Source organism: Leucopleurus acutus, assembly GCF_964270905.1.
Source record: "Leucopleurus acutus genome assembly, chromosome: 2".
Lineage (NCBI taxonomy): Eukaryota > Metazoa > Chordata > Mammalia > Artiodactyla > Delphinidae > Leucopleurus > Leucopleurus acutus.
Window position 1 is genome coordinate 43,827,669 of NC_139143.1, and position 261,749 is coordinate 44,089,417.

General features: G+C 37.8%; 2 protein-coding genes and 1 pseudogene across 3 annotated transcripts; 2 read left to right on the top strand and 1 right to left on the bottom strand.

Moving 5' to 3' along the window:
• Positions 1-27,631: 27,631 nt before the first annotated feature.
• On the bottom strand, positions 27,632-28,333 carry LOC309973859 (uncharacterized protein C9orf40-like; annotated as a pseudogene). Its single transcript has 2 exons — positions 28,325-28,333; positions 27,632-28,238 (listed from the first exon to the last, which is right to left on the bottom strand). The product of its transcript is annotated as an uncharacterized protein C9orf40-like (transcript).
• Positions 28,334-29,132: 799 nt separating this feature from the next.
• CR1 (complement C3b/C4b receptor 1 (Knops blood group)) lies at positions 29,133-145,574 on the top strand (the record flags this gene model as incomplete). The annotated part of the gene is made up of 29 exons (XM_082858325.1): positions 29,133-29,191; positions 40,487-40,572; positions 57,925-58,323; positions 61,002-61,178; positions 61,268-61,370; positions 62,572-62,657; positions 64,463-64,681; positions 66,700-66,879; positions 67,398-67,497; positions 70,647-70,732; positions 72,806-73,204; positions 75,855-76,031; positions 76,120-76,222; positions 77,423-77,508; positions 79,314-79,532; positions 81,551-81,730; positions 82,324-82,423; positions 85,573-85,658; positions 87,732-88,130; positions 89,626-89,802; positions 89,892-89,994; positions 91,436-91,521; positions 95,291-95,520; positions 97,283-97,463; positions 98,057-98,156; positions 106,711-106,796; positions 122,132-122,317; positions 124,163-124,186; positions 145,318-145,574. 29 exons carry the CDS (start codon positions 29,133-29,135, stop codon positions 145,572-145,574), a joined length of 4,674 nt encoding a protein of 1,557 aa, XP_082714451.1.
• A 210-nt stretch (positions 145,575-145,784) lies between these two features.
• Positions 145,785-200,403, top strand: LOC309957238 (membrane cofactor protein-like; the record flags this gene model as incomplete). Its single annotated transcript, XM_082832379.1, has 11 exons — positions 145,785-145,917; positions 153,897-154,082; positions 154,416-154,515; positions 162,175-162,260; positions 163,116-163,313; positions 169,023-169,205; positions 171,367-171,414; positions 175,357-175,410; positions 175,919-175,954; positions 176,464-176,622; positions 200,311-200,403. 10 exons carry the CDS (start codon positions 145,785-145,787, stop codon positions 176,616-176,618), a joined length of 1,179 nt encoding a protein of 392 aa, XP_082688505.1. The 3' UTR covers positions 176,619-176,622; positions 200,311-200,403.
• Positions 200,404-261,749: the final 61,346 nt, after the last annotated feature.

Consider the following 261,749-nt stretch of genomic DNA (forward strand, 5'->3'; position numbering starts at 1 on the left):
AGCCAAAACAGGGGTGAAGAAGCAGCTCTGATACAGGACAGAACCCCAGAGTGTGGTGCTCTAGAGTCATGCAAAGAGAGAACTTTAATGAGGAGGGAGTGATAGACCCTGTCAAATGCTGCTGAGAGATCGGGAAAGATTAGTCATGAAAACTGACCATTGTGTTTAGCAGCACAAGATTTGCAGGTGAACTTGACAAGTGCAGTTTTGGTGTAGAGGAAAGAGGCAAATTAGAGCTGATTGAAGTGACCTTAAGAGAGAATGAAAGGAGAGAAATCGGAGATATTAACTCTTTCAAGGAGTTTTTCTATAAAGAGGAGCAGGTAAGTAGAGTAATGGCAAGAATAAGAAGTAAAGGGAAGTATTTTTAAGAGTGGAGGAATAGCTGTTATTCCTGTAAGCTGAAGAGAATATTTAGCAGGAAGGGGGAAAATGATGGCAGGAAATAAAAGGAAGACTTGCTGGAGCAACATCTGGGTAAGCTAGAAGGAGTGGGATCTAGGACTTAAGCAGAGGAGTAGACCTTAGATAGGAGCATGGCCTTAGTAACAGGAGGGAAGGTAGGATATATGGGTGCAGATGAAGGTAGGTGGGGAGATGTGATGATGAAAGCACATGTGGAAGTTCTCTTCTGTTGCTTCTGTTTTCTCGGTGAATAAAAAGAAAAATGATCAGCTGAGAGGGAGATTAGGAAAGGAGATGTTAGAGATTTAAGGAGAAATGAGAAGGTATTAAACAGTCACCATGAGAGTTGAAGCCTGAATGATAGGGAGTATAGAAAGGTTGACAGGCAACATGAAGAATCCCCCTGAGGTTCCCAGGAGAAAAAGGGTGTGAACATTTGACAGTTTGCTAAGCCCAGGCCGTACGCTGAGGCTCTTTCATGTCTTATCTCATTTAGCCCTCACTATAGCTTTAAAAGGTGTGTATTATTCCAAGATAATATCTAGGTGAGCATATAATATCCCAGCTGAGAAAACCAAGGCGAAAAGGCTCTCTTGGCCAAAGACTTGGGGGTCAGTAATTAGCAAAGGTAGAATTCAAGCTCCAATCTGACTTCAAGGTGCTTTCTCCTACATAATCTATAAGATATAAAATAAAGATACCACCTCTGCCCTCTTGGAACTTATTTTAGTAACAAAAATAAGACATATACATATCATAGTGTAAGATTAAGTGCTAAAAACAAGATACAGAAAAACTGCTGTGGCAGTTGAGGAAGAAAAGCTTCCTTGTTGCTAGTGAGTCATAGCCAAAGAGAAGAAGAGAACAGGAGAGACTACCAGAGTGATCTCTAAATCCAAAGCCGTGGGAACCCAAAGTAAAGTTATTACCTAAATGCTTGTTGAATGAATATTTGAATGAGTGAGAATGAAACCATTGCTTCAATTTCTCCCTCATTTATTTTTATTCATATTTATCAGTATAAAATTTAATTATTATTTGCTTTACTTCATGTTATATGAAGAAGGACCACTTAATTGAATGATACCTTCTCATAGGCTTGATGCTCCATTATTTATAGCACTTTTAATTGGTATATATAGAGAGAATGTTAAAGCTCATATTTAAACTTTGAGTTATACCACTGCCTTTCATGCTGTCTCCTAAATAGAAATTCATCTATTTCAGTATGCCTTGTTGCTTGGAACCCAACTGAACATTGGTTGGAGAGAAACCTAATATCAGCAAGTCTGTTGGCATAGTCTCAACATCAGTGAGATTATTTCATAAGTTTTAGCTCCTATATGCACTTAGCCTCAAGCAGAACAAAGAAAATTTGCTTGATGATAAAGATGGAAGCCCAGTTTTACTGCTACGTGCTCTTCAAGGACTTTTTGAAGCCTCACCTGTGACATACTTGGAGCCAGGCTATGGATATAAACAGTTAAATAGCTCTGAAAATTGTCAGCTTTTTCAGGAAGGCACTAAAAAGAGCTGTCCTTGTGTCTAGACTCTTCTTTTTATAATCAGTGTACTCACTGTTACCATATACTTTTGGTTGTAGTGTGGTTTAAATTATTTAAGCAAAGTATGAAGCATATCCTGTGGTTATGATGGGCATACATTTTGGGGGAAGTCTGATTTTATTTTAATAGGAGTATCTTTCTCTGATATAGTTAAATGTTTCACTTTTATTTCCTCTTGGTTTGAGTTTTTCTCATCGTATATACTTTACCTTTGCATAATCAATCAGTAATTCCAATTTGCACAATTTTTGTAAATTATGGGAGTCAAGTTTTAATTCTGAAGTTTAATTCTGAAGTAACTGTAGTTGCTTGTAAAATGTCATTTGATAATGTGTACATTCATCATTCAAATAAATGTTGTCTTTAAAGAAAAACACTTGCCTTATGTGATTTTTTTTTTCTGGAGTCAATGAACTCTTGAATAACGACATAGTCTTAGGGGTTTTAGAGTTCCTGATTTAACGTTGATGCATTCTGGATCCCACCACTTCGTCATGTTAGCCAAACTCTCAAACCCCAAACTCAGTTCCCTCATCCTCAAGGCTTAGCAAGCCAATACTTTCCCCCAGGGCACTCATTCTCTCCTTCCACACTCTAAATCCAGCTGTCAGTTTGCTCTGTTCCACCATTTCAATTATTGAGAAAATAAGATCTTGCTCATTGGCTACCACAGATTTACTCTCCCCATTTTCTCTCAGACTGTGTATGCTGTTTGACATCTTTTTTTTTTAAAGAAATTGTGGTTAAAAAAACATGTAACATAAAATTTACGATCTTAACCATTTTTAGTGTACAGTTCAGAAGTATAGAAGCGTTAAGTATATTCACATTGCTATGCAACAGATCTCCAGAACTTTTTCATCTTACAAAACTAAAGCTCTATATCCATTAAACAGTAACTCCACATTCTCTTCATCCTTCAGCCCCTGCCAACCACCATTCTACTTTTCCATTTCTATGAATTTGACTACTTTAGATACCTCATATAAATGCAACCATACAGTATTTGTCTTTTTGTGACAGGTTTATTTCACTTAATATAGTGTCCTCAAGGTCCATCTATGTTGTAGCATGTGTCAGAATTTTTTTTCAGACTGAACAATATTTCACTGTATGTATAGACAATATTTTTTATTCCATTCATCCATCAGTGGACATTTAGGTTGTAATGCTGCTATGAACATGGGTGTGTAGATATCTCTTCAAGACATTGCTTTCAGTTCTTTTGGATATATACCCAGAAGTAGTATGCTGTTTGGTATCTTATTCATTCACAGTCAGTACCATTTTCCTTTCTACAACTCGTCTGTTCTTGCACCTCAAGCCATCTGCTCTATTATACCTTCATCTCTACTCTATTCTCCTTCTTTATCATAGCAGAGGATGAAAACATCACAGGATAACTCTATTTCCTCTCCCTATACCTTCAAGCTTATTTATACCCACTCATCCTTATTCTCATTTCCACCTACCACTTTTTACAGACTATACAGTTCTCTTCTCATCCCTTTCTGTTTCTTCCAGGATATTGCTCCCTCAGTAATACCATCTCTCATCACTGGCTTATTCTTTCCACCTACAAATATGTTCAAGCCAGTACCCATTCAGCTGCAAGTGACAGAAATCCATCTCACACTGGCTTAAACCAAAAAGGAATTTTATTATGCCACATGAGAGAAAAGGTCAAGCATGCAGCTGGCTTCAGTTAAAATGGGAATTAACTATTCAAATCATATCCTCAGGACTCTGTTCCATTCCCTGGTTCTGTTTTTTTCTTGCTGGACTCATTCTCTGATAGACACTCCCTAAAAACGGGCAAAATGTTTGTTCACGATGCCAAGTGCACATCTCGTCAGCTTAGCATTCCAGCACAATGAACTTCTTTTGTCCAATAACTCCTGCAAAAGTGCCTTCATTACCTCTGATTTGTCCAACTAGGGTCACATGTCCCCCTTTCAACCATTTACTAGGATGAGAGCAGTGAAATAAGCAGATGACAAGGCCTAGGCTGCTTGTCCAGGCTTAGAGCTAGGGATAGGATTGATCTACCTCAGTTTTTCTCAAGTGGGGCACTCACACCTCCTCCCTGCAGAGGACATTTGGCAATGTCTATAGACGTTTGTGATTGTTACAGCTGGAGGAGGGGAGTGCTACTGGCATCTAGTGGGTAGAAGTCAGAGATGCTGCTAAACATCTTATAGTGCACAGGACAGCCCCCCAAACAGAGAATTGTCTGCTCAACGTGTCAATAGTGTTGTATTTGAGAAACCTTGGTCCACCCGAACCACATGGAACTGTGGAAAAGAGGAAAAATCAGGGGCCCAATTCCAGAAGAAGGGGCCCAGTTAAAGCAACAAATTTCCACCCTCAAGCCTGAAAACAAATCCTCCCCAAACCATCCATGCTTTCTCTCTTAAACTATCTCCCTTCTCTTTACCACCAAATTTTCTGAAAAAGGGGTTACCTTAGCTGATTTACTCATTTCATTTATTCACTTAACAAACAATTGTAGAAATCATTCTTGTGTGCTAAGCAGTGTTTTAGGTTGTGGGATATAGCAGTGATAAATGGACATGTTCTCTCATGTAGCTTTTATTCTAGTGAAGAGAGGCAGACAACAAGCAGATTGTCAGATGGAAATAAAATGAAAACATAAGTAAAATTTTAAAAATTATATGAAGCAGAGAAAGAGGAAAGGAAGTTCCGAATGGACGTGCAATTGTAAATAGTGGCCAGAGAAGGCTTCACTGAGAACATCACATTTGAGCAAAAAAACTCAAGGAGATGATGGAGGTAGCCATGCAGATAGATATCTGGTCAGAAAGTGTTCCAAGCAAAAGAAACATTAGATGAAAAAAAACCAAAACAAAACACAATAGAACAAACAAAAACAAACAAACCAAAAAAAATCAAAGAGGGACTATGTCTGCTGCATTTGGAGAAATTTTTTTGCATGCTTATGGTAAAATCCAGTAGAAAGGGGGAAAATAATGATTCTGGAGAAAGAGGGGAATTCCTGGAGTGATGTCTTTGAGCAAGTAAGAACAAATTGAATCTAGTGCACCAGTGGAGAAGTTAGCCTTCGATAAGGGTGTGAACAGTATAACCATACTAAGAGGAGATAAGGAAACTATATAAACCAGATAGAGGTATTGGTGTTAAGTAATGAGAGAAGTTTGTGGAAGTTTTCTTTGATTTTTTTTCTGGAAAAAAAAAGAAATGAAGCTATAAACAGAGACTAAGAATGATGGAGGAGAAGTCAGAGTTCAATGTCAAAATAAAAAATTTGAAATAGTCTCTTGGAAGAATGAGAGAGTAAATGGACTAGGTAACTATAGTAAGAACACCAGGCAGCATTACAAAGGTCCATTTGAAATGAGTTGTCATTAAACAGACTAGTTCCCATGGATATGTGTTTTTCTCCAACCATGTTCAATTTCATGGGTACAGGGGCAAAATTATGGAGAAATGAATCTAACCAAGATTGTTCATTTAATAAATATGATAAAGTGGGAGAAGGGCAAAGAAGCCGAGGTTGTATGCAAGATAGTGATTATAATGATCGACCATGGAATTTAACCTGGTAAGGATGAAAGTGAGGACACTAAGGGGGTTTGAGATTGAAAGATGGCGGTAAGATCAATGGACTGTAGGTACTGAGAGATACAAAGATTGTTGGGATCAGGGTACTAGAGGTGAAATAGAAGGATAGGACTGGTGGTTGGACAGTGGGATGGCCAAAATTATGAAGGGATTATAGTAATTGAGGATGACAGGGTCTAAAGTATGGCCATGGGCATAAGTGGCAGAGTAGAAGGAAGAACAAGATCATTGGCAGAGAAGAGGTCAAGGTGCCGAAAGGCCAGGTATTTGGAAAATACCATCACTGTGAATATCAAATCACTGAGGACTATGACAGGAGTAACAGTAGAGGAGTTTGCCATGAGCTAGGAGCTAAAACCTTCAAGATATGAGGGAAGAAAGCAGATGCTAGAAGATTAGTGTAAAAAGAAGTGGTAATGAGTGGCATATTCTGATAGCATGTGAGGTAAGCCTGGGGAATTGAATCTTCTATTCCCTTTGCCATGGTCTACCATGATCTAGCTTCTTTTTCCGTTGCTCTGTAGAGAATATCTTGAAAGGATAATATCAAATCCTTGATAGAGTGGTATTAAAGCATTAAAAAGGAGGTGTGGTAAATGATGTGATCAAAGTAGACGTTTCTTGCAGTAGAGTCTTGGGAGAGAGTCTAATGGAAAGGAATGGAAAATTAAGAACATATCTGGCCTTTGGGACACTGCCCTTTCTCAACTAGTGAGGGTAGGAAGTGAGACTTGAATAAAAGGGACAAATGAAATAACACAGTATTCTGGATTGTTTTTGTGAGCTAAGGCTGTATATGCTGAGTGATATAGGTTTGCTGGACTGTGTGTACATGGGTCTCCAACGGTGAAAGTACACTGAGTAGAGAATAGTTTTCAACCTTGAGTGTCTTTATTCCACCATGAATCATATCTATGCATGGAGGAGAAAAGAGCTAGCATATTTACTGAAATATCTGCTACAATATCTTTTCAACCTTCATCCCCCTCTCCTCTCTACAGCATTTGATATTTGGAATTACTCCACTCGCCATACGACTTGTTTCGACTCTTGCTTCAGAAATGAGTGGCTCTTGTTTCTACTAACTTTTAAATCTGGAGTTCTTGTCTTAGGAACCACAGACCTCCAAAAATTCGTGGCTAGAACTGTATTTCAGTTTAACCAGTGTTCTTTGTAATCCCATGTACTTTATTTTTTGCATTTAAAAAATAATTCTGAGAAGGGGTCCTGCTTGATCAAACAGGCAAAGTGGTCCATGATACACAAAAATGTTAAAAACCTCTGGTTGATAAGTCATACAGAAAAAGACAAACGCTGTATGTTATCATTTGTATGTGGAATCTAAAAAATAAAACAGAAGGATGAATATAGGGCTTCCCTGGTGGCGCAGTGGTTAAGAACCCACCTGCCAATGCAGGGGACACGTGTTTGAGCCCTGGTCTCAGAAGATCCCACATGCCTCAGAGCAACTAAGCCCATGTGCCACAATTACTGAGCCTGCACTCTAGAGCCCTTGAGCCACAACTACTGAGCCCGCATGCCACAACTACTGAAGCCTGCGTGCCTAGAGCCCATGCTCTGCAACAAGAGAAGCCACCGCAATGAGAAACCCACGTACCGCAACGGAGAGTAGCCCCCACTTGCTGCAACTAGAGGAAGCCCACGTGCAGCAATGAAGACCCAACACAGCCAAAAATAAAAACAAATAAATTAATTAATTTTAAAAAATGAATGAATATAACAGAACAGAAACAGACTCACAGATATAAGGAACAAACTAGTGGTTACCAGTAGGGAGAGGGAGGGGGAGAGGGACAAGATAAGGGTAGGGAACTAAGAGGTACAAACTACTATGTATTAATAAATAAGGTACATCATACCTTATATATATATATATATATATATATATATATATATATATATCTCATACAGCACAGGGAATATAGCCAATAATAACTTTAAATGGAATATAATCAATAAAAAATTTGAATCACTATGTTGTACACCTGAAACTAATATTGTACATCAACTATACTTCAACAAAAATTTTTTAAAACCTCTAGATGAATCCTGATCTTTCTATTGTTTATTGTACATGTTCTCCCTTAACAGACCCAACAATTCCTGAGATTTTTAACCCTCTTCCATCTATTTCCTTTTCAGAAGTCCTCATTATGGGCCTTACTAGAAGTCCAGCTTCATAATCAACAAACTACCTATATTCCCAAACTTTTCCTAGAACATTCCCACACCTCCTGGCTGTCATGAAACTCCATTTGCCCAATGACCATAACTTTCTCAGTTAAAAATCCAAAAAGCTTTTGACATTCTCCCTTGATCAGGTTACCCTCCCTCCTCCATATTAATTTCCTGTTACTGCTATAACAAATTACCTTGAATCTTAAAACAACACAGATTTTTGTTTTAACAATTCTGGAGGTCAGAAGTCTAAAATGAGTATTACAGGGCTGGACCAAGGTGTTGGTGGGACTGACTCTTTCTGAAAACTCCAGAAAAGAATCTGTTCCTTGCCTCTTCCAGCTTCTAGAGGTAGCTGGCATTCCTTGGCTTGTGGCAGCATCACTCCAATCTCTGCTTCAGACATTGCCTTTTCCCACTTTGTTCTGCTGCGTTCCTCTTATAAGAACCCCTTTGATTATGTTGCCCACCCAGATAATACAGGATAATCTCCCCATCTCAAACTCCTTAATTTAATCACACTTGCAAAATCCCTCTTGCCACATAAGGTGACATATCACACGTTGTGGGGAATAGGACAGGGACATCTTGGGGACCATTATTCTGCCTACCACACACTCCCATTTCTCTCATCTTTTCATTCTTACCTTTCCCTCCCCCATACTTCTTATTTCAATAAATAGCACTACCATTCATTTTGAATCCTCGGGCTAACTATTGATTTCCTTCTTTTTCTCACCACTAACTTTAAGAAAGAAATTAACCAAAATCCAATGCTTGAGTAAATTTTGTTCATCTGCAATATCTTTCTTAATTGTCTACTTTATCCCCAGTCACAGTCACCACCAAACCCCACCCAGATGATGGCAAAAGCCTCCTTGCTGGTCTCCGCTATTGCCTTATTCCTAACCAGTCTCTATACTATAGACAACATCATATTTTTAAAAATGCAAATTTGATTAAGTCACTCTCGTTTAAAAAATCTTTCAGTGGCTTGGTGTATCTCAATTCAACATAAAGAAATTGGTTCTTCATATTCCCTGTACACTGAGCATGCTGCCTGCAACTGTTGCTTCAACAGAGAAAGCAGGCATTTCTTTAGGTGACCTACCCACGTGGATTCTTGAGAAGGGGAAAAGTCGTGCAGGGGTGTATAAAAGCGAAGTTGTGAGAATCCACCGCCTTTGTCTGGAACTGCCCATCCTCACATGCGGAATACATCAAGGAGCTGAAAACGCTGCCAGATTTTCCTCCTGTACCTGGATCTCTAAGGTGGTCTTTGGGAGTGATACTTGTTAGAAACAATGCAAACTGCGAGTAAACAAGACCTTGCTCACCAAGGGGAAGTTGTGGTCAAAAGCTTTTTGTCCCGGAACCTCCGCCACGCTTCTCAGACTCTGGGAGCGGAACCGTGTGTGTGGTACTTCTCTCGGCTGCACTTTCCCCTGACTTCGATTTTCTCCGAGATCCCATCTGGTTACTAGAGGCCCTTGGGGACGATGGGAGCCACTTCTCCAAGGAGCCGGGAGCCTCTCCTGCCGCCAGCGTTCCCTACCTTCTGCCCCGGAGGAGCCCTCCTGGCGATTCTGGTGCTGCTCGAGCTGCCGGCGGCCTGGGGTGAGATGCGGGCGGGCGTGGGAGCGGGCGCGGCGGGCAGTACCTCGCTGGCCCTCGCGTCCGAAGTGTCTCTTTCCATGCGCTAGGCGCGCGAGAAGGCAAGTCGGCTCCGGGATTCCCCTCTGTGTCCCGGGACCCTGCTGGCACTGGTCGAATTCCTCTCGTCGGGGGGCTTATGTTGTGCTCAGCGCAGACGATGAACAGGTGCTGCACGGAATTGTTTGCCTTTGTGTTAATACAGAGACTGGCTTATAGCAGTGCGGCGCTGATCACAAGGAAAGAAAGGGGGGTTGGAAATTCGACAAACTTGGGTTCTAATCCTAGAAACATATTAATTGTGAGGAAAGTTGCTACATGTGTTTCGTCATCTGTCAATGCGAATACTGATCTGTGTACCTCATGGAGTTGGTACCTAAATGGCATAAAGCGTGTCAAAGGTCTAACTCAGGGCCTGCCACTTGATTTCTATCGTCATTACTTCAGCTCTTTGTTCATGAGAGTGTTTGGACAAGCAGTCCAGGGGGTGCAATTATCACCTGAAAAGTGCCCTGCATCCGGCTATATTCACCCCACCCACACCCCAAACAACCACTGCCATCATTACAGATCCCAGGTGCTTGGGGTTAGAAGAGCTAGCTAAGCTGCAGAACCCTCAGTGTAACGGTTACCAGTAGAAGGAGAGTGTAGAGATGTTTACATATTGTCCTATTTTAGTCAATTGTTTAGAACAAAACTATCATGAAAATTTTGATGTGGCATCCTCCCTTCCTTCCGTTAGCTTCAAACAGGTAAACAGAGATTAGAACCCTTCTCTTCTTATTTTTGGCTTTCCTAGAAGTCTTCTTAGTTGCTTAGACTCTTGTCAACATCTTGGTTGAAGAGACAGTCTTTTTTTGCCCAGCCTCTTCTTGACAACTCAGTTTGCTCTTCGCAGTCACTAGACGTTTTGCATTCATTATTTATTTATTATTTATTTATTTATTTATTTATTTATTTATTTTGCGGTACGCGGGCCTCTCACCGCTGTGGCCTCTCCCGCTGCGGAGCACAGGCTCCAGGTTCCGGACGCGCAGGCTCAGCGGCCATGGCTCACGGGCCCAGCCGCTCTGCGGCACGTGGGATCCTCCCGGACTGGGGCACGAACCCCTGTCCCCTGCATCGGCAGGCGGACTCTCAAACACTGCGCCACCACGGAAGCCCCATTCACTACTTGATTGTGCCTTCTCTTCTAAGAGGAAAAGGGAAACCAAGTTTCCAAAGAAATTGCTATTAATATCTTATCTCCTTAGACGTCATAAAAGAACCTGTTCACTGAAGAAATGGGATAAAACCTAAAGCTTTATTTTCAGAAGAGAAGCATGCCAAGTAAGTTAAGCAATCTGTGCTTATAATTTTTGTGGACTTTGTGGCTATCTGGCTCCCTTCTTACTGGAATGTTGTTGTAGCCTGTCCATGTTTATTAAATTACTATTACAGTACAATCACAGACACTATTTTTTTCAATGTCAATTTATCTCTTTATTTTTAATGTAACATTTGTTCAATTTATAGAACTAATTTTTTTTAACATCTTTATTGGAGTATAATTGCTTTACAATGTTGTGTTAGTTTCTGCTGCATAACAAAGTGAATCAGCTATATGTATACATATAACCTCATATCCCCTTCCTCTTGTGTCTCCCCCCGACCCTCCCTATCCCACCCCTCTAGGTGGTCACAAAGCACCAAGCTGATCTCCCTGTGCTATGCAGCTTCTTCTGACTAGCTATCTATTTTACATTTGGTAGTGTATATATGTCAGTGCTACTCTCTCACTTCGTCCCAGCTTACCCTTCTCCCTCCCCGCCAGACACTATTAATTACAAAACAAAATTTCCTAAGGTCATCATAATAACTTCAAAATGTGAAACAGCCTAAACTAAACTATCTAGTAATTTACTTGCCAAAGTAATTTAGCTAAAGAAAATGCTGATGGAATACTGACAGTGTGCACAGCACTTTGGAGTTTGAAAGAAATGTAACAGAGAGCTATGCCTCCAAGGTGTATGCATACAGGGTGGTAGGGTGGTGGGGTTTTATGAAATCTCCTTAATTAGGAGGCCAGGGCTCTGGTTTGCCCAGCCTCTGCTACTTACTAGCTGGGAGCCTTGAACCCAGCAAGTCAATTAACATTCCTGATCTTGAGAGTCCACACATATAAAATAAACATAATTGGCATTCTGCTATCTGAGAGGGTTATTGTAAAAATCAGATGAGGTAGTGTGTGCGACAGGGTTTTATAACCTGAAAATCCCCACGGGGATCTACAAAACCATTACTAAGAAGTCACACAAGAGCGTGAAGGCCATGGGGTGATTGAAAAGGGAGATCCAGTGATCTTAACCTGAGTGGAAGGAGCATGGCTTTAACAGCACTAGAGGAGTGAATCCAAAAAAAAAGATTGTAAAGCATGTTTCACAGGAATATTTATTTTACATAAAAATTAGCACACTAGTTAAGCATTGCTAGGACCACTTTGCACATGGAGCAGACTCTGACGCCCTCACTTGGTAAATATACATGTGTAAATATATTTAACATTTAAATATACATAATATAACATGTTACATATAAATTAACAATATAATTATGTTATATTCTGTAATATAACATACTGTTTTATATACATAAATTGTTATATTCATATTATAAAACATATGCTATATTTATGCTGTTATATAATATAGCATGTATGATTACATTGTATATTGCAAACATATAATTACATATAATAGCTTTATTAAGTTATATAATATATATTATAATGTAATATCTAATATTAACTTCTTATAGTTTGTATATATTATATATAATATATAATATTAATCTATATAATACATAATGTGTATATTAAATATCATATATTATTTAATACCAAAGTATATATTATATTATGCCATATAGAAAATCTAATGTATATTATACATTATAACAAAGTATGTAGTACATATTATATATTATATAATACACCAAATATATAACATTTAATATATATCATAAAATATATAAATATATTTAAACATTTAAATATAAAATATTTAAAAAAAATTTAAAGTGCATGCTCTTTTTTCTTTAACTTAAACAGTTACTTAAGCAAAACATTTTCAGGTCCCTTCAAGAAAGGAGAGTATGCAGTATGGGGAGCAGAGCATACTCCAGGTTGCCAGCTCATGTTTGAACAGACATGGAAGAAATAAAGGGTAGTTTGTACTTATAGTATAGAATAAATCAACCTGCCTTGAGTAGAAGTTTTGAGTCAGGTGTATTTCAAAGTGGACTGTGTCATCCAAGACAAAAATCACAATGAGATGACACTATACACCCACCAGAATGGCTAAAATTTTAAAAACTCACCATGCCAAGTATTGGCTATAAGGTGAAGTAACTAGAATTATCATACATTGCTCATTGGTAAAATGATACAACCACTTTGGAAACAGAGTTTTGGCAGTTTCTTTAAAAGTTAAACACACATGTATCTAAGCATTTCACTCCTAGGTATTTACTCAAGAGAAATGAAAGCATATGTCCTCATAAAGACTTGTTCATGAATTTTTATAGCGGTTTTATTTGTAACAGCCAACAACTGGAAACAATTCAAAAGTCCTTCAACAACTGAAAGGGTAAACTAAATTAAGGTGTATTTTTGCAACTGAATGTTATTCAGCAAACAAAACAAAACAAAACCACGCAAATTTTTATATGCAACACCTGGATTATTCTCAAAATAATTATGCTATGTGAAAGCTAGACAAAAATAAAAAGTACAAACTGAGTGATTCAGTTTATAGAAAATTCTAGAAGTCAGATCAATCTGTGTAAGAGGAAGCAGGTTGGAGGTTGCCTAAAGAAGGAGATAGAGAGATGGATGGATTACAAAGAAACATTAGGAAACTGTAGGGAGTGTGATGGAAATGTTTGTTGTCTTGATTATGGTGATCATTTCATGGTACATACATATGTCAAGAGTCATCAAATTGTACACTAACTGTATTTAATATATCTTAATAAAGCTATACAAAAAGCTTTTTGGAAATTCTTGTATATCTTGAGTTTACAGAGTTCATATTAATATAGTTATCATAGGAACCATCCATAATTTGAGGGATTGGCAATGAAGGAGGAAAAAGAAACTAGATCAAGCTTTCTCAGATGAAGTTTCATATATTCTTTTTTATCTGGGATATTATCCAAATTTGAATTTTTAATTATTCCATATGCTATACCCAGAACTCAGGTAAGAATTTTAGGTAATTAAAGGAAAGTAATGCCATTCCAAGAACTATCCATTCCATTTGCTTTTTTGTTTTAGATCTCTGTCTTCTCCTTGTGAGCTTTGCTGTGACATTCAGCCTCTCCTAGTAAAACTTTTGGCACCAGAAGGTCCATTTGGAATCTTTTCCCTTGTCCAGCATCAATGGATGAGATGAATATCAAAATTACACTCATCCCACATATCAACTAAAGAAAAGGTGAAGGCATAACATTTGGAATCACAGGAGTTGTTTTTTACTTAGTAGTTTTTCCTGTTTGTCACGGTGGTTCTCAAAGTGCTGTTATCTATCAAAATCACCTGTGAAGCTTTTTAAAAAGATAGTTTCGTGGGCTGTAACCCACAACCACTGAATTAAAGCTTTTAGGGATATAGCCCGGACTCTTCATTTTTTCATTTTGTAGGTAATTCATCATTCATCTATTCATTGCAACAAATATGCACAGACTGCTTATAATTGAGTGCTAGGCACCTGGACTAGGTATTAGTTTAGAGGAGCAAAAATCATGGGGCTTCTTGCCTTCATATTATGCATATTATAATAAGTGATATAAAAGGAAAAGTAAACTGCCCAATTAGAAATTATTATGGGGGTGGGCCGAGGGAAGTAGTCCAGATTCAAAATCCCTGGGAGGGTCAGGGAAGGCTTCAGAAAGGAAGCAGCATTTTAGCAGAGACCTGGAAGAAGAGTGAAAGTCAGAATGAAGATAAAAGTAATCACATGGAGGGAATATCACAGAAAGGGGAAAGAACATATATCTTAAAGAAGGGGGAGAATGGGTTGTGGCAGGGAAGGACTACAGCTCAGTTAGAGGAGACAGTGGTACAAGATGAGGAAAGAAACATAGGCAAGGGCACTCGTGCTTAACAATTGCTGGTTTAATAAAGAGAATGTGTAGTGATAGATATAAGACTGTCTAATATTAGGAAAAATAATTAAGAAATATGAGCTTTCTTGGATCACCATCCTTTGCTTAAGTAGGGTACACAGATTAAGTCCCCTAATTCTGATTAAAGCCATTAAACAGGAAAAAGCAACTTAGCAACTCTGCAGGCCTAATGGCTAGTTGGATCCAGTTTCTTCAGGAATTCTCATGTCTGTCAGTGGTCCCGTGGGAACCATGATAGAACTCATGGGTTGCAGAGATTAAATCCCAGCCTGAATCTGGGACACACTCATTCAGGAGAACTTCTGAGATCACTGGTCACTGAGGTCCTTCAGGGCTTTTCCAACTAGACAAGTTTATTCTAAACTAGCTCTGAACACCTAGGTAGAAAATAAGCTCTTGGAAGCAAAGCGAGCCCACTTTTGCAGAATATTCGAATCTACCTGTTAGCATCTACCTTTCTCTATGGATGATAACTACTATAACGACAATTTATTAAGTGCTTTCTATGTATAAGATGCTACTAAATACTTTGCATCTTTGACCCTCTCAGCGAAAGTACTAGGTAAATATTATTATCACTTTTATGAAGGTGAAACTGAGGCTCAGAGAAATTTAAGCTGCTCATCTAAGACACCACAGCTAGTAAGTAGAAGACATTGGATTCAAAGCCAGTTCTCTACAAATTCAAACTTTTTAACACCGTGTGCCATTACAAATTCAAACTTTTTAACACCGTGTGCCATTACCTGATTGTTGCTATAACAAATTGCCACAAACTCAGTAGCTTAAAACAACAGAAATGTATTCTCTTAAAGTTCTGGAGGTCAAAATCTACAGTGGGTCCATAGAGTTGTGTTCTTTCTGGATGCTCAAGTGGAGTATAGGTTTCCTTGCTCTTTCTACCTTCCAGAGGCAGTGTACAGCCTTTGGCTCATGGCCCCATTTCTCTACTTTCAAAGTCAGCAGCGCCCCATTTTCAAATCTTCTTCGGTCTCCTTTGATCCTTTGCTTCTTTCCTATAAGGACCTTTGTGATTAAATTTAGGGTCCATCCAAATAATCCAGGATGATCTTCCCATTTCAAGGTTTTTAACTGAATCACATCTGCAAAGCGCTGTTGCCGTCCTATGTAACATTCACAGTTTCCAAGGATTAGGGCATGGATGTTTTGGGAGCTCATTATCTAGCCTACCGCATATTTCCACACAGATTTTCAAAATTTTAGCTGAGCCTGCTGAGGGAATCCATTGCCATTAGGGTCCAGGTTAGCAGCAAATGGTTACAGCCCAGCAAACAGCCTGCAGTGTGTACATTGATTATGACTAGTGTTAGTTTAAAATGTATGTAGAATTTAAGTACATGATAATGATAGAACAAAAGACAGGAGGGAAGTAAATGGAGTTAGCATTTTCTATGGTTCTTACATTGTTGGGGAAGTTATAATTGTTAATTACCTGTTACTATGTTAAGGATGCACATTATCTTTTTTTTAACATCTTTATTGGAGTATAATTGCTTTACAATGGTGTGTTAGTTTCTGCTTTATAACAAAGTGAATCAGTTATACTTATACATATGTTCCCATATCTTTTCCCTCTTGTGTCTCCCTCCCTCCCATCCTCCCTATCCCACCCCTCTAGGTGGTCACAAAGCACCAAGCTGATCTCCCCGTGCTATGCGGCTGCTTCCCACTAGCTATCTATTTTACGTTTCGTAGTGTATATATGTCCATGCCACTCTCTCACATTGTCACAGCTTACCCTTCCCCCTCCCCGTATCCTCAAGTCCATTCTCTAGTAGGTCTGTGTCTTTATTCCCGTCTTACCCCTAGGTTCTTCATGACCTTTTTTTTTTTCTTAGATTCCATATATATGTGTTAGCATATGGTATTTGTTTTTCTCTTTCTGACTTACTTCACTCTGTATGACAGACTCTAGGTCTATCCACTTCATTACAAATAACTCAATTTCGTTTCTTTTTATGGCTGAGTAATATTCCATTGTATATATGTGCCACATCTTCTTTATCCATTCATCCGATGATGGACACTTAGGTTGCTTCCATCTCCTGGCTATTGTAAATAGAGTTGCAATGAACATTTTGGTGCATGACTCTTTTTGAATTATGGTTTTCTCAGGGTATATGCCCAGTAGTGGGATTGCTGGGTCACATGGTAGTTCTATTTGTGGTTTTTTAAGGAACCTCCATACTGTTCTCCATAGTGGCTGTATCAATTTACATTCCCACCAGCAGTGCAAGAGTATTCCCTTTTCTCCACACCCTCTCCAGCATTTATTGTTTCTAGATTTGTATTCTGTTGTTTTTGGATGGAATGTCCTGTAAATATCAAGTCCATCTTGTTTAATGTATCATTTAAAGCTTGTGTTTCCTTATTTATTTTCATTTTGGATGATCTGTCCATTGGTGAAAGTGGGGCGTTAAAGTCCCCTACTATTATTGTGTTACTGTCGATTTCCCCTTTTATGGCTGTTAGTATTTGCCTTATGTATTGAAGTGCTCCTATGTTGGAGGGATGCACATTATCTTTAAAGGAACAGTAAAAGTAGATTATTATTATGTTCATAATAATCTAATAAAAAGAAATAAGTAAAATAATAAGTACAATTGATTATCAGTAAGAAGGCAAAATAGAAGAGAGTAAAGCACATAGAAAACATAGGATAAATAAAAAACAAATAGTAAGATGATTGATTGAGTCCCAAAGACATCAATAATTATATTAAATATAAACAGACAATTCCACTTTAAATACAAAGACTGTCATACTACTACATTTCCCAAACTGTGGGCTGAGGTGCCCTGGTGGCCTTCATAAATTCACAGGAGACCTAAGGAATATTTTAAATTTTCAGTGGAAACAAAGCAATATTTGATATCTCTCACGTATTTTGCAAACTGCTAGCTCAGAGTAGCTCCCAGTTACATTAGGTTGCAGAAAGTTCTGTTTGGTGACATCAAATCTTTGCAAAACTGGGTTTTCAGCAGTGACTGTGATAAAGAAAAAGTACCAAATGAAAATTAATGGTATAGGAAATTAGGTGGCAGTTTATAATCTGATTCCAAGGTTTGAGAAGTTGAGCAGTGTCTAACATTCTATTACTAAGAATTATGGTGGGCACAAGACTTATTAAGTGGTTTGGGTCCAGTTATGTAACAAATAAAACTGTTAAGTATTTCTTTTTTGGCTAGGAATGACGTGAACAAATTACTAAGACCCCAAGAGTGCTGTGAACTAAGTTTGGGAACATCTATCATAATTAATTAAAAATAAAAACTACAGGGAATTCTCTGCTGGTCCAGTGGTTAGCACTCTGTGCTTTCACTGCCAGGGCCCAGTTTCAATCCCTGGTAAGGGAACTAAGATCCTGCAAGCTGTGCTGTGCAGTCTAAATAAATAAATATATAAATAAAAGAATAAATAAAAGTAAAAACTACGTGTTCCATACAAAACAAATAATATATATGTTCAGAGACAGAATGAATGAATATAAAAAGATGGAAAACACATTATGCAAAAATGAACCAAAAGAAAGCTGATTTGACAAATGTGGCATTATGACAATCTTTGTCTTTAAATTATCATTGTGTGTTTATATTTAAAATAGTTATAGATATATTGAGGATTAAATCTACAAACTTTTTATTTGTTTCTTAATTGCATTATAGCTAAAGTAGACAAAATAGAATTTGAGTCAAGATATATTACTAAAGAGAGATATGTTCTAATAATAAAAGAGTCTATCTACTAGAAAATATAATTTTAAAATATATAAAGGTACATTACTGTACCTAAATAAAAATGTCAAAAATATGTATATATTAATATATAAAAGTAAAAAAATGGACAGAGTTAGAAAAAGAAATAAGACACATGTACAATAGATGGAACATTATCTGGTAGAATAAGCAGACCTCCAACAAATCAGTAACTGTGTAGAAGACTTAAACAAATATTAACAGATTATCCCTCACTGATATACCCAGGGCACTGCACCCTCTACCACAGACACATATTTTTTACATACACCTACAGTTATCTTAGTTGATCATACGCTGAGCCATAAAACAAACTCAATCAATCTCAAAACTTGTTAATAAATATACAGCTAAAAACATTCTTCAAATGGTTGTAAATTCTGCAAAACATTTCTAAGTAAACCATGGGTCATTGAAGAAATTACAATGGTCATTATCAAATATTTTAAACTGAAAAAAAAGAAAATATGACACATTAAAACTTGTGCAATACAGCTAAATCGATGCTTAGAATAAAAATAATAGTCTGAAGCCCCTTTTTAGACTATGAAAAGCTGAAAATAAAAAATTCTAAGTAATTATCTCAAGAAATTCATTTTTTAAAAAAGAACACCAAATAAACTCAAGAAAATTTTAGTAAAAATAAAATGAAGATAAACATAAATCAACAAAGCCAAAAGTTGGTTCTTTGAAGACTGAAAATATTGACCAGTTAATTGATTGGTTTCAGTCTATCCTCCATTATTTGAATTAATTAGTAGGAAGTGTGGGGAGGAACAAGAGATTAAAAAAAAAAGAGAGATTTTAAAAACTGAAGTAAAATGGTATTTTTCCAGCATATATTTCTTCTTGATTACATATTGATTGACTCTAAATGGTATTTTTATTACTTGAACTTAAACCTATGAGGTCTTAAGGGGTAGTAGCTGAGTCTAATATTTAAAATATGCACTTAAAAATATGCTTTCATAGTTGTTGAGCTTTGTCTACAAAACATGTGCTGAAATTTCTTTGTGCTGACTTGGCAACAGACTTCCAACATAGGTTACTGCTACGTCTATGAAACATACTGGAGAAAAAAAGAGAAAGTAGCATAGAAATTTCTACAATAACTATTTTTTTAACTCAAACACATACTGTTTACTTTATTTCTTTAACAATAAAACAGTAATAATGACACAATAATTTAGTTGTAACAAAGCACTCAACAGAGCAAAATAAAAACAAAGCTAATTAAGGAGGCAGAGCTTCAGCTCAAGTTACTCACCTCCTTTAAACAGGAAAAACTATCATTAGTCTAGTGGTTCTCAAAAGGTCTGCTCATTTGAGGAATGAGAGGAAGGAGAATTGGTTCTAAAAAGAAATAGCGGGCTTCCCTGGTGGCGCAATGGTTGAGAGTCCACCTGCGGATGCAGGGGACACGGGTTCGTGCCCCGGTCCGGGAAGATCCCACATGCCGCGGAGTGGCTGGGCCCGTGAGCCATGGCCGCTGAGCCTGCGCGTCCGGAGCCTGTGCTCTGCAACGGGAGAGGCCACAACAGTGAGAGGCCCGTGTACTGGAAAAAAAAAAAAAAGAAATAGCTACATCCAAAGCCCACCTCAGAACAATTACATGTGAATCTCTCAGGAGTGGGGCCCATTCAAAACTTTTTGAAGTGTTGTCAGTGTTTATAACTACAAGTCTAATGTAATAAGCGTGAAACACCATATCCTCAAAACAATCCAAAACCAAGGAATTTAAAAAAAAAGAAAAGAAAAAGAAATATGATAAATTTCTTTCCTCTTATCCTGGGAAAAGGGGGAAGGAAGCACTTACTCATTTCTCCTTGTTTTTTATCCATTTTTGATTGCCCAAAGTCAAGTTTAACAAATGTTAAATATTGGAACTTATGCAAATATCCTACCCAATTAAAATTTTCACTACTTTACATTTAGAAAGCTCTTTTAAAACAATACAAGGGGGAAGGAGCTTCAAGATGGCAGAAGAGTAAGACGTGGAGAGAGCTTCCCCCCCACAAATACATCAGAAGTACATCTACATGTGGAACAACTCCTACAGAACACCTACTGAACGCTGGCAGAAGACCTCAGACCTCCCAAAAGGGTCTCAGTGCTCTGACCGGGTGTCAGGGCAGTACCTCTGAAGTGGGAGAGCCAAGTTCAGGACATTGGTCCACCAGAGACCTCCCAGCTCCACATAATATCAAACGGTGAAAAACTCCCAGAGATCTCCATATCAACACCAACTCCACTAAACGACCAGCAATCTACAGTGCTGGACACCCGATGCCAAACAACTAGCAAGACAGGAACACAACCCCACCCATTAGCAGAAAGGCTGCTTAAAATCATACTAAGTTCAAAGAAACCCCAAAACACACAGCAGATGTGGACCTGCCCACCAGAAAGACAAGATCCACCCTCATCCACCAGAACACAGGCACTAGGCCCCTCCACCAGGAAGCCTACACAACCCACTGAACCAACCTTAGCCACTGGGGACAGACACCAAAAACAACGGGAATTACGAACCTGCAGCCTGCAAAAAGGAGACCCCAAACACAGTAAGTTAAGCAAAATAAGAAGACAGAGAAACACACAGCAGATAAAGGAGCAAGGTAAAAACCCACCAGACAAATGAAGAGGAAATAGGCAGTCTACCTGAAAAAGAATTCAGAATAATGATAGTAAAGATGATCCAAAATCTTGGAAATAGAATGGAGAAAATAAAAGAAACATTTAACAAGGACACAGAAGAACTAAGGAGCAAACAAACAATAATGAACAACACAATAAATGAAATTAAAAATTCTCTAGAAGGAATCAGTAGCAGAATAACTGAGGCAGAAGAATTGATAGGTGACCTGGAAGATAAAAGAGTGGAAATAACTACTGCAGAGCAGAATAAAGAAAAAAGAATGAAAAGAATCAAGGACAGTCTCAGAGACCTCTGGGACAATATTAAACACACGAACATTCGAATTATAGGGGTCCCAGAAGAAGAAGAGAAAAAGAAAGGGACTGAGAAAATATGTGAAGAGATTAGAATTGAAAACTTCCCTAATATGGGAAAGGTAATAGTCAATCAAGTCTAGGAAGCACAGAGAGTCCCATACAGGATAAATCCAAGGAGAAACATGCCAAGACATGTATTAATCAAACTATCAAATATTAAATACAAAGAAAAAATATTAAAAGCAGCAAGGGAAAAACAACAAATAACATACAAGGGAATCCCCATAAAGTTAACAGCTGATCTTTCAGCAGAAACTCTGAAAGCCAGAAGGGAGTGTCAGGACATATTTAAAGTGATGAAAGGGAAAAACGGACAACCAACATTACTCTACCCAGCAAGGATCTCATTCAAATTAAATGAGAAAGGATCTCATTCAAATTAAATGAGACGAGAAATTAAAATATTCACAGAGAAACAAAAGCTAAGACAATTTAGCACCACCAAACCATCTTTACAACAAATGCTAAAGGAACTTCTCTAGGCAGGAAACACAAGAGAAGGAAAAGACCTACAATAACAAACCAAAAACAATTAAGAAAATAGTAATAGGAACATACATATCAATAATTACCTTAAAGGTAAATGGATTAAATGCTCCAACCAAAAGACATAGACTGGCTGAATGGATACAAAAACAAGACCCATATATATGCTGTCTACAAGAGACCCGCTTCAGATCTAGGGACACATACAGACTGAAAGTGAGGGGATGGAAAAAGATATTCCATGCAAACAGAAATCAAAAGAAAGCTGGAGTAGTAATTCTCATATCAGACAAAATAGACTTGATCAAAGGATCAATCCAAGAAGATGATATAACAATTGTAAATATTTATGCACCCAACATAGGAGCACCTCAATACATAAGGCAAATACTAATAGCCATAAAAGGGGAAATCGATGGTAAAAAAATCATAGTAGGGGACGTTAACACCTCACTTTCACCAATGGGCAGATCATCAAAAACGAAAATAAATAAGGAAACACAAGCTTTAAATGATACATTAAACAAGATGGACTTAATTGGTATTTATAGGATATTCCATCCAAAAACAACAGAATACACTGTCTTCTCAAGTGTTCATGGAACATTCTCCAGGATAGATCATATCATGGGTGGCAAATCAAACCTTCGTAAATTTAAGAAAATTGAAATCATATCAAGTATATTTCCCGACCACAACACTATGAGACTAGATATCAATTACAGGAAAAAATCTGTAAAAGACGCTAAGACATGGAGGCTAAACAATACACTACTTAATAACCAAGAGATCACTGAAGAAATCAAAGAGGAAATCAAAAAATACCTAGAAGCAAATGAAAATGAAAACGCAAAGATGCAAAACCTATGGGATTCAGCAAAAACAGTTCTAAGAGGGAAGTTTATAGCAATACAATCTTACCTTAAGAAACAAGAAACTTATCAAATAAACAACCTAACCTTACACCTAAAGCAATTAGAGAAAGAAGAACAAGAAAACCACAAAGTTAGCAGAAGGAAAGAAATCATAAAGATCAGATCAGAAATACATGAAAAAGAAATGAAGGAAACAATAGCAAAGCTCAATAAAACTAAAAGCTGGGGGCTTCCCTGGTGGCGCAGTGGTTGAGAGTCCGCCTGCCGATGCAGGGGACACGGGTTCGTGCCCCGGTCCGGGAAGATCCCACATGCCGCGGAGCGGCTAGGTCCGTGAGCCTTGGCCGCTGAGCCTGCGCATCCGGAGCCTGTGCTCCGCAATGGGAGAGGCCACAACAGTGAGAGGCCCGCGTACCGCAAAACAAAACAAAACTAAACTAAAAGCTGGTTCTTTGAGAAGATAAACAAAATTGATAAACCATTAGCCAGACTCATCAAGAACAAAAGGGAGAAGACTCAAATCAATAGAATTAGAAATGAAAAAGGAGAAGTAACAACTGACAGAGCAGAAATACAAAGGATCATTAGAGACTACTACAAGCAACTATATGCCAATAAAATGGATAACCTGGAAGAAATGGACAAATTCTTAGAAATGCACAACTTTCAGGAAGAAATAGAAAATATAAAGACCAATTATAAGCACTGAAATTGAAACTGTGATTAAAAATCTTCCAACAAACAAAAGCCCAGGACCAGATGCCTTCACAGGCGAATTCTATCAAACATTTAGAGAAGAGCTAACACCTATCGTTCTCAAACTCTTCCAAAATATAGCAGAGGGAGGAACAATCCCAAACTCATTCTACGAGGCCACCATCACCCTGATACCAAAACCAGACAAAGATGTCACAAAGAAAGAAAACTACAGGCCAATATCACTGATAAACATAGATTCAAAAATCCTCAACAAAATACTAGAAAACAGAATCCAACAGCACATTAAAAGGATCATACACCATGATCAACTGGGGCTTATCCCAGGAATGCAAGGATATTTCAATACACGCAATCAATCAATGTGATACACCATATTAACAAATTGAAAAATAAAAACCATATGGTCATCTCAATAGATGGAGAAAAAGCTTTTGACAAAATTCAACACCCATTTATGATAAAAACCCTTCAGAAAGGAGGCACAGAGGGAACTTACCTCAACATAATAAAGGCCATATATGACAAAACCCCAGCCAATATTGTTCTCAATGGTGAAAAACTGTAACCATTTCCACGAAGATCAGGAAAAAGACAACGTTGTCCACTCTCAGCACTATTATTCAACATAGTTTTGGAAGTTTTAGCCACAGCAATCAGAGAAGAAAAAGAAATAACAGGAATCCAAATCGGAAAAGAAGTAAAGCTGTCACTGTTTGCAGATGACATGATACTATACATAGAGAATCCTAAAGATGCTACCAGAAAACTACTAGAGCTAATCAATGAATTTGGTAAAGTAGCAGGATACAAAATTAATGCACAGAAATCTCTGGCATTCCTATACACTAATGATGAAAAATCTGAAAGAGAAATTAGGAAACACTCCCATTTACCATTGCAACAAAAAGAATAAAATATTTAGGAATAAACCTACCTAAGGAAACAAAAGACCTGCATGCAGAAAACTATAAGACACTGATGAAAGTAATTAAAGCTGATACAAACAGATGGAGAGATATACCATGTTCCTGGACTGGAAGAATCAACATTGTGAAAATGACTCTACTATCCAAAGCAATCTACATATTCAATGCAATCCCTATCAAACTACCACAGGCATTTTTCACAAAACTAGAACAAGAAATTTCACAATTTGTATGGAAACACAAAAGACCCCGAATAGCCAAAGCAATCTTGAGAAAGAAAAATGGAGCTGGAGGAATCAGACTCCCTGACTTCAGACTATACTATAAAGCTACAGTAATCCAGAGAGTATGGACTGCCACAAAAACTGAAGTATAGATCAATGGACCAGGATAGAAAGCCCAGAGATAAGGCCACACACATATGGTCACCTTATCTTTGATAAAGGAGGCAAGAATATACAATGGAGAAAAGACAGCCTTTTCAATAAGTGGTGCTGGGAAAACTGGACAGCTACATGTAAAAGAATGAAATTAGAACACTTCCTAACACCATACACAAAAATAAACTCAAAATGGATTAAATACCTAAATGTAAGGCCAGACACTATAAAACTCTTAGAGGAAAACATAGGCAGAACACTCTATGACAAATCACAGCAAGATCCTTTCTGATCCACCTCCTAGAGAAATGGAAATAAAAAGAAAAATAAACAAATGGGACCCAATGAAACCTAAAAGCTTTTGCACAGCAAAGGAAACCATGAACAAGATGAAAAGACAACCCTCAGAATGGGAGAAAATATTTGCAAATGAAGCAACTGACAAAGGGTTAATCTCCAAAATTTACAAGCAGCTCATGCAACTCAATATCAAAAAAAAACAAACAACCCAATCCAAAAGTGAGCAGAAGACCTAAATAGACATTTCTCCAAAGAAGATATACAGACTGCGAACAAAGACATGAAAGAATGCTCAACGTCATTAATCATTAGAGAAATGCAAATCAAAACTACAATGAGATATCATCTCACCCCAGTCAGAATTGCCATCATCAAGAAATCTACAAACAATAAATGCTGGAGAGGGTGTGGAGAAAAGTGAACCGTCCTGCACTGTTGGTGGGAATGTAAATTGATACAGCCACTATGGAGAACATTATGGAGGTTCCTTAAAAAACTACAAATAGAACTACCATATGACCCAGCAATCCCACTACTGGGCATATACCCTGAGAAAACCATAATTCAAAAAGAGTCATCTACCACAATGCTTATTGAAGCTCTATTTACCATAGGCAGAACATGGAAGCAACCTAAGTGCCCATGTACAGATGAATGGATAAAGAAGATGTGGCACATATATACAATGGAATATTACTCAGCCATAAAAAGGAACGAAATTGAGTTATTTGTAGTGAGGTGGATGGACCTAGAGTCTATCATACAGAGTGAAGTAAGTCAGAAAGAGAAAAACAAATACCGTATGCTAACACATATATATGGAATCTAAAAAAACAAAACAAAACAAAACAAAATGGTCATGAAGAACCTAGGGGCAAGATGGAAATAAAGATGCAGACCTACTAGAGAATGGACTTGAGGACTCGGGGAGGGGGAAGGGTAAGCTGGGACAATGTGAGAGAGTGGCATGGACATATATACACTACCAAACGTAAAATAGATAGCTAGTAGGAAGCAGCCGCATAGCACAGGGAGATTAGCTCGGTGCTTTGTGACCACCTAGAGGGGTGGGATAGGGAGGGTAGGAGTCAGGCAGACATAAGAGGGAAGAGATACTGGGAAATATGTATATGTATAGCTGATTTACTTTCTTATAAAGCAGAAACTAACACACCATCATAAAGCAATTATACTCCAATAAAGATATTAAAAAATTTAAAAAATTAACTTAAATTAAAAAAATAAAATAAAATGGATCATGGATGAGGACCTACTGTATAGCACAGGGAACTCTACTTATTACTCTGTAATGACCTATATGGGCAAAGAATCTAGAAAAGAGTGGATATATGTATATGTATAACTGATTCACTTTGCTGTACAGCAGAAACTAACACAACATTGTAAATCAACTATACCAATAACAATTTTAAAAATAAATAAGTAAATAAACTAAGGGGAGAAAAAAAAACAATACTGGGGGGAGTTCCCTGGTGCCGCAGTGGTTAAGAATCCCTCTGCCAATTCAGGGGACACGGGCTCGACCCCTGGTCTGGGAAGATCCCACATGTCGCAGAGCAACTGAGCCCGTGAGCCACAATTACTGAGCCTGCGCTTTAGAGCCCGTGAGCCACAACTACTGAGCCCATGTGTCACAACTACTGAAGCCCTTGCGCCTAGAGCCTGTGCTCCGCAACAAGAAATGCCACCACAGTGAGAAGCCTGTGCACCGCAAAGAAGAGTAGCCCCCGCTCACCGCAACTAGAGAAAGCCTGCGTGCAGCCAAAATAAATAAATAAAACAAAACAAAAACAATACCAGGTTTCAGAAAGAATCCCCCACATTTTAAGTTTGCATAGATGTTTAAGTCAGCTATTTGTTCAACAAAGAAGAGTCGATGAAATATATTAGAAAGCATTTTATTAATAAGTTATTATAAAACAATATTCATTTCATGTAGCACAAATTAACTTTTTGGTGCAAGAAGAGGAATATCTGAATGTTTCCCATCTATTTCTAAAACTGTCAGAATTCCTTTGTATAAGATTGATATCTTCAAATCTAGAACCTAAACATAAATTTTTCTTAAGAATGCATACATAAAATACTTCTCCTGTAAATGCACTATATCTTTGACAAATCCCTATTGGGAGGTACAGTAGTGACTGCAGGCATTTATCTTTAAAACAACTTTTCCTGGGCTTCCCTGGTGGCGCAGTGGTTGGGGGTCCGCCTGCCGATGCAGGGGACACGGGTTCGTGCCCCGGTCTGGGAAGATCCCATATGCCGTGGAGTGGCTGGGCCTGTGGGGCATGGCCGCTGGGCCTGCGCGTCCGGAGCCTGTGCTCCGCAGGGGGAGAGGCCACAGCGATGAGAGGCCCACGTACCGCAAAAAAACCCTCAAAAAACAAAAACAAAAAAACCCCAACTTTTCCTCATTTTTCAGGTTTGAGAATGATATCACATCAAGTATGGAAAATAAGTTTTTTCTTTAAGAAGACATAAATTCACTTAGAGATGTCTCCTCAAATTCAGAAAAACCCATTTCTTCAGCTCCTTCTGTCAGGACTCCATATTAATCTCAGCCACTTCATTCTTGCCCGGAAGTGTTTTTGTCGGGTTGTCTTCACTTACACCTTCAATGTCTGCCAGATCAATAGGTGGTAAAGGATTCCTCCAGCACTGGAAGTTGTTGTACTGACAAAATTCTTCCTTGAGCTGTCGCGGCGCGGCCCACCAGTCTCCCCGCAGGGAGTCTGCGCGCCCCGCCCCGTCGTCGCCACCGCCCCTCCCCTGGCCCGCGGGGCCTCACGGGCGGCTGCAGCAGGGGCGGCTCGCCGGTCTCCAGTCCGCGGCCCTTACGCTCCGCGCCGTCCGGGGCGCCAGTGTCCCCGCCATCACGGCAATTGCTGGGCGAAACCGAAGGCTCAGTCATAGCCCCTGCGTCGATTTTACGCTTTCGGGGCAGCTCCGGGACGCCGAGGGGCTGCCCGGAATGCGAGACCCCCGACGGCGGGATCCAAAGCCCTGGCCGCGCCGGCTCCTCAGGAAAGTCGCGGAGCAGGAGCCGCTTCCAGGGCACGTGGAACGTCAGGGGCTCGGCAGCACGCCGCTTGCCCGTGGGCCCCGAAGGCTCGGGCGGAGCCCACCAGGAGCGGGACTCCCGTAGCTGTGGGAGCAGAGGGCCTCTCCACTAACTTTGACGTCCCTGTGGTCTTGCTCTCCAGGTCAGTGCCAATCCCCGGTGCACCTTACATTCGCCATGCCTACAGAACAGATTGACAAAGATGAGTTTCCTGTTGGGACATCTTTGAAGTATAAATGCCGCCTTGGTTACTACAGAAGAGTGTTCTCTATCACCTGCCTGCAAAACTCTGTCTGGTCAAGCCCTGCAAACAACTGTAGGCGTAAGTAACTCTAGACTGAGGACTACTCTGTGTCAATAATGCTTAAGATCTGATCAGTCGTTCAAAGTTTGAAACAAAGACACGTGTCTTGGTAACTTTGCCTAAAGTATAAAAAGATGTGAGAGTTATTCTTGTAGGTCATATCTTCCTACTGCTTTGAGTTCCTAGCACCTTCATTACAAGTTCATTTCATGAGAAATGACCATCATGAGGCATGACTGAGGGAAAATCTCCCTTCACTAGGGGTGTCCCATTTTTTACAACTGAAACTAAGTAATGAATGACTCAGGAAAGGAAAGAAAAGTGTAGGTGGGGAGAGAATCCCAAACTTCAAGACTTTTGATGTACACTGGTTGAATTACAGAGTAAGCATTTTAGTAATAAGCAGAGTTTACATCTTTCTAAGAGGCAAAAAATATGGGGATGAGATCTGGAAGGGAGGTCTTTTTGAAAGTGGTGCTTAGTAGGTGGCTGATCCTGAGGCAGTCTTGTGAGTTTCCTCAAGGTGGTAAATCTGTGGAACTACAAGAGCTATGGTCAGTTTGGGACCTTATGTATTAACAGACGTTCCGAGTATTCTAGACCCAGTCCCCACATTCTGCTTCTTTCCCGTAGGTAAATCATGTGGATCTCTTCCAGACCTCATAAATGGCAAAATGGACATCAACAAAGACACCCAGTTTGGATCAACTGTTAATTATTTTTGTAATGAAGGGTGAGTTGGCAGTAGCCTTGTTTGGGATGACAGTTCTAGAATTGTAACACTAGTCTCTTAACAGTAGTCTCAGAAAGGAAAGTCAAACTACCTGTCCATTTAAAACAGAGCAGTAAGATTTCTAAGTAGAAGTTGTGCCTTGAATCCAGGCATTTAACTACCCTTGCAATGACTAAACAAATATTTGAAAAAATAGGAAAAAACCTGTAACCATGCTTAGAAATTGGAGGGGTGAGGGTAATGTTTGCACACCAAATTAATGTACCTAAAGCCAAGTGAAGCATTTACTAGATGAGAAGGACCAGCATTCTAAAGAAGTAAGTGGAACAAACACACATATATTCTTAACTCAAAGCAATAAGAGCTAGAAATGTTGGACTCAGGAAAAAGTAGGAAAGAGTTGTTTATTTGGGATGATGGAGTAGATGTGGTGGATGGGCAAATCTTAATTGTTATAGCACCTCCCCAGAAGTGTTCACAATACAGGAATCTTGCTGTGGATATACCCTTGGCTTATCTGTAGGGGAGACAACAAATTTAGGGAAAAAATAGGGGCACCTTATATCTTAACTTTTGCTCTGTTTTTATTACTTATTATTACTTAAAATACATGCAAAATAACAAGTGAAACATAAAAATAGTAATAACAATAAAATGAATTTCCATGCCTACCCCACCCACCTTAAAAACCATCACTAGTACCTTTGACACTATGTACTTTTCCCAATTTCCATTCCTTCACCTCCAAAACTTCTTCAGAAGTAACCACCATCCTGAATTTTGTTCATCCCTTGCATTTCTTTTCCATTTTTTCCCATACATTGTCCTAATCATTATATTTTTAGTTATACATATTTTGAACTTTATATAAATGACATGATTTTATATGAACATCTTTGCAAATTGATTTTGATTTAATAGTTTTTTTCTGATATTCACTCATGTTGTTGTGGTTAATTCATTTTCATTTAGGATAGTGTTCTCTTGTCTGGATACAGAAGAATTTATTTCTTTTTTTTGTTGTTGTTAGATATTTAGATTATTTCTAGTTTGTTTAGCTTTGTTTTGTTTTGGCTATTATAAGCATCCCTGATATAAAGATACTCATACATGTCACCTAGTACACATGGGCAAAAGTTTCTCTAGGACAGTGGTTTTCAAACTAATTTTACCATGATCAACAACTAAGAAATATATTTCTGCAGCACATACACACACACATAAACAGATACACATGTATACCACATCACATACACATTTATATAAATTAAAATTGTCACACAAATATTTAACATTATACTGGAAGTTCTAGCCAGGAAATTAGTCAAGAAAAAGAAATAAAAGGCATCCAGATTGGAAAGGAGAATTAAAACAATCTCTGTTTGGAATTAAAACAGTCTCTATTTGGAGTCCAGATTAAGACGGTGGAGTAGAAAAATCCTCGCCTTCTCCCACAGACATACGAAAACTACAACTACATATAGAATAACTATCTCTGAAAGTGACCTGAAGACTAGCAGAACAGATTTTCTACAACTAAGGATATAAAGAAAAGGCCACATTGAGATGAAGAGGAGGGGAAGAGATGTGGTCTAGTCAGAACACACCCCACCCCCAATGCAGTGACCCACAAGCCAGAAGAAAATCACAACCATGAGCATCCCCCCTGAGGAGTGAGGGGTCCAAGACCCACACTGGGCTCCCCAGCCTGGGGCATCTGCACCAGGAAGACAAACCACCATAGTGTCTGGCTTTGAAAACCAGCAGGCTTATGTTTCAGGGGAGCCAGAGGGCAGCGGGAGACTGCTCTTGAAGGGCTTGCTTGCTTTGGGTCCCAGCACAGACAGAGCAGCAACTTAAAAAATGCCTTGACTTTATGAGAAGGAGATTTATTGATTAATTCTGGGGCAGGTACCAGGGGATGGAAGTGCTGGTAGGTGCCATTTTTTTCTCTCCTTACACCTAGCTGGCCCAGTGCTGGTAGGTGCCTTTCTGTTACTCTCCATCAACATAGGCAACGCTGTGTGCCCCACCCCAACGTTCCCCTAAGTACCTGCCCAGCCCAACCCACCTGCCTTAACCAGTCCCTCTAAAGAAGCTCCTACCCCATCCTACCTGGTACATGGTTCTGCCCAGGACCAGTGCTCCTCCAAAGTGGCTCACATTCTGGGGACCTAGCCCTTCCCACTAGCGAGCCCACAGAAGTTGCAACCAGCCCTCACAGACAGCTGGGCTGGGGATCAGCCCTGCCTACCAGTGTGTCTGTAGAAGTCATGGCCTAAACACAACAGGAAGATGCAGGCAGCCCATGCAGGGGATAGCCTTGAGCACCTGGCTCGGGTGACCAGGGGGGATTATGCCACTGGGCTCTACATAACACTGTCTACATAAGGCCACTCTTTTAAGGTTGGGAGATGTAGCTGATGTACCTAATGGATAAAAACAAACACCTAGAGTTAGGCAAAATAGGAGACAAAGGAATACCTTCCAAGTGAAAGAACAAGATAAAACCCCAGAAAAAGAAATATACAAGATGGAGATAAGCAATTTACAAGATAAAGAGTTCAAAGTAATAGTCATAAAGATGCTCATCAAACTCAGGAGAAGAATGGATGAACAACGTGAGAACTTCAACAAAGAGATAGAAAATACAAACAAGAGCCAATCAGAACTGAAGAATACAATAACTGAAATGAAAAATGAAAAATTAGAGGGAATCAATTACAGAATAGAGGATGCAGAAGAACAGATCAGTGGTCTGGAAGACAGAGTAGTGGAAATCACCCAATTGGAACAGCGAAAAGAAAAAAAGGAATTAAAAAATGAAGATAGCCTTAGGAACCTCTGAGACTACATCAAGCATACTAACATTTTCATTAGAGGGGGCCCAGAAGGAGAAAAGAGAAAGAAAGGGACAGAAAGCCTATTTGAAAAGATAATGGCTGGAAACTTCCCTAACCTGGCAAAGGAAACATACGTTAAAATCCAGGAAGCACAGAGAGTCCCAAACAAGATGAAGCCAAAGAGACCCACACGAAGATACACTGCAATTAAAACGTCAAAAGTTAAAGAAAGAATCTTAAAAGGAACAAGAAATAAACAAGTTATGTACAAGGAAACCCCCATAAGACTATCAACTGATTTTTAGGCAGAAACTTTACAGGCCAGAAGGGACTGGCACAATATTTTCAAAGTGCTGAAAGGAAAAGACTTATAAGAATATTTACCCAACAAATTTATCATTCAGAATTGAAGGAGAGATGGAGCCTCCCAGACAAGCAAAAGCTAAAAGTTCATCACCACTAAACTAAACTTGTAAAAGCTTTACAAGAAATGTTAAAGGAACTTCTTTGAATGGAAAAGAAAAGGCCATAACTAGAAACAAACAAAAAAAAATTATGAAGGGAAAAATATCTCACTAGTAAAGGCAAACACAGAGTTAAGGTAGTGGATCTACCACTTATAAAGCTAGTATGAAGTTTAAAAGACAAAGTTAGTAAAATCCATCTAAATCTAAAATAAATAGTTAAGCAATACGCGGAATGAAAGGATGTAAAATATGATGTCAAAAACATAAAATGGGGGAAGGAGTAAAAATGCAGTGCTTTTAGAATGTGCTCCAACTTAAGCAACCATCAAATTAAAATAGGCTGCTATATACATAGGTTGCTATATGTAAATCTCATGGTAACTACAAACCAAAAACCTATAACACAAAATATTAAGAGAAAAGAATACAGACATAAAGCTAGAGAGAATCATCCAATCACACGGGAAGAGAACAAGAGAAGAAGAAAGGAACAGAGAAGAACTACAAAAACAACCATAAAACAATTAACAGTATGGCAAAAAGTACTTACCTATCAGTAATTACTTTAAATGTAAATGAATGAAATACTCTAATCAAAAGATACAATGTTCTTGGATTGGAAGAATCAATATTGTGAAAATGACTATACTACCCAAAGCAATCTACAGATTCAATGCAATCCCTATCAAATTACCAATGGCATTTTTCACAGAAGTAGAACAAAAAAATTAACAATTTGTATGGAAACACAATAGACCCCAAATAGCCAAAGCAATCTTGAGAAAGAAAAACAGAGCTGGAGGAATCAGGCTTCCTGATTTCAGACTATACTACAAAGCTATAGTAATCAAGACAGTATGGTACTGGCACCAAAACAGAAATATAGATCAATGGTACAGGATAGAAAGCCCAGAGATAAACTCACACAGCTATGTTCACCTAATCTATGACAAAGGAGGCAAGAGTATACGATGGAGAAAAGACAGTCTCTTCAATAAGTGGTACTGGGAAAAGAATGAAATTAGAACACTCCATAACAACATATGCAAAAATAAACTCAAAATGGATTAAAGACCAAATGTAAGGCCAGAAACTATAAAACTCTTAGAGGAAAACAGACAGAACACTCTTTGACATAAATCACAGCAGGATCTTTTTTGACCCACCTCCTAGAGAAATGAAAATAAATACAAAAATAAACAAATGGGACCTAATGAAACTTCAAAGCTTTTGCACAGCAAAGGAAACCATAAACAAGATGAAAAGACAACCCTCAGAATAGGAGAAAATATTTGCAAATGAAGCAACTGACAAAGGATTAATCTCCAAAACGTACAAGCAGCTCATGCAGCTCAATATCAAAAAAACAAACAACCCAATCCAAAAATAGGCAGGAGACCTAAACAGACATTTCTCCAAAGAAGACACACAGATGGCCAAGAGGCACATGAAAAGCTGCTCAACATCACTAATTATTAGAGAAATGCAAATCAAAACTACAATGAGGTATCACCTCACACCAGTGAGAATGGCCATCATCAAAAAATCTACAAACAATAAATGCTGGAGAAGGTGTGGAGAAAAGGGAACCCTCTTCTACTGTTGGTGGAATGTAAATTGATACAGCCACTATGGAGAACAGTATGGTTACTTAAAAAAACTAAAAATAGAACTACCATATGATTCAGCAATACCACTAAGGGGCATATACCCTGAGAAAACTATAATTCAAAAAGACACATGCACCCCAATATTCATTGCAACACTATCTACAATACCAGGACATGGAAGCAATATAAATGTCCATCAACAGATGAATGGATAAAGATGTGGCACATATATACAATGGAATATTACTCAGCCATAAAAAGGAATGAAATTGGGTCATTTGTAGAGATGTGCATAGACCTAGAGTCTCTCATACAGAGTGAAGTAAATCAGAAAGAGAAAAACAAATATTGTATATTAAGGCATATATGTGGAATCTAGAAAAATGGTACAGGTACATATTTGCAGAGCAGGAATAGAGACGTAGACATAGAGAACGGATGTGTTGACATGTGGGGGGAAAGGGAGTTGGGATGAATTGGGAGATTGGGACTGACATATATACACTACCATGTGTAAAATAGCTAGCTAGTGGGAAACTGCAGTATAGCAAAGGGAGCTCAGCTCGGTGCTCTGTGGTGACCTAGATGGGTGGGATGGAGCGGGGTGGGAGGGAGGTCAGAGACGGAGGGGATATGTATATACATATAGCTAATTCACTTTGTTGTGCAGCAGAAACCAATGCAACATTGTAAAGCAACTATACCCCAATTAAAAAAAAAAGATACAGGGTGGCTGAATGGATTAAGAAAACAAGACCCATATATATGCTGTCTACAAGAGACTCACTTCAAATCTAAAGGCACACACAGACTGAAAGTGAAAGGATAGAAAAAGATATCCCACACAAATGTAAACAAAAAGAAAGCTGGAACAGCAAGACTTACATTAGACAAAATACACTTTAAAACAAAGACTGTAACAGAAGACACAGAAGGACATTACATAATGATAAAGGGATAAACCCAAGAAGAGGACATAACATAAATATATCTATGACAATAGTCAAGATATGGAAGCAACCTAAGTGTCATTGATAGGTAAATGGATAAAGAAGATGGAGTATATATACAAAATAATATCACTCAGCCATAAAAAAGAATGAAATCTTGTCATTTGTGACAACATGAATGGACCTAGAGGGCATTATGTTAAGTGAAATAAGTTAGGCAAAGAAAGACAAATATGATTTCACTTATATGTGGAATCCAAAAAACAAAACAAATGAACAAACAAAACAAAGCAAAGCAGAAATGGACTCACAGATACAGAGAACAAACTGGTGGTCATCAAAGGGAAGGGGGATAGGGGGTTGGGTGAAACAGATAAAGGAGATCAAGAGGTATAAACTTCCAGTTATAAAATAAATAAATCACAGGATGTAATGTACAGCATAGAGAATATAGGCAGTAATATTGTAATAACTTTGCATCATGACAGATGGTTACTAGGCTTATTGTGGTGATCAATTCAATATATACATATATATACACATGTATATGTATATATATAATATGTCAAATCACCATGTTGTACATCTGAAATTAATACAATATTGTATGCCAACTATAGTTCAATCAAAAAAAGAAAAGGGAAACAACCCCTCTGTTTGCAAATGACATATCTGGTATAGAAAATGCTAAGGAATACACACACACACACAAACATATTATAGCTAATAAATAGTTCATCAAGATTTCAGGATACAAGTTATCAGATGATTTATTTTTAACATGGGTGTTTCATTGATGTAAAGGAAGATTATTTTTAGAGAGGGATTTAAGAACATAATTATATCTAAAATCACAGAGTATAACAAGAAATCTTGAAATTAAGAAAATTTTAAAGTGCTAGACTTATAGTCAGTGTCTCATTCTTGACCTCAAAAAATGGACAAAACAAATTCATGTGTATTTTTAATGGATGTTACCCTGGTAGGGTAAAAAATAATTTCCAACTGAACAAAAGTAAACAAATTAATCCATGTAGCAAAATAGAGGGAAGAAAATGTTACACTTTCTTCATATAAGTTGGGGGCACAATTGGGGTATTTTTGTTTTTTCCTTTTAGAAATTTGTTTTATAAAAATGAGATCATGTTCATTGTAATCAGGATGTAAAGCAAATTTGTTGTTTTTCTACATGAAGATTTTCTACCTAGTATATCTATTACCTTTCTTGAATAACCTATAGAATTTAAAAGTACATTCTCTCACCGTAGAGTACAAAGTTGAAAACCAATCTACTAAAAGGGCTTCAGTTTATATTATTCAAATCTTCAACATCTTTACTTCAAAGCATATTATTAAGTTAAAGTAATTTTAAGTATATTATAATGGTATATTATAAAATACAGAGCTCAAGAGTAGAATGGGAAGTCCAGAAATAGACTCAAATTTGTAAAAGAGGGAATTATATGAAGGTATCATGCAGCATTTCAAAGCAGTAAGCAAACTAGTATTTTTTATTTATGTTAAATAATTAGCACATTTTATGCACCACAAAAAATTTCATATTGATCAAAGAATTACATGTTATATGTGACACCTAAATAAAATGAAATAAAAAATAATAAATATGTATCAGATTTAGGAACATTTCAAGTCAGTGGGTTCATTTCAAGCAAAGGCAGAATCCACAGAGAGGTTAATAGAATTGACACATATACAAATACTAAAAACAAATAAAATACAAATGAAAAACCACAAAAATATATAAAAAGCCCTTACAAACAAAATATGAACACCTAAATAGAGAAATGATTAAAAGATACAAAGTGGCAATTAACAAAAGAAAAAGGTACAAATTGTAAATACATGTGGAAGAGTCTGGCCTTGCTATTAATAAAATTAATACAAATGAAAATAACAATAATATGCTACTTTAACCACTTATTCAATCCAAAAGTATTTATTCAGAGCTCACAAATACTAAGAATAGGTACTATTCTGGAAGCTGGAGATATAGCAATAAACAAAATACACAAAAATCCCTCTGTGTAGCTGTTAGTTTTGAAGTTCAGGGTAATGGGCATTGACATAAACTCCTAGTAGCACTATAAATTGATACAAATTTATACCATTTAACACAATTTAGGCAATACACTTTTGCCAAGAAGTCAAACTTAACAGTCTTCCTTTTTGAAGTCTTTTAGACTCTAAAGGCTTGGAAAGGTTGGAATGGAAAACATCTTAATGTTCAACAACAGAGGATTATTTGAGTAAATTATGGTCCATTCATGTGATGGAATATTATTCTGCCAATAAAAATATTGGGGATTGATTATATTTGCTGGGGTTTGAGGGATTCCAATAAACAATACATATATCTTTACCACGAAATTTCTGAACCAGCTGAGGAATCAGACAGATGAAGATCAAATTGTATCTTTATTGCTGAAAGAGATTAGTAGAGAATATAACTTTAGGTCAGGGCTAAATGACCTAATTTTTAAAATCCCATAATTAAATGTAATTACCTGTTCTCAGACACAGCTGGACAACTGTAAGCTTCCCTCATCCATCCCATCCCCACCACCACTAACCACAGCGGGTAGGAGAGGCCCCTTAGCACATGGCAGAGAATATACATCCTCTCTGCAGGCATGAAGAGTGGGAATGAGGCACAAGATGCAGAAGTTTGAGATGAATTGCCCTATACTTCTCCCAAACTCACCAGTCTGAGAACTCATGATGGGTAGGTAGGGGTAAACAGAGAACCCAGGACTGTCGATCTCAATAAGGCCCCAAAAGGAAATCTGAAAAGCAAATGTAGGTGTCCTACCCAACAATATTGTATATAATGAAAACAGTTTTAGGATAGACGTTATATTTAAAGAAGGTGAGACCCCAAAGGGACTGTTCTGTGCAAGGAAAGGAGAGGAAGTTGCTTGTTTTTCCAGAGAAGAAGGAGGAGAAAGACAAGTGAGGGTTGGAATAAAATGCCTAATGGCATTCACTTCCCAGTGTAACACTCCCTAAAACTTCCCCCAAATGCAACAACAAATGCTTTGAGCAAGTGGATTTGTGGGAGAAACCCACAAAAATCCTGGGCATGGCTGCTAGATGAAATGTAGTGCAGAACCCAAAGCCAGTAGGGAGGGACACAGGAAAGTGGAAGCAGAGAGGAGTATGGGGAAATTAGCCCTAAGACACACAGTAATCATGTGTGTGGAAGAGGACTCTCACACAGCTGTGAAATATAGGTCCTGGCTCAGTTTAACTACACCTACTTGACAGCTGACATCCATGTTACATGTATATCTCTTCATGTAAGAAACTGAAAGAATTTTCTGTAAGTTCTTGACCCAGAGTTTGGTGCACAGACCAGCAAGGTCAGCATCTCCTGGGAGCTTGTTAGAAATGCAGAATTTTCATACCCACTGAATCAGAATCGTATTTTCACAAGATCCCCTGGTGATTTCTATGCAAATAAAACTTTGGAGAAGCACTTCTCTAAACCATTAACTATGTTGTAAGATACAGTTTAGGTAATTTTTTTCCATTACTGGAATTTTCTGTATCTTTCACAGTTTTTCTACAATGACTATTAACTTTTGTAATCAGCTTTTAAAGAGCTGTTATTGAAGTTCCAGTTCCAGATTCACTTTTCCCTGCTTCTCTCTCTACACATAGCTAAATACTCTAGAAATTGTTCAACATACAACCATAAAAGGACCACAAAAGGTAGAAAGAAAGTGGACTGGCTAGGGACCCCAGAACTTAAAGAATGACCCTGCAGTGAGTTCCCTGCGTTTTCTTTTTATCTCTCAGGATGGGTGCTATAGAAGACTGTAAGCCAGAACAGTCAACAAGCAGAGAGAGAGAGAAGCCTACTCCCCTGTTAAAGGACTGGGGAAGGGAAAGCTCAGCAGGGGTGTAGTAGGGAGACCCATACTTAGTGATAGTGGTGGCCCAATCTGCCTAAATTAGCAGCATAAGGAGAAATTGGGGATGGGGGAAGTCTATCCTTCCCATGTCACACACACATGGGAAGCAGCAGGTCCCAGTCCACCAGCAGCTGTGTCAATAGCGGAACCTGGGTGCGCTGGCATATCTCATGCCCCCGCATGTGAGCCTTATTCTGCCTGCAATGGCAACATCAGCAGAGCCTGGCTGGTGAGACCTAGACTTCAAGATAGCAGCAGGAGGGCTCCTCCACTCACACCAGACATGGGATTGGTAACTTATTTGTCTGGCTTCTTGGAGGCACCTCTGTGCATTTGTCCTCAAGTGGTCTTATGGATGTCTTTCAGAAAATGGTTATTTTATATGATTTGTTATGGAATTTGTTCTAATAAACCATTCTTCTATCATGTGGCAACATGCAAAAAAATAAAACAAAACAAAACGTTTTAGAAGAATTGCCGACTCAAATTAGAACTTGCTTCACCATTTTTATCCCAATCCTCTTGATTAGAAAATCAAAAAGAGCACTTTAAGAAATAATCTTTATGAAGTCGAAAACCAGAGGGGTCTCCATGATTCTCCGCTGCTATGGCAAACAGGAAGGAAGAGGTGCACACGCAGTGGAAAGACTGCAGCTTTCCTTTACTCCATTTGTTATCTGTTTGTGTGTATGTGTGTTTGCAGTGCAATTTAGAATATCTTCCTTTTTGATGGTGTACTGGAAGGCATTAAAAACCTGAAAACAATACTGAAGGCATTAATAAATACAACATAACCACTGCTTCAATGGAACAGTGCTTCAGGTTTCTTCAAGAACATCCACAGCTCTTTTCATTTGATCTCCATTTGACCCATTTTGATGTTTGAATAAAGTTTGTGCTGCCCTAGTTTCTTATATATTCATAAGGCAGTGTTCTCAGCTATACCAAATAACACTCGACTGTTATTTGACACTATTTGTCTTAACCTGTAGTAGTATCAAGTTCGGCCTTACTCTCCACCAATTTTCATGAATGGTTCAGCCCAACACACCATGACTATAGAAAATTTCAGTTGAAGTAAAAATAAATGTCATCAGTTTTTCCAAATTGTATGGCAAACTTTGAACAGCTTGTGGTGTACTAATTGAGAATTTCTGCCTTTAACATTTATAATATGAAATAAGTGTTCAACTGTTTTTGTCTTGTTTGGATTTCCTTTGGTTATAGTTTGATGAATCATATTTATCTTAGATGTATATAAAAAATGTGCCTTAACCTAATAAAGAAGAGAGATCTCATCTAATTTAGAAGGCATGGAGAAGATAATTTTAAAGTTCAGATAAAGACACAAAAGTTGGGAAAGCAATAGTACTTTGACAAATGGAAATTGTCCTTCTAAATTTTCCAAGATTGTAATCTCTTGTAAGCAGCAATTTAAATAGGATTAAGTGTTTATTTAGAATATAACATTCATTATTCTTTGCCTCTAGATACCGACTCATTGGTAAATCCTCTGCTGCATGCATCATCTCTGGCAACTCTGTCACCTGGGATAATGACCCACCTATTTGTGAGAGTGAGTTGAAATATTCTTTTCTATCACCTTTACCAATAAATTCTCACTTTCCCCCTGGAGTTATAAAAATCTTAATTGATTTTTGCATTCTGTCATTCAGATGGCTGCAGACAGCTATAATGGTCTCAAAAATACATGTGGGGTCCTGGCAACAGTTTTCTTAAGTTCATCTTTATCCTGGGTTGTGCCTTTTCTGAACCTCGGGAATTAAATGCATAAAAGTCTTCAAACTTTATTTTTACTCCAATTAATTTGGAATTATGTTGGTTCTGCCATCCCCAGTATAATAACCATCCTACTTAAAAAATTAGTAAAGATTTTTAAAATGATATTCTTTGAGGTTTGATGAAGCTGTGGAGGAATTCACACTTTCATGTGCCAGTGGTTCAACACACTCTCTTGAAAGTCATAATGTAATATGAGCCTCAAAAATGGGCTTATATTTTGACCCGCTTCTTAGAATTTATACTTAGGAAATAAACAGATTGTAAACTTTTTATTGCAGCATACTTTATAATGGCAAACATGTTAAACTAACCTAAATGCACTGCATGGTCCCTAATATGGTTTGGAAATAACCTATTGGTAGCAAAAAGACAGGTCAAAAGTGACTACAGAGAATTCCCTAAGAAGCATAAAATAGCCATGCAGAATTAGAAGAAATACATCCATACATTGAAAATTTATTCAGCCATAAAAAGATATTATGGAAAAGCACTTAATATTTATAAAGATGATTATTATATATATTTCTGTGAAGAAAATCATATGACAAAATAGTATGTTTTATACACAATTTATACAAGACTATAGAAGATCTCATTATATTAAAAATAATACACCTTGACATATTTCCATTTTTTTGTCTCTATCTATAATTCTGTAACCTTTTCCATATCCAACCCTGACAAGTGGCTTTAAGCCTCCTTGGTGAAGGGTAGGGAGGAAACTTACAGTATACATTTTGGCTGTGCAGCAGGTGCTTCCTCTTCCTCAAGAAGAGCCAGTCTCCTGTTTTATTGAAGCTGCTCTGGGTCTCTAAACTGGTTGTCAAGTCTTAGAATTGATTGATAAATAACCACAACTCTCTTTTGTAGTGATTCAAGTCAGGCTTCTGTTCACTAGACCTAGATCTTCTTTGCTAATACAAATCAAATAAAACTTTAGACCAGTATCCATCTACTTCAGTTTTGGAGAGTCCATGATCAATGAGCCAATGATAAAGATCTTTGCAGGAAAATCATTCTGATTTCTGCTTCAGTTGTCTCTGACAGTTAAGTGTTACCACTTGGCCTCTGCAACCCTGAGGTCCTTTCATCCCCATTGGATTCAGGTAACTCCATTTAATAGCTACCATTCCCACTGTCATTCCTGGCCTATGGAGAATAGCCATCACAGAGTTCTTCAAGGATGCTGAAACTTTTGCATAAATGTATTTCTCAAAGCCTTGGGTAAAAGGTCTCACTTTCAACCTATGTGCACCATGGAGGTAATTAGGGAGTAGATGAACATGTCTTACATAATAAATCCACTCTAGCATTCCTAAGTCCCTAGGCCACAGGATGTTTTCCTCTGCAGTACACTAATAATGTTCTGCTTTTCAACTTCATTCTGTTAGGCCACACTCAAACTAACACATTGAATTCAGAATCTCAATTCTTTTGCTGTATTTTATACTTTCTCACAGGTCATAAGTTTTATTTCCCCAAATCTCCCTGGTCCTGTCAGGGCTTGAATCTGGTTAGAGGACTAGAAACAATGCAAGGTGGTAGGGATAGGTCCTGAGGAAAATCATCAGTCCTTGCAATTTGGGTTGCCAGACTTAGTAAATAAAAATGCAAGATGCCCAATTAAATTTGAATTCAGAGAAGCAACAAATATTTCTGTAGTATAAATATGTGCCATGCAATATTTGGGATATACTTAGAAATTTTCTTGTTTTTCTGAAATTCAAATTTAATAGAGCATTCTGTATTTTCCACGGCATTCCTATCAGGACAGCTACCTCAGGAGAGGCTGTTAGTTTCTTCAGGCAAGAGGAGGCTTTTCTCCTCAGATCAGGGAGGAAGGCTGTCCTTCTGGCAAAGGAGGCTTGGCAGAATTTCTTGTTTTCTTTTTTGCCATCTGTGTATTTTCTTTTTTTTTTTTTTTTTGTATTTACAATTATTGACTTTTCTTTGTGGTTACAATTTTTTTAACATCTTTATTGGAGTATAATTGCTTTACAATGTTGTGTTAGTTTCTGCTGTATAAAAAAGCGAATCAGCTGTATGCATACTTATATCCCCACATCGCCTCCCTCTTGCATCTCCCTCCCACCCTCCCTATGCCACCCCTCTAGGTGGTCACAAAGCACCGAGCTGACCTCCCTGGGCTATGCAGCTGTTTCCCACCAGCTATCTATTTTATATTTGGTAGTGTATATATGTCAATGCTACTCTCTCATTTCATCCCAGCTTAACCTTCCCACTTACCATGTACTCAAGTGCATTCTCTATGTCTCTGTCTTTATTCCTGTCCTGCCCCTAGGTTCATCAGAACCTTTTCTTTTTAGATTCCATATATATGTGTTGGCATATGGTATTTGTTTTTCTCTTTCTAACTTACATCACTCTGTATGACAGACTCTAGGTCCATCTACCTCACTACAAATAACTCAATTTTGTTTCTTTTTATGGCTGAGTAATATTCCATTGTATATATGTGCCACATCTCCTTTATTCATTCATCTGTCGATGGACACTTAGGTTGTTTCCATGTCCCAACTATTGTAAATAGAGCTGAAATGAACATTGTGGTACATGACTCTTTTTGAATTATGGTGTTCTCAGGGTATATGCCCAGCAGTGGGATTGCTGGGTGGTATGGTAGTTCTATTTTTAGTATTTTAAGGAATCTCCATACTGTTCTCCAGAGTGGCTGTGTCAATTTACATCCCACCAACAGTGCAAGAGGGTTCCCTTTTCGCCACACCCTCTCCAACATTTATTGTTTGTAGATTTCTTGATGATGGCCATTCTGACCGGTGTGAGGTGATACCTCATTGTAGATTTGATTTGCATTTCTCTAATGATTAGTGATGTTGAGCATCCTTTCATGTGTTTGTTGGCAATCTGTATAGCTTCTTTGGAGAAATGTCTATTTAGGTCTTCTGCCCATTTTTCGATTGGGTTGTTTGTTTTTCTGATATTGAGCTGCTTGTAAATTTTGGAGATGAATCCTTTGTCAGTTGCTTCATTTGAAAATATTTTCTCCTATTCTGAGGGTTGTCTTTTTGTCTTGCTTATGGTTTCCTTTGCTGTGAAAAAGCTTTTAAGTTTCATTAGGTCCCATTTGTTTACTTTTCTTTTTATTTCCATTTCTCTAGCAGGTGAGTCAAAAAGGATATTGCTGTGATTTATGTCATAGAGTGTTCTGCCTATATTTTCAGCTAGGAGTTTTATACTGTCTGGCCTTACATTTAGGTATTTAATCCATTTTGAGTTTATTTTTGTGTATGGTGTTAGGGAGTGTTCTAATTTCATTCTTTTACATGTAGCATGCCAGTTTTCCCAGCACCATTTATTGAAGAGGCTGTCCTTTCTCCATTGTATATTCTTGCCTCCTTTATAAAAAATAAGGTGACCATATGTGTGTGGGTTTATGTCGGGGCTTTCTGTCCTGTTCCATTGATCTATGTTTCTGTTTTTGTGCCAGTACCATACTGTCCTGATTACTGGAGCTTTGTAGAATAGTCTGAAATCAGGGAGTCTGATTCTTCCACCTCCGTTTTTTTTTTTCTCAAGATTGCTTTGGCTATTCGGAGTCTTTTGTGTTTGCATACAAATTGTGTAATCTTTCGTTCTACTTCTGTGAAAATGCCATTGGTAGTTTGATAGGGATTGCCTTGAATCTGTAGATTGCTTTGGATAGTAGAGTCATTTTCACAATGTTGATTCTTCCAGTCCAAGAACATGGTATATCTCTCCATTTGTTTGTATCAGCTTTAATTATTTTCATCAGTGTCTTATAGTTTTCTGCATGCAGGTCTTTTGTTTCCTTAAGTAGGTTTATTCCTAGGTATTTTATTCTTTTTGTTGCAGGGTAAATGGGAGTGTTTCCTTAATTTCTCTTTCAGAATTTTCATCATTAATGTGTAGGAATGCCAGAGATTTCTGTGCATTAATTTTGTATCCTGCTACTTTACCAAATTCATTGATTAGCTCTAGTAGTTTTCTGGTAGCATCTTTAGGATTCTGTATGTATAGTATCATGTCATCTGCAAACAGTGACCATTTTACTTCTTCTTTTCTGATTTGGATTCCTTTTATTTCTTTTTCTTCTCTGATTGCTGTGGCTAAAACTTCCAAAAGTATGTTGAATAATAGTGGTGAGAGTGGGCAACATTGTCTTGTTCCTGATCTTAGAGGAAATGGTTTAAGTTTTTCACAATTGAGAACGATGCTGGCTATTGGTTTGTCATATATGGCCTTTATTATGTTGAGGTAACTTCCCTCTATGCCTACTTTCTGGAGGGTTTTTATGATAAATGGGTGTTGAATTTTGTTGAACACTTTTTCTGCATCTATTGAGATGATCATATGGTTTTTATCCTTCAGTTTGTTAATATGATGTATCACATTGATTGATTTGTGTATATTGAAGAATCCTTGAATTCCTGGGATAAACCCCAGTTGATCATAGTGTATGATCCTTTTAATGTGCTGTTGGATTCTGTTTGCCTGTATGTTGTTGAGGATTTTTGCATCTATGCTCATCAGTGATATTGGCCTGTAGATTTCTTTCTTTGTGACAACTTTGTCTGGTTTTGGTATCAGGGTGATGGTGGCCTCGTAGAATGAGTTTGGGATTGTTCCTCCCTCTGCTATGTTTTGGAAGAGTTTGAGAAGGATAGGTGCTTAGCTCTTCTCTAAATGTTTGATGAATTTGCCTGTGAAGGCATCTGGTCCTGAGCTTTTGTTTATTGGAAGATTTTTAATCACAGTCTCAATTTCAGTACTTGTGATTGGCCTGCTTATATCTTCTATTTCTTCCTGGTTCAGTCTCAGAAGGTTGTGCTTTTCTAAGAATTTGTCAATTTCTTCCAGGTTTTCCATTTTATTGGCATAGAGTTGCTTGAAGTAATCTCTAATGATCCTTTGTATTTCTGCAGTGTCAGTTGTTACTTCTCCTTTTTCATTTCTAATTCTATTGATTTGAGTTTTCTCCCTTTTGTTCTTGATGAGTCTGGCTAATGGTTTATTTTGTTTATCTTCTCAAGGAACCAGCTTTTAGTTTTATTGATCTTTGCTATTGTTTCCTTTATTTCTTTTTCATTTATTTCTGAGCTGATCTTTATGATTTCTTTCTTTCTGCTAATTGTGGGGATTTTTTGTTCTTGTTTCTCTAATTGCTTTAAGTGTAAGGTTAGGTGTTTATTTGAGGTGTTTCTTGTTTCTTGACATAAGGTTGTATTACTAAAAACTTCCCTCTTAGAATTGCTTTTGCTGTATCACATAGCTTTTGGGTCATTGTGTTTTCATTGTCATTTGTTTCTAGGTGTTTTGATTTCCTCTTTGATTTCTTTAGTGATCTCTTGGTTATTAAGTAGTGTATTGTTTAGTCAGCCTCCATGTGTTTGTATTTTTTACATATTTTTTTTCCTGTGGTTGATATCTAGTCTCATAGTGTTGTGCTTGGAAAAGATACTTGATATGATTTCAATATTCTTAAATTTACCAAGGCTTGATTTGTGACCCAAGATATAATCTATGCTGGAGAATGTTCCATGAGCACTTGAGAAGAAAGTGTATTCTGCTGTTTTGGGATGGAATGTCCTATAAATGTCAATTAAGTTCATCTTGTTTAATGTATCATTTAAAGCTTGTGTTTCCTTATTTATTTTCATTTTGGATGATCTGCCCATTAGTGAAAGTGGGGTGTTAAAGTCCCTACTATGATTGTGTTACTGTCGATTTCCACTTTTATGGCTGTTAGCATTTGCCTTATGTATTAAGGTACCCCTATGTTGGGTGCATAAATATTTACAATTGTTATATCCTCCTCTTGGATTGATCCCTGGATCATTATGTAGTGTCCTTCTTTGTCTCTTGTAAGTGTCTTAATTTAAAGTGTATTTTGTCTGATATGAGAATTGCTACTCCAACTTTCTTTTGATTTCCATTTGCATGGAATATCTTTTTCCATCCCCTCACTTTCAATCTGTGTGTGTCCCTAGGTCTGAAGTGGGTCTCTTGTAGCAGCATACATATGGGTCTTGTTTTTGTATCCATCAGCCAGTGTATGTCTTTTGGTTGGTGCATTTAATCCATTTACTTTAAGGTGATTATCGATATGTATGTTCCTATTACCATTTTCTTAATTGTTTTGGGTCTGTTATTGTAGGTCTTTTCCTTCTCTTGTGTTTCCTGCCTAGAGAAATTCTGTTAGCATTTTTTGTAAAGCTGGTTTGGTTGTGCTGAATTCTGTTAGCTTTTGCTTGTCTGTAAAGTTTTCAATTTCTCCTCGAATCTGAATGAGATCCTTGCTGGGTAGAGTAATGTTGGTTGTAGGTTTTTCCCTTTCATCACTTTAAATATGTCCTGCCACTCCCTTCTGGCTTGCAGAGTTTCTGCTGAAAGATCATCTGTTTACCTTATGGAGATTTCCTTCTATGTTTTATGTTGCTTTTCCTTTGCTGCTTTTAATATTTTTTCTTTGCATTTAATTTTTGATAGTTTGATTAATATGTGTCTTGGTGTGTTTCACGTTGGATATATCCTGTATGGGGCTTTCTGTGCTTCCTAGACTTGATTGACTATTACCTTTCCCATGTTAGGGAAGTTTTCAACTCTAATATCTTCAAGTATATTCTCAGTCTGTTTCTTTTTCTTTTCTTCTTCTGGGACCCCTAATTCGAATGTTGGTGTGTTTAATGTTGTCCCAGAAGTCTCTGAGACCGTCCTCTATTCTTTTCATTTTGTTTTCTTTATTCTGCTCTGTGGTAGTTATTTCTACTATTTTATCTTCCAGGTCACTTATCTATTCTTCTGCCTCAGTTATTCTGCTACTGATTCCTTCTTGAGAATTTTTAATTTCATTTACTGTGTTGTTCATCATTTTTTGTTTGCTCTTTAGTTCTTCTCGGTCCTTGTTAGATGTTTCTTGTATTTTCTCCATTCTATTTCCAAGGTTTTGGATCATCTTTACTATCGTTACTCTGAATCCTTTTTCAGGTAGACTGCCTATTTCCTCTTCATTTGTTTAGTCTGGTAAGTTTTTACCTTGTGCCTTCATCTCCTGCATATTTCTCTGTCTTCTCATTTTGTTTAAGTTACTGTGTTTGGGGTCTCCTTTTTGCAGGCTGCAGGTTCGTAGTCCCCATTGTTTTTGGTGTCTGCCCCCAGTGGGTGAGGTTGGTTCAGTTGCTCGTGTAGGCTTTTTGGTGGAGGGGACTGGTGCCTGTGTTCTGGTGAGGGGGCTGGATCTTGTCTTTCTCGTGGGCAGTGCCACGTCCTGTGGTGCGTTTTGGGGTGTCTGTGAACTTAGTATAAATTTAGGCAGCCTCTCTGCTAATGGGTGGGGTTGTATTCCTGTCTTGCTAGTTGATTGGCATGGGGTATCTAGCACTGGAGCTTGCTGGCTGTTCAGTGGTGTTGTGTCTTATTGTTGAGATGGAGATCTGTGTGAGAGCTCTCACCGATTGATATTATGTGGGGTGGGACATCTCTGGTTTTCCAATGTCCTGAACTTGGCTCTTCAACCTCAAAGGCTCAAGCCTGATGCCAGGCCTGAACACCAAGACCCTGTCAGCCACATGGCTCAGAAGAAAAGGGAGAAAAAAAGAAAGAAAAAACAATTTAAGAAAAAAAATTATTGCAATTAAAAAAATAATAATAATAGAAAGAAGAGAGCAATGAAACCAATAAACAAATCCACCAATTATAACAAGTGCTAAAAACTATACTAAGATAAACATAAAAATCAGAAACAAATCAGTCACAGACAGCAAACCCCAAGTCTACAGTTGCTCCCAAAGTCTACCGCCTCAATTTTGGGATGATTCATTGTCCATTCAGGTATTCCACAGATGCAGGGTACCTCAAGTTGATTGTGGGGATTTAATCCGCTGCTCCTGAGGCTGCACGGAGCAATTTCCCTTTCTCTTCTTTGTTCACACAGCTCCTGAGGTTCAGCTTTGGTTTTGGCCCTACCTCTACCTGTAGCTTGTCCTCAGGCATCTGTGCCCACCCAGACCAGACAGGGTTTAAGCAGAAGCCAATTAGGGGGCAGTGGCTCACTGAGGCTGGAGCAGGGAGGGAGGGGTACGGTAGTTATAATTGGAATGCGTAGTGAGCCTGTGGTGACAGAGGCCAGCGTGGTGTTGCAACAGCCTGAGGCGCACTGTGTGTTCTCCTGGGGAAGTTGTCTCTGGATCACAGGACCCTGGCAGTGGTGTGTTGCACAGGCTCCCAGTGGGGTGTGGATAGTGACCTGTGCTTGCATACAGGATTCTTGGTGGCTGCAGCCGCAGTGTTAGCATTTCATGCCCATCTCTGGGGTCTGAACTGATAGCCATGGCTCACGCCTGTCTCTGGAGCTTGTTTAGACGGTGCTCTGCCTTCTGTGGGCAGACAGGGAAGGAATCCCCTCTCCTTGTGTACCCTGAAACAATGTTCTCTTGCCCCTTAGGCAGGTCTATACTTTTTTCCACACTCCCTCCTGGCTAGCTGTGGAACACTGGCGCACTTCAGGCTGTGTTCACGCAACCAACCCCAGTCCTCTCCCTGGGATCTGACCTCCGAAGCTGGAGCCTCAACTCCCAGACCCCACCCACCCTGGCGGGTGAGCAGACAAACATCTCAGGCTGGTGAGTGCTGGTCAGCACTGATCCTCTGTTGCGGGAATCTCTCCACTTTGCCCTCTACACCCCTGTTTCTGCACTGTCTTCTATGGCTCTGAAGCTTTCCCCATGCCCACCTCCCATCTCCACCAGTGAAGGGGCTTCCTAGTGTGTGGAAACTTTTCCTTCTTCACAGCTCCCTCCCAGAAGTACAGGTCTCATCCCTATTGTTTTGTCTCTGTTTTTTCTTTTTTCTTTTGCCCTACCCAGGTGCGTGGGGATTTTCTTGCCTTTTGGGAAGTCTGAGGTCTTCTGCCAGCATTCAGTAGGTGTTCTGTAGGAGTGGTTCCACATGTAGATGTATTTTTGATGTATTTGTGCAGAGGAAGGTACTCTCCATGTCTTACTTCTCTGCCATCTTGAAGGTCTTCTCTCGGCAGAATTTCCAGGTTCAAGGTATTCTGTTTCATTAGAATTTTTCCATATATCTCCATCTCAGTTTTCAGAGTCTTTCTTTTTCTAATCAATGCCCAAACTTTAGCGTAAGAGATTCTGAAATTGTGAATTCAATTTGCATTGCAGTTCAGCCACAGGATTAGGTGGTGTGTTTGTTTTTCAGGAATCTTGGCCCTGTGGCTACAGGATACAAGTGTTTCTTTTAGGGCAGATGTAGAAGCTTCCAGATCCAGACCTTGAGCAGGAATTTAAAGCTTTGTACTCACAATTTTCTTTCTCTTAAGTTCTCTGGTGCACTTAGAAGTACACAACCAACTCCATTACTTGCCTTCCTTAAAATGTTCTAGGACAGCAACCACTTGGTCACCCAAAACCTTGCTTCGATTGATTGTAGATGTCTGTGGGTGTTAACTGAGGTGATCTTCTTTCTCTACGCTCCATAAACTACTTGTGTGCCCTTTTTCATGGGCAATGTTAATTCCTTTAAATCCAGTTGTATCAAAGAACCAATCCCAGACTCTTCTGTTACTCTGGGATAAATTTTGGTCCAAATATGGAAGCAGAACTACTATTGGTATTATGAAATACGAGATTTATTATGGAATTAAACTTTATCCAGTTGCATGAGAAACTGCTCTAAAAAGATCAGAAAAATCACTAACCAGCTGTCTTGGAGTTGGGGCTTTCAGGAAGCTAAGCACATCTGACTGCTGGGGTAGAACTGGGAAGAGGGCTGGGGTTAGAAATCTATAAAAGTTTTTTGCTCTTCATGACTACTGCTTCTGTAACCTCACAGTGAAGCATCTGAGACTGGGTTGGAATCACTGTAGGTAAGCAGGACCAGCAGTTAAGGAGAGCTGGATGCAGAAATAAGGAGAGCAAGAAATAAGGAGAGCCTGTCCATTTGTTTGGTGCATTTGTCCCCTTGCCACCTCTGACCAAGGATGCCTTCAGAGTGGAACAGCTGTTGCTTCATTTCTACCTTGCATTTCATGCCAATTTCTCAAACTCTAACCCCAACCTAGAACCATACAAACAAAGTAAGTCTGGGAAAACTAGCTCCAATTTAGCCTTGATGACATTGTACAAAAACAGTAGATAACTACAAACTTTCTGTCTCCCTCCCTCTTCCTCCTCTTCCTCCTGCTTCTTTCTTTTCTTTCTCTATCCCTTTCTTCCTGTTTTTTTTGTTTGTTTGTTTTTTGTTTTTTCCATGCTACATGATTTCTGGGATCTTAATTCCCCAACCAGGGATTGAACCTGGGCCCATGGCAGTGAAAGCACTGAGTCCTAACCACTGGACCACCAGGGAACTCTCTCTTCATTCCTTCCTCCCTCCTTCCCTCCCTCCCTCCCTCCCTCCCTCCCTTCCTTCCTTCCTTCCTTCCTCTCTTTCTTTCTTCCTTTCTTTCTTTCACTAGGTAGACCACCAGTGTAACATTTCACATTGGGGGCTAGAAGGCATCCTTGTTTTGTTCCCCATCTCAAAGGGAAAGATTCAATCAAATATTTCACTATTAATCTGGTATGTGTTGTAGGTTTTTTTGTAGCTACCCATTTTCAGATTAAGGATGTTCCCTTATGCTCTTCATTGCTAAGAAATTTTGAAAGACAAACTGATTCAAATTCCAATTTTACATTCTTGAAATAAATCAGCTTGGTCATAATATTTTATAATTTTTATTAGTTGTTTAATATGCTTTTGTTTGAGACACAATTCACATACCATAAAATTACCCTTTTAAAGTATACAGTTCAATGATTTTTGGTATATTCATACTTGTGTAACCAGCACCACTAATTTTAGAACACTTTTATTACTCCATTCTTAATATTTTTTAGAGATTAGACTGTAATTTTCTTTCTTGTAATGTTTTTATCTGATTTTAGTATCAAATTTATGATAGTCTCATAAAGCCAGCTGGTAGTGTTCTATATATCTGTTTCCCTGTAAGGGTTTAGGTGAGATTGGCATTAATTCTTTTTTAGATATTTGAAATAGTTCATCAATAAAGCCTTGTGGCCTGGAATTTACTTTGTTAGATGGTCTTTTTCTCCCAACAATTTTTTCACACTGTGTATACTTTTTATTGAAGTTTAACATATATTAAAGTGCACAATCTTATTAATTCAGTTCATTGAATTTTTAAAAAGTGAACGCACCCATGTAAATAGCACTCAGATAAGACATAGAACATTATCAGCACCTCAAACTCCCCATCTTGCCCTTTCTCAGTTATTATCTTCCCAAAGTAACTATTATTCTGCCCTCTCACCAAAGATTAGCTCTGCCTCTTCTTAAATTTTATATTAAAGGAACAAAAAGATGTGTATTCCTGTGTCCAGCTTCTGCTCAGTGTTATACTTAGGAGACTCGTCCACGTTGTTGCATGTAGGATTAATTGGATCTTTTCTATTGCTATATTGTATTTAATTAATTTGTAAATTCAGCTGTTTAAATATCAGCAGTATTTCTTACAGGTACATATGCAAATCTATATAAGTTTGAGAATCTTTATATATATGCAAATCTATACATATTTATATACATGCAAACCTATATAAATTGTTTATATTTCTATAAGTGGAATTGCTGAGTATAAATATATTCAGTTTTAGTAGGTACTGCCAAAAGATTTTATAAAATGGTTGTACAAATTTACACTTCCACCAGAAGCATATGAAAGGTCCAGCTGCTCCACATCCTTTGAAACTTGTTATTTATCAATTGTTTAAATGTTAGCTATTCTGGTGGCTCACTGTGGTTTTTAATTTGCATTTTCCTAATGACTGATGCTGAGTACCTTTTCATACACTTATGAATGCCTGTTTAAAACTTTTCCCCAATGTTTACCTGTTTGTGTATCTCTTTATTGTTCTGTAGAAGTTCTTTACATATTCCCAGATTTTCCAATAAATGTAACACAAAAATTTTCTTCCAGGCTATAACTTGTCTTTCTGCTTTCTTAATGATGTCCTTGGTAATAGAAATACATTTTAATAATGTCTAATTCATGAGTCTTTTCCTTTCTAGTTACTGCTTTCTCTGTTCTACTTAAAAAAATCTTTGCCTATCATTTTATTTTTCATGTTTAAGTCTGTGATTCATCTCAAATTTATTTTTTGTATGGTGTGGAGTATGGTCAAAGTATTCATTTTTTGTGTTTTTTTTCCCCTGTTGGATAGACAATTAATCTAATAACATTTATTTAAAAGGACCATTCCTTATATACCACAATGCCCATGAGTCAGGTGATGTGATATGTGAATCTCATTCCAGAGAGGTTCTCTTCCTTTGGTTTATTTACTACACTGTTTTCATTTCTATAGAATTATATTAAGACTGATATCTGGTGGCTCATATCCTCTAACCATTTACTTTCAAGATTTACATGGTAACTCTTGGCCCTTTGCATTTCCATATAAAATTTAGAATCAGCTTGTCAGTTTAAACACACACACACACACACACACACACAAAATCCTGCTTGAATTTGTATTGGGTTTCTATTGACTCAGTAGTTCAATTTGTGGACCATTAACATATTTACATTTTTGAGTTTTAAATTCATGAACATGATATATCCCTCCATTTTTGCAGTCTTCTTTAATTTCTCTTAATATATTCCAGTTTACATTATAGAAGTCTTGAACATCATTTATTAGATTTATTCCTAGATATCTTTTTCAAAATTTTATTTTCTAATTGTTTATTTCTTAAACATGCAATCATTTGACCTTGAATCCAGCAATTTTGCTAAATTTTCTTTTAAATTCAATAGTTTATCTGCCTATTCTTTTTGATATGCTGCATAAACAATCATGTCATTTGTGAATAATTATCATATTTTTAAATTCTTTCCTTTCCTGTATCTTTTATTTATTTCTTTTATTTTATTGCATTGGCTAGAAACTCCAGTACAATGTCGAATGGAAGAGATAATATTGGTTTTACATAGTCATTATAAAGCATGATATTTCCTGTAAATTTATGGCAGATATCCTTTATCAGATTAAGGAAATTCCTTTTGCTATCTAATTTGCTGAAAGACTTATCATGAATGTGTGTTCTAATTTATCACTCTGCATCTATTGAGATAGTCATATCTGTTTCTCCTTTACTTTGTTGATGTTTTGTATTACATTGATTGATCTTTGGAAAGCTAACCAGCTTTGAATTACTAGAATAAATCCATCTTGGTCATGATGTGTTATATATGATTATCTTGTGTGTGGTGTATGTGTTTGTGTGATTGCTAATATTTTTTTATTCAAGTATTGTAAGATTGGTTTAATATTTTTAAATTAGTCAATGAAATTCCTATTTTGATCATTATACCATCCTCTGTAAGTACTGCTGTGTTCAGTTTCTTAATATTTTGTTTAGAAAATTTGCATTTATGTTCTCAAGAGATGTTGAACTCTAATTTATTTATTTCTTTTAATGCCCTTGTCAGGTTTGGGCATCAAGATTATGCTAGTCTTATAAAATGTTTTGGAAAGTATTCATTCTTTTTTATTCTCTGGAATTATTTATGTAACATTAATATTATTTTTCTTTATATCTTTGCAATAATTCAGCAGTAAAGCAATCTGGATGTGAGTTTTTGTTGTTAGGTTTTTAATTACTGATTTAATTTCTTCAATAGCTCTAAATTTTTAAAATATTTTTAATATCTTATTTAATAAGTTTTAGTATGTTGTGCTTTTTAAGGAATGTATTTCATTTACATTTGCTAAGTTATTGGTATAATGTTGTTCATTATATCCTCTTATTATATTTTAACGTGTATGGGGTCTGTACTGATATCTCTATTTTAATTCTTGATAATGGTAACATTTTAAAATTTCTTTCTCTTGATTACTTTTACTAGGCATTTAAAATTTTTTCTAAGATTTTTTTGAAAAACAACTTTTAACTTAATCTTCTGTAGTGTATAACTAGTTTCTATTTTATTGATTTCTGATTTATTATTTCCTTTCTGATACTTTCTTTGAGCTTAATTTGGTGTTCTCTGTTCATTAATTCTTGATATGGAAGCTTAGATAATTTTGTTTTGGCTTTTATTTTTTTCTAACAGATATATTTAAACCTGTAAATTTTTCTCCAAAAGTGCTGTATTTGCTTCCCACAATCTTCATATTTTCATTATCATGATACAGAAAAATTGTCTAATTTTCCTTTTGATACCTTCTTCTATCCATAGTTTATTTTAAAGTGTGTTACTTAATTTTCAAACACTTGGAGATTTTTTAGTTATCATTCTTTTGTTTTAATCCTTTGAAACTTTTTGAAACATGTTTTATAGCCCAGAATATGGACAGTTTTGGTAAAATGTTACATACGCCTTTGAAAAGAAGGTGTAGTTGTTTTATGTCATTTTCTATAAATTTCTCTTAGGAAAGTATGATTTACTGTGTTTTTTTCCCTCCACTTGTTCTCTCAGTTATTGATGGGAATTTGTAAAATACCTGTGTTACTTTCCTAGGGCTGCCATAACAAATTACCACAAATTTGGTAGCTTTAAACGATAGAAATTTATTCTCTCTTAGTTCAGAGGTCAGCAGTCCAAAATCAAGGTGTCAGCAAGGCTGGTTCCTTTTCCTGGGAGAAAGAATCTGTCCTATGCCTCTCTCCTACCCCTGGTGGCTGCTGCAATCCTTGGCATTCCTTGGCTTATAGATGCATCCCTCCAATATCTGCCGCCATTGCACATTGCCTTCTCCTCTGTGTGTGTGTCCCCTTCCTTTCTGTCTCTTACAAACACTGTGGTCTTTAGATTGAAGATATACTCTGTTAATCCAAGATGATCTCATCTCAAGATCCTTAACTTATAATTAAGTTAAAAGACTTAAATCTTCAAAGACTCTTTTGCCAAATAAGTTCACATTCACAGGTACCATGCGTTAGGACATGGAATATCTTTTTAGGGAATCACCATTTAAACTGCTACAATCACCAAATATGACTGGATTTGTCTATCTCTCCTATCAGCTATAGGGATTTTTCTTTATGTAATTTAAAAGCTATGTTATTACATACATGAAAATTTTGAATTATTATATTTTCCTGCTTAATGACTCTTTTATCATAATGAAATGTCCCTCTTTACCTTTCATAATATTTCTTGCCTTAAAATCTATTTTGTATGATATCAATATAGATACACCAGCCTTCTTTTTTTGTTTCCTGTTTTTGTATTACATATGTTTCAAATCTTTTACTTTCATCCATTCTTTGTTCTATATTTAAAATTTACCTGGGAATTCCCTGGCAGTCCAGTGGTTAGGACTCTGTGCTTTCACTGCTGAGAGACTGGGTTCAATCCCTGGTCGGGGAACTAAAATTCCACAAGCCGCCCAGCACATCCAAAAAATAAATAAAAATAAAATAAAATAAAATAAAATAGATCTCTTGTAAACATCATATACTCAGATTTTGTTGTTTCATTCAGTCTGAAAATCTTTGCTTTTAATTAGAATGTTTAGGACATTTCAGATTAATATAGTTACTGATATAGTTAGGTTTAAACTAACTATAGTTATAGGTTAGTTAGTTATAGGTTTCTCACATTTTAAAATTAATCAAGTATTTTTATTATTCTATTTTTTTCTCCTCAAGAACATTTTAGCTGTACTTTATTTTCTTATTAATGCTATCTTAGAGACTCCAATATAGATCCTTGATTTATTATAATCTAATTAATTATAACCTATTATAATTATATAATCTAATTTATTATAAATAATGATTTTTACCACTTCCCAAACAATGCAAGAACCATAGCAGTTTAACTCCATTGATGTTCTCCTGCCATTTTCTACTGTTTTTTTTACATATATTATATATCTCACAAGACAGTATAGTTGCTGCTTTTATAAAAGTGGTATTTATTTATATTTATCTACACATTAACTCTTTCTGTTACACTTCCTCCGTATTGCAGTTCTATCAGTTCTATGTGACACTATTTTCCTTCAGCCTAAAGAATTCTTTCTAAGCATTTTTGTATTGCAGGTCTTCTGGCAATAAATGCTTTAAACATCTTTCTACGTATGGTTCCTCTGTTACTCTTTTGTCTATTTACGATCCTTTTGTCAATCTGTGTTGTGTCTTGGATATTTTTTTCTGTCCTAGTTTCCAGTTCATTGATTTTTCTTCAACTGTGTCTAAACTGCAACTAATCTTATCCAAATTCTTAATTTCAGTATCAAATGCCCCCTCCTGGTTCAACTAACCTTCCCAGGGGGGAAAGTAGCCCAAATGCTTGGCTCTCACCTGGATTTTAACCTTCAGTGAAACCAGTTTGTTAGCACTCTGATGCATTCTGTATGTTTTAAATTTTACCCAGCATTTTTTCTCTGCGGGTGAGATGGGTGGAGTGATGTTTGATTTGAATTATTGAGATTACCATTACCAGAAGCAGAAGCTTCCTAAAGAATTTTCATTTTTAATTTTAAGTGTTTTGGAATTTTGGATGATGTTACTTAGTTCCAGTTATATAGTGTTAGAACAACACAATTTTTTCTAACTATGTACTAGTCTTACTTCTAATTTTTAAGTGTATTTAGCTTTTTTTTGGTGGACTACTATATGATCACTTTTACATGGGTATAATATTATGATATCAAACTTAGGCTTGATAAAATGGGTTGCTAAGTTCTCTCCTTTACCTCTTGGAAACACCTGAAATTACATTTAGAAGTATATATTACTTGAAACTATGATAGAATTATAGGTGAAATTTTTTCTTCTATTTTTACAAGTTTCTTGGTCTATTCTAGCTTTCTATATCTGCTTTAATGAATATTAGTAATTTATATTTCCATTTATATCATTTAGGTTTCCAAAATGTTTAACATCCAGTAGTCTACAGTTTCATAAATATTCTCATGTTTACCCAGATATACTCAAATTCTACTTAGTTATGTCTACCTAAATTACAACTTCATAAAAACTTATCTCTATTAGCAAAGATTAAAAGCAAATAATGAAGGTAAAAATAGTTACAATTTAGTGAGTCATTTGATTTCTCTCACTAGTTATTTTAATTCACTGCTTTCCCTTTTCCCAGGCATTCCTTGTGGGCCACCCCCAGCCATCGCCAATGGAGATTTCATTAGCACCGACAGAGAATACTTTCAATACGGAACAGTGGTGACCTATCGCTGCAATCTTGGAGAGAGAAGGCAGAAGCTGTTTGACCTCGTGGGTGAGCCGTCAATATATTGCACCAGTGAAGACAATCAAGTTGGCATCTGGAGTGGCCCTCCCCCTCAGTGCATTGCACCTAATAAATGCACGCCTCCAGTCATTGAAAATGGAATAAGGATGTCTGAGAACAAAAGCTTATTTTCTTTACGTGAAAGCGTGAGGTTTAGGTGTCAGCCCGGCTTTGCCATGAAAGGACCCTCCACTGTTGAATGCCAATCCCAAAACAAGTGGGGGCCGGAGTTGCCCAGCTGCTCCAGAGGTGAGTCTGACTGAGGCTTTGAAGGGGCCTACAAATGACGTGAGTTGTAGGAGGATAGAGAGGTTAGTGTCGGTTCTTGGGGGAGGATGTGTGGTGAGCAGTGTGGATGGGTAAATTTTCTTGGGAGGAAACATTAAATAAAGCAGGTGTGTGTGTATGTGTGTGTGAATGTGTATGTGTTCAAACTCAGAAGCAAAGATAAATCTGGGTAAAGAATGTAAAATTTCCTTGTGATGACACTAGTGACATCATCTTTCAGTTCTTTCTGTTTTTCAGTTAAAATAATCTTTTAAAAAAGTTTATTAATTACTCTTGAGTGTTGTAACTGCGAATATGTAATGACTGATTCTTCTTGTTAGGCACCGCTGTATAATCTATGGATTCACTTAATTTTTTTTTTTATTAAATTTATTTATTTATTTATTGGTTTATTTTTTGGCTGCATTGGGTCTTCGTTGCTGCACGCAGTCTTTCTCTAGTTGCAGTGAGCAGAGGCTACTCTTTGTTGCGGTGCGCGGACTTCTCATTGCGGTGGCTTCTCTTGTGGAGCACGGGCTCTAGGCACACGGACTTCACTAGTTGTGGCACGCGGGTTCAGTAGTAGTGGCTCGCGGGCTGTAGATCACAGGCTCAGTAGTTGTGGTGCACGGGCTTAGTTGCTCCGCGGCATGTGGGATCTTCGTGGACCAGGGCTCGAACCTGTGTCCCCTGCATTGGCAGGCAGATTCTTAACCACTGTGCCACCAGGGAAGCCCCACTTAATTCTTAAAACAAAGACATGAGGTAGTTACTATTCTTTCCATGTTTTACAGAGAAAGTGAGTCTTAGAGAGATTGGATAACTGTGCAAGATTAAATAGATACTAACTCTGTGAAGACAAGAACCCAAGCTTACCTGACTCCAGAGCCAGGGAAATCTAAAGCTACTCTAGATATTTCAAGGAGTGAGGGATTTAGTGCAGGTAAGAGAATATAAAGGTGTTAAAAGGGCAGGAAGAGCAAAAGGAGGAAGGCAGTGTTCCCAGAGCTCAGGGGGCTGCCATTTCTCCTGGACTAGAGCACAGGCACCTGCACTCACTGAGCATGTACTTCCTCCAGCTGCTCACGCTGCAGAAGCTGCTGCTGCTGCCAGAACATAGCTGAGGTTGCTGGAGCCTTCAGTCACTGGCATTGATAGAATTAATGTTGCTGCTGCTAAGGAAGAGCCATCAGTTGCCACTTCCTGAGCCTCCTTTACAAGAAGAATGACTTCTATCATCTTCCTACCTTTTAATTTAGTATATATGCCTCCAATTGTCAGAGCTTAACCAGGACCCAGCTGGCAAGGAAGATTAGCAGTTGTACTTTCAGGCTTCTGGCCCCAGCAGTCAAAGGAGAATGCAGAAGTGTAAGGCTGGGAGTCAACAGAGATTTAACCAGCACAGCGCTTAAATGATCACATCACAGTGCACTTATTAATCAAGACAAACAGGGGGGTGATGAGCCCTGAAATTGGGTGCTACAGCATCAGAGTATTTACAGAGTCCTTAAGGGGGTCATTTATTCTAGTCCAATGCCCCATTCTATACTTGAGAAAGCTAAAGTCCAGAGAGACAAACTGACCTGATCTAAGCCAAAATGAAATGACTTTTCATGTTACTACAGTTTTATATAATTTAGGAGATTCAAGTGCATTCTGATTCTAAATTCAAACCAACTGTATAAAGAGACAGAGGCTCAGTTACAACATATGGTATGGAATATGCACTTTCATTGTGAGGGCAGTAGGGTTTTTAGAAGATTTCATTCGATGGTGGCCCATCTTCTCATTGGAATGAAGTGAATGGTTAAGCAGGACCTGGCCCTGCAGAGTGCAGAAAGGAGACTTATCTTCTCCACCAACCCATGTCAGGTGGTGTGACCACTGGAGAGGAGCTGGAAAGAGATGAGAAGAGATGTATGAATCTTGTTTGTCACAGCAGAGTGTGATAGGTGATTGGGAAATCTGTTGGATGAGATTTGGACTCAAGCTTTCCTTATTGCCAAAAAGGTGGATATAAATTGCTGGTGCCAATAAAAATTAAAATAAAAATATAAAATAAAAAATCCATCAATAGGGGCTTCCCTGGTGGTGCAGTGGTTGAGAGTCGGCCTGCCGATGCAGGGGATGCGGGTTTGTGCCCCGGGCCGGGAAGATCCCACATGCCGCGGAGTGGCTGGGCCCGTGAGCCATGGCCGCTGAGCCTGCGCGTCCAGAGCGTGTGCTCCGCAACGGGAGAGGCCATAACAGTGCGAGGCCCGCGTACCGCCAAAAAAAAAAAAAAAAAAAAATCCATCAATCTACCAACTGTGTACTAAGTGAACAATAAAAGGAAGAATTGTGTAGGGGAACTGTTTGTTGTGTCATCTTGGGTGTGTACTTTAGATGGAAAACCATGAACTGAAGATGTCTCAGTTCTAGTCACTGTCCTGCAGTGTATCAGTTCTATGACTTTTCGCAAGACTCTCTCTCTCTCTCTCTCTCTCTCTCTCTCTCTCTCTGTGTCTCTGTTCAATTTTGCCATCAATAAAACGAGAGGGTGTTAGTCTACCAGATTTTTAAAAACAAATAGATTTATGCTGTTGATTGTCTTAGCCAGTTTACCACTGAGGAAAAGTTATTTTCACACAATTAACAGCACTTTGGTTCTCTTTCCCTAGTATGTCAGCCACCTCCAAAAGTCCCGCATGGTAAACACACCCCAAGCCACAGGAACAACTTTTCTTCTGGGCAGGAAGTGTTCTACAGCTGTGAGCCTGGCTATGATCTCAGAGGGGCTGCTTCTCTGCATTGTACGCCCCAGGGAGACTGGAGCCCGTCAGCCCCCAAATGTGCAGGTGCCTATACTGTCATCTTGTATGTGGATCAGTCTCGTTGTCCCTCACAGGAACATCTCACTCCTTTGTGTGTGTGTTTTTTTTCCTAGTGAAATCATGTGCTGACTTCCTGGACCAGTTGCCTAATGGACATGTACTCTTTCCACTTAATTTTCAGCTTGGAGCAAAAGTATCCTTCGTTTGTGATGAGGGGTGAGTGTGAGTTTGCCTGGCCTACTGAGCACTGAAACTGAGGTCAATTCAAAAAGGCAAGGTTTAGTGTGATTTTTAAAATAGGAACTACTCAGGGATGTTAAATTTGGGGAGTGTATATGGGAAGTTAAGAGTAAGGAACAGGTGGAACTAATAACATAAGATATGAAGAGAAAACTGAAACGTATATTAGCTGGCATGCTTAAACACAAATACAACTACTGTTTAAGAGTATACATAGGTGACACATTAAGTGAAAAAATCATATTTTCCAAGCATAAAAGAAAAAGAGTAATTTGGAGAGTTCCAGAAAAAGTTTGATATGTGACAAAAATCTTATTAAAAATAAGATCATTTAAGAATTATTTCAGAAAATTTTTTAACCATCCAAAGTGAATTTTGTAATAAGAGAGAAAGTATAAGAATAAGCATTTTTAATCCAGTCATATATCACCTGGTTGATAAGAGGCCAAGGGCTCTGAAATGGTATTATGGTGGCTGATATTAAAGTTTTAAGTAAGGTCATTCACTTGACCTTACACAGCATGCACATCTCTACATGGGAAGTATCAAGCATGGGCAACAAAGTACCTGATCTCAAAATGTTCCAAAGAATCCTTGACAGGCACCAAATAACATTTAGGAGAATTTTGTACAAGAGTCATTTCCAATCTCCTTTCGTTGTTCCCCCCAGAACATTCACGCTTACTCTTCCGTAGCCCAGCGTGCTGTTGTGAGCCTTCTGCATAACCACCACAAATATAGAGACAAAAGAACAATCTTTGTTCTCTTTCCAGCTATTCTCTGCTTGTCCAGTGCAAACTGGGAACTGTTTTACTAGCTGTTCCAGTGTCATCACTTGGAGGATGTTTTATTCCAATAATGACTATGAGTAGATTTATCAGCTTTACCGTGGGATGCACAGTGAGAGACTGATTTCTCTGAGCCTAGGTCCAGGATGACGGCGATGGCAGCTATGCTACAACTGCCTTCTTCAACTTAGGCTGGGACTGTATTATGTGACCACGTGACTGTGCTTTGCTGTTCTCCCTCACTGGAAGCTGTGACTTTTCCAGATTGATGTGGCCTCTGAACCTCTGCCACCTGCTGGTTTCAGATCCTCAAAATGCTGAGATTTTTGCAAATGGAATGGCATTTTGGCTTAAGCAGCTCACATATTCACTACCATTTTCTTCCTTAGATTCCAGTTAAAAGGCAATTCTGCTAGTTACTGTGTCTTGGTTGGAATGGAAAGCCTTTGGAACAGCAGCATTCCTGTGTGTGAACGTGAGTAGAAGGGATAACACTTCAGGCCAATCTCTCCCTTTAATCTATTTGGTAATTTGACCCATGGCCTCCCCAGCCGTGGTTCTTCTATTTTCTAATCTGAATTATTGGTAAATAGTTGCTTATTTTAATAGTATTTTATTGTGGATCAATTTGTTGTGATGCACTTTCTTGTGCATCATGTGTTTTGAGAACTATCTGATCAATCTCTGTCATTTAGAATTCTTTGTTTAACGTGATAAATCCTGCTGTAGTTTCTCTCTGAATCAGGAGAGATTAGCTAACGTGAAGCTTTGACAAATTTCTTTCTTTCTTTTTTCCTTCCTTCCTTCTTCCTTTTACTTTTTTATGCCATCAAGGTAAAGTCACTCTACAATATTCCTGTCTATTTGCTAATATACAAATATGAAACATTCATTCATTCAATTATTTATTGAGCACATACTGTGTGCTTGATGTTCTTCCAGGCACCGGTGTTATAGCAGTGAACAAGATAAGCAAATTCCCTGTCCCATGTTATTTATACTCAAGTGGGAAGATGTACAAGAAAGAAAATAAATTAAATCTTATGGAGATGATAGGTCAGAGCAATGTAGAAATGAGGGGAAAGTGGGGAACAGCATTACACAGGGTGAGCAGTTTAATACTCCTTAAACTCTCAAAATTTGCATCTAAATAAATTATGCAAAGATTCAGAAATAATAAGATGATTAAAAAATGAGTCTCCTATATGCAATGCCACCACTGATTTCCCCTAGTCTACCCATTTGTATTTTCCCAATAGAAGATAGGACTTTGCCTCATCACTTGATCCTAAAGATTGGAAAATATATAAATTTTAAACTAATCCAAATTTTACTAAAAGGTTTATGTTGCAAGAAATCTGCTCAGTTATCCTATGACACATTTTATAGTAAAACTTTATTAAAAAACATAACTTCTGTATAGATCCTGTCATCCAAGAAACCCAACTTTCACTGAAGTAACATGACAAATGGCTGTCCACTGGCCTGGGTTAGAGCTCAGTTACTGATTGTACTATTCCTCTTACTTTTCATGACTGTTTCTAATTTAAGTAGCTTCTTCCAAATCCCAAGCCTAATAAGAAACACTAAATAGAAATAAGGAAAGGACTGTTTCAACAGACAAGCAGATACCAGAAAGAAGTAACAATTTGAATCCTGATGGAAAGTAAAGAAATAATAATAAGCAATCCCATGCATCAAAAAAAAAAAAATAACAAAACAGTATGGATCATTTAGAGTTTTTACAATGAACCATGTATGTTTCAATTCATTGTGACAGCACTACTGTCATAATCGGTTGATGGTTACTATGGGTAAGTTATTAAGGAAAGGTTTCATATGATTAGGTGATTAGTACATATGGAATACATTGTAGAAATATTTCCTAAGAATGTAAGTTCCCTGGAGAACAGAGACTTTATCTGTGCTCTTCACCATTTCATCCAGCCGACCCTGACGAGTGGCTGACACAGAATAAGTGCCCAATGTGTTGATTAAATGAATGAGTTACTCTCCAATAGATTCTCTTTCTTCTTTAAAAGTTTTGGTACGTAATTAAAGGTGTAAAGTTTCTATCATCCAGAAAACTTAAAAGTCTGGAAGATTCAGGATAGGCAAATGCTTTTGTACTTTTTCAATTAAAAAAAAATGGGATTGAAATCTCACTTCACTTAGTCCATTCAGTGTTTTTAGGTAGTACCAACTATAACACCCGATGACTATAGATTACCTGTGGTGAAAACTCATGAATGACACTTAGAGCTTTTGCCTTCTTTCCAGAAATCTTGTGTCCAAATCCTCCTGATATCCTTAATGGGAGACACACAGGCAAACCTCTGGAAGTCTTTCCTTTTGGAAAAGAAGTCACTTACACATGTGACCCGCACCCAGAGAGAGGGATGATCTTCAGCCTCACTGGGGAGAACACCATCCGCTGTACCAGTGACAGTCAAGGGAACGGAATTTGGAGCAGCCCTGCCCCTCGCTGTGGACCTCCAGGTTACTGCGCGCTACCCCACATTCCAAATGGATTCAGAATATCTAAACCAGACTCTCCAAGTTTCCGTAATTACAATGTGGTGTTTATTTGTGCACTCGATACACTTAAATGCCAAAACAATAATAAATGGTTTTAAGATACATCAACATGTAAGATTGTGATGATCTTTGCTTCTAGAGGGCTGGTGAAAAGAGATGGAGGAAATGGGTGGCGGTTCTAGTTCTAATTAGAATTAGAAGGAAAATGTTTTCAAAGCATAGGAACTAAAAGCAAATACCTATGAACCTTAACTAGCATAAGTTGTACCATCTTCACAGGTTTTGGAGAGAAGCACAGACCAGCAGAGAACAAAGCCTGGCAAAATCGCTTTTAATTAGCTATTTGTCCAGAGACCACTGTGTGTTCTCTCTGAAAACTGGGCTGCATTGTAAACAAAACACAAAGATTCTTTTAGCCAGTATGGGCTAAGTTCTAAGTTAAGATAAGGCTTACTTGCTCCTTAGCCCCGCACTAATTTCAGCTGTTGAAGTTTTCCCTCTTTGGTGGAAAGAAAAAGCAAAGCAATGTGAACTCAAGGGGAAAATGCAAAATAGAGTGTTTATTTCTAAGGTCTGGAGAAGGTATCCTAAGGTAACCAATACCACTATGACACCCACACTCAGGAAGTGAAGAAGGAAGGGGAAAGTAAATTGTCGAAGTGACCCTAGTCCCGGCATAACATACTGACTGCTGAGGAAGTCTGAAATAAAAGAGCAGTTCTGAAAGGAAAGGGACCAAGAATGGATATTCAGAAGTCGTTTTTGCCCTCACTCTCCTTCTGTAACACCATGGCTTCAGCTTGGGGTGTCCCTATGAGCCTGTTTACAAACACAGACACCTAGTTCAGATTCACTGAATCGGCAGTGAAAGGCAATCTTCCCCTAAGTTCTATGACTTTTTTCACCAGTACCCTATGCTGAGATGGCAGTCCTAGTTTTATCAGCTAGATTTTTTAGACTGGAGACCTGCCAGACCATCTTCATGTGTGATTTGGCCTTGGGTAGTAGATTTTAGTCATAAGGGGGACTCCTTGAACTAGAAGCTAGTATAGCTAATATTCAAGCTCTAAAATGAAAAGAAACAGGCAATATAGATGGATGTATTTCCTGTGAAGCCACCTTGAAAATAAGCCAAATTTTCATATTGAGAAAAATCACTTAATTATATGTTAAAGAAATGAGAAATTGGTTTGCAAGTCTTCATACAGAGAATTATCTGGGTGCAGAATTGGCTCTAGCATAGCTTTTACTCTTTGAAAAAATAATTGAAAGGGAGGTGGAGGACAGCTGGAATAGAAACTAAAAGAGAAGTTAGTGTCAAAACCAAGTGGAAACGATTTCTATTTTTCCAAACATATACACTTTTTTGATTTCATACTACTTGAATCCAAAGTGAGTTTTCACTTCTCAAACCTAGAGCTTTAGGTGTAGGGGCTTGGAGCTAAAGCTAGAATTTGATTCAACATATACTTCACACAATGTTTCTGTTTTTGTTTTGCTGTTGTTTTTATTTTGAAGAGATGCTGTTTATTTCCTTGTTGTGTTGAAATGGCCAGCTTAGGAATCAGACCTAGAAAGTTGGTGGCTGCTTCCTAGTTTCAAAAAACATCTTGAGTCGTCCATTCTTGCTTGTAAGCATGGGGTTTGATACACTGAAGTACAAAGAAACCAGACCAGGTGTAACCTGAGCAGAAACACTCCTCTGTCTCCCTAAAAATGTGAAAAATTGAATTGGAGCTGTCTTTTACAGTAAATGATATGAGTCAAATGCCCAGATAGCAAAATAGCCTTCCGGATAGTATATTTTCTAATGGGCACATGCTAATGGAACTTTCCCTTCAAAGATTACAAGGAAATTATCTTTCCACAACTAAAAGTTTCTTTTGTTCTGATATCAAATCGAACAAGAAAGAGAAAAGGAAGAATGGCATTGGGTATCTTTGTGTTAACTCTGATGTTCTTGATTTTTTGGTCTCTAGGTCACTGTAACACCCCAGATCACTTTCAATTTGCCAAGTTGAAACTCCAGACCAATGAATCTGAGTTTCCCATTGGGACATCTTTAAAGTATGAATGCCGCCCTGGGTACCACAGGAAGTCATTCTCTATCACGTGTCTACAAAACCTCACGTGGTCAAGTGCCAAAGATGTCTGTAAACGTGAGTAAGCCCTGCATTGGAGCGTTCCTATGTTTGTCAAAGTATCTCTAGGATCTTATTTAATTTCTCCAAATTTTAGAGATGGGGAAACTTTGTCAAACATGTTCACATAGGTGGAGGTCAGAGTTGGTCTTGTAGGTCACCCCTAATTATTGTTTGAAATGCTTGTCTCCTGAGAATGTTTCAAGGAATATTTGCAGGAGAACTCCATTTTTTTTATGGGGTAGTGAATAATGAATTACTCCAGATCAGGAAAAAAAATCTGTAAGGAGACATAAACTGTTTGAATAACGAGGTAATAAAAACTTTTATACTGGTGGGATATAAGGCCACAAATGACCTTTATATTTAGATAAGAGATTTGAGGCACAGATAGGAGAGATTTAGAGGGGAGGTCTCTTTGAAAGTGGTGCTTAGTGGGTGGCTGATACCGAGGCAGTCTGGTGAGGTTCCTTGTTATACACTAACAAAAGTTCAAATTACTCTTCCTGGCTCCAAAATTCTCTTTCTTTCCCAAGGTAAATCATGTAATACTCCTCCAGATCCTGTGAATGGTGTGGTGCACATAGATACAGACACCCAGTTCGGATCCAGAATCATTTTTTCTTGTAATAGAGGGTGAGTGGGCAGGACCATCTCTTGGTTCAAGAGTTCTAGGACAGCGATACTACCTTCTGGTCATATCTTGGAAAAGAGGACTAGGCTATTACCGTCTGTTCTCAAGAAGCTTGAACATGGGTGTTTAACTCCTAATTGAAATGGACAAAGGTATGATAAGATTTGAGGGGAAATCTGTCTCCTTGCTGGAAACCAGGGCAGTACATACAAGAAAAGTGAGGTATTCACCAGGTAGAAAGGAAGAAAATGAGGGGAGGGCATAGTCAAATGGTACAAACAGCGCTTGCGCAGAGCAGGCATTGCTGAAAGAAGGGGAAGGCCATGGAGCCACTGTGTAGAAAGCAGATCCTATAAGGTAACTGCACTCTTCGTTTGCTAGGGCTGCCATAACAAAGTAGGACAAACTGGGTATCTCAGAACAGCAACAAAATTTTATTCTCTCAAGGTTCTGGAAGTTAGAGGTCCAAAATCAAGGTGCCAGCAGGACATGTTCCCTCCAGAGCCTCTGAGGGAGGATCCCTCCTTGCCTCTTCCAGATTATGGTGACCTCAGGGCTTCCTTGGCGTGTGGCGCATCACTCCCGTTTTTGCCTCTGTCTTCCCATTGCCATCTTCATTCTGTGTCTGTGTCTTCACATGGCACTCTCCTCTCTGTGTGGGTCTATGTCCAAAGTGCTCTCTTTTTGTAAGGACTCCAGTCATATTGGATTAGGGCCCACTCTAATAACCTCATCTTAACATGATTATATCTGCAAAGGCCCTATTTCCTAAAAAGGTCACATTCATGGGGATTGGGGGCTAGGGCTTCGACATACTTTTGGGGGTGCGCTGCTCAACCCATAACAGAGTCCCCTGTGAAAATGTCAGACATAAAGTGTTTACTGGGCGGCAGTCCCACCCACAAGGGTGCTTACCCTTGCTCAGTCTCAACCCCACTCCCAGTGGGAGCAGCTGAACCAGTCAGAGAATATGGGCCAAATTTGCACTGCCATGATAAACACTGAAAAGGAACTTGTGGCCTTCAGCATATTTGCTAACCAAGGCCTTACAGATCATAGTACCTATAATCTGACAAAGTGAAATTAGAGTAAATCTAAACACTTCTGTCTTTCTCTGAGCATTTTTAAGTACAATCTATAAATTCTCTGTCTGTACCCTCTTTATAATGTATTACGGAATAAGAGTGAACCTCTCAATGGCATAAAATAGAAAACCGTTGAGCTTGTGATATGTTACAGGAAATTAATGTAAAAAGAGCAATCTGAAAAATCAGAAGAATTGTCCTCTTACAAAATAGAGTTACTTCTAAGAAATAAGAGAAACTTTTAGAAAAATCTCCTGTTTACGTTTCTAACAAGATTCAGTTGCACGCTGTTTCTGTGAAACTAGTTAGGAAATAGAGAATGTTTGCATATGAATGAAAAACACAATTGTCAAACTAAAGAAAAATTCTGTGATAAACACACTGAATATTGTAGAAAATTAAAGCAGAGGGTAAGAAGATAAATTAATCAACTTCTCCCAGAATTAAGTGGAAAAGGATGAAGAAGCAGAGAAAAGAGAAGATATGTCTAAAAGAGTACTGGGATTCAAATTACATGTAACAAAAATTCCAGAAGGGAAAACAATAAGCCCATATTTATCCATCAATAGGGAATTATCTGTATTTCAGGGATCATGAAAAAAACCTCAAGAATGCAGAAAGGAAATTAATAAACTATAATAGCTGCAAAAGAAATTAATTTGTATTGATATCACATTGATCCTTCACATCACTAAATTGCAGAAGATGGAGTTTCTAATGAGCTAAGCTAGTATTCACATCTAGAGGCTACAGATGTACAGTAAAGGATAAGCAAGGACCTAAAAATCACACCTGTGTACTTTACAAGAAGCATAGTTCCTGGGAGAAGGAAAAAGATAAACTCAGACAATCCATAAGTATTTTCTGAAAGGATAATGATAAATGCTGGTGAGGTAGAAAATTGCCAAAAGTCAAACAAAAGAAAAACAAATTTTTGAAAAAGTTCAAATATTTTCAACAAAGTTATAAAACTTAATACAATGACAGAACTAGTTGTTAAAAAGTGAAATTTGACAATGTAATCCTAATCCAATAACAATTTCTGAAGTCATAAAATATATCCATAGAACTAGCAAATAGAAGAAAGCAAAAAAAAAAAAAAACATAGTCTAGACTTTTATTACATAGGAGATGGGTAGACTGTATATATTTTGACACCAAAATTGAGAAAATAGGGTTGAATACCTGTGTTGTGTATGTACTGGGTTGGCCAAAAAGTTCGCTTAGGTTTTTCCAGAGGATGTAGCGGAAAAACCTGAACGAACTGTTTGGCCAACCCAATATATAACACATGAAATGAAATTTCAAAGGAACAAAAATCGGTTATTTAGCTTCCAAATTATTAGAGCAACTAAAAGAGGTTCACCTATCTGGTTCATGTAGCAAATGAGAGGGAAGAAAAAGGAATAGCAATATCCATCTCATTCACCAGAAATAAGCCCTTATATTTGGGGCAGATCGGCTGTATTCACTGCTATGTGCTTACTACTGAACATTATGAAGGAACATTATGAAGTGATGACAAAAGCAAGATCAACCATACCATTTAGTTCAGTAAATTTGAATGGTTTAATATCCCTGTTGAAAACCAAAAGTTTCCAAATAGGATCAAAAGCATCACAAATCTTGTTGTATTTACAAGAAACATGCCTAAACTAAAATGACATAGCAGTGTTAGTATACAATATGTATATTTATGTATATCAGGAAAATGCAAAACGAAACTTAAGTAACAATAATAATATAAGAAAAAACAGATTTTAAGAAGAAAATTGTCAGGCCGGTCTACAAAAGTATTGTTTTATTTAGGTACTGGGTACAATCCAAAATGAAACCAAGAAATGAAGAAGCAGAGCGAGCCATGAGGAGTTAGAGAGGAAATATTCCTTTCAACAGTGAGAGGATAGAAAAAGAGAAATAAGAAAAGTCAGATAAAAGAGGTGGAGTTTAGGCTAGTCCTTGAACTTCTTTCAGACTGTAGCCTTTCAGATTTGCCATGCATGTATGCATGCTGAGGAAATTGATGGGATGTGTACAGCGTGCCTATTTTTCATTTTTGGTTTCAGGTATCAACTCATTGGTCACTCAGCTGCTGAATGTATTATCTCAGGCAATACTGTCTTTTGGGATTCAGAGCCACCAATTTGTGAACGTGAGTTGAAATCTCTAGCCCCATTTATTCCATGCTCAATCCTACAGTTGGCCCCTAGAATTACAGAGGATAAATTTCATCCCTTTTGGCGATAGTATCCTTCTGATATTTGAAGAAAACACTCCTACCCTTAAAGGTGCTCACAATGTTCCAAGCTTCTAGTTCCTCCTGATTTTTCCTTATCCTAGGGTATAATTTATTTTAAATAATAGTTTGGAAGTCATTTAGAAGAGCACCCAAATTCTTCTTTTGTTGGTTGAACACCTTCCAGGTTGAAGATTGTTCTCTTTAGTGAAGTAAATGAATACAAGGTTAGTGAAAGTGCCTTCCTTCCTGTCTGTCAACTCTTAATCCCAGGTCATCTGTTCAAGCGGTGGGCCCTCCCTGCTCTCTTATTCTTTGTCTGGACAGTGACATGCCATCTTTCCCATGAGTTGTTTGGAGTATGAACTTTCTACACTTCAGGGCACATAGAGAAAGGAGCAGTTGCAAATTAACAAAGAACATAAAGATATAACCCTGGGTTTGGTGATAATATAAAAAAATCAGCTCGGTGCTTTGTGACCAGCTAGAGGGGTGGGATAGGGAGGGAGGGAGGGAGATGCAATAGGGAGGGGATATGGGGATATATGTATACGTATAGCTGATTCACTTTGTTATACAGCAGCAACTAACACAACAATGTAAAGCAATTATACTCCAATAAAGATGTTAAAAAAAAAAAGAAATCAACACTCTCCAACTCAACTGATAGTAGGATAAGTGGTAATGAATTTTCTAACAGGCCAGTGCACAGTATGTATCAAAAACCTTAACTGTATGCAAGCCTTTAATCCAGAAATTCTACAGTTCATGACTTTAAAAAATCACCGTGGGTTTCTGCGAGGATTGATGTACAGATGTTACCTATATTATTATTTTATGATAGTGAAAAATTCAAAAGAATCTAAATATTGTGCATATTTCCAAACAATGTTCTGGAAATAATCTACAAAATAATAATCTTATAAAGGTACATGGGATGTGTTCTAATAAAACAAGTTTAAAATATGCCGGAATGCATTTGACAAGAGAGAGAACACTTTCAAATGGAATCAGTTAGTATGTTTGTACTCTGAAATATTACTTAGATGACAAAGATATTTTAGAAAAAAAAATGTGTGTTTGTGTATTAATGATTGCACATTAAATAGTTAATAGTGATTCCTTCTAGATAATGGGCTTAAAGGTGATTTTTATTTATATTTTATAAATTTTCTACAATAAATATGCATCTTCTTAAATATTTTCTTAAGCAAAATTAAATAAATAAGTGTCTACTTTGATATTCATGCCAAAAATGATAGAAATATTTTATGTGCTCAGGAATGATTTAAAGTGCCTAGAAATTATCTGTTACTTGAATATTAGATTAAATTTGTCGATAAGATTATCTGTGCTTCATACCTTTTTAGCGGTAGTGTTTTTGATATATTTTTTCCCACTTCTTCTATATGCTACCTTTTCTTGAGTCAATATTGGCAAAATATATTTTCGTTTCTAACATCCTCATTTTCAAGATTATTAGCATAGAGTAGATACACATTCATTTATTTTTTTACTTCTGAATCTGTGATTGTTATGTTTGTCGTGTGTAATATTGTGTATTTGTGTTTATTTTTTATTAGTTGTACCAGAGCTTTTGGTTTTTATTTATTTGATAGACTATATTGTATGCTATACCATATTAATAACCAATACAATAAATCCAAATGCCCTCTACAGAGAAAGAATTGAATTAAAAATTGTTAAATAACATATAAATTCTCACTTATAAGGAGAAGTATGTGGACTATAATAATATATGGATACATTTATTGAAATAGCATTAATTGAGAAGAGCAGAGGTCATAATATTGTGGCTATCTAATCTGCGATTGTGTAAAAACATGTCTGTACATTAGCAAATATTAGACAAGAGCAGAAGTGTTCTGAATAGTGACATTTTGATCATTTTTTAAACTGGTTACCCAAATTCATAATTGGATATAAGTTTAAGAAACTGAGGTTTTAACTTGCTGTCCCTTTTCCCAGGCATTCCTTGTGGGCCACCCCCGGCCATCGCCAATGGAGATTTCATTAGCACCGACAGAGAATACTTTCAATACGGAACAGTGGTGACCTATCGCTGCAATCTTGGAGAGAGAAGGCAGAAGCTGTTTGACCTCGTGGGTGAGCCGTCAATATATTGCACCAGTGAAGACAATCAAGTTGGCATCTGGAGTGGCCCTCCCCCTCAGTGCATTGCACCTAATAAATGCACGCCTCCAGTCATTGAAAATGGAATAAGGATGTCTGAGAACAAAAGCTTATTTTCTTTACGTGAAAGCGTGAGGTTTAGGTGTCAGCCCGGCTTTGCCATGAAAGGACACTCCACTGTTGAATGCCAGGCCCAAAACAAGTGGGGGCCGGAGTTGCCCAGCTGCTCCAGGGGTGAGTCTGACTGAGGCTTTGAAGGGGCCTACAAATGACGTGAGTTGTAGGAGGATAGGGAGGTTAGTGTCGGTTCTGGGGGGAGGATGTGTGGATGGGTAAATTTTCTTGGGAGGAAACACTGAATAAAGCAGGTGTGTGTGTATGTGTGTGTGAATGTGTATGTGTTCAAACTCAGAAGCAAAGATAAATCTGGGCAAAGAATGTAAAATGTCCTTGGGATGTCACTACTGACATCATCATCTTTCAGTTCTTTCTTTTTTTCAGTTAAAATAATCTTTTTAAAAAAATATTTAATAATTACTCTTGAGTATTGTAACTGCTAATATGTAATGACTGATTCTTCTTGTTAGGCACCGCTGTATAATCTATGGATTCACTTAATTTTTTTTTTATTAAATTTATTTATTGGTTTATTTTTTGGCTGCATTGGGTCTTCGTTGCTGCACGCAGTCTTTCTCTAGTTGCAGTGAGCAGAGGCTACTCTTTGTTGCGGTGCGCGGACTTCTCATTGCGGTGGCTTCTCTTGTGGAGCACGGGCTCTAGGCACACAGACTTCACTAGTTGTTGCACACGGGTTCAGTAGTAGTGGCTCGCAGGCTGTAGATCACAGGCTCAGTAGTTGTGGCACATGGGCTTAGTTGCTCCGCGGCATGTGGGATCTTCGTGGACCAGGGCTCGAACCTGTGTCCCCTGCATTGGCAGGCAGATTCTTAACCACTGTGCCACCAGGGAAGCCCCACTTAATTCTTAAAACAAAGACATGAGGTAGTTACTATTCTTTCCATGTTTTACAGAGAAAGTGAGTCTTAGAGAGATTGGATAACTGTGCAAGATTAAATAGATACTAACTCTGTGAAGACAAGAACCCAAGCCTACCTGACTCCAGAGCCAGGGAAATCGAAAGCTACTCTAGATATTTCAAGGAGTGAGGGATTTAGTGCAGGTAAGAGAATATAAAGGTGTTAAAAGGGCAGGAAGAGCAAAAGGAGGAAGGCAGTGTTCCCAGAGCTCAGGGGGCTGCCATTTCTCCTGGACTAGAGCACAGGCACCTGCACTCACTGAGCATGTACTTCCTCCAGCTGCTCACGCTGCAGAAGCTGCTGCTGCTGCCAGAACATAGCTGAGGTTGCTGGAGCCTTCAGTCACTGGCATTGATAGAATTAATGTTGCTGCTGCTAAGGAAGAGCCATCAGTTGCCACTTCCTGAGCCTCCTTTACAAGAAGAATGACTTCTATCATCTTCCTACCTTTTAATTTAGTATATATGCCTCCAATTGTCAGAGCTTAACCAGGACCCAGCTGGCAAGGAAGATTAGCAGTTGTACTTTCAGGCTTCTGGCCCCAGCAGTCAAAGGAGAATGCAGAAGTGTAAGGCTGGGAGTCAACAGAGATTTAACCAGCACAGCACTTGAATGATCACATCACAGTACACTTATTAATCAAGGCAAACAGGGGGGTGATGAGCCCTGAAATTGGGTGCTACAGCATCAGAGTATTTACAGAGTCCTTAAGGGGGTCATTTATTCTAGTCCAATGCCCCATTCTATACTTGAGAAAGCTAAAGTCCAGAGAGACAAACTGAACTGATCTAAGCCAAAATGAAATGACTTTTCATGTTACTACAGTTTTATATAATTTAGGAGATTCCAGTGCATTCTGATTCTAAATTCAAACCAACTGTATAAAGAGACAGAGGCTCAGTTACAACATATGGTATGGAATATGCACTCTCATTGTGAGGGCAGTAGGTTTTTTAGAAGATTTCATTCGATGGTTGCCCATCTTCTCATTGGAATGAAGTGAATGGTTAAGCAGGACCTGGCCCTGCAGAGTGCAGAAAGGAGACTATTCTTCTCCATCCAACCCATGTCAGGTGGTGTGACCACTGGAGAGGAGCTGGAAAGAGATGAGAAGAGATGTATGAATCTTGTTTGTCACGCCAGAGTGTGATAGGTGATTGGGAAATCTGTTGGATTGGGAAATCTGTTGGGCTCAAGCTTTCCTTATTGCCAGAAAGGTGGATATAAATTGGTGGTGCCAATAAAGATAAAAATATAAAATAAAAAATCCATCAATAGGGGCTTCCCTGGTGGTGCAGTGGTTGAGAGTCGGCCTGCCGATGCAGGGGATGCGGGTTCGTGCCCCGGTCCAGTAAGATCGCACATGCCGCAGAGCGGCTGGGCCCGTGAGCCATGGCCGCTGAGCCTGCGCGTCCGGAGCCTGTGCTCCGCAACAGGAGAGGCCATAACAGTGCGAGGCCCGTCTACTGCAAAAAAAAAAAAAAAAAATCCATCAGTCTAACAACTGTGTACTAAGTGAACAATAAAAGGAAGAATTGTGTAGGGGAACTGTTTGTTGTGTCATCTTGGGTGTGTACTTTAGATGGAAAACCATGAACTGAAGATGTCTCAGTTCTAGTCACTGTCCTGCAGTGTATCAGTTCTATGACTTTTCGCAAGACTCTCTCTCTCTCTCTCTCTCTCTCTCTGTGTCTCTGTTCAATTTTGCCATCAATAAAACGAGAGGGTGTTAGTCTACCAGATTTTTAAAAACAAATAGATTTATGCTGTTGATTGTCTTAGCCAGTTTACCACTGAGGAAAAGTTATTTTCACACAATTAACAGCACTTTGGTTCTCTTTCCCTAGTATGTCAGCCACCTCCAAAAGTCCCACATGGTAAACACACCCCAAGCCACAGGGACAACTTTTCTTCTGGGCAGGAAGTGTTCTACAGCTGTGAGCCTGGCTATGATCTCAGAGGGGCTGCTTCTCTGCATTGTACGCCCCAGGGAGACTGGAGCCCGTCAGCCCCCAAATGTGCAGGTGCCTATACTGTCATCTTGTATGTGGATCAGTCTCGTTGTCCCTCACAGGAACATCTCACTCCTGTGTGTGTGTGTTTTTTTCCTAGTGAAATCATGTGCTGACTTCCTGGACCAGTTACCTAATGGACATGTACTCTTTCCACTTAATTTTCAGCTTGGAGCAAAAGTATCCTTCGTTTGTGATGAGGGGTGAGTGTGAGTTTGCCTGGCCTACCGAGCACTGAAACTGAGGTCCATTCAAAAAGGCAAGGTTTAGTGTGATTTTTAAAACAGGAAATACTCAGGGATGTTAAATTTGGGGAGTGTATATGGGAAGTTAAGAGTAAGGAACAGGTGTAACTAATAACATAACATATGAAGGAAAAACTGAAACGTATATTAGCTGGCATGCTTAAACACAAATACAACTACTGTTTAAGAGTATACATAGGTGACACATTAAGTGAAAAAATCATATTTTCCAAGCATAAAAGAAAAAGAGTAATTTGGAGAGTTCCAGAAAAAGTTTGATATGTGACAAAAATCTTATTAAAAATAAGATCATTTAAGAATTATTTCAGAAAATTTTTTAACCATCCAAAGTGAATTTTGTAATAAGAGAGAAAGTATAAGAATAAGCATTTTTAATCCAGTCATATATCACCTGGTTGATAAGAGGCCAAGGGCTCTGAAATGGTATTATGGTGGCTGATATTAAAGTTTTAAGTAAGGTCATTCACTTGACCTTACACAGCATGCACATCTCTACATGGGAAGTATCAAGCATGGGCAACAAAGTACCTGATCTCAAAATGTTCCAAAGAATCCTTGACAGGCACCAAATAACATTTAGGAGAATTTTGTACAAGAGTCATTTCCAATCTCCTTTCGTTTTCCCCCCAGAACATTCACGCTTACTCTTCCGTAGCCCAGCGTGCTGTTGTGAGCCTTCTGCATAACCACCACAAATATAGAGACAAAAGAACAATCTTTGTTCTCTTTCCAGCTATTCTCTGCTTGTCCAGTGCAAACTGGGAGCTGTTTTACTAGCTGTTCCAGTGTCATCACTTGGAGGATGTTTTATTCCAATAATGACTATGAGTAGATTTATCAGCTTTACCGTGGGATGCACAGTGAGAGACTGATTTCTCTGAGCCTAGGTCCAGGATGACGGCGATGGCAGCTATGCTACAACTGCCTTCTTCAACTTAGGCTGGGACTGTATTATGTGACCACGTGACTGTGCTTTGCTGTTCTCCCTCACTGGAAGCTGTGACTTTTCCAGATTGATGTGGCCTCTGAACCTCTGCCACCTGCTGGTTTCAGATCCTCAAAATGCTGAGATTTTTGCAAATGGAATGGCATTTTGGCTTAAGCAGCTCACATATTCACTACCATTTTCTTCCTTAGATTCCAGTTAAAAGGCAATTCTGCTAGTTACTGTGTCTTGGTTGGAATGGAAAGCCTTTGGAACAGCAGCATTCCTGTGTGTGAACGTGAGTAGAAGGGATAACACTTCAGGCCAATCTCTCCCTTTAATCTATTTGGTAATTTGACCCATGGCCTCCCCAGCCGTGGTTCTTCTATTTTCTAATCTGAATTATTGGTAAATAGTTGCTTATTTGAATAGTATTTTATTGTGGATCAATTTGTTGTGATGCACTTTCTTGTGCATCATGTGTTTTGAGAACTATCTGATCAATCTCTGTCATTTAGAATTCTCTGTTTAACGTGATAAATCCTGCTGTAGTTTCTCTCTGAATCAGGAGAGATTAGCTAACGTGAAGCTTTGACAAATTTCTTTCTTTCTTTTTTCCTTCCTTCCTTCTTCCTTTTTCCTTTTTATGCCATCAAGGTGAAGTCACTCTACAATATTCCTGTCTATTTGCTAATATACAAATATGAAACATTCATTCATTCAATTATTTATTGAGCACATACTGTGTGCTTGATGTTCTTCCAGGCACCGGTGTTATAGCAGTGAACAAGATAAGCAAATTCCCTGTCCCATGTTATTTATACTCAAGTGGGAAGATGTACAAGAAAGAAAATAAATTAAATCTTATGGAGATGATAGGTCAGAGCAATGCAGAAATGAGGGGAAAGTGGGGAACAGCATTACACAGGGTGAGCAGTTTAATACTCCTTAAACTCTCAAAATTTGCATCTAAATAAATTATGCAAAGATTCAGAAATAATAAGATGATTAAAAAATGAGTCTCCTATATGCAATGCCACCACTGATTTCCCCTAGTCTACCCATTTGTATTTTCCCCAATAGAAGATAGGACTTTGCCACATCACTTGATCCTAAAGATTGGAAAATATATAAATTTTAAACTAATCCAAATTTTACTAAAAGGTTTATGTTGCAAGAAATCTGCTCAGTTATCCTATGACACATTTTATAGTAAAACTTTATTAAAAAACATAACTTCTGTATAGATCCTGTCATCCAAGAAACCCAACTTTCACTGAAGTAACATGACAAATGGCTGTCCACTGGCCTGGGTTAGAGCTCAGTTACTGATTGTACTATTCCTCTTACTTTTCATGACTGTTTCTAATTTAAGTAGCTTCTTCCAAATCCCAAGCCTAATAAGAAACACTAAATAGAAATAAGGAAAGGACTGTTTCAACAGACAAGCAGATACCAGAAAGAAGTAACAATTTGAATCCTGATGGAAAGTAAAGAAATAATAATAAGCAATCCCATGCATCAAAAAAAAAAAATAACAAAACAGTATGGATCATTTAGAGTTTTTACAATGAACCATGTATGTTTCAATTCATTGTGACAGCACTACTGTCATAATCGGTTGATGGTTACTATGGGTAAGTTATTAAGGAAAGGTTTCATATGATTAGGTGATTAGTACATATGGAATACATTGTAGAAATATTTCCTAAGAATGTAAGTTCCCTGGAGAACAGAGACTTTATCTGTGCTCTTCACCATTTCACCCAGCCGACCCTGACGAGTGGCTGACACAGAATAAGTGCCCAATGTGTTGATTAAATGAATGAGTTACTCTCCAATAGATTCTCTTTCTTCTTTAAAAGTTTTGGTACGTAATTAAAGGTGTAAAGTTTCTATCATCCAGAAAACTTAAAAGTCTGGAAGATTCAGGATAGGCAAATGCTTTTGTACTTTTTCAATTAAAAAAAAATGGGATTGAAATCTCACTTCACTTAGTCCATTCAGTGTTTTTAGGTAGTACCAACTATAACACCCGATGACTATAGATTACCTGTGGTGAAAACTCATGAATGACACTTAGAGCTTTTGCCTTCTTTCCAGAAATCTTGTGTCCAAATCCTCCTGATATCCTTAATGGGAGACACACAGGCAAACCTCTGGAAGTCTTTCCTTTTGGAAAAGAAGTCACTTACACATGTGACCCGCACCCAGAGAGAGGGATGATCTTCAGCCTCACTGGGGAGAACACCATCCGCTGTACCAGTGACAGTCAAGGGAACGGAATTTGGAGCAGCCCTGCCCCTCGCTGTGGACCTCCAGGTTACTGCGCGCTACCCCACATTCCAAATGGATTCAGAATATCTAAACCAGACTCTCCAAGTTTCCGTAATTACAATGTGGTGTTTATTTGTGCACTCGATACACTTAAATGCCAAAACAATAATAAATGGTTTTAAGATACATCAACATGTAAGATTGTGATGATCTTTGCTTCTAGAGGGCTGGTGAAAAGAGATGCAGGAAATGGGTGGCGGTTCTAGTTCTAATTAGAATTAGAAGGAAAATGTTTTCAAAGCATAGGAACTAAAAGCAAATACCTATGAACCTTAACTAGCATAAGTTGTACCATCTTCACAGGTTTTGGAGAGAAGCACAGACCAGCAGAGAACAAAGCCTGGCAAAATCGCTTTTAATTAGCTATTTGTCCAGAGACCACTGTGTGTTCTCTCTGAAAACTGGGCTGCATTGTAAACAAAACACAAAGATTCTTTTAGCCAGTATGGGCTAAGTTCTAAGTTAAGATAAGGCTTACTTGCTCCTTAGCCCCGCACTAATTTCAGCTGTTGAAGTTTTCCCTCTTTGGTGGAAAGAAAAAGCAAAGCAATGTGAACTCAAGGGGAAAATGCAAAATAGAGTGTTTATTTCTAAGGTCTGGAGAAGGTATCCTAAGGTAACCAATACCACTATGACACCCACACTCAGGAAGTGAAGAAGGAAGGGGAAAGTAAATTGTCGAAGTGACCCTAGTCCCGGCATAACATACTGACTGCTGAGGAAGTCTGAAATAAAAGAGCAGTTCTGAAAGGAAAGGGACCAAGAATGGATATTCAGAAGTCGTTTTTGCCCTCACTCTCCTTCTGTAACACCATGGCTTCAGCTTGGGGTGTCCCTATGAGCCTGTTTACAAACACAGACACCTAGTTCAGATTCACTGAATCGGCAGTGAAAGGCAATCTTCCCCTAAGTTCTATGACTTTTTTCACCAGTACCCTATGCTGAGATGGCAGTCCTAGTTTTATCAGCTAGATTTTTTAGACTGGAGACCTGCCAGACCATCTTCATGTGTGATTTGGCCTTGGGTAGTAGATTTTAGTCATAAGGGGGACTCCTTGAACTAGAAGCTAGTATAGCTAATATTCAAGCTCTAAAATGAAAAGAAACAGGCAATATAGATGGATGTATTTCCTGTGAAGCCACCTTGAAAATAAGCCAAATTTTCATATTGAGAAAAATCACTTAATTATATGTTAAAGAAATGAGAAATTGGTTTGCAAGTCTTCATACAGAGAATTATCTGGGTGCAGAATTGGCTCTAGCATAGCTTTTACTCTTTGAAAAAATAATTGAAAGGGAGGTGGAGGACAGCTGGAATAGAAACTAAAAGAGAAGTTAGTGTCAAAACCAAGTGGAAACGATTTCTATTTTTCCAAACATATACACTTTTTTGATTTCATACTACTTGAATCCAAAGTGAGTTTTCACTTCTCAAACCTAGAGCTTTAGGTGTAGGGGCTTGGAGCTAAAGCTAGAATTTGATTCAACATATACTTCACACAATGTTTCTGTTTTTGTTTTGCTGTTGTTTTTATTTTGAAGAGATGCTGTTTATTTCCTTGTTGTGTTGAAATGGCCAGCTTAGGAATCAGACCTAGAAAGTTGGTGGCTGCTTCCTAGTTTCAAAAAACATCTTGAGTCGTCCATTCTTGCTTGTAAGCATGGGGTTTGATACACTGAAGTACAAAGAAACCAGACCAGGTGTAACCTGAGCAGAAACACTCCTCTGTCTCCCTAAAAATGTGAAAAATTGAATTGGAGCTGTCTTTTACAGTAAATGATATGAGTCAAATGCCCAGATAGCAAAATAGCCTTCCGGATAGTATATTTTCTAATGGGCACATGCTAATGGAACTTTCCCTTCAAAGATTACAAGGAAATTATCTTTCCACAACTAAAAGTTTCTTTTGTTCTGATATCAAATCGAACAAGAAAGAGAAAAGGAAGAATGGCATTGGGTATCTTTGTGTTAACTCTGATGTTCTTGATTTTTTGGTCTCTAGGTCACTGTAACACCCCAGATCACTTTCAATTTGCCAAGTTGAAACTCCAGACCAATGAATCTGAGTTTCCCATTGGGACATCTTTAAAGTATGAATGCCGCCCTGGGTACCACAGGAAGTCATTCTCTATCACGTGTCTACAAAACCTCACGTGGTCAAGTGCCAAAGATGTCTGTAAACGTGAGTAAGCCCTGCATTGGAGCGTTCCTAGGTTTGTCAAAGTATCTCTAGGATCTTATTTAATTTCTCCAAATTTTAGAGATGAGGAAACTTTGTCAAACATGTTCACATAGGTGGAGGTCAGAGTTGGTCTTGTAGGTCACCCCTAATTATTGGTTGAAATGCTTGTCTCCTGAGAATGTTTCAAGGAATATTTGCAGGAGAACTCCATTTTTTTTATGGGGTAGTGAATAATGAATTACTCCAGATCAGGAAAAAAAATCTGTAAGGAGACATAAACTGTTTGAATAACGAGGTAATAAAAACTTTTATACTGGTGGGATATAAGGCCACAAATGACCTTTATATTTAGATAAGAGATTTGAGGCACAGATAGGAGAGATTTAGAGGGGAGGTCTCTTTGAAAGTGGTGCTTAGTGGGTGGCTGATACCGAGGCAGTCTGGTGAGGTTCCTCAAGGTGAAAAAATCTGTAGAACCATCAGAATTGCATATGCTCTTCAGAAAGCTACAGTCAGGTGGGGACTAACTTGTTATACACTAACAAAAGTTCAAATTACTCTTCCTGGCTCCAAAATTCTCTTTCTTTCCCAAGGTAAATCATGTAATACTCCTCCAGATCCTGTGAATGGTGTGGTGCACATAGATACAGACACCCAGTTCGGATCCAGAATCATTTTTTCTTGTAATAGAGGGTGAGTGGGCAGGACCATCTCTTGGTTCAAGAGTTCCAGGACAGTGATACTACCTTCTGGTCATATCTTGGAAAAGAGGACTAGGCTATTACCATCTGTTCTCAAGAAGCTTGAACATGGGTGTTTAACTCCTAATTGAAATGGACAAAGGTATGATAAGATTTGAGGGGAAATCTGTCTCCTTGCTGGAAACCAGGGCAGTACATACAAGAAAAGTGAGGTATTCACCAGGTAGAAAGGAAGAAAATGGGGGGAGGGCATAGTCAAACCCTACAAACAGCACTTGCCCAGAGCAGACATTGCTGAAAGAAGGGGAAGGCCATGGAGCCACTGTGTAGAAAGCAGATCCTATAAGGTAACTGCACTCTTCGTTTGCTAGGGCTGCCATAACAAAGTAGGACAAACTGGGTATCTCAGAACAGCAACAAAATTTTATTCTCTCAAGGTTCTGGAAGTTAGAGGTCCAAAATCAAGGTGCCAGCAGGACATGTTCCCTCCAGAGCCTCTGAGGGAGGATCCCTCCTTGCCTCTTCCAGATTATGGTGACCTCAGGGCTTCCTTGGCGTGTGGCGCATCACTCCCGTTTTTGCCTCTGTCTTCCCATTGCCATCTTCATTCTGTGTCTGTGTCTTCACATGGCACTCTCCTCTCTGTGTGGGTCTATGTCCAAAGTGCTCTCTTTTTGTAAGGACTCCAGTCATATTGGATTAGGGCCCACTCTAATAACCTCATCTTAACATGATTATATCTGCAAAGGCCCTATTTCCTAAAAAGGTCACATTCATGGGGATTGGGGGCTAGGGCTTCGACATACTTTTGGGGGTGCGCTGCTCAACCCATAACAGAGTCCCCTGTGAAAATGTCAGACATAAAGTGTTTACTGGGCGGCAGTCCCACCCACAAGGGTGCTTACCCTTGCTCAGTCTCAACCCCACTCCCAGTGGGAGCAGCTGAACCAGTCAGAGAATATGGGCTAAATTTGCACTGCCATGATAAACACTGAAAAGGAACTTGTGGCCTTCAGCATATTTGCTAACCAAGGCCTTACAGATCATAGTACCTATAATCTGACAAAGTGAAATTAGAGTAAATCTAAACACTTCTGTCTTTCTCTGAGCATTTTTAAGTACAATCTATAAATTCTCTGTCTGTACCCTCTTTATAATGTATTACGGAATAAGAGTGAACCTCTCAATGGCATAAAATAGAAAACCGTTGAGCTTATGATATGTTACAGGAAATTAATGTAAAAAGAGCAATCTGAAAAATCAGAAGAATTGTCCTCTTACAAAATAGAGTTACTTCTAAGAAATAAGAGAAACTTTTAGAAAAATCTCCTGTTTACGTTTCTAACAAGATTCAGTTGCACGCTGTTTCTGTGAAACTAGTTAGGAAATAGAGAATGTTTGCATATGAATGAAAAACACAATTGTCAAACTAAAGAAAAATTCTGTGATAAACACACTGAATATTGTAGAAAATTAAAGCAGAGGGTAAGAAGATAAATTAATCAACTTCTCCCAGAATTAAGTGGAAAAGGATGAAGAAGCAGAGAAAAGAGAAGATATGTCTAAAAGAGTACTGGGATTCAAATTACATGTAACAAAAATTCCAGAAGGGAAAACAATAAGCCCATATTTATCCATCAATAGGGAATTATCTGTATTTCAGGGATCATGAAAAAAACCTCAAGAATGCAGAAAGGAAATTAATAAACTATAATAGCTGCAAAAGAAATTAATTTGTATTGATATCACATTGATCCTTCACATCACTAAATTGCAGAAGATGGAGTTTCTAATGAGCTAAGCTAGTATTCACATCTAGAGGCTACAGATGTACAGTAAAGGATAAGCAAGGACCTAAAAATCACACCTGTGTACTTTACAAGAAGCATAGTTCCTGGGAGAAGGAAAAAGATAAACTCAGACAATCCATAAGTATTTTCTGAAAGGATAATGATAAATGCTGGTGAGGTAGAAAATTGCCAAAAGTCAAACAAAAGAAAAACAAATTTTTGAAAAAGTTCAAATATTTTCAACAAAGTTATAAAACTTAATACAATGACAGAACTAGTTGTTAAAAAGTGAAATTTGACAATGTAATCCTAATCCAATAACAATTTCTGAAGTCATAAAATATATCCATAGAACTAGCAAATAGAAGAAAGCAAAAAAAAAAAAAAACATAGTCTAGACTTTTATTACATAGGAGATGGGTAGACTGTATATATTTTGACACCAAAATTGAGAAAATAGGGTTGAATACCTGTGTTGTGTATGTACTGGGTTGGCCAAAAAGTTCGCTTAGGTTTTTCCAGAGGATGTAGCGGAAAAACCTGAACGAACTGTTTGGCCAACCCAATATATAACACATGAAATGAAATTTCAAAGGAACAAAAATCGGTTATTTAGCTTCCAAATTATTAGAGCAACTAAAAGAGGTTCACCTATCTGGTTCATGTAGCAAATGAGAGGGAAGAAAAAGGAATAGCAATATCCATCTCATTCACCAGAAATAAGCCCTTATATTTGGGGCAGATCGGCTGTATTCACTGCTATGTGCTTACTACTGAACATTATGAAGGAACATTATGAAGTGATGACAAAAGCAAGATCAACCATACCATTTAGTTCAGTAAATTTGAATGGTTTAATATCCCTGTTGAAAACCAAAAGTTTCCAAATAGGATCAAAAGCATCACAAATCTTGTTGTATTTACAAGAAACATGCCTAAACTAAAATGACATAGCAGTGTTAGTATACAATATGTATATTTATGTATATCAGGAAAATGCAAAACGAAACTTAAGTAACAATAATAATATAAGAAAAAACAGATTTTAAGAAGAAAATTGTCAGGCCGGTCTACAAAAGTATTGTTTTATTTAGGTACTGGGTACAATCCAAAATGAAACCAAGAAATGAAGAAGCAGAGCGAGCCATGAGGAGTTAGAGAGGAAATATTCCTTTCAACAGTGAGAGGATAGAAAAAGAGAAATAAGAAAAGTCAGATAAAAGAGGTGGAGTTTAGGCTAGTCCTTGAACTTCTTTCAGACTGTAGCCTTTCAGATTTGCCATGCATGTATGCATGCTGAGGAAATTGATGGGATGTGTACAGCGTGCCTATTTTTCATTTTTGGTTTCAGGTATCAACTCATTGGTCACTCAGCTGCTGAATGTATTATCTCAGGCAATACTGTCTTTTGGGATTCAGAGCCACCAATTTGTGAACGTGAGTTGAAATCTCTAGCCCCATTTATTCCATGCTCAATCCTACAGTTGGCCCCTAGAATTACAGAGGATAAATTTCATCCCTTTTGGCGATAGTATCCTTCTGATATTTGAAGAAAACACTCCTACCCTTAAAGGTGCTCACAATGTTCCAAGCTTCTAGTTCCTCCTGATTTTTCCTTATCCTAGGGTATAATTTATTTTAAATAATAGTTTGGAAGTCATTTAGAAGAGCACCCAAATTCTTCTTTTGTTGGTTGAACACCTTCCAGGTTGAAGATTGTTCTCTTTAGTGAAGTAAATGAATACAAGGTTAGTGAAAGTGCCTTCCTTCCTGTCTGTCAACTCTTAATCCCAGGTCATCTGTTCAAGCGGTGGGCCCTCCCTGCTCTCTTATTCTTTGTCTGGACAGTGACATGCCATCTTTCCCATGAGTTGTTTGGAGTATGAACTTTCTACACTTCAGGGCACATAGAGAAAGGAGCAGTTGCAAATTAACAAAGAACATAAAGATATAACCCTGGGTTTGGTGATAATATAAAAAAATCAGCTCGGTGCTTTGTGACCAGCTAGAGGGGTGGGATAGGGAGGGAGGGAGGGAGATGCAATAGGGAGGGGATATGGGGATATATGTATACGTATAGCTGATTCACTTTGTTATACAGCAGCAACTAACACAACAATGTAAAGCAATTATACTCCAATAAAGATGTTAAAAAAAAAAAGAAATCAACACTCTCCAACTCAACTGATAGTAGGATAAGTGGTAATGAATTTTCTAACAGGCCAGTGCACAGTATGTATCAAAAACCTTAACTGTATGCAAGCCTTTAATCCAGTAATTCTACAGTTCATGACTTTAAAAAATCACCGTGGGTTTCTGCGAGGATTGATGTACAGATGTTACCTATATTATTATTTTATGATAGTGAAAAATTCAAAAGAATCTAAATATTGTGCATATTTCCAAACAATGTTCTGGAAATAATCTACAAAATAATAATCTTATAAAGGTACATGGGATGTGTTCTAATAAAACAAGTTTAAAATATGCCGGAATGCATTTGACAAGAGAGAGAACACTTTCAAATGGAATCAGTTAGTATGTTTGTACTCTGAAATATTACTTAGATGACAAAGATATTTTAGAAAAAAAAATGTGTGTTTGTGTATTAATGATTGCACATTAAATAGTTAATAGTGATTCCTTCTAGATAATGGGCTTAAAGGTGATTTTTATTTATATTTTATAAATTTTCTACAATAAATATGCATCTTCTTAAATATTTTCTTAAGCAAAATTAAATAAATAAGTGTCTACTTTGATATTCATGCCAAAAATGATAGAAATATTTTATGTGCTCAGGAATGATTTAAAGTGCCTAGAAATTATCTGTTACTTGAATATTAGATTAAATTTGTCGATAAGATTATCTGTGCTTCATACCTTTTTAGCGGTAGTGTTTTTGATATATTTTTTCCCACTTCTTCTATATGCTACCTTTTCTTGAGTCAATATTGGCAAAATATATTTTCGTTTCTAACATCCTCATTTTCAAGATTATTAGCATAGAGTAGATACACATTCATTTATTTTTTTACTTCTGAATCTGTGATTGTTATGTTTGTCGTGTGTAATATTGTGTATTTGTGTTTATTTTTTATTAGTTGTACCAGAGCTTTTGGTTTTTATTTATTTGATAGACTATATTGTATGCTATACCATATTAATAACCAATACAATAAATCCAAATGCCCTCTACAGAGAAAGAATTGAATTAAAAATTGTTAAATAACATATAAATTCTCACTTATAAGGAGAAGTATGTGGACTATAATAATATATGGATACATTTATTGAAATAGCATTAATTGAGAAGAGCAGAGGTCATAATATTGTGGCTATCTAATCTGCGATTGTGTAAAAACATGTCTGTACATTAGCAAATATTAGACAAGAGCAGAAGTGTTCTGAATAGTGACATTTTGATCATTTTTTAAACTGGTTACCCAAATTCATAATTGGATATAAGTTTAAGAAACTGAGGTTTTAACTTGCTGTCCCTTTTCCCAGGCATTCCTTGTGGGCCACCCCCGGCCATCGCCAATGGAGATTTCATTAGCACCGACAGAGAATACTTTCAATACGGAACAGTGGTGACCTATCGCTGCAATCTTGGAGAGAGAAGGCAGAAGCTGTTTGACCTCGTGGGTGAGCCGTCAATATATTGCACCAGTGAAGACAATCAAGTTGGCATCTGGAGTGGCCCTCCCCCTCAGTGCATTGCACCTAATAAATGCACACCTCCAGTCATTGAAAATGGAATAAGGATGTCTGAGAACAAAAGCTTATTTTCTTTACGTGAAAGCGTGAGGTTTAGGTGTCAGCCCGGCTTTGCCATGAAAGGACACTCCACTGTTGAATGCCAGGCCCAAAACAAGTGGGGGCCGGAGTTGCCCAGCTGCTCCAGGGGTGAGTCTGACTGAGGCTTTGAAGGGGCCTACAAATGACGTGAGTTGTAGGAGGATAGGGAGGTTAGTGTCGGTTCTTGGGGGAGGATGTGTGGTGAGCAGTGAGTAAATTTGGGGCAAGGAAGCACAAAATTAAGAAAATATGTGTTTGCACTTGTGTGTAAGTGCCTTCATTTTGAGAAGCAAGAGTTTAATTATTTAAGGAAGGAGACATTTGGGACTCTCATATTGAGGAATTCTCAAGGCAAAGTACCAGCTCCAATATCTCTCAGTTGTATTCAAGAATGATGTGGACTTTCTGGTTCAGCTGTATAATAATCTTGTTTACTCTTTGCAACACTCCTTTGAAATAGTGCTATCCTTATATCCATAGGACAGTGAAGTTAGCTTGGTCTTTCAGAGGTTAAATACGTTGTCTAAATTATGTGCTACTACGTGGCATATCCAGGAATAGAATGCAGTGTGTCAGCCCCTAAAGTTGAATGCTCTGGTTCTTGACAGAACTTTGCTTTATAGAATTCTACTTTTATCAGCATCTATCACAGAAAGAAACTGGCTTATGAAGAAAGATATCATAGCCTCAGAATAGTGGCAAAGACTTTAGAGTTTGTTTTGGTCCACCTCCTACATTTTATCATTAGAAATCTGAAATTGAAAGTGCAAGTAACTTGCTCAAAGCCAAACAGATTTTTCATTCATCTTTAATTAGGTACAGGTTAAGTTGAAGTTCAAATGAGTTCTAATGCCCTTAGCACATACCAAAAGGACTGTGAATGGAGGCAGCCACACCTTGAGTTGAATATTCTCTAAGAAATGTGTCCTGTCGTTACAAGGACTGGCTTATTTAGGGGATTTTGTTCTCAATGGCTGGTCTTGTCTTCTTATGCCACAATAGCTGGCATAAGAAGGACTGTAGAAGTGGATTGGTAAATATTGTGGTTGATACTAGGGACAGAGAGGGAGCTTACAGTTTTTCCACCAACCCATATCAGCCTTGTACAACCAATGAGAGGGCAGCTGGGAGGACAAACAGATACAGTATGGGTAATTACTACACTTTGATCATAGAAGTGTGAAAAAAAGAGATAAGGGGAAATCTGTTACAGGTTCAGGCTCAGGTAACCTTCTCATTACCTGAAAGATGAGGCTGTAAATTGTATTGCCTTTCTAGCAAATATGTGAGTTGGGTGGCCCACCAGTACTAGTGACTCTATACTAGAGAGCCAGCAGTGGAAGAAGAGACAGCATGCCTGGTGGACTAATGAATGTATTTTAGAACTTGTGCTGGGAAGGACTGGGTTCTAATTCTCTACCTTGTACTAGCTGTGAGGTTTTTGGCTACTTCTCTTCCCTATCCAGAACTTCCACATTAGTAAAACAAGGGGATTGGAGTATCATTTGACTTCCTTTGTTATACCTGTACCCCTTGGAAGGGTTAGAATTTAGCAAAAGGTATTTCCCTATAATTGACAGGTACTTTACTGTTCTTTACCCAGTATGTCAGCCACCTCCAGAAGTCCTGCATGGTAAACACACTCCAAGCCACAAGAACAACTTTTCTTCTGGGCAGGAAGTGTTCTACAGCTGTGAGCCTGGCTATGATCTCAGTGGGGCTGCTTCTCTGCACTGTACGCCCCAGGGAGACTGGAGCCCGGAAGCTCCCAGATGTGCAGGTGCCTATACTCTCTTCTTGTGTGCAGATCAATCTCTTTGTCCCTTACATGGCAGTCTTACTCTTGTTTTTTTTTTTTTTTTTTCCTAGTGAAATCATGTGCTGACTTCCTGGACCAACTTCCTAATGGACATGTGCTCTTTCCACTTAATTTCCACCTTGGGGCAAAAGTGTCCTTCATTTGTGATGAGGGGTGAGTGTGAACTGGAAAAGAGACCAGGGCCACACTGCCAGATGCTGATATGCTGATGCCCTGGGCAATGGGTTTTATCCAAACAGGAGGCTGACTAATGGAGAAAAAGTACTAAAAGAGGCTAATATCTCAAACAGTGATTGGGAAGTATGGTAAGAACCAGATGCACCATGAATAGATGCTTAAAAAGGAAAAGTGGTAAATATACTGAACAGTAGAAACATAACAACAGAACTTGAATATTTAGGTGGAACATTAAGTGTTTGGATAAAAGGGATAAATAGTAATTTGTAGGCATGAAGAGATACATATTCCAGAGGTTAAGTTCGATATATATATATGTATATATATATATATACTCATATATATGTGTATATATATATATATATACTCATATATATGAGTATATATATATATATATACACATATATATGAAAGAAAGTTATTTATAAGACAGATGACAGGCAAGGATTGTGTCAGGAAATTTTTTAACCAATCATTAGTGGCATTTGGAATAGGAACAAAAGAGTAAGCAGAAGTATTTTTAATCTGTAATAATTACATATCATCTAATTAGTATTAGGCTGTGTTGAAAGAGCATGAAGACTGCTGTTCATATTTCAAGTAACATCATTAACTCTTTGTGTGAATCTAAATGATCTTGATATTATGTTCCAACACCATTGGCAGGTAAAAAGCATGGACAATAGAGCAGTTGTTCTCAGTATATTCCAAGGACTCTTGACAAGCATCAATTACCAGTCACCCAATAAAGACCCAGAGGCAATTCAGGAGCCACTGGTCTGACAATAAACCAGATGTTTTAGGATGATTGTACTCCAAGGAATCCTGTCTCCTCACCGTTTCTTATTTTTCCTAGATAATTTGGCTTTACTCTTCAGTAATCCAGATATGTCAGAAGTCTCATTCAGGAACGTTCTAAATGTATTGGCAAAAGGAACAGTCTCTGATATCTTTCCTCATGTTCTCTGATTTGCTTAAATCAGGAGTTGTTTTCCTCCTGGATTACTGAAAGAGGAAAATGCCACACTTTGCATTAGAGGACAAAGTTTCTCCTAATGACAAACGGGGTCTTGTTAGAGAGCAGTCAGGGTAAGATGGTCTCCTGAAGGTCCAGGACTAGACTAAGGAAATGCCTGTCTATGTTTTTTGTACCTTCTTTAGTTAAGGCAAGTCTGATTACTGAGCTTTGACAGGTGTCATTGCTTTGTCCTCATTGGAAGCAGCAATTTTTTTTAATATTTTGGTTTCTGAGCCTCTATCAGCTGAGAAACAAAATGGGCTGAGCTTTTTCTTTCATTTGGGATTTAACTTAGGCATTAAATTGTGTTTTAGCAGAAGGGAAGTAGCTGAGATCTGTCAATGGATGGAAGAGAGAAATGGTGTGCTCATCCAGTCACTACTGCTTTTTGTTCCTTAGGTTCCAGTTAAAGGGAAGCTCAGCCAGTTACTGTATCTTGGTTGGAACGAAAAGCCTTTGGAATAACAGTGTTCCTATGTGTGAACGTAAGTAGAAAGAATATCTGTTCAGGTCTGCATCTTTCTCCTTGTTTTTTTCATTTTCTTGTTGCATTTTACCACATGAAATTATCTAATGTCTGTCCCTCTGTTTATTTTGTTTTTGATACAAATATTTATTGTTGAAATAGTTACAAAGAATGTTTTTTGGGGAAATAAACCTGAACATCATGGGCTTTGTGTGTCATTCTATAAATATTTATAAACGTACTATGTGCTATAAATGGGAAGAAATGCTTCACAGATGGGGAGAAATTTATGGCCTGAAGCTTTGTCAAATGTTCCCTTTTTCCTTCTCAAAAATGATAGTCACACTTCAGCTTTTTTTATCCTTTCTTCAATCATCAATCCATCATATACACATTCTTTCAACAGATTTTTTTTTGAGTAACTACTATGTGCCAACCAGTCTTCTAGATACTAGGAATATGCCTGTAAACAAGACAGACTAGGTCCCTGCTCCAATGTTGTTTATATTCTTGTGCAGGGAGAAAGGCAAAATATATATATATATATAAGAAGTAAACAAACAAACACATAAATAGACAATTTCAAATAATACTAAGTGTTATTAAGAAAAAAACAGGGTAATGCAAAAAATAGTTGTGTAAATGAGAAAAAGGAATTCCAGAAAAAAAATGTTTCCATTTAAAATAAAATGATTAAGGAAGAAAAAGAGAAAATAACATTTGAGCATTGATGAAAATTGATTACCAATGTGCAAAGATAGAGGAAGAACTTTTCATGCAGATGGAGCAGAAACTACAAAGGTCCAAGGCAGAAGTGTTCCTGGCATTTTCTTTGAAAAGCTGCTCCTGACATTTCTCAGAAGTCAACATGGCTGATGTTCAGTGAGCAAATACAGAAGTATACAAGAGCAATAAAAGAGAATAACTCTATACTCTGTAAGAATTTAGGTTTTCACTCTAAGCAAGATGAAAAGCCATTGGAGTATTATGAGTAGAAAAGTAACATGATCTAACTTTTTTTGTTTTTGCGGTACGCAGGCCTCTCGCTGTTGTGGCCTCTCCCGTTGCGGAGCACAGGCTCCGGACGCGCAGGCTCAGTGGCCATGGCTCACGGGCCCAGCTGCTCCGCGGCATGTGGGATCTTCCCGGACCAGGGCACGAACCCGTGTCCCCTGCATCGGCAGGCGGACTCTCAACACCTGCGCCACCAGGGAAGCCCCTCTAACTTACTTTTAATGATTTCACTCTGGCTACTCTAGAGAGAACTGAGTTGAAAGGATGTATCTTAGATTGAGATTCCCCAAAAAACAGTGCCAGAGACAAAGTTTGAGTTATAATGCTCTACTGGAGGGTATAGTCCCAGGGCAGCAAAGGTGAAGGAAAACATAAAAGGAGGTGGAGACGAAAGAAAAGCAGATAAATAAAAGAGACTGTGTTATTGAAGTGGCCATAAGCTTCACAAGAAAGACGGCTGGTTGTTTGGCCGTATAGGACATCTCCAGAGAGATTCTGTGGAACCAGAACTGACCATTAGAAGAGAAAGAACGAGCAACTTATCTGCTCGGTCTTTCCTGTCTCTCATCTTCTGTTTATTCCAAGGCTATTAAGTCCTTGGATTTCATGTTGTATTATTTCTCTCCCTGATCAGACTCTGGGGACACTAGAGCCCATGATCTGTTGCCTGGTACTCCACCTAAGCCAGGAAGTGATAGAAGGAGCCAGAGTGGACATGGATCCAGTCACTTTGGCTTCAATTTAGAACTACTGTGACCTCCACTGCAGTGGTACAGCAGAGGCTGTGCAGAAGCCCATCTCACCCTTGGGGGTGCTGACACAGCCAGTGTTGTCAGTAAATGAGGTAGCAGTGGTATCAGCACTCTCAATTGAGAAAGCAACTGAAGGCCCAAAAGATACCTGTAGCCAAGAAAATCTGAGGGTAGAGCTGAGGATACAAGCTAGGAGGCTATTGCAAAAATCTAACCAGAGATGTTGGCCCAGGATAACCCTGAGAGAAGTGATAAGCAGTATTTAAATTCTGGATATATTCTGAAGGTAGAAATGACAGGATTTGCTGATGGTTTAGATATAGAGTTTAAAATAGAGATTAAGTGAGATCACCCAGAGAGTGAATGGGGCCAGAGAATAGATGCATGGCCTGAACCTTGTAAATTCAACATTAAGATGTTGGAAAGATTAGAAGAAATCAGAAAAGGAGATTAAGAAGAAGCAGCCAGTGTGTTGAGAGAAAAATCAGAAGGATGAGGTATCTTGGAAGACAAGTGGAGAACTTTGTTTAAGGAGATGAGTCTCAGAAACTGCGTTATATTCTTCAGAGAGGTCAAATAATATGAGGACAGAAAATTATCATTGGGTTTAGCGACTTGGAGGTAATGAATGACCTCGATAAAAGCAGTTCAGTAGAGTTGTGGGGGCAAATGCCCGATTGGAATGAGTTCAAGGGATAATGAAGGGGAGGAAGGACAGACCATAGACAACATCTTAGAGGACTTCTAATGTAAAGGGGGTAGAGAAAAGGGACTACAGCTGCAAAGGGAAGTGGGATTAGGGAGCTTTTTCTTTTTTCATGACAGAAATGTAACCTGTTAAATAGAGAAACACTACTAATATATCCAATCTGTACATTTATTTCTTCACTAAATCACCAGGATGTTGCTTCATCTTCTGATTGTAATGACTGAAAGATATATATTTATTTTTTCAAATGAATACTTTGCTTTAATATTATTTGAATATATTGTACTGATTTATGTAGTGAAACCATAGTTACATCTTTCATGTTTGAAAGTCAGCTATTTGAAAATCTTAATGTAATTCAGAAACACGAAAGAAAGAAAGAAAGAAAGGAGGGAAGGAAGGAAGGAAGGAAGGAAGGAAGGAAGGAAGGAAGGAAGAAAAGAAAGAAAGAAAGAAAACTACTCCCATGAACTCAAGGATATACCTAAAATCACTTAATAGAGTGTAAACATTGGTTAAGCTATTCCACCCTTTGAATAGTTAGTTTATCCATAAGTCTTTCAAGCTGCAGTATCCTCTTCCTAAATACAGATCAGATCAGAAGGGGAAAGGAGCATCTCTAAATACATAACGCTCAAAAGAAGAAATGTGTGTTTCTTCAATGATAAAAACAAACTGTAAAACCTATAAGTATCTTAAAAGTCAAAACATTTTTGAGCCTTTGGAGCATGCACTGGAGTATGGAGATGTTTCATTTCACTGTGGCAGCATTTCTGTAACCATTCATTTTGTTTTTGAGAATAACAGCCTCAAGGTATCAAGAAAAGATCAAATCATGGATAGACAAATAGTAAATGTATATATTTGGAATATATTTGGAAAAAATTCTCTAGGATGAAGATGCTTGATGTTAAAAGATCTCACCTATTTTGTGCTTAAAATAGTACTTGCTGTATAGTAGGTGCTCAAAAAAAAGAAAAAAAACCTTGGTGAAATAATGGATAATTTCCTTGTTAAATGGATGTGGTTAAGAAGATTTTTGTTTATTTAAGCCTCAATTATCCAGAAGGCTTAACTCGCTGAAGAGTTCAGGATGCTTAAGTCCCTTTTAGACTTTTATAATAAAAATTGATTTTGATGTAACTTCATTTAGCTGCATCTCAGCAGTGTCCTAATATATTTGTATTGTAGTTTGTACTCTCCCTAAGAGTTTAATTGTTGTTGAACTGGCAACACAGTCACAGAATCCCACAATTGTGAAATCGACCCAGATGAAAATTTAAGCATTTTAATGTAACTTTTAGCTCTTTTAGAAATCTTTTGTCCAAATCTGCTGGCTATCCTTAATGGGAACCACACAGGAACTTCTCTGGGAAGCATTTCCTGTGGAAAAGAAATATCTTGTACATGTGACCCCCACCCAGATAGAGGGATGACTTTCAATCTCTTTAGGGAGAGCACCATCCACTACACAAGTGACAGTCAAGGGAATGAGGTTTGGAGCATCCCTGACCCTCACTGTGAACTTTCTGGTCCTGTTGGTCAGTGCCTACCCCTATATACCCTAAATGGGTTCAGAACACCTGGACCACATCCTTTATATTTCTATAATGAGATATGGTGTTTTCTTGTGAGTTTAACTTTGTCATAAGTGGAAGTGTCGAAATTACATGCCATAGCTAAAACAGGTATTTCCAGCAGTGCCAAGATGTTTAACTAGGTAAGATGCTAATCATTCTACTTGCTGATGGAGTGGTGAGGAGAGTGGGGCAAGAGAAGAATGGAAGCTGGGGTAGAGTGGGGGTGTGGCACCAACCCTGGAATACCGCATCATTGGCAGGGGAGCCCTAAGATAGAAGAGCAATCCAGTGAGAAAAGGCTACACATGATGAGAGGCATTTAACCTTTCCTTGATCTTCCTCACCCTCCAACTGGATAGTAGATATCAGAATCCAGTGAGATTTCTTTAAATGCAGTTGCCTAGGTCCCCAGCCAGGCTTATTGAATGGGCAAATAGAAGCAGTCGCCACCAAAGAGGAGATAGTTGAGTTCAGACTCTATTTCAAATTATGCAGCACACAGTATACCCTCTCATAAAGAAGACCTAGCTCCTTAGAGGAAACTACTGAATGCTTAGTCTGTTTTGTCCTTGTCCTTGAATATCTGCATCAGAATGAGAAGAGTGGTCTATTAGTATCCTAGGGCCGCCATAAACCATGAACTAGGTAGCTTAAAATAACAGAAATTAGTTCTCTCACAGATCTAGGGGCTGGAAGTCTGAAATCAAGGTGTTGTTAGGGCTGCACTCTCTCCTATGGCTCTAAAAGGAGGATCCTTCTTGCAGCTTCTGGTGGCTCCTAGCATTACTTGGCTTGTGGACACATCACTTAAATCCCTGCCTCTGTCTTCACATGGCCTTCTCTGCAATATCTCTGTGTCTCAAATCTCCACTTCCTCTCTCTTAAAAGCACAGGGAGCTCAGCTTGGTGCTCTGTGATGAGGTGGGATGAGGTGCTCTGTGATGCTCTAGATGGGTGGGATGGGGGTTGGGAGGGAGGTGCAAGAGGAAGGGGATATATGTATACATATAGCTGATTCATTTTGTTGTACATCAGAAACTAACACAACATTGTAAAGCAATTATCCTCCAATAAAAAAAAATAAAAGCGAAAAAATAAAAGGACATCAGCAGTCACTGGAGTTAGGGTTCACTCTGGTAATCCAGGATAATTTCTTCTCAAGATCATTACCTTAATTGTATCTGAAATGACCCTTATTCCAAATGAGTTCCCATTCTAATGTTTTAGATGGTTGTATCTTTGCAGGGGACATCATTCACCCACTACAAGTGGTGACTGCTATTTAGTACCAGAGAAGCAGCTTATGGTAGGCATCCTGAGATTGAGGTAGGGAGGAATAAGTGAAAAGAGACAGTAAATATGTCTTAATATACGTGAGTATGTTAATACCAGTAAATGAGGATGTAATGGTGAACTTAACTCTAGATAAAGGCACCCTGATAGAAGGCCTGGCATGTGAAACTATTGACTAAAACTCTTGCTCTGAACAGAAAGGCCAAAAAGGTGAATAGTCTTCCAAGCAGTAAAAATTTCCTGATGGGTAGATGCTACTGTAAAGCACCATCCTAAGGTAACTTCAGGGGTTACCTTAGGGGAAGAAACTCTTTTGCCATTATTATGTCTCTCTTTCTGTGATCCCATCTATCAGCTCAGTTGGAGAGAAAGAGGAGATAGGGTGGAAGTCTCTCTGCTTACTTTGATATTTCTGTGGTTTTGGTCTTCAAGTATTGTAAAGCCCCTAAACAGTTTCCATTTACAAAGCCTACAATCCTGACTGATGAGTCTGAGTTTCCAGTTGGGACATCTTTGAATTATGAATGCTTCCTTGGGTATTTTGAAAATATGTTCTCTATCACCTGCTTAGAAAACTTGGTCTCGTCAAGTGCCAAGATATTTAGAGATATGAGTAACCCCTTCCTGGGAGCCAATTTATGTATATCAAAGAATCTGTGAGATCTGATTTAATTTGTTCAAATTTTGAAGGTGAGACATCTAAGTTTGCCCAAGGTATTTAAATGGAGGGTGGACTTGTAAGTCATCCCTTCTTATTGCCTTGCATTTCTACACCTTGACTAGATATTCATTTCATAGGAATGGCTCTCACAAGAGGAATTGGAGAAAAATTTTCCATTCACTGGGGGTTACACTTGGTGGCTAAAACCATGAAATGAATAAAACAGGGGCACAAGAAAATTATGTGGGTCACAGTGAATTGTGCTTGGCTAACTAAGATAGGAGGAAAATCCCAAATTTAAGGCCTTTGATTTAGGCTGATGGGATGGAAAACCACAAATGACCTTTATTGGGTGATGCTCACTGGTCGTTTTAAAAGCAGGTGCCCTATAGCTACTTGTATGGTGAGTTTCCTCAAAGTGGTCAATTCTGTAGAACAATCAGAAGTATACAGGCTGTTCAGTATGCTGCACTCCAGTCTGAATCTTAAAAACAAATGTAAATTGAACTGTACACCTCATCCCAAATTCTGCTTCTTTTCTGTAGGAAAATCATGTGGAAAACCTCCAGAACCCTTCAATGGCATGGTTTATATAAACACAGATACCCAGTTTGGATCAACAGTTAATTATTCATGTAATAAAGGGTGAGTTGGGAGCACTATCTTTGGAATGTGAGTTGCAGAACAGCAATGCCAACCTTCCACCCAGTCTAAGATATGCAAACCAGACTACTGACGTATGTACTTCAAAAAGTAAGCAATAGGACTTTTGGGTAGAGATGGGAGCTTGAACAACATAGGCATTTGACCAAGGTATCTAAAAAAAGAAGGCGCAATGTGTACCTGTATTAAAACTAGGGGAGGGCACCATCCTTCTGCTGAAGGTAGTACATGAGAAAGATATTCACTGAATAAAAAGGACCAGCTTGCCAAATAAAAGGAAAAATGCTGATTGAACTATGCAAACATCCTTAACAGGTTAGCGGGTGTATAGCTGATTAGAGGATCCTGGGGCAGGGTTTGGGAGGATAAATATTAAAGGTAACAGCAGCTCTGGGAAATGTAAGTGTTAAAGTGCACACAGAGTGGGGACCTTAAGGGAGTTCTTGCACTTGACTTTTCCCTGGAATGGGGAAACATGCTAGAAGCCATTGCCTCAACTTAGAGGGAGCAATTAAAGAATGTTTACTAATTTTCAGTTGGCACAATAACTTAGAGGGAAAAAAGATATCTATATTAAATCTTCCTGCAAAAACTGTCCCTAGTCATTGGCCCCATGCTATTCTGCCCAAGCTATTATACCTATGATCCAGCAAGTTTAAACTAGGATAAATCAATATTCACCCCTTCTCACTTTGTCTGAGCTTGGGAGACTTAAAAACTTTCCATACAATCTCATCACCAGTCCCTTCTCACCTCCCCTCAGAAATAAGCCTAAAACTCTCTCTGTGGTGAGCAAGCCAAAACATCATTAAATATAAGGTAAGATACAGCAACTGAAAATAAAAAGACCAGTTTGAGAAATCAGAGAAAATATTCCTCTATAAATCAGAGTATTCCAATAAACATGGGAATAAGCTACAAAATAAGATATTAGAAATCTCTCATTTGTGTTTATAACATAGAATCTATGAAAGGCATTTATCAGATTTAATGATCTGATATTAGGAAAATTTACCTATGGATAAAACACACAGGAATCTAAAAAGCAGCAATAATCAGGAGATTGAATCCAGGAAAAAAACAAAGAGATCATTAGAAAATAAGATTAAATTGTCCAGAATTAATCCAGGACAAAACTGGAAATTATACACATATTCACTCACATACAATCTAGATATGAGAAAAACAAAAGAAACCAGAAAAAACTGAAGCATTAATTAGCACATAATGGAAGATAGTTTCTCAGACCAGAATAAAAAAGCCTAGATCGTTTGAATCTTTAAGGCTTACTAAACAAATGCAAGGTTAATGGTAAGAGGCACTGGCCCTACATGAAGGAAATGTATGAAATTCAGATACTGAATAAAAATACTGCAACTATCGAGAGATAAACAGAAAAAGAAGAACTTCATTTTGGCATCAAAAGCCTCTTCCACACACTAAATTACAGAAATTAGTGTTTGAGAGAAAATATTATGCCATAAAATATCTGTGCTCAGCCAAGCTGTCATTTATCTCCAAGGCACAGATATATAGTCTTACATGAGTAAGAACCCCAAACATATGCCAATTAGATATGCTTCCTGAAAAAAGAATAATTCTCACAAAAATATGAGTAAATTTTTAAAAGAAGAAATCAAAGAAATCGTAGTGAGTCACAAAACTATTTAAACAGAGTTAAAGTTGTTATTTTTAGTGTGGTTGTGAAACTAAATATAATGGCAGAACTAATTCTTAAAAGAGAACTCATGTATGAAAGGAAGTATAGTAAACTTGATATAAAATAATAGATTTTTATCACAACTAGGAAGTTGGTGATGCAGTAAAATAAATAAATAAATAAATAAATAAATATATATATGCTTAACTTATAATACATACAGATAAGTACATATTCTTGACATGATAAATAAAGAAGATATTATTCCATGCTAGTATAAAATCAAAATATATAAATTCAAAATCACAATGGCAATCAAAAAAGCATAACCACTTGGTCCATATGACAAAAGAGGGGTAAGAAAAGGAAGAACTAGGAACCTTTCTCTCTCTCTTGCTGGAAACAGCATCAGCAGAGCAAGAATGGAGCTCGTTTTATACAGTACTGAGTTCCAACCCTGGGAATTGTTAAATAAATAAAAGGAAAGAACACTATAAGCAAGATAAAATGTGTAAATTATTACAGTACGTGTGATGGCTTAAATTCCCCTTTTGAAGAACAATGCCTTCTAAATATAGTCAATAAAAACTTCAAACTACATGATAATTAAAAGACACATTTCTAAAATAAAATAATAGAAAAATTCCATTTATAATTGTATCAAACAATAAAATCCTTAGACATAAATTTAACCAAGGAGACATAAGACTTATACACTGAATACTATAAAACATTGCTGAAAAGAAGTTAAAGAAGACTTAATAAATGGAAATACATTCATATTCTTGGATTGGAAGACTTAGTATTGGTAAGATGAAAATACTGCCCAAAGTGGTGATATACAGATTCAAGGCAATACCTACAAAAATCCCAACAGTATTTTTTGCAGAAATGGAAAACCATCCTAAATTTTGTATGGAATTTCAAGGGACCCAGAACACCCAGTCTTGAAAAGAACAAAGTTGGTTGACTCACACTTTTTATTTCAACACTTACTACAAAGCTATAGTCATTAAAATAGTATGTTACTGACATAAAGTTAGACACACAGGCCGGCGGAGTAAGTGATAGCCCAGAAATAAAGCCACATATTTATGGTCAATTGATTTTCAGCAAGGGTGCAAGGACCACTCACTGCGGAAAGAACTGTCTCTTCAACAATGGTCCTGGCAAAATTGGATATTCACATGCAAAACAATGAAGCCACCTTACACCATATACAAAACTAAATCAAAATGGATCAAAGACTTGAAGTTAAAAGTTAAAATTATAAAATTCTTAGAGGAAAATATAGGGACAAATCTTCATGACCGTGGATTTGGCAATAGTTTCTTAAATATGACACCAAAAGTACAGGCAACAAAAGCAGACATAGACAAATTGGGTTTCATTAAAATTAAGAACATTTTTGCATCAAGACACTATCAAGTTCATTCAGCTTACTATAACAAAATATCACAGGCTAGGTAGTTTATAGACAACAGAACTTTATTTCTCACCATTCTAGGAACTGGAAGTCTGAGGTCAGGGTGTTGGCAGGGTCAACAAAGGTCCTCTTCTAGGTGTATGCTTCTAGTGTGTCCTCACATGGTGTAGGGGTTAGGAAGCTCTGTGGGGTCTCTTTTATAAGAGCATTACTCCCACTCATGAGGACTTCACCTTTATGACATAGCTCCTAAAGGCCCTACTTATTAATGCCATCACTTTTGGAGGTTAGGATTTCAACATATGAATTTTGGGGAGACATAAACATTCAGACCATAGCAGACACTATCAAGACAGTGAAAAGACAACTCATAGAATGAGTAAAAAGTATTTGCAAATCATATATCTGACAAAATTAAATATACAGAATATACAAAGAACTCTACAACTCCGCAAGAAAAAACTACCCAATTTTAAATGGGCCAAGGACTTGAGTAAGACATTTCTCCAAAGGAGGTATACAAATGGCCAATAAACACATAAAAAATGCTAAACATTATTAACCATTAGGTAAATGCAAATCAAACCCATTCATACCTCTTAATATGACTTTAATAATAATTATTAATAAACAGAAAATAAAAAGTGTTGGTGAGAATGTGTAGAAATTAGAATCCTTGTACATTGCTGGTGAGAATGTAAAATGATGCCGCCACTATAGAAATTGTTAGGTATCTACACATGCACTATTTTGCAGCAATCAAAAAGACTTAATTAGATCCTATATTCAGTGATCTGGATGGATGATCATGATGTGATATTGACTGAGAAAACAATTTGTCGAGTTTGTTTTCAACTTGGAAAAACAATGACAAATTTTGAGGAGATACTCTATATGCATATATATGTTTGAATGTGCTTAGAGAAAGTAGGGTTATCTGAAATACATGGTATTGTAAGCAAAAACATATGTTGTAATTTTCTGTTGTTAAGTTACTGAAAAGAAATAAATTAAACTTAAATAAACAAATAGCCAAGGAGCAGATGTTAACCTGGACAAATAAAACGCAGATTGCTTTGACAAAGGGGTGGCAAACTTTTTCTGTCAAGACCCAGATAGTAAATACTTTCAGATTTGTGGGCCATATAATCTCTGTTATAACTACTCACCTCTGCAGTTGCAGTGGGATAGTAGCCCTAGACAGTGAATGAATGAATGTGTGATACAGCATACATGGGGCCTGCAGAACTCAGTTTGCCAACCTATGGTTAGATGAAAGAGCATTAGTTTTCCTCAATTTCTTTTATTATTCCAGGTCAAGGAGGTTCTAAAAAGAAGTAAAAAGATAAATTGATAAAATAATAATAATAGTTGAAAACTTCAGATTGGGTAAGCAAAGGTACAAAAAATAAGACACTGATGGATGAGGCTGTTTTGGTACATGTGTATTGAATTTTGTACCTTACAGAGAATGCAAACTCTTTCTAGGAACCATTTATAAGAGTTGATAGCATATCACTCCACAGGGTGTGCCTCAATAAATTTGAACATAGGAGAAACTAAAACAGCTATATACTCTTATTATAATAAAAATAACACTAGGAATTAATGACAAAAGAATAAATAAAAATTCAAGTTTTGGATCTTAGTCAAAGAGAAAATTAAAACAGACATTGCAGATTACATATCAAATAACAATAAGGAATGATTATTGAGTGCATGAGCCCTGAGAACTCTTCTAGTGCTTTACATGAATTAACTTACTCTTGAAAATTACTCTTTGAAGTGAATATTACACATAGCCCCATTTTACAGGAGAGAAACTAAGACAGAGAGATGAACCTATTTACCAAAACTCACAGGACAGAGGCTCAGGTTAGAATTTGAATATTGCCAGTCTGCCTCCACAGCCCGTATTGGTAAACCTTACATTATTCAGCCTGTTCGTTATGAATGCTGGTGCAAATATTACTCATGAAAATTTCTGGGATACTGATGCCAAAACTGTCCTTAGAGAAATAGTCAATACTTTTGTTATCTGACAAAAAGTTTTCAAATAAATGAACAAAGCATTTTACCTAAGAATTTTTAAATGACTAGAACATGAACATATAAAAGAAGCTGGACTAAGAAATTAATAAAGAAAGGAAATTAATAAAAAGGAAAAAGGGAAACGATAAGTAAAAATCTCAGAGTAGTTTCTTAAAGTGGCCAATTAAACAAACGGAATTTGGCCAATTGTAATTTCACAAAATAACAAATCTGCCAATACACGTGAATGAGAAAGGAGGTATCGTAGATATTGAAGGGATTCAATCAATACTAAATAAAAGTAGTATATCCTCTCTAGCCTAATGAAATTGAAAACATCCATGAAATGTGCCATTTTGTAGGAAAAATACAATTTCCAAGATGTACTTAAAAATACATAAATCAGCTGATAAACCTGTATCTACTTGAGTCTCTGTTGTCAGTCTTTTTGGATATATAGCTAGGATTGGAATTGCTACACCATATGTTAATTATATATTTAACTTTTTGAGGAATAGCCAAACTGTTTTCTACAGTGGCTGCACCATTTTACATTCCCACCAACAATTACAAGCATTCCATTTTCTCCACATCTTCACCAACACTTTTATTTTCCATTTTTAAAAAGTTATTATTAAAAAAAACTCAAAAAAGTTATTATTATAGCCATCCATCCTGGAAGGTCTGAATTGGGTTTGACTTGGATTTCCCTAATGACTAATAATTGTTAGTATCTTTTCATGTGTATATCTTTTGTACATTTGTATATCTTCTTTAGAAAAATGTCCATTCAAGTTCTTTGTCCGTTTTTCAATTGGATTGTTTGTCTTTTTGTTGTTGTGTTATAGGCGTTCTTTATATATTCTGTATATTAAACACTTCTCAGATAAATGATTTCCACATATTTTCTTTTATCCTTTTATCTTTTCACTCTCTTGATAGTGTCTTTGATGTTGACTGGGGCTGCAGTCATCTGTAGGACTGATGGGGCTGAGAAATCTGAGAATGTTTGGAGGGGGTTGGAGGGCAGATGGGAATCTGTACTTTACAAATGTAGAATTGGTGCTTGTGTCCAATTTAACCAGCTCTTTCTTCTAAAGGTAACTAAGCCCAGTTGACATCTGGGTTACACGTATATTTTTAGATAAAAAGGCTAGAAGGATTCATAGCAAAATATTAGCTACTACGAGTGGTGCTATCTTGGGTGGTGATATTTTTGATCTTTGGGTTATTCACAACTTCCAAATATGTCTACAATGAATGTATGTTAACTTTTATAAGCCAATAAAATTCAATTTTAAATTTCTTTTTTTTTAAAAAGAGGGCTGCTGAAAATCATATCTGTGAGCTACTTTTAGTAATTTGCAGCCTACTGAATGTCTCCATAGATTCCCTCCACTGCTAAATAGTTCAAAGTACATGAACAAATAGGAAAAGATAAAAATGACACCATCCTAGCCCTTGATTCTCCCATCCCTGACCTTACTTAATGGGCTGTCCAGTGCCTCAGCACGCCTCTCCACAGTATGTATGATGCTTATAGGGAAAGGAATCTCATGGCTCTTGAACAACAATTTAGAGTGGTTCTATACAGGAAACTATACAGATTTCTAATGCTCAGGGGAACTGAGTGGGCTCCAGTAAAAGTAATTCACAGAGATGGAAAATCCATCCAGAAAAAATATTACAACATAATCACTACTGCAGCATACTAGTGTCTTACAATATGTTCAAAAATATTCACTGCTTTTTACAGTCATACAGGGGCTGGAACCTGCTTCACATTTTTACTCCAAAGCTCTAGTTTAGTCATAGTGAGTACATTAAGAGTAGCCTTTATAAGGTCAAAAGTCAGAGGATACCCATGGCCCTGTGCTCCTAAGGCAACATTTAAATGTATGATAGGAGACAGGCGGAAGGAAACACACATGTAGTACAGGGATGATTATCCTCTTTCCTTACTAAAGTGGTTCTCAAAATGTTTGTTTGCAGACATTTTGAAGATTAAATATTTGTTTGCACACTTAAAAGATTTTAGAACACAGCTCATAAAAAACAAGGTAACAATAAGTAAAATTTAATCACTACCTAAATATAAAAGTGACTTACCGTGTCTACCAAAATATTCACTGTCATTGCTCTACCAACGTGGTTCCCACCATTTTTTTGTTACTGTTTTGGGAAGAGCTGGTATACCAGTTAAGATTAGATTAAGTTATAAAAGACAGAAAAAACACAAAATAACAGGAGCTTGAACAAGACAGCAGTTCACTTATCTCTCATGTTAAGAACCATGGCGGCCCAGGGCTCATACAGTGGCTCTAAGATCCACAGAAACTTGGGATCCTTCCATTAGAGAGTCCATCTCAACTCATGGTCCAAACTCCATTTAGCAAAGAGGAAGAACGGAGGAAGGGAACACTTATCCCTGTGAAGACACTTTCCAGACACTCCATTTACATCCCTCCAGCCAGAACATAGTCACACGGCTATAAGGGAAGCTGAGAAATGAAGCTGTTTTTGAAAGTGGCCAATGGCCCAGTTAAAAATACAGGGTCATGTTAATAATGAAGAAAAGTGGATGCTGGAGATTCCAGTAGTCTCTGCTACAAATGGGTACTGCCCTGATCACACGTCCTAGGTAATCAAAAGACAGATTTCTTAACTGTTGCAGTAACTACCTCACTGTTATGTGACTTTGCATTACACCCATCACTTTTTACTTTATCAAGTTTAGCCCTGCTGTACATTGGAACATATGAATAGCGTGGCTGAGTATCTTTTGTGACATTTCTCACAGTAACAGCATAGAGGTGTAATAAATAAAAAATAAATGATGAAGTTTCAAATTTTGTGACCTACTTAGAATGATTTTATGACACAGTGGGTGAGTACCCCTGCTTTCTACGTTTGAAAGGTAAAATGGTTAGCTGTTTCCTCTGACTCTCATTTACTAAGTCTTCAGGGTAAAGCCATCATTCTTTCCTTCACTCAGTAGATATTTTTGAGCACCACATGCTTGAAAGTCTCTAGGCTAGGTGCTAAAGGGTGTATATATTTCAGTAAGGCATCTTCCCTCCTAATCAAGCGCTTATAATTTCTTAGCTGAAAGTACAAATGGATAAAATAATTCTGAGGTACCTTTAAGACAAGTACAGAAGTGTCCCATGATTAATAATGGGAATATTGCAATGAGTTGTGAGGGGACTAGGAATGGAGATGGATTAAAGAAGTACGAATTTTAGCTTGCCCTGAAGAATAAAGACTAATTTGTAGGTGGAGATGGGGTTTCTTTCTTGAGGTCTCTCATGTTTTAATCTGTCCTGTAATTTATAACATCCTCCTGCTATTGTTTTCTCATGGTGATTTAAGTGGGAAATCTGTGTAGAGTCTAACCATTTTTCATCCTTTGCTTCTAGGTATCGACTCATTGGTTCCCCTTCTGCTACTTGTCTCCTCTCAGGCATTGATGTCACTTGGGATAAAAAGGCACCTATTTGTGAGAGTGAGTTGAATTATTTTTTCCCATAATTCCCTCCATTTGATCCTTATTTGTCCCTGGAATTATGAAGAAGGAATTGAATCCTTCTTGCACAGAGTTGTCTCTCAGTTGTTTGAAACTTGGAGTCATGTGCTGCACGGTCCTCCCGGTTTTTCTTCACTTTAGGAGGTAATTTATCTGAAACTATGGACTTAAACTCAGGTAAAATTGCCCCACTTTCCTACTTTGATAATAAACTCTCAGTATAATGATCATTCTCCTTAGTGACTAAACTTAAAAGATACTAAAGAAAATTAATTTTATCTCTACAACCTCTTAATATCACATTATAAGCCCAGGAAGTAGATTACTCCCTTTCTTATCATTCTTACTCTGAAGCATAAAAGATCTTACAATCCTTAGCAATTTTCCCAAGCCTTGGGTTATTCTGCTCTTTATTCTTCCCTCAAATTCTTCCAAGCTCATGCCCTAGTTGTATTTGTTCTTAATTAGTTGGCCATTCATCTTTTCAGTGGAATATTGTAAAGTGAATCTCCAAAATTTTGAGGAACATAGAAGAATGATTGCAAATTGGTAAAGTATTAAGGCTGTGAAGAAATCAGTATCACATGCAGAAGTGATGGCAGTAAAAGTGGGCACAAACTTCTGGAAGGCTAATGAGCAATATATACTAAAGCCTTAAATGCAAATACCCTTTGACCTAGCAATTCCATTTCCCAGAATTTATCCCAAGAAAATAATCATCATGGACTTTTCCCGTGATTTTCATCCAAAGACACTCAATGCAACCATATTTATGGTAGTGGAAAATGTTAGAAATCATGGTTTGTAAATAGCTGATGGAAGACATAAGGCTTATTAAAAATGGTTATGATAAGTTTTTAAGAAAGGTAAAAAGTATACCATGAAAAATTAGAGATAGAGATGCCACATCCAAGTAGCAATAGATAGTATATTTATATATCTACATCCCGGAATATTATTCAGCCACCAAATATACCATAGAAAATATAACCATAGACACACATGCACGTGCACACACATATCTGAAACAATATACATTAAACTATTAAGAATATTTATTTTTGGACCTTATCATTTTTTGTTTGTCCACATTTTATAAATTTCCTACAATGAATATGTTCATTGTATTCACAGGTATTCCTCCAAAACTTACTGTCCTTTTCCCATTGGGTTATTTTCCCTCCATAAAATAACATTGGCTTTTAGATATCCAAAGACATAAATGAGAAACTATAAAAGGTGCCTTCTTTACTTGCCAAAAAATATTAAATTCTCTGAAAAAAATTCAACTTAGCAAGGTATTATCATTTACTATATACAATTTTCAAGGCCTGGCACCTTTTGTAGGAGGTTATCTTTAATGAAAAATGTTTCCACTTCTACTATATTTATAGGTCAATAAACATTTAACTGAGTCAATATTGGTCATGTGTGTACATGTGAACATATGAATAGTCAATTATGCCAGTATGTTTTAAATTACTATGTTGTGATAGAACATAGTAGTTAGTTAGCATTTTATTACCCCAAATCTGTGATTATTTCCTCATGTCTTATCTTTTCTTTTCAACCTTTTTTTGAAATATATTAGACATATAGCTTTGTGTAAATTTAAGATGTACATTCATATATTGTAATATGATTGCCATCATAGGAATAATTATCACCTCCATCACAGTATGTAATTATTCTTTATTTTTAGTAGTTGGAATAATTAGTTTCTAGTCTCTCAGCAAGTTTTATGATTATAGTACAATGTTGTCGTCTATATTCATTGATCTGTGCATCTCTAGGGCATATTTTCTACTTGTTGTAAGTTTATACTCTTAGACAACATCCATCCTGTCCTCCCATCCCCTGGTAACCACCATTTTATTCTGTTTTTAAAACTTGGCTTTTTTACATTCCACATGTAAGTGGTATCATACAGTTCTTGTCTTCCTCTGTCTGACATCTCATTTAGCATAACATGCTAAAATTCCATTCATGTTGTCACAAATCTCACTTAGCATAATGCGCTAAAAGTCCATCCATGTTGTCACAAACGGTAGGATGTCCATCTTTCAATATTTCATTGTATATGTACCACATTTTCTTTACCCATTCAGCTGTTGATGGACACTTAGGTTGTTTCTATATCTTTGCTGTTGTAACTAATGCCATCATGAACATGGGAGTGCATACACCTTTTTGAGTTAGTGTTTTTATTTTCTTTGGATAAATACTCAGAGGTGGAATTCCTGGATCTGTTTTAAGGTTTTTTAGGAACCCCCATATGTTTTCCATAGTGGCCACACCAATTTACATTCCTACCACCTTTGTACAAGTGTTCCCTTTTCTCCACATCCTCATCACCACTAGTCATCTCTTGTCTTCTTGATGACAGCCATTCTAACAGATGTGAGGTGATATCCCATTGTGGTTTTAATGTGCATTTCCCTGATGATTAGTGATGTTGACCATCTTTTTATGCACCTGTTGACCATTTGTATGTCTTCTTTTGAAAATTGTTTAGTTGTGCCCATTTTTCAATCAGATTTTTTGTTTTTTGTTATTGAGTTGTATGAATTCTTTATATATTAAACCCCTTATCCAATATATGGTTTGCAAAAATTTCCCCCCATTCTGTAAGTTTCCTTTTAATTTTGCTAATTGTTTCTTTTGCTGCACAAAAGCTTTTAAGTTTTAAGTTTGATGATTTTTCCATTTGTTGTTTGTGCTTTTGTTGGTATTGTATTGAAAAAGTCATTGCCATGACTAATGTTAAGAGCCTCTTCCCTACACTTCCTTCTAAGAGTCTTATAATATCAGGTCTTATATTTAAATTTTTGATCCTCTTCAAGATACTTTTTGTGAGTGATATAATATAGGGATCCAGTTTCATTGCTCTGCATGTATTCATCCAGTTTTCCCAGCACCAATTGTTGAAGAGACTATCCTTTTCCCATTGTGTGCTCTTGCCTCCCTTATCAAATATTCATTGACTGTATAAGCAGGGGATTAATTCTGGGCTCTCTATTCTGTTCCACTGGTCTATGTGTTTATTTTTGTACTAGTACTGTACTGTTTTTTATTATTGTAGTTTTGTAGTGTAGTTTGAAATCAGGAATTGTAATACCTCCAGTTTTGTTCTTTTTCATCAGTATTGCTTTGGCTCTTCAAAGTCTTCTGTGGTTACATATACATTTTAAGATTCTTTTTCTATTTCTGTGAAGAGTGCCATTGGTATTTTTATGTGGATTGCATTAAATCTATATATGGGTTTGAAAAATATAGACATTTTAACAATATTAATTCTTTTGACCCATGAACATGGGGTATCTTTCCATTAGTTTGTGTCTTGTTCTATTTGTTTCAGCAAAGTCTTGTGAGTTTTGTTGTGCAGATCTTTCAGTTCCTTGGTTAAATTTATTCCTAAGTATTTTATTCTTTTTCATGCTATTGTGAATGGAAAAGTTTTTATTCTTATTCAAATGTTTCATCCTTTGTGTATAAAAATGCAACTGATTTATCTATATTGATTTTGTATCTTGCAACTTTACTGAAATAATTGATTAGTTCCAACAGTGTTTGGGTTGAGCATTTCAGATTTTCTATATACAGAATCATATCATCTGCAAGTAGCAACAGTTTTACTTCTTCCATCCTGATTTGGATGCCTTTTATTTCCCTATCTTGCATATTCACTCTAGCTAGGACTTCCAGTATTATACTGAATAAGAGTTGTAAGAGTGGGCATCCTTGTATTGTTCCTGATCTTAGGGGAAAAGCTTCCAAGTTTTTCTCCATTTTGTATAATGTTAGCTGTGGATTTGTTATGGCTGACCTTTATTATGTTAAGATATATTCCTCTATACCCAATCTGCCAAGACTTTTTATCATGGAAGGATGTCATTTTGTCAAATGCTTTTTCTGCATGTATTGACATGATCACGTAAGTTTTTATCTTTAATTTTATTAATGTGATGTATTAAATTTATTGATTTGTATATGTTGAACCATCCTTGCATCTCCCAGGGGTAAATCCCACTTGGTTGTGGTGTATAATCCATTTTATGTGTTCTTGAATTTGTTTTGCTAATTTTTTGTTGAGAATTTTTGGACCTATATTTATCAGAGATATTGGTCTATAGCTTTCTTTTCTTGTGTTGTCCCTGTCTGACTTTGTTACCAAAGTAATCTAATGCTGGCCTCATAGAATGAATTTGGAAGCATTCACACCTCTTTAATTTTTTGGGAGAATCTGAGGAAAATTGGTATTAATTATTCTTTAAATTTTGGTAGAATTCACCAGTGAATCCATCTGGCCCTAGGGTTTTCTATGTTGGGAGGTTTTCGATTACTGATCCAAATTTTGCTCATTATCGGTTTGTGCAGATTTTCTATTTCTTCCTGATTCAGTCTTGGTAGGTTTTGTGTTTCTAGAAATTTATTTTTTCTAGGTTATCTAATTTGTTGGCATATAATTTTTCCTAATAGTCTCTTATAGTCCTATGTATTTCTGTAGTATCAGTTGTAATATCTTCTTTTTAATTTTGTCTATTTGAGTTTTCTTTTTTTCATAGTTAGCCTGGCTAAAGGTTTGTTTATCTTGTTTATCTTATCAATTTTGTTTATCTTTTTGTAGAGCCAGCCTTTAGTTTCATTGATCCTTTCTATTGTTTATCTGGTGTCTATTTCATTTACTTCTGCAGAGATCTTTATTATGTCCTTCTTTCTGCTAACTCTGGGCTTAATTTGTTCTTCTTTTTTTAAATTCTTCAAGGTGTAAAGTTAAGTTGACTGAGAACTTTCTAATTTCTTAGTATATGCGTTTATCACTGTAAACGTTTCTCTCAGAATTGCTTTGCTGCATTCCATAAGATTTGATTTGTTGTATTTCCATTTTCATTTGTTTTGAGATAATTTTCTAATTCCCTTTTGATTTCTTCTTTACCATTGGTTGTTCAGAAGTGTATTTTTCAGTTTCCACACATTTGTAGATTTTCCAGCTTTCCTCTTGTTGTTGATTTCTAGTTTTATACAATTGTGGTCAGAAAAGATAATTGGTGTCATTTCAATCTCCTTAAATTTGCTAAGATTTGTTTTGTACTTTCTCATATGATCTATCCTGGAAAATGTCCCATGTGCACTCGAGAACAATGTTTATTCTGCTGCTGTTGGATGGAATGTTTTATATATGTATGTTAAGTCCATTTGTTCTAGAGTATGGTTCAATTCCAATGTTTCCTTGTTGATTTTCTGGATGATCTATCCTTGCTGAGAGTAGGTATTGAAGTCCCCTACTATGATTGTATTGTTGTCTATTTCTCCCTTTAGATCTCTTAGTATTTGCCTAATATATTTCAGTGCTCTGATGTTGGGTGCATATGTATTCATGATTGTTATATATTCTTGATGTTCTGACACTTTTATCATTATATAATAACCTTCTTGTTATCATTTTTGACTTGAAGTCTATTTTGTCTGACATAAGTATGAATATGCCCTCTTTCTTTTGTTTTACACTTGCATGGAATATCCTCTTCCATCCTTTCATTTTAAGCCTATGTGTTCTTTAGAGCTGAAATGAGTTTCTTGTAAGCAGCATACACTTGGGCTTTGTTGTTGTTTTTTTAAATCTATCCCGCCACTCTGTGACTTTTGATTGATGAATTCAATCCATTTATATTTCGAGTGATTATTGATATGTAAGAACTTACTACTGCTGTCTTATCATTTTTTTGTTTCTCCTTTGTTTCTTTTTCCCTCTGTTTCTGTCTAGCTTTGTAAAGTGGTGCTTTTCCATGGTGATTTTCTCAGTCTCCCCTTGTTTTGTTTCATGACTTCTGAATTTTGATTTGTAATTACTGTATGGCTTACATAGAACATCACATAGATCAAATCATCCTTTTTATGATGATAGGAATTTATCTTAATTCACCTATAAAATTTCCACAGTTTTAGTCCTCCCTTTTTGTATTTTTGATGTCACAATTTATCTTTTTTTGAGCTATGAATTTATTGAGAAATTATAGTAGCTATAGTTTTTTTTTTAGTTGAAAGCTATAGTCTTTTTTAATACTCTTTGCCTTAAACCTTTATACTATAACTAAGTGACTGACCCACTGTTCTAATATTGAAGTACTGTTTTCTAATTCTGACTATTTTTCACCTTTGCTAGAATATTGTGTACTCTCATTTGCTTTTATGTTACAAAGTAGCATCTTTTCATTTCAGCTTGAAGAACTTCTTTCAGCATTTCTTGCAAAGCAAGTCTCATTATGGTAAACATTCTTAGTTTTTGTTTGCCCGGTAAACCTTTACTTCTACTTCATAGCTGAAGAATAACTTTGCTGGATAAAGTATTCTTGACTGGCAAATTTTATCTTTCAGCACTTTGAATGTGTCATTCCACTCCATCTGGCCTGTAGAGTTTGTGCTGAGAAATCTGCTAGTGGCCTCATGGCTACTTTGTAAGTTACTTTCTTTTTTCCCTGGCTGCATTTAAGATTCTTTCTTTGTCATTGATTTTTGACAGTTTCATTATAATATATATTGGAGAAGGTCTTTTTGCATTGAGATAATAGGGTGTTTTATTAGCTTCTTGGACTTCCAGTACCTTCCCCAGGTTTGAGAAGTTCCCAGCTATTATTTCTCTAACTACGCTCTCTGCTCCCTTCTCCTTCTCTTCTTTTTCTTGTAGACCAATTATTCTCACATTTGTTTTTCTCATTATATCTGATAGCTCTCATAGAACTTCTTTTAATTTTTTAACATCTTTATTGGAATGTAATTACAATGTTCTGTTAGTTTCTGCTGTATAACAAAGTAAATCAGCTATACGTATACATATATCCCCATATCCCCTCCCTCTTGTGTCTCCCTCCCACCCCCCCAATCCCACCCCTCTAGGTGGTCACAGAGCACCGAGCTGATCTCCCTGTGCTATGTGGCTGCTTCCCACTATCTATTTTACATTTGGTAGTGTATATATGTCCATGCCACTCTCTTACTTATTCCCAGCTTACCCTTAACCCTCCCCGTGTCCTCAAGTCTGTTCTTTACGTCTGCATCTTTATTCCTGTCCTGCCCCTAGGTTCTTCAGAGCCATTTCTTTTTAGATTCCATATATATGTGTTAGCATACGATATTTGTTTTTCTCTTTCTGACTTACTTCACTCTGTATGACAGACTATAGGTCCATCCACCTCACTACAAATAACTCAATTTCATTTCTTTTTATGGCTGAGTAATATTCCATTGTATATGTGTGCCACATCATCTTTATCCATTCATCTGTTGATGGACACTTAGGTTGCTTCCATGTCCTGGCTATTGTAAATAGTGCTACAGTGAACATTGTGGTACATGATTCTTTTTGAATTATGGTTTTCTCAGGGTATATGCCCATTAGTGGGAATGCTGGGTCATATGGTAGTTCTTTTTTTAGTTTTTTAAGGAACCTCCATACTGTTCTACATAGTGGCTGTATCAATTTACATTCCCACCAACAGTGCCAAGAGGGTTCCTTTTTCTCCATATCCTCTCCAGCATTTACTGTTTGTAGATTTTTTGATGATGGCCATTATAACTGGTGTGAGGTGATACCTCATTGTATTTTTTTTCTTTTTCTTTGTGTTATTTTATTTAAAATTAAAATGAGGTTTTAGGTCTCAGCTTTCTGAAATCAACAGACTGTGTTGATTTACTAAAGATATCTCTTCAAAAAGCATTCTTTCTTCCAATTTCCCCTCCCCCCCTTACTCCCTGGTAACTATAAGTTTGTTTTCTACACCTATAACTCTATTTCTGTTTTTGTGGAAAAGTTTGTTTGTACACTATTTTTAGATTCTACGTATAAACAATATCATGTGATATTTGCCTTTTTCTGTCTGACTTACTTTGCTCAGTATGACAATCTCTAAGTCCATCCATGTTGCTGTAAATGGCATTATTTGTTCTTTTTTATGGCTGAGTAATATTCCATTTTATATATGTACCACATCTTCTTTGTCCATTCCTCCATTGATGGACATTTAGGTTGCTTCCATGTGGAGTGCGCGTATCTTTTTGAATTATGGTTTTGTCCAAATATATGCCAGGAGTGGGATTGCAGGATCATATGGTAGCTCTATTTTTAGTTTTTTAAGGAACCTCCGTACTGTTCTCCACAGTGGCTGCACTAATTTACATTCCCACCAGCTGTGTAGAAGGGTTCCCTTTTCTCTACATCCTCTCTAGCATTTACTGTTTGTAGATTTTTTTTTTTTTTTGCGGTATGTGGGCCTCTCACTGCTGTGGCCTCTCCCGTTGCAGAGCACAGGGTCCAGACGCACGGGCTCAGCATCCATGACTCACGGGCCCAGCCGCTCCGTGGCATGTGGGATCTTCCTGGACTGGGGCATGAACCTGGGTCCCCTGCATCGGCAGGCGGACTCTCAACCACTGTGCCACTAGGGAAGCCCGTGTTTGTAGATTTTTTGATGGTGATCTTTCTGCCCAGTGTGAGGAGATAACTAATAAGGACCTACTGTTAAAATAGAATTACCATATGACCCAGCAGTCCCACTAATGGGCATATGCCCTGAGAAAACCATAATTCAAAAAGAGCCATGTACCAAAATGCTCATTGCAGCTCTATTTACAATAGCCAGGACATGGAAGCACCTAAGTGTCCATCAACAGATGAATGGATAAAGAAGATGTGGCACATATATACAATGGAATATTACTCAGCCATAAAAAGGAACGAAATTGGGCTTCCCTGGTGGCGCAGTGGTTGAGAGTCTGTCTGCCGATGCAGGGGACACGGGTGTGTGCCCCGGTCCGGGAAGATCCCACATGCCATGGAGTGGCTGGGCCCGTGAGCCATGGCCGCTGAGCCTGCGCTTCTGGAGCCTGGGCTCCGCAACGGGAGAGGCCACAACAGTGAGAGGCCCGCGTACCGCAAAAAAAAAAAAAAAATTGAGTTATTTGTAGTGAGGTGGATGGACCTAGAGTCTGTCATACAGAGTGAAGTAGGTCAGAAAGACGAAAACAAATACCATATGCTAACACATATATATGGAATCTAAAAAAAAAAAAAAATTGGTCATGAAGAACCTAGGGGCAAGACGGGAATAAAGACACAGACCTACCAGAGAATGGACCTCATTGTAATTTTGATTTGCATTTCTCTAACGATTAGTGATGTTGAGCATACTTTCATGTGTTGGTTGGCAATCTGTGTATCTTCTTTGGAGAAATGTCTGTTTAGGTCTTCTGCCCATTTTTGAATTCGGTTGTTTGTTTCTTTGATATTGAGCGGCATGAACTGCTTGTATATTTTGGAGATTAATCCTTTGTCAGTTGCTTCATTTACAAATACTTTCTCCCATTCTGAGGGTTGTCTTTTCATTTTATTTATGGTTTCCTTTGCTGTGCAAAAGCTTTGAAGTTTCATTAGGTCCTATTTGTTTATTTTAGTTTTTATTTCCATGTCTCTAGGATGTGGGTCAAAAAGGATCTTGCTGTGATTTATGCCATAGAGTGTTCTGCCTATGTTTTCCTCTAACAGTTTTATAGTGCCTGGCCTTACATTTAGGTCTTTAATCCATTTTGAGTTCATTTTCATTTATGATGTTAGGAAATGTTCTAATTTCATTCTTTTACATGTAGCTTTCCAGTTTTCCCAGCATCATTTATTGAAGAGGCTGTGTTTTCTCCATTGTATATTCTTGCCTCCTTTATCAAAGATAAGGTGACCATATGTGCGTGGGTTTATCTCTGGGCTTTCTATCCTGTTCCATTGATCTATATTTCTGTTTTTGTGCCAGTACCATACTGTCTTGATTATTGTAGCTTTGTAGTATAGTCTGAAGTCAGGGAACCTGATTCCTCCAGCTCTGTTTTTCTTTCTCAAGATTGCTCTGACTATTCAGGGTCTTTTGTATTTCCATACAAATTGTGAAATTTTTTGTTCTAGTTCTGTGAAAAATGCCAGTGGTAGTTTGATAGGGATTGCATTGAATCTGTAGATTGCTTTGGGTAGTATAGTCATTTTCACAATATTGATTCTTCCAATCCAAGAACATGGTATATCTCTCCATCTGTTTGTGTCATCTTTCATTTCTTTCATCAGTGTCTTATAGTTTTCTGCATACAGGTATTTTGTCTCCTTAGGTAGGTTTACTCCTAGGTATTTTATTATTTTTGTTGCAGTTGTAAATGGGAGTGTTTCCTTAATTTCTCTTTCAGATTTTTCATCATTAGTGTATAGGAACGCAAGAGATTTCTGTGCATTAATTTTGTATCCCACTACTTTCCATGTATTTTGCAACTGACAGTTTGTACCTCTTAATCTCCCTCACCTATTTGTTTCTTCACCCCATTTCCCTCCCCTCTGGCAATCACCTGTTTCTTCTCGGTATCTATAACTCTGTTTCTTATGTTTGTTCATTTGTTTTGTTTTGTTTTTAGATTCCACAATAAGTGAAATCATGTAGTACTTGCCTTTCTCTGTCTACCATGTCATTTAGCATAGTACCTCGAGGTCCATCCATGTTGTTGCAGATGGTAAGATATCATTCTTTCTATGCCTCAGGAATATTCCATTGTGTATGTATACCACATCTTCTTTTTCCATTCATTTATTGATGGGTATTTAGGTTGCTTCCATATATTGGCTTTTGTGAATAATACTACAGTGAGCATGGGGTGCATATATCTTTTCTAATTAGTGTTTTCATTTTCTTCAGATGAATGCACAGGAGTGGAATTGCTGTCATGTGGTAGTTCTAGTTTTAATTTTTTTAATTAATTAATTTATTTAATTTTGGTTTCATTGGGTCTTTGTTGCTGCATGCAGGCTTTCTCTAGTTGTGGAGACCAGGGGCTACTCTTTGTTGTGGTGTGCGTGCTTTTCATGGCAGTGGCTTCTCTTGTTGCGGAGCATGGGCTCTAGGCGTGCAGGCTTCAGTAATTGTGGCATGCAGGCTCAGTAGTTGTGGCTCATGGGCTCTAGAGTGCAGGCTCAGTTGTTGTGGCACACGGGCTTAGTTGCTCTGCAGCATGTGGGATCTTCACACAGCAGGGCTCGAACCCACGTGCCCTGCATTGGCAGGCAGATTCTTAACCACTGCACCACCAGGGAAGTCCCTAGTTTTAATTTTTTGAAAAATCTTCATACTGTTTTCCACAGTGGGTACAATTTACATTCCCAACAACAGTGCATGAGAGTTCCCTTTTCTCCACATCCTTCCTAACACTTGTTATTTGTTTCTTTTGATATTAGCCATGCTGACAGGTGTTAGGAGATATCTCACTATGGCTTTGATTCTCATTTCTCTGGTGATTAATGATGCTGAGCATCTTCTCACATGCCTGCTGGTCATCTGTATGTATTCTTTGGAAAATGTCTATTCAGATCCTCTGCCCATTTTTTAATTGGATTGTTTGTTTTTTTGATGTTGAGTTGTATGAGTTCTTTGTATCTTTCAGCCTTTCTTTGTCTTTTGATTGGAGCATTTAGTCCATTTACATTTAAAGTAATTATTCATAGATATGGACCTATTGCCATTTTGTTAATTTTGGGGGATTGTTTTGTTGTGTAGTTCTTCTTTCTTCTTTTCCTCTCCTCTTTTGCAATTTGATGACTTTCTTTAGCATTATTTTTGGATTTCTTTCTTTTTTTGTGTGTATCTATTATAGGTTTTGGTTTGTGGTCACCATGAGGTTCATATATAACAGCTCTCTCTCTATCTATCTATCTATCTATCTCTCATCTATGATTACATATAGATGTATATATGATTAATTGATGATCTCTTAAGTTCGAATGTATTCTAACAACCCTGCATATTTACTCCTCCCACAACAATGTTGAATATTTTTGATGTCATATTTTACATCTTTTTGTTTTTTGTATCCCTTAACTACTTATTTTGTATATAGATGATTTCCCTACTTTTGTCTTTTAACCTTCCTGCTAGCTTTATAAATAGTTGATCTACTATTTTGCCTTTACCCGTGAGATATTTTCTTTCATAATTTTCACATTTCTAATTGTGGCCTTTTCTTTTCCACTTAAAGAAGTTCCTTTAATGTTTCTTGTAAAGCCAGTTTAGTGGTGCTGAACTCTTTCAGTTTTTATTTGTCTGTAAAACTCTCCTTCAAATATGAGTGATAACTTTGCCAGGTAGAATATTCTTGTTTGTAGATTTTCCCCTTTTATCATTTGATTGTATTGTGCCACTCCCTTCTGGCCTGCAAAGTTTCTGTTAAAGAGTCAGCTGATATTCTTATGGAGGTTCCCTTGTACGTAACTAGTTGCTTTTCTCTTGCTGTTTTTAATATTCCCTCTTAATCGTTCACTTTTTGCCACTCTAATAGTATGTGTTTTGGTGTAAATCTCTTTGGGTTCATCTTGTTTGTGATTCTCTGTACTTCCTTACTTGGGTGTCTGTTTCCTTCCCCAGGTTAAGGAAGTTTTCCACTATTATTTCTTCAAATAAGTTCTCTGCCCCTTGGTCTCTGTCTTCTCCTTCTGGGACCCCCATCATGTGAATGTTAGTATGCTTGATATTGTTCCAGAGGTTTCTTAAACTATCCCCATTTAAAAAAACTTTTTTCTCTTTTCTGTTCGGCTTAAGAGATTTCCATAACTTTGTCTTTCAGATCACTGATCTACTCCTCTGCATCATCTAATCTACTGTTGATTCCTTCTAGTGTATTTTTTATTTCAGTTATTGTATTCTTCAGCTTTGTTTGGTTCTTCTTTATATTTTCTGTTCCTTTGTTAAACTTCTCACTGTGCTCATCCATTCTTCCCCTGAGTTCAGTGAGTATCTTTATGACCATTACCTTGAACTCTTTATCATGTAGTTTTCTTACCTCCACTTCAGTTATTTCTTTTATGGAAATTTTGTCTTGTTCAATCATTTGGAACATACACCTCTGTTTCCTCATTTTGCCCAATATTCAGTGTTTATATCTGTGTGTTAAGTTGGTCCATTATGTTTCCTGATCTTGAAGAAGTGCCCGTGGTAGGAAACATCCTGTGGTTCCAGCAGCATGCTCCCCTTTGGTCATGAAAGCTGTATGCTCTATGGGTGCCCCCTATGTGTGATGCTTGTGCCCTTCTTTTGTGGTGGTATCAACTACTGTGGGCACACTGGTAACTGGGGCTGACAACTAGCCAAGTTGGCTGCTAGGCCATGCTTTGTACAGTAGCTGTGGGCCCACTGGAGGGCTGGGTAAGCTTCCTTCATGGTTGGCTGCACACCCAGGGGGATGTGGGGCTGATGCTCGTCCACTGAAGGGTAAGACTGTGTCCCTGTGTGGCTGTCTGCATAGCCTGGTGGTGGTGCTGGGCTCAGCATTGGTGCTGGGCCACTAGTATGAGTGGCTGGGTCCCCATGAGGCTGTCTACATGACCCTGGGGGCTCAGGGCTCATGCAAGCCCACCGTAGGTCGGGGCCAGGTCCCTATGTGGCTGTCTGCATGGCCCAGAGGGACTCAGGGCAGGTGCTGTCCTGCTGGTGGGTGGGGCCAGGTCCCCACATGGCTGTGTACATGTCTGGGTTGGGTTGGGCTGGTACAGGCCCACTGGTGGTGGTAAGCCTCCAGCATGAATAGGCTAGAGGGAGGATTTCCAAACGACATTTGCTAGCACTGTTGTTATCTCGGTAGAGTGAGCTCCCCAGAGTGGCTGCTAACAGTGTCTAAGGGGAATCCCAGTTGCCTGCTGCCTCTCTGGGAGGCTCTTCAAGATCAGCAAGTAGGTCAGACTGAAGCTCTTTTCAAACTACTGCCTCTGTGCTGGGACTCGGAGCATATGAGACTTTGCACGTGCCCTATAAGAGTGACATTTTTGTTTCCTATAACCCTCTGGCACTCCTGAACATAAGACCCACTGGGTTTCAAAGCTAGGGGGCTCATCTCCCTGGAGCAGGACCCCTGGCTGGGGAGCCCAGTGAAGTGCTCAGACTCCTCACTCCTCGGGGAGGACCTTTATGATTGTGATATTCTTCCCATTTGTGGGTCACCAACCAAGGCTGTGGGTCTTGACTATACCATGTCTCTACCTCTCCTATTCATCTCATTATGGTTCCTTCTTTATCTCTTTAGTTATGGAAATTTTTTTTTTCTGCTAATATTCAGGTCATTTTCATAGGTAGTTGCTCTGTAAGTAGTTGTAATTTTGGTGTGTCCATGGGAGGAGGTGAATTTAGGGTCTTCCTATGCTACCATCTTGAACACCTTTCCCTAAAAAGACAGATTCTTAAATTCCATTCTCAAGAACTCTCTGATATGTTGAGGTAGAGTCCAGAGGTCTATTTTTAATAAACCCATCAGAATATTTTGATGTAGCAGGACCACAGACCATATTTTGAGAAATGCCACTTTACCTTGTTGGTTTTTATTTTAAAAAGAGAACTTGGGCTAATTTTGAGACCATTACAACTGAAAAGCAGGCTTTGCTTGGAAGGTATCAGTGGCAAGGCAGAGAAAGAAAGCAAAACAAAGGATGGGCTTGTTCGCTGAAAACAAATAGACTGCCAGTTATTTCTCTAGCAAAAATGGTCTTGCTTGGGATCAGCAGAGAATTGCGGTTTGGGGTCTGCAGCCATGGTGAGCCACATGCAAGTCCCCGCATAGCAAAGGAAGGAGAACTCTTTTAGCAGAAGGGAAAAGGAAGTTGTAAGGGCTCTAGCAAACAAAGAGTCCATGGCTTTTCCTTGCTGATTTGCTGCTAGGAAAGAAGAGGAGTCTTTCTTCTTGCTGTTGAGCTCTGCTGTCATCACAGTGTGTGAAAGCTCCCCCTTCTGGTCTCCAGACTCTATTTAATTATTTAATTTAAGGTTTCTATTTATTAATTTTTACAAGGTAAATGAGATAAAATTAAGTAGAAAATTAATACTTTAAATTCAGAATCATAATTTATTAATTTCTTTGTTCTATGTATAGAAATGAGCCAGAAATATGCATTTATTCAAGAGACAAAATACCCGTTGTATACCTAAAGAGAGTTAAAATGATATTCCTGTTTTCTTATGGTGTGGCCCAAGTGGTTCCAAGGCTGGAACATGGTTATCCTAATTCCTAACCTTTCCATAACTTTCCTGTTGAAGAGTTAACAATAATTTAAGGTATGATAATTTAAAATAATTATAAGCAATATATTTATATTCCCTTGCTTTACATAAAAAGGGAAGTCAGAGAATTTTAAATAATAAGATGTTGTAGGAGAGGTATCAATATTTTTTGATGGAAAACATGACTCATCTTTGCTAAAAGCAAAGTTTCAACTAACAGTAAAATATCAATTTCTTTTTTTCTTTTTCTAATTTCAGAAGTAAAATGTAGTCTCCCACAGATTATGAATGGAATCAAGAAGGAACTGAAAATAAGAAAAGTATATCACTCTGGAGATAATGTAACTTTGGAGTGTGAAGATGGGTATACTCTGGAAGGCAGTCCCTGGAGTCAGTGCCAGGAAGATGACCTGTGGGACCCTCCTCTGGCCATATGTACCTCTCGTAAGTGCAAGTGCAAGGAATGTAGGTCCTTCCCATCCCTGGTTACTGTTCATTCATTCATCTGTACTGACACTGAATGTGGTGGTGTGCCATATGGTGTGCATTAGCTAAGAGCTAAGGAGTGCAGTAAGAGTCCCTAATTCTTCCCCAAAAGCCCTTAGCAATGAGAATAAGGCAAGCCTTGCTCCTCACACTTCTTAACCCATCCATCTCTCCTCAGGGATTCCTCTGAACCTTTTTTGCCCATTATCACTCTATTGCTGCATACATTGCACAGTAATAATTTGATTACATCCTATGGGTCTTAAAATTCAGTAGCAGATTAGTGGTAGAGCAGGCCTTCAAGAATGTTTTCAGCATGAGTCGGGGATCACCTTCCAACTTGCAGAGACTAGCTGGCCGGTCTCCCACACTGGTGTAGACTACAGGATTTTAACCTGGTACATTGGATACAGTGATTTAGGAATCATGTGTCATTGAGATCTGTAGAAGGGTAGCCTTCTGCTGGCAACTAGAGGGTGATGTAAAATAGAAAATCCTAAATCTTAAACTTGTACACATCAAGTAACAGATGAGCAAAATGAATAATGAATAACCTTCCTTAATCTAAATTAGTCTTAGCCTTCTCTTCTCCCCCATTCTTATCACTCTTACTTAAATTATGTGGTTGAATACCAAGATTGTTCAAGATACAATTTTTTTACAGTTAATGCCTTAAATGCATTAACAAAGCTCACTCGCAAATAATATTTCTAAATTATAAACTTGATACTCCCTTAATATCAAATTATATTCATTTCTTTGGCAAAAAGATCACTGCCTATCTGAATGTCTTTTGAGTATTCTAACGATGTGGCTGTGAGAGACAGAAAATTCACATAATGTCGGGGGACTGACCTGCCAGATATTAAAATAGAAAGTCACAATACATAAATCATTTTATATCACCGAAAATAGACTTATCTTTATTAAAAATGGAATAAAGTAGATATTAATAAAATAGAGCTAGTATAAATAGAAATTAAAGTGTCTTACAGAAAACAATCTAATAACGGAGACACCATCAATCCAAGGGGAAGAAAGAGATGATCAAATAGTATACGTAGCACTGAAAAAATTTAGAACCTTTCTTTATATCTTACAATAAACCAGATGTAATAAATAGTTAAAAGTTTTAAAAGTCAACATAGGAAAGCTAAAGTAGAAAAGGAAAAAAAAGAAGATAAAACAGCTAGAAAAAGAAAAACAACTTTTGGAAAATTTTGATATGATAGAGAAAATTATAAAAGGTCAACAAATTTGACTTAGAACTTATGAACTTTTAAAAGTAAATAAGAAAGCAGTAGACAGATGAGAAATATGTTAAAAATATAATGAAGTGTTAATAATGTTATACACGTAGCAGTAGTGTTGGTTGTGGTAATAATAAAGATTGTAAAAGTTAACATATGTTGAGCACTTAATTCAACTGTTCAAAGATTAGATATTCTATAACTATGTAAAAACTTAGATGCATGAGAAAATGTACTAGAAGGGAATGTACTAAAATATTTCAGGATAGTAGGATTATGGATGATATTTTTCTTTTGTTCTGTTTTATAAACTTTCTGCTCTAATTATACTACTTTTATGACAAAACAGTAATTTTAAAAGAAAAAAACAGACTTTGATGAGTACACAAAATAATATGAGATTGTGTGACTAAAGCCAATGGCTTTTTATATTAGAAAAAAATTAAGAATCTGTACAGAAAAAAATCAGGATGAATTATAACTGGCTGAGAGCTCCTGTTCGATCATATTGTGTGCCAGACTGATGGTTTTTGTGGCTTTTGCTTCCTTTTAGGCACGAGTGATGAGCTCATAGCTGGTAAGTTTTATGAAGGGTTTGCTGAGGAAACATCCTTAACAGTAGGTATCCACTGATAATAAGTGAAATGTAAAAAGAGAGATCAAAATATCCTAGACTGCAATTTTAATTAGAAAGAAAAGAATAATGAATTCAGGCCATAGTGTAGCAAAACTGGTATCCTTATATGCATATAGAGTGAGTGTCCTTTATCAAAGTTCCCTTACTATCTTTGAACCATTATAAAAAAAGAAGCATTCTTCCTATTTTAATGTGTCTGGAGAAGGCAACTTGCTCTTTAGTTTATAACCTGGGAATAGTCTTCAGGATGGTAGTCATGCCCATTTGCATAAATTGAAAGCCACAAAGACAAATTTTTTAAGCCCATTTCTGTGATCTGCCTATGTGAGAGGAATAGTTTTGTGGTAGAGTTTCTAAGAGAATCAGTAGAGTCTGCTGCATAGAGTAGCTCGTGCCTTGCACCTCACACAAGAGACATGCAGGGTCATGGCGAGCTGAGCAGAGGAGCTCCAGTGCTTGTTCTCACCCATTTATTGAAATGCTGCTGTTGGACAAAGGTCACAAACTGCTCTCTCACTGCTCATTTATAACCCTGGGGTAATAAGACTAATATGCTAGATTAAACCTGGAGCAGAGGGGAAATCTTAAAGATAAGCATGGGGGGGGGTGTGTTTTAAAAACAGAATTTATACTTACTTTTTATTGGTTTTTTTTTTTTTTTTCGGTACGCGGGCCTTTCACTGTTGTGGCCTCTCCCGTTGCGGAGCACAGGCTCCGGATGCGCAGGCTCAGCGGCCATGGCTCACGGGCCCAGCCGCTCCGCGGCATGTGGGATCTTCCCGGACCGGGGCATGAACCCGTGTCCCCTGCATTGGCAGGCAGACTGTCAACCACTGTGCCACCAGGGAAGCCCTATACTTACTGTTTAAAAACTCATTAAGACACAGTTTGAAACCTACAGTTTATATTTTCCATGCATTTAATTACCATGTTTTACTGCCTAGGCATGTTCTTTGGTATGATCCTCTTGATTTTACCTGTCATTGTTTCCTGTTTGATAATTCTAAAGCGCAAAAAAGGGTAAGTACAGCCATATTCTCCTAGAATATGTTTATAACTCTATTTGCTGCTTCTTGGAAGCCAAAGAGATGTAAAAGATGTTGACCTAAAACAGATAGACTGCCAGTTATTTCTCCAGCAAAAATGGGTTTATTTGGGATCCACAGAGAATAGCAATTTGAAGTGTGCAACCATGGTGAGTCATATGCAAGTCCCTGCATGACAAGGGAAGGAGAGTGCTTTTCTTGGGAGGAAAAGGAAGTTGGGAGGGCTGTAGTAAACAAAGAGTCCATGGGTTTTCATTGGCTGAGCCCTTTCCAGGAAAGAAAAGGAGTCTTTCTTCTTCCTGCTGGTCTCTGTTGTCTTCCTAGGGCAGGAGAACTCCCCCTTCTGGTCCCTCAACTCTATTTATTTTTGGTTTATGGGGATTAATTTTTTACAAAGAAAACCTCAAAAAAGAAGTACTGCATAAACAGAGGTGATAATTCTTATAAAGAAGGCTGATGACACATATTAGGCATAAAGAAGGATTTATACTATTAAAAACAACAAAATTCAGCTGGGTAAATTTGAAGATCTAATTGGCTTTATTAAAAGATTCATGGATTGGGCAGCATCCCATTTAGCAACTAGAAGGATGCACAGAGGAGTTGTACAAACGGAAGGTTTTCATAGGAAGAAGGGTGGGGCAAAGGAGCTATTCGGGGAAACAAGGATTATTTTTAAATCAGGACATCTTCTTTGCAGTCAGGGCAGAGGTGTTAGACAGCAAGGATTTATGAAATTGATTACCTCTTCTTCCTCTGGGAGGTGGAGAGGACCTACATAACAGATTACCTTATTGATGCTGACCAGAAAATTTCAGACTGGTTGATTAAGATTAATTTCTGCAGGTCAAAACTGCAATTAAGTCTCGGAATCAAATGGTTCCATTTTGTGTCTGTTACTTTCTTTAAAAAAATATATATGATAAGAAGAACACTTTTTTTAAAAGCATAGAATTTATGAAGGACTCAAATTTTGCAAAAGAGAAAATAGAAGGAATTTTTACAAGGGTGTTGATGAGAATGTTGGTATCCTTGTTTTGCTAAAACATTTCAGACTCCAACCTCTATGCACTGACCCTATCAGGGCACTAAAAGTTAGAAAGTGTGTCCCACTGGCACACATACCCAGGCTGTCAGTGTGGAAGAATTAAGGTTTTGCATGGGTATTTTTAAAAAATAATAATCTTTGAGATTGGTTCAAGATGACGGAGTAGAATGACCACTCTCACTCCCTCTTTTGAGAACACCGGAATCAAAACTAACTGCTGAACAATCATCAACAGGAAGACACTGGAACTCACCAAAAAAATTACCCCACATGCAAAGACAAAGGAGAAGCAACAATGAGACTGTAGGAGGGGCGCAACCACAATAAAATCAAATCCCACCCAGTCACACTGGGTGGGTGACTCACAAACTGGAGAACACTTATACCATAGAAGTCCAGCCACTGGAGTGAAGATTCTGAGCCCCACGTCAGGCTTCTGAACCTGGGGGTCCGGCAATGGCAGGAGGAATTCCTAGATAATGACACTTTGAAGGCTAGCGGGATTTGATTGCAACATTTTGACAGGACAGGGGGAAACAGAGACTCCACTCTTGGACGGCACACACAAAGTAGTGTCTACATTGGGACTGAGAAGAAGGAGCAGTGACCCCATAGGAGACTGAACCAGACCTACCTGCTAGTGTTGGAGGGTCTCCTGCAGAGGTGGGGGGTGGCTGTGCCTCACCGTGAGGACAAAGACACTGGCAGCAGAAGTTCTGAGAAGTACTCCTTGGTGTGAGCCCTCCCAGAATCCACCATTAGCTCCACCAAAGAGCCCAGCTAGGCTCCAGTGTTGGGTCGCCTTAGGCCAAAAAAACAACAGGGAGGGAACCCAGCCCCACCCATCAGCAGACAAGCAGATTAAAGTTTTACTGAGCTCTGCCCACCAGAGCAACAGCCAGCTCTACCCACCACCAGTCCCTCCCATCAGGAAACGTGCACAAGCCTCTTAGATAGCTTCATCCACCAGAGGGCAGACAGCAGAAGCAAGAAGAACTACAATCCTGCAGCCTATGGAACAAAAACCACATTCACAGAAAGATAGACAAGATGAAAAGGCAGAGGGCTATGTACCAGATGAAGAACAAGATAAAACCCCAAAAAAACAACTAAATGAAGTGGAGATAGGCAACCTTCCAGAAAGAGAGTTCAGAATAATGATAGTGAAGATGATCCAGGACCTCAGAAAAAGAATGGAGGCAAAGATTGAGAAGATGCAAGAAATGTTTAACAAAGATCTAGAAGAATTAAAGAACAAGCAAACAGAGATGAACAATACAATAACTGAAATGAAAAATACACTAGAAGAAATCAATAGCAGAATAACTGAGGCAGAAGAATGGATAAGTGAGCTGGAAGATAGAATGGTGGAATTCACTGCTGCAGAACAGAATAAAGAAAAAAGAATGAAAAGAAATGAAGACAGCTGAAGAGACCTCTGGGACAACATTAAATGCAAGAACATTTGCATTATAGGGGTCTCAGAAGGAGAAGAGAGAGAGAAAGGACCAGAGAAAATATTTGAAGAGATTATAGTGGAAAACTTCCCTAACATGGGAAGGGAAATACCACCCAAGTCCAGGAAGTGCAGAGAGTCCAATACAGGATAAACCCAAGGAGAAACACACCGAGACACATAGTAATCAAATTGGCAAGAATTAAACACAAAGAAAAATTATTGAAAGCAGCAAGGGAGAAATGACAAATAACATACAAGGGAACTCCCATAATGTTAACAGCTGATTTCTCAGCAGACACTCTACAAGCCAGAAGGGAGTGGCATGATATACTTAAAGTGATGAAAGGGAAGGACCTACAACCAAGATACTCTACCCAGCACTGATCTCATTCAGATTCCATGGAGAAATCAAAACCTTTACATATGAGCAAAAGCTAAAAGAATTCAGCACCACCAAACCAGCTCTACAGCAAATGCTAAAGGAACTTATCTAAGTGGGAAACACAAGAGAAGAAAAGGACCTACAAAAACAAGCCCAACACAATAAAGAAAATGGAAATAGGAACATACATATCGATAATTACCTTAAACATGAATGGATTAAATGCTCCAACCAAAAGACACAGGCTTGCTGAATGGATAAAAAAACAAGACCCATATATATGCTGTCTACAAGAGACCCACTTCAGGCCTAGGGACACATACAAACTGAAAATGAGGGGATGGAAAAAGATATTCCGTGTAAATGGGAATCAAAAGAAAGCTGGAGTAGCAATACTCATATCAGATAAAATAGACTTTAAAATACAGAATGTTATAAGAGACAAGGAAGTACACTACGTAACATTCAAGGGATCAATCCAAGAAGAAGATATAACAATTATAAATATATATGCACCCAACACAGGAGCACCTCAATACATAAGGCAACGGCTAACAGCTCTAAAAGAGGAAATCGACAGTAACACAATAATAGTGGGGGACTTTAACACCTCACTAACACCAATGAACAGATCATCCAAACAGAAAATTAATAAGGAAACACAAGCTTTAAATGACACAATAGACCAGATAGATTTAATTGATATTTATAGGACATTCCATCCAAAAACAGCAGATTATACTTTCTTTGCGAGTGCGCACGGAACATTCTCCAGGATAGATCATATCTTGGGTCATAAATCAAGCTTCAGTAAATTTAAGAAATTGAAATCATATCAAGCATCTTTTCTGACCACCACGCTATGAGATTAGAAATCAATTACAGGGAAAAAAACATAAAAAACACAAATACATAGAGGCTAAACAATACGTTATTAAATAACCAAGAGATCACTGAAGAAATCAAAGAGGAAATCAAAAATTACCTAGAGACAAATGACAATGAAAACACAACAATCCAAAACCTGTGGGATGCAGCAAAAGCAGTTCTAAGAGGGAAGTTTATACCTTCACAAGTCTACCTCAAGAAACAAGAAAAATCTCAAATAAACAATCTAATGTTAAACCTAAAGGAAGTAGAGAAAGAAGAACAAACAAAACCCAATGTTAGCAGAAGGACAGAAATCATCAAGATTAGAGCAGAAATAAATGAAATAGAAACAAAGAAAACAATAGCAAAGACCAATAAAACTAAAAGATGGTTCTTTGAGAAGATAAACAAAATTGATAAACCATTAGTCAGACTCCTGAAGAAAAAGAAGGAGAGGACTCAAATCAATAAAATTAGAAATGAAAAAGGAGAAGTTACAACAGACACTGCAGAAGTACAAAGTATCCTAAGAGACTACTACAAGCAACTCTATGCCAATAAAATGGACAACCTGGAAGAAATGGACAAATTGTCAGAAAGGTATGACCTTCCAAGACTGAACCAGGAAGAAATATTAAATATGAACACACTAATCCCAAGTAATGAAATTGAAACTGGGATTAAATATCTTCCAACAAACAAAAGTCCAGGACCAAATGGCTTCACAGGTGGATTCTATCAAATATTTAGAGAAGAGCTAACACCCATCCTTCTCAAACTCTTCCAAAAAATTGCAGAGGAAGGAACACTCCCAAACTCATTCTACGAGGTCACCATCACCCTGATACCAAAACCAGACAAAGATACTACAAAACAAAGAAAATTACAGACCAATATCACTGATGAATATAGATGCAAAAATCCACAACAAAATACTAGCAAACAGAATCCAATGACACATTAAAAGGATCATACACCGTGATCAAGTGGCAGTTATCCCAGGGATGCAAGGATTCTTCAATATATGCAAATCAATCAATGTGATACACCATATTAACAAATTGAAGAATAAAAACCATATGATCATCTCAATAGATGCAGAAAAAGGTTTTGACAAAATTCAACACCCATTTATGATAAAAACCCTCCAGAAAGTAAGCATAGAGGGAACCTACCTCAACATAATAAAGGCCATATATGACAAACCCACAGCCAACATCATCCTCAATGGTGAAAAACTGAAAGCATTTCCTCTAAGATCAGGAACAAGATAAGGATGTCCACTCACACCACTATTACTCAACATAGTTTTGCAAGTCCTAGACACAGCAATCAGAGAAGAAAAAGAAATAGAAGGAATACAAAATGGAAAAGAAGAAGTAAAACTGTCACTGTTTGCAGATGACATGATACTATACGTAGAGTACCCTAAAGATGCCACCAGGAAACTACTAGAGCTAATCAATGAATGTGGTAAAGTTGCAGGATACAAAATTAATGCACAGAACTCTCTTGCATTCCTATACACTAATGATGAAAAATCTGAAACAGAAATTAAGGAAACACTCCCATTTACCATTGCAACAAAAAGAATAAAATACCTAGGAATAAACCTACATAGGGAGACAAAAGACCTGTATGCAGAAAACTATAAGACATTGATGAAAAAAATTAAAGATGATACCAACAGATGGAGAGATATACCATGTTCTTGGATTGGAAGAATCAATATTGTGAAAATGATTATACTACCCAAAGCAATCTACAGATTCAATGCAATCCCTATCAAATTACCAATGGCATTTTTTACAGAACTGGAACAAAAAATCTTAAAATTTGTATGGAGACACAAAGACTCTGAATAGCCAAAGCAGTCTTGAGGGAAAAAAGCAGAGCAGGAGGAATCAGACTCCCTGACTTCAGACTATACTACAAAGCTACAGTAATCAAGACAATATGGTACTGGCACAAAAAAAGAAATATAGATCAATGGAACAGGATAGAAAGCCCAGAGATAAACCCACGCACCTATGGTCAACTAACCTATGACAAAGGAGGCAAGGATATACAATGGAGAAAAGACAGTGTCTTCAATAAGTGGTGCTGGGAAAACTGGACAGCTACATGTAAAAGAATTAAATTAGAACAATTCCTAACACTGTACAAAAATATACTCAAAATGGATTAGAGACCTAAATGTAAGACCAGGCACTATAAAACTCTTAGAGGAAAGCATAGGAAGAACACTCTTTGACATAAATCACAGCAACAAATTTTTTGATCTATCTCCTTGAGTCATGGAAATAAAAACAAAAATAAACAAATGAGACCTAATGAAACTTCAAAGCTTTTGCACAGCAAAAGAAACCATAAACAAGACAAAAAGACAACCCTCAGAATGGGAGAAAATATTTGCAAACGAATCAACGGACAAAGAATTAATCTCCAAAATACATAAACAGCTCATGCAGCTCAATATTAAAGAAACAAACAACCCAATGCAAAAATGGGCAGAAGACCTAAATAGACATCTCTCCAAAGAAGACATACAGATGGCCTAGAGGCACATGAAAAGCTGCTCAACATCACTAATTGTTAGAGAAATGCAAATCAAAAGTACAATGAGGTATCACCTCACACTGGTTAGAATGGGTATCATCAGAAAATCTACAAATAAAAAATGCTGGAGAAGGTGTGGAGAAAAGGGAACCCTCTTGCACTGTTGGTGGGAATGTAAATTGATATAGCCACTATGGAGAACAGTATGGAAGTTCCTTAAAAAACTAAAAATAGAACTACCATATGATCCAGCAATCCCACTACTAGGCATATTCCCAGAGAAAACCATAATTCAAAAAGACACATGCACCCCAATGTTCATTGCAGCACTATTTACAATAGCCAGGTCATGGAAGCAACCTAAATGCCCACTGACAGACGAATGGATAAAGAAGTTGTGGTACATATATACAATGGAATATTACTCAGCCATAAAAAGGAACGAAAGTGGGTCATTTGTGGAGACGTGGATGCATCTAGAGACTGTCATACAGAGTGAAGTAAGTCAGAAAGAGAAAAACCAATAATGTATATTAATGCATATATGTGGAACCTAGAAAGTGGTACAGATGAACCGGTTTACAGAGCAGAAATTGAGACTTATAAGTAGAGAAAAAACATACAGACACCAAGGGGGGAAAGCGGCAGAGGTGGGCAGGGGTTGGTGTGATGAACTGGGAAATTGGGATTGACATGTATACACTGATGTGTATAAAATTGATGAGTAGTAAGAACCTGTTGTATAAGTAAATAAATAAAAATTTTTAAAAACTAATAATAATCTTTTATAAACTCCATTTATTTTTTAAACTTGCCAAAACCTTGCAAGGATTCAGATCTAAATAAAGAAATGTGGGGTTTTTTTTGTTTTTTTGGGTTTTTTTTTTGCAGTACGCGGGCCTCTCACTGTTGTGGCCTCTTCTGTTGCGGAGCACAGGCTCCAGACGCACAGGCTCAACGGCCATGGCTCACGGGCCCAGCCACTCTGCGGCATGTGGGATCTTCCCAGACCGGGGCACGAACCTGTGTCCCCTGCATCAGCAGGCGGACTCTCAACCACTGAGCCATAAGGGAAGCCCAAGAAATGTTTTTGACTGGGAATAGAACATACACAGCTTGTGTACTAGTTGATGTAATTATAACAAAATCAGTGTGGTCAAAGTCAATGAGATAGGAGCAAACTATATCCAGGAGAAACAGTTTGAACTTTAAATGAACAGTTTTCTATAGCAAATGTTCTAAGCAAATACAGTCTCCTAAAGAAGCTTTACAGAAATTGTAGTTTTGATATGCACAGAGGATGCCAATATAAACTTTAAAAAAAACAAAGTATCAGAGCAGAACTTCTTGCAAACAAGCTAGCCATTTCCTGCTCTCCCTGAATTGTCCTTTCTCACACTCTTTAAATTCTCTCTTGTCTTCTTGGTGTCCACTACACTCCTCACTATGCCCCTCTGCAGACAATGAGCTACTTGTGAACAGGGACCACCTACCTACAAGGGACTCAAAATAATTTTTATTTAATGACTTTTGATCTCCACTTTTACAGTAGTCAAGACTAGCAACAGCTAAAACATTGTTTACAAAATGCTTTACCATTCGTGGTCTTCTTTGGCCCTCAAAACAACTCTGTGAAGTAGGTAGACCCAATAATATTATCATCCCAAAGCAGAGAAGCCTCTGAGATGCAGAGAAATTCAGTGACTTACTTAAAATCATATCAGTGGAAAGTTGTTAAGAGTTAAGGCTCTAGTCCAAGTTATCTGAAGCAAAATCATGAACCCTTTCACACGTTCTGTTGATAATTTTCTTTGCCCATTTCTGAATCTGATTTTGTATCACTGAATTTCAGTATCTAGAACTGTGTATAGTACAGGGTTGAAATATTTCCTCTTTCTTTCAATAATCCTTTTTTTGTCCCTCTATTTTATTGGATTTGTCTTAGCTACTCTGGTATAATGAGTCAGTATCTTTCTAGAGAATGGTGGACAAACTCTCATTTTTCACTCTATTTTGAGTTATTAGCCTACAAGAGAATTATAATATTTCTGTAAGGGCCTCTGTCTTATTAAGGTTTAGTGACAATTTTCCTATTTGTTCATGCAAGGTTTTTTTCTGTGATATAACCTCACTGGCTTGACATTTCACTAGTTTTTTTTTAAAAAAAGGTCTTATCTGCACACTTGGTATTTTACTATGTATTTACTACCTCAATAATTTGTGACAAATGTTAAGCAAGATAAGTCATGCACTGATTCCTGAGAAATAATAGATTCCTCCATTCAGAGCCCAATAATCCTTACCTGTTGTTTTTGCCTCTGATTCGCTCCAATTTCTATACAAAACAGCCCCTTGTCCACATTTAGATAAAGCCTGAAGTCTTCATTAGTATTATGCATAGAGTTCAAAATTATTAAGGCCGCTCTCTGGAAAGGCTCACTGCATTACCCTGTATTCACATTAGCCACCATCAACCACCTGCACAGCCATTCTTTGAACACATACTCACTAAGGTTGTATCCTCTCACGCCCCATGTACCACTCAGCATCCAAGACCACTTTCAGGCCATTACTCACCTAATCACCTAGTCACTGCTACTTGGACGCCCATCCAACGTGGCTGTCCAGCCCTCTACGCTTCCTCATGCATGAATCTCAAGTTGCCCTTCCTCATCCTGTGGACAATTTGCTCCTGACTCACAGTCTCCTCTTGGTCTCAAGTGGTACCACCCCATGAGAGTGTAAAGAGGAATAATGAGGAAGTACTGGGAAGTGGTGGAGTGAGTGAACTCTTTGTGCTTCCATTCTTAAATCCCTAATACCAACCTAGACTTGAAGTCTGAAGGTACTGGTATCGTATGATTCATCATTTCATTTATGTAAAGTGAAGTGCTGATTAAATGACCCACAAAGGCAGAGGAGCATACCCGGTAAGACCCTGGGCTTTGCAATCGGTAAGACATGTGTTCACACTCACTTACTACTATGAGACCCTCAACAAGATACATATCCTGTCTAAACTCTACTTTCCTTCCCTACAAAATAGGGAAAATAATAGATTCTACCTCACTTAACACAGGTTCTCACATATGGTGAATGTCAGAAAAGTTAACTCTATTTATTGTTATTTACACATGATTGTTATTATTGACATTTAAAAGTAATTAAGTACTTCTGTATACTCTCAGTTCTATATACCTTCATGAAAACTACTGCTGCTCTCCTAACTGTGGCTATTAACGGTACAGAAAACAAAACTTACATCTTCACTACATGGAAAGAAAGAAGCCTTGTGTAAAATTGCAGTGCAAAGCCATTCAGATTGTGAAGCCTAACTAAATGTCACAGTATTGTGGTGAACAATATTTACTAATCAAAATTACATTGGAAATAGTGAAATGTGTTATTTTAAGTATGGACACTTGTCTATAAGCAAGTTAGAATCTTCTGACACAATGAATAGGATGGTTTTATTATTATTTCCTAATGCAAGTTTTTACTTAGACTTGAAATGTGGGATTTGGTTTTTCTTTTTAGATATCTTCAAAGATTTGAGAAACTTGAAGTAAAGTATGGCCTAAATTTCAAAATGAAAGCTACTCATTTCTTTCAACACTGAAAGTTATATATTTAAAATATTTTTCCTATTTTTCTCCATTGTCAATTAGCAACAATACAGATGAAAACTTGAAAGAAGCAGTTATCCATCTGCATCCCAAAGAAGGCAGTGGTGTCCATCCTCATACTCTGCAAACAAATCAGGAAAATATCAGGTACCTAATACATAAACTGAATTCAAAACGTTTTCAACAACTCAAATGTTGAAAATGAAAGTAGGATTTGAATATGCTATGGCACTAGTTGGATCACTGATAAAAAAGGAGATGGAATGTACTTCAGGAGCTGGAAACGCCTTTGTGGTTTTTTTCTTGGATTGTTGTTTCCAGTGATTTTGGGGTGATGACTGTCAGTGCTCTGCACAGGCAGTTTCTTTTCAAAGCTTTCCTACATTTTTGTGCATTTATGCTATGAACCTTTGAGAATAGTAAGCTTTTCTTTTTCTTTTGGAACCCAAGCATTTGCTCAAGGTGCATCTCAATCTGTGCACATTGACCGTTGATCGCCTTTTTAAAAACAGGTAGGAATTCCTTAATGAAATTGTCTCAAATTTCCCTTTTAAAATTGGAATTTTGGCCACAGTATTTCACAGGAATAAGGTTAATCATTTGCGGCAACATATGGTTGATAACAAGTGAGTTAGAGTCTGTAAAAAATTACGACCTGTGCACCCAGACCAGGTGCAGGGGCAGAGAGGGCAATATAGCCATCTCCAGTGTCACAGAACCATGTTAAAGGACATGAGAATATTCAGTGATGCACGTAACACATGATGTTGGGAAGTCTTGTGAGGTGGAAGGAGAACAATGATGAGGGATCCAGTGGCAGTAATAACTGCGAGTGACAGGTGAGCTGATGAGCCTCATCAGGGGTGTCCATTAGTACAAGAACAGTGTTCCTGGCCTTGAGAAACAGGAGAGGATTCAGCATGGCCAAGGGAGCATTTGGATATCTTGAACTATACAGTAACTTCTTTCGATCTTACTGCGAGTAGGGGAGGAGGACATGCTATCTGAAGCTGACCCTCCTCCAAACCTCGAGCTCCTGTTTATTTCCTCTAACAAAACCATCAATCAGAAAAGAGACTCAAGGAATCATTTTATGTGTTATGAGGGACCTGTGTGTGTTCCAGAATGAGGCTCTTTTTATTTAGTTGCTCAGTTCTTTTTTAAATTTTTTTTTTTATTTTTGGCTGCGTTGGGTCTTCGTTGCTGTGTGCGGGGCTTTCTCTAGTTGCAGCGAGCAGGGGCTACTCTTCGCTGCAGTGCACAATCTTCTCATTGTGGTGGCTTCTGTTGTTGCAGAGCACAGGCTCTAGGCACATGGGTTTCAGTAGTTGTGGCACATGGGCTCAGTAGTTGTGGCCCACAGGCTCTAGAGCGCAGGCTCAGTAGTTGTGGCGCACAGGCTTAATTGCTCCACGGCATGTGGGATCTTCCCGGACCAGGGCTCAAACTCGTGTCCCCTGCATTGGCAGGCAGATTCTTAACCACTGCACCACCAGGGAAGCCCACTTGCTCAATTCTGAGAACTCTTCCTTTCACAAAAGAAGCAATGAGGAAAGGTCAAGTTATTGTTAGTCTCATCGATTTATGATGTCGACTGAAAAGAACGCACAATGTGAGAGTTGTGAGTTAAGTTTTATTGGGGGCAAAATGAGGACTAACACCCGGGAGACAGCATTCAGATATCTCTGAGAAATCGCTACGAAGAGCAGGGGGGCAGGTCAGTATATATGTGATTTTGGGGGTGGGGGGGTATATGCAGTCAAGCCTACATTTTTGCAGAAGGCTGCTGCTAGTCTTGTGAAGGTTGCTGCTAGTTACAAGGAGCAGACATCACCATGAAAACTTTCAGTACTTACCTAGATAGGAGGAGATGCAAGAATAAAAATAAAATCTCATATAATCTTCTCCTGAAAATATCTAACTATCTGAAGGCCTGTTCTGCCAGTTTTTTCCAAAGCACAGAGTGCCTCATTCCCGATCTCCACCCTGAACTCCTTTCAGGGGATGTTGAAAGTCAGCAGCTGCAGCAGCTCATGATTTAATCCTTGTAGAGGTAGATGGCAAGTGCCAATTGGTAGTTGGCAATGCTATACTTTTTTGTGCCTGACATAGCAGCCACAACAGAGGACAGTAAACACTTCTTTTATTTATTTATTTATTTATTTATTTATTTATTTATTTATTTATGGCTGTGTTGGGTCTTCGTTGCTGCATGTGGGCTTTTCTCTAGTTGTGGTGAGCAGGGGCTACTCTTTGCTGCCATGCACAGGCTTCTCATTGTGGTGGCTTCTCTTGTTGTGGAGCATGAGCTCTAGGTGTGTAGGATCAGTAGTTGTAGTTCATGGGCTCTAGAGCACAGGCTCAGTAGTTGTGACGCATGGGCTTAGTTGCTCCATGGCATGTGGGATCTTCCCAGACCAGGGCTCGAACTTGTGTCCCTTGCATTGGCAGGTGGATTTGTAACCACTGTGCCACCGGGGAAGTCCAAGTAAACACTTCTTTTAAAACTTGTAATTTATGTGCAATGCTAGCATCATGATTATCAGCATATAAATTCTGGGTAGTTCAGTTGTTGACCACGCTGTCATCTAAATAAAAATATCTTGTTATTTCAGTGTCCTTCCTTGACAAAGTACTATAAAGCTGGAGAACACCTCCAATTAAAATGTTGATTGGAAAAGAGCCAATTCATTTCAACAGAATAAGATCTGAGACTCATAAAATCTTTGAAGTGACTTCACAGAGATGCAAACATGTGCACTTGAAGATGCTGAACCTCTGCCAGTACCTAGTGGAGCACCCTCCTCTTAGCTTGGATTACGGTCACCCCTTCACCCTCTTCTCTTGTGCGGAAAGCACACATTATCTAGTCAGGGGAAAGCTATACTTAGGATTTTATAAATAGTCTAACTATTTAAAGGAAAAAAGTGTTGCCTAGGATTTCTGTTTGTAAGTTGGTCATTTTTTTTTCAAATGTTTATAATAAGAATGGGCTCATTAGGGCAAATTTGGAAAATGCAGGGAGAAGATATGAAGAAAAGTCACATTAATTATACTACCCAGTGGTAACCATTGTTAATATTTTAATTCATGTTCTGCTAATCTTTATATATGTTTCTTTATACACATGTTTTTATTTCTTAAATACTTTCTTTTTTATTGAATAGAATCCACTTATTTTAGACACTTTGGAGAAAAATGTACGGTATATCAGTTTTCACTTTCTCAAAGAAAAATAAATTAATTTCTGTTTATTAAAAAGGCATTGGGGGCTTCCCTGGTGGTGCAGTGGTTGAGAGTCCACCTGCCGATGCAGGGGACACGGGTTCGTGCCCCGGTCCGGGAAGATCCCACATGCTGCGGAGCGGCTGGGCCCGTGAGCCATGGCCGCTGAGCCTGTGCGTCTGGAGCCTGTGCTCCGCAACGGGAAAGGCCAGAACAGTGAGAGGCCCACATTCCACAAAAAAAAAAAAAAGAAAGAAAAGGCATTGGGAGTTCCCTGGTGGTCCAGCGGTTAAGACTCCATGCTCCCAATGCAGGGGGCCCAGGCTGGATCCCTGGTCAGGGAACTAGATCCCGCATGCCACAACGAAGAGCCTGCATGCCACAACCAAAGATCCCGCACACCGCAATGAAGAGGCAATGAAGATCCTGCGTGCTGCAACTAAAGACCCAGCACAGCCAAATAAATAAATAAATTTTTTTTAAAATGTATTAAATGATTATAGGGGAGATGGGTCAATACTATTCAAGAGAAATAGCTGGAAGAAAAATTAAGCTTTGGATATTTCCTAAGCTCTATTTCAAAAGCACTTTGACCTACGTTATTAATTTTAAAATACGAAATTTAAATAAAAATAATTTTTATCATAAAAATAACTAGCTTACTTTTGTATCAATTCAGAATATACTAAATTAACTAAGAAAGCATGACTTTTAATAATTTATCAAGCTAATAATGTCAGGGAGGAAATATTTCCCTCTGGAAATTTTTATAGCTGGTCTAAGAATTAAATTGACATCAGACAGATTAACAGGAGAAAATCAAACCAATTTTAATAACATGTTTATGTGGGAAAAACCCAGGAAAACTGAGTAACTCCCAAAATGGTCAGAGCACTCCCCTTAAATACCATTTTCAGCTAAAGACGAAGGAGGTATGTTGAGGGTAGTGGTTTGGGACTTTAAAGGGGAGGAAGGTAATTTACATGGAGGTGGAAAAACAGATGTTTGAAAAATGCTTGCTGGGCCAGGCAGAGATAATGAGACTCAGAGTAGACTCTGATCTCTAGGCCGTGCCAAGTTCCCCCACACACACACCGCCCCCACCACTTTAGCCCATATTCTTTGCACATATCTCTGGTTATAGTCCTATTCCAGGAACAATCACTTTATCTAAATTTTTTTAGGCAGCTAAGAGGGTGGTAACAAGAAAAAACTTCCTGAGCTTTCTGTTTCTTAACAATAATCAGCCTAGGGCTTCCCTGGTAGTGCAGTGGTTAAGAATCTGCCTGCCAACGCAGGGGACATGGATTCGAGCCCTGGTCCAGGAAGATCCCACATGCCGTGGAGCAACTAAGCCCATGCACCACAACTACTGAGCCTGTGCTCTAGAGCCCGTGAGCCACAGCTACTGAGTCTGCATGCCACAGCTACTGAAGCCGATGCGCTTAGAGCCCATGCTCCGCAACAAGAGAAGCCACCGCAATGAGAAGCCCGCGCACCGTAACGAAGAGTAGCCCCCACTCGCAGTAACTAGAGAAAGCCCGCACGCAGCAACGAAGATCCAATGCAGCCACAAATAAATAACTTTACTTAAAAAAAAATAATAATCAGCCTAATAATCCTCATGCCAATGAGACACATTTCCAGGTGGCACATTTTATTCCCCTACAATAAACATGTACTGACACCTTCTAAATAAGCAGCCCTGGAATCTTTAATGCATCCACATCCTTATAGATCAAAACTTTATTTGGTATAATATTATCAGCCACTCTAATGATCTCTAAAAAATATCAAATCTTTCTGGATATTTAACAATAGATTTGTATAAGACTACTGCTAATTTCTGTGTAATTCTGTGTTTTAAAGTATATTCTTTCACATTTACCTTGATAAATATAAAGAGTGAACTGGACATCAACTTGACTTTCAATTTAAAATCATACAAGATAGAAAAATAAAACAGTATAAGCAAAGAAAAATGAAAGAAAAAATTGCAACTTATATCACAGGCAAAGGGTAAATGGCTTGAGACTTAAGAATTCAAAGACAACCGCTGCTCACCTCACAAAATACAGGCAAAGGACATACACCTACGTCAACAAAACAAAAAAGAAAGACAAGTAGCCCCTGAAAATATGAAAAGTTGCTCAATGTTTTGCTTAGCTAAAATTTTAGCAATCTCTATTATTTCTTGGGTTTCTGAGGAAGTAAATTTTAAAGGAGAACTAGAAATCAATTGCTTGGGAATCAACCATTCTTAGAATCAAAATTTCCCATCACAAGAAAAAAATTCTCATTGCTTTTTTTCCCCCCCAGAATGGAGTATGTCAGTGAACAATGTGATTAAAAAATATTTGATGTGTGTGACTTTCTAACTGCAAGAAATCTGTGCATTTCTCTAAACATCAGTTATCTATGGGAAATATGTTTTTAAATTATGTATATATTAACTATATATATACTATGTATTAATGTATATACTGTCCACTGAAAGAAAAACTCACAAGGTAAAAGTTGTGAGTTAAGTTTTATTCTGTGACCTTTCTGAGGACTACAGCCCAGGAAACAGTCTCTCAGCTCTGAGGAATGGCTTTGAGGAGGTAAGGCAGCAGTCAGGATATACATTAATTTTTTGCTGGAAAATAAAAGCAGACATGTAGTTGAACATCAAAAGATTACTGCTAATCCCAAAGAACAGACATCTCAAGTTAATGATTTTATTGCTCTTCTAAGTATGAAAGATATTTTTCCTTAGATATGTATCTTAACTATCTAGGGGCCTATATATCCAAAGCACAACGTACTTCCTGTTTTTCTCCATCTTGAATTCCCCTTGGGGTGCACTGTCCATGAGCAACTGCAGTAGCTAATGGCTTAATCCTTGCAGAACTGGAATAGCAGGCAACATTTTTTTTCTTCACATTACTAATTATGGGTAAAATACTATACTGCTTAACTTGTATTACTGAGTACTTCTGTTCACTTCTGACCTTATATATTTCATCTGAAAAGCAGGGGCTGGGCCAATTGATCTCCAAAGCTATTCCTAGTACTAACATTCTAATATTGTTTTGTTTCACTTGCCTTTTTGTACAGTTAAATGTGAGATGTAAGTTAAAGTACATGATGTTTAAATGTAATTTGTCTCAGCATTATAATAAGAAAGGAATAAGAGATTTTATCTTTGCAAATCGACTTGTGGAATATGGTTTGTAATATATTTACTGTGTAAAGATTTCAAAAGCCAAGAGGAAACAAAATGAATATGTGATCCTTATGAGAAATGCCCTCCTTTCTGTACTTGACTGGGTTCAGAATCCCTGTGTTGGGTTTGGCACCACAGTAATGCTCTTGAGGTAACAGCCAAGTAAGAAGGTCAATTTGCTGGCAGGTGCCTACCAGGTGCGAGTAGAGGTGGCAGAGCTCCCAGGACCAGCCTCAAAAAGGTGGCTTAACTATCCTCTGTTTAGCCATTCTCTTTCAGGTTTTCACAAACACCTAACCTGTAAAGCACCGTGACAGGTGAAAGCCTCTTCTGAGAGCATTCACAGGCCCCTTCATGCTGCTACCCTCACCTCTGAAAAGCAAAATGTAAATATACCAATTTAGGAGGCAAAGGATCGTCTAACGTTGTTTTATTTAATGAAGTTCCCCTAGGTTTAATGACATCCACAGACACTTCCCTCCACCTTACCGCCATTCCTAAAGCTTACAGGAGAGCTACTACATAGCTCAAAATCTGGTCTACAAACAATCATATTTTCCATTCTCTCCTCATTTTATCGCTGGCAGCTTGACAAAATCTTTAGGGGGAGTTGGAGGAACCACTAGTGTTTAAGCCCCTACTTCACTCAAAGCCTCGACTCGAGTTCTGTTCCTCTCAGCACCTTAGGAAGTTCACAGTCCATACTCTCCCTTTGAACTCAGTCACTAAAATGATCTCAAGACTAAGGGTTAGACAGTAGATCTACTTCATAGGTCAGCTTGCCATGCCTGATTTAGGAAAGTTTTCTCTGCAGACAGTTGTAGACAAATCCTTTCAGAGACAAATCCTGCTTTGTTCCTAGTGGCTAAAATTACTAAAATCAAAATCTCTCAAGACCTTCCCAGCATTTGGTAAATGCACACTGGGGGAGGATTGGCAGAAACATGTTAAATGCACTTGACAGCAACGCCCATTTATTTCATTCAGTATTTAATGCGTATTTATTATGCACCTAGTGTAGGTCTAGAACTGTCTCAGCACTGGAGATACAGCAAGAAAACTATCCCTGCCTCGTGGAACTTGTCCAGAAAAATAGAGAACAAGACTTAGAACCTTTCAAATGGAGCCTCAGTTGGGTCAAATCAAAATAAGTTAAAGAAATCTATGTGAAACTCTTCAATTGTATTTGGGATGATTTGATGAGCCCCAGGTACAGAAATTTCACTGAAACAAAGTTCCAGTAAAACCCCAATCCTTGAATCTAATCTAGCAAAAACTAGCCTACTTCTTTCCCTACCTTGTAAATTTTCTCATGAGAATAAAACAAAACAAAACAAAAAAAACCTTACTTTCAAGCCCAAAAATAAACAGGAAAGTTTTTTTTCAGCTTACTGACATACAATATTATGTACAAATAGTTGCAGAAGAAATAACTTCTGTTTTCATAAGTTAATGCCAACAGTTAGCCACAGAATATTTCTGTTATATCACTCCTTCATAACTGAAAGTATTAAGAGAAATGATAATTCCCCCTCATTGCATTTCCTTTCACTGTCCCCTTAATTATAAAATTATGGATTTTATAACCCCCAATACTAAGGTGTATATTTTATCACATCCACATTTTGTGTTTATATGCTCTGCCAAGAATTCAAAAAATTGTATTGGTCTGGGAGGAAGAGGAAATTCCATGGTTTGTTCATCCCAGAATAGCTTTAGTACGTCTCACATATAAAATTGTTTAAAAATATATAAAGTTTTGTTGGAAGCAGCCTAAATGTCCATTGACAGAGGAACGGATAAAGAAGATGTGGTACAATGGAATATTACTCAGCCATAAAAAAGAATGAAATAATGCCATTTGCAGCAACATGGATGAACCTAGAGATTGTCATACTGAGTGAAGTAAGTCAGAGAAAGACAAATATCATATGATATTGCTTATATCTGGAATCTATAAAATGATACAAATGAACTTATTTACAAAACAGAAATAGAGTCACAGATGTAAAAAACAAACATGGTTACGGGGGAGAAGGGTGAAAGGGATAAATTGACAGGTTGGGATTGACATATACATACTACTATACATAAAATAGTTAACTAATAAGGACCTACTGTATAGCACAGGGAACTCTAACCAATACTCTGTAATGACCTATATGGGAAAAGAATCTAAAAAAGAGTGGATATATGTATATGTATAACTGATTCACTTTGCTGTACAGCAGAAACTAACAGTCCAATAGTCCAATAAAAATTTTTAAAAATTAAAAAAAATATAAAGTTTTGTAATTCCAGATGATGCATTTGACGTTTATACGGAGAATTTCCATTTCCTCACCATCCTCTCATACCTTAACTCTGTGTGATAACAGGTTCTATCCCCACCATTCTATGAATGAAATAGCAATTGAAATATAGGTTGGATGTAAATAATTATTTTTCTTTACCTGATTCCAAAGGTAACATAGTGTCAGTATAGAAAGCTGAAAAGCACAAAGAAAATTAAATATCCATAATCCTATCAACTATTGGTTAATTTTGGTATATTTCCAACTAATCTCTTTCTGTGTGTATCAATATACTACTTTTGTTTTAATAAAAGGAATGAAAAAAGGTACACACTGATTTGGAGTCTGCTTTTTCCACTCAGGAATTTATCATAGTTTCTCACATTGATTTTTTTTTAAACAATAAACTACCTACTATAAAATCCTTAATATTTTTGCTAGACACATGGATTTAAATTTTTTTTTGAAAACTATACAGCTTTGCTCACAGCTCTGATGATTTTTTTGGGATAAACTCTAAATGCAACTGGTGGTTTAAAAGTCATGTCCATTTTAAAACTTTTGACATACAGAAAAGTTACGTTAAATACTAAAATTTGAGGGTACTGGTTCCCCAAATACGTTTACTTATGTTGGTTGACCTTCTTATTCTTTGCCAACTAATAAGAAAATGTCAGCTTCTTTTGTTTGCTCTTTAATACCAGTCAGGTTACTTTTATATTTCTTTTACTAGTCATACAGGTTTACTTACAATTCTACAAATAAATCTTGCTCATTGATAATTTTCCAGGATTGTTTGCAAGATCGTTTCAACAGAAAAGTTCTCCCCCTTATCCACTTCAGCTGACCAATTCCTACCCCTCCCAACTCTAATGACATTTACTGGTTCCAAGAAATTTGGCACTTAATGCCCCCCACCCCGTCCTTGCCTTTTTCATGCATGTATATTTCATCTTCAATAAAACATTTAGTGGCTCAAGGACAAAAGCCCGGTAGCGTTGGAAACCATTATGCTAATGGCCCGGTGTTAACAATTTACCTTCCCAGGGGTCCTTTCCTGGGAACACAGGGAAGGCTAATTGACTTTAGCAGTTGGGAGAGCAATGACCAAACCTTTCGTGATTTTGAAATCAGGCCATGAGAGGCTTCAGAAGCAGAGGCTCAACCACGGAAACCTGAACTATTGTCCCGAATTATGCCTGACTAATGCTAAAGATTGAGCAAGGGCCCAGGTGTCCGGACAGTCTGGAGTGCCCCAGGTCCAGACTGGAGTCCTGAGAGGTGTCTGCCCCACAGTGACCCACTGGCTGGGCTCTAGGTTTCTATTTTCGGGTCGATGCGCTTGATTCTTTAGTCCAGCTTTCCGGAAAAGGGACAGTGATGACCGCACCGGCCCTTGATTCCTTTCCACCGTTCTTGAGTAGGTTGGTAACAGTCTGTTTACGTAGAGGCGGTGAGCAAGCCATTTCCCGCAAGCCGCCGCGGCTCTCCTTCAGGTCTGCAGACAGAGGAGTCAGAGACAGTCCGAGTCCAAGAAGGAGGCGCAAAGCTCCCAGCCCACCGGGAGGGTTAGCCCCACGCAAGGGCCTCGCCCCGCCTCTCCAGGCTTAAGGGCCGCCCCGGGCGCCGAGGCCCAGCCTTGCAGCCCGCCCATTGGCCTCGCAAGGCCCTCTCCTTCGCTCCTGCAGCGTTCTAGGCCACGCCCACCTGCGTGACCGCACAGGACACTGTGAATCCGGGGATTATTGCGTCTGGTAACTGAACTCTATCTAAAAGGTTTCTCCTGGCTTGGTCTCGGGTTTCCCGCTGATTTTCCCAAAAATGACGGCGTCTTGCGCGCCTCGCCGCGCGCCTTGCCAGGCACCTCCCGGCCGCCCAGAGAGTCCCCCTTTTCCTTGGTGCTGCGGCGGGATTCTTTTGCTGTCTTTAGTGCTCCCGTTGCCCATATTCTCCGGTAGGAGCCTGGAGAGAGTGTGCGCCTGGCGGCGAACTGGAGTGGGTCGGGGAGCAGGCAGGTCAGAACCGAGGGCCGGGTGAGCTTTGCTTGTTGGCTCCGGGCGGAGGCGCGAAGCTGGATCCACCCGGGGTCGTGCGGAGTTAGGGTTGAAGGCGTGGCCGGAATGTCCTGGGTCTTGCTGTGCGGGGACCCACCGGGGTGGAGACCACGTAGTGGCCGAGGAGAAGGCTTGCTTGGTGGTGGGCACTGAGCGGTGAGGGGTGGTGGGCTCGGCCGGGGTTTACCCCGGACCAGGCTGGGTCCCTAGCAAAAGTCTGTAGGGTGTTTCCAGGACTGAGCCAAGTCGGAACAGGAGCAGGGACCCGTGCTGGTGGGGACGGCTTGCTCTTGAGTGCCCCTGTGTCTGGGGATGCTGCTAGGCTGGTGCTGTGCCCTGGGGGAGGGGTTGCCTTATGTTCTCTAGGCCGGTGATGCCTTGTGTGTGGGGGTGTTTGTGCCCCGCTGGGGAGCCTGGGGGAATGTACCCTGGTGTATGCTTTGTGGAAGTCGCCAGCCCAGTGGTGCGCAGTGTGGGACAAGGAAGCTGCTTTGTATGGGGCTTACCGAAGCAACCTAAAAAACATTGGTAGCCAAACCTAGTGAAAAATGAGTATCCTGAAAATGAACTATAAATGACGTTCATCTGGTTTTCCCATACAGCTTCATAAACTAGAGCTGAGGCCCATTCACTTTTTTTTTCTTTTCCGTGTTTCATTGAATCGAATAAATACTTTAAATATATGCCCAAAAAAAGGCATGCTTAATTGTATAAAACATACACAATCAAAGGACAACCATTTTTAATACTTTGGTATATTTCCTTCTGTCTTTATATACACGTGTGTTTCCATGTCCAAGTTATTTTTAGGATCTATTACATATACAGTTTGTATGCTGCATTTTTTCTTAGCAGCCTTCATTCAATAAATACTTGCCTTCTATATGCCAGGTCCTATGCTGGTCTTGGGTCCCCAGTGCCAGGCCCATGTTAGGAAATAAAATACTTGCTACAATTTATTGGGAGTGGTAGACAGTAGCCAAAACATAATGATAATGAATATGTTATAACCCAAAAGAAGTACCCAGGAGGAAAGGAGCATGATTCTCTGACAGCATTTAACAAATGACTGGTGGAAGGGAAGACATTTCTGCTCATCAAACAGGCCAAACTCTGCCCTTTGCCTTCTGTACATGCTGTTCCCTTGGCCTTGGAACATTCTCCTTCTGCCTCTTGAGTAATTGGCTCCTTCTTATTCTTCAAAGTCAGTTGTGATGTTATCCCCTCAGAGGGACCTTCTCTGATGCACTGTTTCCGGTGGACACACACACTTCAGCTCAATTCCCCCCAACTGGTAGTCACCCTCCCAAACTATGTTTTCTGTTCTCTCCTCACTAGAATGCAGAGATCTTGGCTGTCTTGTCGCACTTGTGGTTTCAAATGCCCATTTTTTTTTTGCCTCAGTGTCAACATTATTGTATAACTCTCAAGTACCAGAAAATTAAAGGTAACATTCAGCTGAGGCTTAGAGCCCAGGAACAACTTCTCTTGCTTCCAGGAGGAAGGTTCTCTAAAGAACCATGCTTAGGATGGACTTTCTGTGGTGCCTAAAAAGCTAAGGCAGGGACAGCTGGGGGTCAGAAAGGATCTATCTTCTCCTGACTGTAGACTCCTCAGCGTTCTCAATACTCCAGTCTTGCTTGTTAGGGATCACTTTGGAAGTTTATTTCTCTGCAAGAGAGTTGTGGGTGATGGAACAGCAGTGCTAACAAAAAATTAAAAGGAATTTTTTAAAGAATAATAATGTTTAGAATAGGCTTAAAGCTAGAAGTTGAAGGAGATGATGAAAACTATTCAAAATAAAGGAAAATAGATAAGTAAAATGAATAGGATGTATCAGGGAAGATAACAGCTAGAAATGAAGAGGAGGAAAAACAAGGTTAGGTTTAAGGTTGAAAGGTAAAATCAGGATAGGTAAGAAACTTAGGTAAGGTACAAATGAGAACTCACTATGTTGGGCAGGGAAAGTATGTGGATATAATAAACATGCGCTGAAGCGGCTCACGAGGAGAAGGTTTTGTAGTCGAACAGTGTTGTGCCTTGGGAGTCTTGCCATCTCAGAGGTAGTTTCCAAATGGTAGATCACAGAAGGGACCAGTCTCATTCCTCCAGAATGAGTCTGCTTTGTTGGACAAAACCTACAATTTCCTTTTATGGGTGGTCTCTTCTGCCTATTTTAGGTCTTTTCTTTTGAAAGAAGCCACGGTCAATAAGTGCTTACACAGTAGTTTCTTAGTTTCTTACTCTGCATATTACAGTGCAAGAAGAATAGTCCTTATTGGTCAATTGCTAGGTTACAATAATACTGGGAGATAGAGAACAAAAGAAATTAGGTGGTCAAATCTTTCTCCAGTGCATAACGTTTTAAGATGATTATTTTCAATATTAAATTCATTATACTGTATTCTTTACCATTGGTTTCTGTTTGACAGCAGTGTAACTTTGAGAACCAAAGCGTTTTGAATAGCGACTATGAGGCATGTACTGTGTGAGGTGTTGTGGCCACACGGCTGAATGGAGTCCACAATATCATGTGTTAAACATGAAGACATGTGATGGTGAGCTGAGAGATCCATGCAGAGGAGAGTCCGAGTACTACCGAACTCAGGTCTGGCTGCTCGCTGCTCAGAAAGTCAATACTTGAGAGACAAGTACTGGTAGGAATGGAAAGGTTTAATCAGAAGGCTGGCATCTGGGGAGAAGGCAGACTCCTGTCCCAGAGCTAACTCTGAAGATTCTGCTTGGCCATGAAAGTTTTTTAAGGGAAAAAGGGGAAGTAATCTCACTTAATCATTGAGATAGGGAGTCATATTTATTGACATCTCCCATTGCCTGCAGACTTGTTGACTCCTTGTGATATTTCTTTAGATGTTATCTGTTTCACACAGTTTGCTCTCGAGTTTACTGAAGGGAAAGCTGGGGGAAAGATCTGATCATCTGTTAATTATTCTTCCTTTCTATTTGATCTAAGAAGAGAACCAACAGGTTAGGCAAAGTATTGTGTAATCAAAAGATGTGAAAGGTGTGCTTGGGCCAGAAGTTAATTAAAGTATAGCTTTGCTAAAGTGACAAGACAAAAGGGACCTCCTGCAAAAAGCTCTTTCCTACAAAAAGCTGCTTACACAAGAGAAGGGGAGTGGTCAGTGCCTCCCCAGGGAAGCAGAGACTACTTCCTAGAGGAGATGTTGAGTGAATTAAGTCAAGGAAGACAAGAGTTGAAGGAGTTCTCCTGAGCAGGAAGAAAGGTGTTCAGAGCAGAGATAACAGTGTGAGCAAAGGCTCAGAGATGTCACATGGCTCAGGGCAGTAATGGACTGCCTAGCTACCCAGTGTGGCAGCAGTAGGGCAAAGGAGGCAAGAGGAAGGCAGCGGTGTAGATCACAGAGTGAATTATTATGGAAGAACAGGATAGTTAGGAATGAAAAATTACTATCATAAAAATCAGACTGTGGTGTTATTACCTGTTCTTTTTGGGCACCTTGAGGCCTTTCGTTTGCCCTAGCGCAATGCAAATCTAAACTAAGCTTGCTTTAATCTCCCCAGGCTCTGTAGAAGACCATTGCTTAAGGACTAAATTGCAGACAAACGTTGTTGTCATAACCATACGAGGGTTCTAGATGACAGACAGTGATGGAAAGCAATGTGGGTAGTGGAACTGGGTTTCCTGGCTTGACCCTGCGTCTGCTATCTACAGGGAATATATTCATGGGCAAATTACTTCACCTTACCATGGTTCAGATTGCTCATCTTAAAGAATGGGAAATAGTACACAACTCATAGGAAGATTGTGGAGGATAAGTTAGTTAAAAAACGCTAAAATAATGATTGGCACAGGTTTAATTTGCTATTTCTAAAATGATTACTATCACCACGGTTTTAAGAAACAAGTTCTAGAATTGTTCATTGCTAATCTTTAGGAAAAAAATATAACCCACAGTCTTTGGAGTTCACTTTTAATAATGTTAAAATACTATTTCTAGTCATAGAAGTAATATAAAATGGGTTTATAATAAAATATTAAAACAAATATTTTGGCATGAAAGAAATTAAAAATTCTCATAAAGTGAAATGTCTGTAAATAAATGAATGAAAGAAATGGAAAATAGGAACAGAAACAGCAGTGAAAAGAGTGATGACTTGAAGCTATCTCTGGAGCAGTTTGGCTGAACAGTAAAGAATTTGAACTTTGACCCAAGGATGTATAAAACTGATAACAGTACTCATTCAGCTTTGGCACTAGGAACTAGAAATGCAGTGATGAATGAGACATGGTCCTCAAGAAGGCTATAGTCTCCTATGGAAATAAGCAATGAATAATTACAGTATGAAAAGTGCTATGAAAGAAGTAAATTGGGGCTCATGAGGACACTTAACTGAAATTTTTGGGTGAGAGATGTTAGGAGCCTCCAGGAAGAAGTGGCATCTAAGATGAAACTGAAGGAGGAGTGGGTGGGAGGAATGGCAGGGTCTCTGGTCAAAGCTGAAGTAATATGATGCATGGAGGTCTAGAGCACTACAGTAAGTTGAGTAATTTAATGAGCACTACTAGTGGAATTGAATATGGCTTAGAAGACTGTGCAAGAGTGAGCAGATATTAAAGCTCTATTAGCCATGTCAAGGAGCCTTAGACATTATCATGAGGGAAGCAGGGAGCCGTTGAAACATATCTGACTTGGAAGGGCCTTGGTCCTAGCATCACATCAGTATTACTCTGGTGGCAGTGTGAAGATGAACTGAATGAAAGGTGGCAAGACCAGTAAGGAGACCTATTCAGAAGCTCTTGTAGCAATCCAGATAAGAAATGATAGTGGCTTGAATTAGAAGTAAAGGTGGAAACAGAGAGAGGGAACAGGCATTTCAGTTGTGGAAAACATGTATCTTGTTTGCTGGCTTCATTATGTTATTTGAGATAGTGTGACACATTCCAAGTGGAGCTGTGGGGAGGCAGTTGAACACATAGACTTGGCACCCCAGCTAAGATCTAGGATGGAGAGAGGGATTTGGGAGGCAGCTCTCATCAGTTGTAATGATGTCATGAGAGTATACATTCTGACCCGGGGGGATTTGCAGAATGAAAATAAGGGGAGCTCGTAGAATAACTCATGAGGAACGTCACATTATGCAATCAGACAGAGAAGGAAGAGCAGCCAGAGGACAGGCTGAAAACCAGGCTGGTTTGCTACCTGGAAACCAAGGAAAAGAGCTTTTCAGGCACAAGAGAGCAAAGAGAGAATGAACAATAGCTCCTGATGTTGTAGACAGGGTAATTAAAATTACTGCGGGAGAGAGTGTTAGGGTGAATTTACCAAGAGGGAGGCTACTTAATGACTTGAAAATAATTTAAGTGGCTTATAAATGAGTGGGAACTGAGAAATAAAATTGATAGGTTAGATGATAGAGCCTGCGTTTTGAAGAAGCAAAGAAAGTTTAAAAATAGGTTGAGTGGACAGTGAGAGAAGGAGGGGGTAGTCAGATTTCAGGAAGTTCCAATTTGGGTCAGAGACCATGATTTTCTGAAGGGAACCACATGGGAAGGGGTGTGGCGTGTGCTTATGTCAGGGAGTTATTTTTAATTTTGCAAGCAGGTAGAGAGTGCTTGCACAATTTTTGCAAGTGTATAAAAAGTGAACAGTTTTCTTGATTCACAGCAGAGCATTATTTCACTTTCCTGACACTCACCTGGAACACTGGGGAGTTTTCTGAATGCAGCCTATCTTATTATGTAATAGCATCCATTGTTAAAGTTTAGCATTACAGCCTAATAATAATGTTGTAAACTATTTAGAAAAAACTAAGTTAAGATGTTATTTTTTTGGAGCTAGGGACATTTACTTTGAAAATCCTCATAGGAAAAAAATTCAATGTTCTGAGCAAAAGAAGAAATTTGATTATAAAAATGTGTGATTATTGGGCTCAATTATTACAGTGTATAAAGCTTGTGATCAACTGGTTGACAAAGCCAACATTCTAAACTGCACATTGTTAAAAGCACTCATTTCATGATGCATATTGGTAGGAAGAAATCCTTCATTAGTTGAATGGATTAAACTGTCCAATTGACATGTCTTTTTCCATTCAGAACACTATGTGTGAGAGTTATTTTAGGAATTTTCTCTTCTTTTTTATACTTTCGAGATAGTTACTGAAATTGAGTGCATAAACAAAGAACACTTGTGTAATTTAATTATGGGCATGCTATTAACTTGATTTCTTTCTTGGTGGTTCCAGGAAATTCTAGAACGATGTAATACATTTGCCTCTAGTACGAAATTATATAGCATTTCTAGCCTGTGTTTTTTGTTTGTTTGTTTTTTTCCTATGTTAAAATGAGAATGTCTGGCTCAGGGTATTGAGTAAATTTAATATTATTAATAAAATTCAACTCAACTAATTTTCTTTTTAAGCAATGCTTTTAATACTAAAGGGTTTTGTTTTGTTTTGGGGGGTTTTTTGTTTTGTTTTGTTTTCCTTTTTTTTTTTTTTTTGCTTTTTGCTTTTGTTTTGTTTTGGGCAGTTAATTGAGAAGCATTCATGTAACAAGATCAGCATAGTAGAAATGTTGAAAACATTTGCTAAGTGTTGAAACAGTTTCAGCACATGATGTAAATGAAATGTTGGACGGTGTATCAAGAGAGGAGTTTAGAGTTTAGAATATGATAGGAAAGGAGGGTAATATTTCACCTCTTTAGAGTTCTCTCTTGACCAGTCTCTCAATCTGCAGTAAGACGGAGATCCAGGGGAGTAATAAAAAAAAGGTTCGTCAGGGACCAAAATAGGTCTATTTCTTTCTCCTTAGATCCTTAACCTTATAGGTGTGGCCTCTGCATTCCTTTAGCACTTTAGGACTTGATGCGTCTCCATATCATTATTTTACATAATTTTTCTAACAGATTTGTTAGGTTGTTGAGCCCACAGATAATTAAAAGGAAGAGAAATTGTTGAAGTAGGAATTACATTCTCCTAGGGAGGGACTCCCCACGCCAAAAAATAAAAAGAATAAAAACTTATAAAAGTATAGCAAGAAAGTAGCTTTACTGTTGGGGTATATTAGATAAATAGCCCAAACATCTACCTCAGGGAGCTTCTAAGGATATGCATGCTCTATTGATCAGAGAAGAAAAATTAAATTACATTTAAAGTAATATCAAGAAAACAAAATTTTTTCAATGTAAGTCTATTCAAAATGGCAAATTTTGATATTTAAATGTTATCTATTTACTCATAAAATTATTTAGTTCACAAATATGAAATGAAGTCATACTTTGAAATACTTAGTCCATATGTATTTTGATCTTTGAAACCCACAATGTTTATTTAATAGTCACCTCTTATCATAGCATGTCTTGAGTACCCAGTGTGTACAGAGTGTAGTAGAAAAAGAAGGCATATGATCCGTGCCCTCTAGGACTTTGCCTACTGAGAGGAAACTGAGCCTGAAGTGACAAGTGATCACATGCTTGTGTTTCAAACTATGGAAGAGTAATCTGAGCAGAGTGCTATATACTATGGAAGACTTTTTAGAGGAGAGGTGAACTTTGAAATGAATTTAGAAAAAAGTATGTAAGGATATGTATATATATATATATATATATATATATATATATATTTAGTCAATACCAAAAAGATTTTGTCTCCTTTAATTTATTGAATGAAAATTTAGCTTATTCCTCAACAAATTAAAAGCTAATAGGATGTTATTTAAAGTAAACAAGACACATCCTCTGCTACTACCATCACTTGGGTAAAAGCATGTGACAATCACTTAAAATCTTGCTAAGAACCTTTCCATTTATTCTGTACTGCCTACTTGCTGCTAGGCCACAAGTGGCTGGTGAAAGAGATTAAATCCTTAATTTTCTGTTTTTATTTTTATTCCTAGGTCCCTGTATTGACCCACCAGTAATGGAGAGTATGAAGCTCAAGGGTGTCATTAAACGCCATTATTATTCTGGGGACAGAATAAACTATGAGTGTCGCATAGGATACTTTTATGTGTGGCCTTATCTCCTCTCATCTACTTGTGAGCCTAATGGCTCATGGAGCCCTATTGAAGAAGCATGTTTAAGTAAGGAAACAAAACCATTTTTGTTTGTTGTTTTTTGCTTTCTGTAGAGATTTTTACACATTTTAGGGTCAATTTTCCACTGCAACAATAATGATTTTCTCATGCAAAACTAGGTTTTAGATAGCAATGCATTTTTTCAGGCTTTGAGAAATCTCCAGGGAATCTTTATTGGTGATTGGTTCCTCAGTAAATGTGAATTTTAAGTTTGCCCTTATAATAATTAAATAAAGAAAATAATATTTCATCAATATAAAAGAGCAGTGTAGAATTTTGATCTTGATTTAAATGTTTTGAAATTGGTATGAAAAAACGAATTTGAAAATTTTCTTTTAGGAAAATCATGTCCAAATCCAGAAATAAAGCATGGTGAAGTATATGCCCCAAATAAAACCTTTGAGTTTGAATCAGAAGCTCACATTTCTTGTAATGAGGGGTAAGTAAGTTACTCCTTAGAGGAAATAAGTTAAATGTTATGAATTCCATTTTTCTTTGCTTCTCAGCTTAATCATTCCCTTAAAGTTGATTTCATTTTTCTTTCTAGGTCATAAGTTGCACTTGTAGCCAAATAACTCTTGGGCTTTTTATGGAGAATGAAATGATGTGTAATTAATAGAAAGGAATTTAAATTGAAGAAAAGCAAAATCATATACTTATTATATGTGGTAATAAGCCTATTGGAAGCATTGAAAATGTAGTAATCATGGTGAATTTATCCTTAACAACACAGTGCACCCTAGTAAAAATGGCCAGCTCTCAGAGTTGAAGGAGGGCTCACAGAAATGACACCAACAGTGTAAGAGGGCTCCTTTTTCTCCACACCCTCTCCAGCATTTATCATTTGTAGACTTTTTAATGATGGGCATTCTGACTGGTGTGAGGTGATATCTCATTGTAGTTTTGATTTGCATTTCTCTAATAATTAGTTATGTTGAGCATCTTTTCATGTGCCTGTTGGCCATTTGTATGTCTTCTTTGAAGAAATGTCTACCTAGGTCTTTTGCCCATTTTTTGATTATGTTGTTGTTGTTGTTGTTGTTGATATTAAGCTGGATGAGCTGTATGTATTGGAAATTAATCCCTTCTTGGTAGCATCATTTACAAATATTTTCTCCCAGTCTGTAGGTTTTCTTTTCATTTTGTTTATGGTTTCCTTTGCTGTGCAAAAGCTTTTAAGTTTAATTAGGTCCCAGTTTTTATTTTTGTTTTTATCTCCATCACTCTAGGAGACGTATCCAAAAAAAATATTGCTGCAATTTATGTCAAAGAGTGTTCTGCCTATGTTTTCTTCTGTATTATAATATACTGTCTTATATTTAGGTCTTTAATCCATTTTGAGTTTATTTTTTTATACATTTCTATATGGTATTAAAGAATGTTCTAATTTCATTCTTTTTACATATAGCTGTCCAGTTTTCTTTTTTTTTTTTTTTTTTTTTTTTTTGCGGTACACGGGCCTCTCACTGTTGTGGCCTCTCCCGTTGCGGAGCACAGGCTCCGGACGCGCAGGCTCAGCGGCCATGGCTCACGGGCCCAGACGCTCCGCGGCATGTGGGATCTTCCCGGACCGGGGCACGAACCCGTGTCCCCTGCATCGGCAGGCGGACTCTCAACCACTGCGCCACCAGGGAAGCCCAGCTGTCCAGTTTTCTCAGCACCACTTGTTGACTGTCTTTTCTCCATTGTCTATTCTTGCCTCCTTTGTCATAGATTAATTGACCATCAGTGTATGGGTTTATTTATGGGCTTTCTATCATGCTCCATTGATTTATATGTCTGGCTTTTCTGCCAGTACCATACTGTTTTGATGACTGTTGCTTTATTGTATAGTCTGAAGTCAGGGAGCATGATTCCTCCTGCTCCATTCTTCTTTCTCAAGAGTGTTTTGGCTAATAGGAGTCTTTTGTGTTTCCATACAAATTTAAAAATATTTCGTTCTAGTTCTGTGAAAAATGCCATTGTATTGAATCTGTAGATTGCCTTGGGTAGTATAGTCATTTTGACAATGCTGATTCTCCCAATCCAAGAACATGGGATATCTCTCCATCTGTTTGTGTCATCTTCAGTTTCTTTCATCAGTGTCTTATAGTTTTCAGAGTACAGGTCTTTTGCCTCCTTAGGTAAGTTTATTTCTAGATATTTTATTCTTTTTGATGCAGTGGTAAATGGGATTGTTTCCTTAATTTCTGTTTCTCATCTTTCGTTGTTAGTGTATAGAAGTGAAACAGATTTCTGTATATTAATTTTGTATTCAGCAACTTTACCAGATTCATTTATGAGCTCTAGTAGTTTTCTGGTAGTGTCTTTAGGATTTTCTATGTATAACATCATGTCATCTGCAAACAGTGACAGTTTTACTTCTTTTCCAATTTGGATTCCTTTACTTCTTTTTCTTTTCTGCTTCCTGTGGCTAGGACTTCCAAAACTATGCTGAATAAAAGTGGTGAGAGTGGGCCTCCTTGTACTGTTCCAGATCTTAGAGGAAATGCTTTCAGCTTTTCACCATTGAGTATGATGTGGGTTTGTCATATATGGCCTTTATTATGTTGAGCTATGTTTCCTCTATGCCTACTTTCTGAAGAGTTTTTATCATAAATGGATGTTGAATTTTATAAAAAGTTTGTCTGCATCTGTTGAGAGGATCACATGGTTTTTATCCTTCAATTTGTTAATATGCTGTATCACATTGATCAATCACATTGATTGATTTGTGAATATTGAAAATCCTTGCCTCCCTGTGATAAATCCCACTAGATCATGATGTATGATCCTTTTAACGTATTTTTGGAATTGGTTTGCTGGTATTTTGCTGAGGATTTTTGCATCTATTTTCATCAGTGATATTGACCTATAAATTTCTTTTTTGTGTGATATCTTTGTCTGGTTTTGGTATCAGGGTGATGGTGGCCTCAGAGAACAAGTTTGGAAGAGTTCTTTCCTCTGCAGTTTTTTGGAATAGTTTCAGAAGGATGGGTGTTACCTGTGTTTCCTTATTGATTTTCTGTCTGGATGATCTGTCCATTGATGTAAGTGGAGTGTTAAGGTCCCCTACTATCATTGTGTTACTGTCAATTTTTGCTTTATGGCTGTTAGCCCTTGCCTTATATATTGAGGTGCTCCTATGTTGGGTGCATATATATTTACAATTGTTATAATCTTCTTCTTCTACTGATCCTTTGCTCATTATGTAGTGTCTTTGTCTCTTGTAACCGTCTTTATTAAAGTCCATTTTTGTCTGACATAAGTATTGCAACTCTGACTTTCTTTTGATTTCCATTTGCATGGAATACTTTTTCCATTTCCTCACTATCAGTCTGTATGTGTCTCCAGATCTGAAGTGAGTCTCTTGTAGGCAGTGTATATATTAGTCTTGTTTTTGTAACCATTCAGCCAGTCTGTCTTTTGCTTGGAGCATTTAGTCTATTTACATTTAAGGTAATTATAGATAAGTATGTTCCTATTGCCATTTTGTTAATTGGTTTTTGTTTTTGTAGGTCTTTTTCTTTCCCCTTCTTTCATTCTCTACTCTTGTGATGACTATCTTTAATGTTATGTTTGGATTCCTTTTTCTTTTTGTATGTATATCTATTATAGATTTTTGACAATTACTGTTTTTGATTTTATATTTTACATCTAATTGTTTTGTGTAGCCCTTAACTGCTTATTGTGGATACAAATGATTTTTACTATTTGCATCTTTTAACCTCCCTACTAGCTTTGTGTGTGGATGATTTCCTACCTTTCTTGTAAGTTTGCCTTTACCAGTGAGCTTTTCCATTTTATAATTTTCTTGTTTCTATTTGTGGCCTTTGCTTTTCCACCTAGAGAAGTTCTTTATCATTTGTTGTAAAGTTGGTTTGGTAATACTGAATTATTTTAGCTTTTGCTTGTCTGTAAAGCTGTTGATTTCTCCATGAAGTCTGAATGGGAGCATTGCTGGGTAGAGGATTCTTAGTTGTAGGTTTTTGTCTTTCATCACTTTAAGTATATCATTGCCACTCCTTTCTGACCTGCAGAGTTTCTGCTGAAAAATCAGTTGATAGCCTTATGGGAGTTCTCTTGTATGTTACTTGTTGCTTTTCCCTTGTTGCTTTTAATATTCTCTCTTTATCTTTAATTTTCATCATTTTGATTACACTGTGTCATGGTGTATTCCTCTGTGGGTTAATCCTGTATGGGACTCTCTGCACTTCTGGACTTGGGTGACTGTTTCCTTCCCCAGGTTAGAGAAGTTTTCAGCAATTATCTTTTCAAATATTTTCTCAGGTCCTTTCTCTCTCTCTCTTCTCCTTCTGGGACCCTGATAATGCAAATATTAGCATGCTTGATGTTGTCCCAGAAGTCTCTTGAACTGTCCTCATTCCTTTTCATTTTTTTTTCTCTTCAGTGGCAGTGATTTCCACTACTCTGTCTTCCACCTCACTAATCAGTTCTTCCATCTCATTTACTCTACTATTGATACCTTCTAGTGTATTTTTCATTTCAGTTATTGTATTCTTTAATTCTGTTTGGTTGTTCTTTATATTTTCTAATTCTTTGTTAAAAACTTCTAATTTTTCATTCCGTGCATCCATTCTCTGCCCGAGTTCTTTGATCATCTTTACTATCATTACTCTGAACTCTTTCTTGGGTAGATTGCCTATCTCCATGTCACTTAGTTCTTCTGGGGTTTTATCTTGTTCCTTCATCTGAAACATATTCCTCTGTTGCTTCATTTTCTCTAAATTGCTATTTGTATTTTTATGTATGTGGTAGGTTGGTTACTTTTTTTTTGGCCTTAGAGAAGTGACCCTCTGTAGGAGACATCCTATGCATCCCAGCAGTGCACTCCCCTCTCATCACCCAAGGGCCAGGGGCCAGCTGGTCCCAGGGTAGTATCTGGCCTGCATTTGCAGACTTGGCTTGCAGGTTGCAGGACTGTATTTTCTTGCTTCTGGTGTCTGCCCCCTAACTGTTGGAGCTGGGTTTTGGTCCTCTGGTGGGCAGGGCCATGTCTAGGGGTGTGTTTAGAGGTGGCTGTGGACTCAGGAAGTCTTTAAGCAGCCTGTCTGCTCATGGGTAGGGGTGTATCCCCTCCCAGTTTGTTGTTTGGCCTGAGATGTCCCAGCACTGGAGCCTACAGGCTGTTGGGTGGGGCCAGGTCTTGGTGCCAAAGTATCAGCCTCTGGGAGAACTCACACAAATGAATCCCCTGATATATCTGCCGCAATGTCTATATCCCCAGAGTGAGCCACAGCTGCCTCCACTTCCCTAGGAGACCCTCCAAGATGAATAGGTAGCTCCGGCCCAGGCTCCTATGAAGTTACTGCTTTTACCTTTGGTCCTTTGGTGTGTTTGAGACTTTTTTGTGCACCCTTTAAGAGTGAAATCTCTATTTTCCCCAATCCTGTGGAGCTCCTGCAATCAAGCCCCACTGGCCTTCAAAGCCAAATGCTCTGGGAGTTCCTCTTCCCAGTGCTGGACCCCTGGGCTGTGGGGCCTCACGTGGGGCTCAGAATTCACTCCTGTGGGAGAATCTCTGTAATATAATTATTCTCCAGTTTGTGGGGTGCCCACTGTGGGGTATGGGATTTAATTATATTGCAAGGCTGCCCCTTCTACCAGTCTCCTTGTGGTTCCATCTTTATGTCTTTAGCTGTAGGGGATCTTTTCTAGTAGGTTTCAGTCTTTTTCAATGATGATTGCTCTATAGATTGTTATGATTTTGGTGTTCTTGTGAGAGGAGGTGAGCTTAGGGTCCTTCTACTCTGCCATCTTAGCCACTCTGTCTTTGTCTTTTGAAAGTTTGGTTATTATGTGACTTAGTGTTGATGTCTTTAAGTTCATTTTACCTGGGGGTTGTTGAGCTTCTTGGATGTTTATATTTGTGTCTTTCATCAAATTTGCAAAGTTGCTCACCATTATTTTTTTTAAATATTCTCTCTGCCCCTTTCTATCTCTCTTCTCCCTCTGAGACTCCCACGCTGTGTAGGTTGATCCACTTGATGATATCACACAGGTCCTTTAGGCTCTGCTCACTTTTCTTCACTCTTTTTCCTTTCTGTTCCTCAGACTCAGTAACTTCCACCATTCTATATTCATGTTCACTGATCCTTCTGCAGCTCAAATTTGCCTTTAATCCCTCTATTGAATTTTTAATACCAGGTATTGTACTTTTAAGCTCCACAATTTCTTTTTGGTTCCTTTTTAGGTTTTCTAGCTCCTTATGATACTTCCATTTTGTTCACACATCATTTTCTTGACTTTCTCCAAGTCTTTCTTTAGTTCTTTGAGCATCTTTAAGATATTTTGATGTCTTTATCTAATATATCTATCATCAGATATTTTTCAGGAACAGTTTCTGTTCATTTGTTTTTTTATTCTGAATGGACCACACTTTCCTGTTTCTTTGTATGTCTGGTGAATTTTTGTGGAATATTGGACATTGGAATCTAATAATGTGGTCACCCTGGAAATCAGATTCTCCCCTTTCCCTAGACATTGCAGTTTTTGTTATTGTTTTTGTTTATTGATTTTTGTATCATGTTTCTGTGGCAGGGATCACCTGAGATGTAAACTGAAGGCCTTCTCAGGCTGTTTCTGTGTTTTTTCCCTGAACATGCACACTCGCTTTCTAAATTTCCCTACATATGCAGTTGTTTTTGAATGTCCTAGTCTTTAGTGCCTGGCTTCTGAGAGTGGAAACATGAAAAATGAAGGTGGAAGCAAATGTTGTTGGATCTTTAAATCCCATGTAAGTCACTTCAACCAACAAGGAAAGGGCTTGCAAGAGTCGGCGAGGTGTGACAACAATGGCTGCCACCACTTTCTGTGATCAGAAATAGCAGTCAGCAATCAGAGTACAGATCCTTGGTACTTGGAAGACAGTCTTTTTCGCTATTGTACCTCCTGTAACCTGTGTGTAAGCTGCTTCAGGAGCACACGCACAGTTGCCTGCCACACTGCTGAGGGTAGGGATAAGTTGCTGCTGTTTTCCTAAGAGCTGAAACGGGCTGAAATTAATGCAATTTACCTGTCTGAGTTTTCCTCTAGAACTTGCAAGCCTTCAACAGACTCCAGAGTTCCAAAACAGTGACATCAGACAGATTCTGCCATTGCAGTTTTTGTCTAGTTATGGTGACAGATTCCTAGAGCTTCCAACTCTACCACCTTCCCAAAATCCTCTCCTAAAACACTAATGTACAGAAAATGAGTACAGCTTAATAGAAAAGTCAACTTGAACCTTGTACAAGCAGTTTCACTGATTATTTTTAAACTGATCAAGTAAAAATATTAGAACATCCTGTCATAGATATAGAGAGCCTATTAGGTACTTTGAGAGGTACCAAAAACTTAAAGCATAGACTCTTCTCAAAAAAAGTTGTAGCCTGGTTAGAAACACAATATATACTAACATAATATATTAAATCAAAATAGTAAATAAGAAGTGCCAAATACATGCCATTATTTATGATCATTACAATGAGAATCCAGAAGAAGAGAGTACTGTGAGTTTAAATCATCAGAGAAGATTTCATTAAGTAATATTCCCAAGCTATTCCTGGAAAGATATTCTGATCTAAAGAATATTAAAAAGAACTAAAACTTACCTAGTACTCACTATGTGTCAGATGCTAACTTATTCTCAAAACAACCCCATGATGTATGTACTATTATCTCTTTTACATAGATGAGGAAATTGAGCAAGAGGAACAGTAAGAGACTTTCCAAAGCTTAAATAACAAGTCATTCATGGAGCTGGGTCTCGAATCCAGGCAGGCAAGCTCTAGGGCCTGATCTCTCTGCTCAGTCCTTGCTGAGCAGAATGGTGTGAGCAAAAGCATAGAAGTGAATGCGTGGTGCATTTGCCAGAGATGGTGAAGAGGCCACACTGACAGGCGTGATAGTAATTTCGACATTTTGCTGTTGGACAGTGTGTGTCCACATGCAGAAGCTCTATTTGATTAAAATTGCAGATTTGGTTAGCACTTTCATTATATCATGTCATTTAAGAAACTTCTCCCTCAAACTACTGTAGTACAGAAAAACAACCATATAAAAATTTTCAGTATTATGTGCTGTTAAAGAAACAGTAACCTTTTCTTTTTTCATTTAGTTATTACTTAAGAGGAAAAAGCATTCTAACTTGTAACCGTATTGGAGGGAATGTGCATTGGAGTGATAAGATACCACATTGTGAAAGTAAGTAAATTCTCACTTTAGAATTTAGATTAGGAATTTTCAAACTTTTTGGCTTCAGGACCTGTTTATGCTGTTAAATCAACAACGATTCCAAAGAGCTTTTCTTTATGTGGGTTATGTCTATTGGTATTCATTATATTGGAATTAAAACAAAAGTTTTTAAAATAGTTAATTATTAAATCATTTTTAGGAACAGTAAAGTCAATACATGTTAATATATACAACATATTTTTATGAAAAAATTAAAAATTTCCAAAACCAACAGTGGGAATAGTGGCATTGTTTTACATTTTTGAAAATCTCTTCAATATCTGGCTTAAAGGAAGCTGTCTGGATTCAGTCTGTGGCAAAATCACCCAATTTGTAGATTCTGGAAAATTTCACCATAAACTTACAAGGATGACAGTGAAATAAGACCATATCTTGGTATTAGTGTGAACCATGGATGGAGTGAATGGATATGTTTTAAAATTACAAATATGCATTTCTTAGCTAGCAGTGAATTTTATTTTTAATCACAAGCATATTTTCTCATTAAATTTCCATCTCTTATGATGATTAGAACAAAACTTAGCATATCCTTATAGATAAATATAGGTATTTCATATAGGTACTTTATATAGGTATTTAAGAAAATGAGTTTGGTTCTTAAAAGTTTATTTCTACATGATTTGAATTTGGGATAACACATTTTCTCATGGAAACTCTCCTCTAAATGGATAAAGGATTCACAACTAACTTCTAGAAATCATATGTTAAAGAACTTACTGAAGGTAGTTCATAGGACTTTTCTGATGCTGTCTTACTCCTTCACCTTCCCTTTACCTTTATTTTCTCTTTTTACCCCTTTTTAAGAGATTTTTTGTGGACGACCTCCAGAAATAAAACATGGAAAACACACCAATAGCTACAGGAATATATTTGAATATAATGAATTAGTAACTTATAGTTGTAATCCTTCAAATGGATCAGATGAATATTCGCTTGTTGGAGAGAGACAGCTTATTTGTTCTGGACCTGGCAAATGGAGTAGTGCTGCTCCTCTGTGCAAAGGTAATAATGTTTCCATTTGTTTCCTTCGTCATTTGTAAATACTGTGGAACACTTCGTAAATAGTTTTACCTATAAGTGAAACAGTCATATATGTTTCTTTCTCCGGTTAAATTGACTTCTAATCTAATTTAGGCCAAATCGAACAGAAAATATTTCTAGTTGTGAGGTTTCCCACCCCTCACACCAGATGTTCTTGACATTACAATTTACACAGTGTGAACTAATTGTGTGTGTGTGTGTGTGTGTGTGTGTGTGTGTGTGTGTGTATTAGGATATTTTTGCTTGAAAGAACTGAAAAACTCAACACATCCTGCCTCAAAATTAAGTTTTTTCTTATATTGCAAGATGTCTGAGAGTTCTGGCTACAAATAATGGTAGAGAAATTTTTAAAAGCTAAGCTTCTCATTGATAAGAATGATAAACTCTGAACAAAATATATCTTTAAAACAATATTTAAGGCACTAGAGAGTGACATAAAGCAAGGAGATGCTAGAGGGGATTTGATTCTTGGAAGAAAACCACTGAATAACAGGATAATATTTACTCTTTTCAAGTGCACATGGGACATTCTCTAGGGTAGCTCATATTCTAGGCAATAAGATTATTTTTAGCACATTCCAAAGAATTGAAATCATTAAGTGCATTATCTGTTCACAATGGAATAAACATAGACATTAAAACAGGGCTAATCTAGAAAATTCACAAATACTTGAAAATTATGAAAGGCACTCCTTACTAACCCATGAGTCAAAGATGAAGTAACAAGGGAAGTTAGACAGTGTTTTGAATTGAGTAAAAATGAAAAACACAATACATCAAAATATCAAAATTTGTGTGATAACAACAAAAGCATTGCTTAAAGGGAAATTTATAGCATGAAATACTTGTGTTAGAAAAAAATAAAAGTCTCAAATCAACAATCTAAGCTTCCACCTTAAAAAACTAAAAAAAGAAGAGCAAACTCAAAATAAGGAGACATAAGATGATCATAAAGTTAGAGAGAAATCAATGAAATTGTGAAGAGAAAATAATAGAGAAAACCAGTGAAACAAACCCCTGGTTCTTGGGGAAGATCAATAAAATAGATAAAGCTATAACTAGGCTGACAAGAAAGAAAAAGGTATTTAATAAGTCAGACAGAGAAAGACAAATACTGTATGATATCATTTATATGTGGAATCTAAAAAATACAACAAAGTAGTAAATATAACAAAAAAGAAGCAGACTCACAGATATAGAGAGCAAACTAGTGGTCACCAGTGAGGAGGGGCAATATGGGAGTGTGGGCGTGGAAGGTACAAACTATTGGGTATAAGATAGGCTACAAGGATGTATTGCACAACACGAGGAATATAGCCAATATTTTGTAATAACTGTAAATAGAATGTAACCTTTAAAAGTTGTATTAGGGGCTTCTCTGGTGGCGCAGTGTTTGAGAATCTTCCTGCTAATGCAGGGGACACGGGTTCGAGCCCTGGTCTGGGAGGATCCCACATGCCGCGGAGCAAGTAGGCCTGTGAGCCACAACTACTGAGCCTGTGCATCTGGAGACTGTGCTCCGCAACAAGAGAGGCCGCGATAGTGAGAGGCCTCCGCACACCGCGATGAAGAGTGGCCCCCGCTTGCCACAACTAGAGAAAGTCCTTGCACAGAAACGAAGACCCAACACAGCAAAAATAAATAAATTAATTAATAAACTCCTACCCCCACCATCTCCTTTAAAAAAAAAAAGTTGTATTAAAAAAATAAATTTTTCGGGGCTTCCCTGGTGGCACAGTGGTTGAGAGTCCGCCTGCCGATGCAGGGGACACGGGTTCGTGCCCCGGTCCGGGAGGATCCCACATGCAGCGGAGTGGCTGGGACCGTGAGTCATGGCCGCTGGGCCTGCGAGCCATGGCCGCTGGGCCTGCGCATCCGGAGCCTGTGCTCCACAACAGCGAGACGCCCGTGTACTGCAAAATAAATAAATTAAATAAAATAATTTTTTTAAAAGAATGAAAAAGAGGACAACACTATTCTTCAGACATTTAAATGGATATTAAAAAATATTACAATGATGATAGTTGTAATATTACATCTTTATGCCTATAAATTTGACAACTGAAATAAAATTGACAAATTCCTTGAAAGACAAAAAAATACCGAAATATCTTCACATGAATATATAGCTAACCTAAATAGTCTTATACCTATTAAGGAGATATAATTTGTAGTTAAAAACCTTCCCACAGTGAGAACTGAGGCCCAGATGGCCTCCTTGGGGAATTAATTCTACCACACATTGCAGATATAAATAATAGCACCTCTACACAAACTGTTCAAGAAATATAAGAGGAGGAAATGTTTCTCAACTCACTTCATGGGGACATTACTTGTTACTAAAACCAGACAAAAACATTGAAAGAAAATTGTAAACAATATCCTTATTGAATATAGAACTTTTCAACAAAATATCAACAAATCAAATCCTGCTATACGTCTATGTCTCTATTCCTGCCCTACAAATAGGTTCATCTGTACCATTTTTCTAGATTCCACATATTCCAAAAACAAATATACGATATTTGTTTTTCTCTTTCTGGCTCACTTCACTCTGTATAACAGACTCTAGGTCCATCCACATCTCTACAAATGACCCAATTTCGTCCCTTTTCATTGTACTGCAGAAACTAACACAACATTGTAAAGCAGTTTTACTCCAATTAAAAAAAAAAAAGAAAAAAAATCCTGCTATATATAAAAATAAGAATACATTATAGCCAAGTAAGATTTATTCCATAAATGCAAGATTGGTTCAGATTTTAAAATTAATCAGTGTTATTTACCATGTCAAAAGACTATAATGAAAAAATATATGATCATCTTAATAGATGCAAAAAAAAGCAGTTGACAGAATTCATCATCTTTTTATGGTAAAACTTAGCAAACTAGGAACAGAATGGAACTAACTATATCAACCTGATAAAAGGTACATACGAAAATCGCACAACTAACATTATGCTTAATAGTAAAAACCTACTTTCTTTCCCCCCAAGGTAGGAAGAAAGGAAGTATGTCTACATTCATTACTCTATTCAGCATTGCACTGGAGGTCCCACTCACTGCAATAAGGCAAGAGAAAGAAATAAGCATACATACATTGGAATGAAAGAAATAAAATAGTCTGTATTCATTTATAACATGATTGTCTATGTAGAAAATTCCAAAGACTGATGTTTTAGCAAGGTTGCAAAATATAAGATCAACATACAGAAATCAATCGTATGTCTACATACTAGCAATAAATCATTACTGAAAGTTTTATTTACAACAACTATTTGCAAATCCAAAACACAAAATGCTTGCATATAAATCTAACTAACATATATGAAAGATTTAGATGGTATAAACCACTAAACACTAATAAAGGAAATTAAAGACCTTAATAAATAAAGGGATATACATTGGCCATGAAATGGAAGACTCAAAATAACAAAGGTGTAAATTCATTATAATTGATCTATAAATTCGACATAATCCCAATAGAAACCCCAGTAAACCTTTTTGTATAAATTGACAAACTGATTCTGAAATTTATATGGAAAGACAAAAGAGCTAGAATAGTTAAACAGTTTTTGAAAATGAACTGGAGGATGTACTCTACCTGCTGTCAAGACTTAGTATAAAGCATACTATAAGGCATATAAGCAAGACAGTTTGGTAGTGGTGAAAGGATAGATATATAGAGCAATAAACAAAATAGTGAGTCCAGGATCAGACCCTTGTAAATATGTCCAGTTGATTTTCACAGGTATACAGACAATTCAGTGGGGAACAATTTTTTCAACAAATGGTACCAGCACAATTGAACACCCATATGCTATAAAAAAAAAAAGAACCTCAGCCCATGTTAGCACCATATGGAAACATTTATTCAAAATGAAGCATAGACATACATATGAAACCTACAACCAGAACACTTTTACAAGAAAACACAGAAAATATTTGTGACCTAGCCAAAGATTTCTCTAATACAACCCATAAAGCATGATGCTTTAAAGAAAAAAATAATAAATTGGATACTCCAAACTCAAAATTTCTGGACTGCAGAAGATATTATTAAGAGAACAACAACTAAAAGCAATAGATGGGGAGAAAATATTTTCAAAGTACGTATCTAATAATTTGCTTGTATCTATTATATAGGAAGAACCCTCAAAACACAATAATAAGAAAACAGTTTTTTTAAATGAGCAAAAATTAGTAATAGACATATTTCACCAAATGTGATATGTAGATGGCAAAAAGTACATGAAAAGTTGCTCAATATCATTAGTAATTACAGGAATGTAATTTAAAATCACAATGAGATACCACTAACCAACTATTAGAATGGCTGAAATTAAAATAAAAAATGTGGCAATGCAAGCAGTCAAATATACATGTAATTGAAGTTTCAGAGAGGAGGGAGAGGAATACAGAAAATTATTTGAATAAACACGGGCCAAAATATTTCAAATTTGATCCAAAACAATAACCCTACAGGTACAAGAAATTCAGTGACCCTAGCAGGATAAGTAAAAACTTTAATTTTACCAAGAAACCTCCACCAAACTAAATACATCATGTTAAAACTACTGAAAACAAAAAATAAAAGAAAAGGGAGCCAGGGAAAAAAGGTATTATATTGAGGACACACCCACCCACCCCCATCTCCCCGTTACCCACGTTAAGAATGACAGCTGATGTCTCTTAAGGAACTGTGGAGATGAGAAGACAATAATCTCTGCTAATGTGCTGAAAGAAAAATAAAACACTTAACCTTGAATTCACTGTCAAGGAGAAATCTTCCAAAACTGAAGGTGAAATAAATAAAAAACAGTTTCAGATAAACAAAAGTTTGGGGAATTTGTCATCAGCCAACCTGAACACAAGAATTGATAAAGAAGTTCTCCTGGCTGAACAGAAATGATGTGATACTTGATGGAAATTCAGATCCACAGGAAAGGAGGAAGAACACTATTCTGGTTTAAAAGTCTGTATATTATCTGGCCCTTATCTATTGCTCAGATTTAATCTCATAAGATATCCTCTTGAACTCTCTGCTCAGCCCAGTGTTTTTCAGTGTTTTTTTTTTCCGAATTCTGCAAAACACATTCACAGATATTGAAGTCAATCTAGAGGGTCACGACCTGTATTTTACTTTGGAGAAGTAGAGTAGAATGGGAAACACCAGAGTACACTGGTGTGAGGGCTGAGCATTTTGCCTGGCTAGCTTCTTTTCAACTTTTAAAATCGAACTCAAATATTACCTTCTCAAAAAAGTCTTTGCTACCTTTCTAAAAGAGCAGGGTACTGTAATTAGTGTCAGCATGACCTTAGAAAAAATCCTAGAGCTAAAGAGTATCAAAAGTATCAAAAGTTTTGAACTTGCCCTGAATTTGTACCTGGTAGTCACACTTTCTCAAGACTTGTAATGGAAAAAAATGTAGGAAAGCCAATAAAGTATAATGACAGTCTGTTCTAGGTGAAAAAACGTTATTAAGTTTCTCTAAATCCATTTGCCTGAAATTCAGATGCACAAATAAAGTCTTTTTTTGTTTTCAATTAACATCTTGCCTTTCATTCCTTGGCTTTTTCTTCCCACTGGAAATTACTACTTTGCACTAGTTTTTCTGGTCCTGTGTGAAAGCAGCTTTTTATTAATTCTGGAATTTCTCCAATTTTCAGTGGTCAAATGTGAACGTCCGGTACTCGAACATGGAATAATGGTATCAGGAAGTAGAAAAAAATTTTCCTACCAAGCAGTGGTGATATTTGAATGCCTCCAGGGTTTTTACCTTAATGGCAGCAACCTAGTGTTCTGTGGTGGTAATAATACTTGGGAGCCTGAGATGCCAAAGTGTATTAAAGGTACAAATGTTGTCTCTTTCCTTTTTTTAAATTTTGTCTTTTAGTTTTTATTTCTTTGACATTGACAAGAATAATTGAAAAAATAAATCTTTGTATTTAACTCTGTCTTGTATCCATTTCCATGAGAGATGTATGACAGAACTTACATAGAATTCTGCTGTTGTGATTTTGTATGTTTTTATAGAGTCTTAGCACATTCTGTTAGCAAAGAACACAGGTATATTAATGTCTCTTGTTTGGTATTTTTATGTATAAAAATAGATGGGAATGATTTTTCAGAGTAAATCGAAGCATGGGAATTTTTACCTATATAAGTCAAGAATGAAAGCCATAATTCATATAAATGATATGAAAGTAGTAATCCCATGTGGTTTGTTCTTCAGTGCTGATTCCTCTCAATACAAAACTCCCAATTTTGAGCCATTCAGATTAAGTAACTTCCTGCTTATATTTTACAAAAAAATCCTTTAAATTCATGTGATTTACACTCATTCATCATTTTTAGTAATGAAAAGAGGAAGAATATATTTACAGCCATTTTAGTTGTTATGCTTAGTGATTCTAAAAGTATTTGCCATAGTCCACAGATATCAACAGATGTGTGAACTTGGACAAGTTACGTAAACTTTAAATATATTTACTTACATGTAAAATGATTTAATGCCTTCCTCACTGGGTGATAACAAAGTCAAAATGGGATCCATTTAAAGCACTTAGCACAGTGCCTGGCATCTAGAAAGCTCTTAGGTAGCTTGTATGACTTACAGCATCACCTTCACAGGGTATCTTCCAGGTCCAGGACTATGTTTCATTTTCCAGACTGCAACCAGTTTTGTTCTTTTTATACTGGGAAATTTCTGTTGTCACCAGAATAAGACCAGTATTTCTACCACTCCCCACCTCATACAAATATCATTTGTATCTTTACTGGGCATTTTTATTTGACAACAGAAAGTAAATTTCATAACAACAGAAAGGCAGGAGAAGTCCTTACTTATTGAAATGAAATGGAGGATTTCTGGCAGGGACTACTAATTAGCTGCTCTGCTTAAGACTTGAGAGACTATTTTGATATGGTAGAAGGAATTATATTCCTGATTTCAGGGCTGCTTTCTCTGGCTTCTTCCTTTTAGTTGCAGCAGAAGCAAGAGACAAGAGGAAGAGAGGGAAGAGCATTAACCTGGGCAGACTGCATTCAGGGTCCTAGTGTGGCTCTGCTCACTCAAGTAACATCATTTCTATGGGTTCTAGTTTCCTGTTGTCTAATGACTCAAACTAATGTCAGTTACTGGCATCTAATTTGTTTCCTATTGCCCTGATATTTTGAAGGATTGAGGGGGATTATTCATGTTAACATGGTAATTAGAACACCTTATATAATTCCTGTAAACCTGGTACCCAGTAACCTCCTTCAGTACCTTGGTGAGTGCTGTGAAGTTTTGTGGGAAAAGAGATGTTTTTTTGGTGGATGTTATATAAAGATTGCATACGAAATTTATATTCATTGACCCATCCATGTCCTAGTGGGCCTATACACTGTGGTATACTATATTTGTTGATATGCTCTTTTGAAAGTTGACCATAAACATTTCATAAGGACTTATAAAACACTGATACAGTTTAGTGTTTGAAGAAGATATGAATTGTTTGTGAGAAAAAGCCTATGAAGAGAAGAAGCTACAGTGATCTTTTTTTAAAATCAAAAGTCAACTCTCCTTATGGGATTGTCAATCATTTTTTATCATCAGTTAGAGAAAGACTATACCAAAAGGATCAGTAGCAACATATAATGGTGTTAAGTCAGATCTAAATGTGCTAATATGAAAAAATGTCCAAGAAATCCTTAGTGAAAAAGAAAAAAATTATGGAATATACTACTTGGATCTTTTAAAAGAATACATAAATTTTATGATTTATAATTAGTTAACTACTAGGATTTTCATTATAAAATACAAAGTTGTAGTGAACATTTTATATACACATCCTTATGCACTTGTACAAATATATATTTAGGTTAAACCCAGGAGTAGAATTGCAAAGTTCTGAGTGTATGTGTATTATTTATTTTGAGAAATAATCTTAAAAAAAATTAAAAACCAAAATTAAATTCATAATTTTGTGTTGACAAGGATGGTGAATTGAGTCAAATTTATTTTTCCAGGTTACAAGCCTACTCATCCAACCAAGACTCCACTTGCAAAATATCCAGGTTCAGTAACTCTTTATCCTACTTATAGTTAAGAAATTTATAAAGTGATGGGTGTAAAATCATGTCTTATTTTAATTTGCATTTCTTTAATTATCAGTGAGGCTTAACTTTTTCTGTCTACATTTATTTATTCATGTTCTTTGTTCATTTTTCTATTAGGTTTCTAAAACTTTTTTTTTGTTGATTTGAACTTACTATAAATTAAAGCCCTTTTAATGTGAAGTGAACTTTTTTCCTAGGGTTGTTTTTTTTTATTTTATTTTAGTTTAGTTTAGTTTTTTGCTTTATTTTCACTAGTCAGTTTTCTTTTAGGATTTTATACTGTACTATTAGATATGGGTTGCTTTTTATAACTTTTTGTTACCTGAGTATATTTTTATACATGAATATATTTTGGTAAATTTTCAAACATTACAGAAGTATACAGAGTAAAAGATTAGTTCTCCCTTCCTAGCCTATTACCTTAGTTAATCACTGTTAGGGTGTCTTTGTATCTGTTTCTGTACATCAAAATCCTTATATATGTAGCTATACATTTAATTTGGTGTTTATTTTCTTAAACAAAAATGGCATCATACCATTCATATTTTTTTGAAACTAGCATTTTTCCACTTAATGTCTTATATTGGGATTGTATTTTGATTTATTCTCATCCTTTTAAATGATGACTTTAATATATGCCATCATATTTTATTTAACTCTTCTCCTTTTGGTGGTCATTTATATGTGCAAAACTTTTACATTAATAGGTAGCTGGATATATCGATCTTTTCCCTAATGGCTGTGAGTGTTGTGTCTTTCTTATAAAAGTTTTAGGACTTCCTCAAGCTGAAATTATATAAACATTTCAACCATGCATCCTAATTGCATTCTTTGGATTTAAATCTTTGGTACATCTGAAATTCATTATGGTATGTGGAATGAGATTGGGTGTCTCTTCACTCCACCCACCCCTATCCAATGGCAAAGTAGCACCATTTGTTGAATAACTTGTCTTCTCTCCAAGTGTTTTGAGGTGCCACTTTTTATCATCCATTAAATCCGTAGGTGTTTTTGTCTTCTATCTGTTCCCTTGAACTCTGTCCATATCTGTGCCAACACCCAGTTGTTGTTGTTTTTCATTCTAGTACTATAATATGTTTTAATGTCTGGCAGAACGCTTACTGTAATTTTTTCAGATCAACATTTATTTAATTTTTCTTACAATTTCATCCAATTCAATAGCATTATATACATTCACATTGTTGTGCAACCATCACTACTATCTATCTCTAAAACTTTTTCATCATCTCAAACTAAAAACTTTATACCCATTAAGCAGTAATGCTCCTTTCTCCCTCCTCCCACATTCAATAACCTCTTTCTACTTTCTGTCTCTGAATTTAACTTACCTAGATAACTCATTTAAGTGGTACTTTACATGTGTCCCTTTGTGTCTGGGTTAGTCCATTTAGCATAATGTCTTCAAAGTTCATCCACCTTGTATCAGAACTTTATTCCTTTTTATGGCTGAAAATATTCCAGTGTTTGTATATACCACATTTTATTTATTCATTCATCTGTTGATAGATACTGGGTTGTTTTCACCTTTTGACATTCTAAACAATGCTTTTCAGAATATTGGCATTCAAGTATCTGTTTGAGTCTCTCTTTTGAAAATTTTTTGGGGGTATATACCTGGGAGTGGAATTGTTGTGTTATATATTAATTCTTGTTTAATTTTTGGAGGAACATCCATAGTGTCTTCCATTTTTAAAAAGTTTTTAAGTGGCTGCACCATTTTCATTCCCACAAGTGATGTACAAAGTTTCTAATTTCTCAAAATCTTTGCCAACACATGTTAATTTCTGTTTTTTATATAATAACCATCATAATCTATGTTAGTTAATAGGTGTGAAGTAGTATCTCATTGTGGCTTTTATTCACCTAACGATTAGTGATATGGTGAGCAGCTTTTCATGTGCTTCTTGACCATTTGCATATCTTCTTTGGAGAAATGTCTATTCAAGTCCCTTGCCCATTTGTAAAATGGCTTTTTGTTGTTGTTATTGAGTTTTAGGAATTCGTAATATATTTCGGATATCAATCCCTTATCAGATGTATGATTTACAGATGTTTCTGCCCATTCTGTGAGTTGGTTTTTACTCTGTTGATAGTGTCCTTTGATGCACAAAAGTTTTTAATTTTGATGTAGTCCAATATATCTATTTTTTCTTTTGTTGCCTATGCTTTTGGTGTCACATCTAAAAAGTCATTGCCAGTTCAACATCATGAAATTTGTCCTCTATGTTTTCTTCTAAGAGTTTTATAGTTTTAAGTCTTTTGTTTTTGATTCATTTTGAATTAATTTTTTTTTTTTTTTTTTTTTTTTTTGCTGTACGTGGGCCTCTCACTGTTGTGGCCTCTCCCATTGCGGAGCACAGGCTCCGGCCTGTGCAGGCTCAGCGGCCATGGCTCACGGGTCCAGCCTCTCCGCGGCATGTGGGATCCTCCCGGACCGGGGCACGAACCCGTGTCCCCTGCATCGGCAGGCAGACTCTCAACCACTGCGCCACCAGGGAAGCCCCTTGAATTAATTTTTGTATATGATGTAAGATAAGTGTCAAATTTCATTCTTTGCATATGGATATCCAGTTTTCCAAAAATCACTTGTTGAAAAGACTGCCCTTTCCCCATTGAATGCTCTTAGCACCCTTGTGAACAATCATTTCACCATATAAGCAAGGGTTTATTTCTGGGCCCTATATTCTATACCATTGGTCTGTATGTCTGTCTCTATGCCAGTACAATTCTGTTTTATTATTGTAGCTTTTTAGTAAGTTTTGAAATCAGGAAGTATGAGCCCTTTCAACATTGCTCTTCTTTTTCAAGATTGTCTTGGCTGTTGCTAGTCCCTTGAGATTCCATATAAATTATAGGTTGTATTTTTCTTTTCCTGCAAAATGCATTTTCAAGATGGTGATAGAGAGTGCATTTAATCTGTAAATTGTTTTGTGTAGTATTAACATCTTAACAATATTAAGTCTTCCTGTCCATGACCACAGGATGTCTTTCTGTTTATTTATGTCTTCTTCACTTTCTTTCAGCAATTTTTATAGTTTTCAATGTACAAGTCTTTCATCTCCTTGGTTAAGTTTATTTGAGTATTTTATTCTTTTTAATGCTATTGTAAATGGAATTGTTTGCTTAATTTCATTTTTGGATTGTTCATTGTTAGTGTATAGAAACACAACTGATTTTTGTGTGTTCATTTTGTATCCTTCAACTTTGCTGAATTTATGTATTAGTTCTAACAGTTGTGTATGTGTTTGTGTGTACGTGTGTGATCTTTATAGAGCTTTCTATATAAAAAATCATGTCATCTATAAAGAGAGATCATTTTATTTCTTCTTTCCCATCTGGATATTTTTAACTTCTTTTTTACGTAATGGTTCTGACCCAAACTTCCAATGTTACATTGAATTGAAGTGGCAAATGCAGGAATTCTGTGTTGTTCCTGATCTTAAGGGAAAAAAGTTTTAGTATTTCAACATTGAGTATGATGTTAGCCATGAGTATTTTATAAATGGCCTGTATAATATTGAAGAGCCTTTCTACTCCAGAGCAACTTCTAAATCATTTTTAAGCCCTCCTCTATCTTTTAAGTAGAATCATATTGAATTCAAGCCTAATTTTTTGGAATACACTAATGATAAGTTTGCTTGCTTTACCACAGAATTAGTTGCAAGGAATATCAGTGGACAGGAAGAAGAATGTTGATGGCATTGGATATAAATTTATAATATTTTATGATGCAACTTTTAGGAAACATTAATATAATTTATAAGGAAAATTAAATTATAATTATGAATTATAAAAAGGCACAAGACCAAAACCAATGAATTTATAGATCTTTAAGATTTATTTAGTCTTTCATTTTACCTATTTCCATTTTTTTCCTAGGATATCCCAATCCCAGCAATGAAATACTATCACTTGATGACTTTGAGGATTTAGGTATTATTTTGTTATTAATAACCCTGTACTATAAGGCCTTAGAGTTCTACATGGAAATATCATGTTCCAATCATTTGTAGGTAGGGAAGAAACAATGTGTCACAAATAATTAGTAATAGTTGACATTTATAGTTATTTTATTAGTGCAGGTACCATAACAAGTGTAAGTGGTAGTATATATAGACACATGTAGATAATTTTCTCTAATCTAGTAAATTCTAACAGTACTAGTAACCTATACAAAATAACCTGGTGTGGTAGCTAAGGCACAAAACAATGAAAAATGAGGCTCCTCTTAAGAGTTTCACAAGGTGGATCCTGTACCTGGAATCTGTTTAAAAGGGTTCTGTGATCAAAATGACTTGGATGCAGTAGCAGACATGCTAAAACTAGATTGATAAACATTTTTGCTGTAGTTTTTAGATGATCTGATCAAAATTAAAATACAGCTGCTATCTAGGACCCATAGATGCTTAATATCTTCAAAACTGTTTTCATTTTTTCTCAGATACAGGAATCATTGCTCTGATTATTCTTACTGCAAGTAAGTATCTCAAACTTCGATACCACTTAAATGAAAATGTAATATGAAGATGAGATGCACATTATTTTTTCAATGACTTTTCAGTTGCTGTAGTTTTTATAGGTTGAAATTGCGTAGAACAGTCTAAAAAAACCTGACCTTTTCTGTGATATAATACCTTGTGTTAGTGATTGTATATTCTTTTATATTCTACATGTCCACTTAGTAACAAACCCTAAATGATGCACTTTTTTTTCAAAATTATTAGTCATATGAGTCTATTTCCCAAATATACTTTGGGTAATTTTCTAAATTAAGCAAAGACTCTGACTTATTGTGGACTGTTTAAGTGATTCCAGGGGATTGGATTTAGATACTGAAGGGTTGAGATGGAATATAAATATATATGTATAGAAAATAACATTTTCTAACCGCAGAAATGTAACCAATGTTTATTTCTTCTGCTTGGTTTGGAATCTTGGTGATTAATTTTCAGAGTCACATGTCATTTGTTTCCTGTTTTCTTGTAGTTGTTGCTGTTGTAGTAGTTTGTACCTGCTTATACAGATGTCTTCACAGTGAGAGGAAAGAGGAGAAGGATATGAAAAAGAAGGAGAAGAAAGAGAAGAAGGAAAAGGAGAAAAAGGAAAACAAGAAGAAGGAGAAGGAGAAGAGAAGAAGATGAAAGGGTAAATCAAAGCATGTTTCCTCTAACTTATTCTAAACTTTGTACTTCTGATATACTTTTGTGCAGTTTTTTTTTGTCCTCTATATTGCATGCTGTGTTTTCCTAAAATGTGCCTGCATGAGTGTGCTGTCTGAATTGCATTTCATTACTAAAAATGTTTTTAGCTGCTTTTAATATCACTGCAACCAGAGAAATTTGTGCAGAATTTCATCAGCTATTCTGACTGTAGGAAAAGTTTCTGTGGGATTTGAGGTTTAAGTTCTTCAGCAAATCATGGACTGTTAGAGGATTTTCCCTACCCTAGGTGTACCCTACTTCCTAGATTGGACTGGTGGCCAAGATGAAATTTTAAATGGTTCACTGGATTCTTTGACATTTATATTCATTGCATTTTTTATGATGAAAATCTCCATTTATCTGTCCAACTTAGGTCACTGTAAGAAGCTATGTAGTTAAAATTTGATTTCATTTAGAGTTGTTATTTATATAACTGGGGAATTAAAAGCAGCATTATTTGATTTCCCATTTATGATCTCTTAATTTACTAAGTGGCAGTAAAACTGATGGGATTAAACTTCAAGTTACTGAAAGGGGTAGGATTTATAAGGCATCTCATTAGTTTTGTCTTTCTCTTTATCTGTAAAAGTAAAAAAATCAGTGGGGTGCTTAGAATAAAAAGAAAGTGTGCAGAGGATATTCAAGATGGCGAAGGATTAAGACATGAAGATCACTTCCTCCCCACACATACATCAAAAATACATCTACATGTGAAACAACTCCTACAGAACACCTACTGAATGCTGGCAGAAGACCTCAGACTCCGCAAAAGGCAAGAAACTCTCCACATACCTGGGTAGGGCAAAAGAAAAAAGAAAAAACAGAGACAAAAGAAGAGGGATGGGACCTGTACTTCTGGGAGGGAGCTGTGAAGGAGGAAAAGTTTCCACACAGTAGGAAGGCCCTTCACTGGCAGAGACGGGGGTGGGTGAGGGGGAAGCTTCGGAGCCACGGAGGAGAGTGCAGCAACAGGGTGCAGAGGGCACAGCGGAGAGATTCCCGCACAGAGGATCAGTGCCGACCAGCACTCACCAGCCTGAGAAGCTTGTCTGCTCACCCGCTGGGACTGGTGGGGGCTGGGAGCTGAGGCTCCAGCTTCGGAGGTCAGATTCCAGGGAGAGGACTGGGGTTGGCTGCTTGAACACAGCCTGAAGGAGGCTAGTGCACCACAGCTAAACAGGAGGGAGTCCGGGAAAAAGTCTGGAACTGCCTAAGAGTCAAGAGACCATTGTTTCAGGGTGCACGAGGAGAGGAAGTTCAGAAAACCGCCTAAACAAGCTTCAGAGACAGGTGCGAACCGGGGCTATCACTGCAGACACCAGAGACGGGCATGAAATGCTGTGGGTGCAGCTGCAGCCACCAGGAATCCTGTGTGCAAGAACAGGTCACTATCCACACCTCCCCTTCCAGGAGCCTGTGCAGCCTGCCACTGCCAGTGCCCTGTGATCCAGGGAGAATTTCCTCAGAAGAACACACGGCATGCCTCAGGCTGTTGCAACGTCACACTGGCCTCTGCCGCCACTGGCTTGCCCTGCATTCCGTACCCATCACTCCCCCTGGCCTGAGTGAGCCAGAGCCCCCAATCACCCGCTCCTTTAACCTCCTTCTGTCTGGGCAAAGAACAGATGCCAGAGGGCGACCTACATGCAGAGATGGGGCCAAATCCAAAGGTGAACCCCAGGAGCTGTGTGAACAAAGAAGAGAAAGGGAAATTTCTCTGTGCAGCCTCAGGAGCAGCAGATTAAATCTCCACAATCAACTTGATGTACCCTCCATCTGTGGAATACCTGAATAGACAACAAATCATCCCAAAATTGAGGCAGTGGATTTTGGGAGCAAGTGTGGACTTGGGGTTTGCTTTATGCAACTGACTACTTTCTGATTTTTATGTTTATCTTAGTATAGTTTTTAACGCTTGTTATCATTGGTGGATTTGTTTATTGCTTTGGCTGCTCTCTTCTTTTTTCTTTCATTACTTTTTAATTGTTTTACTTTAATAACTTTTTTAATTTTAATAACTTTCTTTTCTTTTATTATTGTTTTTTCTTTCATTCTATTTTTTCTCCCTTTTCTTCTGAGCCATGTGGCTGACAGGGTCTGGGTGCTCCGGCTGGGTGTCAGGCCTGAGCTTCTGAGGTGGGAGAGCCAAGTTCAGGACATCAGACCACCAGAGACCTCCCAGCCCCAAGTAATATCAATCGGTGAGAGCTCTCCCTGAGATCTCTGTCTCAAGATGAAGACCCTGCTCCACTCAACGACCAGCAAGCTCCAGTGCTGGACACCCTATGCCAAACAACTAGCAAGACAGGAACACAATCCCACCCATTACCAGAGAGGCTGCCTAAGATCATAATAAGTTCACAGACACCCCAAAACACACCACCGGACACAGTTCTGCCCACCAGAAAGAAGAGGTCCAGGCTCATCCACCAAAACACAGGCACCTGTCCCCTCCATGAGGAAGCCTACACAACCCACAGAACCAAACTTACCCACTGGGGGCAGACACCAAAAACAATGGGAACTACGAACCTGCAGCCTGAGAAAAGGATACCCCAAACACAGCAACTTAAGCAAAATGAGGAGACAGGGAAATACGCAGCAGGTGAAGGAGCAAAGTAAAAAGCCACAGACCATACAAATGAAGAGGAAATAGGCAGTCCACCTGAAAAAGAATCCAGAGTAATGATAGTAAAGATGATCCAAAATCTTGGAAATAAAATGGAGAAAATACAAGAAACATTTAACAAGGACCTAAAAAAACTGAAGAGCAAACAAGCAGTGATGAAAAACACAATAAATGAATTTAAAAATTCTCTAGAAGCAATCAATAGCAGAATAACTGTGGCAGAAGAACAGATAAGTGACTTGGAAGATAAAAGAGTGGAAATGACTACTGCAGAGCAGAAAAAAGAATGAAAAGAATTGAGGACAGTCTCAGAGACCTCTGGGGCCATTAAATGCACTAACATTCAAATTATGTGGGTCCCAGAAGAAGAGAAAAAGAAAGGGACTGAGAAAATATTTGAAGAGATTATAGTTGAAAATTTCCCTCTTGTGGGTAAGGTAACAGTCAATCAAGCCCAGGAAGCACAGAGAGTCCCATACAGGATACTCAAAGGAGAAACATAACAAGACACATATTAATCAAACTATCAAAAAGTAAATACAAAGAAAAAATATTAAAAGCAGCAAAGGAAAAGCAACAAATAACATACAAGGGAATCCCCATAAGGTTAACAGCTGATCTTTCAGCAGAAACTCTGCAATCCAGAAGGGAGTGGCAGGATATATTTAAAGTGATTAAAGGGAAAAACCTACAACCAAGATTACTCTACCCAGCAAGGATCTCATTCAGATTTGACAGAGAAATTAAACCTTTACAGACAAGCAAAAGCTAAGAGAATTCAGCACCACCAAACCAGCTTTACAAGAAATGCTAAAGGAACTTCTCTGGGCAGGAAATACAAGAGAAGGAAAAGACCTACAAAAACAAGCCCATAGCAATTAAGAAAATGGTAATAGGAACATACATATTGATAATTACCTTAAATGTAAATGGATTAAATGCTCCAACTAAGGGCTTCCCTGGTGGCACAGTGGTTGAGAGTCTGCCTGCCGATGCAGGGGATACAGGTTCATGCCCCGGTCCAGGAAGATCCCACACACTGTGGAGCAGCTAGGCCCATGAACCATGGCTGCTGAGCCTGCGCGTCCGAAACCTGTGCTCTGCAATGGGAGAGGCCACAACAGTGAGAGGCCTGCATACCACACACACACACACACAAAAGCTCCAACTAAAAGACACAGGCTCGCTGAATGGTTACAAAAACAAGACCCATATATATGCTGTCTACAAGAGACCCACTTCAGACCTAGGGACACATACAGACTGAAAGTGAGGGGATGGAAAAAGATTTTCAATGCAAATGGAAATCAAAGAAAGCTGGAGTACAAATTCTCATATCAGACAAAATAGACTAAAATAAAGACTATTACAAGGGGCAAAGAAGGACACTACATAATGATCAAGGGATCAATCCAAGAAGAAGAAATAACAATTGTTATCCAACATAGGAGCACCTCAATACATAAGGCAAATGCTAAGAGCCATAAAAGGGAAATCGACACTAACACAATAATAGTAGGAGACTGTAACACCCCACTTTCACCACTGGACAGATCATCCAATATGAAAATAAATAAGGAAACACAAGCTTTAAAGGACACATTAAACAAGAGGCACTTAATTGATAGTTATAGAACATTCATTCCCAAAACAACAGAATACATTTCTTCTCAAGTGCTCATGGAACATTCTCCAGGATAGATCATATCTTGGGTCACAAATCAAGCCTTGGTAAATATTAAAAAAATGAAATTGTATCAAGTATCTTTGCTGAACACAATGCTATAAGACTAGATATCAATTTCAGGAAAGGGCTTCCCTGGTGGCACAGTGGTTGAGAATCTGCCTGCTAAGGCAGGGAACACGGGTTTGAGCCCTGGTCTGGGAAGATCCCAAATGCCGTGGAGCAACTAGGCCCTTGAGCCACAACTACTGAGCCTGCACATCTGGAGCCTGTGCTCCACAACAAGAGAGGCCACGATAGTGAGAGGCCCGTGCACCACGATGAAGAGTGGCCCCCAATTGCCACAACTAGAGAAAGCCCTCGCACAGAAACGAAGACCCAACACAGCAAAAATAGATAAATAAATTAATAAACTCCTACCCCCAACATCTTCTTTAAAAAAAAAATTCAGGAAAAAACTGTAAAAGATACAAACAAATGGAGGCTAAACAATGCACTAATAAATAACCAAGAGATAACTGAAGAAATCAAAGAGGAAATCAAAAAATACCTAGAAACAAATGACAGTGAAAACATGACGACCCAAAACCTATAGGACGCAGCAAAAGCAGTTGTAAGAGGGAAACTTATAACAATACAATCCTACCTCAAGAAACAAGAAACATCTCAAATAAACAACCTAACCTTATATCTAAAGCAATTATAGAAAAAGAACAAAAAACCGCAAGTTAGCAGAAGGAAAGAAATCATAAATATCCGATCAGAAATAAATGAAAAAGAAATGAAAGAAACAATAGCAAAGATCAATAAAACTGAAAGCTGGTTCTTTGAGAAGATAAGCAAAATGGATAAACAATTAGCCAGATCCATCAAGAAAAAAAGGGAGAAGACTCAAATCAACAGAATTAGAAATGAAAAAGGAGAAGTACCCACTGACACTGCAGAAATACAAAGGATCATGAGAGATTACTACAAGCAACTATATACCAATAAAATGGACAACCTGGAAGAAATGAAAAAATTGTTAGAAAAGCACAACTTCCGAGATTGAAACAGGAAGAAATAGAAAATATAAACACACCAATCGCAAGTACTGAAATTGAAACTGTGATTAAAAATCTTCCAACAAACAAAGGACCAGGACCAGATGGCTTCACAGGCGAATTCTATCAAACATTTAGAGAAGAGCTAACGCCTATTGTTCTCAAACTCTCCCAAAATATAGCAGAGGGAGGAAAACTCCCAAACTCATTCTATAAGGCCACCATCACCCTGATACCAAACCCAGACAAAGATGTCACAAAAAAATAAAGCTATAGGCCAATATCACTGATGAACATAGATGCAAAAACCCTCAACAAAATACTAGCAAACAGAATACAACAATACATTAAAAGGGTCATACACCATGATCAAGTGGGGGTGTATCCCAGGAATGCAAGGATTCTTCAATATACGCAAATCAATCAATGTGATACATCATATTAACAAATTGAAGGATAAAAACCATGTGATCATCTCAATAGATGCAGAAAAAGCTTTTGACAAAATTCAACACCCATTTATGATAAAATCCCTCCAGAAAGTAGGCATAGAGGGAACTTACCTCAACATAATAAAGGACATATATGACAAAACCACAGCCAACGTCATCCTCAATGGTGAAAAACTGAAAGCATTTCCACTAAGATCAGGAACAAGACAAGTTTGCCCACTCTCACCACTCTTATTCAACATAGTTTTGGAAGTTTTAGCCACAGCAATCAGAGAAGAAAAAGAAATAAAAGAATCCAAATCGGAAAAGAAGAAGTAAAACTGTCACTGTTTGCAGACGAGATGATACTATACATAGAAAATTCTAGATGCCACCAGAAAACTACTAGAGCTAATTAATGAATTTGGTAAAGTAGCAGGATACAAAATTCATGCCCAGAAATCTCTTGCATTCCTATACACTAATGATGAAAAGTCTGAAAGAGAATTTAAGGAAACACTCCCATTTATTTTTGCAACAAAAAGAATAAAATACCTAGGAATAAACCTACCTAAGGAGACAAAAGACCTGTATGCAGAAAATTATAAGGCACTGATGAAAGAAATTAAAGGTGATACAAATAGATGGAGAGATATACCATGTTCTTGGATTGGAAGAATCAACATTGTGAAAGTGAATCTACTACCCAAAGCAATCTACAGATTCAGTGCAATCCCTATCAAACTACCAATGGCATTTTTCACAGAACTAGAACAGAAAATTTCACACTTTGTATGGAAACACAAAAGACCCCAAATAGCCAAAACAATCTTGAGAATGAAAGACGGAGCTGTAGGAATCAGACTCCCTGACTTCAGACTATACTACAAAGCTACAGTAATCCAGACAGTATGGTACTGGCACAAAAACAGAAATATAGATCAATGGAACAGGATAGAAAGCCCTGAGATAAACCCATGCACATATGGTCACCTTATCTTTGATAAAGGAGGCAAGAGTATGTGATGGAGAAAAGGCAGCCTCTTCAATAAGGGGTGCTGGGATAATTGGACCCATACATGTAATAGAATACAATTAGAACACTCCCTAACACGACACACAAAAATAAACCCAAAATGGATTAAAGACCTAAATATAAGGCCAGACACTATAAAACTCTTAGAGGAAAACATAGGCAGAACACTCTATGACATAAATCACAGCAAGATCCCTTTTGACCCACCTCCTAGAGAAATGGAAATAAAAACTAAAATAAACAAATGGGACCTAATGAAACTTAAAAGCTTTTTCACAGCAAAGGAAACCATAAGAAAGACAAAAAGACAACCTCAGAATGGGAGAAAATATTTGCAAATGAAGCAACTGACAAAGGATTAATCTCCAGAATATACAAGTAGCTAATGCAGCTCAATATCAAAAAAGCAAGCAACCCAATCCAAAAAGGGGTAGAAAACCCAAATAGACATTTCTCCAAAGAAGATATACAGATTGCCTACAAACACATGATAGGATGCTCAATGTCACTAATCATTAGATAAATGCAAATCAAAACTACAATGAGGTATTTCCTCACACCCAGAATGGCCATCATCAAAAAATCTGCAAACAGTACATGCTGGAGAGGGTGTGGAGAAAAGGGAACCCTCTTGCACACTTGGTGGGAATGTAAATTGATACAGCCAATTGAGAACAGTGTGGAGGTTCCTTAAAAAACTAAAACTAGGGCTTCCCTGGTGGCGCAGTGGTTGAGAGTCCGCCTGCCGATGCAGGGGACATGGGTTCGTGTCCCGGTCCGGGAGGATCCCACATGCCGTGGAGCGGCTGGGCCCGTGAGCCATGGCCGCTGAGCCTGCGCATCCAGAGCCTGTGCTCTGCACCGGGAGAGGCCACAACAGTGAGAGGCCCGCGTACAGCAAAAAAAAAAAAAAAAAACAACAAAGAAAAAACTAAAACTAGAATTACCATATGACCTAGCAATCCCACTACTGGCCGTATACCCTGAGAAAATAATAACTCAAAAAAGAATCATGTACCACAATGTTCATTGCAGCTCTATTTACAATAGCCAGGACATGGAAGCAACCTAAGTGTCCATCAACAGATGAATGGATAAAGAAGATGGGGCACATATATACAATGGAATATTACTCAGCCATAAAAAGTAACAAAATTGAGTTATTTGTAGTGAGGTGGATGGACCTGGAGTCTCTCATACAGAGTGAATTAAGTCAGAAAGAGAAAAGCAAATACCGTATGCTAACACATTTATATGGAATCCAAAAAAAATGGTTCTGAAGAACCTAGGGGCAGGACAGGAATAAAGATGCAGATGTAGATAATGGACTTGAGGACATGGTGAGGGGGAAGGGTAAGCTGCGACTAAGTGAGAGAGTGGCATTGACATATATACACTACCAAATGTAAAATAGATAGCTAGTGGGAAGCAGCTGCATAGCACAGGGAGATCAGCTTGGTGCTTTGTGACCATCTAGAGTGGTGGGATAGGGTGGGTGGGAGGGAGACGCAAGAAGGAGGGGATATATGGATATATGTATACATATAGCTGATTCACTGTTATACAGCAGAAACTAACAATACATTGTAAAGCAATTATACTCCAATAAAGATTTTTTAATTGTATAAATTGACATTGTCTTCAGAAAATAGCGGCTTTAAACATAAAAATTAAAATTTTAAGGGTATAATTTACAATTTCATGAAAGATTTAGAATAAATCATGGCCAATAAACCTGATTAACATAGACACAAAGAATCCTCAACAAAACACAAACTGCATTCAACAATACATTAAATGGATCATACATCATGATCAAGTGGAATTTATGCAAGGATGGTTCAACATCTGCAAAATAATCAATGTGATATACCACATTAACAAAATGTAGGATAAAAGTTATATGATCATCTCAATAGATGTGGCAAAAGCATTTGACCAAATTCAGCATCCATTTATAATAAAAACTCTGAGTAATGTGGGTATTGAAGGAACATACCTCAATATAATAAAGGCCATATATATATCAGCTGAAAGCTTTTCCTGTAAGATCAGTAACAATACAAGGTGCCCACTCCTGCCACTTTTATTAAACATAGAATTGGAATACCTAACCACAGAAATCAGAGAAGAAAAAGAAATAAAATCAGCCAAATTCAAAAGGAAAAAGTAAAACTGTCACTATTTGCTGGTGACATGATATTATACGTAGGACACCTTAAAGATTTTACCAGAGATCTTATAGAGCTAATAAAGAAATTCAGTAATGTTACAGGATACAAAATCAATGTACAAATACCTGTTGCATCTCTTACACTAACAACAAACTATCTGAAAGAGAAATTAAGAAAACAGTCTCATTTACAGTAACATCAAAAAGAAAAGTACCTGTATTTAACCAAGGAGTTGGAAGACCTGTACACTGAAAATTATCTCTAATTAAAGAAATTGAAGAAGACGAATAAATGGAAAGATATTTCATGTTCATGGATTGGAGGAATTAACATTGTTAACATATTCTCAAAGCAATCTACAGATTCAGCGCAATCTCCATCAAAATTCCAATGGCATTTTTCACAGAAGTAGAACAAACAATCCTAAAAAATTCATATGAAGCCACAAAAGCAATCTTAAGAAAGAACAAAGCTGGTGACACCATGCTCCGTGGTTTCAAACTATATTATAATGCTCTAGAAATCTTTTTTGGTTTTTAGCTCATTTTATTCAATTTAATCACCTCTGAATTGTGTAGAAGTTTTTTACATCTTTAGTCACATTTCTAAGAAACAAAGTGATGGAAGAAATGTTCTTAAAGCTACAGGTGCTGGAGGGCAAGGGCTAAGTATAGGCTTGACAAGTAGACAAAGCCTCCCGGGTTTACTCAGAAGTTCAGAGAGGAAAGTGTTCTCTGCACACACCTATGCAGTGTTGGCATAAAAACATAGATCAATGGAACAGAATAGAGAGCCCAGAAATAGACCCACGTTTATAAAGTCAATTAATTTACAACAAAGGAGGCAAGAATATACAATGGGGAAAGGAGTCTCTTCAATAAATTGTGTTGGGAAAACTGAACAGCTACATTCAAAAGAATGAAACTGGATTGCTATCTTACACCATACAAAAATTAACTCAAAGTAGATTCAAGACTTGAACATAAGACCTGAAATCATAAAACTCCTAGAAGAAAACATAAGCAGAAACTCGTTGATATACATCTTCACAATGATATTTTTTGGATTTCACACCAAAAGCAAAAGCAACAAAATAAACAAGTGAACTACATCAAACTAAAAATGCTTCTGTACAGCAAAGGAAACCATGAACAAAATGAAAGGGCAAGCTACTGAACTGCAGAAAATAATTGCAAATAATATATTTGATAAATTGTTAATATCCAAAATATGTGAAGAACTGATACAGCTCAGTAGTAAAAAATCAAACAATTTTATTAAAAATGGGCATAGGATCTAGATGGACATTTTCCAAAGAAGGCATATAGATCACCAACAGGTGCATGAAAAGATACTCAACATTACTAATCATCAGGGAAATACAAATCAAAATCCCAATGTTATATCATCTCATACTATTGAGGTTCCTCAAAATATCAAAAATAGAACTATCATACAGTTCAGCAATTCCACTTCTGGGTATTTATCCAAAGGAAATAAAAACACTAACTTGAAAAGATATCTGCCCCCCTATATTCATTGCAACATTATTCATTAGCCTAGATATGGAGACAATCTAAGTGTCCATCGATGGATGAATGTATAAAGAAAATGTGATAGGTAGATAGATAGATAGATAGATAGATAATAGAATTATTCAGCCATAAAAAAGAATGAAATCTTGCCATTTGCAACAACATGGATGGACATGGACCTCGAGGGCATTTTGCTTAGTGAAATAAGTCAGATAGAGAAAGACAAATACCGTATGATCTCATTTATATGTGGAATCTTAAAAAACAAAAGACAAGCTCATGCATGCAGAAAGCTGATTGGTGAGGCCAGAGGAAGGGGCTGGGGGGTTGGCATATCACGTGAAAGGAGTCAAAACTTATAAACTTCCAGTTATAAAATAAGTCATGGGGATGTAATGTACAGCATGGTGACTATAGTTAATAATACGGTATTGCATATTTGAAAGTTGCTAAAGGAGTATAAAAAGTTCTTATCACAAGAAAAAAATTTGTACATATGTATGGTGCCGGATATTTACAAGACTTATTGTGGTGATCATCTTTCAGTATTTACATATATCAAGTCATTCTGAGTACACCTAAAGCTAAGGCAACGCTATATCTCAATTTTAAGAAAAAGCCCATATTTTACAACATGGCATCTAAATTATCTTTGTAAAGAAAACCAAAAATTGCCATATTAAATTTTTTTAATATATTGGAAACATTATATCTTTAACCAATGAAACATAATTAATCCTATATGTGGTAGCATAATTTGAGAAAAAAATTGTTTTCAAAAAATAATGTGGGAGGGGTAATTAATAATTGCCTTTGAGGTAAAATATAAAGTACAGTTGACCCTTCACAACACAGTGATTAGAGGCTCAGTTGAAAATCCACATACAATTTTATAATTTTACATTTGCTCCCCCGCCTCCACTGCCAATCCATGGTTCTGCCTTTGCAGATTCAACCAACCATGGATCCAGCAGTACTGTAGTACTTATCTATCTACTGAAAAAAGTCCATGTGTAAGTGGACCACACAGTTCAAGCTCATGTTGTGCAAAGATCAACTGTATATGGAAATCTTTTTGGTTATATGTTATCCTTTTCATGACAGGAACATGGGCAGTTAGAAATTCAGTGTTACAGAATGGCTCAGCTTTATGCTCTTTGCGTGGATTGTTTCATTTCCAGACTTTGAAGTCATTTCTTACCCTTTAAGTTCTGTATTATTTTAATAGCTGAAGTTACTCTAATGCATGGGAGGTATGCCTTTCTTTTTCAAAGTTTAGAACAGCGCTTCTCTAATATGTACATTAATCACATGGCATCTTGTTAAAATGCAGATTCTGATTCATTAGGTCTGGTGCAGAGCCTGATATCTTGCATCTCTAATGATCTCCCAAGTAATGATGCTGCTGGGCCTGGACTGTGCAGATTCTGATTCATTAGGTCTGGTGCAGAGCCTGATATCGTGCATCTCTAATGGCCTCCCAAGTAATGATGCTGCTGGGCCTGGACTGTGCTCTACCAAGGAGTAGACTATTACTGATGTGCCCATATTCTTGAAATTTGAAGAAACATCATCAATCTTATTGACAAATTTTTATCCTCTTTAAGATAATTGGATTTTTTAAAGACTCCTCATCAATATGTATGCTTAAAAAAAAGGATGTGGGGTAATACTAAGCTTTAAAAAAAAGTAAAGATTTTTATTATATTCTTTACACTGTTTAATGTTCATAATCTTTCCCCATATCCCAAATCGGCTATTGTTGCCTTAGAAACTCCTTTATAAGACTGTAAAATATATGCAGTTACTTCTCTATTTCTAGGAGTAACTGCGGAAGCAGGATACTGAGCAAAGATAATCCCAAATTGCTGTTAAAAGTGGATAGAAAATGGATTTGATGTAATTTTGTATTTAGGATGATTTGGGAACACAGTTGCCCTACTGCAGCCTCCATCCCAAAGTACAGAAGTACTGTAGTAGTCACTTTTTAGGATCACTAAACATCATTTAAAATACTTGATTAAAAATGGCCAACAAGGTTAGTGTAGTCTGCTACAGTTTTCTGTTTCTTAGCTCTCAACTAAGAATAGAATATGATCCCAATTGGTCTGATGGGCTCCATCTACATCTTCCTTTTCCCTTCCAATCTTTTTCTTTCTTTCTTTCTTTCTTTCTTTCCTCCTTCCTTCCTTCCTTCCTTCCTTCCTTCCTTCCTTTCTATTTCTTTCTTTTTCTGTCTTTCTCCTGCGTTGGGTCTTCGTTGCTGTGTGCAGGCTTTCTCTAGTTGTGGCAAGCCAAATCTCCTTTCTTAACGAATTCTTCTACCATACTTTCCAGACTTGGAATCCACAGCCTTTGCCCTCTCCTTTGCTACTGCTCAAACTTGTTTTGCATGTCTGGACTGTGTGGTTTCAAGAAAACAAATGTTTTCACTTATTTGTAGTAATTTTCTTTTCATAAATGCATGATTTTCTTTACTCCAGGTAAATTATTGCAGGATAAGTGAGAGTTTGCTAAATTTGCTAGAATAATTTCCATAATTTATATACTTATTACCCGTGACAAAATATATTTTTTTATTTTCTTCCAAAAAGGATATTTACTATTTGGTATAACTTAAGCCTATTTTTAATGTTATATTAATAATGAGTGATCCAGAAACTTTGTAATATTTAACCTGTCTGTTTAAATGAATGTTACAGAAGTTTTTTGGACTTGCTGTAGATAGTTGCCAGTTAGGTGCTGAAGAGTGTAATGATGGGGGGAAAAATGAAACATCACATTAATTTGAATTTTTTCTACCTGGCTTTCAAATTCTTGAGCATTCAAAGAATTCTACAAAAACATTTTACATAGTAACTAATAAATCAGAAAGATTATTTGATTCATTGAGAGAACACATTTATAAAATTTAGATCCATCCCAGAAAAATAGGAGGTCACCTAATAAGTTTTACAGAGATCTTCCCTCAGGTGAAAACAGCTGTGCTACAGAAAGAAACTGTCCTCAATGCAAAAGTTAAGATACATCCAAAAATGTATGACTTGTTATAAAATCAATTTCTGAGACAATATTACATGGAATCAACACATGCTCTGTGTATTACCTCAAATTCTAGGGTGCTAGAGGCCAGGACCACTTTTTCTCATACAATCTCATTCTGTGAAAAAGAGTTTACATTATTCACTTGAGGCTAAGTCCTTTCAGGGTTAAACAGATTGCACATAAATATAGAATCTGCTTATCTGCTGGATGATCTATAAGACCTCAAAGGTAAAGTAGTTTCTTGCACCAAATTCTTGTTTCAAGTTCCTAATGAGAATCAGGAGAGCCATAATTCATGAACCTAATTGTCAGCTTACTTCCCCTCTCCTCTATCATTGATTTTATCCCATTTTTATGCCACTCTTACTTCCTTTTGGTTTGACGTCACTATTTTATTCAGCCCTTTTCCCTTCCTCTGTTCAGCAAATACCTAACTGGTGAGAGCCACAGACAAGTAAATTTTCTTTCTTTCTTAGAAGAGATGAGAGAAAGGTTTGCTTTTATCATTAAAAGGTATCTTCTTTCTGTTGCGTTTCTTTTCAGAGATGTCCTTTCTTCTGAAAAGTATTCAATGAATATTTAGATATCAATAACCTGAACTAAGATAAGTGGGCAGTAGACATCCAAAAGGACACTAGGATTCTTGCTCTCTGTGTTAGATTATTGAGGTTTTCTCATACCTTCCCTGTTTTAATGTAAAATAATGTGAATTGATAGGCTGTTGCTTTGACATAGGTGCCAACAATGTAATGTCCCCCTTATCCTTTTATCAGGCTACCTAGCTTCTCTACCTTATAACAGCTCTGAATCCAAAGCTGGGGGAATTTTTTAGCCCAATGGGAAATAATCACAGAATCTGTTCATTTTAAGTGCAGAGAGGAAAATTATTCTTTGACAGAAGAAAAAATACATTTTACTTAATTTTTTAAAGAAATTCAATTTCAACTTGTAAATATTAATTCTGTAAAGGCATTTATCTCTTCCCTTGACCAGGATATTTTTGGCATATGAAAGAGAAACCAACAAAAAATATAATCAGATTTTGAAAAATTATGAAATGTATTGTCTTAAGCCATTTAACCCGCTCAACTTCTGTCTTTGAATGAAATGAATTGGAACTTCCTCTTTTTGACTGAAGTATTCTTTTTTTTCTTGACTCATTTTTTCTTATATAGCAGGTTCTTATTATTTGTCTATTTTATACATATTACTATACAAAGGTCAATCCCAATCTCCCAATTCATCCCACCAGCACCACCACCCCCCACACTTTCACCCCTTGGTGTCCATACTTTTGTTCTCTACATCTGTGTCTCTATTTCTGTATTGCAAACTGGTTCATCTGTACCATTTTTCTAGATTCCACATATATGCGTTAATATACGATATCTGTTTTCCTCTTTCTGACTTACTTCACTCTGTAAGACATTCTGTAGGTCCATCCATGTTTCTACAAATGACCCAATTTCATTCTTTTTTATGGCTTAGTAATATTCCATTGTATATATGTGCCACAACTTCGTTATCTATTCATCTGTCAATGGGCATTTAGGTTATTTCCATGACCTGGGTATTGTAAGTAGCATTGCAGTGACCATTGGGGTGCGTGTGTCTTTCTGAATTATGGTTTTATCTGGGTATGTGCCCAGTAGTGGGATTGCTGGGTCATATGGTAATTCTATTTTTAGATTTTTTAAGGAACCTCCATACTGTTCTCCAGAGTGGCTGTATCAATTTACATTCTCATCAACTGTGCAAGAGGATTCCCTTTTCTCCACACCCTCTCCAGCAGTTATTGTTTGTGGATTTTCTGAAGATGCCCATTCTAACTGGTGTGAGGTGATACCTCATTAATAAGTTTTGATTTGCATTTCTCTAATAATTAGTGATGTTGTGCATCTTTTCATGTGCTTCTTGGCCATCTGTGTGTCTTCTTTGGAGAAATGTCTAATTAGGTCTTCTGCCCCTTTTGGATTGAGTTATTTGTTTTTTTTAATATTGAGCTGCATGAGCTGTTTATATATTTTGGAGATTAATCTTTTGTCCAATGATTTGTCTGCAAATATTTTCTCCGATTCTGAGGGTTGTCTTTTCGTCTTGTTTATGGTTTCCTTTGCTGTGCAAAAGGTTTGAAGTTTCATTAGGTTCCATTTGTTTATTTTTGTTTTTATTTCCATTACTCTAGGAAGTGGGTCAAAAAAGATGTAGCTGTGATTTGTCAGAGAGTGTTCTTCCTATCTTTTCGTCTAGACTTTTATAGTGTCTGGTCTTACATTTAGACGTCTAATCCATTTTGGGTTTAGTTTTGTATATGGTGTTAGGGAGTGTTCTAATTTCATTCTTTTACATGTAGCTATCCAGTTTTCCCAGCACCACTTATTGAAGAGACTGTCTTTTCTCCATTTTATATCCTTGCCTTCTTTGTCATAGATTAGTTGAATATAGCTGCGTGGGTTTATCTCTGGGCTTTATATCTTGTTCCATTGATCTATATTTCTGTTTTTGTACCAGTACCATATTGTCTTGATTACTGTAGCTTTGTAGTATTGTCTGAAGTCAGGGAGTCTGATTCCTCCAACTCCGCTTTTTTCCCTCAAGATTGCTTTGGCTATTCGGGGTCTTTTGTGTCTCCATACAAATTTTAATATTTTTTGTTCTAGTTCTGTAAAAAATGCTATTGGTAATTAGATAGGGTTTGCATTGAATCTGTGGATTGCTTTGGGTAGTATAGTCATTTTCACAATATTGATTCTTCCAATCCAAGAACATGGTATATCTCTCCATCTGTTGGTATCATCTTTAATTTCTTTTATCAGTGTCTTATAGTTTTCTGCATACAAGTCTTTTTTCTCCCTAGGTAAGTTTATTCCTAGGTATTTTATTCTTTTTGTTGCAAAGGTAAATGGGAGTGTTTCCTTAATTTCTCTTTCAGATTTTGCATGATTAGTGTATAGGAATGCAAGAGAGTTCTGTGCATTAATTTTGTATCCTGCAACTTTGCCAAATTCATTGATTAACTCTAGTAGTTTTCTGGTGGCATCTTTAGGATTCTCTATATATAGTATCATGTCATCTGCAAACGGTGACAGTTTTACTTCTTCTTTTCCAATTTGTATTCATTTTATTTCTTTTTCTTCTCTGATTGCCTTGGTAGGACTTCCAAAACTATGTTGAATAACAGTGCTGAGAGTGGACATCCTTGTCTTGTTCCTGATCTTAGAGGAAATACTTTCAGTTTTTTAAAATTGAGAATGATGTTTGTTGTGGGTTTGTTGTATATGGCCTTTATTATATTGAGGTAGGTTCCCTCTATGCCCACTTTCTGGAGATTTTTATCATAAATGGGTGTTGAATTTTGTCAAAAGCTTTTTCTGCATCTATTGAGATGATCATATGTTTTTTATTCTTCAATTTGTTAATATGGTGTATCACATTGACTGATTTGCATATATTGAAGAATCCTTGCGTCCCTGGGATAAATCCCACTTAATCATGGTGTATGATCCTTTAATGTGTTGTTGGATTCTGTTTGCTAGCATTTTGTTGAGGATTTTTGCATCTATATTCATCAGTGATATTGGTCTGTAATTTTCTTTTTTTGTAGTATCTTTGTCTGGTTTTGATATCATGTGATTGTGGCCTCATAGAATGAGTTTGGGAGTGTTCCTTCCTCTGCAGTTTTTTGGAAGAGTTTGAGAAGGATGTGTGTTAGCTCTTCTCTAAATGTTTGATAGAATTCCCCTGTGAAGCCATCTGGTCCTGGACTTTTGTTTGTTGGAAGAATTTTAATCACATTTTCAATTTCATTACTTGTGATTGGTCTGTTCATATTTTCTATTTCTTCCTGGTTCAGGCTTGGGAGGTTATTCCTTTCTACGAATTTGTCCATTTCTTCCAGGTTGTCCATTTTATTGGCATAGAGTTGCTTGTAGTAGTCTCTTAGGATGCTTTGTATTTCTTCGATGTCTGTTGTAATTTCTCTTTTTTCATTTCTAATTTTATTGATTTGAGTCCTCTCCCTCTTTTTCTTGATGTGTCTGGTGAATGGTTTATCAATTTTGTTTATCTTCTCAAAGAAGCAGCTTTTAGTTTTATTGATCTTTGCCATTGTTTTCTTTGTTTCTATTTCATTTATTTCTGCTCTGATTTTTATTTCTTTTCTTCTGCTAACTTTAGACTTAACTTCTGCTTCCTGGACTTGGGTGGCTATTTCCTTTCCCATGTTAGGGAAGTTTTCAACTATAATCTCTTCAAATATTTTCTCGGGTCCTTTCTCTCTCTCTTCTCCTCTGGGACCCCTATTATGTGAATGTTGTTACGTTTAATGTTGTCCCAGAGGTCTCTTAGGCTGTCTTCATTTCTTTTCATTCTTTTTTCTTTATTCTGTTCCGCAGCAGTGAATTCCACCATTCTGTCTTCCAGGTCACTTATCCGTTCTTCTGACTCAGTTATTCTGCCATTGATTCCTTCTAGTGTAGTTTTCATTTCAGTTATTGTATTGGTCATCTCTGTTTGTTTGTTCTTTAATTCTTCTGAATTAAATGTCTCTGTTAAACATTTCTTGCATCTTCTCGATTTTTGCCTCCCTTCTTTTTCCGAGGTCCTGGATCATCTTCACTATCATTATTCTGAATTCTTTTTCTGGAAGGTTTCCTATCTCCACTTCAGTTAGTTGTTTCTCTAGGATTTTATCTTGTTCCTTCATCTGGTATATAGTCCTCTGCCTTTTCATTTTGTCTATCTTTCTGTGAATGTGGTTTCTGTTCCACAGACTGCAGGATTGTAGTTCTTGCTTCTGCTGTCTGCCCTCTGGCGGATGAGGCTATCTAAGAGGCTTTTGCAGTCTTTCTGATGGGAGGGACTGTTGGTGGGTAGAGCTGGGTATTGCTCTGGTGGGCAGAGCTCAGTAAAACTTTAATCTGCTTTTCTGCTGATGAGTGAGGCTACAGGGTCTTTGGTGGGGCTAATGGTGGACTTCAGGAGGGCTCATGCCAAGAAGAATTTCCCAGAACTTCTGCTGCCAGTGTCCTTGTCCCTGCGGTGATCCACAGCCAGCACCCCTCTGTAGGAGACCCTCCAACACTAGCATATAGGTCTGTTTCAATCTCCTATAGTGTCACTGCTCCTTCCCCCGGGACCTGATGCACACACTACCTTGTGTGTGCCCTTCTAGTGTGGAGTCTCTGTTTCCCCCAGTCCTGTCAAAGTCCTGCAATCAAATCCCACTAGCCTTCAAAGTTTGATTCTCTGGGAATTCCTCTTCCCATCGCCAGACCTCCAGGTTGGGAAGCCTGACGTGGGGCTCAGAACCTTCCCTCCAGTGGGTGTACATCTGTGGTATAATTGTTCTCCAGTTTGTGAGTCACCCTCCCAGCAGTTATGGGATTTGATTTTATTGTGATTGCGCCCCTCCTACCATCTCATTGTGGGTCTCCTTTTTCTTTGCATGTGGGGTGTCTTTTTTGATGAGTTCCAGTGTCTTCCTGTCGATGATTGTTCAGCAGTTAGTTGTGATTCTGGTGCTCTCGCAAGAGGGAGTGCTGATTGAAGTATCCTTGATTTACAATGTCGTGTTAATTTCTGCTGTACAGTAAAGTGGTTCAGTTATACAATTGTATATTATTTTTCATATTCTTTTCCATAATATGTTATTACAAGATATTGAATATAGTTCCCTGCAGCAAAGATTTGGACATTGTTGTTTATCTATTTTATGTATAGTTGTTTGTATGTACTAATCTCAAACTCCTAATTTATCCCTCCCCCCATTTTCTCTTTGGTAACTATAAGTTTGTTTCCTGTCTGTGTGTCTGTTTCTGTACTGTACACAAGTTCTTTTGTACCATATTTTAGATTCCACATTTAAGTGATATCATATGATATTTGTCTTTCTCTGTCTTACTTCACTTAGTATGATAATCTCTAGGTCCATCCATGTTGTGGCAAATGGCATTATTTCATTCTTTTTTATGGCTGAGTAGTATTTCATTGTATATATATATATATATATATATATACCACATCTTCTTTATCCATTCATCTGTTGATGGACATTTAGGTTGCTTCCATGACTTTGCTATTGTAAATAGTGCTGCTGTGAACATTGGGGTGCATATATCTTTTTGAATTAGAGTTTTTTCTGGTTATATGCCCAGGAGTGGGATTGCTGGGTCATATGGAAACTCTGTTTTTAGGTTTTTAAGGAACCTCCGTGCTGTTCTCTGTAGTGGTTGCACCAATTTACATCCCCACCAACAGTATAGGAGGGTTCCTTTTTCTTCACAACTCTCCAGCATTTATTATGTATAGATTTTTTGATGATGGCCATTCTGACCAGTGTGAGGTGATACCTTATTGGAGTTTGGATTTGTGTTTCTCTGATAATTAGCGATGTTGAGCATCTTTTCATGTGCCTATTGGCCATCTGTATGTCTTCTTTGGGAAATGTCTATTTAGGTCTTCCACCCATTTTTTGATTGCACTGTTTGTCTGTTATTGAGTTGTATGAGATGTTTGTATATATTGGAATTTAATCCCTTGTGAGTCACATCATTTGCAAATATCTTTTCCCATTCCGTAGGTTGTCTTTTCATTTTGTTTATGGTTTCCTTTTCTGTGCAAAAGTTTATAACTTTGATTAGGTCCCATTTGTTTATTTTTGCTTTTATTCATATTGCCTTGGGAGACTGACCTAAGAAAACATTGGCACAATTTATGTCAGAGAACTTTTTGCCTATGTTCTCTGCTAGGAGTTTTATGGTGTAATGTCTTATATTTAAGCCTTTAAGCCATTTTGAGTTTATTTTTGTGTATGGTGTAAGGGAGTTTTCTAGCTTCATTGATTTACATGTGACTGTCCAGCTTTCCAAACACCCACCACTTGCCAAAGAGATTGTCTTTTCTTCATTTAATATTATTGCCTTCTTTGTCAAAGATTGACCATAGGTGTGTGGTTTATTTCTGGGCTCTCTATTCTGTTCTGTTGATCCATATATCTGTTTTTGTGCCAATACATGCTGTTTGATTGCTATAGCTTTGTAGTATTGTCTGAATTCTGGGAGGGTTATGCTTCCAGGTTTGTTCTTTTTCCTCAGGATTGCTTTGGAAATTCTGGATCTTTTATGATTCCATATAAATTTTAGGATTATTTGTTATAGTTCTGTGAAAAATATCATGGGTAATTTGATAAGTATCACATTAAATCTGTAGGTTGCTTTGGGTAGTATGGTCATTTTAACAATAGTGATTCTTCCATTTCAAGAGCATGGAGTATCTTTTCATTTCTTTAAATCATCATCAATTTCCCTTATCAATGTTTTATAGTTCTCAGCATATAAGTCTTTTACCTACTAGGTCAGGTTTATTTCTAAGTGTTTTATTCTTTTTGATGCAATTTTTAAAGGGATTTTTTTTTTTACTTTCCCTTTCTGATATTGTTAGTGTAAAGAAATGCAACAGATTTTTATATGTTAATCTTGTATCTTGCTACCTTGCTAAATTTGTTTATCAGTTCTAGTAATTTTTGTGTGGACTCTTTAGGGTTTTCTATATATATAATACCCTGTTATCTACATATAATGACAGTTTTACTTCCCTTCCAATTAGGATACATTTTATTTTCCTGTATGATTGCTGTGGCTAGGACTTCCAGTACTATATTGAATAGAAATGGTGAGAGGGAGCATACTTGTATTGTTCCAGATTTTAGTGAGAAGGCTTTCAACTTTTCACCACTGAGTATTATGTTGGCTGTAGGTTTGTCATAAATAGCTTTTATTAAGTTGAGATATGTTCCCTCTATACCCACTTTGGTAAGAGTTTTTATCATGAAGGATGTTGAATTTTATCAAATGCTTTTTCTGCATCTATTGAGATGATCACGTGGTTTTTTTCCACTTCTTTTATTGATGTGGTGTGTTGCATTGAATGATTTGTGTATGTTGAACCATCCTTGTGTCCCTGTGGAGAATCCAACTTGGTCGTGGTGTATGATTTTTTATGTGTTGAATTTGGTTGCTGATATTGTGTTAAGAATTTTTGTATCTATATTCAAAAAGATATTGGCCTGTAATGTTCTTTTTTGGTAGTGTCTTTGTCTGGTTTTGGTATCAGGGTGATGGTGGCTTCATAAAATGACTTTGGGAGTGTTCTGGATCTGTATAAGTTCTTTGTATGTTTGGTAGAATTCCCAAGTGAAGCCATACAGTCCTGGACTTTTGTTTGCAGGGAGTTTTTAAATTATCAATTCTATTTTACTTCTAGCTATAGGTCTGTTTAAATTATCTATTTCTTCTTCATTCAGTTTTGGAGGGCTATATGTTTCTAGAAACTTGTTCATTTCTTCTGGGTTGTCCAATTTGTCACATATAATTATTCTAGTATTCTCTTATGATTTTTTTTTTTTTGTGGACGTTCCTCTTTTGTGCCAGAATGTGTGTCTGCAAACTTGGGAAGAGGAGATATGTTTCCCACCAATTATAATGTGAGGCACTACCCTAGGTTACAGTCACGAGTTTGGGAGCAGATTCTACAAAGGCCAATAAGAAGGGCAGTTTCTTTGTAAAAGCAAAGTGGTGTCTTTGATCACAGGGGCAAAGGGGAAGACAAACATAACAACTAGAATGGCAGTGTGGGCCTACCCAGCCCTACGTATCTGCTTCGTTCTCTAAGGATTCCTTTGAGGATAAAGCCAACCAGAAAAGCAGTTTTCAGAAGTCCATGAGCTTCAAGTTTTCTGTAAATACTTGAAGTTAACTTAATGAATGCTGAAGGTAATATATAATTAGTAATTCACTTCCACATTTTAATCATCTTCAAAGAGCTTCATTGTTATATCAAATGAATGTTTCTTTAAGTTTATATTAATGCTTATTTATCTTTCTCATATATTGGATTTCAATTTTTAATTCTATTTTTTTAAAAAAAGATTCCATTACTACTAGAAAAAGTAAGTATTGCTTCAAAATAGAAAAATATGCTGGTCTTAGAAGAGTCAGTGACAGGCCCAAATATTGAATCACTCTCCACAATATTCTTGAGGAAACTGCTATATAACAAGTATTGTGCTGTGACAGTGCTCGTTCATAGTGATGCCTCCCTCACCAAGAGAAATATGAAAGTCTCCAAAATTAACACAGTTAGCTCTTACATGGGGTAGGCACCCTGAAGTGTTAGCTGGGGCAGGCATACTGTAAATAACTGACGGGTCCCCATTTGGTTGTAGTCTGTCTATTGTAGTCAGTTTTCTAAGTAGGAACTGGAACTGCGTTTTCCAGCTCCAGAGTCAGTAGCTCTGAGTGGCTGCCGAGGACGTCAGAAGTGGCTCATCCTTTGTAAGATGAGCTTGAGTGCACACTACACACCAGATTCAAAGACTTAGTGCAAAGGAATGTACAATCCATGGGTATTGGGTTAAGTAAAAAATTTAAAACTAGTTTTCCTACTTCTTTTCCTTTTTTTAATGTAGCTTCTACAAAATTCAAAATTACCTATGTGACTCACATTATATTTCTATGGACAATGCTGGACTTGAGTAATAGATTTTAGAAAGCTGCCTGTTGTTACAAAAAAAAAGTGTGATGTGAGTTTCAGTTACTTAGGAGACTCTCTAACCAGAACACATGATTTTCTTGACAGTGAGGGGTAAATGAGGCATTACTGAACTTGAACGTCACTGGAATTGTTACCTTTTTAAAGGTTTCATCTCAGAGCCAGAATTAAAATTGTATTTTAGGGAAAACATGTACTTCTCTCTAGTCTTTCTCACCAGCCCTAAACTAAAATAAGGGAATATTTACTAAGTATATGAGACTACTCTATTTCTTGTTTTGGAGGGAATCAGAAATATAATACAGGGATAGAAAAAGGGTTCCTGGAGTGAGACTAATTGAACATTTGAAATTACTTTAAAAGAATCATTTATTTCCTAGTTCAGTGACTCTTACTGCTATAAATACATATTTTTCATTGTCCATTTTGTAAATGTGCTTCTGGAGTTTAATTTCTGTACTTAATTATGTTCACCTCTGATGCTATCTTCTTGTCTTTCCTTGTAGGAAAAAGGAAGTTGGTGCCAGACCCACCACTCACCAGAAAAAAACAACCAGTCGATCAGTGCAGAAGCAATAATTATTTTCCACAAACCCATGTGTCAGTTTATCTTTTGATTCTATTAATATGTTAAGATCTACAGTAAATTCATACAGCAACTATGGAAAACAGTATACATGTTACTCAAAAAATTAAAAATAGTGCCACTGGGGCTTCCCTGGTGGTGCAGTGGTTGAGATTCCACCTGCCGATGCAGGGGACACGGGTTCATGCCCCGGTCCGGGAAGATCCCACATGCCGCGGAGCGGCTGGGCCCGTGAGCCATGGCCGCTGAGCCTGCGCGTCCGGAGCCTATGCTCCGCAACGGGAGAGGCCACAACAGTGAGAGGCCCGCGTACCGCAAAAAAAAAAAAATAGTGCCACCATATGATTCAGCAATTCCACAGTAGGTATATATCCAAAGGAAACGAAATCACCCTATGAAGAGATAACTGCACCTCCCTGTGTATTGCAGCATTATTTACAACAACCATGACATGGAAGGAACCTAAGTGTTCAGTGATGGATGAATGGATAAAGAAAATGTGAGATATATATATATATATATATATATATATATATATATATATATATACACACACACACGCACACACATACACACAAATGTATATACATACACATATACACAACATACAGTGGAATACAATTCAGCCATGAAAAAGAAGGAAATCCTGCCATTTGCAACAACACTTATGGAACTTGAGGGCATTATGCTAAGTGAACAAGCCATACAGAAAGAGACAAATACTGAATGACCTCACTTATATATGGAATCCAAAAATCCACACTCACAGAAAAAGAAATCAGATATTTGGTTGCCAGAGGCGGGGGGTGGGGATGATGGGGGAATTGGGTGAAGGGTGTCAAAAGGTACAAAAGTCCAGATATAAGATAAATGAATATTGGGATATAATGTACAGCGTAGTGACAATAATTAGTAATGATTTATTGTATACAGCTGACACTCTGTATCTGATGGTTCTGCATCAGCATCCAGGGATACAGAGGGCCGCCTGTGCTCTGCCATATAATATAAAGGACTTGAGAATTCAGAGTTTTATTTGCAGGGGAAGGGGATGGGAATCTGGAACCAATCCTCCTAGGATATCAAGGAAAACTGCATTGGCAAATTGCTAAGAGAGTAGGTCTTCAAATTTCTGATCATGAAGAAGAAGAGGAAAACTTTTGGTAACTATGAGAGGTGATGGATGTTAAGAAATTTATTGTGGTAATCATTTCACAATGTATACATTATCAAATCATGCCGTACACCTTAAACTTATACAGTGTTATACAGGCATACCTCAGTTTTCTTGTTCTTCACTTTGTTGCACTTTGCAGATATTGCATTTTTTACAGATTGAAGATTTGTGGCAACCCTGCATCAGCAAGTTTATTGACGCCATTTTCCAACAGCATTTGTTCATTTCAGGTCTCTGTCACATTTTGGTAATTCTTGGAATAACTCAAACTTTTAAAATTATTATTCTATGTGTACACTACTTCAGCCCTTAGTAAAAAGAAAAACACTGCACATTTGGGATTTGAACAAGTTTGACTTCCTTAACAAGAATATTACCAGAAAATGTTCTTAGAGTAATAGGATAAAATTCTATTTTAAAAAATTATTTGTAACTTCCTGGTGATTTAGAGACACTATAAAGTTTGTCTGGCATTTGTTCTTCACCCCTTTTAATAACAATAAACCAGTCTAAGAAATCAAGAAGAATTCAGCATCAGTTGCATGCTTCTGTACAAAGTTAGAGGGCTTCTAACACCCATAGCAGGAATGCCAGCTCAGGACAAAGTGAACACTGTGGCCTTGTAGTTTTCTTAAAAAGAATTCCATTCTTTAAGAGAGTTGGAGTCCACCCTGAATTCTGGCTATAGGTGGTTTTCTTTCCCCACTTGAATAAAGAGATGTCTTACTTTAAACATGTCATCTGATTGTAGGCAGCTTATAGGGAATAAATTCATCAGATAACCTCAAGTTGCATCAGAATCTGAGTCTTTGAGGGCTCCTCCCCTCATCTGTAAAGGACAGAGTAAAAATGAAGCCCCGTATTTCAGAAAAGCAAACTTTGTGGATTTGCTGTAAGTCATGCAAAGGGAAAGAAAGAAGAAAGAGCTCAGTAGCACTTGACGCTCAGGTGGGACAGATCCCAGCCCTCTTCTCTGTCCTCACACCAGGCAGGGCCTCCTTCAAATGAGCCAGGGGCCAAAGAGGAGGGACTGCTGCTCTAACTCAAATTTACATTTTTACATGTTTTGCTTCACAATTTTTTAGTTACTTTTTTCAGTTACGGCACAAATTGGGCCAAAGAAACATTGCCTTGAGAAGGATATGAATGAGGAATCAAGGGTGGACCAGAGTAAATATTGCTTTACTCCCTAAGGACATGTTTGTAAAGCCCTGTAAGTGGTCTTTCTCTTTGTAATCTTGGGCAAGGCACTTTAGGAAGATAATTCTGAACAGAATAAATTCAGGAGTTTTGAAATAAATATAGAGTTGAAGTTTTGCTGTACCAACTTTCACACGCTTTTCAAGAATGCAGCACTTGCTTAGAAACAAGGGGTGGCTGTAAGTACTTAATTTTTAGAAACCCTCAAGGAGGTATTTTTCAACCAAAGATTATTATGCTTACCAAAATAAACTGACTTTCATAGTAGTTTCAAATTTAGTTTTTCCAATTTAATGTATTTATATGTGAGATTGAAATATGTGTGGAAATATAAATTATGTTCTCTTTGTCAAATATTAATTTGCCAATTACTTAAATATATGGGGAAACCATTTTTTCTCCAGAAATGTTTGTTTAAATGAGAGAGGGAAAAGTGTATTTGAATTTAAAGCTTTCTTAAAACTTCAAGAATGTATCCCCAGTGAAATGAGAAGTCTCGTGTCTGTATTGTTCATTTTTTGTGAATTGGTCCTTCAAATGTATTAAAAAAAATAAAATGTCATTATGGAGAAGTTTCATTTGTGATAATGCATTTATTTCCAGTGTGTTTTATCTCAAATCGGAGTACGCTTCTAATGGGGCCCACCTTCTGTAAGCATTCCCCTCCAACAATCACCACTCCTGCCCCTCCCATCTCAGAGCCTTAACTTAAGCCTGTCCAGGCTTCTCCCCTCCCCAGGGGTCACGTGCCTCCCCTGCTCAAAGGTGCTCAGTCCTACCTCCGTTAGCCACAGCATAAAGTCCATTTCATGAAAGATACTTGAAAGCTTTCTACAGTTAATTCCCAACTTTTCTCCCCAAGCCTTCTCTTTCTGCAAGACTTCAGATAACCTGCTGTCAGTCAAGCCAGACCATCCGTCCTGTGCTGTCTGCTGTATTGCTGGTTCACTATTGGCTGAAGCGCCTCTGGTCTTGTCTGATCCTGGGCATCTTCCAGGGCCCAGCTCACAGAGCCCATCCTGTGCAGCACTTCCTGATTTCTGCCCAGCTTTCAGCCTTCGTTATTTCCTGGCCTTGAGTTAACCACGTTCAAGTATCTATACCCGTGTGTGGGAGAAGACATATCTTCCACATCATATTAGTGCATGGGTGTGGCTGAGTAATTAAAAACCCAAATCTCAACCATGAAAGCATAACATGCTTCTGAACCATGGCTGCACACTGGAATCCCCTGGAGACTTTTACTGATGCCTGGGTCCCACGCCCCAGAGATTTGTCATGTCGTTGACCTGGGGTGCGGCCTGGGCATCAGGCTTCTGTCAAGCTTCCTAAGTGATTCTAATATTCAGCTAAGCTTGAGAACCTCTGCATTAGTGGTTCTCAAGCCTCAGAGTCCACTTCTACGTGTGAACTTATAAAGACAAAGGTTAAGTGCTTATATTTACAAGAGAAAATTGTGGTTTTGTAATTCACTATTAAAGAAGTCAGAAAATGACTAAGATTTGAATTAAAATCTTGTTGCCTGGCTAAGCAATGGAAGCTATCTGTAGTTTAAAAAAAAAAAAAAGAAGCAATCTTTGTAATACCATCACTGAGTGAAAGTTAGGGTTGCCTATAAATAAAGAAAACATTTTGTCAAATGTCATTTGCCTATAACTTGAGACTACTTATTTTTTTAATTGTCATAAAATATACAGGGAGAGCTTTTAAGGTGAAAATAAAAGTCCTCTGCAAGAATGCTAAAGAGACCTGAGATAGGCAGGAAGTTGAATTTTCATTGCTAAAGTACATTCTAGGGTTTAAGGAAGATAGGCAACTCTGGTGCTGCATTCTAAAAGTCAGTAGTGCCTGACAACTAGCATTTTAATGAAAAATGAAATTTTATGCATATTTTTAAGACTTGCATATTTGTACTCATGGGCAACATTTAACATAAAGAGTCTACTGACTTCCAGAAATGATACAAAATTGATCTTTACACAAAGATGTGTAAACTGCATTGCTTTCATCATTTCCAGGCTCATCTGGAAAAGGTTACCCCAGAATGACGTGGTCAGCCTTTTATAATCTTAGCACTGCTGCCCTCCTGTGGACTGTTAGGGCATTTGACAGTCCCTTAGTTGTTCAAACTTTGTCATTCCTCAGAGGTTTCAGACATTGCTGTGATATCTAGAAGTCATTTTCAATTATATTTTAATTAACTAGCCCTTTTCTACTTACCTTCTAGGAAATTAACTTTTTAAAAACGGCTAAACTCTGTCCTTTATGGCATACAAATGGGAGAAGCATGATATAGGGGTCTGCAGTCAATAAAGTATTTTCCTTTCCTCTGGCTTACATACAAGCAGAAGGTGACAAAATTGCTTTAAGTATGGATCACATTAAGAAAGCTACACACCCTGATTCTTCACTTGCTAGCCAGAGAAAAACCGTATGGGGTGGTAAAACTTAGGGAAGCGGGACCCATGCCTGACAAAGCCTTTTCTGCCTAAGTGGAAAGCATGGTCTCAAAAAACCAGACTCAAGATGTCTCCAAAAGAAACATTCTGCTTAGCAATTTATTAGCAAAAACTACCTTGGAATGCTAATTTTAGGTAAAGAGCTGTCAACCTCCAGGTGCATAATGAAAAATAATCCTGCTGAGTGGCCCTTCAGTTACAAGTAAGGGGCATGCATTTTGCTTCTCATGACACATCCATGAGCACTGTTTAAAATCAAGCATTCATGGGAGCACCAGGAAGTACTTTTATGGAAAAGATGTCCCAAGTCATTGTTTTTGTACTTTGATGCTAAACTCCATCTTTTGGCACTTTCTTATTTGGGGACTGGAATCACAGCAACCTGCTGGCAGAATCCATGAGTTACTTGCTTTATTGGTGATACCTAGGCTGGAGCTAGGGACACAGTAGGTGAATCAAAAGTTGTTCAGTTGGGCTTCCCTGGTGGCGCAGTGGTTGAGAGTCCGCCTGCCGATGCAGGGGACGCGGGTTCGTGCCCCGGTCCGGGAGGATCCCACATGCCGCGGAGTGGCTGGGCCCGTGAGCCATGGCCGCTGAGCCTGCGCGTCCGGAGCCTGTGCTCCGCAACGGGAGAGGCCAAAACAGTGAGAGGCCCGCGTAACGCAAAAAAAAAAAAAAAAAAAAAAAAAAAAAATTGTTCAGTTTGTTACAATTGACCCAAAGCTGTTATGCCCATAGGTCTATTGTAGCTACCTCAGCAGAAAGGTGAATAAAACAATTCAGGGTCTTAACTGGTCCCTCCACCGCATCCTGGGGATTAAAACATGAATTCTCCAGTCAACAGCCTGAAACAGCACTGCAGTTGCAGTGAAAGGATGCATCCCATTCACGGGGAAGTTTTCCCAACAGATGCTTCACCTGTCCCACCCCCACCCGATTGGGCAAGGCAGCCAACTGGGGGAAGACTGGCAGGAGGTGGACTTAGAAAGGCTTCCCAGGTGGTTGAGATGCCACCGCTTATGGAGAACCACTGGCGTGAAACAAAAGTCCTGCGGGTAGGTCAGGGCTGGCCTTGCATCTCCTGTGCAAAATGGTCAATCGGGGACACAGCCCTCCTACCTGAAGAATCCCCTGTGAAGTCCAGTCTGTCTCATCGCTGAATACCTTTACAGAACTGGTGCACTCTGTCTTCAAGAGTTGATAGAAACTAAGAACCAAAAGTAGCAATACTCCTGCATCTCTTATAATGCAGCTGAATTCATCAGTGCTCCTCCGCGGGCCATGTGAGTACAGGCTCAGGTATGCCAATGTTTCTGAGGGAACACTGACTGCAGAGGTTCCAGGGCTGCAGCCCACTGGGAACCGAGGTCAGTCTCCCATTCAATAAGCAGCATCCTTCAGCCCAGGTCTGCAACGTGTCTCTCTTCTGTAATCTTTTTTCTCACTTTATTTCTTGGCTCATAGAATTTCATTCCTGTCTTCAGAGGCTACATTTTTAATATCTGTCTGCTGTAACCGACTTCAAATTCTTTATGAAGTAGGTAAGATCTGCACAGCAAATGAACTTTTCAGGACCCCACTAATCATCATCATACAATTAGGAATGAAAAATAAGATAGAAAACAAAGACATGATAAATTGAATATAATAAAACAGTTACTAAGGTCAGGACACATGAACAGAAAGATAATTCAACAGCAACCAATTTATAGAGTTTATAGAACTACCATATTTCGGCAAACTGAGGACATCAGATAAACTTTAGTGATTTGCTTCTAAAAATCCATTAACTGATCTATTACCCGTGCATAAAGTATTGTAGATGTAGTTAAAGAAGTTAGCAGGAAAAAGCATAACCTTCCTCCCCCTCTCTCTGCGCATCCATCTTCCAGGAAGTCCCAGGCTGTTGCTGACCAGACTTGGCATGAGGCCTCGAGGCTGCTGCTTTTCCCCCTACATCATAACCGATTTCAAATGGTGCTAGACAAAAACAGACTCTGAACACCAGGAGAAATCGGTCAGCCTGTGTAAGAGATGGGTCCAGTGGTGCTCGGTGGGGTCCGGCACCTTGACAGTGCAGGTGACAAGTCTGATTTCAGCCGCTCGGCAACTGCAGCTGAATGTTTCACGGCATCTAGGAGCAGGTGGACAGTGCTGATGTGAGGAGATAGTCCTTCTGGGACACACCCCTCCCCTTGCCTATTGCAATCAAGTACCCAACCCAGCGTTGCCCAAGCATGTGCTCAAAGGCCTTACCAACAGGCTACTGCTAGGGGTTGCCGCTCCCTGTCAACAGAAAGACAATCACAACCTCTGGCTCTGCTCAAGCCTCTGAGTTTCTATTGAACACAACCCCATCCCTGCACTGTCCCCCTCCACAACCCAACACACTCAAGAGTGTACTTTGATTCTCAAGTTCTTCCTTTCTTGAACCGGCTCAGGTGGCAGAAGGAGGGAAGCTGATCCCACGAGCAGCAGCTCCTCTGCGGTTGGCCTTCTGCTGTGCTGCAATTCTTACTCCTAAAACACTGATTTCAAATGGTGCTAGATACAAAGATGGAAAAATCTAAGCCACCATGTGAAACCAGCTTCCAGAAGAAGAGGATCTCACTGAAGAAAGAAGGGAGATGCGATCGGAAGACCCAGCCTCTGCCCCGAGCAGAGGTGTCTTCTTGCAGTTCCACTTGTGACGGGACATGATATATGGATCCATTAGAAAGGCACAGAGAAGAGTTACAAAGTGATGCTCAAAGAACATGAAAGTCAAAGCTGATAATTTACACAGACAATCGCAATACAAAACTCATGAATTCTGTTATTTAATTCCATAACCAGTCCCTACATATTATTATATACATGACGAAATAAAATAGCCAAAGCTGTTACTAAACTGGGTTAATATTTACATTAGTATTGCCCTGCTTTGTAAACTATTTCACAGTGTGAAAAGCATTTTCCGATATTATCTCACGTCATCAGGAAACAAGCACCCTTTCTGCCTGTGAGGCTCTAGACACTACACAAAGGTGGGTTTCACCTGAGCCAGGGCAACTCTTCCATGTGTCCTAGTCACGTAGATCATGGGCTCCTCCTTCCCAGCCACAGGTGAGTGGTCAGGACATTCAAATATGACCCCGTTAATTGCCAATCTTATTTATTCTCTACTGTGACACGAAAAGATTAGTGTCTTATAATTGTACTAAGTAGATAATCCTCTAATAAAAGAATGGAGTTTTGTTTTGTGTTGCTTTCAAATTCTGCCTGAAAATTAGGTTTGCAAATGGTGTTCAAATTAGATTTTCCATCTCCTAATTGCACCATCTTTTTTGGTTGTTTGAAGCTAAGAAAATATGTCTGTATTTCCTCTGATACCATAACCAAGAGAAAGAAGAATCCGTATCTCTCCGGTTCCCTACCAATTCTTCAGGACTCTAGATAAACCCTTTGATTTTTTATGCCTCCTGGACATAACATCATGTGCTGCTCTCGGGAAGAGAAGGAAATAAAATTTGAACACCAAGCTGTGCTCTTGAATTCTCACAACAGTTTTGCAGAGTAGGTATTATTCCCATTTTTGCAGGAGAAGAAACTGATCCTCAGTGTGGTTCAAAAACTTGTCCACAGTCCCATGACTAGTGAATGGTGTTGTTCCCAGATCTAACTCCAAAGCCTGTGTTCCTACCCCTCTACCCACTGCTGCCTGCTTTGTAGTTTGACTATCGTCTCATTCTGTTCTTGAACTTAATTATGAGCAAGTTTGAGGGTAAGGGAAGTCCTAGGCAATATTTCTGCATGGAAGTGGGGCATTACTGACTGTACGACACATTAAACTTGGGTAGAGATAAGAGCATGCCTAGTTCTGCAAGGAGCCAGTGCTTTGATACTTGCTTTGTTCTCCAGCACCCTGGTGCCTCTGTGGTCTCCACTGCACGGCTGTGGGAGGGGAAGACGCTGGGGATGAACTGCCCCGCAGTACCTGTGCTGGATGCCTGAGCGATCCTGACAGCAGCACTAGGCTCTGCAGCCCGTGGGATGAGAAGACAATTCTTTAGCCATGAATGACCTTTGTTGTAAGATGCAGGGTAATCTTTTTCAAAGCAGTGCTCTGTATCTGCTTGATTCTGAGGTTGTATGGGGTTTCCTCAAAGTGGTCAATTCCGTGGAACAATCAGAAGTATACAGGACATTCAGTATGCTACACTCCAGTCTGAATCTTAAAAACAAATGTAAATTGAACTATACACCTCATCCCAAATTCTGCTGCTTTTCTGTAGGAAAATCATGTGCAAAACCTCCAGAACTCTTCAGTGGCATGGTGCAAATTAACACAGACGCCCAGCTCAGATTAACAGTTAAAAATTCTTGTAATGAAGGGTGAGTTGTGAGCATTATCTGTGGAATGTGAGTTCCAGAACAGACATGCCAACCTCCCACCCAGTCTTAGACATGCAAACCAGAATATAGATATCTGTACTTCAAAAAGTAAGCAATAGGACGTCTGGGTCGAGATGGTAGCTTGAGCAGAGGCATATGACCGAGGAATAGAAGAAAGGAGTAATCCATACCTGTATAATAAGCTATGGGAAGGCACCATGGTGCTGTTGCAGGTAGTATATGAGAAACCTAGCAAGATATTCACTGGATAAAAAGAATCAGACTGCCAAATAAGTTAAAGGAAAAATGCTGGTTGAACCATGCAAACATCTTTAACTGAGATCGGGGCAGTAGAGCTGATTAGAGGATCCTGGGGCAGGGTTTAGAAGGGTAATCTTAAATGTTACAGCAGCTTTAGGAAAGGTAAGTGTTAAAGTGCACACAGTGTGGGGACCTGAATGGAGTTCTTGCCCTTGACTTTTCCCTGGGCTGGGGAAACATGCTAGAAACCATTCCCTCAACTTAAAGGGAGCAATTAAAGAATGTGTACTAACCTGCAGCTGTTGCCACAGTAAAGTCAGAGGAAAAATGACATCTATATTAAATCTTGCTGAGAAAAGTGTCCCTAGTCTTCAGCCCCATCCTATTCAACCCAAGATATTGTACCTATGATCCAGCAAGTGTAAACTAAGATAAATCAATATTTGCCTCTTCTCATTTGGTCTGAGCCTGGGAGATTTTAAAGCTTTCCATACAATCTCATCATCAATCCCTTCTCACTCCCCATTTGAATAAGCCTAAAGCTCTCTCTGTGGTGAGCAAACAAAACATCACTAAACATAAAGGAAGATACTGCAACTGAAAATAAAAGAGACCAATCTGAGAAATCAGAGACAGTATTCCTCTACAAATCAATGTACTGCAATAAACAAGGGAATAACAAGTCCAAAACATGATATTAGAAATCTCTCATATGTTTTTGTAACAGAATTCATAAAGCAATGAGGCATTTGTAAGATATAATGACTTGATATCAAGAAATTTTACAGGGCTTCCCTGGTGGTGCAGTGGTTGAGAGTCTGCCTACCAATGCAGGGGACACGGGTTCGTGCCCCAGTCCGGGAAGATCCCACATGCCGCGGAGCGGATGGGCCGGTGAGCCATGTCCGCTGAGCCTGCGCGTCCGGAGCCTGTGCTCCGCAATGGGAGAGGCCACAACAGTGAGAGGCCCCCGTACAGCAAAAAAAAAAAAAAAAAAAAAGAAATTTTACATATGAATAAAACATAGGAAAGTCTAAAAACAGCAATAATCAATAGGTTATTAAATCCAGAAAAAAAACCCAAAGAGATCATGAGAAAACCGGATTAAATTCTCCATAATTAACTATGGACAAAACTGTAAATTATATATACACACACACATATACACACATGCACTCACATGTGTACACAGATCTAGATATGAGAAAAATAAAAGAAAGAAAGAAGAGGTGAAGCATTAATTAGCAAATAATGAAGATAGTTTCCCAGACTAGGAAGAAAAAGACTACATTGTTTGAATCTTTAAGGCTTACTAAACAAATGCAAGTTTGATGATAAGAGGCCCTGCCCTGCATGGAGAAAATTTATGAAATTCAGATATTAAAAAATATTGTAACTATCCAGAGATTTTAAAAAAATACAGAAAAAGAAGAAATTCATATTGGTATCAAATGTTTTTTTCATATACTAAATAACAGAAATTAGTGTTTTGAGAGAAAATATTATGGCATAAAATTTCTGTACTCATGCAAGCTACCATTTATCTACAAGGCACAGATAAATAGTCTTATTGAGCAAGAATCCAAAACATACACCAATTAGATATACTTCCTTAAAAAAAAGAATAATTCTTACAAACCCATGGGGAATTTTTAAAGAAGAAATCAAAGAAATAGCAATGAGGCACCAAACTAGTTAAATAGTGTTTTTTAATATGGATCTGAAACTAGATATAATGGCAGGACTAATTCTTGAAAGAGAACTCATGGACCATGAAAAGAAGAATAATAAACTTGATATAAAATAATAGATTTTGTCACTACAACTAGGAAGTTGGGATGAAGTAAAGATAAAAACTATGCTTAACTTGTAATACATAAGGGATAAGTAGAAAACACATATTCTTGACATGATAAAGAGAAAATGGTATTCCATACTAGTATAAAATCGAAAAATGCAACTTCAAAATCACAAGGACAATCAAAACAGCAAAACCACTTGGTTCATGTAACAAAAGAGGGATGAGAAAAGGAAGAGCAAAGAAGCTTTCTATCTCTCTTGCTGGAAACAGCATCAGCAGAGCAAGAATGGAGCTAGTCTTGTACAGTGTTGTGTTCTAGCCCTTGGAATTGTTAAATAAATAAAAGGGAAAGAACACTACAAGCAAGATCAAACACGTCAGTTACAACAGTACATGTGAACAGCTTAAATTGCCCTTTTGAAGGACAATGCTTTCTAAATACAGTCAGTGAAAACTTCAAACTACATGATATTTGAAGACACATTCCTAAAATAAAATGACACAGAAAAATTCCATTTATAATAACATCAAAAACAATAACATTTTAATACAGATATTTGACCAAGGAGACACAGACATACACTGAAAACTATAAATTGTTGCTGAAAGAAATTAAAGATCTAAATAAATAGAAAAACATCCATATTCAGGGATTGGAAGACATTAATATTCTTAAGACGAAAATACTGCCCAAAGTGATATACAGATTTGATTCAATCCCTATCAAAATCCCAACAGTACTTTTTGAGGAATGGAAAAAACATCCTAAAATTCATTTGGAATTTCAAGGGACTAGTCAAACAATCTTGAAAAGAACAATAGTCAAACAATCTTGAAAAGAACAAAGTTGGAGGACTCACACTTCCTGATTTCAAACTTACTACAAAGCTACAGTCATTAAAACACTGTGTAACTAGCATAAGGTTAGACATACTGAACAAGGGAATAGAGTGATAGCCTAGAAATAAACCTGTATATTTATGGTCAATTGATTTTCAACAAGAGTGCCAAGACCATTCACTCAGGAATGAACAGTCATTCAACAAATGGTCACGGGAAAACTGGATATCCACATGCAAGAGAATAAAATTAGAACTTTACCTTATACCATATACAAAAATTAACTCAAAATGGATCACAGACCTGAATTTAAGATCTAAAATTATAAAATTCTTAGAGGAAAATTGTAGGGGCAAATCTTGGATTTGGCAATGGTTTCTTAAGTATGACACCAAAAGCATAAGCAACAAAAGAAGACATAGATGAATTGGGCCTTACTAAAATTAAACATCTTTGTGCATCAAGACACTGTCTAGTCTGTTTGGGCTGCTATGACAATATATCAGCTAAACAGCTTATAAACAACAGAACTTTACTTCTTATCCATTTAGAGACTAAAACTCTGAGATCAGGGTATCAGCATGATCAGTGAGGTTCTTCTTCCAGGTTGCACATGTCTCGTCATGTCCTCACATGGTGGAGGAACTAAGAGCTCTGTGTGGTCCCTTTTATAAGAGTACTAATCCCATTCATGAGGGCTCCATCCTCGTGTCCTAATAACCTTCCAAAGGCCCCACCTACTAATGCCATCACCATTGTAGGTTAGGATTTCAACATATGAATTTTGGGAAGATAAAAACACTGAAACCATAGAAGACACCATCAAGAGAGTAGAAAGACAACCTACAGAATGAGAAAAAAATATTTTCAAATCATATATCTGACAAAGGTTATGTATCCAGAATATATAAAGAACTCTGTAATCCAACAATAAAAAGACAAACAATCCAATTTTGAAATGGGTAAAAAACTTGAATAGACACTTCTCCAGAGAAGGTATACAAATGGGCAATAAACACATGAAAAGATACTAAACAGCATTAGTCATTTGGGAAATGCATATAAACCCACTTTACACTTCCTAGGATGGCTTTAATAATAATTTGTTTTAAACTGAAAATAAAAAGAGTTAGTGAGAATGTGGAGAAATTGGAACACTTACACATTGCTGGTTGGAACATAAAATGGTGCAGGCACTGTGGAAATTGTAAGATATCTATACTATGAACTATTTTGCATCAATGAAAAAGACTTCATTAGATCCTGTATTCAGTGACCATGATGTGATATTAATTGAGAAAACAATTTGCAGAGAGTCATGTAGAGTTTGTTCTCAATTTAGAAAAAATGATGACAATTTTGGAGGAGATGCTCTATATGTATATGTGTGTTTGAATGCTCTTGAAAAAGTGGGGTTATTGAGACAGGGTGAGACTGATAAAAAAATACATGCTATTCTAAGCAAATACATATATTGTAAAATTTTGTTGTCACATTACTGAAAAGAAATAAATTAAACTTAAATAAGTGAATAACCAAGGAGAAGATGTTAACCTGGACAAGTGAAACATAGATTGCTTTGACAAAAGGATGACAAACTTTTTCTGTGAAGAGCCAGATAGTAAATATTTTCAGCTTTGTGGGCCTTACAATCTGTGTTGTAAGTACTCACCTCTGTAGTTGCAGTGGGACAGCAGCCCTAGACAATACATGAATGAATGTGTGGTTGAGTTCCAATAATACTCAATTTACAAATACAGGCTGCAGCATACATGGGGCCCATGGGACTTAGTTTGCCAACCCCTGGATAGATGAAGGGATTGTCAACATTATTTTTCCTCAATTCTTGTTGTTGATCAAAATCAGAGTTTTACAAAGAAGTAAAAAGATAAATTTTAAAATAATAATAATAGTTGAAAACTTCATATTGGGTAAGCAAAGGTACAAAAAATAAGACACTGATGGATGAGGCTGTTTTGGTACATGTGTATTGAATTTTGTACCTTACAGAGAATGCAAACTCTTTCTAGGAACCATTTATAAGAGTTGATAGCATATCACTCCACAGGGTGTACCTCAATAAATTTGAACATAAGAGAAACTAAAACAGCTATATACTCTTATTATAATAAAAATAACACTAGGAATTAATGACAAAAGAATAAATAAAAATTCAAGTTTTGGTAAAGAATCCACCTTACAATGCAGGCGACACAGCTTAAATCTCTGGTCAGGGAACTAAGATCCCACATGTTGTGCAGCAACTAAACCCGCGTGCCACAACTGCAGAGCTCACATGCCTCAACTAGAGAGCCTGCATGCCACAAACTACAGAGTCCACGTGCCCTGGAGCCTGTGCACCACAACTGGAGAGAGAAAGCCCTCATGCCACAACTAGAGAGAAGCCCACCACAAAGAAGAACCCATGAGCCGCAACAAAAGATCCTGCATGCCTTAACGAAGATCTTGCGTGCTGCAGCTAAGACCTGACACAGCCAAAAATAAAGTAAATGAATAATAAATAAATCTTAAAGGAAAAGAAATTAATAACTAAAAAATAGAAACAACAGAAACGATAAGTAAATCTAAGAGTAGGTTCTCTAAAGTGGTCAATTAAACAAACAGAATTTAGCCAATTGTAAGTTCACAAAATAACAAATCTACAAATACCCATGAATTCGAAAGAAGATATCACTATAGATGTTGAAGAGATTCAATACTTTTTAAAAATAGTATATCCTCTGTATTCTAATGAAATTGAAAACATCCATGAAATATGTCATTTTGTAGGAAAAATACAATTTATCAGATGGTACGTAAAAACAGATAAATCAGATGATTTATCAATTTCTGTGAGTCTCTTTTTTCAATCCTTTCTGATATATAGTTAGGATTGGAATTGCTGGGTAATATGGTAATTCTATGTTTAAGTTTTGAGGAATCACCTAACTGTTTTCCACAGTGGCTTTTACATTCTCACTATCAATGTTCAAGGGTTCCATTTTCTTTACATTCTCACCAACATTTTATTTTCCATTAAAAAATTATTATTATAGCCATCCTACATGGTGCGAAGTGGGCCTGATTTGCATTTCCCTAACAACTAATGATGTTTAGTATCTTTTCATGTTTTTTTTTAAATAGATCTTTATTGGAGTATAATTGCTTCACAGTACTGTGTTAGCTTCTGTTGCATAACAAAGCGAATCAGCCATACGCATGCACATGTGCCCATATCCCCTCCCTCTTGAGCCTCCCTCCCATCCTCCCTCTAGGTCATCGCAAAGCACCGAGTCAATTTCCCTGTGCTATGCTGCTGCTTCCCACCAGCCAACTATTTTACATTCTGTAGTGTATATATGTTGATGCTACTCTCACTTTGCCCCAGCTTTGCCCTCCCACCCCATGTCCTCAAGTCCATTTTCTATGTCTACCTTTTTATTCCTGCCCTGCAACTTCCTTGGATAATGTCTATTCAAGACTTTTGCCCATTTTAAAATTGGGCTGTTTGTCTTTTTGCTACTGAGTTGCAGGAGTTCTTTCTATATTCTGTATAATAAACCCTGACCAGATATTTAATTTGCAAATATTTTCTTCCATTCAGTGGGTTGTCTTCTCACTCTCTTGATAGTGTCATTCATGTTGACTGGGACTATAGTCACCTAAAGGTTTGACAGGGTTGGAGGATCAACTTCCAAGAAGGCTCACTCACATGGCTATTAGCAGGAGACTTCAGTTCCTCATCTCATGGACCTCTCCTAAGGGCAGCTGGCTTCTTCTAGAATGAGCAATCTGAAAGACAGAGGAAGACTTCATAGTGCCTTTTCTGACCGGTTTCCAAAGTTGCTCACTATCCCTTATGCTTTTATTTTATTCATTAAAATCACATCACTAAGCCCAGCCTGTATTAAGAGGAGAGGAATTAGGCTCCACCACTTGAAGGGAGATGCATCAGGGAATTTGTGGGCCTATTTAAAACCACCACAAAGAAAAGTGCCTCCAAATAAAGAAAATGGCCCAGTTTTATGACTTCTTCTAAACCTCAATAAATAAATAATAAAAATATTATTCAAACTATTACAGAGTATAGAAATAAAATTGTGCCCATAGTAAAATTTGCCAAAGATGGCAAATGAAAAGAAAATACATTTCTGGTTCATTTCCTAATATAAATGCTAAAATCTTAAATCAAATATTAAATAAATATAATATAAAAAGAATTATGCAGGGCTTCCCTGGTGGCACAGTGGTTGAGAGTCTGCCTGCCGATGCAGGGGACACGGGTTCATGCCCCAGTCCGGGAAGATCCCACATGACGTGGAGCGGCTAGGCCCGTGAGCCATGGCCGCTGAGCCTGCACGTCCGGAACCTGTGCTCCACAACGAGAGAGGCCACAACAGTGAGAGGCCTGCGTACCGCCAAAAAAAAAAAAAAAAAAAATCACGCAAAGTGAACAAGTAGGACTATTCCATAAAATGGTTCAAAACTAGAAATCCATAAATTTATTTCATAATAGTATAGAAAAATATAGTGTTCCTTTCATATAAATATACTATATGATACCCCCCCAAAAACAACATAACAAAAGGAAAAGATAAAAATGACACCATCCTAGCCCTTGATTCTCCCATCCCTGACATTACTTAATGGGCTCTCCAATGCCTCAGCATGCTTCTCCACAGTGTATAAGATGCTTACAAGGAAAGGAATCTCATAACTCCTCTTGAACAACAGTTTAGATTCAGATTCATGGCTACACAAATTTCTAATCCCCAAGGGAGCTAAGTGGGTTCCAATAAAAGAACTTCACAGATATGGGAAATCAGGTCCGGAAAAATTACAACATAATCACTACTGGGTCTTACAATACATTCAAAAATAGTCGCTGGTTTTGGGCTTCCCTGGTAGTGCAGTGGTTAAGAATCCTCCTGCCAATGCAGGGGATACGGGTTCGAGCCCTGGTCCAGGAAGATCCCACATGCTGCAGAGCAACTAAGCCCATGCACCACAACTACTGGGCCTGTGCTCTAGAGCCCGTGAGCCACAGCTACTGAGCTTGCGTGCCACAATTACTGAAGCCCGTGCACCTAGAGCCTGTGCTCCGCAACAAGAGAAGCCACTGCAATGAGAAGCCCGCTCACCGCAACAAAGAGTAGCCCCTGCTCACCGCAACTAGAGAAAGCCCACGCACAGCAACGAAGACCCAGTGCAGCCAAAAAGTAATTAATTAAACTTTAAAAAATATTCACTGGTTTTTATAGCCATACAGAGGCTGGAACTTGCTTCACATTTTTACTCCAAGGCTCTAGCTTAGTCATAGTGAGCACATTAAGAGTAGCCTTTATTAGGTCAAAAGTCAGAGGACACCCATGACCCTGTGCTTCTAAGACCACTTTTAAATGTGTGATAGGAGACGGGCAGAAGGAAATACACATGTAGTAGAGGGATTATTCTTTCCTTATTCAAGTGGTTCTCAAAATGTTTGTTTGCAGAAATTTTGAAGAATATTTGTTGGCACACTTAAAACATTTTACAAGATAGCCAATAAAAAACAAGTTAATACGAAGTAAAATTCAATCACTACCTAAATATAAAAGTGACTCACTGTGTCTACAAAAATATTCACTCTCATTGCTATACCCACATTGTTCCTGTCATTTTTATATGTCACTGTTTCAGGAAGTGCTGATATATCTGTTAAGATTATATTAAGCTGCAAAAGACAGGAAAAAAAATAACGGGAGTTTAAACAAGATAGCAGTTGACTTCTCTCTCAGGTTAAGAATCATGGTCGGCCCAGGGCTCAAACGGTGGCTCCATTATCCACAGAAACCTGGGATCCTTCCATTAGAGAATCCATCTCAGCTCATCCTCAAAACTCCATTCAGCAGAGGAAGAATGGAGGAAGGGGACACTTATCCCTGTAAAGACACTTTCCAGACACTCCGCTTACATCTCTCTAGCCAGAATATGGTCACATGGCAGTAAGGGAAGCTGAGAAATGAAGCCTTTAGGAAGGTGGCCAATGGCCCAGTTAAAAATACAGGGTCCTGTTACTAATGAAGAAGAGGAAACTGGATACTGGAGATCCCAGCAGTCTCTGCTACAAAAGGGTACTGTCCTTACCACGTCGTAGGTAATCAAGAGGCAATGTTCTTAGCTGTTGCAGTAACTGACTCACTGTTATATGACATTGCCTTTTACTTTATCAACTTTAGCCCTCCTGTGCACTGGAACACATGAAGAGCTTCGCTGAGTATCTTTTGTGACATTTCTCACAGTAATAGTACTGAGATACTTAATACATGAAAAATATATAATGAAATGTTCCAAATTTGGGGACCTGCTCTAAATGATTTTATGACACAGTGAGTAAGTACCCCTGTCTTTCTTTTATTTTCTGTACGCGGGCCTCTCACTGTTGCGGCCTCTCCCACTGTGGAGCACAGGCACCCGTCGCGCAGGCTCCGGAGGTGCAGGCTCAGCGGTCATGCCTCACGGGTCCAGCCGCTCCGCGCGCGGCACGTGGGGTCTTCCCCGACCAGGGCACGAACCCGTGTCCCACGCATCGGCAGGCGGACTCCCAACCACTGTGCCACCAGGGAAGCCCCTACCCCTGTCTTTTACATTTAAAGTGTTAAGATGGTTAGCTATTTCCTCTGGCTCTCACTTAGTGAGTCTTCAGGGTAAAGACACCGCTCTTTACTTCAACAAATACTTTTGAGCACCCTAAGCTTAACAGTCTTTAGGCTAGGTGTTGGGGTGTGCACATATTTCAATAAGGCATCTTCTCTGTCATCAAGGAGCTTATAATTCCCTGGATGGAAGTACACACGAATAAAATAACTCTGTGAAGTTCCCTAAAGACAAGCACAAAAATGTCCCATGATGAGCAAGGAAAATACTGCATTAAGTTGTGAGGAGACCAGGAGTGAAGATAAATTAAAGAGGTAAGAATTTAAGCTTCTCCTTAGAAATAAAGGACTAATTTGCAGATGGAGATGGTCTTTCTTCTTTGAGGTCTCCCGTGCATAATTAGTAATTTGTAACACCCTCCTGCTATTATGTGTAGAGTATAATCATTTTTCATTCTTTGCTTCTAGGTATTGAATGATTGATTCCCCTTCTGCTACTTGTCTCCTCTCAGGCAATGATGTCACTTGGGATAAGGAGGCACCTATCTGTGAGTCATTAAATTTTTTCCCATAATTCCCTCCACATGATCCTGATTTGTTTCCAGAGTTGCAAAGAAAAACTCTAATCCTTCTTGTACGGAGTAGTCTCTAAGATATTTGAAAATTGGAGTCATGTGCTGCATGGTCCTCCAGTTTTTCTTTACTTTAGGAGGAAATTTATCTGAAACTGTGGGCTTAAACTCAGGTAAAATTGCCCTACTTTCCTACTTTGATAGTAAACTCTTTCCAGTATAAAGATCCTTCTCCTTAGTGACTAAACTTAAAAGACATTAGAGAAAATTAAATCTGTCTGTGCTACTTCTTAAAATAACATTACAATTCCAGGAAGTATATGTCTCCCTTCCTCATTATTCTTCTCTGAACAATGAAGAACTTCCCCAAGCCTCTGGTCATTCCGCACTTTTCTTCATCCTTCATATTCTTATTTGGACTTCTGAGGGCTCCTTCCCTTAGCTGCATTTGTTGTTGACTAGTAGACAGTCCCTCTTGTCCTTTTATTTTTTATTGAAGTATATTAATTTACAATATTACTACTTTCGGGTGTACAACATAGTAATTCTATTTTATACATTATTTTTATAAATTATATACATTATGAAATGATCAACATGATGTCTAGTTATCATCTGTCACCATACAAATTTATTACTATATTATTGACTATATTCCCTATGCTGTATATTATATCACTGTGACTTCTTTTATTACTGAAAGTTTGTACCTCCTAATCCCCTTCACATATTTTGCTCATCCCCTCCACCCTCTCTCCTCTGGCAACCCTGAGGTTTCTCTGTATCTATGAGTGTGTTTCTGTTTTGTTTTGTTTTTTAGATTCCACACATAAGTGAAATCATATGGTATGTGTCTTTCTCTGACTAACATTTCACTTAGCATTATCCCTTTTAGGTCCATCAATGTTGTCACAAATGGCAAGATTTCATTTTTTATGGCTGAGTAATATTCCATTGTGTACCTATAACACTTCTTCTTTATCCATTCATCTATTGATGGACACTTAAGTCACTTCCATATCTTGGCTAATGTAAATAATGCTGCAATGAATGTAGGGTGCATATATCTTTTCTAGTGTTCTTAGATTTTTCCAGTAAATATCCATAAGTAGAATTCCTGGATCATATGGTAGTTATATTTTTTTATTTTTTGAGGATCATCCATACTATTTTCCACAGTAGCTACACCAATTTACATTCCCACCAACAGTGAATGAGGTATCCTTTTTCTCCACATTCTCACCAACCATATTTTTTGTCTTTTTGATAATAGTCATTCTGACAAGTGTGAAGTATATCTTGTAGTGATTTTGATTTTCATTTTCCTGATGATTAGTGATGTTGACCATTTTTTCATGTTGGCTGTTTATCTTCTTTGGAAGAATGTTCAAGTTCTCTGCCCATTTTTAAATCAGATTATTTGTTCTTTTGATATTAAGTTGTATGTGTTCTTTATATAGTCTGGATATTAAGCCCTTATTGGATATATATGATTTGCAAATATCTTCTTGCATTCAGTAGGTCGCCTTTTCATTTTATTGCTGGTTTCCTTCACTGCATAAAAGCTTTTTTAGTTTGATGTAGTACCATTTGTTGACTGCTGTTTCTGTTGCCTTTGCCTGAGGAGATATCAAAAAAAAAATATTGCTAAGACTGATGTCAAAGAGCATAGTGCTTGAATTTTATTCTAGGAGATTTATGATTTCAGTTCTTACCTTTAAATCTTTAATCCATTTTGAGCTTTTTTTTTTAATATGGTGTTAAAAAGTGGTCTAGTTTCATTCTTGTACATGTGGCTGTCCAGTTTCCCCAGCACCACTTATTGAAGAGGCTGTATTTTCCCCATTGTATATTCTTGTCTCCTCTGTTGTAGATTAATTTACCATATAAGTGTGGTATTGTTTGTGGGCTCTCTATTCTGTTCCTTTGATCAATGTGTCTGTTTTTGTGCCAGTGCCCTACTGCTTTGATGACTATAGCTTTGTAGTATGGTTTGTAATCAGGGCGTGTGATACCTCTGGCTTTGTCCTCTTTCAGAATGTTTTGGTTTTTGGGGGGTCCTTTGTGGTTCCATACCAATTTTAGGATTATTTGTTCTAGTTCTGTGAAAAATGCCATGGGAATTGTATTAAATCTGTATATTGCTTTGGGTAATAGGGACATTTTAACAATATTCATTTTTCCAATACATGAGCACATTATATCTTTCCACTTATTCATGTCATCTTCAATTTATTCATCAGTGTCTTGTAGCTTTTTGAGTACAGGTCTTTCATCTCCCTTGGTTAAGTTTATTTCTAGGTATTTCATTCTTTTTGACGCAATTGTAAATGGGATTGTTCTCTTAAATTCTTTTTCTGATAGTTCATTAATTAGCATATAGAAATGCAATGGATTTCTTTATATTAATTTTGTATCATGCAACTTCACTGGATTCATTTATTAGTTCTAATAGTTTTTCAGTGGATTCCTTACAGTTTATTGTATCTTGTGATCTGCAAATAGTAACAGTTTTACTTCTTCCTTTCCAATATGGATGCCTCTTATTTCTTTTTCTTTTTTAATTGCTGTGGCTACAACCTCCAATTCTACATTGACTGAAAGTGAGGAGAGGAGGTATCCTTGTCTTGTCCCTGATCTTAGAGGAAAAGCTTTCAGGTTTTCATCATTGAGTATGATGTTAAATTGGGTTTGTCATATAGGCCTTTATTATGTAGCAGTACGTTTCCTCTATACTCACTTTGCTGAGAGTTTTTAATCATAAAGTGGTGTTGAATTCTGTCAAATGATTTTTCTGCATATTGAGATGATCATATGAGTTTTCTCCTTTTTCTTGTTAATGTGGTATATGATGTTGATTGATTTGCAGATCTAGAACTGTCCCTGAATCCCTGAAATAAGGTCCACTTGATCATGGTGTGTGATTCTTTTAATGTATTGTTGGATTTGATTTGCTAATATTTAGTTGAGGATTTTTGCAGACTAGATTTTCAACTGGATATTTTAAAGTTAACCTCCAGAACTTTAAGAAACATGGAAGAATGACTCACTGCAATTTTGTAAAGTATTAATTAAGATTGTGAAGAAATCAGTGTCACACAGAGCTGATGGCAGTAAAAGTGGGCACAAACTACTGGAAGGTTAATAAACAATATTTACAAAAGCCTTAATGCAAATACCCTTTGATGTGGCAATTCCATTTTTCAGAATTTATCCCAAGAAAAAAACCATGGGATTATCCTATGATTTTGGTTCAAAGACACTCAATGCAACAGTATTTAGGATGGCAGAAAATCTTAAAAATCTAAATGTTCAGTATGGTTTATAAATAGATAATGGAAGAAATGAGGTTTATTAAAAATGGCTATGATGAGCTTTTAAGGAAGATATAACATGTATCATGAGGTATTAGAGATTGAGATGCCTCGTCTTAGTGGAAAGAGATAGTATATCTAAATATCTACATGCCACCAAATATGATTTCCTAGAAAATATATCCATAGACATACATGCATGTGCACACATACATATTTGAAAAAAATACACATTAAATTGTTAAGAATCGTTATTTTGGGACCACTATCATTTCCCTCTTTTTGTTTGTTCATATTTTATAAATATTCTAACATAAGTGTTAATTGTGTTCACAAGTACTCACAAAAAGAAAATAATGCTGACATTAAAGATTAAAAAGATGAAGGAGAAGTCATAAAAGGTGCCGCTCTTATCTGCCAGAGATTTAAAATTGTCTGAAAAAACAATCAAATTAGGAAGGTATTATCAGTTTACTATAAAAAAAAATGTCTCGGTCTGGCAACTTTTGTAAGCAGTTATCTTCAAAGAAAACTGTTTCTACCTCTATTACATTTATAGGTCAATAAACATTAAACTGAGTCAATATTGGTTACATATTTTCTTTTTTTGCATTTTATTTTTTGTATACAGCAGGTTCTTATTACTTACCTTTATAATATATATTAGTGTATATATGTCAATCCCAAAATCCCAGTTCATACCACCACCACCACCACCCCACCCCCACTTTCCTGATGATGTCCATGAGTTTGTTCTCCACATCTATGTCTCTATTTCTGCCTTGCAAACCAGTTCATCTGTAAAAATTTTCTAGATTCCACATATATGCATTAATATTCGATACTTGTTTTTCTCTTTCTGACATACTTCACTCTGTATGAAAGTCTCTAGGTCCATCCACATCTCTACAAATGACCCAATTTCGTTCCTTTTCATGGCTGAGTAATATTCCATTGTATATATGTACCATGTCTTTATCCATTCATCTGTTGATGGAAATTTAGGTTGCTTCCATGACCTGGCTATTGTAAATGGTGCTGCAATGAACATTGGGGTGCATGTGTCTTTTTGAATTAGGGATTGTTCTGGGTATATGCCCAGTAGTGAGATTGCTGTGTCATATGGTAATTCTATTTTTAGTTTTGAAAGGAACCTCCATACTGTTCTCCATAGTGGCTGTACCAATTTACATTCCCACCAACTGTGCAAGAGGATTTCCTTTTCTCCACACCCTCTCCAGCATTTGATGTTTGTAGATTTTGTGATGATGCCCATTCTAACTGGTGTGAGGTGATACCTCACTGTAGTTTTGATTTGCATTTCTCAAATACTTAGTGATGTTGAGCAGCTTTTCATGTGCTTCGTGGACATCTGTGTGTCTTCTTTGGAGAAATGTCTATTTTGATCTTCTGCCCATTCTTGAATTTGGTTGTTTGTTTTTTTAATATTGAGCTGCATGAGCAGTTTATATATTGAGGAGATTAATCCTTTGTCGGTTGTTTCATCTGCAAATATTTTCTCCCATTCTGAGGGTTGTCTTTTTGTCTTGTTTGTATTTTCCTTTGCTTTGCAAAAGCTTTTAAGTTTCATTAGGTCCCATTTGTTTATCTTAGTTTTTATTTCCATTACTCTAGGAGGTGGATCAAAAAAGATCTTGCCATGATTCATGTCAAAGTGTCTTCTTCCTATGTTTCCCTCTAAGAGTTTTATAGTGTCCGGTCTTACATTTAGGTCTCTAATCCATTTTGAGTTTATTTTTGTGTATGGTTTTAGGGAGTGTTCTAATTTCATTCTTTGACATGTAGCTGTCCAGTTTTCCTAGCACCACTTATTGAAGAGACTGTCTTTACTACATTGTATACCCTTGCCTCCTTTGTCATAGATTAGTTGACCACAGGTGCGTGGGTTTATCTCCGGGCTTTCCATCCTGTTCCATTGATCTATATTTCTGTTTTTGTGCCAGAACAATATTGTCTTGATTACTGTAGCTTTGTAGTATAGATTGAAGTCAGGGAGTCTGATTCTTCCAGCTCCGTTTAGTCACTGAAGACCGCTTTAGCTATTCGGGGTCTTTTGTGTCTCCATACAAATTTTAAGATTTTTTGTTTTAGTTGTTTAAAAAAATTCCATTGGTAATTTGATAGGGATTGCATTGAATCTGTAGATTCCTTTGGTTAGTATAGTCATTTTCACAATATTGATTTTTCCAGTCCTAGAACATCGTATATCTCTCCATCTGTTTGTGTCATCTTTGATTTCTTTCATCAGCGTCTTATAGTTTTCTGAGTACAAGTCTTTTACATCCTTAGGTAGATTTATTCCTAGGTATTTTATTCTTTTTGTTGCAGTGGTAAATGGGAGTGCTTCCTTAATTTCCCTTTCAGATATTTCATCATTAGTGTATAGGAATGGAAGAGGTTTCTGTGCTTTAATTCTGTAACCTGGAACTTTACCAACTTCATTGATTAGCTCTAGTAGTTTTCTGGTGGCATCTTTAGGATTCTCTATGTATAGTATGTCATCTGCAAACAGTGACAGTTTTACTTCTACTGTTCCAAATTGTATTCCTTTTTTTAATTTTTCTTCTCTGATTGCCATGGCCAGGACTTCCAAAACTGTGTTGAATAATAGTGGTGAGAGTGGACATCCTTGTCTTCTTCCTGATCTTAGAGGATATGCTTTCACTTTTTCACCATTGAGAAGGATGTTTCCTCTGAGTTTGTCGTATATGGCCCTTATTATGTTGAGGTAGGTTCCCTCTATGCCCACTTTCTGTAGATTTTTTTTTTATCATAAATGGGGGTTGAATCTTTCATTTATTTCTGATCTGATCTTTATGATTTCTTTCCTTCTGCTAACTTTGGAGTTTTTTTGTTCCTCTTTCTCTAATTGCTTTAGGTGTAAGGTTAGGTTGTTTATTTGAGATGTTCCTCGTTTCTTAGGGTAGGCTTATATAGCTATAAACTTCCCTCTTAGAACTGCTTTTGCTTCATCCCATATGTGTTGGGTCATTGTGTTTTCATTGTCATTTGTTTCTAGGCATTTTTTGATTTCCTATTTGATTTCTTCATTGATCTCTTGGTTATTAAGTAGTGTGTTGTTTAGCCTCCATGTGTTTGCATTTCTTACAGATTTTTTCCTGTAATTGATATCTAGTCTCATAGCATTGTAATTGATATCTAGTCTCATAGCGGAGTTCCCTTCCTGTTACGATTTCAATTTTCTTAAATTTACCAAGGCTTGATCTGTGACCCAAGATGTGATCTATCCTGGAGAATGTTCCGTGCACACTTGAGAAGAAAGTGTAATCTGCTGTTTTGGATGGAATGTCCTATAAATATCAATTAAATCTATCTGGTCTAGTGTGTCATTTATAGCTTGTGTTTCCTTATTAATTTTCTGTCTGGATGATCTGTCCATTGGTGTTAGCAAGGTGTTAAAGTCCCCCACTGTTATTGTGTTACTGTCTATTTCCCATTTTAGAGCTGTTAGCAGCTGCCTTATGTATTGTTGTGCTCCTATGTTGGGTGCATATATGTTTATAATTGTTCTATCTTCTTCTTGGATTGATCCCTTCATCGTTATGTAGTGTCCTTCCTTGTCTCTTTTAACATTCTTTATTTTAAAGTCTATTTTATCTGATATGAGTATTGCTACTCCAGCTTTATTTTGATTTCCATTTGCATGGAATATCTTTTTCCATCCCCTCACTTTCAGTCTGTATGTGTCCCTAGGTCTGAAGTGGGTCTCTTGTACACAGCATATATACAGGTTTTGCTTTTGTATCCATTCAGCCAGTCTATGTCTTTAGGTTGGAGCATTTAATCCATTTACATTTAAGGTAATTATCGATATGTATGTTTCTATTACCATTTTCTTAATTGTTTGGGGTTTATTATTGTAGGTCTTTTCCTTCTCTTGTGTTTCCTGCCTAGAGAATTTCCTTTAGCATTTGTGGTAAAGCTGGTTTGGTAGTGCTGAATTCTCTTAGCTTTTGCTTGTCCGTAAAGCTTTTGATTTCTCTGTCGAATCTGAATGAGACCCTTGGCATGTAGAGTAATCTTGGTTGTTCTTCCCCTTCCTCACTTTAAATGTATCATGTCATTCCCTTCTGTCTTGTAGATATTGTGCTGAGAAATCACATGTTAACCTTATGGGAATTCCCTTGTATGTTATTTGTCATTTTTCTCTTGTTGCTTTTAATAATTTTTCTTTGTCTTTAATTTTTGTTAATTTGATTACTATGTGTCTTGGTGTGTTTCTTCTTGGGATCCTGCCTGGGACTCTCTGCACTTCCTGGACTTGGGTGGCTATATCCTTTCCCATGTTATGGAAGTTTTTGACTATAATCTCTTCAAATATTCTCTTGGGCCCTTTCTCTCTCTCTTCTCCTTCTGGGACCCCTGTTATGTGTATGTTGTTGTGCCTAATGTTGACCCAGAGGTCTCTTAGGCTGTCTTCATTTCTTTTCATTCTTTTTCTTTTTCTGTTCTGCAGCAGTGAATTCCACCATTCTGTCTTCCAAGTCACTTATCCATACTTTTGCTTCAGTTATTCTGGTATTGATTCCTTCTCATACATTTTTCATTTCCGATATTGTATTGTTCATCTGTTTGTTTTTTTCCTTAATTCTTCTAGGTCTTTGTTAAACATTTCTTGCATCTTCTCGCTCTTTGCCTCCGTTCTTTTTCCAAGGTCCTGGATCATCTCCACTATCATTATTCTGAATTGTTTTTCTGGATGGTTTCCTATCTCCAGTTCATTTAGTTGTTCTTCTGGGGTTTTATCTTGTTACTTCATCTGGTGCATAGCCCTCTGCATTTTCATTTTGTCTATCTTTCTGTGAATGTGTTTTTCGTTCCACAGGCTGCAGAATTGTAGTTCTTCCTGCTTCAGCTCTCTTCCCTCTGGTGGATTAGGTTATCTAAGAGGCTTGTGCAAGCTTCCTCTTGGGAGGGACTTGTGGTTGGTAGAGCTGGGTGTTGTTCTGTTGGGCAGAGCTCAGTAAAACTTTAATCTGCTTGTCTGCTGATGGGTGGGGCTGAGTTCCCTTCCTGTTAGTTGTTTGGCCTGAGGCGACCCAGCACTGGAGCCTACAGCCTCTCTGGTCAGGCTAATTGCTGACTCTGGGAGGGCTCATGACCAGGTGTACTTCCCAGAACTTCTGCTGCCCGTGTCCTTGTCCCTGCAGTGAGTCACAGCCACCCCCTGTCTCTGCAGGAGGCCCTCCACCGCTAGTAGGTAGGTCTCGTTCAGTCTCCTATGGGGTCACTCTCCTTCCCCCTGGGTCCTGATGAGCATACTACTTTGTGTGTGCCCTCCAAGAGTGGAGTCTCTGTTTCCCCCAGTCCTGTCAAAGTCCTGCAATCAAATCCCACTAGCATTCAAAGTCTGATTCTCTGGGGATTCCTCCCCCTGTTGCCGGACCCCCAAGTTGTAAAGTCTTACATGGGGCTCAGAAATTTCACTCCAGTCGCCAGACTTCTGTGGTATAATTGTTCTCCAGTTTGTGAGTCACCAACCCAGCAGTTATGGGATTTGATTTTATTGTGATTACACCCCTGCCACCATTTCATTTTGCCTTCTCCTTTGTCTTTGGATGTGGGGTATCTTTTTTGGTGAGTTCCAGTGTCTTCCTGTTGATGATTGTTCAGCAGTTAGTTGTGATTCCAGTGTTTTCACAAGAGGGAATGACTTCACGTCCTTCTACTCTGCCATCTTAAACCCATCTCCTTGGTTACATATGTTCAGGTGAACATACATGTAGTAAGTTATACCAATATTTTAAATTTATTATGTTATGATAGAAAAGTTTTCATTATAATTTTATTACCCCTGATTCTGGTTATTTCATTTCTTATGGCTTCTCTTTTATATTTTTTTCTGTTTTCTTTTGAGTAGTGCCAGAGGTAGTATATTTATCCTGCTGTTATTAAATAATCAATAGAAAAAAATTGTCCAGCAGTAATAATAATCTATGGTAAAATCTCAGAGATCATCCACTTAAAATCATAAATATGTAAACCATAGTAATACATAGATGTTTTTACACAAAATAATTACTATGTACAGAACCCAATCACACACAACTAAGTTTCAACTATGTAAACAACGTGTCTGATAACTATCAAATATTACAAGAATAGTATTTTAATTAGCTGTATTTTAGGAAGTCATTTGATTCTTTTTATTTGTTATTTAAATTCATAGTAAAATCATTCATAGTTAAAAAATTTAATTCTAGAAAAGGCAAAACTATGGAGACGATGAAAACATCAGTGATTGCCAGGGGTTGGGTAGGAGGTGGGATTAATATACAGACCACTGAGAAATTTTAGGGAAATGAAAGTACTCTGCATGATACCATAATGATGGATACATGTCATTATATATTTGTCAAAACCCATAAAATTTGCAAACTAAGAGTGAACCCTCATGTAAACTATAACTTTGAGTGATTATGATGTGTCATTGTAGGTTCATCAATTATAACAAATGTAACTCCCTGGTAAGGGATATTGATAATCGGGGAGACTATTTTAGAGGGGCAGCAGGTATATGAGGAATCTCTGAACATTCCCTCCAATTGTGCTCTAAGCCTAAACTGCTCTAAAAAACTTATCTTAAAAAATTTTTTTTAATTACGTTATTGTTTACCACTCTCTCTTTTATCCCAGGTATATCTTTCTTTGTGGTTTGATGACTTTCTTTAGTGGTATCCTTAAATTTCCTGTCTATCTTTTGTGTATTTACTATAGGTGTTTGTTTTGTGGTTATCATGAAGCTTATGTATAACAACTTATTTCTGTAATAGTTTATTATAAGCTGATAACAACTTAAGTTTGATCCCATTGTTAAACTCAGCATTTTTACTCTCTCCTCCCACAATTTATGTTTTTGATGGCACATTTTACGTCTTCTTATCTTGAGTATTCTTTGAGTAATTGTTGTAATCATAGTTGTTTTTACTAATTTTATCTCTTAAACTTCATACAAGATTTATAAGTGGTTAACTCACTACCTTCACTATTTATTTACCTTTCCAATGAGATTTATCCTTTCATTCATGTTCTTATGACTAATTAGCTCCCTTTCTTTCAGCTTGAAGAATTCCTTTTAACATTTCTTGCAAGACTAAAAGAAAAGCATTTTAAAATGCTTTTTTCTTTTTGTTGCACTGTTTGAGTGAGTTCCACTGCCCTGTCTTCCAACACACTGATTCTTTCTTTGCTTCATCCAGTCTGTGGTTGAGTCCTTCTATTGTAGTCTTCAGATCAGTTATTGTATTCTTTAGCTCTGTGGCTTCTATTTTGTACTTTCTTATATTTTCCGTCTCTTTGTTGGTGTTCTCAATAGGTTCATCCATTCTTCTCCCCAGTTTGGTGAACATCTTTATGGCCATTACTTTGAATTCTTTATCAGGTAAATAACTTAGCTCAATTTCATTATTTCCTGAGGTTTCCTCTTGTTCTTTCATTTGAATATGTTCCTCTGTTTCTTCATTTTGTTTGACTCTCGGTTTTGATTCTTAACAGCAGATGAAACAACCACCTCTCTCAGTATTGAAGGGGTAGTTTCATGTAGGAAATAAACCTTGTTCAACTCTGCCTCAGCCCCTCATTGTCTGTCAAAACTCTGTGCTTGGCCAGAATATCTATTATATTTTGAATAGTTCTCAGTAGTTAAGGACGTACCAAGACATGTCAGTGACCCAAAGGGAAGGATCTCAGCACCTAGATTCAGGCTGACTGGAAACCAGACTGTCAGGCATCAGCTTTTAAGAGTATGCAAATACATACAGTCCTGTGGTACCACAAGCATAAGTTCCACTGTTCACCAGTGCCAGGCCAACTGGAGGTGTCCCCTGAGTAGCTATCACAGAAATTGGTGCTCCCGATGAATGTATAAGTTCTGTTCTGGGTGATACCGGCAAGCTGAAGCAAGGCAGAAGGGGAGCGCCAAGGTGATGTATACAGCCTATATTCCCTGAGAGCAACTCCATAGGCCACTAAATGTGTGCCGAACCTGAAGATTGTTCCTCAGACCAGAGCTCCAGGACAGGCAAAGAGGGCTTCTTCACAGAAAGTCTGGGGAGTGTGCCCCAATCCACTGTCTGTGCAGTGCCTTGGGAGTCGTAGCCTGCCAGAACCATCTCTCCAGTTGCCACAGTGCTGTGGGACCCAGGATGCAAGACCCCCAGCCATCAGAGCCAGGCCATCAAGGGGCATCCCCTGGGAAGCAGCAACAAAAACTGGGGCTCTAGACAAAAACCACGGCACCAGTCACACATAAAGCTACCCTCCAGGAGACACTGGTGCACTGGAGCATGGCAGAGGGTGACCATGAAGATAGGGCCCAGCCTCTAAGTTCTCTGGAAAAGATTACAATAAGCCCCAAGATCCTGCCTAATCAGAAGCCCACCCCTCAGGCTGCAGTCAGGATGATCAGTTAAAAAACCTTCACAGGAAAACCAAGCTCCTGAGCCTGTTTCCTCTTGCCATGCCCAGGGGATGATAGCTGTTTAAAAACTCTCTCTCCATTGGTTACAGTCCTGTGATACCCACTGGCCCCCAGAGCCAGGTGATGTAGAAGTGCCCCCTGGCAGCAGTCTAAAAAATGGGGCACCAGAGAGTGGTATGAGATCCTTTCTGGGTGACACCAATTATTAAAGAATCATGGCAACAGGAATACAAGATCCCCTGGTACCCAGAGCCATGGATAAAGAGGTGTCCACTAGGAAGAAGCCACAAAAAGTTGGGGCACTAGACACATGCAAAAGTTCCCCTCCAGGAGACAACAGTGCTCTGAAGCATGACAATAGAAGAGCGTGAAAATGGCATGCACCAGTCTATGTCCCCAAGTGTTTGAGCAGGCTCCAAATGTGTGTTAAATAAGATGCTTCCCCCTCAGGCCAAGGCTTTAATCTAAGCAGATGAGCCTCTTTCACTTTATGTCTGAGCACTATTGGCTGCCTCTGAGCTGGGCCCTGGGGTGGGCAAGTCTGGGCAGGAGCCCTTTAAGAGTGGTCTCTCAGATCGTTATCATCTTGTGGGTCTTGGGAAGTGATCCCATTGGTTTTCAAGGCCAGATGTTTAGGGGTTTCTCTCTCAAGTGTATGTCCCCAAAGTTGGAATGTCTGGTGCGGGGTCTGAAACCCTTGCTCTTCAGGGAGAATCTCTGGGTTCAGAGTTCCCTCCTGGTTGTGGGACATCATGGTGGGATAGGGTTTATGGTGAGATAGTTTCCCAGGTTCTGCTACCCACCTCGATGTCATTTACATCTTGTTTGGACAATGTGTAGTTCTCACTCAGCCAGGCCTTCAAAGGTTTAAAGAGGAAATTGTTCCATATGTAGCCGTAGACTCAAGTGTGTCCATGGGAAGAGGTGAGTTCAGGACTTTGTATGTTTCCATCTTGAAATAGAACCTACTTCTTATTCATTTTTAATACATTGTATATCGTTCAGATTGAGGCTCAAATATGTTCTGATGCCCTGAGAACACACCAATTGGGCTGCGAATGGAGGCAGCCAAAATCTGAGTCACAATATGCTCTACACAATATATTCTCTAAGTCTATAGCTTTTTACTTTTATGGGGATTTTGTTCTTGACGGCTTCTCTCGTCTTCTTATGCTGAAATGGCTGGCTTAGCAGTGTAATGGGAAGAATCCAGGCTGGCACATAGGGACCAAGCAGAGGCTTATAGTTCTGGAGGAGGAGTTGGGAGAAAAGATGCAGGGGGATGGGTGACTAACTGTACTGTAAGCTAGGTGAGGGGTCTGTTGGATGACACTTGGGCAAAGGTATCCCTTGTTGAGGCCAGAAAGGAGAGCTTTCTAGGAAGTGTAAGAATGGAACTAGCCACCAGCACTCACAGCTCTGTACTGGATGGCCAGTCCTGGAAAGCAAAGGAACATTCTGCTTGTAGTCTTAGGAACGTTTTAGTAGAAAAAACACAGACAAGGCGTTGAAGAAACATTTATTCTACTCACAGCTCTGCCCTGTGGCCTTAGTTTGCTTACCAGTAAAAAGTGGGTACTGAACTAGCACATCTTTTAAAATCCACACTCTCTAAGTAGGATTTTTAAGCTCCCTGGCAAGCACAGGATATAGCAGAAGATATTTCCTCGTAACTAACAGGTACTTTGCTGTTCTTTCCTCAGTTTGTCAACCACCACCAGAAATCCTGCATGGTAAGCACGCCCCAAGCCACAAGGATGACTTTTCCGCTGGGCAGGAAGTGTTTTACAGCTGTGAGCCCAGATATGATCTCAGAGGGGCTTGTTTCCCTGCCCTGTACACCCCAGGGAGACTGGAGCCTGGCAGCTCCCAGATGTGCAGGTGCCTATATTCTTATCTGGTCTGAGGATCAATTTCTTTGTCCCTCACATGGACATTTCACTCCTGTGGTTTTTTTTCCTAGTGAAATCTTGTGCTGACTTCCTGAACCCCCTCCCTAATGGACGTGTGCTCTTTCCACTTAATTTCCAACTTGTGATAAAAGCATGCTTTTTTGTGATGAGGGACTGAGGGACCCTAAAAGAGAGACCAGGGACTCTGTGATGGATAGTGACTCTCTTGGGTTCAGGGGTTAATCCACAAAGGGAAGCTGACCTATGGAATAGAAGTACCCGGAGGACTAACTGCTGGGCAGTTTTGAAATAAGTGTCACGACTCAGGAGCATCACTATGAAGGAGATGAGAAAATGGCATATGTAATTCAGTGTCAAATACAAACATAAATATAGACAGTGATCTTGAATTCATGGTTAGAACTTGAAGTAAATGGGGAAATAGTTGTTTGGAGGCAGGAAAATGTAACTTTCTAGGAAAATCTGCTAGTAAAAGGCTTGACATGTAAGACAAAAATTGTTTGCAACGTGATAGATCAGGCAAAGGTTGTTTCAGGAAAATAAAAAACCAATCAAGAGTGCAATTTGTAATACTGTATGGATAAGAGTTAATTCAATCATATATCTTTGCATCTGTAATATCTTGGTCTTTGGGATCATAATGGCCAATGTTATTGTTTCAGGAAGTATTATTAACTGTTCATGTGGATCTGGTACTCTCAGTAGAATGCAATGTCTGTGAGAGGTAACAAGACTGGGTAATATAGTAGTTACTCTAAACAATTTCCAAGGAATCTTTGATATTTACAAAGTCTGCCACCCAATAATGATGAGCAGATTTCATAAGGACCATAGGATCTAATAATAATCTGGGCATTTCAGTGGCAGAGACCTCTGTGAGCCCCTTCTGGCCATTACAGCTCTGGTGGCAAGAACAATGTCGGTTCTCTTTCCCAATGTTCCCTGCTTTGCTTCCCCAAGTCGGGAGCCAATCTTGCTCATGACCTACTAATGAGGATAAGAGGAACGTCAGAGGACTGTCAGTGAGAAATGCAGAGTGGGTCTAGGGCACTGGGGAGAGTCCAGCTCTGCGTTCAGGGACTTCTGAGGTGACACTGGGCTATGTCTGTTTGACTATTAAGCGTACAAGTTCTGATTACTTTGTCTGTCACAGGACACCGTGATACTTCAGAATAATTTGGCTTCTGAATTTCTGCCAGCTACCGAATGCAAGTCCTTAATGAACTGAGACTTCTGCCTTGTTCTGAACCTAAGAAACAAATGGTATTTAGGCTGAAGTGAAAAAGCTGAGCATCTATCAGTGAAGAGATGAAGGGAGAAATGGGAATTGCTCACCTATTTGCTACCCTTTTTTTCCTTAAGTTCTGATTAAAAGACAGCTCTGCCAGCCATTGTGTCTTAGTTGGAATGAAAACCCCTTGAAGAGCAGTATTACTGTGTGTGAACATAAGTACAAATAATTCTGCAGCCTGGATATATCCTCTTATATTTTTCCTAGTGTGTTTCACCTCATGGAATCACCTGTTGTCTGGATCTTTATTTAGCTAAATTACTGGTAAAATACTTCTTTGTTGTAAGAATTTTTACAAGGTCTGGCAGGTCTTATACATCATGTGTTCATGTTACTAATCTGTAAGTAACTAATTTAATGTTGGTGTTGAATTTTGTGGGGAATATGTGGGGAGAAAGTAGATGACATAAAGGTATGCCAAAATTTATTTACTTTTTAAGTTTCATCACTGAGGACTAATCTCTCTTAAATTTTTATGTCCTTTTATCCCTCACATAGGTGAACTATTTTTTCAGCCTCTCATTTAGTCCATAGTATTTATGAGGAAGGCTTCCCATGTGCCAGGACTTTCCATGTAGGGGGTGTGCTGAATAGGAAAGTCTTATCCCTGCTCTCATGGAGTTCATTTTCTATTTGGGGAGGCAGACAATAAACAGGAAAATAAGTCAGTAAACAAATGAAAAATAGAATATATAAAATAGTATGTTAAAAAGTGATGTGCTATGGGACTTCCCAGGTTGCGCAGTGATTAACAATCTGCCTGCCAATGCAGGGGACACAGGTTCGAGCCCTGGTCCGGGAAGATCCCACGTGCTGCGGAGCAACTAAGCCGTGCGCCACAACTACTGAGCCTGTGCTCTAGAGCCCACAAGTCACAACTACTGAGCCCACAAGCCGCAACTACTGAAGCCCATGCAACTAGACTCCTTCCTCTGCAACAAGAGAAGCCACCACAATGAGAAGCCTGTGCACCACAACGAAGAGTAGCCCCCACTCACCACAACTAGAGAAAGCCTGCATGAAGCAACGAAGACCCAACACAGCCAAAAAAAAAAGGGATGTGCTATAGAGAACAAAAACAGATTTATATGATAAATTAGTATGGTTCAGGGAGGTGAGTCAATATTTGAAATGTTGAGGTGAAGTGCCTTAAATTTCCGAATGACTTGTTTAAACAAAACATACCAAAGACTCAGAAATTAATATAGTTAAAAATATTTTATATACGAAGACATTACTGATGTATCCTACTCTGTTTACTAAAGCAAGGCAAGATTTTTAAAATCCCTTCCTGATGATTAGAAAATGTTTTATTTTGGATTTCATTAAAGTACTTTGCTGGAAATCTATTTGGATATCTTATGGGATTATGATGGAACTTTTAAGAACACTCGATATGTATAAAATTCATATATACAGTAAACTTGACCTTCCTGAAACACAAAAAGCTGAAAATAAGTTAGGTAAACTTTGGAGAAACATAAACACACAGTTAAGAGTCCAGATATGAGGAGTCAATCATTGTTTGATGTACTGAGGCCCTCATCTGGAGACATTCCCTATGGAAAAGAAGTACAGTGGACCAACTGTATCTACAGGTCTGCATCCGTGGATTTAATCAACTGAGGATTCAACTAACTTTTTTTACTGAAAAGTAAAACTTAAATTTTCCCCATGCTAGCAACTATTTACATGGTATTTACATTGTATTACCTATTATAAGTAATCTAGAGATGACTTAAAGTATACAGGAGGGGGTACTTAGGTTATATGCAAATACTACGTTAAGCCACTTTATATAAGGGACTTGAGCATCCATGGACTTTGGAATCCCTGGGGATTCTGGAACCAATCCCATGTGGATACTGAGGGCAACTTTATCTTACAAATGTGACCTCCCCCTCCAAGACAGAGAGATGACCTTCAGCCTCACTGGGGACAGCACCACCCACTGCACAAGTGACAGTCAAGGGATGGGGTTTGGAGCAGCGCTGCCCCTCACTGTGAACTTTCTGGTCCTACTGGTCAGTGCACATTTCCCCACGATCCAGAAGGATCAGTGTATCTAGATGAAACCTCCATGTTTCTATAGTGACAATCATTTTTGCTTGTGATATAGCTTTGTTATGAATGTCAGAGGCAAAATTACCTGCAGGATGAATAACAGATGTTTTAGATGTGCTACAATCTGTCCCAGTTGGTGGTATTCTGATGACCCTTCCCTCTGGAGTGAGGAGGGTGGGATGGTGAGGAGAGGTGGGAGCAGAGAGAATAAGTAAAGGCCAGATTTTACAGGGAATATTTTCAAGGCACTGAAAACAAATGCCAAAGAAATAGTCTGTCATGCCATCTCTACTGAGTTGTCCTTATACTAGATAGATGGGTGCGTAGAGCAAAAAGCACATGTTGATGTCAGTAATTTACTTCAGAACTGATGATGTTACTGAGTATAGGAGATGGCAGAGTAGGAAGACCCTGAGCTTACCTCTTCTCACGGGACATCAAAATTATAACTATTTACAGAGAAACTAATTGATGAGGATGACCAGAACCTACTAGAAAAGAGCTTCTACAACTAAAGATATAAAGAAGGCATCACAACAAGATGGCTAGGAGGGGCAGAGTCAAGGTAAATCGAAGACCCATACCCCTGCGTGGTGACTCCCACAAATGGAAGAGTAACTACAATTGCACAGGTTCTCTCCAAGGAGTGAGGGGTCTGAGCCCCACATTGAGCTCCCCAGCCTGGGGGTCCTGTGCCAGGAGAGTGAGCACCCAGAATGTTTGGCTTTGAAGGCCAGTGGGACTCTAGGAAATAGAGACTCCACTCTTAAAGGTGCACACAAAGTCTCACATGCTCCAGGACCCAGAGCAGAAGCAGTATTTTGAAAGGAGCCTGGGTGACCCACGTACTGATCTTGGAGAGTCTCCCAGAGAGGTAGGAAGCAACTGGAGCTCATCCTGAGGACAAAGACACTGGCGGCAGCCATTTTGGGGAGCTCCTTCTATCAGGTGGACATTGGTGCTGGCAAGTGCCATTTTGGAATTCCCCCCATTAGCTTTTTAGCCTCAGGACCCAAGCCTGCACCTACTCACCAGCCTGTAGGCACCAGTACTGAGCACAGCTCTACCCACCAGCAGGCTGCCTTAAGACCTCCTAAATCCAAAGATAACCCTGGACACAGCCCTGTATGGCAGAGGGCCCAGGACCCAGCACCACACATGGTGTAGTCACTAGACTTGGGACTCCCAGGGTCCTTGTGGCCAGAGACCCTAGGACCCAGCCTCACCCACCAGTGGGTGGACACCAGCCCTATAACAACTGCAGGTCCACAGCCTGCCATGTCAGGACACAGCCTACCCATCAACAGGCTGGCACCTGCCCCAGGAACCACTGGGCTCCAGCCCCACCCACCACCAGGCCAGCATCAGCTCTGAAACACTTTGAGCCTCTCAGCCAACCTCAGTGGATCTGGCCCCACTCACCAGCTAGTCAACACAAGCTTCAGGACAACCCAGACCCCACAGGCAGCTGTGTAAGGACCTGGCCCCACCTACCAGCAGTTCAACACCAGCTCTGGGACCACAGTCAGAGACCACAGATCCCAGTTCTGCACACCAGTAGGCTGGCACTAACCCCAGGACCTGGTTTCACCTACTGGACCTACTGGTGGGCAGGTACCAGTTCCAGGATCTCCTGGGCCCCACTCCCACCCACCAGCCACTGGTCCCAGGTCCACCACAGCCCACAGCCTTCCTTGTAAGGACCCAGCCAATGTACCAGCAGGCTGGCAACAGTCCCAAAACTGCCCAGGCTCTGGCTCAGCCCAGCAACAGGCCAGCTCCAGCTCTGGGACACTATGTGACCCTCAGCCAATGGCCCTGGATTCCAGCCCTATGCACCAGCGAGCTATAACAAGCTTCGGGATTCCCAGGGTGCTCTAGCCAGAGTCCCCAGGAAATGGGTCCACTCACCAGTGAGTCAGCACTAGTCTTGGGAACACATGGGCCCTGGACCCACCCACCATCATGGCATCAGCAGTTATGAGACACCTTAGTCACTTTAGCCAGCCACCCCAGGATCCAGCCCCATTCACCAGTGGGCCAGCACTCGCTTTGGGACACCACAGGACCTGCAGCCAGCCATGTCAGGAATCAGTCCCACCCACCAGAAGCCCAACAGTAGATCCGGGAACCCCAACCCTGCAACCACCCACCCTGGAACCCAACCAGCTCTGCCAGTTCTACCAGTGAGCCAGCACTAGACCTGGGACCCACTGCAAAGCCAGCCAAGCCATAACCTAGCCCCATAAACCAGTGGCTAACAGCCTCCACACAAGGCAGGGCCTGGCAACAAACTGAACGGGGGGCCAGCCATGACTACCAGGCCACCCACAGTAGTCAGTCCACCACAAAAGAAGGACTCATGCAGCTCACATAAGGGGCAGCCCTAGAGCATATAAGCTCTGGTGACCAGAGAGGAGTGTGCTACAGGAACACATAAGATGTCTCCAATAAAAGGCCACTTCTCCAATATTAGGAAACTTAAACAACCTACCAGATACATAGAAATAAAGTCAGCAAATTAGGCAAAAATGAGGCTAGAGAGCCATGTGTCCCACACAAAGAAACAAGATAAAATCCCAGGAAAAGAACTAAATGAAGTGGAGATAGGCAATCTACCCAAGAAAGAGTTCAAAGTAATGACTGTAACAATGATAAAGAACTCCAGAGAAGAATGGATAAATAGCACAAGAAGTTAGATGCTTTTAACAAAGAGGTATAAAATAGGAAGAACCAGACATGAAAAACACAATAACTGCAATGAAAATTACACTAGAAGGAATCAATAGTAGATTAAATGATACAGAGGAACGGACCAGTGAAATGAAAGACAGACTAGCGGAAATCACTAATGCTGAGCAGAAAAAAGGAAAAAGAATAAAAAGAAATGAGGACAGTTTAGGACAACTCTGGGACAACATAAAACATATTAACATTCACTTACAGAAGTCCCGAAAAGAGAAGAGAGAGAGAAAGGGGCAGTAAACATATTTGAAGGCATAATAGCTGAAAACTTCCCTAACCTGGGAACAGAAATAGACATCCAAATCCAGGAATCATAGGGAGTCCGAAGCAGGATTGACCCAAAGAGGACCACACCAAGAAGCACTGTAATTAAAATGGCAAAAATTAGAGGTAAAGAGAGATTAAAAGCAGCAAGGAAAAAGCAACACATTGAGTACAAGGAACTCCCATAAGACTATCAGCTGGCTTTTCAGCAGAAACTCTGCAGGCCAGAAGGGAGAATCATGATATATTTAGAGTGATGAAAGGGAAAAACCTACAACCAAGAATACTCAACCTGGGAAGGGTTTCACTGAGATTTGGTGGAGAGATCAAAAGTTTTACAGGTAAGTTAAAGCTTTAGTACCACCAAACCTGCTTTACAAAAATATTAAAGAAACTTCTCCAAGTGAAAAACAAGAGGCCACTACTAGAAACATGAAAATTGTGAAAGGAAAAAGCTCATTGGTAAAGGCGAATATACAGTAAAGGAAGTAAATTAACCACATACAAAGCTAGCATGAAAGTTAAAAGACAAAAAGGAGTAAAATTATCTGTATCCACAATAATCAGTTAAGAGCTACGCAAAACAAGTAGATGTAAAATACAAGGTCAAAACCAGTAATGATAAGAGGAGGAAAATACAAATGCAGGGTTGTTAAAATGCATCAGCAACTTTAAATAATCATATAAATATATACAGATTGCTATATATGAATCATACGGTAACCACAAACCAAAAATAGATACACACACAAAAAAGAGAAAGGAATCCAAACATAACACCAAAGACAGTCATCAAATCACAAGAGAAGAGATCAAAGAAAAAGAAAGGGATGAAAAAGAACTACAATAACAACCCCCAAACAATTAATAAAATGACAATAAGTACATACCTACCCATAACTACTTCAAATGTAAATGGCTTAAATGCTCCAGTCAAATGTTATAGACTGGTTGAATGGATACAAAAACAAGACCCATATATATATTGCCTACAAAAGACTCACTTCAGATCTAAAGATTCACAAAGACTGAAACTTAGGATATGGAAAAAAGTATTCCCTCCAAATGGAAATCAAAAGAAAGTCAGGGTAGCAATGCTTATATCAGACAAAATAGACTTTAAAACAAAGAGATAAAGAAGGACTTTACATAAAGATCAAGGGGTCAATCTAAGAAGATATAACAACTGTAAATATATATGCATCCAACATAGATTTAGGAGCACCTAAATACATAAAGCAAATATTAACAGACATAAGAGGAGAAATCAACAGCAACACAATAATAATAGGGGACATTAACACCCCATTTACATCAATGGACAGATCATCCAGACAGAAAATCAATAAGGAAACACTGGCCTAAGTGACCCATTATACCAGGTGGACTTAATATATACAGAATATTCCATCCAAAAAGCATAATACACATTCTTTTCAAGTGCACATGGAACAGTCTCCAGGATAGATCACATGCTAGACTGCAAAACAAACCATGGTAAATTTAAGAAAAGTGAAATCAAATCAAGCATCATTTCCAACAATAATGCTATGAGACCAGAAATCAACTACAACAGAAAAACTGCAGAAACACAAACAAAAGGAGGCTAAACAATATGCCACTAAACAGCCAATGGACCACTGAAGAAATCAAAGAAGAAATTTAAAAAATATGTGGGGACAAATGAAAATAAAAACACAACAATCTAAAATTTGTGGGACACAGCAAAAGTAGTTGTAGGAGGGAAGTATAGCAATATGAGCTTACCTCAGGAAGCATGAAAAATTTCAAATAAACAACCGAATCTTACACCTAAATAGCAAGAAAAAGAACAGAACAAAACCCAAAGTTAGGAGAAGGAAAGAAATCATAAAGATCAGAGGAGAAATAAATGAAATAAAAACTAAAAAGACAACAGAAAACATCAATGAAACAAAGAGCTGGTCCTCTGAAAAGATAAACAAAATTGATAAACCTTTACGCAGACTTATCAAGAAAAAAAGGGAGAGGGCCCAAATCAATAAAATCAGAAATGAAAAAGGAGAAGTTACAACTGACATCACAGAAATACAAAGGATAATAAGAGACTACTACATGCCAATAAAGTAGACAACCTAGAAGAAATGGACAAATTCCTAGAAATGTACAATCTCCCAAGACTGAACCTTGAAGAAATACAAAATATGAACAGACCAATTACCAGTGATGAAATTGAATCAGTAATTTAAATTTAAAAACTCCCAACAAACAAAGGCCAGGACCAGATGGCTTCACATGTAAATTCTACCGAACATTTAACTGTGCTGGCTCCAAAACTAACAGCACAGTACTGCTTGACAGCTAAATAAATTCAACTCCAGAAATAATGTAAAAACTAAGAGACAACTTTATTGGAATCTCTCAAAGAGGCTCAAAGAAAGATTACACTATGTGATGCTCATGAAAATGTCCTAAAATCCACTTTACCCATTTATATCCCCCAGGGTTCCATTCCTTAAAGCAACTGCTTTCCTAAAACCTTGCTTCTCTCTCTCCCTCTCAGACTCTCTCTCAAAAGCTCCAGCTAAAGTTGGCCTATCTGTCTTCTACTACGCCCTTACCATCTGAATTGTCTAGTTCATCAAAGTCTCCATGACATTTCTGAGGTAAATGGTGTTTCTTCTCTACAGATCAACAAAACACAACACTGAAAGGGGCGCAGGGAAGTGCAGAAAATATCTTAGAATGTGGGGTTGGGAGAAAGGGTGCACATATATGTTTATGCTGGCACATAAATATGGGGAAATTGTTTAACCTCACTAAAACTGAGAGAACTGCAGAAGAAAACAAGGTACCATTTCTTTGCCCATTAAATTGTCAGCAACAGAAGGTTCTTATGTGACCCCCAATAAAAAGCAAAATGTGATGAAACTGATATCCTCATATGTTGAAGGTACAATTATAATTGGCAAAAACCCTATGAAAAACAGGTATGCAATGTATGTAGACAGTAACACAAATACTCATGCCAATTAGCCCTCCTAGAAATCCAATCTAATGAAATAATGTAAAATACAAAAACATTTCGTGCATTTTTGTCAAGGATTTCATTACAAATAAAACTTGAAACAGCTTAACTCTACAATAGAAATCGGACTACACTATGATACGTTCACTAGAAAAGTTTATATTACTTTGCCTCTGTCATGATATTCATTCCTATTGTATCACTGTGTAAACTTTAAATGCATGGAAAAATTTACCAGAAAGGAATGTACCACAACATTTCAGGGTGGTAGGATTATGGATGATATTTTTCTTTTGCTCTGTTTTATAAATCTGCTGCTGTAGTTATATTATTTTTATGACAAAAAATATTACATTAAAAAGAAAAAAACAGACTTCTCTGAGTACACAAAATGAGATTGTGTGAGTAAAACCAATGGCTTTTTATATCATAAAAAGCTTTTTATATCAGAAAAAAATAAGACTATGTATTGAAAAAAAATCAGGCTGAATTATAACTGACTGAGAGTTCCTGTTTGATCATATTGTGTGCCAGACTGACGTTTTTTATGGCTTTTGCTTCCTTTTAGACACAAGTGATAATCTCATAGTTGGTAAGTTTTATGAAGAGTTTGCCAAGGAAACCTAGCATCTTTAACAGTAAGTATCCACTTATAATAAATGAAATGTAAAAAGAGAGATCAAAATATCCTAGACTGCAATTTTAATTAGAAAGAAAAGAATAATGAATTCAGGCCATAGTGTAGCAAAACTGGTATCCTTATATGCATATAGAGTGAGTGCCTTTTATCAAAGTTTCTATACTATTTTTGAACCATTATAAAAACTGAATCGTTCTTCCTATTTTAATGTGTTTGGAGAAGACAACTTGCTCTTTGTTTTATAACCTAGGAATGGCCTTCAGGATGGTAATTGTGCCTGTTTGCGCAAATTGAAAGCCACAAAGACCAGTTTTCTAAGCCCATTTCTGTGATCTGCCTATGTGAGAGGAATAGTTTTGTGGTAGAGTTTCTAAGAGAATCAGTAGAGTCTGCTGCATAGAGTAGCTCGTGCCTTGCGCCTCACACAAGAGACATGCAGGGTCATGGCGAGCTGAGCAGAGGAGCTCCAGTGCTTGTTCCCACCCACCTGTTGAAAGGCTGCTGTTGGACAAAGGTCACAAACTGCTCTCTCACAGCTTACCTGTAACCCTGTGGTAATAAGACTAATATGCTAGATTAAACCAGGAGCAGAGGGGAGTTCTTAAAGATAAGCCTGTGGGGGGTGTTTTTAGTAGCAGAATTTGTAGTTACATTTTTTTTTTAACATCTCTATTGGAGTGTAGTTGCTTTACAATGATGTGTTATGTAGTTAAATTTTAAAAACTCATTGGCAATCTCTAGTGGGACTATATATTAAGATAGAATTTAAAGCCTGCAGGTTAGGGACTTCCCTGGTAGCGCAGTCGTTGAAAGCCCACCTACCAATGCAGGGAATGTGGGTTCAAGCCCTGGTCCAGGAAGATCCCACATGCCCCGGAGCAACTAAGCCCAGGAGCCACAACTACTGGGCCTGTGCTCTGGAGCCCTCGGGCCACAACTGCTGAGCCTGTGTGCTGCAACTGCTAAGGCCCATGCGCCTGGAGCCCATGCTCTGCAGCAAGAGAGGCCACTGCAATGAGAGGCCCGTGCACTGCGATGGGGACTGGCCCCCACTTGCTGCAACTAGAGGGAGCCTACACGCAGCGACGTAGACCCAACGCAGCAAAAAAAAACAAAAACAAAAACATCCCCTACAGGTTAAAATATACGCCATGACCCCCTAAAACTCCTATAAGAGAACGTCGGCAAAGCATTCTCTGACATAAATCACACTAATGTTTTCTTAGGCCAGCTCCTAAGGCAATGGAAATAAAAGCCAAAATAAACAAATGGGACCTAATCAAACTTATAAGCTTTTGTACAGCAAACGAAACCATAAACAAAACAAAAAGACAACGTATGGACTAGGAGAAAATATTTGCAAATGATGTGACCAACAAGGACTTAATTTCCAAAATACACAAACAGCTCATACAACTCAACATCAAAAAAACAAACAACTCAATCGAAAAATGGGCAGAAGACCTAAATAGACATTTCTCCAAAGAAGACATACAGATGGCCAATAGGCACATGAAAAGATCCTCAAGCATTGCTAATCATTAGAGAAATGCAAATCAAAACTCCAGTGAGGTACCACCTCACACCAGTCAGGATGACCACCATTAAAAAGTCTACAAATAACAAATGCTGGAGAGGGTGTGGAGAAAAGGGAACCCTCCTACACTGTTAATGGGAATGTATATTGGTGCAGCCACTATGGAGAACAGTATGGAGGTTCCTCAAAAAACTAAAAATAGAGTTACTATATGATCCAACCATCCCAATCCTGGACATATACCCAGACGAAACAATAATTCAAAAAGATACACGCATGCCCTATGTTCATAGCAGCACTATTTACAATAGCCAAGACATGGAAACAACCTAAATGTCATCGACAGATGAATGGATAAAGAAGATGTGGCACATATATACAATGGAATATTACTCAGCCATAAAAAGAAACTAAATTGAGCTATTTGTAATGAGGTGGATAGACCTAGAGTCTGTCATACAGAGTGAAGTAAGTCAGAAAGAGAAAGACAAATACCGTATGCTAACACATATATATGGAATTTAAGAAAAAAAAAACAGTCATGAAGAACGTAGGGGTAAGACAGGAATACAGACACAGACCTACTGGAGAACAGACTTGAGGATATGGGGAGAGGGAAGGGTGAGCTGTGACAAAGCGAGAGAGAGGCATGGACATACATACACTAACAAATGTAAGGTAGATAGCTAGTGGGAAGCAGCCACATAGCACAGGGATATCAGCTCGGTGCTTTGTGACTGCCTGGAGGGGTGGGATACGGAGGGTGGGAGGGAGGGAGATGCAAGAGGGAAGAGATATGGGAACATATGTATATGTATAACTGATTCACTTTGTTATAAAGCAGAAACTAACACACCATTTTAAAGCAATTATACCCCAATAAAGATGTTAAAAAAAAAAAGATGTGGTATACATACACAATGGAATATTACTCAGCATAAAAAAGAATAATGCCATTTGCAGCAACATGGATGCAACTAGAGATTATCATACTAAGTGAAGTAAGTCAGAAAGAAAAAAAACAAATACTATATTATATCACTTATATCACTTAAAATATGACATAAATGAACTTATCTATGAACCAGAAACAGAATCACAGACATAGAGAACAGACTTGTGGTTGCCAAGGGGGAGTGGGGGTGGGGGAATGTTGGATTGGGAGTTTGAGACTAGCAGACACAAACTATTATATAGAGAATGGATAAACAACAAGGTCCTACTGTGTAGCACAGGGAACTATATTCAATATCCTGTAATATACCATAACAGAAAAGAATAAGAAAAAATATATATATATATGTGTGTGTGTGTATGTATGTATATGTGTGTGTGTGTATATATATATATATATATATAAAACTGAATCCCTTTGCTGTACACCAGAAAGAAATACAACATTGTAAATCAACTATACTTCAATTAAAAAAAAACAACCTGCGGGTTATATTTTCCATGCATTCAGTTACCTCTTTTGCTGCCTAGACATGTTCTTTGTTATGATCTTCTTTATTTTGCCCATCATTGTTTCCTGTTGGATAATTCTACAGCACACAAAAAAGGTTAAGTACAGCCATAATCTCCTAGAAAATGTTTAAAACTGTACTTGCCTCTTCTTGTGAGCCAAAGAGAGGTAAGAGAAAGCCTCAAAAGAACAAAAACAAAAACCTACATAAACAGACGCAGTCATTCTTATAAAGACCCTTGACACACATTGTGGATAGAGAAGTATTTACATTAAAATAAATATATATGACATTAAAAGTACTTTTAAAAAAAGTTTAGAATTTTAAGGACTCGAGTTTTACAAAAGAAAAAGTAGGTGTAAGGGATTTTTCCAAAGGTGTTGATGAGAACGTTGGTATCTCAGTCTTACTGAGACACTTCAGATTCTGACCTCTGTACAAAGACCCTATCAGGGCACTAAAAGTTAGATAGTGTGTTTCACTGGCATATATACCCAGGCTGCCAGTGTGAAATAGTTGATGTTTTGCTTTGGGTATTAAATAAATAATAAACCTTTTCTAAACACCATTTACTAAATAAACATTTTCACTGGGAAGAGAACATATATAAGTTTTTGCACTAGTTGATTTAATTATAACAAAATCAGTGAGGTCAAAGTCAATGAGATCAATTTTATAAGCTTGATGGGCAAACTCTATAACCATGAGAAAATTTTTAACTTCAAATTAACAGTTTTCTATAGCAAACATGCTCAGCACATGCAGTCTCCTAGGGAAGCTTTACAGAAATTGAAGTTTTGATAGTTCACAGAGGATGCCAATATAAACTTTTAATAAAGAATATCACAGCAGAACTTCTTACAAACAATCTAGTCAGGAACTCAATTTCAAGATAGAATAATTGGTAGAGATTTAAATTTAAGTTAAATCTTTATCCTTCCTAACTAACGTCCTCTATATTCTGGCTTGACATGTAAATATACTTTGCTCTTCTTCACTACAAAAAGAAAATGAAAGTAGCCCGATGCTTTACGTTAGCAAAAGTCCTTGTGCCAATAAGCTTTTCCCCTTAAAGTTCCTCATTTAATACCACTATAATGAATGAGGCTTTTAAAATTTTAGGCTTTAGAAAAATTAAGGCTGAATTAAAGTAGTTAAGACTTTTAACTTTCTATTTCTGTACCAGTCTGAAGTTAATACAATCTAGGGCAAATGACTCTCTCTTTCTCTTAGAGATAAATGATCCTCTCACCTCCTCCCTTCCAACTACTTCATTCCTCATTCCTATACCTTGCTCATCAACTGAAGGGTCAAATTCCCAAGTCTAACTATTGATTTATTTCACCCAGGTAATTTAAGATCATATGCTCATATTAGTCATCCACAAGCATAAATAAGATTCAATAACCATTTCATAAAAATATATTTCTTTAGAAATCATTACCTTGTCTGATCTAAACAATCTTAGATCACACACTATTTCTTCACGTATTCCATCTCTTAAAGCCTGCCTGTTGTTTTTCTTCCACGTTCCATAAATGTGTAATGTCCATGGCAGGAGCATTCTCTCTCTGACCAATGGCAAACCAGATGGTGGCAGGGGAAAAGATCATGGTCCCTTTAATCTTAAAGGTCAGGGAGCAAACCTCCCAGACATGTAAGCAACTCATAATAAAACCTATTGTGTGTAATTTATCAAAATTTCAAAACATTTTAAAAACGTTTATTTTTTGCTTGATTCACTTCTTGGGATGACAAGCAACTCACAATGAAACGTACTAGGTGTAATTTATGAAAATTTCAAAACATTTTAAAAACTTTCATTTTTGGCCTGATTCACACCTTGGGATAACAAAATGCCATTTATTTTCATCTTAGAAATAATGTATAACTATAATTATAAAAGGAAGTTCTAAGCTTAAATAATCAGAATGCAGAAGTCCCTTCTCTGCCTGGAAGGAACTTGCATTCTAGTGGTGGAAGAGACAACAATAAACCAGACACTCAATGAATTACAGGGGATAAAGGCTATGATTTTCCTTGCCCATTTCTGAATCTGATTTTGTGTCATTGAAATTCCGTATCCAGAACTGTATAGTACAAAGCTGAAATAATTCCTTTTTTTCTTTCAATATTCCTTTTTTTCTTCCCTCTATTTCATTGGATTTGTATTAGCTTTCTGGTAGACTGAACCAGTATCTTTCTGGAGAACAGTATGCAATCTCTCCTCTTTCACTCCATTCTGAGTTATTAGCCTATAAGAAAATTACAGTATTTCTGTAAGGGTATCTGTCCATATTAAGGTTTTGTGAAAACTTTCCCGTTTGTTTGCACAGACTTGCAAATTCTTTGTGATTTAACCTCACTGGCTTGACATTTCACTAGTGAAAAAAATACTATTATCAGCACATTTGATATTTTACTGTGTATTTACTACATCAATAATTTGTGACAAATGTTAAACAAGATAAGTCAGGCACTGATCACTGAGAAACAAAATTGTTAGGCTGTTCCACAGAGCCCATTTATCCCTGCCTCTTTGTTTCTGCCTCTAATCCACTCCCATTTCTATACAAAAAACCTTCTTGTCCACAGTCAGATAAAGCCTTAAGTTTTCATTAGTATTATGCGTAGTTCAAAACTATTAAGGCCGCTCTCTGTAAAGGCTCGCTGCATTACCCAAGAAGGCAATGGTGTTCATCCTCAAAATCAGCAAACAAATCAAGAAAATAGCAAGTACCTAATACATGTACTGAATTAAAATTTTTTTCAACAACTCAAATGTTGAAAGTGGAAACAGAATTTGAATATGGTACTTCACTAGTTGGATCACTGGTATCAAAGAAGTTGGAATGTACTTCAGGAGGTGGAATTGCCTTTGTTGTTGCTGTTGTTTTTGGATTATTGTTTCTTCTAGTGATTTGGGGTGGTGACTCTGTCAGGGCTGTGTACAGGCACTGTCTTTTTCAAAGCAAAGACTAAGGCTTCTCCCAGAAGAAGGAATTGAAAGTGGACATTAGCCACCATCAACCACCTGCACAGCCATTCTTTGAACACATACTCACTAAGGTTGTATCCTCTCACGCCCCATGTACCACTCAGCATCCAAGACCGCTTTCAGGCCATTACTCACCTAACCACCTAGTCACTGCTCTTTGGACGCCCATCCAACGTGGCTGTCCAGCCCTCTACGCTTCCTCATGCATGAATCTCAAGTTGCCCTCCCTCATCCTGTGGACAATTTGCTCCTGACTCACAGTCTCCTCTTGGTCTCAAGTGGTACCACCATCTAACCCCCATGAGAGCATAAAGAGGAATAATGAGGACGTACTGGGAAGTGGTGGAGTGAGTGAACTCTTTGTGTGAGTGAGTGAACTCTTTCCATTCCTAAATCCCTAATACCAACCTAGACCTGAAGTCTAAAGGTACTGGTATCGTATGATTCATCATTTCATTTATGTAAAGTGAAGTGCTGATTAAATGACCCACAAAGGCAGAGGAGCATACTCGGTAAGACCCTGGGCTTTGCAGTCGGTAAGACCTGTGTTCACACTCACTTACTGCTATGAGACCCTCAACAAGATACCTATTCTGTCTAAACTGTACTTTCCTTCCCTGTAAAATAGGGAAAATAAGAATTTCTACCTCACTTAACACAGTGCCTCACTTTTGATGAATGCCAGAAAATTTTAACTATTGTTATATATGCATGATTATGATTACTGACATTTAAAAGTCATTAAATACTTCTATTTACTGTCAGTTCTCATATACCTTCATGACAACTACTGCTGCTCTCCTAACTGTGGGTAATAATTGTACAGAAAACAGAACTTATATCTTCACTACAGGGGAAGAAGGAAGTCTTGTGTAAGACTGCAGTGCAAAGACATTCACACTGTGAAGCCTAAATGTCACAATGTTGTGGTGAACAATATTCAGTAATCAAAATTACTTTGGGAATGGTGAAATGTGTTGTTTTAAGGCATGGGCCCTTGTCTAATAGGCAATTTAGATTCTTCTGACATGATGGATAGGATGGTTTTATTATTATTTCCTAATAAGTTTTTACTTAGTCTTGAAAGTTGGGATTTAGTTATGTTTTTCCTTTTAGATACCTTGCAAATATTTAAAAAACTTGAGGCAAATTATGCTCTAAATTTCAAAATAAAGCAACTAATTTCTTTCAATACTGAAACATATAACTGAGATACTTTTCCTATTTTTTCCCCATTGCCAATTAGCAATAATACAGATGAAAAATCTAAAAAAGTGATTATCCATTTATATTCCCAAGAAGGCAATGGTGTTCATCCTCAAAATTAGCAAACAAATCAAGAAAATAGCAAGTACCTAATACACATACTGAATTAAAATTTTTTTCAACAACTCAAATGTTGAAAGTGGAAACAGAATTTGAATATGGTACTTCACTAGTTGGATCACTGGTATCAAAGAAGTTGGAATGTACTTCAGGAGGTGGAATTGCCTTTGTTGTTGCTGTTGTTTTTGGATTATTGTTTCTTCTAGTGATTTGGGGTGGTGACTCTGTCAGGGCTGTGTACAGGCACTGTCTTTTTCAAAGCAAAGACTAAGGCTTCTCCCAGAAGAAGGAATTGAGCCCCAAGACTGCAACATGGAAACTTTGCCTAGTTTCCAGCCTGCGTGTCTTGCCTGGTGGAGTTCAGACTCAAGACTGCAATATCATCTCTAACCTGAATCCCCAGCCTTCTGTTCCGCCCCGCAGATTTCAGACTTGTCTGCCCAACAACCTCATGAGCCAATTGCTTAAAAGAAATCTCTCTCTCTATATGTAGATATCCTATTGCTTCAGTTTTCTCTGGAGAACCCTAATACAGTTGCCATTGGTCAAAATAAGTAAATAAAGTAGTCTTACCCAAGCTGTTGTGTAATAAACGTGTAGCTGTTTGCATAAGGTTTAGGGTGAAAAGGAAAATTATGCTACAGCCTAAAGTGGCACACAACCTAGACTGAATAGTAGAAGTCACTGAACCAAACATAGCTGTTTCGTAAATAGTTATACTGGAACACAGGCACACCGATTCCTTACTTAATGTCTATGACTCTTTCATATTACAACAGCACACTTGAGTGCATGCCACAGAGACCCAGAGACTGCATGGCACACAAAGCCAAATATTTACTACTGGCCCGTTAATGGACGAGTTTGCTGACCCCTGAACTACATCAGACGGTGAGGATTTTCTCACAGGCTGGTCCCCCTTTAAGTTTTGCTTTCCACCCTCTTCTCAGGCCTCTCTCCCATTAGACACTCATCCCTTCAAATCTTTACTGCAATCTCAGGGTGCCTCATTTCAGCTCAAGGTTTTCTTGTAAATTCAAAACTTCAGTTTTTCATACATAGTCATTCACCTGGTCCTTGCTTACTCCGGCTTACTCCGGCTAAAATTTCCTATCCATAATATCCTTAGGGCATTTTCAGAAACACCACCACCAAAAGCACTAGAAAGGTATTAGGCCATTCCTGTAGAAGCAGAAGCAAAATCATCACATTTTTTAGTAAATTTCTTTTGTTTCTGACCTACTTCTTTCCCTTATCCATGTGCATTAATCTAAATCTGGCATTTTATATCTACATACATGTCAGAAGTTATAAATTTTATAGAGAACAGTGGAAGGGGCCACAGGAAAAAGTAAGGAAGTGGGAGAGGCATTTTATAGTTAATTAAGTTATATGCAATTCAAATTTTTCTAAACAAAAATATACAGGATAAGGTCAATTTTCTCCTAAATAGAAATGAATTTGCAAAGCCCTATGTTTATTATCTTGCTTCTACTCACTTTGCTTCTGTCAAACAGCTTGTTTTTCATGACTGTTAATGTAAGTAAATGAAATGTGCATTGCTTTTAAAAAATTCAGAATTGGTAATTTATTTTTTGAAGCTTTAATGATCATCTAGCGTGATGCTCCTCCAATGGGCATTTGCATATGCCCTGGGGCTGCTTGGCTGGTATACCAATAGGATATAGAAGTCATGAGATAAAAATGGCAAGGCTTCCTAGAACATTTTTCCTAATGTTATTCCAATAGTTCAAATGGAAAATAGCATTATATTAACACAAATACATATGTAAGAGAACAGAAGACAAATAAGGCAGGATATTTTAAGATGAATAAGATAGAGAATATTGTACTTTCAGGGCTGCTTTAAGGCCTCCAAGGCTCATGGGTGATGCGTACCTTTTCTTTGCTATTGGGGTACTGGATGGAAAAGTTGTGCAAAACTGTTCCATGGCCAGCCATGTTGCCTCCAAATATAAACAGCAGACACAATGGTTGTCTTTTCAAGAGTTCATTTAAAAAATAGTCCATAAGAGTGCTTAAAATATCATTTTATTTGGTTTCATTCCTGCCAGGTTACCTGTCTAAAACACGTTTCACCTTTCTTCCCATCTAAGTTGCATTAACCTAGCTCAGAATTCACTCACCCAAGAAGCTCTCCCAAACAACTCCAATCCAAAGTGATGTTTTTCTTTGGAACTCACAGCACTTCGTTTCTATACCATTTTAAAATAATCTAGTTTCTTTAAAAGTAATGTGTGTTCACTATTGAAAACATATAAAACACAGAAAAATATAAAGAATATTAAAATTGCCTATAAGAGCCTCCGCCCAGTGGTTAGTGTTTTTAAGCTTCTTTCATAATATTTTACATTTGCAACGTTATACCTTGAGATTATATTGATGGTATACTTTTTTTTTTCACCAAATGACAACCACTTCTCCCATCATTTCCCCCAAGCTCTATCTAAACACATCCCATAGTATCTGACATTTCATGTCTTGTTTTTTACCTATTAACTCTATTACAGTCATTCACTTGCTAATGCATTCATTCTTGTAACACTCAGTAGTCAACTATAATGTACCAAACTTTGTGCTTACTTGTTTTCTCTCCCATACTAAATTAACTTATGGGTAATGACCACTTTTTAAACTGTCCCCACATTTCTGAGTATAGATTTAATCAAATGAGAAGTATACAGTAAGTATTTGAGAATGAGCTTACCAAAATTTCATTCATCCTCAACTTTTTGGAAACATTCTTTTACATCAAGGTGCATCTCAAATTGTGCATGTTGACTACTGACCACCTTTTAATAAAAAGGTAGGAAGTCCTTAATGAATTGTCTCAAATGTTTCCTTTTAAGCTTGCAATTTTTTTTTAAATAAATTTATTTATTTATTTTTGGCTGCGTTGGGTCTTTGTTGCTGCATGCACGCTTTCTCTAGTTGCACTGAGCCGGGGCTACTCTTTGTGTGGTGCGTGGGCTTCTCATTGTGGTGGCTTCTCTTGCTGTGGAGCACGGGCTCTAGGCACGCAGGCTTCAGTAGTTGTGGCACGTGGGCTCAGTAGTTGTGGCTCGCAGGCTCTAGAGCACAGGCTCAGTAGTTGTGGCGCACGGGTTTAGTTGCTCTGCGGCATGTGGGATCTTCCCGGACCAGGTATCGAACCCGCGTCTCCTGCTAAGAATCTGGCAGGCAGATTCTTAACCACTGTGCCACCAGGGAAGTCCCTAAGCTTGCAGTTTTGATCACTGACTACCAAAGGATCAAGGTTAATCATTTGTGGCAACATATGGTAGACAAGGAGTCAGAGTCTGTACCAAGCTTAACACCTGTGAACCCAGGCCAGGTGCAGGAGCAGAGAGGGCAATAAAATTAAAGAAGCAGACTCCAAAGACCCAGCTGTGTTTTGAAGGCCATGACAATGTTCAAATATGATGCAGGTAACACATGATGTTGGGAAATCTTGTGAGGTAGAAGGAGAACAATGATGAGGAATCAGTAGTAACTAGGGGTGTCAGGTAAACTGACAGGCCTCATTAGGGGTTTGTCCACTGGTGGAAGGACAGTGTTCCTGGTCTTATGAAACAGGAGAGGCTTCAGCATGGCCAAGGGAACATTCTGATATCTTGTATTATGCAATAACTTCTTTCAATCCTGACTATGAGTAGGGGAGGAGGACGTGCTATCTGAAGCTGACCCTCCTCCAAACTACCAGCTCTTGTTTATTTCCTCTAACAACATCATCATTCAGAAAAAAGAAACTCAGGAAATATTTTTTTGTATTAAGAGGGACCTGTATGTGTTCTGGAATGGGGCTCTTTTTATTTAGTTGCTCAACTCTGAGAACAAAAGAAGCAATGTGAAAATGTCAAGTTACTCATTACCCTCTCTTATCTACTCAGTGCCTCCATTTATGCCATACTTTCTTGTGCCCAAAATAGCAACCACCACAGAAGGCAATAAGCACTTCCTTTGAACTTGTAATTTATGTGTAATGCTTGCATCATGATTATCAGCATATAAATTCTGGGTAGTCCAGTTGTAGGCCATGCTGTCATCTAAATAAAAATATTTTGTTATTTCAGTGTCCTTCCTTGACAAAGTACTATAAAGCTAGAGAACATCTCGAATTAAAATGTTGATGGGAAAAGAGCCAATTCATTTCAATAGAATAAGATCTGAGACTCATAAAATCTTTTAAGTGACTCCACAGAGATGCAAACATGTGCACTTGAAGATGCTGAAGCTCTCCCAGTACCTACTGAAGCACCCTCTTCTTAGCTTGGATTACGGTCACCCCTTCACTCTCCTCTCTTGTGCTGAAAGCACACATTATCTAGTCAGGGGAAAACTACACTTAGGATTTATAAGTAGTCTCAATTACTTAAAGAAATGTCACCCAGGATTTCTGTTTACATGTTTGCCATTTTTCGTTCTTATTGTCAAATATATATAATATGGAATAGGCTCATTGAGGAGAATTTGGAAAATGCAGGAGGAAGATATGAAAAACTGATCAGTCACATAAAAATATATTACCTAGGGCTTCCCTGGTGGTGCAGTGGTTGAGAGTCTGCCTGCCGATGCAGGGGACACGGGTTCGTGCCCCAGTCCGGGATCCCACATGCCGCAGAGCAGCTGGGCCCGTGAGCCATGGCCGCTTAGCCTGCGCATCTGGAGCCTCTGCTCCACAATGGGAGAGGCCACAAGAGTGAGAGGCCCGCGTACCACAAAAAAAAAAATATATATATATATATTACCTAGTGATAACCACTGTTAATATTTCAATTCATTTTCTGCTAATCTTTCTTCAAGTATATTTCTTTATACACACAGATATCGTTCTTTTTAAAATACCTTCTTTTGCTTTTATAGAGCAGAACCCAATCCTTATAGATAGACTGTGGTAAAATGTATGCCATAACAGTTTTCACTTTCTCTAGAAAAAAAATAATTTCTGTTTAGTAAAAGGCATTAAATGATTACAGAGAGAGGGGTCAAGGGAAATATCTGGAACAAAATAAGGAAATTAATATTTCCTAAGCTCTAGTTCAAAAGTACTTTGTACTATGTTCTATATAAAAAACACTAAAATTTAAATAAAAGAATAATTTTTATTACAAAAGAACCTAGATTATTTTTTATGGATTCAGAATAAATTAACTAAGAAAGCATGATTTTTAAGAATTTATCAAATTAATAAACATGTATTGATACTTTCTAAATAAGTGGCCCTGGAGTCTCAACTGGTTCACATCTCTATAGATCAAAAATTATTTGGGGGACTTCCCTGGTGGTCCAGTGGTAAAGAATCCACCTTACAATGCAGGGGATGTGGGTTTGATCCCTGGTCAGGGAACTAAGATCCCACACGCTGCAGGGCAACTAAGCCTACGCATCACAACTACTGAGCTCATGCGCCTCAACTAGAGAGACTGCATGCCACAAACTACAGAGCCCACAGGCCCTGGAGCCTGTGCACCACAACTAGAGAAGAGAAAACCTGCACGCAACAGCTAGAGAAATGCCGTGTACCGCAACTAAGACCCGACGCAGCCAAAATAAATAAATATTTTAAAAATTTATGATATTATGAGCCTTGCTAACGATCTCTAGAAAATATCAGGATATTTCTGAATATTTAACAATAGATTCGCATATGACTACTGCTAACTTCTGTGTAATTCTGGGTTTTAATAGTTGCTTTTAGAGTGTATTCTGCCATATATACTTCTATAAATATAAAGAGTGAGCTGGACATCAACCTGAATTTCAATTTTAAATTACTCAATACAGAAAAACAAAAAACAGCATAAGCAAAGTCAACTGACAAACTGTGACAAAAAAATTGCAACCTCTATCACAAATGAAGGGTAACTGGCTTCTTTAGAGAGTTAAAAATTCAAAGACCAACCCTCCCCCAACTTCCCAAAGTATGGGTAAAGGACATACACCCAGGTCACTCAAGAAAGAAAAGCAAATAGCCCACAAATATATGAAAAGATGCTCAATGGTTTTGTTTAGTTGAACCTCTATTATTATCTGCATTATTTCTTGGGTTTCTGGAGAAGAAATTTTTAAAGGAAAAGACCCCGAATAGCCAAAGCAATCTTGAGAAAGAAAAAGGGAGCTGGAGGAATCAGGTTCCCTGACTTTGGACTATACTACAAAGCTACAATAATCAAGGCAGTATGGTACTGGCACAAAAATAGAAATATAGCTCAGTGGAACAGGATAGAAAGCCCAGAGATAAACTGATGCACTTATGGTCACCTAATCCATGACAAAGGAGGCAAGAATATACAATGGGGAAAAGACAGTCTCTTCAATAAGTGGTGCTGGGAAAACTGAAAAACTACATGTAAAAGAATGAAATCAGAACACTCCCTAACACCATACTCAAAAATAAACTCAAAACGGATTAAAGATCTAAATGTAAGACCAGACACTATAAAACTCTTAGAGGAAAACATAGGCAGAACACCCTTTGACATAAATCACAGCAAGACTTTTTTTTGACCCACCTCCTAGAGTAATGAAAATAAAAACAAAAATAAACAAATGGGACCTAATGAAACTTAAAATCCTTTGCACAGGAAAGAAAACCATAAACAAGACGAAAAGACAACCCTCAGAATGGGAGAAAATATTTGCAAATGAAGCAACTTACAAGTGATTAATCTCCAAAACATACAAACAGCTCATGCAACTCAATATCAAAAAAACAAACAACCCCATCAAAAACTGGGCAGGAGACTTAAATTGACATTTCTCCAAAGAAGAGATACGGATGGCCAAGAGCACATGAAAAGATGCTCAACATCACTAATTATTAGAGAAATGCAAGTCAAAACTGCAATGAGGTGTCACCTCACACCCATCAGAGTGGCCATCATCAGAAAATCTACAAACAATAAATGCTGGAGAGGGTGTGGAGAAAAGGGAACCCTCTTGCACTGTTGGTGGGAATGTAAATTGATACAGCCACTATGGAGAACAGTATGGAGGTTCCTTAAAAAACTAAAAATAGAACTACCATATGACCCAGCAATCCCACTACTGGGCATATATCTTGAGAAAACCATAATTCAAAAAGAGTCATACACCACAATGTTCACTGCAGCACTATTTACAATAGCCAGGACATGGAAGCAACCTAAATGCCCATCGGCAGATGAATAGGTAAAGAAGATGTGGTAAATATATACAATAGAATATTACTCAGACATAAAAAGGAACAAAATTGGGTCATTTGTAGGGATGTGGATGGACCTAGTCATACAGAGGGAAGTAAGTCAGAAGCAGAAAAACAAATATCATATATTAACACATATATGTGGAATCTAGAAAAATGGTACAGATGAACCTATTTGCAGGGCAGGAATAGAAATGCAGTCATAGAGAAGGGATGTGTGGACACAGTTGGCGGAAGGGAGGGTGGGATGAATTGGGAGATTGGGCTTGACACATGTACACTACCATATGTAAAACAGATAGCTAGTGGGAACGTGCTGTATAGTGCAGGGAGCTCAGCTCGGTGCTCTGGGGTGACCTAGATGGGTGGGATGGGGCGGGGTGGAGGGAGGCCCGAGAGGGAGGCGATATATGTATACATATAGCAGATTCACTTCGTTGTACAGCAGAAACTAACACAAAATTGTCAAGCAACTATACCCCAATTAAAAAAAAAAAGGAAGTAGCAATTAAATGCTTGGAAATAGGCCTTTCTTAGAATTAAAATTCTCCATCACAAGAAAAAATGTGTTTTGTTTTTTCCGGTAATGGAGTAGGTAGGTCACTGAGCAATATAATTAACAAATATCTGATGCCTGTGACTTTTTAATTACAAGATATCTGTGAGATTTTTTCCTATCACATCAGTTATCTATGGGAAATAGTGTATATATTAATGATGTCTAAAATATTATATAGCTAACTTGTATTATTGAGCAATTCTTTTCACCCCTGGCCTTACATTTTTCATCTGAAAAGCAGGGACTGGAACAACCGGTCTCCAAAGCTATTCCTAGGGCTAACATTCTAATTTCATTTTGTTTTGTTTGACTTTTTATAGCCTTGAAAAGCCAAGAGGAAACAAAATGAATATGTGATCCTTATGAGAAATGCCGTCCTTTCTGTACTTGACTGGGTTCAGAATCCCTGTATTGGATGTGGCACCACAGTAATGCTCTTGAGGTAACAGCCAAGTAAGAAGGTCAATTTGCTGGCAGGTGCCTACCAGGTGAGAGTAGAGGTGGCAGAGCTCCCAGGACCAGCCTCAAAAAGGTGGCTTAACTATCCTGTTTAGCCATTCTCTTTCAGGTTTTCACAAACACCTAACCTGTAAAGCACCATGACAAGTGAAAGCCTCTTCTAAGAGCATTCACAGGCCCCTTCATGCTGCTACCCTCACCTCTGAAAAGCAAAATGTAAATATACCAATTTAGGAGGCAAAGGATCGTCTACCATTGTTTTATTTAATGAAGTCCCCCTCGGGTTAATGACATCCACAGACACCTCCCTCCATCTTACCGCCATTCCTAAAGCTTACAGGAGAGCTACTACATAGCTCAAAACCTGGTCTACAGCCATATTCTCCATTCTCTTCTTATTTTCCTGTTGGCAGTTTTACAAAATCTTTAGGGGGAGTTGGAGGAACCACTAGTGTTTAAGCCCCTACTTCACTCAAAGCCTTGACTCTTGAGTTCTATTCCTTTCAGCACCTTAGGAAGTTCACAGTCCATATTCCCCCTTTGAACTCAGTCACTAAAATGATCTCAAGGCTAAGGGTTAGACAGTAGATCCACTTCATAGGTCAGCTTGCCATGCCTGATTTAGGAAAGTTTTCTCTGCAGACAGTTGTAGACAAATCCTTTCAGAGACAAATTCTGCTTGTTCCCAGTACCTAATTATTAAATTTATTAAATTATTTGATTATTAAAATCAAAACTTCTCAGAACTTTTCCAGCATTTGGTAAATCCATGCTGGGGAGGATTGGCAGAGACATGTTATATGCACTTGACAGCAATGCCCATTTATTTCATTCAGTATTTAACGGGTATTTGTTATGTACCTGGTATAGGTCTAGAACTGTCTCAGCACTGGAGATACAGCAAGAAAACTATCCTTGCCCCATGGAGCTAGTCCAGAAAAATAGGGAATAAGGCTCAAAGTCTTTCAAATGGAGCCTCAGTTGGGTCGAATCAAAGTAAGTTAAAGAAATCTATGTGAAAGTCTTCAATTATATTAAGAATGGCTTGATGAAACACAGGTATAGAAATTTCACTGGTTGAAATAAAATTCCAGTAAAGCCCCAGTTCTTGAATCTAATCTAGCATTTGTAACTAGTAAACCAAACGCTAGTCATATTTTTTTCCCTTTTAAATTTTCTCATGAGAAATAAAAACTTACTTCCAAGACTAGAAATAGATGGGAAAGTTTTTTTGAACTTTATTCAGATATAAGTGACATATAACATTATGTACCAATAGTTACAGAGAACATAAATAGATCCATTTTAAGTGCCAACATTGAACCACAGAACATTTCTGTTATATCACTGTTTTATAACTATAAGAAATAACAGAAATGATAAGTCCCCCTCATTAAGTTTTCTATTCACTGTCTCCTTAATTGTACCTCCTTTAATTGTCATCATGGAGTGTCTGGATTTTATAATCCAAGACACTAAGGTGTTTATTTTATACATCACCTCCACACTTAGTATCTTGTATGCTAGATACAAGAATCCAAACATTGTGTTGGTCTGGGAGGAAACGGAAATTCCATAGTTTGTTGAACCCAGAAAACCTTTAGTGCATCTCAGGTATAAAGTTGTTTAAATATATATAAAGTTCTATAATTGCAGAAGATGCATTTGAGGTTTACACAAAGAGCTTCCATTTCCTTACCATCCTCTCATACCTTAACCCTATGTGACACAGGTTCTATTCCCACCATTCTATGAACAAAAGAGCAGGTGATATACAGGCTGGCTTTTAAAAAAAATGTTTCTTTATCTGATTCCAAATGTAACAAAGGTCAATACAGAAAAAAACCACACAAAAATGAAATATAGATAAGCCTATGAACTGTTAGTTAATTTTGACTATTTCCAACTAATCTCTTTTTAAGTGTATCAATATACTATTTTGTTTTAATAAAAGTAATGACAAAAGGCACACACCGATTTGGAGTTTGCTTTTTCTACTTACGAATATACCATAGTTTCTCATATTTTTTTTTACACTGCTTGCTTCATAGAAATTCATTCCATAAAGCTGCCTGTCAAAAACTCATACTTCTGCTAGACATTTAAGAGTTTATATTTTGTTCAAAATTATACATCTTTGCTCCCAGCTCTGATGATATCTTTGGGATAAACTCTAAATGAAACTAGCAGTTTAAAAGTCATGTCCATTTAAAATTGTAACGCATGAGAAAGTTATGTAAACTAAAACTTTGAGGGTGCTTCCCCCCACCCCACCCCATCCCCAATATGTTTACACAGTGGTTGACTTTTTTATTCTTTGCTAGCTAATACGAAGAGAATGTCAGCTCCTTTGTTTGCTGTTTAATACTGGTCATGTTACTTTCCTTTCCTTTTACTAGTCATACAGGTTTACTCACAACTCTACAAATAAATCTTACTCATTCTTAATTTTCCAGCATTGAGAGATTGGTTCACCAGAAAAGTTGTCACTCATCAATTCCTACCCATCCCAACTCTAACGACATTCATTGCTTCCAGAAATATGGCACTTAATGCACCCTTGTCCTTACCCTTTTCATGCATGTATATGTCATCTTCAATAAAACATTTAGTCGTTCGAAGGCAAGACCGTAGAGTTGAGGCCCAATATGCTAATGGCCCGGTGTTGTTTAATAATTTACCTTCCCAGGGGTGCTCTCCTGGGAATACAGGTGAGACTAATTGACTTTAGCAGTTGGGAGAGCAACAGCCAAACCTTCCATGTTTTTCAAATCTATCAGGCCATGAGAGGC